We start from the raw sequence: 278,958 nt of genomic DNA, 5'->3' as shown, positions 1-278,958 counted from the left end.
GACACAAAACCTGAGAGACCATTGAATACTGAAAATGAACCGAGGGTTGAAGGGGGAGGGGGGAAAACAGGTGGTGGTGATGGAGGAGGGCACTTGTGGGGAAGAGCACTGGGTATTGTATGGAAACTAATTTGACAATAAACTACTTAAAAAAAAAGAAAAGTGTATAGCCTACAAAATCACAGGGCAGAGTCAAAAGTGATGGGAAAATCTCAAAATTAAAGAATAGCTGAAGAAGTAGGGGGAAAGAGCTAGGCAAATGGCCAGGTGGTAAGAAAAACAGACAGCAGCAACAAACGAGTACCATCGTCACTTTACAAAGATGGAAACAGATTGTTGCTGAAGATCACATGGCTGTAACTGGCCGAGACAGGATTCCAACCCAGAACTGATGGACTCCAGACCCCAAGTATTTGCAGGGTCACCACAGTACAGTGCTGATATCTGGCCTTAGAAACCTCAGAGAATGAAGAAAAGAGCTTTAAGATCTTCATATTCCTTTATTAAAGCCACTCATCAACAGCTCAGTCTTTATTCTTCAGTTCTGCTCACTTCATGAGGATGGGAAAGAGATATGATTTTGATAGGAATGGTAGCATGAAAATCTAGTGACAGACCTCCAGGAGTGTGGCATGGACAATGGCTGAAAAGGAAAAGAGGGTTAAAATTATATAAAACCTCTGAGCTATGACCACTTTTTGTGGGAAAAGAGACAAAAAAAGGAAGATTCCTTCCTGGCAAATTACTGAGAAAGGGTAAGAATAATCAGAAAGTTTATGACTATTGAATGTAACAAAACTCTCTGAGGGATTTAAAGTAACCCCTAGGGTTGTGAGAAATGATAATGCTTAATAATCCACATTCTGCAACAAAACAGCTAGTTCTTGCATGTAAATATGCTTGATAAAACAAAAATAAAATTTAGTCTCTTGGAAATACAAGACCAGCCCCATCCCTTTAATTTATTCACCTTGACCCAGTGATGGGAGGGTGTTCATTGCATAATGGTGTAGAGGGGAATTCCAAGGTTATTCCAGATACTCAACCATCACTCAGTTAAATCTTGGGAGATGCCAGTTGGCTCTGCATTTCTCCTCCCTTTCTTTCCTCAAAGTGACTCAGAAGCAACCTAGTAATGCTATAGAAAACCTTTTCATTTGTGGCAGCTAAATTCTCTAGCCCAGCTCTCTGGTCAAATTGTATATTATATTCTTTCAGTATTCTCCATTCTTACTTATATTCTATATATTCAGTATATTCTTCAATCCTCCTGGAAGATTCTGAAGGGACTCAATGTACTCCCCACTCAAAGTCTGCTGGCAGGCTAACTGTAGCTAATGACCTTCAGTATCCATTGGGAAAGAAAGTGTCTCCATCATCTGATTTGTCAGTGCCACAGAATTCAGAAATTCAACATCACAAGTCAATGGCAGGCTTCCCTTTATAGTCCTTTAATTGTTTCCTAGAATGAGAGGTATCTTGTCTTCTCAACTAAAAATGATGTGGTAAGGAGAAAAAGCACACACAGTATAAGTAACAAAATGTGTTTTTCTAGTTTCTTCCATTCCTACCCCTATCATCACCACCACCACCATAACCACACCACCACATCATCCTGGGCAAGTCATTTATATTTTCTGGTCCATAGTTCTTTTTTCTATCAAATGCAATAGCTTACCCATTTGAAAAAATGGAGAGAAAGTAGACTAAATAAATGAATCACATTAGCATAGTGGATAAGAGCACAGATTTTGGAATTATACAGAATGGATTTGGATCACAGCTCTACAACTTTGGAGCTATATACCCTTGGCATGTGATTTAACCTCACTGAACCTCATATTTTCTTCTCTATAAAAAAGAGGCCAGATGCTGATAATATCTGTCATGGTACAGAAATCCAAGAATATATAGAAAAGCCTTAGTTCAATAAATTAACATGCTCCATTAAGAACCAGGAAGAATGAAATATGTTTTGCTCAACCTTACTCCTTTTATTCACATCAGTTTTTGGTGTCTTAAGAGTATTTATCATGTACTTGATAAAAATGTACTAACTGGTTTATTGGACTTTCCCATAGAGCAGCAGTAGGAAGATTCACAGGGCACTACCAAGAAACCTTCTGAGGTTCTGGAATATGGTGATAAAACAGAACAAGATATCAGAGATTTTTCCTTATCCACACCCCTAGTCCAGCTCAACCCACATGAAATGTCTTTTGAGAACCATGGGCCCTGTTGGGATGATGCATAAAAATGTTAGGAAGACACTTCAGGTTTAATCTGAAGAATGAGAGCCCAGGACTTCTGTGTTCTCCACTCCGCCCAGGCACTGAAAACTCCTATACCTTTATTTTATACATCTTCTCTTTCTCCCATTTGCCCAACCACTGGCCATCATTCTTTGAGAAGGCTACAGAGTTATAATATAAATATCTGAAAAACACTTTGAAAAGAACAAGTATTATTAACTACTAGTTACACATTGTGAACAAATTAATAAATGCTTCACTTACAGTTGTAGAAACATTACACCACTGCTGTAATTAGATGTCCCTCTGGATTTGCTTTGATATTCAGGATCATAAGAGAAGTGTGTTGGCATCATTTCAGTGCTTTGTGTTTAAGTGAGAGTAGTGAGCCATTCAGTCACTCCAGGGAGAGGCAGAGAAAGGAATAAGTTTAATTGTCTCAGAACTGAAAGGGAGTAACTAGGGAAGGTTATACATTCCTTTTGGAGACTGTGAACTGGACACCAATATTTCTCAATGGGAAATGGCTTTGATTGCCCCTGCTGAAGGACGAGGAGGTAACTAAGCTAGGCTCAGGTCACCTAGATTAGTGGGTCTCAACTGAGTAGATTCCCACACCTTCTCTGGGAGACATTTGGCAATGTCTGGAAATATTTTCAGTTGTCACAACTATAGGAAGGTGATAAGGAAATGCCACTGGGAACTAATGCGTAGGAGTCAAGGATACAACTAAACATCCTACAGTGCCCAGGACAGTATCCCAGAACAAAAATGCAAATACTGTGGAGGTCGAGAAAATGTGAACTAGAGGATCTTTCCACCTTTCCTAACCAAACAACTAGCAAATATTCTTGAAGGCCTTTCTTGTGGGCACTATGGGAGTTCTAAGTCATGGTCTCTGCCCTAAGGGAGCTCAGAATGTAAGAGGGAGACCAAACAAGCACACTAAAGCTACCAGAAAATAAATAAAGAAGTATATCACACATAGTTATATTTTTTCCTACATAGTGTGGTATAAGCCCTGGTTCTGTAGGGGCTTGGAGAAGGAGGAGAGCAGCAGGCATGGCAATCATTTAAAAAAACTTAAGAAGGGTTGGATCTTGGGGCGCCTGGGTGCTTAGTCGGTTAAACGTCCAAGTCTTGATTGTGGCTCAGGTCATGATCTCAAGGCTCATGAGTACAAACTCCACATCAGGCTCTGCGTTGACAGGAGTCTGCTTGGGATTCTCTCCTGCCCCCCCCCTCTGTCCCTCCTCATCTTGTGCTCTCTCTTTCTCTCTCAGAAAATAAATAAACATAAAAGAAAGAGTTGGATCTTGAGCTGGTATTTAAAGGAGAAAACTATTCTTTCTCTTGCCCTCATTGGTGGGAGAAAGACAAATCTATGCCACCCATACTTGCTTTCTTCTCTTTCTCTAATTAGCATCTTCTAATCTGATTTCAGAACATTACAGATGCTAGGACTCCACAGAAACTGTTCTCTTGTAGGTGATTGGTGATGTATTAATTACCAGAACCAATCTCCTATCCTCAATACTAATCTTCCTAACCTCCACTCTTTTAAAATTCCCTTCTTCCCTGACTTTTTTCACAACATCATCCGTTCTGGTTCTCTTTTGCCCTCTTGTGGCTCAGTCTCAGATTTCTTTCCACAGCCAACTTGTACAGGTATGTGTGCCGCAAAGGGCAGCCTGCTGTCTTACTCTCACTCACTCACTCACCTCTTACTCTTATTCAATTATGTTATTCATTCATTTATATTCACAAAGATCTAGAATTCCACAGGGGATTTGAGAGAGGTATAATCTCAAGCTGTGTATTCTCCCTTAGTTATTATCCCCAGTCCTGTGGTTTCACCCATCTTTTGTCACACGCAAAACCCCAAACTATGCCTGTGACTCTGATGTCCTTAAAACCACCTCCTAGCTGTCCAACTACCTCTTGGATACTGTCTGCAGACACCTCCAATCCAACATATCCTTTTTTTTAATCTTTTTTTTTTAAAGAGACAGAGACAGAGAAAGAGATAGCAAGAGAGCAAGCAAGCAAGCAGGGGAAAGACAAAGGGAGAGGGAGAGAAAATCTTAAACAGGTTCCATGTCTAGCCCAGAGTGCCTCACAGGGCTCAATCTCACAACCCTGAGATCATGACATGAACTGAAATCAAGAGTTAGATGCTCAGTCGACTGAGCCACCCAAGATCCCCCCAACATATCCTAAATTTACTGTGACCAACTCATCCCAGTTTGCCCAGGACTTTCTAGGTTTGAGCACTGAATATCCCATGTCCTGGGAATTCCCTCGATAGCAGACAAACCTGCACCATAAGTCAATCATACCTAAAATAAATGTATTAGTATCTGTCCCAAACCCAGTCCTCCACCTGTTCCCTTCTATGATGTAATAGCAGAAATACCCTCAACTCCTCTTTACTTTACACCCCTTAGTGCAGCTGACTGCCAAATATTGTCAATTCCACCTCCAAAGTATCTCCATCACCACTGTCTCCTTTCAACTCCCACTGCTCTAATTCAGGCCCTGTTACCTCTCACTTGGAAAATTATAACAGACTCCTAATCAGCACCCCCCCAATCTCCAACCGCTCTGTCACCACATCTCCATCCCCTTTGCCAATTTATCTTCTGTATGGCCAAGACTGAGCATTCTGAAACACAAATCTGAGCACGCATAGGTAATCATCTCAGCAATATGAGGTCTTGCAAACTGAATCCTAAGAACAGTGTTCAACCAAAGCTTCTGAGTATTCAAGCATGATGACTATGCAGCATGATACTTAAGAAATACAGCTGTCACTTACTAAATGCCTCCAGTAATAATAAGAGCTGTAAGAGAAAGGGCAAAGCAAAACAAAACAAAACCAACCACCATAACCTTTATAAGCCCAGCATTCTGAGTCTGTTGGTTACAATTTTGCACCTCATTTCTTAAGAGAACTCTATGACAACCACAGTTAATGCAAGTAAGCATTGCTAGGGAAGTCTGGGTAGTGTAGACCAGTTATGGCCTTGATCTTCATCTCAAACAGAATCATCTGGAAGTTACATTACACATAAACCAAGATAGTTTGGGAGAGAATCCACTTGCTCCCTTAGGCTGTTAGGTCGTAACTTGTCTGTGGTCCTGATCCAAATTATGGTTGCATGAGCCATAAGTTTTCCACTATCGGCTGGCAAGAAACAAAAAGAATTGGCTTGAATGGTGTTTCTATCAGCGACAGGAAATATGTATCCATTTCAATAATGGGCATGAGATTCCAAATATAGATTATAAGAAGTGAAAATTTATATCTGAAAGAGAAAGGCAAGTGCTTTCCCCAAAGGGGAAAGAGAGCTCATTCCTTCTTCCCTTAGCAAAACATATCTATGTTCAGTGTCCTCTCCGACACTTGCAAGTGGTGAATTGATTATGAAGGAACTCACCTTGCGAGTGAAGGGTTCTCCTTTACAGAGACATTAGAAAAAGATGGCTCTCAGAAATAGAAGGGGCATAACCCAGTGGCTTACCTATTAAATGTAGGAACTTCTATCACATTGCAGGTAACTTCTTTTGTCTGGATGATTAAGAGATGATGGCCACCCAGGAGAAGGTCCCCTGGCTAAATCCTTGCGTTTCTTTTCTCAAGTTCTCTTTTATAGGAAGTCTTGTTTACGAGGACAGTGAAACATTGAAGCATTGAAGCATTTTATTTATCTCCCAAAGACCTTGCTTCTCATATTCATATCCCTTCAGAAACACACACACACACACACACACACACACACACACACACCCCACAAACACACATTCCTTTATTGTTTAATAGTAGCAAAACCTTCCTTCTCCCTAAACCTGGGAGATGTAGGTCATGGTCTCTGCCCTACAGGAGTTTAGAATCTAATCAAGTGGACCAACCAAGCACAACTGAGAACAAAATGTATGCCAAGTCTTTTTTTTTTTTTCTTTTCTATAGCTGCTACAGGAGCCTGGAGAGTGGGAAGGTTAGCACACACTGAAATCTTGAAGAAAATCTCAAAATTTTCAAAAAATGGAATCTGAGTCCATTTGAGGGTAACACTTGGAGACAGCTTTGAGGATAAAAGAAAAAAACCCATAAAACTGGGGGTGAACACTCTGTCTCGTTTTCTTTCACACATGTGCGCACACGCACGTACACACACACACACACACACACACACACACACACCCCTCATTTTGGTCACATATTGTGGTTCAGGCTTATTCAGGATTAAAGCAGTAAATCCTCTGCTGTCAACCACCCTGTCGGCCAAAAGCACTGTGTTCACTGCCCTGCCCTACTGATCCCCACCCCTCTAACTTCAGTTTTTTATTCAGCAACCCAAGGCCATAGAAAAGTTAGCAAGAATAGGAACAAAACAAATTCAAATACTTGGTATTTATGTAAAACTGACTATGTTCCAGGCACAGAGCTCTGTTCTGTTGATCCACTATCATTTTTAACATTTCACCATGTGCCAGGCATCCAGGCACTGTGCTAGGTACCTTCCATGCATTGTATCTCATTTAGTTCTCTAAGCAATCCTAGGAGATAGGTAATATTACTATTCCCATTTTATAGATGAGGAAACTGAGGCGCAAAGACTTAAAAGGACTTGTCCAAGGGCATGCTGTTAATAAATGGCAAAGCCAAAGTTTGACCTTAGCTCTAACTCCAACATCTACATACCAGAGACTGTATAGTATGGTGGGTAGAGTGAGGGGTCAGCAAGTTTTCCTGTAGTAAAGGGCCAGATAGCAAATATTTTAGGCATTATAGGCCATATGGTCTTTGTTGTAATTACTCAACTCTGCCACTTATAGCACAGTAACAGCCATACATAATATGTAAACAAATGAGTATGGCTGTATTACAATAAAACTTTATTTACACAAGCAGGTAAAAATCTGGATTCGTCCCCCAGGCTGTAATTTGATGACCCCTGAGTCAGAGCATCTGTGGTGTACTCCGATACACGTGGGTTCAAGACCCGGTTCTTACCACTTATTAGACAAATTCTTTAGTCTCTCTGTGTCTCCATTTCTTCATCTGTAAAATTGATGAGTCTTTCTGAGAATTTGGGATTAAAAGGATGAATAAATACAAAGTTCCTGGCATATAGGAAAGCACTCAATAAGTCATTAATAAAAGCCCACCATAAAGCTGGTCTCTAGAAGGAAGGGAAAAGGACAGGGGTTAGGATACGTGTTGCTGCCTTTAAAATCAAGCCACCAAAGCTCCAATGGTCTCGATATTCAGCAGCAGTAAGTAAACCCCTTAGGATTTCAGCTAATTCGGCTCCCTTCCAGCCACGTTGACCTTGTGCTTTTATGAGTTTTTACATTCCTGTTTTAGTCTTTAGTGAGAAAGTCTCCTGGTTTCATTGTAGCTCTTGTCAGGCCCTGGGAACCACGTCATGGGGCAGGAAGAGGGGGGCAGGAAATGGTTTTGTCTTTATTTGTTAGGTGTTTCCATCAGGGATGAGATTCTGGCTGCCTGTGTCCCGAGTACCCAGCACAGGGTCTGGCACAGAGTAAGGTGCTGAGGAAATGTCGCTACTTGCATCGAACTGGCTTTGGAGCAATCCTGCCTGAAAGCAGAAGGGAAGTGACTTTATAAAAGCCCTCACAGCATTGAGAGTCCTGTTTTCTCCATAAAAGGGAGACAGAACATGTGCATGTGGCAGGGGAGGGCATGGGAACGTGAGGAATGGTTGAGAGAACAGAGTAGTGCAGAACATCCTGTCCCTGGGCCACATCGAATACACAGGAGCTATGTTGCAATCTTCTCTCCCGGCCATCCTCCTCAATAATCACCCAAGGCAAGCAACCTGGAGCAAGTTTTGTGCTTTGACCCCAAATAATACTTAGAGAATCTTCCATCTCCGCTTTAGAGAGTCCCCTGAGATGTGTCAGCTTGGCAGCCATTCCCCCAAAAGCCACCCTTCTTGCAACCCTGACCTGCCAATCTTTCTCAATCAGAAATTCCCTCCTTCAAGGCACCTGCATGGCTCACTTGGTTAAAACATCTGACTTCAGCTCAGGTCATGATCTTACACTTCATGGGTTTGAGCCCCACATCGGGCTCTGTGCTGACAGCTGTGAGCCTGGACCCTGCTTAGGATTTTGTGTCTCCCGCTCTCTCTGCCCTTCCCCTGCTCGCTCTCTCTCTGTCTCTCTGTCTCTCTCTCTCTCTCTCTCTCTGTCTCTCTCTCTCAAAAATAAATCTAAAAAAATGATATTCCCTCCCTCATCTACCAAGTTGTCCAGTTTCTTCTGAAATGTGTCTTGCATAATAATCCAATTTTTCATTCTAGAATTTGTTAGAGTTATTTATATGCTCAGACTATATGACAAGGACTGTACTGACTCCAATTGGATGTACTGTCTAGGGAGGCCTCTGTCAAATCACATATATAGTCATTTCAAGGCTATTCAAGAAGCAATGATTCTCCATCTCCTATAATGAGCGCCATAATGATGAAAATAGCTAACATTGAATACTTCTTTGTCTAATTCTCACAATAATCCATGATGAAAATGTTATAATAATGTTTCTTTCCTTGTTGCCAGGCACTGAATTAGCTCTTTTCATCTTTAGAACAACCCTATGACATGGGTTACTAGTGTAATCCTTATTTTTCAGATGGGGAAAGTGAAGGACAGAAAGATTAAGCAACTTGCCCAAGGTCAGCCAGCCGGGAAGTTGTGCAGCTGGAATTTGCACCTGAGTCTGTCTGTCTGACTACAGAGACCATGCTGCCATTTCACCTTATTAGAATATCTTTGTGTATAAGGCCTATATTCTACTGATAAGCTACCAAAGATGTATGAGGAACCTATCTTCCTTTTGTTTAGTATTGAGAATGTCTCAAAGCCCTTTCCCACCCATGATCCATTTGATTGTCAGCGCAGCCCTGTGAGGAAGGTGGGGTGGGTAGCAACCATCAACTGCATAGATAAAAACCCAACCACAAAGACTTGCCCCAAGTCCCACCACAACTCACAGGCCAAACCAGAGTCAGAGTTCAAGATACATGTTTCCAGGGGTGTCTGGGTGGCTCAGTCCCTTGAGTATCTTACTCTTGATTTTGGCTCAGGTCACGATCCCAGGGTTGTGGAATCAGGCCCTGCATCGGGCTCCACTCTGAGTCTGCTCGGGATTCCGTTTCTCTGTGTGTGTACACACAAGATTGTGTGTGTGTGTCTGTCTGTCTGTCTATCTGTCTCTCTCCCCTCTTTCTCTCTCTCTCTCTCTCCCTCTGCCTCTACCCTGCTCTCTCTCTGTCTCAAATAAAAAAGAAAGATATATGTTTCTGAAATGTGTTCCTTCTTATAGCTAAGGGTTAAGTTTCTTCCACCTCCTTTGTTCTGATTTCATGCTGAAGATTTCCAAGTGGGCAGCTCATAGCAGGTCATGAAACTTCTAGCCAAACCTTCTTATAAATGTGAAAACAACTTGGGTGTTACCTGACTTAATCTCCTTTTTTGCCCCAGTCTTCAGGATCTGCAATGTCTGACCATATTTTGTGACCTGAAGAAAAAGGAGGGACCTCGGCCCTTAAGAGTGAGATACACTGAAGGCATGAACACATCTCACCATAGATCTCTCCACTATTTTATGCATGAACAATTACAAGTCCACAATTCCAAAATTGACCAAGTCCTGAAAGCCAGAAAAAACTTTTAATAAATTTCCTATCAAAATGCATATGGTGGCAAAATTTAAGATGAACTGATATAAGGCAATTTAGTGTCTTTATTTATCCTGTTGAGTCTAACATTCACATGTTTCACTGCTGAATTTTTTTAGGTGTTTTCTAGAGAGAGAGAGTGCCTGCACGCATGTGTGGGTGATGGGCAGAGTGAGAGGCTAAGAGAATCTTAAACAGGTTCCATGCTCAGCAAGGGGACTGGTACAGGGCTCTGTGTCATGACCCTGAGATCATGACCTGAGTTGAATTCAAGAGTCAGAGGCTTAACCGACTGAGCCACCCAGGCACCCCTCACTGCTGCAATATTAATGTGTTTGACTATAGTAGGAGATCCAGATAAAATACAGGACATCCGGTTACATTTGAATTGCCGATAAACAGTGAATCATGTTTTAATGTAAGTATGTCCCAAATATTGTAAGGGGACATACTTACACTAAAACAGGATTCACTATTTATCGACAATTCAAATATAACTAGATATCTTGTATTTTTATTAGCTAAATTTGGCAACCCTAATTATGAGTGCTGCCTTAAATCCCACTGGAAGTGTTACCTAATAAATGGTACAGACAGCGTATTATTTTTCCAAAATCTGGCAAATTTAGAATTGCAAAACATATCTGTCTTTAAGGATTTTAGAATAAGTACTGTGGATCTGTGGACCCATAGCATGCTCCCAGCACTAGGCTTGGAAGGGCACCCAGCTCTCAAAGACTTGTGCCATCAGAACTGGTTGCCTCTCTCTGTGCTGACAGCTCAGAGCCTGGAGCCTGCTTTAGATTTGTGTCTCCCTCTCTCTCTGCTCACATTCTGTCTCTCTCTGTCTCAAAAACAATTATAAACATTAAAAAATGGTAAAAAAAAAAAAAAAAAAAGAATTGGTTGCCTCCTTGGCTCTCATTATATTTTCCTCCTGTTCTATTCTATGTGCCATCAGCTGACCTAACCATACCCCATCTTTGGCTTTAGTGAGTTTCCAGGCTCTCCTTTTCAATTGCCCTGCCATGTTGGTGCACTTGCTCCCTCCCAGGTGAGAAGTTTTCTAATACAGGCTCCTCTTTCCTTCTAAATTAAAAAAAAATGTTTATTTTTGACACACACGCACACACAGCATGAGTGGGGAAGGGGCAGAGAGAGAGGGAGACACAATCCAAAGCAGGTTCCAGGCTCCAAGCTGTCAGCACAGAGCCTGACGCGGGACTCCAGCTCACACACAGCGAGATCATGACCTGAGCCCAAGTCCAAGCAATCAACTGAGCCACCCAGGCGCCCCTCCTCTTTCCTTCTAGAACTCCCCACTTGGAAGTGGGAAGTGAGCGCCTACCGCTCTCTGCTGCCATCTCATGGCAATAACAAGCCATTGCAACGGACTTAATTCCACAGCACTATATGCTTTCAAGAGCCTATCACCTCCAACACAGAATTATAACATCTGCCAGGAAATCCCATTTAGCAAATTCCAATTGCTGTGTATATGTGCAAATAAAAAACTGTTTTTTAAATATGTATTTTAAAACCAAGTTTTCAGCATCTAGCTTCACCTTCCTCCAGTTAGTTCAAATTAGTGAGCCTTAGGTCAAATTTGAAATTAGAGGAATGACTGCCAGTTGACTTATTTTGTGAGACTGAACTTGTGTTGTCGTTGATATTGGTATCCTTGTTCAGGAACCATGTCGGCTAGGTAATTGCAGTAACAGCCAACTGAGTACAAAATGCCTCAGTAATCCCTGGGGCAGTACCACATCTCCCTTTAAAAAAAAAAATCACCACGTGGGGCGCCTGGGTGGCTCAGTCGGTTGAGCATCTGTATTCAGCTCAGGTCATGATCTCATGATCTGTGAGTTAGAGCCCCACATCGCGCTCTGTGCTGACAGCTCAGAGCCTGGAGCCTGCTTCAGATTCTGTATCTCCCTCTCTCTCCACCCTTCCCCCACTCATGCTGTATCTCTGACTCTCTCCCAAAAATAAATAAACTTAAAAAAAATTTTAATCAGCATGGATTAGTGATCTGAGTGAGTAAATATCAAATTGTTTTAGACAGAGACTACACGCAAAATGTAGGGGCCACTTCTGAATTATAACCTGGGCCTAATCTACTTGCCAAAACCTATTTCTTCATCTCAAATTTCTGCTGCAGTGGTAAAAAGCTGAACCACTTAATAGCGGTGCAGCTCAGCTAGCTCACTGCAAGGGTAGGTGTTTTGAACATTTTCCCCCTCTTTGGAAAATTTTGTATTGCCATCGATTTCCTTTTTGAGCATTTATCTCCTCATCAGAGCTCAGCTTGATAGGCAACTGTAAAACAAACCAACCAAACCTGTTCTATCTCAGATCATTTTGTTGGCTGTTTTTTAAATACACCCTTATATACATCTGGACTCTGTTTTGAAGAACTGACATCTGATGCAATGAAATGCAGTGGGCCTATTCCAATATGCAGCCACTCACTGAGGGAGAAGAAGTTTCTTGAAAGATCAGCATACTTCCTCAAACCACCAAGAAAGGCTCTTAACTCTGATCCTGCCATAGTTGGGAACTCAATTTTTCTTCCTGATCCTTCTCCCCTGGAAAGGGATGAAGCAGGGTGGGAGGGAGATTCACTCTCACCTTTCAGATTTTCTCTTCCTCCGAATGGACTAAAGGAAGAAGTATTTACAACGTTAAATCCCCCAGCTTGAAGTCAGCTGATGTCTTTTAGGAAACAAAGATAACTCATTGCCAATTATTTCAGGGAACAACAGGCCTGTATTGTTTAACAAACCTCTGAATGCTAAATATATGTCAAGGTGACCTTCCTTCCAGTCTCATCTACTGCACTTTTATACACCCAACAGTTGAAAATCATGTGAAAATCATCAGTGAGGTGACTCAGTGTGGGGCTGGCTTGGTCTCTCCTGATCTAATGTTTCTCTAGCTGACAGCCACCACGGCATGGAACAGAGTGGATGGTGGGAGTCAAGAAAGATTTTTCTCCTTTGATCATTGCCTGTTCCTAGTGGAGCCACTGGAAAGTCACTGCTACTGGCTTTTTTTTTTCTCCACCTCACAGTCTGACTGACTTGTCAGGAGCCCACCCCCCACCCGGAGATCCTCTGTTCCTACCAAGGGTCTTCTCTTCACTTTCCATTGTATCCTCAGAGACTGGGGACTCAATCAATAACCAGGGAAGTATATCCCTAGCTCACTACCTTTTTTAAAAGACATATTGACTTTATTCTTTTAAGTTTATTTGTTTATTTTGGGAAAGAGAAAGAGAGCATGAGCGCAAGCAGAGGAGGGACAGAGAAAGCGAGAGAGAGAATACCAACTAGGCTCCATGCTGTCAGCATAGAGCCTGATGCAGGGCTCAATCCCATGAACCACGAGCTCATGACCTGAGCCAAAACCATGAGTTAGACACTTAAACGACTGAGCCACCCAAGCACCCCTCTCACTCAGTACTCTTAAATGAGCACTTACTCCAGTTCTTGACACAAAGTAAGCCTTCAAATGGTAATTGTTGTCTCATTAGTATTTAACCTCTCTGAGCCTCAGTTTTTCTCCTCTGTAAATTGGGTGTAAAGTTAGTTGCAACTTCTTAAGTTTGTTATTATATATAAAGTACTTTTAAACGTATCCAAAACATAGGAAGTTCTGCGTACATTTAATCAGTGACTATTATGTCTAGTATTAGAGAAATACCTTGAGGGCACACAGAATATGCGGTGAAAAGAGAAGTGTGTGTGTGTGTGTGTGTGTGTGTGTGTGTGTGTGTGTGTGTGTCTATATGTGTGTATTGGGAGACTTGGGAGAGAGAAAGTTCCATTTGGGTTATGAGTTTGAAATGCCCACTGGGGATTAAACATTCAGGTCTCAAGTTTAGCAGAAAAGCAAAGAGAAGAACTTTCTCACTGTAACAAGTACAGTAAATGTCTGCAAAGCCTTTTGAGCTATGCAATGTCATACAACATACAAAATTATCTCTTCCCTTCAGAAGGTTACCATGGTGGGAGGCACCTAGGTAGCTCAGTGGGTTAAGCATGTGACTCTTGATCTCGGCTCAGGTAGCAATCTCACGGTTCATGAGATCTAGTCCCACATCAGTGTGGAGCCTGCGTGGGATTCTCTCTCTCCCTCTCTTTGCCCCTTTTCCACACGCTCGCTCACTCTCTCTTTCAAAACAAATAAATAATTTTTTAAACAAGAAGCTTACCATGGTAAGTTAGCCAAGTCACGTGTTCTACATAAAGTAAGTGTTACATGGGTCAGGCTCCAAGAGGCACCACAAGGAAGAAGCAAAGTAGTCTGTGCTTAAGGAGGAGTGATTGCCTCTGCTGGGGAAATCAGGGAAGGCTTCCAGAAGGAAGTGAGATTCTCTCATTTTAATGATTCTCTGCAGCCTTTTCTTCTGACTTTAGTGCCTGCTAATTTGTCCCTTTTGTGAATGGCCTGAGTTCCTAAGTTGCTGTGCCTCACAACAATGTAGTCAGCTTTTCCTAATACTAACTTGATCCAGTTTGAATGACTATATTTTATTCTGACCTTTCTTTTTTTAATGTTTATTTATTTATTTTGAGAGAGAGTGTGTGTAAACGGGGTAGGGGCAGAGAGAGAGGGAGACAGAGATCAGAAGCTGGCTCTGCACTGACAGCAGAGAGCCTGACCCGGGGTTCAAACCCACGAACCTTAAGATCATGACCTGAGCCGAAGTCAGAGACTTAGCCAACCAAGCCACCCAGGCGTCCCTCTGACCCTTCTTTTTATGAAGTGTTAACAGGAAATCAAAGGGGTGTGGCTTTTTAAATCATGTCTTTATCTGGCAAAATCTCCTGATTTGGAAGGGAGTGGCCTTCCCCAGTCTGTGGCCCCCAACCATCTGAGAACATGACACTCTTACCACCTGCCCCACTCATGCAGGCATCTGAACACAAACACTGCTTTCTTGTTAATAGTTTCATGGGAGTTTGGCTGGTCTGTCAATGAGATCCTGCAGGCCAGAATCGCCATGGGTCCCTTTTGTAGTGTCCCTCTCCCCACACACCACACAGAACCGGACACAAAGCAGGTGTACAGAAATATTTGTTGAAATGCCTAAATTGAATCAAGTTGATCTTGTCTTCCCTTAGCAATGAGCGAGTCAAATTCTCTTCTGCTTTGGGTTCAGCATGAGAATCAAGCACTAAAGCCACGTGATTATTTCGGAACAGGGGCAGCTGGGTGACTCAGTGGGTTAAGCATCCGACTCTTGGTTTCACCTCAGGTCATGATCTCACAGTTGTGTAACCGAGCCCCATGTTGGGCTGTGTGCTGACAGGCCGGAGGCTGCTTGGGATTCTTTCTCTCTCCCTCTCTCTCTCTGCCCTTCCCCTGCTTGAGCTCTCTCTCTGTCTCTCTCTCTGTCTCTCTGTCTCTCTGTCTCTCTCTCTCTCTCAATAAATAAATATTTTTTAATATTCTATTTATTTTTGAGAGAAAGAGAAAGAGAGAGAGAAACAGTGTGAGCAGGAGAGGGTCAGAGAAAAAGGGAGACACAGAATCCGAAGCAGGCTCCAGGCTCTGAGCTAGCTGTCAGCACAGAGCCCGACGCAGGGCTCGAACCCAAGAATCGCAAGATCATGACCTGAGCTGAAGCCAGACGCTTAACCGACTGAGCCACCCAGGCGCCCCTCTCAATAAATAAATAAACATTTTTAAGAAAGAAATAGATGTAGGAACAAAAGTCGCATACAATAGACTGGTAAGGAGCTAGGGAAATAATTCTCCTTACTGAATGAAGTCAGAGCTCTGTTGAGGTAAAATCAAAACAGGTTTGCTAGTTGTCTGGAGAACTGACATTATTCCTATCAAGAATTACTCATTTGGGATGCCTGGGTGGCTCAGTCGGTTAAGCGTCCAACTTCAGTTCAGGTCATGATCTCACGGTTTGTGAGTTCAAGCCCCGGAGCTGTCAGCACAGAGCCTGGAGCCTGCTTCAGATTCTATGTCTCCCTCTCTCTCTGACCCTCCCTCACTTGCACATTGTCTCTGTCTCTCAAAAAATAATAAGCATTTTAAAGTTAAAAGAAAAAGAATTACTCATTTGAGGGGCAAAGAGCTATTGAGCCCCTCCATTCAAAATGAAGCTTTATGTCCAAGGAAATAAGGCAGGGCTTTTCCAAAAGTCCTATACAGTAAGGAAAAAATTAATTTTCAACCCTTGCCCACGTGCACTGGAGACACAAAACATTGCATAACTGCAGTGAGGGGCCTAACAGGTTGATGAAGACAGGATTGGGACAGGTTGAAATGGTGGGTCCCATGCCGACCTGGCTTGGGGCTAAACCAGGAAGGTAAGATCTTCTGAGTCTCCCCTATGTCCTTCGCTATGCACTGCCCATCCTGCCTCTCCTAGCTGCCACTCGAAAGCCCAGACCTGGGCTTCTGACCATTGCTTTTCATATTTGCTGGTATGCAGGTCCCTTATAGCTAGTTAACTGGCTAATAGGATACACAAACTTTAAACTGTTAAGGTTAGTTAATAGTTTCATATGTTACCACTTCCTAAAAACATGAATATAATTTCAATACCTTGACCCGAAGCAATAAATGATATGAGCATTTCAATCACTGTGGGAGGGCCAATGGGGTAGATACTGGGGAATTCAGCTTTCTGCAAATCTCAGTTCACACCATCCATAGATTGCCAAAACGCAGTGTGTAAGGGCTTGGTCTATGGAGTCAGCCAAATCAGGGCTCCCGTCCTGGCCCCACCATATACCATGAATGTGATCCTGGACCGTTTCATCATCTGTAAAAGGAAAATAATACCAATATCTTCCTTTAGGGTTGCTATGAGGTGATTTGTGAAAAATCTGATATAATGTTTGGTACATTGTAAGAGCTCAATATATGGTAGTTAATCTATGCTAAGAGTAGTTCCTAATTTCAACTCCCAGGAAACTTGTCTAAGCTACCACACTTCACCCCTTCTATACATTAAGGAAAGAAACATTTGGAAAGAGAGCATTCCACCAAGATTCCTCCATCAGACTTATTTATTCAATCACTCATTTAACAAATATTTATTCAGCGTTTACATTGTGTCAGGCATTTAGCAAAATATTTGGAATATGATGGAAACTAAGACATGCTCCCAGTCCTTGACCAACACACAGTCTTCTGCGTTTTAAGAAGCTCCCATACTGCTCAAACTTTGTTTTTTTTTAAGCCCCGTGAGGAAGACATTGGGGAAAGACTCTATCCTTTGGACTAACCCACAATCCAACAGCCCAAATACAACATCATGAAAAATTAAAAAGTTACAAGGGGAAACCCTTCCAGAATGATGAAGTAAGGACTTCTGAAAATCCACTTCTTCAAAAAAGCAATAAGGCATAGGAAAAATATTCCAAATAAATATTTTCACAACTCTGAAAATTAATCAAAGGCTTGCAACAACCAGAGGAGCATGTATTCAAGAAAAACAGCTGAATCTTGGTAAGAACAGCAATTTTCGTGATATTTTAACCTGCCTATTCCTATCCCCCTTTACCCAGGCCCACAGTAGTCTTGAAAACCAACAGCCTTGGAACCACAGCAACTGTGAAAAGTAACAGCTTAGCAGTCATTGCAAGGAAAAGGTTGGCTTTCCATCTCCCCCCAAAAGACACATCCCCAGGAAACTGTCATTATATGACCTGTCTGGCAACTTCCTAGAAAAGCTCCATTTACAGAGCTTATCTTTATGCAATATGACTCAGCACCAATAGCCCTTTCCCTAAGGGTATTTGTTGAAAAATTCAGCAGCAATTGTTTAACACCGTGGCTGCCTAAGACAGTGGATAGCAGTTGAGGCAAACAATCGGCTTAACAAAAAGCAATCTGAATCCAGAAATACATAAAGAGGATTATACACCATGACCTAGTGGAATTCATCTCAATAGTATAAGAGTGATTCACATAATAAAATCAATCAATGTATTACATTATATTCATAGAAGGAAGGGAGAAAAGCACACATATTCATTTCAAGTGACATAGGAAACGTATTTGACAAAATCCTTTTATGATTAAAAACACCTTCAGAAAACAGATGAGAACTTCCATAACCTGGTAAGAGCCACCTATGATAAAGCCATAGCTAATATCACACTTCATGGAGACCAACTGAAAGCTTGTCCCCTAAAATCAGGAACAAGAGAAGGATAGACTCATTGATACATGGACTAGAATTAAGAGTCCAGAATAACCCCTTATATTTATGGTTAGTTGATTTTCCAAAAGGATGCCAAAACAGTTTAATAAGGAAATAGTAGCCTTTTCAAAAAATAGTGCTGGGACAAATGAATGAAGTTGTACCCCTTTCTCATACAATATGCAAAAGTTAATTCAAAATGGATCAAAGATCTGACTATAAGAGCTAACATTATCAAACTTGGAGACGAAAACATAGACACAAATCCTTGTGACCTTGGATAGGGTAATGGTTTTCTAGAGATGGCAGCAGCAGCACAAGCAACAAAATAAAACACAAATTGTTCTTCATCAAAATTAAAAACTACCACTCTAGGCTCTGTACAGCTTGGCTCTTAGGGCAATAAAGCAGACAACACTTACGCACTCCACTGTTTTTCCTGCAATCTCTCCTTCTGAGGCATTCTTGAAATCAAGTAGAGATTGATTAAATAACCTGTCAAATTTGAACTTCAGTATCCAAACAGGAATTAGGATTGTGCTTTCAAAGCTCACAGATGTTTTGGGCTTCGATACTACATGGTGGCTTCATAAAAACTTCCTTTACAAATATTCTAATTGCAGTTTGTTTTGCCAGAATCCACACCACCCGACTCTACTCTTGTAAGATATAAAAATAGAAAATAAAACCCTGTCCAAACTTTAAAATTACCATCCTCGGCCTAATCAAAAATCAGAGCAGCCACATTGAAGATAAAGGTTGGACGATAATATCCATTATTAAAAGAAGCTTCACCTCTGCACTTTTTATGTAAGGGACACTGATTTCTGGGGTCAGAGTTCTTAGGGATACATGAAAGGACCGTTGCAGAAGTGGTCCAAATATTTGTTTGGTTCTGGAAGCAGCAAGGAGCAGTATCATAGTACAGGGGTTGGCAAACTACAACTAAAGTTTAATTGGCACGCACGCAGCCACACCCGTTCATTTACATATTTACAACTTGTCTATGGCTGAGTTTGCACCAAAACAGTTGAGTAGTATCTACAGGAACTATATGGATTGCAAAGCCCCAAATATTTACTTCTTAGCTTTTTACAGAAAATGTTCGTCAACCCCTGCTATAGAATATCAGTACATTAACCAAAATGTCTCCATTCAGTGTCACACAGACAAATCTAACTCAGCAAGTCTAAAAGTGCATGCATCTCCATAAAGCTGTCCCAGCTTCAGTGTTCCCACTCTCAGATAATGACAGTAATATCTACCAATTTCCCCAAAGAGAAGCCCCCCTCCCCTATACATTCAATCCCCATCCATAACTTCACTCCCCATTTATCACCATATCCTGTCACTTGCCACCTCTTCACTATATTTTGCACCTGAGCACGTCTCTCCATTTCCAGTCATTACCTTAGTCCAAGTCACAATCATGGTATACCGGATTGCTAACTGGTCTTCCTGCCTCGAGTTTTGCCCACTTTCTGTCCCCAATTCTTCTCCCATTCAACACCCAGAAGGATCATTATAAAGTCTAAGTCTGATCCTATCACATGTATAATATATGCAGCTAAGATTGAAATGAGCCCTTACTATGTGCTAGGCATAGTTCTAAGTGCTTCGGATGTAATAAGTGATCTTCTCACACCAACTGTAGCTGGTAGATACGGTTGTTATCTCCATTCTTTAGATGAAAACATTGAAGAACAAAGAGAACCAATGTAGAGTATATTGTGGAAGGTCTTATCTAGTCTACTATACTGTTCTAAACACACACACACTCACACATACTCATATACATGAACATATCACTTATGGCTCCCCATCTCTTTTAAAATGAGTCATACTATTTACAATAGCCAAAAGTTATCATTCTAATATTCTTTAACCCCCGTCTACCTCTCCAGCCCCACTTCTTGCCATTCATGGCATTGCATTTCAAGTTACAAGCACCTCAGACTGCTCTAGTTCCTCATATAAGTCATGTTCTTTTTTTAACCTCTATGCCTTTAGTCATGTTATCCCTTATGCTTTGGCTGTTCACTTTTTTCACCCTCTCCTCTCCTACACTTAACTACTTTCTACACATTATTTAAAGCTCCATTCAGGTATCACTTCCCCCAGGGAGCCTTGGCTATCCAGATTTGCTCTCCTTTGTGTTCCCATTATGATTTGTTCATACCCTTTAATTTTTTTATAGATTTTTTTATGTTTATTTATCTTTGAGTGAGAGAGAGCATGAGCAGTGGAGGGGCAAAGAGCAACACAGGGAGACAGAGAATCCAGAGCAGGCAAAGCCTGACATGGAGCGCCAACCCACGAATCATGAAATCATGACTTGAGCCTAAGTTGGATGCTCAACTGCCTGCACCACCCAGGCACCCCTAAAATTCTTTTAATGTTTATTTATTTTTGAGAGAGAGAGAGAGAGAGAGAGAGAGAGAGAGAGAGAGAGAGAGCAAGCCAGGTTGTGAGCAGGGGAAGGGCAGAGAGAGAGACAGAATCTGAAGCAGGCTCCAGGCTCCTGACTGTTAGCACAGAGCCCAATGCAGTGCTTGAACCCACAGACACTGAGATCATGACCTAAGCCAAAGTCAGACGCTTAACAGACTGAGCCACTCAGGCACCCCTGGTCATATCCATTTTAAATTTAAGCACTTACTATACTGTTTTATAACCATCTTGTTTTTTACATCCATCTCCCTAACTAGACTGCGTACTCCCAGTGCTTTTCCCACTGTATCCAAACATCTTGCTTTACCCTTCTACTTTTCTGTACATTATTTTTTGGGACTTTTTCATCCCAGCCTCAAGCAAAGTCTATAATGCCAAGAAGAGTAGAAAGGGACTACAGGATTGTGTCTTGTGTGACACAGGACACGTTGGGGATCACAAGCACCTTTGAAGAAAATGAGATCACATGATAAAAAGACTTTAGAGCTTATTTTTGGTAGTTTCATAACAGTTAAGTGCTTGAGGGTAGTCTAGACCCCCAAATATATAATGGCTAAAACATGGTAGAATCCTCTCAGTCATGTAACAGTCCAAGACAGGTATCAGCCTGATAGTTCTCTATATGGTCACTGAGGGACACAAGCTGACAGAAACTCCTAGGTCATCCTGAGTTACCACATTCCAGTCAGCCAGAAGGGGAAGAGAACATGGAGGATTGCACATGGGAGACCTCTATAGGCCAGGCTGGAAGTACCACTCATCATTTCTCTGCACCTCCCGTTAAGAAGTTAGGCATGCAGCTGCATCTCACTACAAGGGAGATTGGAAGATGTGCACAAGGAAGAGCAGAATGGTTTTGGTGGGACCTGGGGTGTTAGGTAAATAATGGAAGAATTTTATCTCTTTTGTGTAAGTTACATGGTGCAGCTCTATTTAACCTTTCCCATGACAAGCTGAAACAGTCAAATATAGGCAATATTTAAAACCATGGCTGACAGTTGAGCTCCCTATTGAGTTGTGTACCAGGAAGTAGCAGCTTGATGATGACTTGCAATGATGATTTTTTAACTATTAATCACTGACACTTCGTAGATTGCCTTTAAGTAAAATCCCAGCTGGGTTAGTACAGAATATTGTAATTTGGACCCCCAAATATTTTTTCTTCCTTTGCATGTCTAGACTTGAGAGGGTGTTAATAGATGGCAAAGCAGCAAGCTGATTCACTGCTAGTCAAACAAGATGTGCTCAAAACCAAAGGGGAAGAAAGAGAAAATCAAAAAGGGAACTCATTTCCATTCCAAGCCATAGCCACAGGCATGAGCTTATTCCATGACAGTTTGTGTTTGCCCAAACACAGTGCACATTTGTTGATGACCTCACGTAAGCTAGGGGAATGAGTAAAAGTGAACCAATTTGAAATAAAATATCCCCATGACTCTCCACTAAGAGACAAGTAAATTCCCCAAAGAACTTTGTAAAACAGCTGCCCAGACTCTACTCCCCAGAGATGTTCATTTAGTCAGTGTTTGGTGTGACCTGGGAATCGGAATTTTGTTAATGTTTATTCATTTTTGAGAGAGAGAGCACAAGTGGGGGAGTGTCAGAGAGAGGGAGACACAGAATCTGAAGTAGGCTCCAGGCTCTGAACTGTCAGCACAGAACCCCACACAGGGCTCGTATTCATGAACCATGAGAGAATCATGATCTAAGCTGAAGTTCGATGCTTAACCGACTGAGCCACCCAGGCACCCCTGGCAATCTTAAGTTTTTAATATGCACTGGATGATTCTGATCCAGAGGCAAGGTTTGAGAACCATTTCTCTAAGATGATGGGAAGAAGAATAGAGAAGCATGTCAAAGCACAAAATAAAAATATATGAAATAAATAACCCTAAGGAAAACCTAGTCTTATAGCATGACACATAGAGCTATCTTGGGGGTTAAATCCATTCATGGAAACCTGGAAAACAGGCCTCTTCTGGGGATTGGCCATGTAGCTGGCTATAAACTAGGAGAGGTATTATGAATGTAGAAATCCCCCTGGACACCTAAGATGCCTAACTTGTTCTCTTTTTTTTTTCCAGTTTGTTGCTCAGCCTAATTGCCAACAGTTACTTGCCACTCTGTGGTATGACGGCTTCCCTGGATGGCGACGAAAACATTGGGTAGTCAAGCTTCTTACCTGCATGACCATTGGATTCCTCTTTCCCATGCTGTCTATTGCTTATCTGATCTCACCCAGGAGCAACCTTGGGCTGTTCATCAAGAAACCCTTTATCAAGTTTATCTGTCACACAGCATCATATCTGACCTTCCTCTTCATGCTTCTCCTGGCTTCTCAGCACATCGTCAGGACAGACCTTCATGTACAGGGGCCTCCGCCAACTGTCGTAGAATGGATGATATTGCCTTGGGTTCTCGGTGAGTCAAAGAAACCAAAAGCTATGGTCAGAGTGCCTACTGCCCCTGTTTAAATAAAGTACTGGAATAGGCAGTTGGGCTGACCCTGATTTAAGACATCTTTTTGTGACGTGGGGAAGCCCTTTGTGGGGAGTTTCAGAAATCTGGTGCCTTCCTCTCCAGGCTCTGGTTACTGAGTATTTCATGGTCCACAGTGAGATTGGCAGTGAATCCAGGGCTTAATTCTGCTAACCTAACATCTTCAAAGACAAGAAATTGCCTGTCAGTTGGTTTAGAAAGAAAGCCAAGTATCAATCAGAATGGGTTTCAGGTAAGCTAGGGAGGGCAAGTGATGATCAGTCTATTCAAAGCCCTTCCTATAACTCAAGGGCACTTGTATCTGCTGATTTCTTGTGGCTACTCCACACGATCCCAGTATTATTCAGGGTCTACATCCTATATAGATACAGATTCCACAATCAGGAGGGGAACTTAGGAAATTCACAAATTCCACGGTAAAAGTAACTTTACCAGTAGTCTCTAAGCATAGTTAGATTGCACTGGACCCTCCAATGCACCACTATCCACCGAGTTCTTACTACTCAAACTGTAATACCCAAATCACCAATGTCAGCATCAGCACCTGGGAACTTGTTAGACATACAAAATCTCAAGTCTCACTCTGGACTTATGGAATCAGAATCTGCATTTCAACATGATCCCTGGGTGATTGACATGCACTTTAAAGTCGGAGAAGCACTCCTACAGTCATATCTTTTACTGGTTTCCCAATTCTAAGTTTCAGGAGACATCTATGTCACCAGACAGAATTCCACAAAACCTGCATACACACAGTGAAAGAATAAAGGAGAAAAGAGGATTCTAAATTGTTTTGGGCCCCCGCTTGTGTGGCTCAGTTAGTTGAGCAGCTGAATCTTGATTTCAACTCAGGTCATGATCCCAGGGTCATGAGATCGAGCCCCATGTCAGGCTCCATGCTGAGCATGGCTCCTCCTTGGGATTCTTTCTCTCCCTCCCTCTTCCCCGCTCCCCCAATCACTTGCTCTCTCTCTCTCTCTCTCTCGCTGTAAAAAAGTATTAATAAATAAATAAACAAATTAATAAATAAATAATTTTTGGCCACATTGCCTAGATTCAGCCTCAAAATCCAGTAATTTGGTTGATGGTCAAGTAGCTCACCGTAAAACTTACTGAGTTTTCCCTCTAGCACATGATAGAAACTAAGGACTACAGGGGGATATTGACCTAATGGATCTGTTAATGCAATTAATAAATTTCCTACTTCAAAATGGGAAGAGGGTAGAATCAGGCACTCCAAAATTGCAACAACATCCCAATAACTATAATAACAGCACTGAAAGTGAGGAGCACCCAGAAAAGTATAATGTATGGGCATCTTCAGACAAAGCCTATCAGGTTTGGCAGGTTCACAACTGAGAGGTGAAGTAGGAAAGAAAAGAGCTATGTTATTACTACCATCTCTGTGGGCTTCACTTCAGTGATCTCAGTTCATTCATTGTTTCCATCTGCCTTTACTTGGGAGAATTGTACTAAGATGACTATTCTGACCCTGTCTAGAAATAAACCTCTTGCCTCCATTCTTTAGGTTTCATTTGGGGGGAGATTAAGGAAATGTGGGATGGTGGATTTACTGAATATATCCATGACTGGTGGAACCTGATGGATTTTGCAATGAACTCACTCTACCTGGCAACCATTTCCTTGAAGATTGTGGCCTATGTAAAGGTAACTTGGAATGTCTGCCATTTTTCTTAAGCAATGGTTTGGGTTACATTCAGCTTTAGCACTGGGAGCATACAGAGCTTAGGGTAAAAGTGCTTATGATAGTCCAATCCATGTGGGAAAGTACCATATAAACTGACATTCTTTCAATAGTTTGTAAGCAGTGTCCACCTAAGCAAAGAAAGTGGAGAATAGAGCAATTTACAAATGAATTTTTAGCTTTTAAACTCTGCCAGTAGAAGGGTCTTCAGCCATCCACCCATCCAGTCAGTGTTTAAATCTTCTCTACAGTATCCTTGCCAAGAAGATGTCCCACCGACCCTTTCATAGGTCAGCGATAGGAAACTCACTGGATTCACAATCTCCAAAAGCCTCTATCCACCCTTGTCACCTTATTAAAAAGTGCTACTTTATGTTTTTCTAATATTATTCTCCCTGTGACACATCCATTAATAATCCTTCTTCCCTGTGGGGTCAAACAGAACAAAGCTGCTCCTTTTCCATAATAGTGCTTCCGATGTGAAGTTATTTCTCTCTAACCTGCTGAGTTGTTTCTTCTCAAGGCTAAGTATTCACACTTCCCTCAAGTGTCCTTTATATGACAGGTAACAGAACCCTAGAAATTTCACTGCAGGAGACAGAGATCTTTAATCATCTCTGCCTCCCTCATTACTTCCAGCACCAGGATGATCATTCAAGCTGTTATAAATCCAGCCTTTTGAGTATCACACTCAACTTATGCCTCTCTGCCAATTCAGATAATGTACACACACACACACACACACACACACACACACATACATACCCTTTATGCTTTTCCCACACAATGTACAGCCTACATTATCCTGAAAAATAGTTTCATGTCCAACATCTCACATTGGGTAGTCACAGGCTCTGAGTTCAGATTTTGTGCTTATTAGATAATAGAATGGCTGTGCTCCTACCCTGAGTTGAACTTCTCTAGCATGAGGAAAAGCTGACAATTCAGTCTCCAAGATTGTCTAGTCAGTCATATTTTTTGGCACTAAATCCCACATTAAGGAGTTTTAGAATGGGAATATGGCTGTCCCCCAAATCTCCAACAACTTATTTTTATATCCCTAATATGCATATTGCATAAAATTTAAGACCTTAAGAGTTAGTTACGTGGAGCATGAATATTGAATGCAGTCATGAAACATTTTTGAAAGAATCCTAAGAGTATGCCTTATACTTGTGGTGATCATTTAACATTGACTTACAACTTCCTTACGAGAAAAAGCTGGTGAGGAAAATGTTTGAATCTCTGGTTAATATGCCTGGATGAAATCCATGTCATTCTGGCACTCTGCTAAGTAACACTATTGCCTTAAAAAAATCTCTTCCTTTGGAAGTGGTATTTATACACTGGAGGGACAATAGTTCTAGATCAATCTAGAAATTGGTTGGTTTAGTTTAAACAGAAAAGTTTAGAATAAACGATCAAGAAAAAGATTTCTCTTATGGATGTAAAAATTTATCTATAGATGCCCAACATTAGATCATTTAATAGCCTGTCCAGTTTCACTGGCAAAGGTTCAAAGGAGCTAGAACTTCCCCACCACAGAGTGTAAAGATAAATCAGCTATACTCGGCTGACTAAACGCCCCTCAACTGACAAACACTTAACTCAAGGGAGACATTTGCCAAGAAGTTGGAGTTCTTCTCAAAACAAGGAGAATCGTCAAAGCATGACATGCCAATGCACATTTGGATTTGCAATGAGAAATTGCAAATACACAGTCTGGTCCTCTCATCCGCAGAGGCACATTAGTCTGAAATGAACTTCACCAAGTAGGCTGAGACAACCTCTATGAAGTAAAGCCACAAAAGCTGGTCCCTAGGCTCCTTGAAACACTTCAGATCACTGTTGTACTAAGGCAGTACAGAAATGCCATGGGATAAGCTGACCTCAAAGAATATCGTTTATTAGAGCAAAAACAATTGTCAATGATATATACACTCCACTGCACATGGTCTGCAACAACAGAAATGAAAAGATACATACGAAAGTACTCAAAAGGAACAAATGCACAAAAGATTGGCCTTCAGTGACCCTAGACAACCTTACAAATGGAAAATAATTGACCTTTTGTCTTCTAGGATGGTACCACTTAGATTTATCCCATTACCTTACTTCCATATATTCAAACTAAATTTGAATTTTGATACTCATTGAATTGTGGTCTTTTCTTCAACCAGTACTTGGCTGAAGACACAATTTCCCCCTCCATCCATATTATTGTTAAATCCCCACATTTAGCTGGTGCTCCTCATATTTTGATTTTGAATTGACAGAGTGGATTTACACCCTTCTGAAAGACATGGAGGTCAATTTTCAATCTGCTTTTTATCTAAAAGAATATAAGAAAAATCACTTGCCTCCTAGTATCACTAACTCAAAAACCCATAAACCTGAATGTAATCCCTGCTCTGACACAAGACGGATTACCATAGGTCATCCTTGCACCTCTCTGAGCTTAGAGTCTGCCTCTGAAAAATAAGCAGATTGGGCTAGATCAGTGGCTATCAGCTTTTTAATTTTTTCCATGAATTCACATCTTGAAGTTAAAACTTTTTCAGAACTTCAGTATATTGAAAAGCTCAAAGACTGAATTTGGATTGAGTACTCCATCTTTCAGGCCTCCTTTATGGCTCCCACAGTGACTACCAGTTGCCTCTATTGGAACTTCAGGCTTCAAGGAACACAATTTGAAAACCACTTGTGTTAGTCCAGGGACCATCAAACTATGGCTTGCTGCCATATCCACTTATTCACTTATTCACTGTCAGTTCTACAGGAAAGAGTTGAGTTGTTGTGACAGGGACCATATAGCCCACCAAGCCAAAAATATCTACTATCTCACCCTTGACAGAAAAAAGTTTGTTGACCTTTATGCTAAATGAGCTCGACCCTGATGCTAAATGAGTTCCAAGTTTATTCCCTGCTATCATATTTTATAATATCTTCCTCCAAAGAAGTATATCCAAAACATAGATTTGCCATAGGAATCACTTTTCACACTTCTGAATGTTCTGCAAATCCAGACACACTGTTCCATGGGAAGCAGACTTCCCTATGTTTACAGTTGTGATTGCAGAGGGAGAAAATCCTGAACTATTAGCTGTGCATGTTCCAGTTGATAATTTCCAGTTTTAAAACATAGGTCTGTTTCATTATCAGCAGTCTCCATCTCTCACATATAGTTCAAAACTTTTAAAGGCCTATCTAACTGGGTGTTGTATGGAAAACAATTTGACAATAAAATATTAAAACAAAAAAAAATAAAGGCCTATCTAACATATGTGCTGTGATATCAACCAACCATTTGAGTGAACATTTAATAGAGATAATGCCAGACTGAGTATATAGAGATCTCAAGTTTTAGTCCTGGCTCTGTCACCAGCTTGCTGTGTGATCTTAAGCAAGTCACTGTGCCTATCTGGACCTCAGCTCCTCCACTTATAAAACAGACATGGTAATGCCCACCCCTCACAGTGATGCAGCCAATGTGGTGTGTTTCTGTTTGTTTGTTTTTGGAAGGGAAAATGTAGAGATACAAAATTTGGCCAAGAGTGTATAAAACGGATTAGCCACCTAAAGTTCATCCAAAAAAGAAGCACAAGTGTGTCAGGGTTTCTCCAAACTCCTCTGACAGTGAAGAATATTGGAAGCACGCAAATGATTCTAACAACACCAGTTTTGTCAGTTGTTGGAGCTGAAGCACATTTTAGAAATGCTAACAATATAATTTGGCCCCAAAATGCAACATTTTCACAGAAAAGTTGTTTACATCTAGTCCTAAGAAATTGTGATATTTAGATGAGAGCTCAAGGCAATATGCTTCAGATTGAATTCCAGGCAAAATCTAGTTCTGTCTTGGTGAAGGTAATAAGCAAATTCTTATATTTCCATAACATCAGTCCTTATGGAGTACACACATTCTCACGTTATGGATACATAATCACAAATGTATGCAGTGGATAAGAGTAGATATTATCCTCATTCCGTGGTGAAATTGAGAGATACAGGCAGTTTTAAGTTGACAAAGCCTCGTTTGGACCTAAGGTCCCACAATAAAGCCATCTTTCTATAAAGAAACTTCCAATGTTCCAGGAGCTGGAAGTCCAGGATAAGGCTCAAAAATGGGGAACCAGTGACAGAAACACTGGCTTTTTTCCCTTCATTTTCTTCTTTTGTACTAGAACTTGAACAAGCTTGTAGGGCTATCAAAGGAACAATAAAATACATGCATATACCACCATGTGTAGCTGTACTAAATTCACTACCTGGAAGGTTGACATGCTATTTGCAACCCTATGAAATACATTATAGACTGCTGAAATTCAGCAGAAAACTGAGTAATGACCCTCTAAGGTTGCTCTAGCAGTCCCAGACTACAAATCGGCAAGGAACTCAGGAAGAACATTGCACACTGAGGAAGCTGAAACTGTCCCTTGCCCTTCAGTAACTACAGGTTGCACTTGGTGCTCAGAAGAAAATGGGGGATTGGGAAGGCAAATCTGATTTGAAATCTCATTAAGAAGCAGAGTAATTTGTCCCCACTACCTTGGGCATACCAATGGCTCTGTTCCAGTGACACTCCCCAACGATCTGGTAAACTCTCAGTTAGAAAACGTCTGTTGATAAACCACAGGTGGTTACTACAGATGATGGCTCAAATTTTCATTTTTCTCTGTGTATATGCAGGAAATATATTTATATGAGAGTGGGAGGAAGAGAGTTATTAACATCATATATTGATGGTGGGGGAGAGACAAAGAGTGCCATGCATGGAGTCTGTTGTATAAATGAATGTTTGATGCTTACCTTGGTGGGTTTACTTGGATGCAGACAGGAGAAAAGAAGAAAAAGTTTAAAATGCTCACTGTACCTCTCACCTTGTGCACTTGTTTCTTTCAGTATAATGGTTCTCGTCCAAGGGAAGAATGGGAAATGTGGCATCCGACTCTGATTGCAGAAGCACTGTTTGCAATATCCAACATTTTAAGTTCGTTGCGTCTCATATCCTTGTTCACAGCCAACTCCCACTTAGGGCCTCTGCAGATCTCTTTGGGGCGCATGCTACTTGATATCCTCAAATTCCTCTTTATCTACTGCCTGGTACTGCTGGCTTTTGCCAACGGATTGAACCAGCTTTACTTTTATTATGAAACCAGAGCGATCGATGAACCAAACAACTGCAAGGGAATCCGATGTGAGAAACAGAATAATGCCTTCTCCACGTAAGACCCCCGCTTTTGCCTTTTTATGCTTTCTTTTTCTTCGCTCTATTTTCAGTCCACAGCTTTGCCACTACTTCTTGACAGTGCACACAAAGCTCACTTATGGATCAACCCAAAGGGTCCAGAGTGGAGAGAGGGCCTTCTCTGGCTATAGAGGACTAGGAGAGGAAGCAGTTAGGTGAGGGAGGAAAGAGACAAACACACACATAGGCTCCCAGGAAGCCATTTAAAGAGTTAGTTCTGAATTATTTTTGTAGCATCTCACATTATTAAAGGAATTGATGGGAAGGAGGTAAATAACTCCTCATTCAAAAAAGCATCGCTAACCAAGGAAATGAAAGAACAAGGCTATTCCTCTGAACAATTGATTACCAAAGCTAACTTAACTATTCTGAATCAAGGACAAAAAGAAAGAAGGATGCGGAAGTGCCTCCTTGGATATTATGATTTATAATAAGAAATGTGTATTTAGCCTTCTCATTCCTGGCACAGAGCTCCTAAAAGCCCTAGAACTTCTTAAGGGCTGAGAGTGAGAACAACGGTGTCTTTTGTTGTGTTAAGAAGGTGACTTTTGACCCCACCTAAGGACGGAGGCTGGTTGCCAGGGAAATCAACCAGGTAACTAGAGGGTTGCCACATTTGGTCCCACCTCTCAACCACCATGGAAGGGAGAAGAGCTGAAGATTGAGTTCAGTCACCAGTGGCCAATGAGTTTAATCAATCATGACTAGGTAATGAAGCCTCCCCAAAACCCCAAAAGGACAGGTTTTGGAGAACTTCCAGGTCAATGACCACATGGAGATTCTGGGACAATGGTGTGTGCACCTGGAAAGGGTATGGAAGTTCTGCACCCTGTCCCCATACTTTGTTCTATATGCATCTCTTCCATCTGGCTGTTTCTGAGTTATATCTTTTTATAATAAGCCAATAATCTGGTAACTGAAATGTCTGAGTTCTGTAAGTCACTCTAGCAAATTAATTGAACCCAAAAAGGAGGTTGTGGGAGTCCCTTACCTATAACTAATCAGTCAGAAGCACAGGTAACAACCTGAACTTGCTACTGACATTTAACGTGGGGGAAAAGAGGGTAGTCTTGTGGGACTGAGCCCTTAATCTGCAGAATCTAAGATTATCTCCCAGTAGTGTCAGAATTGGGTTGAATTATAGGACACCCAGCTGGTGATGGAGAATTTGTGGCATGGGGAGAAATTCTCAGCACACCCACACATTGAGTTCTGAAGCCCTTAGTGGGCATCAGAGAAATGGGATTTGCTAAAAGAGCCCTGAATCATGGAAATATGTGATTTGGAAAAAGAAAGGATAAAAGGGCAGGGGATGATGAGCCTTTGATCACTGGATAGCTACCTAGTCACCCACAGTGTAAAACTTCAGCTGCACTGTGATCAGTTACTAAAGGTAAAAGTTAGCAATGGAATTTAGAAATGATAGTATTGGGGATGAATTTTTTTCTTCTACCCCCCAAAGGTTCTTCTGGCTGGTTTAAGAATTAAATTGACATGAGATAGATTCAAAGAAGAAAATCAAACTTAATTTTATACATACAGAAACCCGACATACATGAGAGGTTCAAAGACAGAATGGTAAAATGAAGTATATATGCCTTCCTGACCTAAGGAATGGGATAGAGCTCTGGGGTTCCCAAGGGTGATTCACAGAACAGTAAGAAGAGCACATGTTTAGCACTTAGGTATTTGCCCTGCCATACAGAAGGATCCCTCAGATAAAATTTATCTCTGGCAAAAACTCTCATTTTGAAAAACTTGAAAATTGAAAAATTTCAATTCAAATTCTAGGTAGTTAAGAGAGGGGCAAAAGTTTCTCTTTAGCCCTCTGGGGCTATTTTGCCTTCAGCTAAAAATGCTGGCGAGGGTGTGGAGAAATGCGCACTCTCCTACACTGCTGGTGGGAATGTAAACTGGTGCAGCCACTCTGGAAAACAGTGTGGAGGTTCCTCAGAAAACTATCAGTAGAACCCCACTATGACCCAGCAATAGCACTGCTAGGGATTTATCCAAGGGATACAGACATGCTGACACACAGGGGCACATGTACCCCAGTGTTCATATCAACAATGTCAACAATAGCCAAAACATGGAAAGAGCCTAAATGTCCATCATCTGATGAGTGGATCAAGAAGATGTGGTATATATATACAATGGAGTAGTACATGGCAATGAGAAAGAATGAAATATGGCCATTTGTAGAAAGTGGATGGACCTCAAGGGTGTCATGCGAAGTGAAATAAGTCAGGCAGAGAAGGACAGATACCATATGTTTGCACTCATAGGTCTAACAGGAGAACAGGAGAAACCTAATGGAGGACCAGAGGGGGGGGAAGAGGAAAAGAGAGTTGGGGAGAGAGAGGGACGCAAAACTTGAGAGACTACTGAATATGGAAAATGAACTGAGGGTTGAAGCGGGAGGGAGAGGGGGGAAAAGAGGTGGTGGTGATGGAGGAGGGCACTTGTGGGCAAGAGCACTGGGTGTTGTATGGAAACTAATTTGACAATAAACTACTTAAAAAAATTTTTTAAATTTTTAAAAATTTATTGTAAGCCTTAGGCCATAATATGAATACTAGAATTATGGAGTATCTAACTTTTGCTTGACATATAAAATAAAAAATAAGCTAATTAAAAAAAATAGCTCACATGCCAAAATGGCATACTTCAGGGATACTTGTTCTAAACCACTTCAGTAGTAAACCCAGCTCTTAAGAAGGAGTTAGCTCATTGGATATATACAGAAATACAAAATAATAAGAACTATACTAAACATACAATCCCTCGGTTATTATCCATAATAATTAAAATGAAAGTAAAAGAAAAGTGTTGGGTTGGGCCTTGATGCTAAAACAAGCTCAGATTTGGGTCAATCTGAGTTTGGGCCACTAGCCTCAAAACCGAAGGTAAAAATTGTACAGGGACAATAGAAGATCCCTATTAAGACCTCTGGTCACCAAGAAGGTAGTCAATGTGTCAAGAAACTATTGAAACCACAGAGTATAGCATGAAGGAATTTTTTTCCTTTTGTAGATCAGTATCATCAACTTCCTGAAGAACCTTTGCTAAATAGATTATGGGAGTCACTAATTTAGGTGCTGGACCTTTGGTTTTCAATACTGTGGAGTGGAAGTGCATGTTTGGATTGATACAGGACCCACAGTTTGCGACTGAACCATCAGAGACGGCCATATGTGATCCAGATTCACAGGAGGTTATTCTTAAGGGAACAACCAGCCTGGTTAACTAGATTCAAGTCACTGTAGGATCTGTTTACCCTGAGAAGGGGGACTTCTCAATTCACCCTATGAATGCCAAGTGGAATATGCCAGATGAAGCTGTGGGCATGTTTCATATGCAAGGTACATGGAACTGGCTTTAAGATGACTGAGATATTTGCCTATTGAATATATATGCCTAGTACCCAGGTAATGGTAAATGCTGTGGTTAAGGAGTCTCTTTCACATGGGCACCACATATAACCTTACTGCTGTGAAACCAAAAAATCTGGTAAGCCAATTTTCAGTTTCAGCTTTCCCTCATGGGTCTTAATAAAAACATTAGGTTAATTAACAAGAGAATAGGAAGAGGCCACAAAGGTGCAAGCTTTTAAACAGCTATTAAGGAATGAAGTAAATAAAGCAATATTGATAGGAACAAAAGAAAGAGAAAACAGAGGAGTCCCAGGACTCATGCCACAAGATGGAAATCCTTAAATGGTTATTAAGAAATGAGATGAATAAAACAGATATTGATAGGGTTAATGATGTTAATACAACACTATCAAAGGCTGGGAGGACCAAATGAACTCTGTGATGGTCCCCTACAATTAAAAGGCCCCAAATAAGTCTAGTCTATCCCAGTTTGGAGAACTTTAAAAAGCCAGAAGGCAAAAATTAAAATGAGAAACCTGACCACCAATCATTTGGGACAGTGTTTGGGCAAATTAATCAAGTTAAAGATTGACAGAAGGGCCAGGGTCCCTTGGCTCAAGAGTTGGTAAAATGGTCAGAGGGTGGAAAAGGGGAGTTTCCAAGACTCATTAATACAAAAATCCTCCTAATTGTGGTACCAAAACCCATTGGTGAAGCCCTGACTCAGGCTACAATGGATTGAGACAATATAAAAATGTAAGGGTAGGGGCATCTGGCTGGCTCAGTCAGTAGAGCTCATGACTTTTGATCACAGAGTTATGAATTCAAGCCCTATGTCAGGCATAGAGCTTACTTAAAAAGAAATTAAAAAATAAAATGTAAGGGTTGATAGGATCACGAAAGATGGAATGTTTGAGCAGGTTACATGTAAAAACTTTGTGTCTCTTTTACCTAAATGTTTTTATGGGAATGGACACTATGTCTGGCTGGGGAAAACTTCCACTACCTGGTGTTATAAAACCAAAGTCTGTCAATGAAATCCTAATAGAGACTAGAGGTAGGAACATAAAAGTTGATGGAATTAAGGTAGAAGTTTGTAGAATGGGTATGTTTGAACAGGCTTTATACAAAGTGGTTGCATCCCTTTTATCTGATTGTATTGTGGGGAGGGACATTATATCTAACTGGGGAGTTTTTCTCCTACCTAGTATTGTAAGAGAGAAGGCATGTAAATCCACTCTTCCATCAATATTAATTGGGCAGGCTTCATAAGAACCAGTAAGATTGCCTCAGGCCACACAGTGTGGAATAAAAGCTGAAATGCTGGGAGACACAAGTAAAAGCCTGTGTACACCTCCCAGTGACAACTGCACCCCTTTCACAGGAGCAAGCTAGAAAGGGGAACAGGCTGAGGGCAAGATTAGAATCAATTCACCTTCTGGGATTAATTTAAGGTTTCAAGTGGACCAGAGGGCACCAAGCACTGATCAGAAATGTCTCCCTTTCCCATTCGGGACACAGGAGACAACTCGTGGTGCTGTCCACGAGTCCACTGCCTCCAGACATACGGAATTCCTATACCTTTTCTTTATAAACTCAACATCTATTTCTTTAGGACCTTCAAGCCTCCAGAATGACTTTTATTTTCTCACAGATCATTGTTAGATGAAACAGGTGAGAAGAAAATAGGCACATGACAGGAAATTTGTTAGGTTCTAAAAGAAGTCTTGGTCTTATCCAAGATTCAGTGTCCTGTAACTTGTCCATCTCAAACCTCAGTTCTGGAAAGTGCCACTCATCATCACTGGTATTCACTGTAATGACCCCAAGGTCATGAGAGGTTTTTAGTCATTAAAGTAAGACACATTTTTCTCTTTAACCATATAAACTAAGGCAGTTCAGTGAATTCGGACATTCTAGAAATGTGCTCAATAACAAAGGCCAGGGAGGAAATAAAGAGTTTCCGCTCACCCCCCAAGTTTGCATCAATAGAGATGGAAAAAAACAATGTTATGTAGCCTACCCCTATTATTTGTTTCTAACAGCATTTCCTAAAATCAGTTACAAAAATCCACATTTCACAGGGATGTTAATAGACCAGAGATTAAAAATAAAAAGAATCTATGATCCAATACACTTTGGAAATGCTAGGACAAACTTTAAAAGGTTTCTTCACGGCAAGTCTTTTCAGAGGCATTTCATTGTGAATCCACAACGTAGGGAGAAATTTCCCCACATGCATTGGCCAAGATAACGTACAAATGAACAGAGTCTGAAAAATGTTGGCTCACTCCATTGCCCCTTTTGCAGCAGCCACCCAACCACCTCCACTAGGCCACAACCCCTGCCTCTATCCCCAGAACTCAGGGGAAAATCTTGGATAGGGAAATCAGACTCATGTCAAAGGGAAAAAAGGCCAAAGTGGGTTGACAAGAAGATGGTGTTGTTTTGGTTAAGCTAACCAAGAGTATATAATGACAACTGGTCACCTTGCTAATGCCTCTTGACTAAGACCTACTTCCTCTCCTGCATTACTCTAGAGGCAGAACTCACATCAACCTGCTTTCACCATAAAGAGAAATTCTGTAGTAGCTTGAGCACCAGGAGACTGCATTTGTTCACATCAAAGTGTTCAGCAGGATTGAACACCTGAATGCAAGGTACCTTCCAGGAAGCCAGATCCCCTGCCAATTGCTCTTTCATGTGAACTCTGCTAAAAAAGTTTATGAAATGCCTTCTTGCAAGCTTGTAGTCATTATTAACACCCCTGTTGCCAACTGACATTTTGCTCCCATCACTTGCCCAGCAGGGACAATTGACAAGAATAGGTGCCTGGTATACACAAAAATTATACCTTGGGGCATCAGGTAAGAAGAAGCATTGTCACGCTGGGGCGAAATCAGCAGTAATGTTACCTCACCTTTTCCTCTAGGTGTCAATTTGTTTCCTCCATATAGGTCTGACTCAGCTTTATGTTTTCTTTTAAATACCTCAACTCAGGCATTTATAATACGCACTAAAATACACACTACTTGGTCAGTGTAGAGAAAAACTCGACTTTTAGAGAAAGAGAAAGCGAGCTCATTTATATACCTGACATAAACCATGTCATAAGCTTACTGTCATCCTTTTCCTTCTAATTCTCCAGAGATACCTTTGCCATTCCTTGGCTTAAAAAGAAAAAGAACAGATATTTTCCCCAGGGAACATGGTTAAAGAGGACCTCATTGTTCTTGCTGACAAATACATGACAAGACTATTGGCAGTTAAAGTCTAGTATTCCATCCTGGGAATACCTGACCTTCATTCACTGTTGAGAGTAGTGACTGGGAAGGCATCATCATTCTGAGGGCATGGGACTTGTGAGAGGAAAAGGGTAGAAGTGGACTGGCAGGTCCTATGTCTCCTTCTGAGGTTCCAGCCCTCAATGCCAGACGCCTTCTGCACACACATGGCTGTATCTTGCGCCTCACAAACACAAAATGTCCACAACTAAATCTGTTATCTCCACATCCTCACCCCAAACCTATTTCCCCTTCGATCCCTCATCTTATTAAATGACACCAGTCAGAATCCTAGGAAACATCTATGACTTAACGTCTGCCTCACACAACACATCCAGGCTGTCACTTAGCCCTCTCTGTCGTACTTCCTAAACATCTCTTGAATTCATCCTTTATACATACACACACACATACACACACACAGTACTGGTCTCCCTTCCTCCAGTATTCTCTCTCCTCCAAACAATTTTGCACCTGACTCACAGAAGTTTCTTTCTAAATACCAGTCTTTTCTTGTCACCACCCACCTTCATGCCTGCCAGGTATTGGAATCTTCTTTTTTTTCTTAATGTTTATTTTTTTTAGGTTTTTTATTTATTTTTGAGAGACCAAGAGAGACAGTGTGAGCAGGGGAGGATCAGAGAGAGAGGGAGACACAGAATCCGAAGCAGGCTCCAGGCTCTGAGCTGTCAGCACAGAGCCCGACGCAGGGCTCAAACCCACAAACCGTGAGATCATGACCTGAGCTGAAGTCGGACACTCAACCGACTGAGCCACCCAGGCGCCCCTGGAATCTTCTTGAGTGTAAAATCCACCTCTTTACCACAGCTCACAGAGCCTTGGCAATCTGGACCCCACCTCTCCAGACTTTCATTTGTCTTCCCCATAGTTGAAATTCTGTTCTTCCCAACTATAGGAAAGTGTCTTGGCCCTATGGGTCTTTGCATGTCCCACGCCATTCCATGGGCCTGCCTGGAATACCCATCCCCACCTGGCCAGCCTGGAAAACTCTTATCCATTTTTCAAGCTTCTGCTGAAAATTTACCTGCTCTTTTAAGTCTCTTCTTACCCATTTCAACCCCACTCTTAGTTACAGGCTCCTTCTGCGTTTGTTCCTGGTGGCATTCTAAGCACATCTCCATGACAGTGTAACCTGTTGTGTGTTAGTCATTTGTTGCCTCTTTTACCCACCAGAACCCCCACTTTAGTAAGCCTTGCACGTACCACAGAGGCCTAAGACAAAATGATGTTCAATATGCCCATCTTACCCTCGATTCTAGAAGATTGAACTTTGGCACTGTCCCCTCATATGGCTGAAGTATCTGGCCATATTGAAGTATATAAGAATCAAATATTACAATACATACAAAACACTTAGCACAGTGTCGCTCTGCTGATCTATTTTTAGCTTGCTGTCAGAAAAAATCCTTGGCGTTTCTCTTACGTCTTTCATCCTGAATTTGGGCACTTGGCCCAAGAGCAAAGCTCTACATTGATCCCTATTAAATTTCATCTTGTTAGTTCCAGTCCATTGCTCCATGCTGTTGAAACCTTTCTGAATCTTTATCCTGTCATCCCATCCGTTAGCTATCCTTCCCTGTCTTGTGTCATCTGAAGATCTTAGAAACTTGTCATCTCTTCTTATCCAAAGCATCAATTAAAATATCGGACAGGCTTGATATTTTCTGGGTGGAAAATGGGCAGCTATTAAAACGATACATGTGAAGACTCTATATATATGCCAGAAGTGACACACCACAAATGTGTAGTTTTTTAAAAAGACAAAAATTATACACACTATGATTACAACTATGTACAACTAGGTATGGAAATGAATGACAATCTACAAAGACAAGAAAGAGGTGTAAAGGTTACCAAGTCATAAAAATATCTAATATATACTGAGTGCTAGATCCACACACTAGTACAGAATGAGTTTTACATGAATTGACTCATGTAATCCTCATAACCATGCTATGAGGTAAGCACCATTATTATTACCCATTTTACAGATAGAGAAATAAGGATGCAAAGCACTTAAACAGGCTGCCTGCAGTCACATAGATGGTAAGTGGCAGAGTTAGGATTTCAATCCAGGCATACAAGCTGTAGTCTGTGCTTTTATCCAAGGGTGCAGGTAGAAGACTGGTTTTGTTAAGTTATATAAAATGTGTTGTGTAAAGTTGCAATGGTCATGAATACAAGCAAAGCAATAGGACAGAGCCATGAACTCACAGATCACTTGGGATCTCCTTGTAGACCAACTCCATTCATTTGTGGCTATTCCTACTTAAGTAGTGGTGATTTCTCTACCTACCATTCAGTTCTTATTATACCATCTTATTTGCACAGATATGAACTCAGCCCCCATCAAAGGCTCTTCAAGGCTCTGGCCAGATTTTAAAGGTTGTTTTTGATTGTCTCTTCTTTTTTCCCCCTATTTTAAGTTCATAGCCTTCCTACTACTCTTATTACAGGATGGTACTAATTATCTGCACTTTGATTATTTGTGTGCTTCTCCTGTCATCTTTAACAGATTTATTCAATGAACATGTATTCAGCAACTGCAACATGCCAGCCAATGAGGATACTAAGATAGCACCCTTATTCTTTTTTTTTATTTTTTTAACATTTATTTATTTTTGAGAGTCAGATAATGAGCAGGGGTGGGGCAGATAGAGGGGGACACACAGAATAAGAAGGAGGTTCCAGGCTCTGAGCTGTCAGCACAGAGGCCAATGCATGGCTTGAACCCATGAACTGTGAGATCATGACCTGAGCTGAAGCTGGATGCTCAACCGACTGAGCCACCCAGGAGCCCTAGATGGCACCCTTATTCTTAAGAAGCTCATAGTCTAATGGAGAACATGAGCAAACAATTAGAATAGGTGCCATTTTTAATGCTTCTGCCAAACAGTATCTTATGTAATAGAGAATGGTGGTTAAGCATGTGGGCTCCAGAGTCAGAAGAGCCACTTCCTACCAGTGTGACCACTGTGCTTTAGGTTCCTGTCTGAAAAAAATAAAAGAATAGTAGCTATTTTACAGGGTTATTCTGAGAATCAAACAATACAAAACATGCAAAGTACTTAGCACAGTGTCTGGTACGTAATGAGAGCACAGTAAATGTTAGCAATTAGTATTTATCCTACCAATAAACTATTTTAGAGATGCGGAAACTTGAAGTTTAAATAGGTTATTTAAGGGTGCCTGGATGGTTCAGTTGGTCGAGTGCCCGACTTCAGCTCAGGTCATGATCTCACAGGTTCGTGACTTTGAGCCCCGCGTCAGGCTCTGGGCTGACAGCTCAGAGCCTGAAGCCTGCTTCAGATTCTGTGTCTCCCTCTCTCTCTGCCCTCCCCCACTAGTGCTTGCTCTCTCTCTCTCTCTCTCTCTCTCTCTCTCTCTCTCTCTCTCTTTCTCTCTCTCTCTCAAAAATAAACATTAAAATTTAAAAAAAAAATAAAGAGGTTACTTAACTTTTACAAAGTCAAATAGTTAATAAGGGGAGGAATCTAAAGTTTCCTTTAACCACTCCCCCGTACTGTGTCTAAAATGTGATATATGCCTTTGTAGAATCAGGCTAAGGTGCTATGGAAGAACAAAAGAGGAGCATCTAACCCAACCTTGTAGGGAAGGATTCGGGGCAGGACAAACAAGAGTTGGGCAGAGAAGGAGACAGGATGAAAGTGGAGACTAGAAGTTGGGAGCATGGCAGAAGCATTCCATCCAGAGTTAGAAGCTTGTTAAATGCATGATGGACAAAGAAGTTGCAAGTCTAGGAAACTGCAGAAGAAACCCCAGTCCGTCACTGGTCTGAATTAAGTCCAGAGGGGTAAATCCTCTCCATGGTCCTTCTACTTTTTGAAAGATGAACTCCCCATTTCAAAAATGAGACTTTCATAAAGTGTCCAGAAGACTGTAGTTCCCATCTTTATTCTACTGTGCCCCTCGTAGCTTTGTGATCTATTTGTGGATGACTCTCAACATGCTCAAGTTCCCCCTTAACCAGCTGGGATGGATTTGTCTTCCATACATTTAATATCAAGTCTTCTTGAGTCTTTATATCCTCACTTTGTGCCCCTCCTTAAGCTACAACTTCCGATGTCTGTTTACTCTTTGCTTCATTTAGCATTTTTATTTAAATGGATTATTTCCTTTAAAATCATAAAGATGTTCCTATGGTATTAGGATTCTGGGGTTTAGTCAACAAGTCTTCCCATCTCTGTGATGATTTTATTATGGACCTGGTCACCAAGTAATACCCACCTCCTTAGGTAGTGGTTCTTTCCCAGTGAATTCAACTAAGTCTAGAAGCCACAAGGCTTTCTACAAATGTGTCACTAGAATGCTCTTATCTATCTCACATGTCAGTCACCCAATTTACCTGGGCGTGCCCTTCAACAAACCAGCTTCTCCTATTGTGCTATTTTGTGCCCCGTGTCAAAGGTATTGTTAGTATAAAGTACCAAAACTGAATAATAATCTTTTCACCTTTATTTTTCTCTCTTGTACAATTGTACATATAGGCTCTCCCTGACTAGAATATCACTGTAGTTGCAGGAAGATTTTAAATGCTTGAACTTCCACTTTTAGGGACTCTTTATATCAGTCATTGGAACAGCTAGTAGTAAGCTCTACACTCAAACGTTAATCATTGCAATTGTACTTGTTAATGGGATGGGGATAAAGAAGTATAATGCCATCTATTCTGGAGAACAACCAATGAAGTAAGACCCTGCCAACATATGAATGATATACTTGCCCCAGCTTCTATTACTGGCTACCTGCCTGGGCCATTGCTGGCCTCCCACCTGTCCTGATTTCAAATGGATCTTGCCATGTCCAGATTGTGCCCTCTTAGTACAACCAGACTCCTGCACCCCATATCTTTCCGTTTTTTGACCCTTTGCCTGGCTCTATAATGAACTGCATTGCCTGGCCCTGACCTTTCGACTTTCCTGGAAATTCATATCCTGTGAATTTCAGCTTACTTTTAATTCTCAAATGCTTCATCAACTGGCCCTTAATTTCATCAAACAAAAAGCATATTTCGTCCTTGAAGGCTAGCTCACAAGCAGTGTGCTACTGGAAGAATCATGGATGTTACCTATGATGATAAGAGAAGAGCCATTTAACAGGTTGAAAAGAGCCATGTGCATGTTTCCCAGGCATAGGCTCCATGAAGGAGGCTCCATGAGAGTCAGCCGGTGCAGACATAGCACAGCCTTCATCAAAATGACTAACCCCATTGTGCAGCCCACTGACCGTGCAATTGTCAATGGGCCTCGAGTCTCCTAGATTCTAATCCCTTGATAACAGTAATAGTAATAGTTAAAAGTGTTCATTCATTTATTAGGCAAGTATTATTGAGTGCCTATCATGTGTCAGGTACATCGTAGTTGTACATATCTGCCCTTACAGAGCTGACATTCTAGTGGGGATGGACAGAAAATGAACATTAAAACAAAAAAAATTCCTATAATTTTAAGAAGTTTGAAACACTACAAAGAAAATAAAATGAGACAGTAAGATAGGAAAAAATACTGGTGGAACTGCTTTTGGTAGAGTGTCCAATGAAAGGTTCTCTGAGGAAGTGGCATTTGAGCTGAGACTGCAATGATGATAAGGAGACAGTCCTGCAAAGATCTAGGGGAAGATCAGGCCCAGAGAAAAGGAATCTTTAAAACATTTCCCACATGCCCCAACAATGAACCCAAGAATGAATCCCTAAGCCTCTCAAAATACATTACACTCTAAAAACAACATATTTTGAGCAATTGAAACAGGACATCTAATCTTAAAGCAGCATTTCTTATGTTCTGCACTTCATCCATGTGCTTCAAAAATGGTTGATTTGTGCCACCCAGAGCTGGCTGCCTTTTATTGCTATATGCACAAATTTCTGAATATGAGGCCAGAGAAACCCTAGACACCGAAAACATATAATTGCAAAGTTATGTAATTGGAGGTGGAGAATACAAGAGGAAACAATAATTTGTGAAGCCGTCTAATATTAAATAATGCTGTAGTTTGGGGAGGTGAGATGGAACTGGATTTGAATCCTAGCTCAGCACTTGAGTGACCTCTGAATCTCCTCAGCAGTACAATAAAGATTTTATAAGGATTATAATGATCATGTATGGAAAGTGCGTAACATGTTTATGTATAATAAGGTCTCAGTAATTGTCAGGTAACATATCATTTAAAACAATCTACACAGGGGCACTTGGGTGACTCATTCAGTTAAGTGTCCAACTTCAGCTCTGGTCATGATCTCTCATGGTTCATGGGTTCGAGCCCCCCATTGGGCTCTGTGCTCACAGTTTAGAGCCTGGAGCCTGCTTCCGATTCTGTATCTACCTTCGCTCTCAGCCTGCCCTGGCTCGCACTCTGTCTCTCTCTCCCAAAAATAAATAAACATTAAAGAATAATTATCAAGAAGATGTGGTATATATATACAATGGAGTACTATATGGCAATGAGGAAGAATGAAATATGGCCATTTGTAGCAAAGTGGATGGACCTCGAGGGTGTCATGCTAAGTGAAATAAGTCAGGCAGAGAAGGATAGATACCATATGTTTGCATTCATACGTCTAACAGGAGAGACCTGGCAGGGGACCATGGGGAGAGGAAGGGGAAAGAGAGCGGGGAAGAATGAGGGACACAGATCAAGGGAGACTACTGAATACTGAAAACGAACCATGGACTGAAGGGGGAGGGGGAGGGAGAGAGGGGGTGATGGTCATGTTGGGGGGCACTTGTGGGGAGAAGCACTGGGTGTTATTTGACAATAAACTATTATTTTAAAAAAAAGAAAAAAAAGAATAATTTTAAACAATCTATACAAAGTGTTAATTCAGAGATCCTTGAGCTCCATCACTGAGCTTAGCACCATGGGAGACCCTGTGAGAACCACAATAGAAGTATGAGAAATGGTAATTTGTTCACATTCACTCAGCTAGCAAATGACAGAGCTGAATTTTTAACCTATAACAATTTAACCCAAGTACCACATTCTCATCTACTCATCAAGGGTCTTTGTTTAATTGGGTGATAAATCATGTGGTCTCAACATGAAAGAGAAAGTTTGGCGAAGGAAGCAGCCTTTGAAGTAAATCTTAGAAAAGTATAGACTCAGCATAGACTGAAAAAAGAGAGATGGTATTCCAGGTTGTAAGAGGAAAGCATAAGACATAGAAGTGGTAACAAACAAACCCACCTGATTGGTTTGTGTGGGGAAAGAGACCAACATATGTGAGATCATCAGTCTACCTGTTGGGACATAAATCTGGCAAGTCCCTTATTAAGCAGATTACATTTTCTGTCTCTTTTTCTTGCTCTTTCTATAGAATTAAGTAACGTGCTCTTTGACCTCTTTTAGGCTGTTTGAAACTCTTCAGTCGCTCTTCTGGTCTGTATTCGGCCTTCTAAATCTCTATGTCACCAACGTGCAAGCGAGACACGAGTTCACAGAGTTTGTGGGAGCTACCATGTTTGGGACATATAACGTCATCTCCCTGGTAGTACTGCTGAACATGCTGATTGCCATGATGAACAATTCCTACCAGCTTATTGCCGTGAGTAGCTTGCTTTACAAGGGTGATTGCTTGATTTTCAAGAGTGATCGCGTTGGCATGGAGCCCACTGGAAGCTCAATGAAGCGGTCTGTCTGCATCAAGTATTTTACATTAGCCTTCTCAGTTGTTAGAGTACATTATTTCTTTCTGAAGCAACTCAGTTTGGACCCTTAGTCCATTGAATCTCAGTAACTTAGAAGGGGATGTTCTGTTAATATGATTTTGGTAGCCTGGTAAAAATGTTTAAAATTCTGAATCCATTTTCTTGCCTTACAAAGGAGAGCTCAGGAGATATGGGCACACTTTGACTATAACTTGTCATCCCACTAATTTTTAAGGTTGATTAAGCTAATTGGTTCTCTAGGCAGGAGGGTCCTATCTCCCTCTTCACTGTGAAAACATCCTTCACAAAACTGAGCATTTCATTGCCAAAAACAGCATTCTCAAAGAATGACTATTTTTTTATCAAGAATATATGAATAATTGCTCTCCATAGTAAGACATGCTTAAGTAGAGTCAATCACTGAATCCTTTTTGACCATCATGTTACCATTTGGATCAGAAATATTACTCTAAACTAGAAATGGTGAAGGTATAGGATACAAGATCAGTTCAGGCCCTGCCCTGATTTTTTATGTCATAGAAAATATCTAACCTTAGCTTATTTTCTTATAATCTGCCTATCATGTTTAGAAATACAGTATTAGCAGAGGAGTTCTGGCTATCTGACACCCTGTTTGGTTGGGCATCAGTGGATTTGGATGTTTAGTTCTTATTAAGGTGCTAGTTCACCCCCATGGGTCTATCTGTTGCTGAAAGTTTTTGCTATAGCACAGAAGACAAATGGAAAGACCTGATTCTTGTCTTTCTTCACACATGCTATTTCTCAGATTTGGTCTGCTACTGAGGAATCTTTTAGCCTACAGAAAAGAAGCTTAAATTATTGGTTATATAAATATAAGTGTACATATAAATATATGTACATATATACACATTTTACACACATGGATACACACATATTGTCCATATTTCATAAATATTACTGGAAATAGTGACCATTATGATCCATTTTGGTTAAGGACAGACCAAAGAAGAATGAGTTTATATTGCAGCAGGAGGCTTTTTAGTTACCTATTTGGAAAATTTTCCTAACCATAAATAACAATGAGATATAATCCCCTATGTGGGTTTGTAGAATTTCTTTCACTGAATAATATAAAAAACAAGAACATAAATGTATCCACTAAAATGGCTTAGATCTTAGGTGCTTAGGTGGGGGTGTATACTGAAAAAATATATTAAAAGTTAGAAGACTAGGGACTAGAGTACTAGTCCTGTTGTTTATAACTATGACATTATGTAAGTTACTTTCCCTTTTTGGGCCTCAGTTTCTTCATCCAAAATGTGAAAGGGTTGAAATGGATGGCCTTTATTGAGATATAGTTGGCATATACTATTGTGTAAGTTTAAGGTGTACAACGCGATGATTTGATACACATACATATTGCAAAATGTTTATCATAATACGGTTAATTAACACATCCATCACCTCACATAAATTACCTTTTTGGTGAGAACCTTTAAGATAGAAACTTTCTTAGCAACTTTCATGTATATAATGTTGTAAACTATAGCCGCCATGCTGTACATTACCTCCCCAGAACTTATTCAACTTCTAACTATAAATTTGTATCCTTTGACCAACATTCCCCATTTCACCTGACCCTCAACCCCTGGCAACCACAATTCTACTCTCTGTCTCTATGGTTTGACTTCTTTTAGATTCCACATATAACTGAGATCAGACAATATTGGTCTTTTTCTGTCTGACTTATTAACATAACACCCTCCAGTTTCATCCATCCATCCATTCCTTTTTTCTCACAGCTGAATAATAATATCATTTTACATATATTATATTTATAATTATATATATGTATATATATACACACACTATATTTTTTTAACCATTTGTCTGTCAGTGCACAGACAGGTTGTTTCCATGTCTTGTCTATTGTGAAGAATGCCAACGTGAACATGAGAGTGCAGACATGTCTTTGAGATACTGGTTGCATCTTCTTTGGATATATAGCCAGAAGTGGGATTGTGGGAGCATATGGTACTTCTATTTTTAACTGTTTTCAGAGCCCTCCATACTGTTTTCCATCGTGGCTGCACAAACAGTTCACCAGGATTCCCTTTTCCTCACATTTGCACCACACTTGTTACGTCTTATCTTTTTAATAATAGCCATTCTAACAGGTGTGATGTGATAGTTCCTTGTGATTTTGACTTACATTTCCCTGATCATTAGTGATGAGGAGGACCTTTCATGCACCCGTTGGCCATATGTATATCTGATACAGTGGTCTTTAATATCCCTGCCAGCTCTGACACCCTGTGAGTCTGCATGTCTAGATGAACAGGCTAAGCTTGCAAGGTCCCTTTTAGTTCTGAAATTCTGCCCATCTGCTGCTTTTGAAATGAAATATACTTCAATTTTATATTTTTCTCTCTCCATGGTTCAAACCCAACCAGATCAAGAACTCTGGAATGTCTATACTCAATCCAAATTTGTCTGTATAAGGGGGACAGGCATAAAATCTCAGGGAGAGTATTTTTCTGCCCCTATGCCTGGCATCCCCTTACCCCTGCCACAGATGACAATATTCATGCTGAAGCATTTGTCATTTTCTCCCTGGGTGTCTTTTAACTGATTGCTCCTAATGGCAATGGAAAAGGAAGAAATTTTCTTGTCACCTAATGCAGGGCTGTGGTATCTCCCACTGAGCTCAGTGACATTTTGCTAGGAAGAGTGGAAATAATCAACTCTGGCTTTCTTGCCACCACCTGCTGGTAGCAAGTTGTGTTTTAACGCCACCTACTGTTGTACCTGAAGAAAATATCTTAGCTTGGAGAGAGCTGGGAGCAGAGGGAGGAAGGTTTGCTGGAAGATGACCCGAATAGAATCTATATCATTTCATACGTATGAAGTCATGGTCAACCATTCTGAATCCTACCTGCTACTTTGGGATCCTCCAGTAACGTGTCTTTATCATTTGGGCCCGGATCCGGTGAAATCCTGACATTGGGCAACCTGATTGCCAAAAATATGTGGATCTCGTTGAATGGTAAAGACCAGCAAGTAGATCTGAGTCCACTTGCAAAATCTCCACTTCAGTAGTGAACGCAGTTTTTAGAAGGGCCCTGATATAGAGAAAATGTTACAGTAAGGGAAGCCACTGAAGATAAGTCTCTCCTACTTCAAAAGTTTCAACAGGCTGACTCAGTCTAAGTAGAGACTCAGTTGTTGGCAAATTTTACTGGGAACCTGTTTAGTGTACATTCTAGGACAGGCCTCAGGAACGTCGGGTAATAGCAATACCTTGAAGGGTCGAGCTCTTTCTCAATGCTCTGTGTAGGATGCAGAGCGCTGGGAGAAGAGATATATGGCTCTTTAGAAATTCCTATTTCTATGCCAGAGGAAGCTCCACTACAGTAATAGTCAACTTCAAGATATAAGGAAGCCAGGATCACTCCAGGTCTGTGCTCTGTGGTCCCAGCCAGCATCATCAGGTAAAGCTGGCCATGTTTCACATTATTGTTGTTTATGATGAACAGTGATTTACTCTTCTCCCTTTATCTTTTTATCTCCCTCAAGTTGCTTATTTCTCCTTGTGACACTTCTTTCAACATGCCATTCCTCATGTGTATGTTCCAAGTTACATCAAGTGAAGCTGCCCTTGATACCATTTTAATCAAACTGACCCTTATGAAAATATTAGGTGGGAGGGACAGATCAGTCCCACAAAATTCATCCACCTCAGGCCCTATTTCTACCTCCAACTCACCTACAAGGGGCATCTCTTTTGACTGAGACTCGTCCTCATAAAACATGAGTCTTATAATGATCTGTTGTGGTATAGCCTCATTTAGCAAGTTAATAAGAACCCTGGGTTTCACTGACTACTCTGGAGTGCTCACTCCAAGGCTAAGAGTAAGTAAATAGGACTTGCCTCACGGAGCCACATCTGCTGCAAGGCTTGGGGAGAGCCCAAATGCATAGACTTGATTGTCTCCCTTGGGGAGGCAGCATCTGGAGGCCCAGATAATGAATGAACTCCCCAACTGCCTAACACAGCTATGCCCATAAATACATTCATCAAAAACAGTTCCAGCACTGTAAAGACAGTAAGCATGGCTCTAGGAGGGGCCACTGCACACCCGGAAGTACCTACGGGGGCAGATGTTCTTCCTGTCCACCCACAGTCATCCAGGACCAACCTCAGACTTTCAAAGCACAGAGAAGATGACAACAATTTGTACACTACGCCATGATCTGTAACCTGCTAACCAGGCAGATGACCAACTGCTATGCACTGATACAGCACCTAGTTGTCTATACATTGAAATATTTCCATACCAGTTGGTAAATAGCTGCCACTCCAGCTATTCCCTCTGGGATTCCCACAGATCACCTCACAATCCAGCAAGTAAAAGCTAACGTGTGAACAGCAGGTATTTTCCATGCCTCTGTTCCAGTATGAGTGCTGGCATACATTCTGATTGGTCAGTTTCTTAAACAGTATGAATATTATCATGGCAGGCAGAATCCTAAAATGCTCCCCTAAGATTTCCAGCCCTAATCATCAGGAAAGTGAATATGATGAGATAGCACATGTGTGATTATGTTGCACTACGTGGCAAAGAAGATTTTATGGATGTAATTAAGGTTACTAATCAGGGAGATTATCCAGATGGACCTAATCTAATCATGTAAGTCCTTTAAAAGCAGAGTTTTCACCAGCTGGTAGCAAAAGAAGATGTCAGATATTTGAGCATAGGGAGGATTTGATGTGCCATTGCTGGCTTGATGATGGAAGAAAATGTGGTAAGAAATGCAGGTGGCCTCTAGGAAATGAGAGTACCCCCAGCTGACAGCCTGCGAAGAGGTGGGGACCTCAGTCCTACAATCACAAAGAAATGAATTCCAACAACATAAAATGAACTTGGAAGCAGATTCTTCTCGAGAGCCTCTAGATAAGAGCTCAGCCACACTAACACTCGGATTTCAGCCCCTGGAAGGCCTCTGTGACGGGAGTGGAGAATACAAATCACAGAGAAGTAGGAGATGACGTCAGAGAGGGTAAACAACAGGTCGCTTAGCACCTGAGAGACCTCTGTAAAGACTTTGGCTTCTACTCTGTCCCTCCTCTGCACTCGCTCTCTTGCTCGCTCGCTCTCTCTCTCTCTCTCGCTCTCTCTCTCAAAACAAATAAATAATTTTTATTAAAAAAAAGAATATGCTGATTAAGAAAAGACAGAAGTGGGGCATCTGGGTGGCTCAGTCGGTTGAGCATCTGTCTTCAGCGCAGGTCATGATCTCGCTCATGGGTTCGAGCCCTACGTCAGGCTGTTGTGACAGTTTAGAGCCTGGAGCCTCCTTCAGATTCTGTGTCTCCCTCTCTTTCTGCTCCTCCCCTGCTCATGCTCTGTCTCTCTCTCAAAATAAATAAAAGTTAAAAAAAAAAGACAGAAGTGGGGCAGCAGCAAAGACAGAAAGACCAATTGTTAGATCATTGCATTAACCAAAACAAAAGCTGATGGTGGTATTGAATAGGGTGGCCATGATGGACACGATGAGAAGTGATCAGAGTCTAGGTATATTTCAAAACTAGATCCAATTCTGATGGGTCAGATATGGGGTATGAGCAAAAGGGAGGAATCCAGGATGACATCAAGATTTGGGGCTTGAGTACTTGGAAGAGTGGAATTTTCCCTTACTGAGATGGGGAAGAGTAGTATAGGAGTAGGCATAAGAACAAGGCAGAGATCCAGAATTCAGTTTTAGATATGTGGACTTGGAAATGCCTGTTGGACATTTGAGTGGAGATGTCTGGTAGCCCATGGTCTACAGGTCTAGCAGAGAGATCCAGGCTGGAGATAAAGATGTGGAAGTCAGTAGCATGTGCATAGTGTTTAAAGCCATGGGACTCAGTGAGGTCACTAAGGGAGTGGGTGTTGATACAAAAGAGAAGAGGTCCAAGAGTGAGGCACTCCACTGTGTAGAGGTGGGAAAGGAGATTGAGAAAGAACAGCCAGAGAAGGTAGGAGAAAAATGAGGATAATGCACTATATTATAATACTATGTTATCCCCAGGATTCTGATAACATCATATGCTAAAGAGTGGTGGAGCGTGGATTTGAACCGAGGTAGCCTTATCCCAACATTCATAAACAGAACTGCTACCCTATCACATAGACTTTAAGGCCAGGAAGCACAACTCTGAACCACCAATCTCCCTGTCCTACCAGTTCCAGTGACTAAAGATTTCATGAGGATAGGAATCACAGACACTTCATCTAAAATAGCTGTATCCCTCTCTTAGCTCTCAAGAACTGCTTCATAAGAATATAGAACAAACCATAAACCCTGCCAGCTTTCAGTCCCATAAAACAATCCAAAACTACAGAAACTATAGTAAGTGTAAGGGATAGGGCAGCCTCTTTCCTGGTGAAAGAGATGCACAATTCAATCTGTAGAAACTTTATGGCATTGGAGCAGAGCCATTTCAAATTTTAATAACTGTCTCTTTCCTTTGGGATACCCTCAGGCAATATAGATACTGATTTTTCTCATTGCAGCTTTTGCTCTTTTTCTCTATTGCCAAACCATTCTCTGGAATCTGATCTGGGATTGCTACATCTCACTAACAAGAAAACAAACATTTAGAACCACAGAGGGCATTTTAATAGTGCCCCCACTTTGGGTAATGCGGGAACTATGAAAACCTGCTAATAATCCCATGTAAATGAACAACCTACATATTCTGGGCTTGGTGCTATAAATTATATAAAGGTAAAAATGTTGATGCCTTTAGGGAGCTTAAAGTCTACTTCAGAGGGAGAAGCCTGACATGAGTAAAATAACAATAGCATTATTACCATGAGTATATAATAGCAGTGATTACAGGGGCATCTGGGTAGCTCAGTCGGTTAAGCATCCAACTTTGGCTCAGATCATGATCTCATGGTCTGTGGGTTTGAGCTCTGCCACAGGGCTCTGTGCTGACAGCTCAGAGCCTGGTGCCTCCTTCAGATGTTGGGTCTCCCTCTCTCTCTGCACCTCTCCCGCTCATGTCCTGTCTCTCTCCATCTCTCAAAAATGAATAAACGTTAAAAAAAACATTTTTTAAAAATAGCTGTGATTACAGAGAGCATGGGCACAGGACTAGTCAGACTGCCTGGATTTTAAACATGGACTGCCATTTAGTGTGGTTTGGGGATATCTAACCTCTTTCTGCCTCAGACGACCGCTCTCTAAAATAAGGATGATAATTAGGCTTTTTATCTGCCTCTGACTCTGAGATCCATTCTTTGTCCATTTCCTGCTCTGCTCTGTATTAAGGGAACTACATTCTCCACAGTCCATTGCCCCTTGGCTTCTGGGTAGGTTTGACCAACCCAAAGGTAAGAAGAAGGGACTAGCTAGGATATTTCACTTTTGGGGTACCTGCAGCAGCAGCTTTATTTCCTATCAGGCTCACCTTCAACTACCACCAGGCATCCCCTCCCTCGTTGGCCCCAGCTTCTGCAAGGCATCCACATCTTGGCTTTAGTTCCCACCAGATAGTCCCAGTCCTTGGACTCTGGTAACACCACTCACTACCTCTTCCAGTTGTCCCTCCAAGTCTAGGGATAAGAGGGGCTTCCTGTCGTTGGTAATGTCTGAGTTGCTTCACTGTCCTCTGGTTCGGCTTCTCATCTCTTCCATTATCAACATACTAATCCCCGCATTAAATTTTCTGTTTCAAAGACCTAGCAGGATTTCCGTTTCCTTGGCTGTACTCCAATCTATCAGTACCTGTCTGATTAGGTGGTTCTGAGGTTGACTTAAGAAGGAAAATTTGGGCTGAAACTTGAAGGTCAAATTTGAAAAGACAGAAAAGTGGGGATAGCTTTCAGATCTCATTTCTGGAAGAGAAATAGTTTGTACACCAGCAAGGATTGGCCTGGTGTTTATTGAAGGTAATAACAGTGTAGAAGCTGTCCTTGTTCTTTTCTGCCTCCTATTCTTTGATTTCTATGAAAATATCTTCAAGTGAAAATTATGTCCTCCCTGTGCCAATAAAGAAGATACCCCAGCAATGAAAAGAAGCATATAGAGGAATCATAGAGGAGCTAGATGAAAAAGTTTAGAGCCTGCCTTTAGAAAAATAATTTTAGGGGCGCCTGGGTGCCTCAGTCGGTTAAGCCTCCAACTTCTGCTCAGGTCAGATCTCACATTCATGGGTTCGAGCCCCGTGTCAGGCTCTGTGCTGACAGCTAGCTCAGAGCCTGGAGCCTGCTTCCTGTTCTGTATCTCCTTCTCTCTCTGCCCTTCCCCCTCTCATGCTCTGTCTCTCTCTGTATCAAAAATAAATAAAACATTTTAAAAATTTAAAAAAATAAAGAAAAATAACTTTAAAAGGTGAGGTCTGCTCTTCTGGCTTCTCACATCCCCATTCTGAACCTTCATACTGCTGTCTACCTGGCTTCGCCCAGCATCCTGGGCTAACTGCCTTACCTTACCTGGACCTTACCTTTGACAAGCCCTTTGGCTCCACCTCTGGGTCTGAGCTGGCTCTTTCTCAGTCCCCTAAGACTTAGAGAAGTCAGTAATAAGAATGCAATGACTACCTAGCATATAAACAACCTTTGTTAAATTGTATATGCACCCAACTGTTTCCAATCTATTACCATTATAACTACCATCAAAAATAACGACTGGAGCACTTGGTTAAGCGTCCAACACTGGCTCAGGTCATGATCTTGTGGTTTCTGAGTTTGAGGCCCTCATAGGGCTCTCTGCTGCCAGCATGGAGCCGCTCTGGATCCTCTGTCCCCCTCTCTGCCCCTCTCCTGCTTGCACTCTCTCTCTCAAAAATAAACATTAAAAAAATAATAACTACCATTTATTGAGCACTTACTATATGCCAGACACTATACGAAGCACTTTTCAAAATTATCTCCTCATTAAATTTTTACAACCTTATGAGGCAGGTACTATTATTAATTCCATTTTATAAGTGAGGAAACTGAGGTACAGAGATCAAAGTGACTTACCCAAGGGCACACTCTTAATAAGGGCACTGGCAGGTCTATCTAACCCAAATAATCACAATACTGTAACTACCTCTTTCCTCCCTGCATTCCAATCTCCCAGACCCTCACACATGCCCTCCCCACCCCACCCCACCTCCAACGTCCGTCTGTCCATCCGTCCGTCTCCTTTGGCTTTATCCTTCCACGTGGTTCACGGACTCCATCTGCCGAGTTCTAACCAGAGAGATATCCTCTGAGGAGTCTTTCCCTTAGTTCTAGAGACTAAGTGCCCTCCATTTCCTTGAGCTGAGATTCCTTGTCCCCATCCCCAACACACACACACACACACACACACACACACACACACACACACACGGGCGGGCGCAGACACGCGCGCACACACACACACAGTAGCTTTCTTTTCCTTCCTCTTCTTCTCCTTTAGTTTGCCTGTGAGCACTTCAAACTTCCAGTTTCTTCTTAGCTCTGTCTTTAATACTCCCAGTCTCCTCACTGAACAATCACACAACCCACCTGAGGTAACACACCCACAAAAGGTTAAAAGAGTTCGGCTCTATCAAGCTCATTTGCACGACAAGAATTCCTCATTCAACTTACATATCCAGCCTTGGGACCTTTCAGAGTTGCTCCTTCCCAGCCAGCTCTTACCTGCTGAAAGCCTCCCTTGAAAAGTATATCCACACAAACAAGAGGACTATCCACCCTCCAGCTTCAGGGGAGGAGAGAGGAGCCTTCTCTCCACTCTCGCAGGGGCCACCAGTGGCCGACTTTTCAGACCTCTACATCTCCGCCCCCTGGTGGTCTAACCCGGAAATGGATTCCTCGGTCATTGTGCTTCAACGCCCACTTACAGTTTGCGCCACAAGCTGTCTGGGAGCCCGCCCCTGCTGAGGACGAGAGCTCCTCACCTTAAAATGCTGAGGGTATACCTTGGCAGGTCTCTGCTGAGCAGCAGCTCTGCTTCCAACAGCACCCGGCCGCCTTTGATGCCTGCTGCTACCTGGCGATGATTCCCGTCACTGACAAGGATGCCAGGGGGAATAGGAAGAAGACAGTGCAGGGAAGTGGGTTTCATTCCCCTGTGCTAAAAGGCAACCAAACAGGGCAGATGCCTGCATCCCAGATGCTCCTGTCCTGGATATTTATCAGGAACATCGTTAACCATCATGGAGACTCCATCTCAGGTGTCTCAAATGGAAACAAAACCAAGGATGCAAGTGACAAGAAGGGCTTCACACCCAACGAATACCTCTGTCCATCTGCCAGTTGATGTCCCCTACTCTTTCACCCATTCACTTAACAATAAATATCTTTTTTTTTAAAAAAAATCATGTTTATTTTGAGAGAGAGAGAGAGAGAGAGAGAGAGAGAGAGAGAGAGAGAGAGAGAATGAATGAGCAGAAGAGGGACAGAGAGAGAGGTAGACACAGAATCCAAAGCAGACTCCAGACTCTAAGCTGTCAGCACAGAGCCTGATGTGGGGCACGAACCAATCAACTGCAAGATCATGACCTGAGCTGAAGTCGGATGCTTAACCAACTGAGCCACCTAGAGCCCCAACAATAAATATCTCTTGTATGAAATGAGTAAATTTAACAAATATTTATTGAAATACTACAATGGACTACACCACATTCTTGTCACTGGGGATACAATAGGGTGACAGGTAAAGAAGACAGATGCAGTCCCTGTTCTCAGGAGGTCTACAGTCATTGACCCATGGTTTCAAATTTCACTATTTGTATTTCATTTCTTTACCTTGAGACTGCCCTTAACCTATTTTGGGGCCATGGATTGCTTTGAAAATCTGTCGAACATGGACAAGAAAAATGCACAGACATGGTAAAATTTCACAGAAAACCTCAGAGGATTCACAAACATCCTCCCAGGGGCACCTAGAAATCTCTCATTTTAAGACCTGTTCCTAATTATCATGCAAATATGTTTTAAGCTGTTAATAGGTCACTTGTGACTCAGTGTAAAGAAGTCCGATCCTTTACTGAGATCAGGTTTTCATAGGGGGCCAAGCGAGTGAGAGAGACCATGACGGAAATATAACAGAAAAGACTGGGGAAAGGACAGAGAGAGAGCGAGAGATTAGAGGCATTGAAGGAAAATGTCACCATCATAACAGCTTTGCAAAGGATCAGGTCTGTGCAACAGTCTTCAAGCCAAAGGTGCCTTCAGCTGCTCTATCAAATAATAGTTATCAGAGGACAATCGGGTCCATAAATATGACCGCAATTGCATTTAAAAAGATTTTTGAGGCGAGGCTCAGGAGGAATTGTTCCTTGTGTAAGACCTGGCCTTCTTATGGACTGGTCTCTGAATGTTCTCTTCACAGGCTACAAATAATCTTTGTGGACAAGTCAAATGCCCTTGGCCCAAAGTTCCTTGTTGGGGAGTGGGATTCCTCTTGGCTTCTTCCTATTCCCATTATTAGTGTTTTGGGCACCAGGAATCAGTTGACTGGAAAGCTAAAGGATACAAATGTTTTTTAATTTCTGAGCACCTTGAGGTCTAGAAACTAAATGTGAGCTCTGAGTTATTAATATTAATAAGGCCTTGCTCTTCCTGTGGTCACCAGAGCCCTGTGTTGTAGCCTGGCTCCATGTGAGACAGCATGGACCAGGACATGTCTTTAGATACAACACAGAAGACAAAATTCCCAGAAGGAGCATCAGAAGTAACAACCCACTGCATTACTCTGCCTTTGACTTGAGGCCCAACAGCAAACTTACATTACATCAGCTGTTAAAGCAAATCTGTGTTTGTTTAAAAGAGAAAACTAGAGTAAAAATGAAGAGAAAAGGTAATTGTTTTTCTTTCTTTTTTTTAATTTTTTTAAATTTATTTTTGAGAGAGAGAGAGACAGCGTGAGCAGGGGAGGGTCAGAGAGAGAGGGAGGCACAAAATCCAAAGACAGGCTCCAGGCTCTGAGGTAGCTGACAGCACAGAGCCCAGTGTTGGGCTCAAACCCACGGACTGTGAGATCGTGACCAGAGCCAAAGTCGGACGCTTAACCGACTGAGCCACCCAGGTGCCCCTGTTTTTCTTTCTTAACCTCCTTTCTTTTGTCACAGGATTTTGCTTTTTCCTCTGTTCTCTTTCCCAATTTCCACTGGGTATTTGAATGTATATACAAGTACTTAGGCCTATAAATTTGTGATCTAATCACAAAAGGTTTATGACAAATATATTCATCTCAAAGCTGCTCCTTTTTTTGAGAGGGGGGAGCAGAGGTAGAAAGAGAGAGAGAATCTCAAGCAGGCTCAGCATAGAGCATGACATGGGGCTCCATCTCATGACTGTGAGATCATGACTTGAGCTGAAATGAAGAGTCTGGCACTTGGAGGGCACCTGTGTGGTTCAGTTGGTTAGGATCCAATTCTTGGTTTTGACTCAGGTCATGATCTCACAGTTTGTAGGATCAAGTCCGGCATCTGACAGTGCAGAGCCTGCTTGGGATTTTCTCTCTCTCCACCTCTCCTTCATTTGTGTGCTCCCTCTTCATCTCTCAAAATAAATAAGTAATCTTTAAAAATGTAAAAAAAAAAAAAAAGAGTCTGACGCTTAACTGACCGAGCCATCCAGGCACCCCTCAAAACTGCTCTTAAGGAGCGCCTGAGTGGCTCAGTCTGTTGAGCATCTGACTTCAGCTTAAGTCATGATCTCGGGGACCATGAGTTTGAGCCCCACATGGGGCTCTTTGCTGACAGCTCAGTGCCTGGAGCCTGCTTCAGATTCTGTGTCTCCCTCTCTCTCTGCCCCTCTGCCAATTGCACTCTGTCTTTGTCTCTCAGAAATGAATAAATATTATAAATTTTTGTAAGCTACTCTTAATAAGTGTGGCATATCTGGAATGTTCCCATAGTTAAAGAAAGTATTGTACATCTCCTCTTTCATTAGAAAACCAATCATTATCAAACATGGTTTCAACTACTAGAATTAGAATCCTCCCAAATAACTCCCCCACAGTTCTCATTGGCCTAGCCCTAAAGATTCCTGGAGAAGTTTCTAGCACCCAGTAAATCTTCTAGAGGATTTTGCTACAGGTTTTTTTTCTCTTACCTCATTTCATGCATTTCATACAGGAAAACTAACTAATGCAAAATACTTTATGCTAAAGTCCCTCCATCCTTAACCAGGATACAGTGTCTGACACCTTGTAGGCTCTCACTTAATATCTATTGAAAAAATTAGCAAATTCAGAAATTGCTAATGCATATAACAAAATATTTCAAAGTGTGACAAAAGAGCAACTGACAAACCTGACGAAAGCTAAGTTTCTTGTCCTCTAGTACAGAACTTGGCCAATTTTTTTCTATAAAGGGGAAAATAGTGAATATTTTAGGTTTTGTAGAACATAAGATCTTTGTCACAACTATCCCATTCTGCTATTATAACACAAAAGGAGGAGTGCCTTGGTGGCCCAGTCGGTTAAGAATCCAATTCTTGATTTCGGCTCAGGTCATGATCTCAGGGTCAATGGGATTGAGACCTGCAGCTCCACATTGGGCTCTGTGCTGAGTATAGAGCCCGGTTAAGATTCCCTCTCTCCCTCTTCCTTTCTATCTGGTTCCTGTGCTCTCTCTTTCTAAAAATTAAAAAATATTAACACAAAAGAAGCCATAGAAATACACAAACAAATGGGCATGACTGTATGCCAATAAAACTTTATTTATGGGTGCTGAAATTGAAATTCATATAATTTTTGTGTAAAAAATATTATTCTGCTTTTGATTTTTTTTCAATCATTTAGAAATGCTACCACCATTCTTAGATCTCAGGCTTTCAAAATCAAGTGGCAAGTCAGATTAGGCCTGCAGGCAATCATTTGCCTGCTCTTCTAATTGTTTCAATATATATCTCTTTTCTACCTTTGTGGACTGAGGCTCTATGAAGACAGAGGCTCTTATTTAGATTTTCTTTATATTTCCCTGGTGCTTAGTAATATGTGGAACACATAGGAGGTACTCAGTACATACTTTTTCACTGATTGATACAGAGAAGCTTGGGGAAATCCCTGCTCTATAGTTTGTCAACCATGTTTTTAAAAATGCATAATGTGGATTTATATCCATTGCAAGTGCTTGGTGTTTGGAGATGAATAAATTTCTATGGCAATGGGCAGGAGCATTATGTAACTGAAAAGAAATCTGCCTACATGATGGATTTCATAATTATAGTAACACAGTGCTTTGTAGTTCCCAAAGCATATTTGCACATATTGTGTTACTTGATCCTCACAAAGATTATATTATCTGCATGTTACAGATGAAGAAACAGGCTTCAAAAGGTTAAGATTTTATCAAGGATACACGGCGAGTTTGTGCATTCCATAATTCATTCTTTCAACGAGGACTTGAGAGGCTGCCCTATGCAAGCAATTCAGTCAGGGTGAACCCAAGTCCAAGACTCCTAGAGTGATGTTAAGAAGCAATCCAGAAAATAGAAATGTGGCCTGGAAAGTTAAAAGTAACTTCCTGACAAGGGAAGCAGATGGAGACAGACAAGTAGATTTTCCCATGCCCACTACACAAGAAGACACAGCTCTCTCTTCTGCCCAGGCTCGGGAATGGAAACCCTGACTGGCTTAGTTCTGGTTGTTCCTGAAAACTGCAGGCTGAGCTCAGCAAACCAGATGTCTCACCACCATCCAATTGCTTATGTCCTCCACGATGAATATAGGTTCTCTTACTCCCCAAATGAGAGATACATGTAGGCAAACAATCCATGACTCCCTGATAGAAAGGCTCAATTTACACTTCTGGAAACCCCCAGAAAAGGTGACAAAAACAGTTCAATGAGCTTCAAGGACCACCACATCTGCTGTGAATGGTGCTCACAGAATTGTGCAGTGTAGGATCTACACAGCTTAATGCAAGAGCCCTGCAAGGGCCTCTTCAGAAGCAGAAGAAGCTGATAAATAAAAAGTGGAAAAGAAACATGGGCAGACAGAAGCTTATCCAAGTGAATAGTGGGACCTGTTTGTCACATTCTTAGAGCCTGATCTGCAGGCTCTGTGTCTATACTTTTGCAGGAACCTTCTGAAACACAGGAGCAAACTTGTTGCTTATTGTGAAATCCCACTCAGCATACTCCCCAGAGAGACAGGGCACTGTAGTGGTTAAGAGCTTGGGTCCTACCATCAACCCAACCCAGATCTGAATTGTGGCCTACCACTTCCTAGCTGTATGTCCTTAGATGTGTTTCTTCACTTTGGTGAGCCTTATTTATAATGAAATAGTAATAGAATCTACCTCAGTATGCTGTGCTGAAGACCAAATAAGACATGCTTGAGGGGTTCCTGGGTAGCCCAGTTGGTTAGGTGTCTGATTTCAGCTCAGGTCACCATCTTGTAGTTCATGAGTTCAAGCCCTGCCTCAGGCTCTGGGCTGACAGCTCAGAGCCTGGAGCCTGCTTCAGATTCTCTCTCTCAAAAATAAATGAACAAAAATTTAACAAAAAAGATGATATATTTGAAAAATATATATTACTGATGTTACCTTCACTTATATATCTGCCTTTGAATTCCTTGTACAAAAATCTATTGTTCACCCACTCTGAGCAAAGGCTCTAGGACTGCAGTAGTGAATAAGACTAACATCCCTAACCTCAATGGACTTTCCTTCCAGTGGGATGCCTAACAGTAAATAAATAGGGACAAGTCTATTAAAGTGTTTTGTGAGGATTGGTATGAGAGAACACAGCAAGGTGCTTGTAAGGTATCTCTTTTAAAAATTTTTTAATATTTTTATTTTGTTTTTGAGAGAGAAAGAGAACAAGCAGGAGAGGGGCAGAGAGAGAGAGAAGGAGAGACAGAATTCAAAGCAGGCTCCAAACTCCACGCTCTCAGCACAGACCCTGACTGGGGGCTTGAACTCACAAACTGTGAGATCATGACCTGAGCTGAAAAGTCTGACGCTCAACCAACTGAGCCATCCAGGCATCCCTAGGGCACATTGCTTTGAGAAGGTGATATTTGAGCTGAGAACCAACAGATAAGAATAAGCCAGCTCTATTTCCTGACTAGGAAAGAAAAACAGAAACAGAAAAAAGAATTCCCCAAACCCCTCCTCTTTTACTCCGGTCATTACATCTTCAGTCATTCTACGAAGACTCTTGGAGAGGTAAAGCCTTGAGTTGCAACTTAATTTGTGGGTGCGAGACAGGGCCTAAGCAGCATTTGTTCACTGGGTATTGGTGAGCCTATATCCATGACTCAGAAGAGCCAGCAGGAGACTGAGGAGCAGGGAATGAGGACACAATAAGGTCAGGCTACCCAAAGCTTCTGATGGTGATGGGGTGTGGCAGGATGCTAAAGGTGTTTCCAGAGGCGCCTGTGTGGCTCAGTTGGCTAAGTGTCCGACTCTTGGCTTTGGCTCAGGTTATGATCTCACAGTTCATGGAATCAAGCCCTGCATCAAGTTCTGCAATAAAAGCACAGAGCCGGCTTGGGATTCTCTCTCTCCCCCCCCCTCTCTCTCTCTCTCTGCCCCTCCCCTGCTCACACTTTCTTCAAATAAATATTTTAAAAATACTTTTTAAAAAAGATGTTTCTAGACATCATCCCACTGAATCCTTGTCTAAGCATTATCCCCCAAAAGAATAAGCAAACCAGATTTGAATGGAAGCAGGGGGCAGAAGACAGACTGTAGATTTGCTTTACCTGATGTGGGACCTCCAAAAGTAATTTCTCTCTGTAGACTTCACTGGCCACATACAAAATAACAAGCAGTTTACTATCAACCGCACAGGGTGGGGGGTGAGAGTCCAGTGAGAAATGGGAAAGCGCTTGGAAAAGCATACATCTCTAGACAAATGTGAAGTTCTGGTTGTCTGAGGTCCCTTTCCCAGTGGCAAGCTAAAAGGTGAAACACTGGGCATTTTATTTTCTGGCCCATTGTGTTTGACACTGGCCAGAAAGCACTTATGTAGAGAAGACAGTAGCTCCAGAAAGCACTAAGGTAGTTCCTCTCCATGAGGGCCAGAAGCCCTTGTGAGGCTGTAGGGAGGACAATTCTCCCATCACATGAGCTCAGTGGGTCCTGAGAGCCCAGTAGAGCTGATTTTCTTTGAGGACTCCCTGAGATAGCACAAGAATAATTTTTTGCAGTGATAAACTGGAGGCCTAGAGAAAGTGACATGGTTTATTTCCAAGCCTCAACTATGATATACATATGATACACATATGATATACATATGTATGTGGTATACATGTCCATATGATACACATGCCCAGAGGCTTGTACGGTGCTATTCCTCAATCAGAACTTTCCTATGCTGTGTGCTACTCCACGGAGGCCCCACCTTCCTCACATAACAACGGATAGTGTTAGGTGTCTAATGGGAAAAAGCCACATTTTTGAACTTCCAGCACCTAGTCACCTTGAGCCTTCCTTTCATTTCTTTTTCCCACACCCCCACCCCACCTTGTGGTAGGACAAGGAAGACAAGAAAGAAAACAATCAGGGCACCTGGGTAGCTCAGTCAGTTGAGCTTCTGGCTTTGGCTCAGGTCATGATCTCGCGGTTCATGAGTTCAAGCCCTGCATCAGTCTCTGACCCTGCTTCACATCCTCTGTCCCTGACTCGCTGCCCTTCGCCCACTTGTACTCTCCTTCTAAAATAAGTAAATAGGTAAACAAACAAACGAAGAGAAGAGGAAACTAATCAAAACTGGCAAGATGACAATAGAGGAGGTAGTAAGGGACTGCAATCTCACTGGTTGATTTCACAAGAACTTAAATAGCATAAAACCGCCCATATGTCATTCTGAACCTCAGAAAGTAGATGGTTTCTTTGAAGGCAGCAGAGTGGGTCAGAGGTGGACCACGGAAAAAGAGGGATTTCTGGTGATCTAGGGCTCTCACCAATATGTTGGCCACTTTTCCTGCCGTGAATCAGAGAAACATAAGGACACTCCATTGTTTGTGATCTGTATTGTTTTTATGAGTGCACTTATGTTCCATATACTAAATGGTCTCTAAATAAAACCCAGCGATGCTTATGAAGACCTTGCAGGAAGGACCCTTTTAGAAGATAGGAAACAGACCCTCTGGAGTCTCAGGGACCTAATGCACCAGATCAATTTGTAATTGTCTGTTTTTCTGCCACTTTTATTTATTTCGTAAGTTTATTTATTTTGAGAGAGAGAGAAAGTGCACACGTGCTTGAAAGAGAGCACAAGTGTGGGAGGAGCAGAGAGAGAGGGAGAGATCATTCCAAGCAGGCTGGTGCTATCAGCACAGAGCCCGATGCAGGGCTCAAACTCACAAATCATGAGATCATGACCTGAGCCAAAGTCGGACGCTTAACCAACTGAGCCACCCAGGCGCCCCTCTCCATCTATTATTGTCCTCAGTACAGGCAGCCTGCTACATTCTCATTCGGCAACATGCAGGGACCTTGAGAGCATTCTGTTAAGTGAAATAAGTCAGGAAGAGAAAGACAAATATCATATGATCTCACTTCTATGTGGAATTATAAAAATTAAACTAAAAAAAGGATTCATAGGAAAAGAGATCAGATTTGTGGTCCTGAGAGGGAAATTGGAAGTAGGTGGTCAAAAAGCACAAACTTCCAGTTATAAGATTAAATAAGTACTCGGGGGGGGGGGGGCGCCTGAGTGGCTCAGTCGGTTAAGCCTCCAACTTTGGCTCAGGTCATGATCTCACATTCGTGGATTCGAGCCCCCGTTGGGCTCTGTGCTGACAGACAGCTCAGAGCCTGGAGCCTGCTTCCGATTCTGTGTCTCCCTCTCTCTCTGACCCTCCCTGCTCATTCTCTGTCTCTCTCTGTCTCAAAAATAAATAAAACATTAAAAAAAATTTTTAATAAATACTGGAGATGTAACTTACAACATGAAGACTATAGTTAACATTACTGAATGGTGTATACTGAAAATTGCTAAGACAGTAGATCCTACAAGTTCTTATCACAAAGGAAAAAACATTTTTTCTTTTTTTTTGTATCTATATGGTGATACTAATTAAATGTATGGTGGTAAGTATCCATAAGTCAAGTCATTGTGTTGTACACCTTAATCTTATATGGTGTTAGGGTCACCTGGATGGCTTAGTCAATTGTGTCTGACTCTTAATTTTGGCTCAGGTCATGATCTCATGGAACTGAGATCAAGCCCTACCAGCAGGGTGCTTGGCTGTGGAGCCTGCTTGAAATTCTCTCTGTTCTTCCCCCTACCCCAGTGAACTCTCTCTCTTTATCAAAAAAAAAAAAAAAAGATCTTATATAGTGCTCCATGCCAATTGTATCTCAATAAAACCAAAAGAAAAATAAGAAAATTTGCAGTGTTAAATAGGGGTGCCTGGGTGTCTCAGTCAGTTAAGCGTCTGACTTCAGCTCAGGTCATGATCTAATGGCTTGTGACTTTGAGCCCCAAGTCTTGCTCTGTGCTGACAGGCACCTGCTTGTTTGAGATTCTCCCTCTCAAAATAAATAAATAAACTTTAAAAAATTAATAAAAATAAAAATAATTAAAAAATAAAAATTCTTCAGTGTTAAATAAGCACTATCAGCCTCCACCACCCTGTCCCCCAAAAGAAAAACCAGAGAGTACCAAGCCTAAGTGACCACCAAATATCCTTCCCACCACCATTTCATCTCTTTGGCTGTGTTGTGCACACATTAGGAAAGGTTAGGGAGACGATCAGTTATTAATTCTGCCTCTGTTTCTCCTTCTCCACCCTGTATTCCTTTCATAGTAGCCTGATAAGCCAGCTTTGTGCATAACATTGGGTGGCCTAATGACATTATCTTTGGGGGTGTACGAACTATATGTACTTCCTACTGTCCTGTCAACACAAGGATGGGTGACTATGGGAAGATAGGGATAGATAGGGACGAGGCAGAGATGCTGGTCTGCTACTTTGGACTGCTGAATACATCTGAGCTAGTAGGTGGAATCTGAGAATTTGTGTTTCCAAAACTGTGGTCGACATCATCCAAGGAAGTGTGTTAAACAATGTAGATTCTCAAGTCTCCCATCCCCACAGCATCGGTTTTTTTGTAGGTCTGAATTGGGGCCCAGGAATCTGCATTTTGGCAAGAACCCCAGCCAAGTCTAATATTCACTGAGAACCACTGATGGCAACAAATCCTGAGTAGTTCATTTGACTTCAATGGCTGCGCTCAAGCTTTCCTCACTTTTCATAGTGTTGCCTCTTTCTGGAAACTTCTTTCCCTCCACCTCTGCCTAGAGGAATCCTGCCAGTCTATCAAGGCCCAGCTCAAATAAATTCTCTTTTGTCGTGCCTTCCCTGCTTTCTGGTCCCCATATGCAAACAGCCGGGACCAGTCTTGAAACAATAAGGCAAGATAGTGGTTGTTCTCAGCAATGGAATGTGAGAGGAGGTGGGAACATGAGCACGCTAGACCATGGGTTCTGACGTTTAGCCCCTGAATTTGTGCACTAACGTTGAGGTCGGTACAGGGTTGGGAGCTGCGTAACCAGTATAAAGGTAACACACACCAAGTCCCTGAATGGTCAAAGCAGTAATTCCAACCACTTAGCAACATAATTGGGGAGAGGGATTCACAGTTGTTTCATGTCTAGGAAGGGGTGGAGGTGGGGAGGGACAGACCCAGTGGCTGCCTTTAGACAACTACATATGTTCAGTAGGGAGAAAGACCTGTTTGCAACACCCCCTCCTGCAGTTTGACAAAGCTAATTGGGCTATTCAGGGGGCCTCATTACTAGGGTGGGAGGTAAGTTGGGGACAAAAGATGGACAGTGAGTTGGTACTGGACAAAGGGCTCTTATTTATGCCCTGGTGTTCTGTAGCTGAGTTTGTGCACTTGACCTACAGGGCCCTAAAGTAGATAAACCAATATCAAAGTCAATCCCAGCAGACCCCAGAATGATTTAAACAGGAGATTCTAACCACCTACCAACTTTGCGAAAGAGAGGAGGACCATTATCTTTAGTGACAGGAAGCTGACTCTCCTCTAAAGCACTACACATATGTAATAAGCTGGAGGTGAGGGCATGGGAAGGAATGGTGATAGTCACTGAGGGGACTATCTCTACTTCAGGGCTTCCAAGAGACTTGGACTACCTCCATATTCTGAAGATTCCTGTATGTATTTTTAAATGTTTATTTATTTATTTTTGAGAAGAGGTGCAGAGAGAAAGAGGAAGACAGAGAACCACAAGCAGGCTCTGTGTGCAGAGCTCAACACGGAGCACAAACCCATGAACCGTGAGATCATGATCTGAGCCAAAGTCGGATGCTCAACTGACTGAGCCACCCAGGAACCCCTATTTTTTAAATGAATTAAATAAAACAAAGATGAACTTGCAAAAACTATGATATATTTTAAATGCTTACATCTTTTTTAAAATTGCATTTTTAGCCAGAAAGCGAAACCACAGTATACTGTATAACATTGGGTGAGGTCCAGAAATGTGCATTTTTAACAAATGCCCCATAGGCACACCAACATTTGAGAAGCATGCCCTGAATTTTACCAGGAGGAGAAAGCACTCCAAGTGAGGTAAACTTCCCTTGAAATGCCAGGGAAGTTTGGGGTGTGTATGCTGCAGCAATTTGTGTTGCTTATCCATCATAGAGAATCAGAGCTGGTCTTATGCCCAAATGAAGTAAGCAGCTATGAGTTAATGTGAAAAATGCCCAAATATTCCCGAACTCAAAATAACCCTCTGACAAGCCTGCCATTGGGCCCAAGATTCCTGAGAGTAGCTTTTCTCCTTAAAGGTTATTATTAGCTCCACTCTTCTGTGTCGATGCCTGCCACTCTCCCTTCGCATTATGTTATAAAGCTTTCTAATTTGTTAAGGCAAGATGGTTGCTGGCAGGAGATCTAAGGGAGTGTATAAGAATTTGTCAAAGCTGGGAAGAAATGTGCCTTGTAGTTTGATTGCAAGGAAAAGAACCTTGAGATTAGATTTTTTTGAAAAATGTGAAATTGAACAGACATGTACATTTGCCCTAGCTGTGGCCATGTGCTCAGAATTGGACCTAGTCAACAGCGTTTGAAGGTATGCCCTTCAGTCTCAGTACCTTACACTGGGACAGTGAAAGGAGATAAAATAAATAGAAGCCCTGGCCTGCTCCACAGGACCTGATGATTGCAAAAGCAATGGAGGGCACGCACATGAACTAGAACACACATGTAAATCTGTGTGTCATTAAGAATACATTGTGGTAGCACAAAAATCCTGAAAATTTTAGAAAGTATGGAAAAGGAAGGACCACCACCTATGGTTGTGTAGGTATAGCTTACACACAGAACCCTACCAGGGACGAATCTTGGAGAATGTTCAATAGTAACAGTTGAGTAGAAAGAATAGGGCAGAGAGTAGGAGAATGCATCACCACCAAACACTGAAAATAGCCAAAGAAAAAGCCAATGTGTGATATATCCACCACATAAGGTGAAAAACTAGCCCCATGCACATATATAAAAATCTTTAGGTCATCATTCATTTAGGGATGCTTTAGACAAATACAACTACAAAAACCAATCTGTAAACTTGCAATTCACATTAGATCCAGGATTGAAAATAAAACAGATTTCTACATGCCAAATCAAATCATCTCTTTGTCCATATTGTTCACTGCTACAATCTTAATTCTTTTTTTAATGTTTTTTATTTATTTTTGATACAGAGAGAGACAGAGCATGAGAGGGGGAGGGGCAGAGAGAGAAGGAGACACAGAACCGGAAGCAGGCTCCAGGCTCTGAGCTAGCTGTCAGCACAGAGCCTGATGCGGGGCTCAAACCCACGAACGTGAGATCTGACCTGAGCCGAAGTCGGAGGCTTAACCGACTGAGCCACCCAGGCGCCCCTGTTCACTGCTACAATCTTAACACCTAGCATCTATATATATTTGATGAATGAATGAATGAATTATGAATGTATACTTACTAATCACTTTGTAGCTCACACTGTTTAATCCTGCCACATGGTCTATTATTTCCAGAGTGTCAGGATCCAGGTGTAAATTCTGTACACTAATTACATTCAGTATCATATTCCTACCACCAGTACTGGACAGTCTTTGCTCTATACCCAGCACCTACCAGAGTACCTGGGATATAGTAGTTAGTTGCTCAACGTAAGAATCAAAGAATGGGGATTAGATGGGTCATGAATTGATACATGATAAATGAATGGAAAAGGACTATTGAGACAATAATTTGCAGTAACTTTTCTGCTAAGTTACATGGTAATTCCCGACCTGACCTCACCTGAGCACTAGGGGAATGGAATGGTAGCAACTGGGGTCCTTGAGTTGCTTTCAAAATGCTTAGCCAAAATCATATCCTCCACTTAAATGGAGTAGGGGCAAAGAGCAACATCAGCATGCCCTGCAAGCTCAAAAAGGTGCCTATAGTTTATAACTTCACCCACCATATGACTCGTTGAGATCAAATGTTTTTTGTCCCTCAGAATTTTAGACAACTATTTTTTTTACAGAAGGACTTTACTTCTTAGTGTTTAAAACACACATAAACAAAAGCTTACTTCACTCAAGGTTTAAAAAAGAACAGCATTTCCAGATACCAGGATATCTAGGCAAGTTTGAAAATGTGACTCAGTTCATCTTAAGCAATACTTATTGAATAGCTACTTCATTTTCTAGAACTATGGAAACATGCCATCGATGAAAGACTGGCTATTTGGGGCCATCAAAGGATAAAATGAAAATTCAAGGTTCGTTTCTGGTGTTTTTGGCTCAGACATTAGTGGAAGGAACCAACAATTATATAGGTCTTACTACATAGCAGGCCTAGGCATGTTACATTGATTTCTTTTTGTTGTTTATTTGTTTTGAGAGAGAGAGAGAGAGAGAGAGAGAGAGAGAGAGAGAGCAAGGGAGAGGGAGAAAGAGAGAGACAGACAGAATCCAAAGCAGCTGACAGCACAGAGCCCGACGTGGGGCTCAAACTCAGGAACCATGAGGTCACAACCTAACCAAAGTCAGACACTTAACCTACTGAACCACCAGGCGCCCCTTTACATTGATTTCTACAGCAATTCAGGTTGGTAGGTACTTTCCTCGACTTTAACATTTGAGAAAACCATTAGTCAGAGACTGGGATTGATCGGTCTGAAGTCACACAGCTAATAAATAGAAAAACAGGATTTCAAACCCTGGTCTGCTGAACTACAAAACCTCTGCTCTTTCCACAATGGCAGGCTACCCTTCACGATTTCATGCTGCCCTTACCCCCATCTTCCTCTGCATGCCAGCTTGCCTACAGCATCATTGTCTCTCAACGAAGGATTCTAGGACAGTGATAGTTACTATAGCGATAACTCTGTGTGTGTGTGTGTGTGTGTGCGTGTGTGTGTGTGTGCGTGCAAATTTCAGGAATATGGTAAATTTTGATATTTAAAATAAAACTATCCAAGGGCACCTGGGTGGCTCAGTTGGTTGGTTAGCTGTTCAAATCTTGATCTCAGCTCAGATTTTGATCTCAGGGGCTTGATCTCAGGGTTGTGAGTTTGAGCCCTGAGTTGGGCTCTGCACTGGGCATGAATCCTACTGAAATTAAATTAAATTTAATTTAATTTAATTTAATTTAATTTAATTTAATTTAAAAATAAAACTATCTAGTCACTCATTTAAATGTATCCAATGGAATCTGAATGCCACAGAGATTTGATACTCCTAAGCATGTATTTATACATTAAATGGCTAAAATCTTTAAGGGCGGAAAGTTTACATCATTCCCTATTCCTTGAATTCTTCTTTCCATTCACATCCCCACAGGATTTTATCCTAATGTTATAAAATTTTTGTTTTAAATATTTTATGACTATTGATCACCCTACAATATTTCTTCATAACAAAAATACAAATTAAATTTTAATTTTTTATTTCCTGCAGTCAGAATGTAATAAATGTTAAAACATTTCAGTTTTTTTAAGTTTATTTTTCTGAGAGCGATAGAAAGCAAGCGGGGGAGGGGCAGAGAGAGAGAGGGAGACAGAGAATCCCATGTGGGCTCTGTGATGCCAACACAGACCCCAATGTGGTGCTCAAACTCACAAACCTTGAGATCATGACCTGAGCTGAAACCAAGAGTTAAGACGCTTAACTGACTGAGCTACCTACGCATCCTTAAAACATTTCTTTTGAATTTAGTTACGATTCAATGATTAGCAGTCCAAAACAGCTCAAGAAACACAAATATAATACAAATTTTGGTAAATAACTTTAAGACATAAAAATACATTTTTATTGGAAATGTATTTCTCAAATATGTGAGTAGGGGTTTCATCCAACTAGTTATTATATCCATAGAATATTAAGGAATATCTAGGAACAAAATTCAGCATCAACTAGAGTTTTCTATTTTTATGAAAGTAAGTGCTAAGAAACCTTTTCTTATCAATAAGTATATGTGAATGGTCAGTTTTATTATGCCATTGTCACTCAGTTTTCTTGAACTGAGAGTTACATGCCAAAAGGTCATATAATTATTTTTTGTAAAATAATATTTTAATAATCTATCATTTGACAATTTGATTAGGTTCCCCTATGTTTTATAGAAAGCAAAGATTAACAAATCACATGGCGTAGAAAGGGATTTGTTACTCAAGATTACAGATATTAAGTTTCCCCATTTCTGGGAAGTAAAACTGTGGTAAGAAGCCTCTGGGATGGCCCCCCACTGATCCCCACTTCCTGGCATTTGAACCCTTATACAGCCTGTTCTCCTGGAGTGTGGGCTAGACCTAGGGACTCAATTCTAACACATAGAATACGATAAAAGTGATGTCACTTCAGAGATTAGGTTACATGAAGACCATGGCTTTTCTCATTCACTATCCCCAAGTGAAGCCGGCTGCCATGTTAGGAGCTGTCTTAAGGAGAAGCTAGGAGCTGAGGAAGGTCTTTAGCCAATACATAGAAAGGGACTGAGATCGTTAGTCCAGCAGTGATAAATATCACTTCATTGAAATTAATACAGTTTGCTCTATGAAAAACACTGTTAAGTGTATGAAAAGATAAGATGCAGACTGCGAGAAAACATTTGTAAGTCACATTCCTGACAAAGAACTTGTATACACAGGCATACCTCGTTTTATTGTGCTTCAACGATGCTGCTTTTTACAAATTTAAGGTTTATGGCAACCTTGCATCAAGCAAGTCCATCACCTCCACTTTTCCAACAGCATTTGCTGACTTCTTGTCTCTGTCTCACATTTTGGTAATTTTTGCAATATTTCAAACATATTCATTGTTATTATATTTGTTACAGTGATCTGTGATCTCTTTTTTTTGAGAGACAGATAGAGAAAGAAAGAGAACACATAAGCGGGGAAGGGGCAGAGTGAGAGAGAAAAATCCAGGCAGGCTCCATGATGACAAGGCGGAGATTAGTACCGTGAGATCAGACCTGAGCTGAAACCAAGAGTCGGAAGCTCAACCTACTAGGCCACCCAGGCGCCCCGATGGTTTCCATTTTTTAACAATTAAGTACTTCCTAACTAAACTATGCACCTTGTTTTTTTTTTAACATAATGCTATTGCACACTTAAAAGATGACACTATAAGGGTGCCTGGGTGGCTCAGTCAGTTAAGTGTCCACTTTCGGTTCAGGTCATGATCCTGTGATTTGTGGGTTTGAGCCCTACATCCGGCTCTGTGCTGACAGCTCACAGCCTGGAGCCTGCTTCAGAGTCTTTGTCTCCCTCTCTCTCTGCCTCTCCCCCACCCATGTTCTGTCTTTCTCTCAAAAATAAATAAACATTAAAAAATATTTTTAAGATGACAGTATAGTGTAAACATAACTTTTATATACACTACGAAACCAAAAAATTCATTTGACTCACTTTATTGCAAATATTAGCTTTATTGTAATGGTCTGGAACCAAAACTACATCCAAGGTATGCCTATATATTTAAAAAAAAAAAACTATCAAAATCCACCTGTAAGAAAACAATGCAATAAAAATGGACAAAGGGTCTGCACAGATGCTTCACTACAGAGGATATATAGGTATTAAATAAGCATATGGAAAGACATTTGACATCATTCACTGTTTGGGAAGTGCATCTTAAAAGCATAATGAGATCCAATTACTCATCTGTTAGAATGGAGCAACTTTAAGAACCTGCCATGTGGTTTGTCATGATGAGCACAAGGTGACAGATAGGAGAGTTGAGTCACTATATTGTATATCTGAAACTAATATAACACTGTATGTTAATGAGCTGGAATTAAAAACATAATAAAAAGAATAAAAACTTGACAAATGCTAAGGAAGTCTCAGAGCAAGGGAATGAAAAGCCACACAGCCACTCAGGAAGACAGTCTGGCAGTTGATTCTAAAGTTAAATGTACACTTACCACATAACTCGGCAATACCACCCTAGCTAGTTAAGCTAGAGAGGTTAAATTTACGTTCAACAAAACTCTGTGCATGAATGTTCAAAGCAGCTCTATTCATAATTGCTAAAACTGGAAACAACCCGAATGTTCTTCAAGAAGTGAATGAAGAAACCGTGGTACAGCCGCATAATGGAAAACCACTCGGCAGTAAAATGGAACATAGATGAATCTCAAAGCCAGTCTCAAAGTGTTATCTACTGTATGATTCAGTCTAGATGGTATTTTGGGGGGTTTTAATTTTTTTAAGTTTATTTGTTTTTTTTGAGAGACTGAGGTCAGGGAAGGGGCAGGGAGAGAGGGAGGAAGAATCCCAAGCAGGCTCTGCATTGTCAGTTTGAAGCCCGGTGGCACACGAGCTCACGAACTGTGAGATCATGACCTAAGCTGAAACCAAGAGTCAGTCTCTCAACCGAGTGAGCCACCCAGGTCCCCGTCCCCCATTGTTGGATATTTAGGCTGTTGCTGGCTGTTTTGCTAAGACAAGCTTCAGTGCTACAAGGAACAACCCAGTGCATACATCTTTTTGCAAGTATAAGGATAAGATAAATCTCTAAAAGTACGATTACCAGGTCCTAGACTGTGTGTAATTTGAGTTTTTATACCTACGGACAGACTATCCCCTATAGAAGCAAACAAAACTTTTAGAATGTGTCATGTGTGCATTCTGCAGTTTCCCATCCCGTACTCTTGAATTCTCTCTTTCATAGGATCATGCCGATATTGAGTGGAAGTTTGCAAGGACAAAACTCTGGATGAGTTACTTCGATGAAGGCGGCACCTTGCCACCTCCTTTCAATATCATCCCCAGTCCCAAGTCATTTCTCTACCTTGGTAACTGGTTCAACAACACCTTCTGCCCCAAAAGAGACCCTGATGGAAGACGGAGGAGGCACAACTTGAGAAGCTTCACAGTAAGGCTTTTAAAAATTATGTTCCTTTTTAAACAGAACTGTTTTCTATCTTCCCACACACATGCCCTTAGTGACAGTCCCTATATTAAACATGATAAAATCACTTTAACCTCCCAATACTCCGGGGCTTGTCAGGCAGGAGCTCCTGTGTTATTCTACAGTCCTAATATTTAGAAATATATTCGAGTGGATGGGTTGCTGGGAGACCACTGATGTGAGCTCTCTGTCCATTTTCACTTACAGGAACGCCACGCTGACAGCCTAATACAGAATCAACATTATCAGGTAAAGCTCATCCCAGGGACTAAGCACAATAGTTCTTGGTCACTTGTGTGACCTTGCACAAGTTACTTAACCTCAGCGAGCCTCAGTTTCCTCATCTGTGAAATGGGGGTGAACACTTAACTCACAGTGTTGTTCTGACAATTGAGTGGTGAACATGTATGTACGATTAAGTGTGCATGTGCATGCGTGCCTGTGTGTATGTGTGGCCTGGCACAGTGCCTGCCGCATCGCATCACCATTACTGATACAAAGCGGAGTGGCCAGGTGTGTGCCATCCCCAGGAGACTAAGCGAAAAGAGGCTATCCTTGTGAAGGAGAAGTGTACATTGACTTAACGAAAAATATCTGGACTTGGGTGGCTGGCTGGCTCAGTCAGTAGAGCATATGACTCTTAATCTCAGGATCGTGAATTTGAGCCCCATGTTGAGCGTGGAGCCTACTAAATAACAAAATAAATAAATATCTGGTTATGTAATTAGTGGACATTGAAATCAGTAGACTTTGTGACACCGAAGAATATCTTCCTCAATTTTATAAGAGGAAGAACTCTTATCTTACTAGGAGGTTAAAGTTTAATACAGCTTGAAAGAGGAAGGGTATTGACGATGACCATTCAAGGATTATTCTGTTCTCATTATTCTATAAATGTGGATCTGTGTTTGCTTTATGTGTGGGCGGAAAATTTTCCCTTTGGGTGAATCTGCTCTTATGGGTCCACTCTACCACGAAATTTGGACGCACAGTAACTCGTCTAGCCAATGGCCTTAACTGGGTTTTTGCGGAAAATGACTGGATCCTGGGAGAATGTTCTATTGCAAAGACAGTCTAAGCATACTTTATTTCTCTCATGTGTTTCTTACTTTACTGAGAGCCTGAGAAGAAAACTGAATGCCTCTTTATGTGTGTTTTTGTTGTTATTGTTGTTGTTAATTTCCAGGAAGTTATCAGGAATTTAGTCAAAAGATACGTGGCTGCTATGATAAGAAATTCCAAAACGAACGAGGGATTGACAGAAGAAAATTTTAAGGTGATTTAATCACAAAGTGCTTGAATTTCTCATTTCACATTTCTTAAACATCTTTTCATTTTTACCATGTTTGAGGTTTATGGTGATAATTTCAACCTCCTATAATCCAGCAAAACCAGCTAGAATTTTTATTTTCTCTCAGAGTGGTCTGTCCCCCAGAACACTGAAAGATTTCACCATGTCTCTTACCACAATCAGCTTTATGGATGAAAGACATTTGCCTTATTCTTTTAATATTCTGGGTGTCTCGCAGTGTGGAAATTGAATTAGAATGATGTGGCAAGAATGTATCAAGAGGGGCAAGATAGCAAAAGGAAGATGCCTGGAAATGTAAAGGCCTTCTTAAGATACAAGATGAAGACCTACCAATCCATTATTAAATCTAAGATTTTTTTTCATTTTTTAAAATGTTTATTTATTTTAGAGAAAGAGCACAAGCAGGGGAGGCACAGAGACAGAAAGACAGAATGGGGAGCAGACTCCAGCCTCTGAGCTGTCAGCCCAGAGCCTGACGCAGGGCTCAAACCCATTAACCATGAGATCACGACCTGAGCCAAAGTGAAACACTTAACCAAGCAACTGAGTCACTCTGGCACCCTTTAGATCTCAGATTTAATAAACCCTACCACTAAACATTAAAACTCTCCTGATACTGGCATGAGCTCAAAGCAGTGATTCTCAATCAGGGACAATGTCTGGGGACAATTTTGGTTGTCACACCAGACATGTGTGCCAATGGCATATAGCGGGTGGAGACTGAGATTGCTACTAAACATCCCACAATGCACAGGACAGCCCCAAACAACCGAGGCTCTCACCATGGCAAGTGATTGAGGACCCCTACCTTAGAACACAGGTACATTTTCTAAGGAACATAAAAAGGCAGTTATCCTAAGCCACAGATGGAAGTCATCTAGTGAGGGCTTGCTATGTGCCAAGCACTCTACTGGGTGCTGGGGTACAGTGATGAGCAAGATGTAACCAGCCCCTACTCTTGTGGAGTGGCACACAGTAACAAGAGAAGGTGACAAATGACTGGGTCTTCTAACAGGATCAACACAGGGTGCTGTGGACACAGAGAAAAGCACAGGCAAAGGCCCAGAGGCAAGAGAGAATGTCTATGCAGGTGGATAGTAGACAGCCTGAGGAAAGAGTACGGAGAGCTGAAATGGGAGAGATGGCTAGGTACCAGGCCTTGAAAAACCTTGCAGTCCTTGGAATGGCATTTCTACTTTTACCCAAAGTCAGTGACAAGTTACTAAACAGTTTTAAGCAGGAGAGCAAAATGTTCCAACTTAAGCTTTGAAAAGGTGGTTTTTAAATGAAAAATTAGGGGCATCTGCGTCGCTCAGTTGGTTAAGCATCTGACTTCAGCTCCAGTCATGATCTCATGGTTCTTGGGTTTGTGCCCTGCATCAGGCTCCTCACTGACAGCACGGAGCCTGGGGCCTGCTTGGGACCCTCTATCCCCTCCTCGTCACTGTCCCTCCCACTTGGATGCTCTCTCTCAAAAATAAACATTAAAGGAACAATCTAGCATCTAGGCAGCCAGTTACAGATAGAAGACATTTCCTGGGGACATGAGTGGACAGGGAACCCCTGTCCTCAAACAACAGTCTCTAACCTGACATGTTCCACTTCCTTAGTTTTATTCCTTGGGGTCCTAAAAGCCTTTTCCTCTTCTGCAGTCCTTCTGTATGCAGATCCGCCTATGAGAGCTAGTGCCCTAAGCAAATACCTTAATTGCTAGTTAACGCTGCGATAGGGACCATCAGAAATCAGCTTAACTGACTGCACAATTTTGCCAATGGCCACCCCGGCCTCCAGAATGATTAATATGTTTTTCTTGTACTGGAATAATGTCAGATTTTTCTGGTAGCGTGTGTACTTTGTGACTTGCCATTAGGCAAAGCCTGGAACGTTCCAAAGGACACCCTGTGAGCCTATTTTGAACAAAAGACCAACCTTCTTAACATAATGTATCTCCTCTCTTGCCTCAGGAGTTAAAGCAGGACATCTCCAGCTTTCGATACGAAGTACTAGACCTCTTAGGAAATAGGAAACACTCAAGGAGAAGCTTTTCCGCGAGCAGCACTGAACTGTCCCAGAGGGATGATACCAATGATGGCAGTGGTGGGGCTCGGGCCAAATCCAAGAGTGTCTCTTTCAATTTAGGCTGCAAGAAAAAGGCCTGCCATGGGCCACCTCTCATCAGAACCATGCCAAGAGCCAGTGGTGCCCAAGGGAAGTCAAAAGCCGAGTCATCAGGCAAACGCTCCTTCATGGGTCCTTCTCTCAAGAAACTCGGTCTCCTATTCTCCAAGTTTAACGGTCATATGTCTGAACCCAGTTCAGAGCCAATGTACACTATTTCGGATGGCATCGCTCAGCAGCACTATATGTGGCAGGACATCAGATATTCTCAGATGGAGAAAGGGAAAGCAGAGGCCTGTTCTCAAAGTGAAATTAACCTCAGTGAGGTAGAATTAGGGGAAGCCCGGGGCGCTGCTCAGAGCAGTGAATGCCCTCTAACCTGTTCCAGCTCTCTCCACTGTGCATCCAGCATCTGCTCCTCAAATTCTAAACTTTTAGACTCCTCAGAGGATGTATTTGAAACTTGGGGAGAGGCTTGCGACCTGCTCATGCACAAATGGGGTGACGGACAGGAAGAACAAGTTACAACTCGGCTCTAAGTCAAACCCCTATCACCTATTCTGGAACTCAAAAGAAAATTTGTAATTTCCTTGCTCTCAGAGGTGACATAGCATATGATTCCCTCATTGCCCCTACCCACCCCGCCACCAACCGCCCCCCACTGCCCCACCAGAAAGGAGAGTGAAACTCCTATTAATTTTCACTGTCTTTTATAGCCACATTTTCCATTTTCTCTTCTTGTGATTTTGATTATCATTATTGCTATTATTTGCCTTTTTATACCTATTCACACTAAGTCCATTTCACAACCAACTGAAGGGGTGTTTGCCCCTAATCAGCAGAGGTGCAGTCGGGTGCTTAACCCTTTGGCTTTGCTTTTCTTACCCTTGCTTTCTTGAAGCTCCAAGTGCCACTTTGGTACTCTTCCTGCCGCTCAGATTCCTGACCTTCCTCAGGATCTCACAACATTGCCCCACGAGACTGAGGGAGGTGCTCAGCAGTCCGCACCAGCTATCAAACAAGGCAATCTAACCGCCTGTCTCTGTTGCCCTTCAGCGCTCCACGCTGCCCATTCCAGTTCAATGAACAGCATCAAAGGGAGACTGAACAGACTCCAAAGAATTGTCAGCTTGTGGTTTCTAGGTATAACTAACCTTCTCGTGGTTTATGTTTTTAAACACTACAACTTCTCCTGATTGTGGGGGTTGTTGGCTTTTTTGGTTTCTTAAAGATGTGTTAGTTGCCTAATGTGTGCCAATGAATATTTACCACATAGTATGTGTCATATCTGATAAGTTAGGGAATTCCTTTCTTGTGTTTGTGTATTTAAGTTCACTTACAGCATTTTAAAATTTGATAGTATTGAGATTAGTATTTAGGATGTGTCTTGTTTTCTAAAAACTTCTGCACTCTAACCAGTAGTCACTCCATCTCATACGTTGGCAAGAAAAATAATTAGCCGGTACATTTATAGCGTCCTATCTACTGTGGATAGTTTTAATCATCATTGCTATTGAAAGCATTTCTAAGGTAAACGTCTGGGTTTGAAAATGTTATTTGATCAGAAAAATAACCTCTTTTAAGGTGTGAAAATCTGAAAAGAGCATCTTCATGAAAAAACAATGTTACAGCTAGATAACCTGATTCAGGTTGCAGTTTGGATATTCACTGGGGGCAGTGAAATTGCATGTGTAAACTTATGTTAGATATATAACATGACGCTACTGAACTCATGGAACTGTAAACATGATGCAAATTCTACTGTCTTCAAAGCAAGCAGCATTTATACATACAAATTATTTTCCACAGTTTAAAAGTATCTCATCAGATTCCCAAGGTGCAGGTTAAAAAATGAAGTCCATAATGCATATGGTTATCATGTTGCTCCAATAACCACTGAGACATAATCTGCTGACCAATGTGGATTTTTGAGGGGGAGGGTTGTGGTTTTTTAATCCAACATTAGCACAAAGTTATTCCCAACTTATACTCTAACATATGATCCAAACAACCTTGGGCTTCAGTCCTAGAGAGTAAATTAACAGTGCGTAGCTCAGCAAAATAAGGTTAGATGTTGTTCTGTTCCTGTAAATTTCAACAGTAACAGAAATCCATCTAAATTCATGTGTGTACTTTCTGGTAAAAGTAAGTAAAATGAAGCCTTTTCAAACAATGCTTATATGCCTCCAAGAGAGCTTGTGACAGTGTAGTTTCTGTTATTTGAACAGATTCTCATCTCCAGGCCTAGCATTAGTGATGGATGGTTAAAATATTCCACATGAACAAGAGGTTCACATGAACAAGAGGTGGGGAGGGGGGAACAGGAGGAAGTGTTGAAGAATAAAGCTCAGATCCAAGGAACAGTGATCAAGAGAACGAGGTGCATCAAGACCCATATGGCAACACACTGTCTGCAAGTAATTCTTTGATCATATCTCAAATGATTATTTACTCAAATCCAACTTCTCTCCTGCTTCACCAAGTGGAACTATCATAAATGGCCTTAACATCAAGAGCAGGCTATTTTCCAGAAGGAAAGTTTCTAAATTTACAGATTTGACTTTTGCAATTGTCATATTTGCTTTCAATAATAAATAGAACCTGGGCTACATCCCTAATTCATATTAATGGTGCCCAAACCCAATACATGGCCCCACTTCATCAAAAGAAAAAGATATCCCTTTCTCACAAATGTATGTACTTACGATAACCTAGGTATAATTGTTCTGGCAGTTACTGTGTCGATTTGTCAGAAAATGAGGTAGCCATACAGCCATGCTCCAAACTAGTCTTCTCTCAGTTATGCTCTCAAGAGACAATATGTAGACAACGGAGTATTACATGGCCATGAGAAAGAATGAAATCTGGCCATTTGTAGGAAAGTGGATGGACCTCGAGGATGTCGTGCTAAGTGAAATAAGCCAGGCAGAGAAGGACAGAAACCATATGTTTGCACTCATAGGTCTAACAGGAAAACAGGAAAAACCTAATGGAGGGCCATGGGAGGGGAAGGGGGAAAGAGAGTTGGGGAGAGAGAGGGACGCAAAACTTGAGAGACTATTGAATACTGAAAACGAACTGAGGGTTGAAGGGGGAGCGGGGAAAAGACGTGGAGGTGATTGAGGAGGGCACTTGTGGGGAAGAGCACTGGGTGTTGTATGGAAACCAATTTGAGAATAAACTATTTAAAAAAATTTTTTTTAATTTAAAAAAAGAGAGAATATGTAGAAATTATAGTAGCCAATCTCTACTACTAAAGGAAACCAGTGTCGTATTTCATGGGCAGTACATTTCTTTTCAGATCCTCTCAGGGTTATCATCTTTATGACTTGGCTTACAACTTCACTAGGTACCTCGAGGCCTGGTTATGATGGGGATTGAGGACAGCCGTTAAAGCTGAACAGCAATTGCCCTAATTGTCATATTGGTGACATCAACGTCAGTTTTAAGGGTTGTATAAGACCAGAGAACTGTCAAGAAGGTTCCTAAGTTGGAAGGCAGTTGGTGGCAATGAGTATTTTGGGGGAATGAGTGCTTTGTGGGAAAAGCCATAAAATGGCCAAGCCCAGCTTAATTGTACCTGCAAATGGTTGGCCACCCTCGGCGAAAATAAAAGGCACACTGCCACCCACTCATTCAAGTGCCACCAAGGATATGGCCTTGCTATGTGTGTGTGCGCGTGCTGAGGTGCAGCTCCTGGAATGTTAGATTCCCTGAAAAGGTGTTCATAGATTATGTCAGAGGGCAAAATATGCTGCAACTTGGTGAAAATGACCTTTACACTGAAGGCCTTTTCCCACAAAGTACTCATTCCCCAAAATACTCACTGCCACCAACTGCCTTCCAACTTAGGAACCTTCTTGACAGTTCTCGGGTCTTATACAACCCTTAAAACTGACCCTTGGAAGACAAGACAAACAAGAGGCTTTGAACTTTTGGGGAGAGTGCTTGAGGAACTTAGATGGTGGTGGTGTAGTAAGAGACAGAAAATTAGAACTAAGAGAGAACCAAAAAATCCAGTACATAGGATTGAGCCGCACAGTGGGCTCTGCGCTGACAGCATGGAGCCTGCTTAGTATTCTCTCTCTCTCTCTCTCTCTCCCTCTCTCTTTCCCTCTTTCTCTCTCTCTCTCAAAATAAATATTAAAAAAAATTCCAACACCCCCAAAGAATCCTTGTTCCTCTTAGCAGCCTGAAATCTAGTTTTAGAGATGCTTGGGACAGTGAGTGGCAGCCTTATTGAAATATGTGCACCTATAGCCTCCCAAGGAGGAAACATTAAAGAACACCATATTTAGGTATAGAACCTCCACTGATTTGGGAAAAACCATAATTACTTAACTCTTGAAACATTTGTGTTTAAATAGTGACACACATCCTGAGTTCCAATAGCTTGTTATAAATAAACCCAGGATTGGCTTCCCAAACCTTATTTGATGCATTAGAAATGATACTTCATGCTGCAGAGGTTCTGACAACTAGGCTGTTAGCAGGAAGAAGGGGCAGTAAAGCCCCAGCCTTTGTAGAAACGCAGAGGGGTGGGTGTTCAATGAACTCAGGAGCAGCTCTGGTAAGCAGAAGTAGAGGATGGCTCTAGAGGGAGGGTGGCAGCAACTAGCCGACTGTTCAGGTCATTTGGAAATCACATGTATTTCCTGTGTAGGGTCTAGTTATATTAAGGTAAACTTCATCATTTCATGGTCACACCTTGCAGGACTTCCTTTTACAACATATATTAAGTGATCAGTTTCAACAACCAAAGCAATGTAGCCTGTAGTCCAATAGGCACCGTGATACCTGTACTTAGTATACCTGGACAGGGGAGCATTGGAACCAATGACACTAAAATGAATGTCGTGTGAGATCATCAGGAAATCTCTAAACCCAAAGGATTTAACACATTAGTCTCTGGCTTTCTTAATGCCACAGGCAATCCAATTTAGTAAACTATTAGCTATCAAATTTTTAACTGTACAAACTGTTCCTTTACCATAATAAAAGTAAACCCAAGTGTTTTCTTATTTCAACTGTAAAGGAAAAGAGTTTCTCAAGGACAATTAAGTATAAACAAACACATACTTCTCAAGTGAAAACATTTTCTTTTTGTTTCTTGTAACATGTGACTGCACACCAGTGGTAGTATTCAAGAAAGTATCAATATTTAAACCTTTCACAGAATTATGTTTCAAGATTTCTCAGAAACGAGGTTGAAACTGAGAATGAAGAGCTTCTTCCTATTCAAAACAATGAATGTGGTTTGGAACTAACATTTGACAGAAGACAAAGAATAGTAAAGAAGACAGGTGGTGTTTAATTCACTTTCTTCACCTAGTTGACAGCCCCAATCACACATCGCCATACAGAAAATGTTTGCATCAAACTCAAGATGAAAACTGTATCTCTTGGGCTTAATCATGAAAAGGAAAAATTCCAAATGTCTTTGTGTAAATGTTATTTTGGCTTTGCAGACTACAATTTTAAAAGCTAAAACCTCCTTGAGCAACTTTACTTTTCTTTAAATACTTTCTGTAAGAAGTGCAAAGTTAGTGTCATCTTTAAATGTGTTAAAAAATATGGTACAAAATGATTTTGTGTATTTTTAGCTTCAGTATAAACAAAAATAAAGCATTGACTTTTTCCCTGGAAATGTATGGCTGCTCAGAATTAAGGTGTTTTGTTTCTCCATTTTTCTAATCATTTATAGCCACCTATTATTAACAAACATTTGTGAACAATGGATTTCACACCATAATTTAACCAGCAGACACTGAGTGGAGACCTCTGCAGTCCAATATATTTTGAAAAGTAGATAATTGAGAATAAACATTATTAATATCATCCTTTTATAGTTACCATTAGAGGTGACTACTATTTAAAAATTGAGTAAGGATTCATAAAGAACTTTGAGATAATGACATGAAGGGACCAATATGTTATACAGCTAGAGCTTACACATTGAGAAATCCTAAGGAGCTTATCCTGAAAATTTCCTATTCGTTATTGAGTACCCAAAGTACAAGTTGTGCAGAACAGTTTGAATCTTTGGGCAAGAAGACACATAAAATGATGTTAATCTGGTGATTATTAAACTGGTATAATCTGAATACATTTGGTCAGTATTTCCTCAAGTATCAGTTGATGCTTTTTTTATGTAGTAAGCCTTCTCAGCAATTAGTTTTCCCCTAATTAATTCAGATCCCTGAAGTTTGTTTTTATTTTACTAACTAACATTAACTTTTAGGCCACCAGAGAACTGGTTAGCATACTAGAACTTTCAGCCAAATAACTTTCTTGCAAGTCTTGGACTAATTATTTGAAGTATGATTGGATGTATAACACATAATACACATTAGTTAGGTTAGGACACCTAAATAGGCAGTAATATAGCTGAAAAAGATCTGCAATTGGCATATGGAATAAACCCCTATGGCTCAATAATAAAAACACAACAAATTTGAACACACTTCAATAAGGAATATATACAACTGGCAAATAAGCACGTGAAAAACTGCTCAACATGATCTTGGGAAATGCAAATTAAAACCACAATGAGAGGGCCTCCTGGATGGCTCACTCGGTTAAACATCTGACTTCAGCTCAGTTCATGATCTTACGGTTTTTGAGTTCAAGCCCTGCTTCGGGTTCTGTGCTGACAGCTGAGAGCCTGGAGCTTGCTTCGGATTCTGTGTCTTCTCCTCTGCCCCTCCCCCACCCACTCTCTCTCTCTCTCTCTCTCTCTCTCTCTCTCTCTCTCTCTCAATCTCTCTGTCTCAAAAATAAACATTAAAAAAATTTTAAACCACAATGAGATACAACTTACTACACACCCACCACTATGGCTAAAATTGGAAAGACTGACACTTCCCAATGTTGACAGGGATGAAAACCACATGGAACTCATACATCGCTGGTGGGAGTGTAAAATGGTAAATTGCCCTGCAGTTCCGTACAAAACTAAATATACACCTAATCTATGACCCAGCAATTCTATTCTGAAACGAATGACAACAAATGCTCATAGACTTCTACAAAAATGTTCATAGCAGCTTTATTCATATCTAACACCTGGAAATGGCTCAGGTGTCTACTGAAAGAATGGATAAACAAATAATGGCCTATCCATACAATGAAATGCTGCTCATAAATGAATGTAAACTGACAAACACAACGTGGATGAATCCCAAATAACACTGTGCTGAAAGAAGCCTTACCCAAGGGAGCACATACTGATTCATTTATATCCATTCTCAAAAACAAACTAACCTGTGAGGGTAGGGTATTTATATCCATTCTCAAAAACAAACTAATCTGTGGGGTGACAGAGATTGACTGGGAAGGAGCATGAGGGAATTTCCTGGGGTGATGGAAATGGTATCTTGATAAGGGCATGAGTTTCACAGATGCAGGATTTGTCAAAACTCATTGCATCAAAAACTTCAAGATTTGTGCATTTTATCACATGTAAATTTTACCTCAAAAGAGAAAAAGTGAACATTTAATAAATTCTAAATTCTAGTTAACAATATGTATGCTGAAATGTTTAGAGGTGAAGTGTACTTTAGTCTGCAATTTTGTTTGTAATGCATCAAACACCAAGAATTTATAGATGGATATGTGAAAAGTCGAGTAAAATGTTAATTGTAAAATCTAGGTGGAGGATATACGGATAGATGTTCACTGCACTATTACTTCAATTCTCCTGTATGTTTAATTTTTTTCATACTAGGGGAAATTGGGTGGCTAAAATTTTTCATATTAGGGGCACCTGGGTGGCTTAGTCAATAAAGCATCCAACGACTTCCATTCATGTGTTCAAGCCCCATGAGTCTGGCTGTGTGCTGACAGCCTAGCGCCTGGAGCCTGCTTCTGATTGTCTCTCTCTGTCTCTCTGCTCCTCCCCCGTTCTCTCTCTCTCTCTCTCTAAAAAATAAACAAACATTAAAAGTTTAAATTTTTTTCATAATAAAATGTTGGAAAATAATAAGCAGTGAGTAAAAGAACTAGGTTAACAAAAGCCAAATCTATAACTGTGTTTCAAAACTAGCAGGGTAAACTTCTTGGGTGGTTGAAGCTGTTTTAGTAGAGCAAGAGAAATGAAAGAAAATTAAAACCAAAATTCAACTGCTGAAGCAGACAAAACAGTATAAAATGCGTTACTTTGGGGGGTTGTTTCTGTAGGGCTATTCATGAGGTAGAATGTTGTACAGATCTCTAGAACCTCATCTTGCATAAATGAAATTTATCAAGCTAAAAACTCACTTGGATCTAATATACCAGTGAGGAAATATAAGTTTAAGTCTAGAACTATAGTACTCCAGTACTTAGAATTTTTTTTTTAATGTGTATCTACTTTGGGAGAGCACATGCAAAAGTTGGGGAGGGGTAGAGAGAGAAAATCCCAAGCAGGCTCAACACGGTCAGCATGGAGCCTAATGCACGGCTTGATTCCACAGACCCTGAGACCACGACCTGACTCGAAACCAATAGTCGCATGCTTAAATGACTGAGTCACCTAGGCGCCCCTAAGAAATTTGTTTCCATAATTCTACAAATGATTTGAAAAACTTGTATAGTTTGAAAAAAGCCATAAGGTCTGCAAAAAAATATCTCTTGTGTACGTGAAGGGGACTGATTACCCATCACAGAACACCAATAAATCAAGACTATTAATCAGTAATGTTCGCTAAGATCTTAACATTTTTATTCATTGCCTTGAATATTCACCAGAGTTGATTGAGTTTATCATTATTGTTGAATCACTTATCCCAGTGATAGTAACAGTAAAACAGTAAGATTTCCTGATTTCCATACTCCCCTCTGGCAGCCACAAGAAGTGAACTCAAAATTATTGTATTATTAGGGAAATAGTGAAGCAGTAAAACCTAAAATTGGTTTACTCACCTCAATTAGTTTTAACTACAGATGTGAATCATGGCTTAATAAAATCTAGTTTTACAGGTTAATGAATATTCTTGAGAATTACAGAATTTGAAGAATCAGTTGCCCATACTATAGAGTTCTCCCAATCCCCAGGTATCCTAACAAGGTACCAATCTAGGGACCTTATGCTACAGCCACTCTTAAATTGTTTTTCAGCATTCAAGCAAAATTTAAAACCTCAACTCTTAATTTCATAAATATTTACTCTCCATATTGCCAGTTGCCAATGTAGTTTTTAAAGATTCCAAACACAAAAGTAGGACTAGCATTAATGAACCCAGGTTTTGACTATTACTCATCAATTAACAGGCAGGTAACCTTTGATCTATAAACCCCACCACCCAGGCTTTGAGGGAATACCCAGACTTATCACTTTGGAGTGGTTTTAGTCCCACACTAGCTACCTAAACTCAGGTCCATCCTTTCCTGAAGCTGTATCTCCCCCAACACATGGGCCCCACACATCCCTGAAACTGCCTTTGATAACAGAAGCAAGAAGACAAGTGTTCTAATCAAGCTGCTCCAATGGAAACAACATTCTAGATGAGATGGAAAGAAACAAGAAGTTGTCTTTTGCTGTACAAATTCTCTTGAATTTTAAAAAAAATGTTTATTTTTGAGAGACAGTGCAAGCAGGGGAGGGTCAGAGAGGGACGGAGACACAGAATCTGAGGCATGCTCCATTCTCTGAGCTAGCTGTCAGCATAGAGCCCGACGCGGGGCTCAAACCCATGAACGTTGAGATCTGACCTGAGCCGAAGTCGGAGGCCTAACCGACTGAGCCACCCAGGCGGCCCCAATTTGTACCAGATTTTAAAAAAAGTCACTTGCTCATGTACCCCACCCCCATGTACGATCTCATTATTCATGGAGACTTATTTCTGAATTAGGTTCTGCATCTCTGGTGTTCACATAAGAAATGATTTTGTATTTTTATCTCCAAAGCTAATTAAAAGATTATGCCTTGATTATAGGCTCCAAGGTAATGAAACATGTTTGAAAACTACATCTTGAATTTCAACAGTAAAACAGATTCAGTATTTTTATGTGCTCTTCTCACCAAGGCAGAAAACTGCAATTAATTTTGAAGGTAAATATACACAGCATAAAAAACAATTCTAATTGTTTTCCTCCCTATGGATGATCCAGCTTTGCTTTGGTGTGATCAGGTCTCAGGAAGTGGTGGAAGAAAAGGGTCAAGAACAAACCACAGTGCCTTTGTATCTCTTTCCCTTAATGATTCTAAATAGATGAAATTTGGTTTTAACAGCAAAGAAAAGACAGGAAGTTTTTTGTAACATCAAGAGCCCTAAAGAGGTGACATGTAAAACCAAGTCTACCACTAGATTTATACTATAGGTTGATTAAACATATTAAGTCAGGATTTTTTAATTACCAGAAAAAAACACTTCTTTTTATCTGGAAGCTACTTTCAAAAACCACTGCAGACTTCTGCTGTGGTACAGGTTACCTTCACCCCCTCTCAACCCCCAAAACAGGAGCATCAGAGTATATCCTTGATTATGTGAGAAGACAGATTGTAATATATAAATGAGCAGACTATACTTTTAATTTTTTTAATGTTTACTTATTATTGAGAGACATACACAGAGCATAAGCAGAGGAGGGGCAGAGAGAGGGGGAGACAGAATCTGAAGCAGGGTCCAAGCTGAGCTGTCAACACAGAGCCCAACGCAGGGCTCAAACTCACAAACTGCGAGATCAAGACCTGAGCTGAAGTTGGATGCTTAACAACTGAGCCACCTAGGCGCCCCTATACTTTTATGTTCTAACAGACCATAAATGCTGATTTTCACATTGGTAACAGTTAACAATTAGGTTGATCTAGTGTACATCACTGATCTCTGGTTTTCTGGTTAAGAAACTATCATCTTATTAAATCAAATTAATTAGTAGTGGAACTCAAGGCAGAGCAACAGCCTACAAATTTAAAATAAAAACAAATCAACTGAAAGCTTAAGGTAAACATGCTGGTCTCAAAACCGATTTCCAGACCCACATTCTCAAGACAGACTAAAATCTTCTAAAACACCCTTAGAAGCTAATTAGTAAATCACTGAGAGTTGAAGATACAGGACAATCACTTGTTGTGAGTTATGTGTATTTCAGAAATGTTAGTGTATTTGAAAAATGTTGGAGAGTGGTCACTCCGTGTTTTAAGCCAAAGTAAAATAAACCTCTACTTAAAACAACTTGCAGGCTGCAGAAGTGGAGGACCCAGGAGGTTAGGAGTGAAGAAACTAAAACATGAATACGGTCAGGTTGTTAGATCTGTGCACTGCTATCCCATCTCTCCTTACTAAAGCCTCATGCCAACTTGTACAGCGGGACTTAAAGACAAAACACAACCAGTTCCAGATCCATTATGAAAAGAGCAATCTTAAGAAGTACCTGGATTTGAACTCATTACTATCAGTTATCTTGAGAACAGTACACTGAAAGACAGCAGATCTTTTTTACTACGGCTTCCATTCCTGTTCAGCTGTTCCAGCACCTTGAACCTGGAGGTTTCGATGTTTCTTTTTTCCCAGGGTGTACTGGAAGATGTGGGGAAAAATGGACAGATTCGCAAGCACAAAAAACTTAAGGATGGCATTACAAATAGGTTTTTGTGGCAACCAAAGAACACATTTTTAAATAGCTGTTTCTCAGGAGAGATACAGCAAAGCATTCATTATAATAAGCCTCCAGAGGAGAACTGACGAGTTCAGAAGATTCTGTGGTATTTGGGTAGATGAAAGGGAAAAGACAGAAAGGGTGATGAAATAGGTCTCACAGAAAGTCTGAGACAATGCAGGCCTACAGATCTAGAAGACAGGACTGAAAACAAAAACTGAAAGATTTAGCTATTGGCAGTAAAGCATAATGAGAAAGTAAGTCCAGATTAAAGTTCTGTATGGGAGTCAAGATTAAAGAAAACAGACAATCACAAATACAACTTAAAAAGGGACATACTCATGGGAAAAGAACTAAACATGGTTGTATACACTGTAATGGTCTGAGATTAAGTAATATTTTAACTGGCTCCCACCAGTTCATGTCATACATTCATTCTTTTGCCACCAAGAGAGCAGGGGACAATCACATGTCTGGTATACTTTGCTGCCATGAAAAAGAAAACAAGGAAGAAAATCCCACTCATTTTAGCAATTTTAAATGCTAATTTTATTTGCTGCTAAATGTGCAAAGGATACCAAACCAATTCAATAATGTGCAGTAAAACAGTTACATAAATCCAATATTAAACAATAGCATATGGAATAAATCTAAAGCGGAGCACCATGTACTTTCAAAACTGATTAATATCACAGAATACAACTCAATTCAGACAATTATGAAGAAATCTGAAGAGGTCACTCATTTAATATGTAGTTATACAGAAGCCAATGCTCTTTTGTTTTTTATTTTCTAGAAAAAAGTGAAAGTTATTCCAATTTTGCATGGTATAATATGATGTGTGACATCTGAACCAAGGAAATAGATCCTATTATTTATTCCTTTTATCAACTGGACCCATCAGCTAATACAAAGTTGATAATCCAGCTGACAGGAGAACAGCTGATTACAATGAAATACGCTCAATATGGGGCTGGCTGTACATCCATCTCCATTTCCCCATCCACAACCCAAAGTAATATTCCTTTATTTAAAGTAGTTTATAAATCAAAAAGATAAAATAATCTTAAAGACAGAATAGTAACCACCCTAATTACCTAAATCACTTAAACACTAACGTAAAACACTTTTTAAAAAACCAAAACAGCAAAAAATGGCAGTGCAAGAATACTTCATACTGCTGAAGCTTACATGTTCTGAGGTATGTAATTACAAGCTGACGGAGGTGAAGCAATATAGCCAGCTGGCCCAGGATTTATAGCACCATGAATTTGAGAAGAGCCACCATATGCTGCACCAACTGAATGCCAGGGGGCATAGGGATAATCGGGCACAACAGGAAGACAGGAATCAAAACCCGGCAAAGGTGGAGGCCCATAGGGATCTGACATCACTGGATAATAGACTGCTCCAGGAGGGACAGATGCAGGGTCAGCATTTGGAAAAGTACCTGAAACAAAGAATGTACATAGTACACACTTTATATACAAAGATTAGCTAAAACATCAACATAAATAGACTTCTTTACAGGTAAAAGTGAAATTTAGCACCAACTATAGGAAAAAATCACAGCAAATGTGGCAAGAGCACTTTAGATACAAACAAAAGTGGCTAAATCAGGTTACTGAAAGCTTATATGAAAATTTCCCAATGAAAGAAACTTAAGTGCACACATGTGTGTACACGTGCATGTGTAATGTGTCAAATGTATTCTACCTCGAGAAAGCTATCTTTCTGGAATGATCTAGGTACCCACAGATTACATACATACAAAAACATTCTCTAGAGTCCTTCTAGTCAATGAAGTACTCATAGGGGTAGGTCACAAGTAAGTTACCCAAGAGTTTTCCACTGTAGTATGTATCATCCAAACAACCATTTTTGTATTACTTTAGCAATGAAAAACTCAAGTGTCTATACTTGCAGGTATAGTTCCGAAAAGCATCCTAAAGTGTCATCTCTTGACTGGCATTAAGATCCTAGCATCATTTTAATGTTACACCACTTTAGCTACCACAAGTGACTTTTAGTGGAAATAGAGGCTGTTATGATTTTGCTATATTGACTATGTAAATGTTAAAAAGGAGTCCTTCATTACCTGGGGTAACCTAGATGAGCTTCTACCTATGAAATGAAAACTACCACTGCACTGCCTCATGGTGTACTACAATTACAAATAGCTCTCTATAAAAGGTACACGCTACAAAAATGCAATGAGGCTGGCACTTTTACTACTATGGGCTGTTATCACATCACCACACTAGGAATCATGTTCTATAGAGCTAATATTCCCAAACCATTAATATACTTTATAGGCGGGGTAGGAACAAAAAGGTAATCACATTCCTCACGTGCACCAGACACATCATACTTATACATTTAGTATATACATATAGTATATCTCATTTAGTTCTTCTGCAATGCTGGCACTCAAGTATTTCCCCACTGTACACAAAATCAGAGTTAGGGAGGTTAAGCAACTTAGCTGAGATCACAACCATCATGTAGCAGGGCTGGAATGTGAAAAAGACTTATTTAGGTATGTCTCTACATAATTTTTTCTACCTCCTACTGCTTCTTTCCAGAAGGGCAGTCCAAAGATTCTATTCTAAATCCTTTAAAACATCTATCTATACAGTACTATGAACTCCTACAACAACCATCTTTATGGTCTGGCACAGTGGTCTCCAACTTTTTGGTCTCAGGACCCCTTTATATGCTTAAAAACTGAGGATCCCAAATAATTTCGTCTATGTAAATTATATCTATCAATATTTACTGTATTAGGAATTAAACTGAGAAAGCTAAAAGTATTTCTTAATTCTGATTTTAAAAAGCCCATTAATGTTAACACTAATATTTTTAATGGAAAGTTTATACTGCAAAACAAAAATAGTATGCGACAAGTGCCACTGTTGTACACACTTGTGCAAATCTTGAATGCATGGCTTAATAGAGGACAACTGGATTCTCACATCTGGTTCTGTAATTCATCTATTATGATATGCTGTTCTGAAGTGTATGAAGAACATCTGGCCTCCTAAAGATATGTAGTTGGAAGAGAAGCCTTTTAATAACCAGCTTTTTCAGATACTTTTATTTTGATCCTACACCAAAACTAGGTAGGTGGCAGTTCCCAAAGGTTAGCCGCAATATGGAGTCTTTCATCTTCTGTCAACATTAAAACCCACTGCACTTTTATCTTGCACTTTGAATAGATCTTTTACAAAACCATGCACAGGTAACACCATTCACTGGTAACTGGACAAGTATTATTTCACAGAGTTATAGAAATCTCCCATATGTTGACACATTGCTTTATATAATGTGAAAAAAACACATTCCTTAATAGCTCCATGTATATTTTTGACATTTATTTATATGCCCCCTCATCTATCTTTATTTTAGATTTTATTTTTTAAAAATAATCTCTACAACATGGGCTCAAACTCATAGCCTTGAGATCAAGAGTTGCCATGGTCTACCAACTGAGCCAGCCAGATGCCCCAATAGCCCCAGTTATCTTATTAGAAAAGTTAAGTATTGAGGAGCTAACAAGCTCATGGTAGCAGATACAAATTTCCCAAAATTCTAATTTTCATTTGAAAGCTGGAAGTTTTATCTTTGACAACAATCTATCAGTTTTTTTCTTGAAGTGACAAGCTTATGTTGAGAAAATGTCTTCCAGATCTCCCAAGTCTAAATAACCATAGTTTGTCTATCGTGCAAGTAAAAATAATGTTACATAAAAAAGAGCTAGTTTAGTTCATGAGTCAATCTCACAAATCCTTATGTTAATCATACTTCAGTATGCACAGTCCTTTATGGATACTTCCCATGATGCACAGAAAATTCAGTACAATTATTCAAAGACAAAGATTTAATAAAAATAAGAATGTTTTGATAAAAAAATAGATAATGGGCATTTCTGTATCATGAGTGTGTATGGCAAGGAATATGATTACTAGCACAGTTTGTTGCCCCCTCTTGATTTGTGCTTAGGTGACAGCAGTTTACCCATTACTGATTTTTTTGCATCCTCCATGCAAAAATCTAACCATGAAAAGGACAAATAAAATCTCTAAGATCAGTATATTCTGATAAGTACTTTTTGGCTTTATGGATCCCCTAAGAGGGTCTCAGGAACCCCAAGGGTCCACAAACCATTCTTGAAAAACATACAGATCTAGGATCTGAACCAAATGAAATATCTGAGCATTATTAAATTATATACAATAGGGGCACCTGGATGGCTCAGTTAGTTAAGCATCGGCCTTTGGCTCAGGTCATAATCTCTGTGAGTTTGAGCCCCACATCCGGCTATCTGTTGTGGGCACAGAGCCCATTTCCATTCCTATCCCTCTCTTTCTACCCTTCCCCCACTTGCACGCATGCTCTATCTCAAAAACATTAGCAATTTTTAAAAAAACATTACACACAATAAAATCCAATTGTTGTTCTTGTAGGCAATCTCATTACATACTCACCATTTCCTGATGCTTCCACCTGTGTAGCATCTTGTCTCCCCACCTCACTATACCACTGTGGAATGCTCTGATCTACCAGAGGAGGTGGCTCAGCACAGACTGGATAATTCTCTACATGAAGCTGCTGCTGCTGCTGGTGCATCTCTGGCACATAGACCATGGAGTGCCAGTAGTTGTTGTGATAGCACTTGAGCAAGAAAGAAAAAAAAAACACTTTATTATCCCTTTACTTAAAGTAGTACACTTCCTCACTAAAAGAATTTTGGCTATGATTTTCAGGAAGGGTAGCAATGACATTTTTTTCCCTGAAAAAAAAAAACATGAGGAAATCTATTCTCTACAACTTTAAGATCTTTAGCAGCAGCTATATCTCATATTTGAGCATAGCAATTCTTTTAAGAAAGCATCCCAAGGAAATTACAGATATACACAATGACCTGTATATAAAGATATCTTTTATAGCATTATTCTTAAAAGCAAAAGAGTGGAGGGGTGCCTGGGTGGCACAGATGGTTAAGCGTCCGACTTTGGCTCAGGTCGAGATCTCACACATGGTTTGTGAGTTTAGGCTCTGTGTAGGGCTCTCTGGCTGATGCTCTGAGCCTGGAGCCTACTTCTCATTCTGTATCTCCCTCTCTCTCTGTCCCTCTCCACATTTGCACTTTGTCTCTCTCAAAAATAAATAAAAATGTTAAAAAACTTTTTAAAAAGCAAAACAGTGGGATAAATCATAAGGATGAAAGGTACAGACAGTGTAGGGAATAGATAGTCTATGGTATTGTAGTAGTATTGTATGGCGACAGATTTGGGAACTCTATTTGCAAGGAGAATAACAATAATATCAAATTTCCATGTTGTATACCTGAAACTAACCTAACATCGTGAGTCATCTATATGTCATTTTTTTACAAAATGGAAAATACAGTGAAAAACCTATGAAGTATTAAACAATAGAGAACTAGATGAATTATATATCTGTGATGAGACACAATACAGGCAATAAAAATATTATGCTGTCAAATATTTAAGAAAAATTGCTCATATTGTTAACTTCAAAGTTTACAAAATTACACAGCAGTCAATATGTTGTAAAAGAAATAAGTTAAAGGAAGTATGTTCCACTGTACCGTGGTTATGCACAAGATTTGTTTCCTTTATATTTTAGTATTTTTCAGATATACTACAATAAATGATATTACTTCTAATATAAAAAAGTATTAAGTAACTTCTGAATTTCCTTGTATTCCCATGATGTAAAATGCAGGTTTTAAAATTCCTCAGCCATCTGAAATGAATTTACACATGTAAATAGAGTAAACTAACATAACTGAAGGCGCAAGTAGTTTATATTTTCAATTCTTGCTTGAAACAATTTAGTAAACAGTCCCAAAGAACAAAAAAATCATTCCACTACTCTTAATTTATAATTTTGTGCCATTTGGAGAAGATTATTTTCTGGAAACGATTATACCCAAAGTTTTAGTGAAATCAGTGTCTGGGAACATAAACTCCTCTCAACATTATCCAGAAGACTGTCTAGTTACTATATCTGCCCACTCTTAAAATGTATCATTCCTTTTTAGGAAACATGCCATCTCTTTATATCAGAAGTCAGGTGTATTTCAGGGGGAAAATGATTCCTGAATGAAAAAATAAAAGAGCTTTTAATAAAATCAGAGACACCTTTCAGCAATAAGAAGATATTTGTCAGAACTCCTACCCTTCTACAATTCCAGTGAGTGGTGAAAATCAGTGTTTGGTAAATACCTACGAACACATAGGTGCTTTAGAAATAATATAGCGCTTCAAATGTCTTTGAATTTGTCCAATTACTTTTCATATTAACGTGTAGAAGTAACCATAAAAATGCTTCAATTAAGCGGGGCAAATAATTTATTTATTATTTTGAGTCAGAAAAACATAATGAAGGGTTGACATACATAGAATACTAAATATGGAGGCCAATGTATGCTAAAGTTGTGCTGCTTTAATTTCGCAACTATTTTATAAGAGGAACTGAAGCACTAGGATGCTAAAATAGAAAATAAACCTATTATCATCTTCAGAGAGATCTTATAAAGACAACTTTTAGGCTCCTCACAGTGTTTTTGGTTTTTAAAGTTCAAGAGGGTGATTATAAAAAGATTACATTTTTAATGTAGAGCTTATCAAAGCAATTTTAACATGACTTACCTGCAATCCCAGATTGAAATAGTACTGCAAAACTTTTGTATCTAAAAATCAAAAAATAAATAAAGCTAACTTAAAAAAATAACTTCAGAGAACTTAAAATATTTCAGAATATAACTAGATATATAGAAGAGGGATAGTCTTAGCATTCTAATTATATCTAAATGTATCTTTATTGACTGGCCTGGGACTCATGTATATGCTTACAAATAAGAGAACTGGAGTCCCACAAACAAAAAACTCTCAGAAAACTCTCCTTATTAAGTTGGAGATTTCCAATACATACAAATATATTTACAATCAGCTTGTACTTTGATCATTATGTGGGAGTAGAATATAAAGACTAATGGTTAAGCTAATTCGAAATACAAATCTATGACCCATCAATTCCACTCCTAGGTATTAGCAGGAAGTAAATTCATAGATGGCATGGGATTCCATCTCTTGGTGTATATATATACGCACACAAATATTCACACAAAATTTGTATACAGATATCCATAGCAGTATGAAAACAAACCAAATGTCCATCAATAAATAATAAAAGGCAGCATACCCATAAAATGGAATATTATTCAGCTATGAGAGTGAAGTATGCACATATGCTACAACATGGATGAAGCTTGAAAACATTACACTAAGTAAAAGAAGCCAGTAACAAAAGATGACATATTGCATGATTCATAGATGTCAAATGTCCAGAAGAGGCAAATATATAGAGATACAAAGGAGAATAGCCATTGCCAGGGGGGGAATGACAAAGTGACTGCTAATGGATTTCTTTTTGGGGTAATGAAAATGTTCTGGAATTAGATAGTGGTGAAGGTTGCACATATTTAGGAATATACTAAAAACCACTGAATTGTGCAATTTAAATGGGTGGCTTATATAGTATGTAAATTAGACCTCAAGTTGTTAAAAAATCAAGGCCATAGACTTCTTGCAAAAGTAGAAAAAGATACAACTTCAGAAAAATGAGCAGCAGTTTCTTATAAATCTAAATACATATCTATGACCCATCAATTCCACATTGCCCAAAGGGAATGAAAACATTATGGTAATAAAGACTTTTTATAAGAATACTCATAGCCTTGGGGCAGCTGGGTGGGTCAATTGGCTGGGCGTCCAACTCTTGATTTTGGCTCAGGTCATGATCTCACAGTTCGGGGAGTTTGAGCACCACGCCATGCTCTGCGCTGATAGCAAGGAGCCTGCTTGAGATTCTCTCTCCCTCTCTGCCCCTCCCCTGCTCTCTCTCAAAATAAATAAACATTAAAAAAATAAACATTAATAAAAAGCCCCAAAATGGAAATAACCCTTATGTCCATCAACAAAGAATGAACAGAAATATCCATACAATGAAATATTACAGAGCAATAAAAGCAAATAGACTACTCATCTATGCAATAATATGAAAGAATAGGCAAACCATAAGAGACTCTTAAATACAGAGAACAAACTGAGGGTTGATGGGGGTGGGGGAGGGAGGAAAGTGGGTGATGGGCACTGAGGAGGGCACTTGGGAAAAGCACTGGGTGTTGTATGGAAACCAATTTGACAAGAAATTATATCAAAAAATCGTATTTAGAAAAAGGAGGAATATCAAAAATATACTGAGTTCAACATGGATGGAACTGAAGGGTATTATGCTAAGTGAAATAAGTCAGAGATAAACAGATACTATATATGTGGAATTTGAGAAACCTAACAGAAGACTATGGGGCAAGGGAAGGAAAAAAATAGTTACAAACATAGAGTGAGGGAAACCATAAGAGACTCTTAAATACAGAGAACAAACTGACAGTTGATGAGGGTGCAGGGAAGAGGGAAAATAGGTGATGGGCACTGAGGAGGGCACTTGTTGGAAGGAGGACTGGGTGTTGTTATATAAGCGATGAATCATGAGAATCTACTCCCGAAATCAAGAGCATACTGGATACACTCTATGTTAGTTAACTTGAAAATAAATTTTAAAAAGATTAAGCACCTAAAAAAAAAAGCCTTCTATAAAAATATATATACTGTTTAAATGACATACATATTATTTATATGAAACTCTAAAACAAATGAAGCTATGACAGAAAAAATCAGAACAGTGGCTCCTCTTGGGGGCAAGTAGAGGTAGAGGTGAAAAAAGACTCGGAAGGGGCAGGAGGTAACTGTGAGATAATGGTATTATTTTATGCTCTGATGGGGATATGGGTTATAGAGGTTCAAGCACTCATTTCTCAAAACTCAGCAAGTAAACATTTAAGATTTGTACATCATACATAAAGTTTACATTAAGAGAAAAGATAAACTCCCCACTTTAGTTAATGATATATATGCTGAAGTTTTTATGGGAAAGGACGTGGATGTCTAGAATTTACTTTGGAATGCACCAAACCTGAAATGAAGGACCTGATGGACAGAAGATGGAGGGAAGGAAAGACAGACAGACATGTTATAAAGTGAGTACAATTAAAGGTTCATGATAGAATCTAGCTGGTGAATACATGAATATTCATTTTGAAATTCAACAATCCTATGTATTTGGACATTTTCATAATAAAATGTTGGGAAATGCAAAATCAGCTCGATGTGTTGACAGAATAGATCTTGGGCAGGGGTACCTGAGAGTAGAGGAGTAAAGAGATCTAAACAGGGTTTAGATAATGGGTTAAGTCAGGTGGAAATGAAACACTTAGCAAAATAGGAAACCAAGAAATCAATGTTTTCCAAGTCAATAACCTGGAAAAAAGGAAAAAGGGAGATGAGGAGGAATTTCATTATAGCTAAGAGTGTAAATAAAAGCAAAGTATTTAAAAAAGGAGGAAGCCAAGTGAAAATGCCTAGCAAGTAACTAGAGACAAGTAACAAACTTCAGAGGTCAGAGCTAGATACATTTAGGAATCCTGTACATAAAGGGGATGATGAAGTTTTTAAGGCAGAGAAAAAGAACAGCATGGAATTGAAGATCCTGGTAACTACTTAGGAGTTGAAAAATAAAAACAAAATAGAACAGAGAAGCAGCTAGAAAAATGGAGAGAATATTACACACAGCAAAGAAAGTATAAACAAGCTACAACCTTCAACTACAATTCTGTTTTGAGAAACACTGCCAAACTGAGGGGTAAGGAAGAACTTCCAATGGAAAGCTACTCCTTTACAGCAATTAATTCATTAATTAATTAAAGAAGCAAGAAAAAAGGGCTAAAATCCAATCCCAGTTGGAATCCTAAATATTGAAGACTGCAATAATTTCATACACTTATGGTAGAAATTTTAGAAAAATAGAGAAATATTTGGTATCAATTCCTGCTTTTCCAATAACAAACTTGAGAGAACAGATATCCAGCTGAGAATCTTCTTCAAGGAAGACCTGAAGCTATCAAAAAAAAAAAAAAAAAAAAAAGGCAGAAATCCACTCAACCATCCACTTCTTGATTATGCAGATTTTCTCAGCTTTCAAGTTCTTCCTTTCCTTAGTCATTTACCTAACATCATGATCTCAAATCAATTTCTATTTGGTCCCTCACCCGACCCACAGTGAACAATCAGAGAGACACATGCTCTAAAATAAAAAATTTTCAGACTAAAGAACCCTCACCCAAGTCTCAAAATCTCCTTACCTTGAGGCAGATCACTGCCACTTGGATCATAGGAATAAGGTGGAGGTGGAGGTGGGAAGTTGGAAGCCTCTCCCACCTCAAGAGGAGGAGGTGGAGGTGGTAAAGGAGCAGCAGCGCCGGCAGCAGGAGGAATAGGAGGAGAAAGGTATGGATAGGATGGCGAAGCAATCACTAAAAGAGAAACAAAGAAGGAATGCACACCTGTAACACCTTATCAGCAGTAGTTCATCTACTTCTTTTGTATCCCCAGTATTGTCAAAAGATTCCAATTCTTATGGTTTGACTTAAAAACAAACACATGGAAGGTGAAGTGCCCACCTTCTTAGACATGCCAGTTGAAAACTGAAAGTTCATTATACACTATTTTGATTCAGGTTATTACTTGAAATTAAAAGGAATACAATCCCTGGAAACTGCAGAGATTTCACTGTTAAGACTTAAAAAATTTTTACTTAGCTTAACGAAAGTTAAGGATGTTTTCAGCTATCTGCCATCCTTAGTCAAATCAAAGATGTAGAAGCTAATGAGATAAATTACACAGATTACAGATTTAAGTAATCCTTGAAGGTTTCTACTTTGTAGCATCACTGGAACAGGGTATTCTAAATCATGCCAGTCCCATTTGTAAGGACAGAATCTAAACAAACCGGCTAGATGAAATACCATGACTGCTTTAAGTTTCTATACCTATTGTTCCGATTTAAAAACAATATTCATGAGACGTCTGGGTGGCTCAGTCGGTTAAGCGTCCAACTTCGGCTCAGGTCATAATCTCACAGTTTGTGAGTTCAAGCCCTGCATCAGGCAGTCTGCAGTCAGTGTGAAGCATGCTTCCGATCCTCTGTCTCCGTCTCTATCTGCCCCTCCCCTGCTTGTGCTTTATCTCTCAAAAATAAACATTGAAAAAATTTAAAAACTTGGATAAACGACTCTTTGGGGGTGATGAAATTGTTGTCTCTTGATTGTAGTGGTGGTTATACAACTCTATACATTGTCAAAACTCAGAACTGGGCACCAAAAAAAGGATTATTACAGTATCTAAAACAGTAAAACTTAAAAACTTGCTCAACTGTTTTTAGAGTTTTGTCATGTATGTAGAAATCTCCACTTTCACAGTTTTGGAAGAGGAATTTAATTTTTAGAGTATCTCCAAATATTCTAAACGCTTTATGAATTTGTTTTCTACAAAATAATGGCTTCTTCAACAAAGCTCTACTTATATTCCTTTTAAACCAGCACTCAAACCACACCATTTTTTAAAAAAGTAAATTAGCGATTAGCTAAAAATACCAGAATGTGATTAGGATCACTAGGTAAAAGACCAACTACTAGACAGAGATAGTTAAACAAGTTATCATGGACCTGAAAGAATCAAAAGCAGAAGAAATTAAGGTTATCTGAACTCACCTTCCCTGAAAATGCATTATATAATAATCCTCCTAAGAAAACGCTTTTAGAATTTCTAAATGCTCTGGAGATACTATATCATGCGCAACTCATTTGCTGACTTGACAGGGCTCTATATAAGTTTAACAGGTATAATTTAAGGGATAGCTCCAAAACAATGCAAACAAACTTCCCTAAGATTATTAATGGAGGGGAGCATGTGGGTGGCTCAGTTACATGTCTGACTTCTGATTTCAGCTCAGGTCATGATCTCCCGGTTCATGGGATTGAGTCCTGCATCAAGATGTGCACTGACAGCACAGAGCCTGCTTGGGATTCTCCTTCTTCCTCTCTCTCTCTGCTCACCCCACTCTGCACACATGTACACTCTCTAAAAGTAAACCTAAAGAATGTATTAATGGAAACAAATGTAGTCCATTGAAAATGCTTATTTCTCCTGTCCACGAAGCTATAGTTTGTTTCAGGACATCTCAAAAGAGAATATGAATACACACAGTTAAGGCTCAAATTCTCTATAGATAAAGGTCAGGGGCTTAGTTGTAACGAGGTGGAAAATTTAAGGAACCACCAAATTAATGCCAAAAATATCCATGCTTACTAAAATATCACAAATCTAAATAAAGATAGGATCCAAGTCTGCATTTACATGATCCCAAGAATGAGGGCCTTACTCAATTCACCCTAAGCCTGGCCCACAGACTCTGTCTTTATTTAAAATTCTGATACTTTTACACTACTCTTGATTTTTTGAAAAGTACATGTAGGCGTGCCTGGGTGGCTCAGTTAAGTGTCCAACTTCGGCTCAGGTCACAATCTTACAGGTCATGGTTCAAACTCCACATCAGGCTCTATGCTAACAGCTCAGAGCCTGGAGCCTGCTTCAGATTCTTTGACTTCCCCTCTCTGCCCTTCAGGTGGTCTCTCCCTCTCTCAAAAATAAACATTAAAGAAAAAGCACATTTAAGTATTATTTATGTTAATTACTGTGATTTTTTGGGCATTCCCTTAAATTTTGTACCCAGGGCAAATGAGTCACTAGTCCTGGCCCTGACAAAAACCTTGGGGAGAGTACCAAAGCTCAGTTAATAGTATTTAATGCCTATGAAGAGATTTGTACTACAGGCAATCATGGCATCTTAACTGGCTGGCAGATTAAGTGACTTCACAATGGAGGATGGAGTTGGGCTGTCATAGAGACACATGAATAACACAATGAGAAACATGAGTTGATCCATCTAGAGGAGTGAAGGAATGCTCAAGAGCAATTAAGAAGCAGCCATGACCTAGCAGAGTTATAACTGAGGTTCAGAAGTGACTCAAAGAACAAGAAGTAAAATAAATAAGGGTAGCATACATTTTTAGAAATGTCAACAAAGAACCCAAATCTGGTATTTAAATGGTAGGCTTTGAATAAACTGTGCATACATGACGGACTCCAATTCTTGATTCACCAGTCATTTGATATTTTTAAGGTTGTCCGCAATGTTTTTCCTTGCAATTGGCACACAGAAAAACCAGGGTCCACATCTAATATTTTCAGTGAAAAATTTCTATGGTCATTGATGAACTCCTATATTCAATGTTTTTGTTCCAGGCACTGTGTTAAGCACTTAATTTTTAAACTATAAATGAATCAGATACAGAAAACAAATCAAAATGAATTATTTTAAGGTGGACACCATCCAGGTCAAGAAATAAAACTTTGCCAGCCACTCCAGAAAACTTCGATGTGCCCCACCCCAATCACAACCCTCTCCTCTGATGATAATTTAACTATTCACCCCGACTTTCACAGTAATCACTCCTTTATGGTTTTAAGAATTTTGTCACCCAAATGTATATCCCTGGTGTTTTAAAGTTGATATCTTGGGGCGCCTGGGTGGCTCAGTAGGTTAAGCGTCCCTCTTCGGCTCAGGTCATGATCTCACTGCTTCTGGGTTCAAGCCCTGCGTTGGACTGTGTGTGGACAGCTGAAAGCCTGGAGCTTCCTTTGCATTCTGTGTCTTTCTCTCTTTCTAACTCTCCCCCATTCGCACTTTCAAAATTGAATAAATGGTAAAGAGAAAAATTTAAGACAAATAAAAAAAGTTGGTATCTTGAATCTCTATAATAATCTATGGGTCCGTTCTCCATCCTTATCATTTCCTTTCAGTTTTTCTTTTGAAGAATCTGGGCCCTTTGACCTTTTGATTTTCCCAATCTGGATTTTCCCAATCTGGATTTTCCCAATTATATAGTGATGGTATGTTTCAACATGTTCTTCTGTATTTCCTGCAAATAGGCAGATAGGTCCAGGAGACTGGATCAGACTTAGGATTGATTCCTTTGGCACATCTATAAATAATGTTTCTGCACTCTTCATGGCTACTGCTATTTAACACTCATTAAGGTCTGCAAAATAATTATCTTCACTGACTAGAATACATATAAGAACACTTCTCATCTACTATTTGGTTACATGATGGTATAGTTCATTTAATGCAGGCATGATAAACATTTGATTCTTTCACTTTATTTTCCAGTTTAAAAAAATGAACTGTTTTTTAATCATCCTCCAAGGTGAACAATTTTTTAAATGCCATTAAGAACTTTTAATTTAGCATATTTAATATGTTCCAGTCTGCTGCGATTATCACTGTTGAGGCTCAAACTGTTCCATCTTTGGTCAGTGGGAACCTTTTCAAGATGGCTCCTGAGTGCTTCTGACATGGCCCCAGTACTTAGATAGCTTCTTTACTATCTGGCATGACAAAATGATAAAGGCTCATCTTGAACATTTCCCACCCAGACCTAGAATCAGCAGCCATTTCTCCACAGAGCTGTTTTTTTTTTAAGTGAGAAATGGTATTTCAAGACCACAAAATCAGTGCTAAAAATACTCATTGTTTCTAGGTCCTTTGAATGGACAGAGCTGAGAAATATTTACACATATATATCTAAAGATACCTGAAATTATATTGATACTTCCAATTAAAATCTGAGACCATAAAAGCTTTCCTTTAGCCTTATTATATCCATATTACCTTTCTTCCATACTGAGACTCCTGGTTTGCAAGGACACAAGGGGATAAAATTAGAATGTCTTTTACTCACTTCTTTTAGTTGACATTACACTGTCTCAGAATAAGAATCTGATTACCTAGTGCTCCCTCAGCAGCACATATACTAAAAGAATTTGACTATCTAAATAAAAGAACCAGGTGCAATTACTGAGAGTATTATAAAAATGCTTGGCACATGATCTCTCAATTTTCCTTTTCTTAATAGCTATATGCATGCCTGGGTGGCTCACTCAGTAAGCATCCAACTTCAGCTCAGGACATGACCTCACAATTCGGGAGTTGGAGCCCTGCATCCAGCTCTATGCTGACAGCTTGGAGCCTAGAGCCGCTTAAGATTCTGTCTCTCCCTCTCTTTCTCTCTCAAAAATAAACATTAAAAAATTTTTAAAAAATAAAAATAGCTATACAAGTGGTGCCTGGGTGGCTCAGTTGGTTAAATGGCCAACTTCACTCAGGTCATGATCTTGTTATTCTTGAGTTCAAGCCCTGTATCTGGCTCTGTGCTGACAGCTCAGAACCTAGAGCCTGCTTCGGATTCTGTGTCTTCCTCTCTCTCTGCTCCTCCCCTGCTGTCTCAAAAATAAACACTAAAATAAAAAATTTAAAAAATGATATACAATATATACTTTATCCAAACATAAGGTTGTTCCTATTCCATAGTATATAGTCTCCACCTCTCAGTCCTCATTTTAATTCTTTAGGTAATTATATATTTAATACTTACCACGAGGTTTTATTGTTGATATCCTTACTTGTTTGGGTAGTCTAAAAGCCAACTCCTTCTCTGGCACACTGACAGTCCATCTAATACAACTTTTGGTGATGGGAGAACTACTTTGGGTCTCTGCTATCCAATACATTAGCCACTGACCACACGTGGCATCTGAGCACTTTGCATGTGGTTGATGTAAATAAGCAACTGAAGATTTATTTAAACGCAATTAACTAAAACTTAAATTGTTATGTGTGGCTAGTGATTACCTTGCTTGACAGCATAGCTTTAGTAGATTCTTCAGGAAGGGCTCCTGCAATTATTCTCTGAATTCTTCCTGCCTTCTGGGTTTTAAAATCAGTTTGGTTGGACGTAAAATCTTTGGTTTACCCATTCCTTATTTTAAATCTCACTCCCATTTTCTTTTAGCATGAAGCACTTCTTTGAAAGCCTGGTGCTTATCATTTCACTTCTTTTATACTCCTTAGGCTCTTTTATCTGGACAAAGGACTTTTTCTTTAAAGACCACTCATTTAACTAGAATAACTTGGATTTGTCTGTTTTAAGTCCATGTTCTCAAGTATGCAAAGTGTTGCTTCAGTATATAGTTTTAAAGCTTTTTCAACTTAAGGAAAGGTTTTCTGAATTATAGTTATTAGTATTTGTCCTTTTCCCTTACTTTGGCTTTCTCCTTCAGAGACTTCTGTCACTGATCTCCTTTGCCTAACATTTTAAAACATTTTTTAAAGATTTATTTATTTTTGAGGGACAGAGACAGAGTGGTAGAGAAAGAGGGAGACACAGAATCCGAATCAGGCCCCAGCTCCAAGCTGTCAGCACAGAGCCCGATGCGGGACTTGAACCTATGAACTGTGAGATCATGACCTGAACTCAAGTAGGATGCTTAACAGACTGAGCCACCCAGGTGCCCCTCCTTTGACTAACGTTTAACATGTCACTTTTGAATCTTTATCTCTTCTTCATTTTCAGTTTCCTCTTCTTACATCTTTCTTCTGTTGTTTTTTAAAATTTTTGTAATCTTCATTTTTGAGAGAGAGAGAGAGAGAGACAGAGCGAGTGGAGGAGGAACAGAGAGAGGGGGAGACACAAAAGCAGGCTCCAGGATCAAACTCACAAAAGGTGAGATCATGACCTGGACCGAAGTTGGACAGTTAGCTGAGACACCCAGGCACCCCTTACATCTTTCTTTTAAAGCATTATCTGGGGACACGTGAGTGGCTCAGTCAGTTAAGCACCCAATTTTAGCTCAGATCACCATCTCACCACCCGTGAGTTGGAGCACCATGTCGGGCTCTGTGCTGACAGCTCAGAGCCTGGAACCTGATTCCAATTCTGTGTCTCACTCTCTGCCCATCCACTGGCTTATACTCTCTCACTCTCAAAAATAAATAAAACACTGAAAAAAAATAAAACATTATCTGTTGTATATACTTGGTCATGTTCTTTATAGTCCAGTCTTCAGTACAAAAATGACTTTCTATCATTTCTAATGCTTTCCTGTGTTCTGTCATCTAATTGGAGTTATTCTAATTCTGATTTAAGTTTTTTTATTCTAATTCGAGTTAGTTATAATCTAAAGATTTGTATCATCTGTATCTTCAGCTCATTCTGAAAGTCTAGTTAGTTGTATTAAGTGAGCACAATTCTTGACATGCTTTTACTGCCTATAGTTATTTTTTTTCTTACAGCTTTGTATAGGATTTGACCTTAGTTCTTCCTTTGTTACATAAAGTTATTTTTCATGAACTTTAGAATGAGGTGGATACAACATAGTTCTGGTTTTGTGTAGTGTTCAAAACCATGACTGCTTTCTAGGATTCCTTGGCTCTGTTCTCCTCAGCTTTAGTCTAGACATGCTCTTTTCCCTGTCCTCATCAATTCTGATCCACTCCCAGAAGCTTCTCTCCCCAGTGAAGAATACTATCTTGAGAGGAATCCCTGGCAGGTCAGTTTTGAGAGTTCTTAGGGGCCAGATTGCTCCAAGACCTTCAAGTCCCTTTACCATGTACCCAAAGCACTCACCTAGTACTGGAGAGATCAAATCCCTTCCCAGTTTTAGCTGCTCCTGCCAAATTGGCCGCCTCATTTTCCAGTGAATTCTCATTAGCTCTTTTGGGGTTCTCCTGTTCCCAGGTCCATTAGACAACACCCCCAATGGTTCTGTCTTCTTGCTCCCACATAGACCCTGATAGCATGCAGTCCTGTGACTGGTGGTTTGTCCCTACCTGCTTAAGTTTTGGGGTGTGTGGGGGTACCTCGTCACCAAATTTTATGGTAAATGTTGTCCATGGGTTTTGGTTTTGCTATTTCCCTTTTTATTTGAGGACTCAGATTAAATAGCTATGCTGTTTTGCCTCCACCTTCTCAGAATTCTGAGAATGTTAAATTACATGAACTCATTAGAATTTCACGACCACTTCATAAATTGGTATATCAGTACCCCCAAGCTAAGAAAGGCTCAATAACTTGTCCAAAATTACATGGCTAGTGAATTGTAAAACCAAGATTCTAACCTTAATTTCTTAAATTCTAGAGCCTATATGCTTTCTTGCAATATTCATGAGAAAATGACTTAATTACATAGAAATATATTTCCTAGCAAACTTTTCAGGAATTAATTCTGTGAAGTGTGAAACACCTCTAATTCCTATATAATAAAACTTAAAGATTAAGAAATTAGTAAATCCTCAAAACTTTCAGCTACAAAATAATATCAAAGCCAAATCTGCAAGAAAAAAACCTGAAATCCTAGCTCTCAAATTTTAAGGATTCCCCAACTATAAAACGTGCTTTATTAAGTAGGTTAAACTAATTTAATACTATGAATTAAAGTAGTCCTATCTAATCAGTAGAACTGTTGTTATATGCATGTATGTTCATGATTAGGAAAAGAGGCTTTCCAAAGTCAGCAACCACTAATAACCTACCTGGCCTGCCTTGCACAGGTGGAGATACTAGTACAGGTGATACAGCATTCTGCAAGGAGCCTGAAGTGGTACTACTAGCTTGATTAGCTGCTGCACAGCTAGGTAAGACAGGAGCTGGAACATTATTGGCACAGGAAGCAGCACCTGCTGCAGAATTTACCATCACCTGTAAGTGTAAAACAAAGTTCAGAAAAGTTTAGGGAGTTCTCAAACACTGAGTCTCTTACCTGACCCTCTATTTCATGATACAGTGTATTTTAATATCCTCTGGGTTCCCTACATATTATCCAGATAGTGTTATGTTTATTTTTTACATGTGTGTCTATTTTCCCACACATATTTTTTTTAGAAAACCTTCTTTGCTTTTTTCTGTAAGCTTCATAAGTCTGCAATTCGTTTTCCTGATTAAGCCGCAGCACTCAATACAGTGCTGTGCACAGAGACATGTTCAACAAATAGTAACAGACCCTTCTTGAATACACTGTTCTCAATGTGGTCTCCATTTTCTTACCACCCACTGCTGTGTGGCTGCTACTCATTCTGGTCCTCAGAAATTCAAAGTCACCAATGGTCTTCATGGCAACAAATCCTAGTAGAATCTTGCTAGTCCTTATGTTGCTTGACCTCTTGGCAGCAACGGACAGTTAATTGCTCCTTGGAACATTCTCTTCCTGGGGCTTCCAGAATAATATACTTCCCTACCACGCCCTTCTCCTTGGCTACTCCTTCTCTATCCATTTGCTAAAATTTGGTGATCTACAGGCTCTGTTCTGGATACTCTTCTCAATCCCTTCCTTCTCCCAGGATGATCTTAGTCACTCCTGTGATTTCAGCTACCTTTTTGATGCCAAGTCTGTATTCTTTACATTTAAGTTTCAGTAAATGACAAACTTGACAGGTAATTCATACTAATTTGCTTGTTATTGTTATGTAAGAGGTTTGGAATAAATGGATCAGGAATAATCAAAAGTCAACACAGAGAATGTGTCTGGACCCCAGGAGATTATCAATTTCTTGAATGAATTTACTAATCACTGTGCAAAGCACCACAAAGTATGATAATAGTTAAGATAGGGATATATATAAACAACTTCTTTTAGGGGTGCCTGGGTGGCTCAGTGGGTTAAGATTCCAACTTCAGCTCAGGTCATGATTTAATGGTTCGTGGGTTCAAACCCTGCACTGGGCTCTGTGCTGATAGCTCAGAGCCTGGAGCCTGCTTCAGATTCTGTGTCTCCTTCTCTCTCTGCTCCTCTCCTGGTCATGGCTCACTCTCTCTCTCAAAAATAAACTAACATTAAAAAAATTAATAAGATAAAGGGCAAGGAGAACAAAAAGGAAAAAAGTCATTTCCCCCCAAATGATTGTTTGAGAACACTATTAAGATTACCTTCTGGGGATAGCTGTATGAGGTAACTGTGTCCTGAGGAGACAAAGAACATGGTCTTCTGTCCTGAAGAGACTTTAATGAATACAGAAGTATAGTTAAGTAAGGGTAAATCAAGAAACCAAACAGCACATCAATAAAGGATCTGCTTTATTTCACTATCTCCTTAAATTAGGTGAAAAGTGATCTGTCCTGAAAGTATTCAGATTTGGAAGCAACTACCAACAGAACATTCCAAAAGGTATCACTATAGTGCCTGATTTAGGTGACTGTGCTATATCCTATCTACAGAGATCCTCATCATATCCAATTCTAGCCCAACGTAGGTCCTAAAATGAATGGAGGACTGTAATTTAAACATTTCTCAGTGGCCTTTCTTGCCTTAAAAGCTTCAAAATCGGTAGGACCAACAGTTTTGCTAAAAGAAAGTATTACCCCTAAAGATGTAGCATGGGACAAGGGTGGCTATCTGGTTATCCAGCTGTATCCTATCTAAGCAGGATGGAGAATACTCCGACTACCACTCCTCTCTGGCTCAAGACCTTCTTTGTGAAAGTAAAAACGATTTTAAAAGGCTCAGAGCTAGGCAGGACAAATAGTTGTGAGAACAATAACAAAAACACCTAGCAGCAGAAATTGATTTAATAATGAAAGTAACACAGAGGGAGTCAAGGAAAGGAATCACAGAAAACAAGAGGAACCACACTGTGGCAAAGATGAGTCCAAGTTAACATGGATCTAAGACTGCACATTTCTAAAGATTGTGCTCAAGCACAGCCAATGCACCCGCCGAAAGCTTTGGATCAGAAAACCCCGTGTGAATGCTAAACAATTCTACAGAAGGATTCAGTTGAGAGTTGGGCACAGAAATAAGAAGTATCAATAAATGTTCACAGTTTTGTTACAAGGCTCTGAATCCCGGACTTCTTTAAGTCCTGTGTTGGTCCTCTCCCCACAGCATGCTGTCATAATTACTTAAAAACAGCCTTGGTGATGGGGGTGTGAGAGTGGAGCACATCCTGAAGAGACTGAAAGTTACTGGGAATGTATGTAATGGAAGTTCAGAACAAAATGGAACATGTGACAAATGATAAAGGGACAGAAGGAAATTAAGTATCTACTCTTGTCAAACTTGATGGTGAGACTTTTGGTTGCTTTTTCACTGGGATGAAATCACTGGGGTGGCTATTTCAAGAAATGGCATAAAAAGCCGATGATGAGAACAGTAATGGCAGAGTGAGAGGAAAAACTATTCCTCTAGAAGGGACGAGGAAAGGGAAGGAGAAATAAGGGGAAGAGAATCACATATCATGGTTTTCTTCATTCCTAAGATGTATCATCTCAACAGTAAAAACAAAAGTTCAGTATGTGAATTTAAGAGTAACCATAGTTAGAGAACAGAGGGTTGTTATTCAAGTTCTTAAAAATATTCCAGTTCTCCTTCTGGGTACATGGTCAGCTGTTCTTCCTGGCCCCACCTAAAGTCAGGTGTGGCCATGTGAAGTATCTGGTCAATGAAATACGAGCAGAAATATTAAAAGCCAGTTTACCTTTAGTCCTCCAAAGTAACTGTGAAAGCCCATGTCCATTAGCCTGGGTCCCCTAAGTGACTATGATACACAAAATCCTGCTACCAACCTACACGAGACACAGAACATTAGCAAGAACAACTGTTCTGCGTTAAACAACTGAGATTTGGGGGGAGGGGTCATTGCAACATAACTTAGCTGTACTGAAATGGTATTTTGGTAATTAGAAGTAGGGTGCTACTCTGTCAACAATAGCCAAATCATGGAAAGAGCCTAAATGTCCATCACCTGATGAGTGGATCAAGAAGATGTGGTATATATATACAATGGAGTAGTACATGGCAATGAGAAAGAATGAAATATGGCCATTTGTAGAAAAGTGGATGGACCTCAAGGGTGTCATGCGAAGTGAAGTAAGTCAGGCAGAGAAGGATAGATACCATATGTTTGCACTCATAGGTCTAACAGGAGAACAGGAGAAACCTAATGGAGGACCAGGGGGAGGGGAAGGGGGAAAGAGACTTGGGGAGAGTGAGGGACACAGATCAAGGGAGACTACTGAATACTGAAAATGAACCATGGACTGAGGAGGGAGGGGGTGATAGTCATGGTGGGGGGCACTTGTGGGGAGAAGCACTGGGTGTTATATGGAAACCAATTTGACAATAAACTATTAAAAAAAATTTAAAAAAAAGAAGTAGGATGCTACTATTAACAAAACCATCACTTGAATAAGCTTGTGGCTCCTAGGGGAGGTTTGGAAAACAAGGTTAGTTTTGTATTTTGATTACTGTTGGCAGAGTTCAGCAACATATTTTGAGACAGATGTGTACAGAAAAAGTAGTTTGTAGGCAGGAATGAAAGGGAATATAGAATCCGCAAATATAGGGACTTACAGGGTTGAAGAGGCAAATGTTTCAACCCTAAACTGTAAAATCTAAAATTGATAAGTGCTTTGGACAGCAAAGAGCAGTTAAAACTTGGCTTTGAAGCAAAAATCAAATCACTGTTAAAATCTGACTGCATTAAGTTATCTCAAACCAAGAGTCCAACTAAGGATGCAACATCCACTGAATCCTTGCTCTTGGACAAAATGGTTCATGGAAAAGCCTCCAAAAGTATGGTTCCTCCAACCCTGAGAAGCCCAAGGTACTTGCAATCAAGTAAAGAGAGACATAGGGATAAGAAAGCAAATTATAGCAAATTTAAGTAGTATATCTATAAAACAAGAATTGTCACTATGGCTACTGGCATATAAAACTAATAGGACTCAAACAGAGAAGCAGCATAATAAATTAATCACACACCCAAAGAAACTATGAGCAGAACTAAAACCATCCAAGCCTTGGGCTCCAATTTTCTCTGAGTTGAGAAGCAGGCTGAGAAAGCTGCTCAGCTGCCAAGAACAACTATTCTCCAATGCCTACTTCAAATATGGCCAAGGAAGGGCCTTGGGGCAACCAAGATCTCCAAAAAAACAATGAATCAGAGAGCCCCTCCAAGGGAAGAGTCCCCACATCTAGGTTGTCTGTCCAGGATGTCACCTACAGGCCATGAACTGTGTTTCTCCCATTTCCCCCTCTTTCTTAATGAGAATTTTTACTGCCATTTTTCAGTCGGCTCCACCACTGTAAATTAGGTGCATAAGGTTTAAATAACTGTATCTTTGGTTTTAGGCCTCCAGATGAAGATGAGCCACATCTGGACCCAATTCAGAGAATACTACATATTTCCCAGAAACCTTGGGCTCTGAGTTTAATTACACCGAAGATGATTTCTGGATTGCCTCCCTTGAGGTGGAAACAAGTATTTTGCCTGTGGGGGGGGGGGAGTTTGAGTTGAATGTTGTAGTCCTTAGCGCTGTTAAAATATTTCCAACTTTTTGACTTCCAGGCACATGGAAATTAGATTCTTCAGTGGAGCATGCTCTGGTCGATGAAAAAGTAAGTGACACTTGTCATCTCCGGGTGGAAGCTGTAAGAGCCAGTGCATCATTTACTACCTTTTGTTTCCTGCCTTGGCAACCATGAATGGAGCTTCTATCAGCCCAAGTCCCTGAGCAGAGCAGAGCCCTCCTGCAGACCTCCAGTGCACATGAAGCATAACCAAGAAACAAACTTTTGTTATGTGAAGTAACTAAGATTTGTGGCCCACTCTTACCGAAAAATCATAATAAAATCCCCTAAAAAATAATCACTGCCAGTGTTTGAATTTCCTCTTGTATCAACACATTAGGACTATCTCTAAATAGAATAACGTTAGGGTCTTAATTTCTTCATCTACAAAATGGGAATGAAACCTTAACTACCTCATAGGGTTGTTCCGACTTAAATAGATTTTCTATATATAACTCTGAGAACAGTGCCCTAGTACACAGTAGGAGATAGAAGTGCTTGCCATTATTATGAAATACCTACCAAGTTTGCTGTAGATTCAGTTGTGCTATAAACACCTGAAGATTCATAGTCTGCTTCTAGAGAATATAGACAAAGTAAAGTAAAAGATGAGCATTATTTTATAATTTAAAATTCTATAAACAATGAAGAAAGTCATAGTATATCTAGATCTCACTGACCTGAAGGATAATTATAATCTTCATGATATCTCCCTACAAAAAAAGACAGAAAGAAGGGTTTATGTAGGGCTCTTTAGCTCAGAAGAGCCAGATGGCCAGCACTTGCTTTTTCTCAAGTTTTACGAATATATATTCAAAACTAAAATGTCTATGTCCTTGACACAAGTGATTCGATCTTTAATACTAGTCAACATATATTGAAGCCAGGGGTTGACAGTCAACAGGACAAATTTCTCCTCTGAAAATTTTCTTAGTTCCTAAGAGTTCAGGCAGAGGTGAAAAACCCAGCTGTGTACAATTTTTTCCAGCCAAGCAGTAGAATACGATTATTAAATTCACTGGCTCTGGAGTCAGGGCTGTCTAGATTTGAATTCTGATTAACTTATAGAACTTAACATCAGTTTAGGTGGGTCATTTAATATTTGTGCATCATTTTCTGCACTATAAAACAGGGTATCAGTACCCAGTGCAGGGGATAAAAATAACATAGTGCTTGATATAGATACAGTAAGTGGTGTCTATAAAGTAAGGAGTATGACCCATAGTCTGCTTAAGTAGACATTAAAAGGGGTGTATCATGCCTCATCTGTTTCTCAGCCTATTTTAAGTAAATAATACATTTAAAATTGGTTTGTTCTCAGAGGATGGCTCAGTAAACTGAAGTATTTTAAGACTGCAATACCACTGAAATGCAAAGAAAGTTAATCATAAATTCGACAGGTTTCCACCAAAGAAAACCCAACAGGTCTAAACTGGATTTGATTCTTAAACATGTCACTTATCAAACGCATACATGCAACCACTCTGGATGGCAAGATCTGCAGTGGGAACAAAGATTTGGTTACTCTGAATATGCCACTACAGGTAAGCAGTACATCTGAAGGTACCCACTAAGCTAAAGGGAAAAGACAAAAGGGTCATGCTGAGTATAAGAGCAGAGAATACACATCCTTAAGCACATGCATGCACATGCATGGGGACAAAGTATTCACAGATCATTCTTGTGCTAGATGTTTTATCCTCATTAAATTTCTAGAAGTATCTTTTTACTTCCACATCAGTAGTAAAAAAAGAACATGACAAGAAAATAAAGAACTTGACTGGTAAGTCAAGTCATTGAGAGTCTCACACCACCTTAATCCACCCAGTTCCTTCAGAATTGTTTCAGTAGAATTATTTGTTGCTCACAGATCATTTTATGATAAAATGGTAAAAATAAGCACACCCCACAATGAGAGGCACTCCAGTAACTCTTAAGAACATACATATAGGCTTTAGTGTCGGACAAACCCAAATTCAAAAGTGATCTCTGCCAGTCACAAAGGAGTATACATTGCATATTTGCACTTATATGAAATGTCCAGATAAGCAAATCCATTAAGACAGAAAGCAGACTGGTGGTTGCCAAGGGCTGAGGGGGAGGGGAGTTGGGATGGAAAATGGGGAGCGGCTGCTAATTAGTACAGGATTCTTTTGGGGTGACAAAAATGTCCTAAAATTTATTATGGTGTGGTCATTCAGCCCTGTGACTATACTAAAATCACTGAACTGCACACATTTTTTTAAATAGGTGAATTATATGCTATGTAGATTATATCTAAAGCAATTATAAAAAAGTTAAATCTCTGCCACTTACTAAAGATACGACTTTGGCCATGTCATTTACCCTGTGAACCCAATTCCCTCATATAAATAAACAAGGATACCACATTTCTTTGAAGGATACAGTTAAATAGAGTAAATTATAAATATACTTAGTACAACAGATGACCAACAGGAGTGAATAATAAAGTTCTAAGTAGGCTAAGTTTTATAGCAGTCTTGTAAAATAGAAGCTAGTCACAGAAAAGCCTAAAGTAGTTATACAAACAAATGGTCTTCACCATAACAGAAGTAGTGCCTTACTAATAAGAACAGAGGTGTTCCATACCAATATCCCACCAAATCAAAACTCACTGAAAGACCTATGCAGAGAGCTGAAAATAAGTTGTAACAATGTGGTGGCCTATAGAAATAGAAGTCTGGCTTTCTCAGAAAGACCAAGACATCTTCAAAATCTTAGCAAAGCTCTGAGATAAAAACTGAAAACTTGGTTCAAAACAAGCTACTGGAATAGTGTGAGACCCCAAAACTAAAACCTGTAAGTCTACTTCACAGCCCTGATGACTAATGCCACAAGAATCATCTTTTAAAGAAACTTTTAACTGTAACTGACTCACCACTGTGACTCTGGCCATTGGCCTCCTCTGAATTCAAGGTCTGTTTGCCTGAGCTATGTCCTCGCCTTGCAACACAGGTCCTTGAAGCAGCAGGAACCAGTGTGGAGGGCCCTCCATGATTCTGTACCAAAGACACCAAGTTCACCAAAAGTTATAAATATTTTAATGTACTTTAGAATTTAAAAATGTGAGAAAATGATCAGGAAAACAAAATTTTAGCCCATAACGCAAGTGCATTTGTCCACCTCTACTCCTTTTCTCTAAGAATAGCTTTTAAAAAGTTCTCTTCTCCCATCCTTAAAAGCTCTAAGATAAAAGCTCAAGGATTCCAGAAGTGCTTTATTTGCAGTTTGTTCGAAAAGCTAAAATGTATTTATACTTCCTTTACATAAAAAAATGAGAGGGAAAGTAAACAGCTTTTTGAATAAGGCTTTAACCTACTTACAGGTAAAGTTGGATAAGCAGTCTCATCCCCTTCCTCAACTTCATAAAAGGTAATGGTTTCTTCCAAGCCCCTGGGCATCTGTCCATTCTCTGGGGCAAAGCTAAACTGGCATTCCTTGTTCATACAATGCATCTGGCGGTGACTACGTCTAAAGGAACTTAAGTACGAAGTAGTTCAGAGTAAAGGGGAAAAAAGTTAAAATTTGGTAACTTTTTCCAAATTTCTAAATAACTATTCAGACATCTCAATGTTGACATTTTAAAATCTTAATCCATTTATTTGTTGCTCAGCAATGAAGCCCAGCTTCCTCATTTTCTTATTTTCAACATTTAAAATTCAACTTACCGAGATTTATAGGAGAAGTTATCAAAGCTCTGGCAACACCTTTTACCTGGGCCAGAGTAAAAACCAACTTTAGGGGTTTCCATGTTATGCCTGTTGATAAAGCGAGATGAATCCCTAAGAATGAAGGAGAAAAAACCCAAAATTGTCTATCCACTAGTGCTTAAGTAGTCAATCTTCACACTTAAATAGAATTAGCACATTTTCCTAGAAATATCTTAATAGAGCCGTGCTGTCCTCACTACTGGTATTAGGCCTAACCATTATTAATGGTTACAGTGCCATATCCACGACACTCATCTTGATAGCTCTAGCATCTCTTCAACCATTCTATATTTGTTCAGACAGTGAGAATACAAATCTCTCAATAAATTCAATTGAAAAATAATTAAGTATACATTAATTCCACCTGCTAAGCAGAGATTATTAAAGAAAGCTAAACTATTAATATATTTCTAAATTCTACTATAGTTTTGTCTAAGAATTATTCACAATACCGAAACAGAGATGTATACTATCTTAGAAGTCAGTTAAGCCTTACCTGGGCATCCCAGATCCCCGACCCTGTCTCCGAGATGGATGTTGAGGATGGAAATGCTCATTAGACATGACACTGGCAGCTGTCTGTGCATAGTGCACTGAAGGATCGCGCCCATAATGCATGCTGTGCTGAAGCCTGGGTGGGAGGAGGGCCTCTCCCCTGCCGTAAGCCATAGTCACACAAACCTCTTTTCCTCTAACTTTTTTGAACATCTTCTTCCGTTGCTTCACGTCCATCTCTGACACAGCTTTCAGACAAAGAAGTAGGAAAGAAGTTTTATAACCAAACCAAGAGGTCAAATCCTCCCCTCCCCCAAATGCCTAGGACTTTTTTTTTAGGGAACAAACCAAATAAATACTGGAAGATAATTTCTGTATTTTTTAAGGCTGTACTAGATCTTCCATTTGTTTTTGGTTTTTTTAAGCTACGTATTTTATTTTTTTAATGTTTTTTTATTTTAATTTTTGAAAGAGATAGAGAGACAGACAGACAGAGAGTGCACAAGTGCATTAGCAGAGAAGGGTAAGAGGGAGACCCAGAATCCCAAGACAGGCTCCAGGCTCTGAGCTAGCTGTCAGCACAGAGCCCGATGCAGAGCTCGAACCCACAAACCATGAGATCATGACCTGAGCCAAAAGCGGACGCTTAACTGACTGAGCCACCAGGCGCCCCTAGATCTTCCATTTGAAAGGGCAAAACCGGCAGGTAATTTCCCCTACCAATGGACATCTCTGCACTATCTTTAATTTAGTATAGGTGGCTTTGTTCATCAAAACATAGTTGGTCAGTCACCTACATTACTTATTTTCTAAGAAATTATGCCTATTAATAAAATTTCTGCTTCTGTGAGGTGTTTTCCTAGTTCTCAGAGAAATCTTTTCAAGTTTTAGAGTCTAAAACCCACTCCAGCTTAAGTTTACACAAAGTCCCCTGAACATCTGTTCTCAACCACAGATAATTTTGCCCCTCCCCACCTTGAGGCCCATGTGGCAATGTCTGGAGACATTTTTGATTGTTACAACTCCGGGAAAGGTGCTACTGGCATCTAGCAGATAGAGGGCAAAAGATGCTAAGCAACCTACGATACATAGGATGGCTGTGCACAACAAAGTTACTATTTATCTCAAAAGGTCAGTAATGCTGAATTCTGAGAACAAGACTTCCATTAGATCTTAAGAAGGGGTAAAGAATAAAAACCTTCAGTATACAAACCCATTTCTGGGACATAGCCCCCGGAAATTTTCTGGTAACCTCTTCCTCTCCGACTGGGCATACCATTCCAGGCAGGAACAGGTGTGACTTGAGTAACTGGTTTTAAGTTAGCCAGTGGAACAACATGCCTTAAAGTTAAAGATACCACCATAAAGCCACTGCAACACAGACTTATTAATTCTCACTGGATATACATAGTCTCACCCATCCCACTTCATTTCAAGCATATTCTACATAAACTTGTCGACACTGGCTACCCGGGTGAGGTTTTCTTTTTAGGTTAGAAAACCTAAGAGTTATTTGTACAATTTCACAGCTATTTGTAGCATATATCACATTCTAAAGGAAAGACTGACAGACTAATCTACAAATATTTGTTGCCTTTTCTTAGAAGAGGATTATTGTTTCCCATCCCACTGACTTCAGGCTCAGCTATGTAATCCACTTTGGCCAATAAAACATGAGCAGACACTTCAAGAACCAAGCACATGGTTTGTCATGTTCTCATCTTTTCCCTGTGATCATGGAAGAATGTGTCTAGATAGAGCCTTTGACGGCTTGGATCCTCTTTGCTGACACACTATGAAACACTAAATGAACATAAAAAATGAATTTATTTTAAGCTACTGAGATTTTGATTAAAAATGCAGAGTAACCAAGTTTAATGGTTCTCAAAGTGGACCAACAGCAAGCATCAGTTATCACCTAGAAATTATTGAGAAGTTCAAATTCTTGGGCCCCATCACAGATATACTGAAATCAGAAACTCTGGGGATGAAGCTCATCAATCTCTTTTAACAAGTTCTCTAAGTAATTCTGGGACATTTTAAAGTTTGAGAATTACCGGACTAGCTTATCTTGGTATAGGCAGAGGCTTAGTTAGTAAACCAGATTTCCAATTAGTATGAACAGTTTTATACCAGAATTCTGTTGTATTTAGTATTTCTAGTAAGTTAGCTACAGCCTAGGGATTTGGAAACTTTTATATATAGGTATACTGAGATCTCTTATTTCAGCATATGCTTTTACAATATGAGGGAAGTCATCTTAAGCTGGTACCAGATATAACTTCGGATACTTTACTAGCATCCTGACAATTCTCAATTTACTATTACAAAAGGCATCAAGAGCCAAAGATTTTAGTAATACAACAAACTATTGTATTCTTACTTTTCTGCCAATTCTTCAATGAACACTGTTACAGAATTATTCTCATTTCCAACTTCCTGAATATGGGCATTATAGTATCTTCCACCTGATTCCAAGCGAACCTGAAGAAGAGTAGGAGACAGTAAAAACACATCTAATCTCAAGTCTTTTGCCAGATATGGCTTCTGCCAAACAAAGATACAACTTCTCCCCAAACGGAGTACAGTGCCTACTTATTAAAGCAGTTGATAATTGACACTGTCAGTCAGTCTGGCTGAATAGATGTGGCACATGATGAAAATATCCTTACATCTTCTCACAGAAGTCTGTAATTAAAATTTAAATAAAACAGACATAAAAAAATATTTTCTAGTATTTTGTAAATGAGCTTTGTTGAACTTATATTAACGTCTAAAACTGCAACCTTGGAAAAACGAAGTAGCTTTTTTTTTAATGTTTGTTTGTTATTTTTAGAGAGTAAGTGAGCATGAGCAGGGGAAAGGCAGAGAGGGAGAGAGAGAATCCCAATAAGGTTCTGTGCTGTCAGTACAGAGCACAATGTGGGCCTCCATCTCACAAACCATGAGATCATGACTTGACCTGAAACCAAGACCTGGACACTTAACCAACTGAGCCACCCAGGCAGCCCCACATTATTGAGTTTTTAAAGAATGAACAAACCTGACACTTGTCTCCCAAATAGTACTGTCTCCCAGCATACTCCATGTAATCAGATTTTTGAAGTTCTATTAAAAGAAAATGAAAAATCAAGCTCAACTGAACTGGGTCCTTTCCCATTTTATACCATTTAATTTTCTACTTTACTTTTACCAGTATTTTTGACAATGCTATTCCTATAAGCTAAAATCTGGGGGTGGGGGAAGAGTCCTAAAGGGTCATTCTATTACTAGACAGGCTATTTCTGTGGTCAGTTTAAGGAGACCTGCCAAAAAACAGTTTTGTGCTATAAAACACAGGTGAAACTTGGGAGATTGTAATCTTGGTTATACCAATAAGGTACAATTTGATAGTAATACACCTCAATGAAAAAAACCAGTATAGTCTCTTTAAAGCACCTTTTTATTTTTAAACACTTACTGTGTTCCACCAAGTCTTAACCTTATTCTAGATCGTTAGATTGCTAACTATACCTAGGTGCACACCAGGGTTGAAGCAGGTGAATATGAAACATTAAAGGCCACCTTGAAGGCAGAACTTTATGGGCTAATTTGATCAACTTGGTTGTCTTATAAAGAGATATAAACAATTACCTATTTCATCAGTTGGCAAACTTTCTTTGTAAAGAGTAAATATTTCAGGCTTTGTGGGGCATATAGACCCTGCCACAACTACTCAATTCTGCATAAAACTTATAGACAATGGAATTTGAATCTCAACATTTCATGTGTCAAAATATACTGGGGTTTTTTTTTACAATTTTTTCTGACATTTAAAAATATAAAGACCATTCTTAGCTCACAGACCACACAAGAACAGGTGGCAAGACAGATTTGTTCTATAGGCCAGTTTGTGGACACCTGACCTACTCAATGAGAGTAGTTTTAACACTTCAAGATGAGCTTATTTACAATTACATATTTCAGGTACTCTTAAAGTTATCTAAAGGTTATCTCCAGTCTTTTCAAAACTGAAAGTCTCAGATAAACATCGGATTCTAAAAGATCCTTCCCCAATTCTAAACCTATGTTTCCTCTTCTAAATTTAAAATCACATATTAAGTAAGCTAAAAACATCTCATTAGAAACAATTTGCAAAGTTTTTCCCCTAGAGGTCAGGATTCAAAAGCATCAGTCAATATTTTATTACCTTTTCTGCTGTCCAACCACACATCAAATTCTACATTACGATAGATTTCTGGATCCAGGGCTTTGAGCACTTTATATGGGAAGAGCATCTTTGATGGACTCTCTGGAGACTAAAACAAAAATAATCATGCTACAAACTCACCATCTTTAGCTTCAGTGTTCCTTCTATGAAGAAACAAGTAAAGTTCTAGTTTTTTTTTAAACTATGTACATATGCCTCCCTTTCCTTCTTTATTAAAAAAAGAATTAAATGCCACAGTAAGTTTTACAGTGTATTTTAAAAAGCAGGAGATTAAAGAAGCAACATGCAAATAACCTAAAAGGTTTTAGATGGCAGAAGGGAAATATTATTGAAAGCAGCTAACAACTTAGAATACATCTCACATAAATCAAAGCAACACAAAGATTATAGATTCAGTCAGGCTATTCAATAAATCTCATCTTGATATACAGAGAAGTACAAATGTTTCTATATCCTAAAATCACCAGAAAAAATCTGAAAATGCTATTTTATTTTGGTGAAAATCTGTTACAGCTTCCAAAGGAATTCCCTTTTTTCTTCTGCTTTCCTAGAATTTCACCATATCCAATACTGTTATTGTTCCCAAATTCCCAGCACTTGGGGGCATAAAGATTACTATAATAGTATTTGCCCTATTTAGCTAGCCTCAAACTAAAGGTCTGCTTGATTTTAAGCCTTATAAAGATGGTAAAAATGTCTCCTGTTTCTTCAAACAGGATTATTACCTATTTTCTTTGAATAAAACAAGCATTATATACTTTAATGACAAAAAGAAACCTTAGCATCCAGAAAATTCACCACAAAGTATCTACTGGATTTGTAATATTACTTTAATTTGAAAACAGTAGGTTCTGAAAATTCTCAAGTGTTCAGAGCTTGCTTTGAAAACAATCTATACAATTCCATGAAGCATAAATATTCAGAGAACATTAAGCACCCATTTTACATTTTCATATTAAAACTTCCAAAAAGGAAAACACGAACTCCTCCCCCACCCCATATAACTAGAATGGACCACTTGACCTTAACTCCTGTAAGTTATGATGGTGCAAGTCAAGATTATGAAAATTCTTGGCCTAGAAAATTGCAAACCTTTGCTTCTTCTGTTCCTTGACTGTGCCCCTCTGGTGTACTTTCAACACTGCAGCAGGCACCCAACTCTTCAGTTCTAATTGAAAATATTTAGAACAAAGAGCTTTATATAAATGCAGTAGCTAAAATTTTAAGTCTAATGACTATACCACCATCTAGTGGTAAAGTAGCTCAGGTTTAAAATGAGGCAAATATTTCTTCACACCAAATTTATATTTATGCTTCCTTTTTATAAGGATTTGCTACAATATATGTAAGCAGACTATTTCCTATATTCCGTACCTCCATCTCTTAAGATGGTCCCTATGATCTTTGCCTTCTGGTGTTCACATCCATTTAGAATTCCCCTACCTCCTTAAGCTTACTTCTAACTAATAGATAAGATGTATATTATTATATTGCATTAAGAATGTAGTACCTGTATTGCTGGCCTTTCGTGCTAACTATAAGGAAGCAAGCAGTCATGTTCACCAACCCCATGTGGCAAATAGCTGAGGGTTACCTCTGGCTGCCAGCCAGCAAAAAAAAAAAAAACCAAACCAAAACAAAAACAAAACAAAACAAAACAAAACAGATTTCTCAGTCCTACAGCTTCAAGAACTAAATGCTGCCAAGAACCAGGAGAGTGTCAAAGTGGATCCTTCCTTGGTCAAAACTCCAGATAACACAATCCTGGTCAACAACCTCATTGCAGTCTTGTGAGACCCTAAGCAGAAAACCCAGCTAAGCTGTGCCCAGATTCTTAGCCCACATAAATTGTGAGATAAGTGTGTTAATTTGCACAATCTGTAGTAATAATACTGTCATGCAATAGGTAACTAGTACATTTTGCCTTTTTACTACTATAGTTTCCATAAGCCTGACATCCTAAGGACAAATCATCAGTGAAGAATGATGCAACTTTTACCCTGATACATGACTGCCAACCCATTTTAAAAACCTCTTCTAAGAAAAAAAATTGCAATCAAGAGAAAAAGACATGGTGACACCGGACGGGCACCAAGCCTATCTGAATTTCCTAGACATAAGTAGGAATCAAGAAGAAATCTAAGACAACACTTACTTTATTATCTAGGACATAAAATTTTTGACTAAATCTGTTTAGTACCAGCTATTTCCTCAGAGGCCACAATCTACACTCATAATGAGTATCAAAGGCAAACACTTAAAAGCTCCTCCTAAAACCCCCCTTAAAATGAGAGATTCTTTTCTACTAGCTGGATATGTGTGTCAATTAACCACTGTGAACCTCAGTTACCAACTAACAAAATGATACTGCTGGTATACAATCAGTTTTTTCTCAAAATATGTTTCACAGCTTACCTACATCAGAATACTTGGAGTGTACATGTTAAAAAAGCAGATTCCTGGCCCCATTGTGACCTCAAATTTTGTGAAACCAGGTCCAAGAATATGCTTTCCCAACAAGCAGCATTTGAGAATCATGGGGTTAGATAGTTCTAAAGTCACTTCTAGCAATTAAAAAATAGCATTCTGATTTTGATCAAACCTCCAAAGCCTGAGCATCTCAAAATACAACATACGTTTTTGGTAAAATTTCTCTTTCCCCATTAAATAATGTGTTTCCATATACATGTGTGTGTGTATGTCAGGCCCCTTCCACTTTCAATGATGTTGATCTTGAGATTGACATCCCCTTTCCCTTTATTACCTATTATGAGTTGAACTCTTGTAGTCAATATGGACATCCTCACTGCCAGTCAGGGCATGGTTTCTGTTCTTTTTGGAACCACTTCGGAACAATTCAACCGCAGTCTTCAACTCTTCTTCATCCACAACAAACACATCTTTATAGAGAATTTCATACAGTACAGCTAAAGGGAAAAAAAAGCCAAAACTCCAATTGTCAAAGTAAGAAATCTTTGTAACAATGTGAAAATAGCCATAAGCCACTATACAATTTCAATGGGTGCCAACAAAAGATCTTAGAAGAGTGATTTATGGTGGGTCCTTCAATTTAAAGATGGGCAAAAAAAAAAAAAATCACCTGAAACACACCTAGCCATTTATAAAGCTTTCACATACCCTGACAAACAGCTGCACTTGACTGAAATTGTTTTGAGTACACTGAATCATAATGGCCATTACTTGAATAGCAGAGTAGAATCTGAAGAAAAACACACAGAACAATTAAATAAATGTTACATATTTTACAACCATTAAATACTTGAAATTAAGTGGCTAAACAAAAAGAGGATAAATTTGTTTGTTAAAATATGATTATTTTTAGATCCTACATATTAAGTAATATCATACAGTACTAGTTTCCGTCTAACTGACTTCACTTAACATGCCAATTATGTCACAGTAAAGCTGAGAAAAGTGATTTTTTACAAGATATAACTCAGAGATTTTCTCAAAAGTGACTTTTCAATGCCAAGACTGAAATCACTATTAAATTTCTTTTAATTTATTTTTGAGAGACAGAGAGAAACAGCGCAAGCAGGGGAGGGTCAGAGAGGAGATACAGAATCTGAAGCAGCCTCCAGGGTCTGAGCTCGCTGTCAGCACAGAGCCCAACATGGGGCTCGAAGCCACAAACCGTGAGATCATGACCTGAGCCAAAGCCAGATGCTCAACTGACTGAGCCACCCAGGCACCCCTAAAATCACTATTAAGGTACACTGTGAACCTAAATCACATGCTCATTAATGTATCAAACAAGTTCTGATCTGTAAATTTGCAAAAAGATGGACCTTTTACAAACTGAGTGAGTAAATCTAATAGAAATCCTAACAAAAGTCAAAAGATCCTGCTTAACTTTGAAAAATGGCTGCAAAACTTAGGTCAAATATCCAAATATTCCAAACTCAGACTATAGGGGGAGAGACTTAATTTACTTCAAAGGTTATCCATTCTACTAAATAGTAATATATGAATACACTATATAGGAATACTGCTGAAGAGACTTTCTTAATGAATTAAAGAACTGAGATAACTACAAGAGTTAATTTCTTAGTTGATCTTTAATCTCTAGTTTTCCCAAACAATTCACAGCCATGCTTACTAATCAAAGTATCTTAGTAAAAATGCTTGCTAAAGCATCATATAGAGATTCTGTATGATGAAAAGTGTCTGAGTAACAGCTCCAAAACCTTTTTAAATTCTGGTTCAAAAATCTGTCTTGAGTAAGGTATATAGTATCTAATGATTAAGTCTACTTTATTTAATTATTTTTTTATTTGAGAGAGAGGGAGAGAGTGAGTGGGGGAGGAGGGAGGGGGAAAGGGGGACTGAGGGGAGAGAGAGAATGAATCTTAAGCAGGCTCCAGGCTCAGTACGAATCCTGACATGGGGCTTGATCCCACAACCCTGGGATCATGACCTAAGCTAAAATCAAGAGTCAAACACTCAACTGACTAGAGCCACCCAGGCACCCCAAGTCTACCTTGTTTTGAAGCCACCTCTGGTATAAGCAACTGAGGGACCAAAGAGGATTTTCAGTGTTCTGCAGGAGGATGTTGCCACTGAGCTTTGGCAGAAATTTAAAAGCCCCGTTTGCTGCCTTCCTACCTACTCTGGGCTAACTTCTTCCAATAAATAAAGTTCTCTATCTTGGGTCTATTATTCTTCCCTACTTTTTTTTTTGAAATCACAATTCCAACTCCATCAGTATAACCCATTTCAGGGCAAGTGTCAAGCTGAAGTAATTCACAGTAAAGTTATAAAGTTTCATGCCACCCCAAGGGGTATGTCCACTTAAGAGTTTATTAATCCAAAAGAACAGTGAACAGATTTTGAGTAGAGAAGGCCTTGTACTTTGGACTAGAAGAACTTGGAACTCCAACTAAGGAAGGTTAATAACTGGAGGCAGTTGTTAAGGAGGAGTTAAAGGAATCCCGCAACCCAGAACTAAATAAATAAGCAAAACAACAACAACCGCAAAGATAACAGTAATTTCTTTATTCATGTGGCAAGAAGTTCCTTTTTGGTTGGAAGAGATAAAACTAGACATGATGGCTTTAATGTTCCTGGTGGTACTGGTATCCCAACATAATAGTTCTCTGATACATAAACTTGTGGGTAGGCACATAGGATATAATGGCATTAAACTAGTAAAAAAAAAAAAAGAGGTACACATATATTACTGATGAGGATAAGTGAAAACAAGTAATAATATGTTTAGTAGGAGTCCATTTACATTAAAAACATTATAAAAACAGGCACCTGGGTGGCTCAGTCAGTTAAGCATCTGACTTTGCCTCAGATCATGATCTTGCGGTTCCTGAGTTCGAGCCCCACGTTAGGCTCTGTGTTTAAAGCTCAGAACCTGCAGCCTGCTTTGGATTCTGTGTGTCTGTCTGTCTGTCTGTCTCTCTCTCTCTCTCTCTCTCTCACTGCCCTTGCCCTCCTGACACTCTCTCCCTCTTTCAAAAATAAGCAAACATTAAAAAAATTTTAATGTTGCCTGAATTATGTTCAATGGTGTGAAACAAAACTTACAAAACTCAATTACTGTATAGTCTATACTCACTAATCACATAATTGGTATAAAAGCCTTTTTCCTTAAAAACTTTTTGGGTGGCTCAGTCAGTTAAGCATCTAACTCTTGGTTTTGATCTCAGGGTTGTGGGGATCCAGTGCCCTCTGTGGTTCCACCCTGAGGGCTAAGCTGGCTTAAGATTCTCTTTCTGCCTCCCCTCCCTCTCCCCCACTCCCACAAGCTCTCTCAAATAGAAAAAAAAAAAAGGACTTTTGGGAAGAAAAACTGTATGCTGAAAAACAATCTTTTTAATGGCTAAGAGTTCTCAACCAACAAAACAACCTCCTACTATTTTCCAAGTATCTTACTGGGCAGTAATAGCACATTGGCCTGCTCTCAAGAAACTTTCAGACTTAGGAGAGAAATAGACATGAAAACAAATACAATGTGATTAGAATTACTTGAGTGATGCTAGAGGAACACATATGGAGGAAAGAACTCCAGGTGAGTTGGGAGTTTCAAAAGAATTAACATTTGAGATACAAAACAAAAGAAAAACAGTGTAAGTCAAGAGTTTCTGGAATCACCATATACTAAGGTTGTAGACCGTGAAGATGAAAAGGTTTGGGGCCCTTTAGGGGACTAAATGACTAGCTTCCAAGTTTGAACCTTATCTCCTAGCTGACAAGGAGCCAACTGAGGTTTGGGTTTTTTAAAATCTCTTATTACAGGATTGGTAAGATCAGGTCTGTTCAGAAGGGTGGGTAACAACACTAAGGATGACCGAATGGAGATGAAAAGGCTGGTGGCAGAGAAGCTTGACATTTAGACTATGCTCCACCCCCCCCCCCATTTAGATAACGAAGAATGATTTCTTACTATCTGGTTAAGCCAGCAGCATCATTCAATTTCTTTTATTTCAGTAAACATTCACTCATCTTACCTTGTCTTCATAGCCATTATCTGTGGCACAACTTGGAGGCTTTCCGGGATAGCGATAAACAATGAAATCCCGACTACACATGCAGAAAAGAAAGGTGGTTGAAAAGAGATAATTTATTATATCCAAGAGATAGTTTGTAAGAACAAGTATTTGGGCTTTCAAACTGCCCACTTTATTCATATAAAATAATCTGAATGTTTAAAGAGGCTAAATAATGCTAATTCAAGGTAGATAGCCAACTGCTCCTAAGGTCCTATGGATTTTTTAAACATATCTTAATTTGGGGAAAGGGAAGAGTAAAAAAGACAAATTACCAGCTGTGTGTGTGTTTCTGAGTTTTGGGGGCTCCCCACTAATTTAAAGTCTGGGCCGGCAAATCCTACTTGGTAAAAGACCAGATGATAAGCATTTCAGCTTTTAAAGGCCATATGGTTTGGTTAACTTTAACTTTGTAGCATGAAAGCAGTCACAGACCCTGATAAATAAGCACAAATGACTTCCAATAAAACTTAATTTACAGAAACTGAAATCTGAATTTCATAGAATTTTCACATGCCATGAAACAATATTCTACCTATCACTTAACCATTTAAAAACTTTAAAAAAAGGATTCTTAGCTCAAGGGCCATACATAAACAGAAAGCCCATTTAAAAGCTGGCCCTTGACTTAAAAGCAACAATTGATTTAGCCACCAGCCCAATGCCTCTTATATACAACTTCTTGGTAGATTTAATAAGAAATGAGCAGTCTGCAAAACACTAACTTAAATTAGTACCCGTAACAAGAGGGTTCAGACTCTACCAAGGTATATGCAATCTTACCACCCTAAAAATTGTGAAGGAAGTCTTACAGAGATCACCTTCCTGAAATGAACAAGATTCCCACTAGCCTCTAACCTACATTATACAATTATTTTTCAATAGTTCAGTGCAACCCCATACAAAATTATTTTTTAATAGTTCTGTGCAACCCCACAGCTTCCGGAAATGCCACTTTTGTTATTTTAAAGACCAAATTGATAGAGCAATGTTTCTCAAAATGTTCCATTATCATTTCCCTAAAGAGTCTTTTTATTTTTCTCAATTTTCCTATGAAATTTTAATACCAGAGATATACCCTATGTATCTGTTTATGTACTATAACCCTTTGAAGGACTACAAACCACTGTAGTATCTAATACCATTTTGTCTTCAAGAACCAACTTCTAACCTGTTGGAAGCTATATTGCCCCACTAAAGATGCATTAAACAGGCACAAAGTTTAATATACAAGAATTCTGAGATACACACTGTGATTTTCTACAGGAATACCAGCATTGTAAAAGTCCTTTATTGCATTCAAATGGACACAAACTCCAGAGGCTCTCCACCCAAAAGTCACCACTAATTAACTTTGCTTAGACCTCTTAATTCTACAGGTTATTACATAAAATCCAAATTTCCCAAATCCCAAAGGGCCTTTAATAGAAACTTTACACATGATCACACATACACACTCAGTCTTTATTAACTTACTTATAAATTAGAGAAAGAGCTCTTATTTCCAGCTGGCCAGCACTTTCCTAAACATAAATAGTACATAAACTTTTTAAAAACATTCTGCAGCTATCAGGTAAAAGTTTTACAAGTTCAACAAGTTAGATGCTTAGCAATGTTTTTGATGAAGAATTTGTAGAACACACTATAACTTGTTTGGAGATTTAAGATACTGTTATCATTTACATAAACTTATTCTGAAAATAATAGTCCTAAAGACCTTTTCAGTTAGCTGTTAAGTAACAAGGACAGTTAATATGAGAGATTAAAAAGCACAATAAAAATGGAATTAGTGTTAAGATTATGAAGTTAGCAAGGTATTTAAGTAAATGCTAAGTCCAGAACTATGGAATTAATCACATAAATTATTTTTAATTAAATATGTGTTTATGAGCTTACTCCCACATAAAAGGGGAACTACAAATCAGGGGAATTGTTGAATAAAAAATGTAACAAATGATTTGTTGTAACATTGCCATCCCTCCTCCCCCATTAAGGTGAAAAGACTTAGATTAGGCTTGTCCTGTTTGCAGTCTATGGATGATAAAATTGTTGACACACAATTCTCAAAATTCAACACAAAGTAGGTCAATTGCCAGCCTCTAAACTCCTTAGCAAGAACTATTTGATTCAACACAGCTGGCTACTTAAGAAAATACGTTGCGTCTAGCTAAAGCTAAGGCGACACAGCTGAATGAATACTCCGGTTTATTATTCCAAAGACTCTGAAAAGATTAAACCCCGTATTTGATCTTACCTTGGGATCTCCCAACCGTTCCAGGTATTTCTCAAAAGATCCCTCCACATACTTCAAAAATAAAACAAACTTGACTTAACCAAATACATAGCAGTACTAAAATCTGATTATATTCTGCAATATTATCCTCCAATGGGTTTTTTGTTCAGCTCAACAATTATGGTATTAAATGACTATTTTGCATAGCACCTCAAGAAGATTTGCACATACACAAAAGTTTTGAGTGGAAAAAAGCTAGACTATAAAACTGTCCCAGGAATTGGTCCTGGCTTATTAACATACCAGCACATTTCATCAAGTGGTAGCAAGTTTCTTTCGAAGTTCCAATTTAAGTAACTTGACAATTTTCATAAATCATGCAAACCCAATAATCACAAGGACTTTAAATTTGACAGGAGACATGCATTTACAAAGTTAAACTGAGGAATTAAAAGGGAATTTCATTAGTTTCAGTAAAGCCCAGGGTACAAGGGAACTTCTTGGGGTAATAGAAATTTTTTCTATCTTGACTGCAATAGCAGTTGCGTGACTATAGATTATTGCCAAAACTGGAAATGCTATACTTAAAATAGTAACTTTTACTGTGTGTAAAATACACCCCAATAAAAATAAAAGTAAACTCAGGAAACATAGGTCTAGTTCCATGTATATATTATCACTGGACTTGAAGATCAATTTTTAATTTTGCTCAATCCCTTTTTAAACAGCTTGAGGTAGAACTGACATAAAATAAAATGCACATATTTAAATGGCACAAATACATTTTGACACATGTATGCACCCACGAAACCATCTTGACAATTCTGGTAGTGAATATATCCATCACCCCCACAAGTTTCCTTGCGTCCCTCTGTAACTCACACTGAACTCCAACCACGGCTCCATTTTCTATCACTATAGACTGATTTGCATTTTCTGAAGTTTTATATAAAAGAAATCATACTATGTACGCACTTTGGGGGAGGGTCTGGCTTCTCTCCCTTGGCATAATTATTCTGAGATTTATCCATGTAAGCTTAAAAAATTTACACAAGTCTTTGTTACTCTAAATGTGGTTACTATTACTGTATCACGAACAAGAGTAAGCATCACTTGGGAGTTTTGTTAACAATGCAGAAATCTTAGGCCCCAGTTCAGACCTACTGAATTAGAATCTGCACTTTAACAAGATCCCCAGGTGATCTGTATGCACAAAAATACTTGAGATGCACTGTTTTACACCAGTCTTGCATTTGAAGTAATTTCATGAATAATCCTTTTCCCAGGTGTTGTAAAGACTGTAATTAACTTTAACCTAGGTAATGAGTTTTAAAGTCAAGAAGGCTTCATAGTTTTAAGATTCACTGAAACCTGTTGAGAAAATTAAGAGTAAACCTCGAACAGCAAGCGAATACCCGTAATATACAAGTACTGGAAGGGCTGAGAATGATTTTTTTAAAAAGCCACACAAGATGGTACACTTCAAATCAGACCTTGACAAAACCTCATTCCATTATTAAAACTTCAAATACTTCAAAGTATGCAAAATGTCTTCTAAAAGTTGTTTTAAAGCCAATGGTTAGTGGCAGAGTACCAATTACCAGTTTGTCACATTAAAAAGATAAATGTTTAAAACTAATTTGTTTCCTTACAATTAGATTTTCTAAGATTATTCATATTGGCTCAAGAGCACTCTGCACAGAATTAAGAGAACAGAGGGGTTTTCCCATTTGTGCATATTTGAAAGTATACATTAAAAATATTAACACAGCCAAACTTTTTTGTGAACTATGATTACTTGTTCAATAAACAGTGATATGGATGTATAATACAGAACTGTAGTCAAAATGTAATGTTTTAGGGCTTGGGAGATTTTGGAGGGTATATGGGGAGTAGACAGTGGGAAGGATATAGATGAACTGTTTTTTAATTTTCAATTAGAGTACAGAACAATCTAATTCTGGAAGTCTAGAAGTATGCTAGCCAAGGAGAAGGCAGCTGAAAACTATTTGCTATTAAGATGAGACTGCATGACATATTTTTCATCATGTACACGGCTCAAAATTCATTTCCCATTTGCTATACACTCTATTGACATCTCTACCTTGCTTATGTATTCTACTTACAGACTCAAAAGTTCGCTGATTTTCTCTCATATAGGAGACACAAGCCTTCCTGATTTCCAAATGATGGACCTGGCTGCAAAACAACTAAAAAGAGAAAGACCAGCTCACTGTCAAGTCATTTGAAATAGCTTTCAAATTAAAATGAACTGAACACTTATTCAAAACATATGTAGGACATGGGGAAATTAAGTCCTGACCTTACTAAAATCTGATTTTGCCTTCTTTAATGAGATTGGGGAAAGATGGTTCTGTCTTACCACCCCTCCACCCTTTTCTACTCCTTATGGGCACAGTGGATGAATTTTTCCTTAAGCATAAAATTTAGAGAAAGTAGGGGCTGCTTACAAATGATCAAGATTCATTTCCAAGTTTTCAGTAATCCCATCCTTATTTCTCTTACATTCCAAACTGGCATTTAGAAAACAGAAAAGACAGCAAAGGCGCAGCAATGTATTTGGACTGATAAACAAAGGCCTACAACCAAGCTAATTTGGTGCCAGGAAAGCCTGGAAATTTTCAGTAAGATAGAGAAAAGGGGTTGTGTTGTTTTTTTGTTTTTTTTTTTTTTTTTGGTGGGCTACAGGTCTTCTAGCTATAGTACTGTGCCATATTTCAAACCCTGAAAACTCAGAATAGGTAACATTCATGTTTTCCTTTTACCTGCTCCGAAATAGCCCGAAAGAGGCAAGAGGCATCCTTGGCAGTCAGCTTTCGAAACAGCCCTAAGGTGCCTAAATATTCATCCATTGATGTCTCATTCAGAGACTTCTGGCCGCAGTACTTTTTCCATCCTTTATGCATTTTGGCAGGAGTGGGGGTGGGGAGGGGGAGAAAGGAACACAAATGCAGCAAAGAAAAAGCAAGGTGCAGGAAGGAATGGGTAGCAGTGACAAGGGCTTGCTTATGCAGGTATCCGGAAAGCAGCCCAGAGTCTAGGGATGAGAAGGCAGTTGTCCGCGTTGCAGAATCTTGGCACTTCTCAGGAGCAGGAGAAGCAAAGGACTGGTTCGCCTGGTACAAGTAGGGACCCTGTGAAAAGAAGAGGAAGAGCCAATGCTCCAAGAAATAGAGAACTTAAGAAGACATGGGAGAAGGCACCTGCAGAACTACCTTGCTGGGGAAGGATGGGATTTACGCAACGAGCCCAAGGTTAAGAGAAGTATGCACAAGCAGCTGAGCTTTGGGACCAAAAGGAAGCCAAGTCTGCAGCTTAACTCAGAGCAACTGCTGCACGAGGCTGCAAAGTGACTGCAACAAGGCTCCGGTGTTTATAATAAAGCCTGGCCCACATTATATCACTTTAAGGTCTCTGGCCCAAATTCCCAGATCCCCTCACAGTTTCATGGAGATGAGAGGAAAATATTCTAAACCTAATTAACTAGTGAGCTTCTATATTAAAAATCCCTTTAAAGACTGAGAAGTTTACCGGTGGGGGGGGGGGTCTCCCTTGATCTATAGGGGCAGAGACACAGTTCAAGCAAAGGAAAGTGCCAAAGCAGTTTTCTGGATACTTAAGGTATAGGGTATAAGTAATCTTCTCATTTGGTTTTCCTAGATAATAATAACCGTCTGCTATGATCACAAAAACTACGAGGCACCTGGGTGGCTCAGTAGGTTGAGTGTCCAGCTTCGGTTCAGGCCATGATCTCCCAGTTCGTGGGTTTGAGCCCCGTATCGGGCTCTGTGCTGACTGCTAGCTCAGAGCCTTGAGCCTGACTTCAGATTCTGTCTCTCTTTCTCTCTGCCCCTACCCCGTTCATGCTGTGTCTCTCTCTGACTCTCAGAATCAAATAAATGTAAAAAAAAAAAAATAGGATCACAGAAATTAAATCCATTAGCTATGCCGGGAAACACTGATACAATTCTTGACTCATGTCCCCAAATTACTGTATAGCATTAACAAAAAGAGACAAAGTGTGTTTCTTAAAAAATGAAAACAATGGAAGTTTAAATTAAATAGCATGAAAGGAATGTCTTATCCACCAACTTTCTAGTAGGCCACATTTAAGATTCTGTAGCACAGCATTAGAGGTGTTGAACATAGACTCACATTTGTGTATTATTAGGAGACTTTTCTGGGAAAACTACTCAAGATTCTAAGAAAACCAAAGTAAATAGGACTGTATTTGTGAGGTTCAAATATCAGGACTTATCATTTGCATTCCTTGATTCCACTGTCAAGTGTCTCCTTTTTATTTAAATGCCAAAATAAATTCCTTCAATTAAATGTTAAACAATAAATAGATCAAAGGTTGGTTTTGGAATAGTTGCAAAATTAAGCTGCTTTGAAAATTGTACTTCTTATAGCTTTGAATCCAGTAGTAATCATGACCACAATGCCTACAGGAAAAGCATCAATAATCAATCTTATAATTTAAGAATGAAATAAAAACATGGTTAAAAAAAAGAGTAAAATCTTGACTTATTTTAGCAAATCAATTTGAAACTACCTTAATTTCTTTTCTAAGAAACAATAACACTAGGGAAATTATGCCTTTTGAAAAACCGTAAAACATGGTTTGGGAAAAGCGATCACCATCTTTTTCTAAGGCCATAAAGTCACTAAGAAAAATTAAGAGTTATAATGAAAAAGTTAACTCGTTTGGGGCAGTTTTTAGTTGTTTAAAAGAACACAAATTCTTCATATTTATTTCTACTTAACTTAAAAATAAGGTACATAAAACTTCAATTAATACAAATCCACATTCTTCATTTTGAGGAAGGAAATCAAACGGAAACTGGGTGAGGAAAAGAGAACCATAAAAGCAGGAAACTAAGATAGTAAAAATTAGAGACAAGAAGGCAAAAAGAAATAGAGGGAGAAAACAAGAGACAGAGACAGGATAAAGAGAAGAGGGCACATAGAAAAGACCCATACAAACATGGTTAACAGATTTCTGACAAAGGTGCAAGAGGAGTTCAATAAAGACAGTACTTTCATCAAATGGTGCTGCACAATCTCATCCATATATAAAAGAAAAAAATGGTCTTTAATCTCTATCTCACACCTTCTACAATAATTAAAATGGACTAAAGGCCTAAATGTAGAACAAACTTTCAAAACATTCAGAAGAAATCACAGGAGAAAATCTTCAAGACCTTGAGTTAGGTAATGAATTCTTAGATATAATAAAAAGAAAATTATCTGGACTTTATCAATATTAAAAACTTGCACTCTGCAAAGGACACTTACGAAAATGAAAATGCAAGCCATAGACTGGAAGAAAGTTATCAATACATATCACACATCTGACTAAAAAGCTTTGTATCAAGAATATAAAAAGAATTCTCAAAAGTCAACAATAAAAAAAATGATACAACTAAAAAAATGTCCAAATGATTTGGGGTGTCTGAGTGACTGTCCGATTTCAGCTCAGGTCATGATCTGTCTGTGGGTTCAAGCCCCGTGTCAGGCTCTGTGCTGACAGCTCAGACCCTGGAGCCTGCTTCGGATTCTGTGTTCCCTCTCTCTGTCCCTCCCTGTTCATGCTCTGTCTCTGTGTGTGTGTGTCTCTCTCTCTCAAAATAAATGCTGAAAAAAATTTTTTTAAAAATGTCCATGTGATTTGACTATACATTTTACCAAAGTTATAGGAATGGCTAATAAGCTAAGAAGATGTGCAACATCATTAGTCATTAGGAAAATGCAAATTAAAACTATCAATACATACCTACCAAAATGGCTATAATTAATACACACAATAACAAGTATCAGCAAGGATGTGGAGAAACAAACCTAAGTAAAAGAAGCTAGATGCAAAAGGGGGTTGATTCCAAAAGATAGAGGAGTCTATATGAAATATACCAAAAAAGCACATCCATAGAAAGCAGATTAGGCTGTCTGGGGTTGGGATATGAATAGGTATTAACTGCAAACAAGCAAAAAGATCATTTTTGATGTGATAAAAATGTCCTAAAACTGTTTTTGCACATTTCTGTATATTCACTAAAAATTACTGAATTGTACACTTAAAACTAAGCTTTTTAAGTTTACATACCCTGCAATTCATTCTAAGTGTACATTTCAATAATTTTTAGTATATTTAGAGTTATGCATCCATTGGCACCGTTTTAGACTATTCTCATTACACCCAAAAGTAACCACCAACTGCTAATGCCCACCAACTGCAGGTAAAACACCAATCCATCTTCTGTCTCTCTATCCTTAACCCAGACATTTTACATAAGTGGAACCATACAATATATGGTCCTGTGCAACTTTGCTTCTTTCACTTAGGTTTTAAAGGTTCACCCATGTGCAGCTCTTTCTGCCCATGGATTCTGTCCCCATGCTTTAACAAAACCACCTTTTATGCACCAAAAATATATTTAAATAAAAGGTTCTCCCATGTTGTAGCATGTATCAGTATTTCAATCCTATAGTTAAAACTATACTGTATTTTTTGGCTTCTTACAACTAATGCTGTCAAACATTCACGTGCAAGTTTTTGTTTGGACATGTTTCTATCCTCTTGGGGAATACCTAGGAATGGAGTTGCTGGATCGATGTTTTAACCATCTGAGCAACTGTCAAACTGTCCTCCACAGCAATTGCACCATTTTACATTCTCATAGTGTATGAGAGTTCCCATTTTTCCACATCCTATCCATAATTACAGTCCATCTCTTTACTATAGCCAGCCTAGTGGGTGTCAGTGTACCTCATTGTGGTTGTTTTTCATTTCCCTGATGGCTTCACGTGCCTCTTGGCCATTTGTAGATCTTTAACAAGATACCATTACATACATCTTAAAATGACTTTTAAAATAAAACTTTTTAAAAACTGGCAATACCAAGTATTGACAAGGATGTGGAGTAACTGGAACTCATATATTGCTGGTGTGATATAAAATAGTAAAACCACTCTAAAAAATGGTTTAGCAGCTTCTAGAAGGTTAAATAGAGTTGCTATTTAACTCAGCAATTCCACTTCTAGTTATCTACCCAAGAGAAAGGAAAACTTCAGCTCACACAAAAAAAACCTGTACATAAATATTTACAGCAGCTTTATTCATAATCATGATTATTCCTTCCAAACTGGAAACAATCCAAATTATCTGTCAATTGGTAAGTGGACAAACTAGCACATCCATGCAACAGAATACTCCTCAGTAATAAAAAAATAATGAAATATGCATACAAAAACACACATGAATCGCATTCAGTAATACAAAAGGCTACATATGACTGCATTTATGACATACTAGAAAAGACCAAATTACTGAAAGGAAAACCAAATCAGTTGCTTTCAGTAGTTAGGACTACAGGAAAAGGCTGACTACAAAGGGATGTCAGAAAGGGATGAATGGGGGTGATGTAAGTATTCTATATCTTTAAAAAAATTTTAATGTTTACTCATTTTTGAGAGTGAGCGAGAGAGAGAGCTAGAGGGGGGAAGGGGCAGAGAGACAGAGGATCCGAAATGGGCTCTGTGCTGACAATAGACAGCCAGAGGCAGGGCTCAAACTCACAAATGGGGGATCATGACCTGAGCCAAAGTGAGACACTTAACTGAGCCACCCAAGCAAGCACCCCAGTATTCTGGATCTTGACTGTGGTGGCAGTGGTTACACAACTGCACACTTGTCAAAATTCAAGGAACTACACAAGAAAATACTAATTTTACTATATTTCAACTGAAAAATAAAACAAAGCAGAAAGACAGAATTAAGTTGAGGAGCTCACAGAATGGATGAGAATGAAGACAAAACCAAGAAAATTAGAGGGTGGCTACAAGATGGCCAAATCTAACCAAGAGGAGGCCCCCCCAAAAGATAAAAAGTGGAGGGGAAGAAGTGATGACAGTGATAATGATAATGACAAAGGGAAAATTGCAGCATTGCAAGATATGACTACCTGTATTTAAAATGAAAAGGTCCATGAAGAAGCCAGAACAATAAAAGCAAAAAAAAAGATGATCAGCAATGCATATAATATTTCTGAAGTCAGGGGATAAAGAGGAAGAACAGGTCATATACAAATGATCATACATATGAGTAGCAATAAACTTCTCAACAGAGTAACTATAAGCTGGAAAACAAGGAGGTTCAGTATGTGAGGGAAAACTACTTCCAACCTTGAACTCTATACCAAGCTATCAATCAGATGGGAGTAAAAGCATTTCCAAACATGAAAGATTAAAAAAATTTACCTCCTTTCTCAGAAAGCTGTGGAGGATATTTGAAACCAAAACAAAGAAGTTACCACAAAACAGGGGAAGGGGGTAGTCCTTGAAACATAAGATTCAATGCAAGAGAGAAGCAAAAGGATTTCTAGAAGGGTGAAGGGGAAGAAACCCAGGAGAACAGACATTCGGCAGGACTAAGAATGACCACCAGCTTACATGAAAAGACACAGAACTCCAGCACAGACATTTCAAAAATGAATAATGAAAGTTATGGATAACTTAATGTGTTTAAACATACTAGGAAAGATATATACCTCTGAAGAGTTTGGGAATATTTTTATAGAAAAATGTCCAAATGAAAATATTAAAAATGAGGTAAAAGTTTTCTAGAAAACAGAATGTAATCAATGAACACAGACTACATGACTCAGGTGTGAATACTGCACTTCAGTAATCCTGTCAACACTGAAAACAGATCTCACAAGAACTGAGAAAACTAATTTTTTAAATTTAAATATCATCTAGAGCCTTCCTACTGTGGAAGAAAAGAGGAAGATAAATCCTCCTCTTCCATGTTATCAAGTCTATAGGTGATATTTAAATTTAGCAAATGAAAACAAGTTTGAACATATTCACTTGTGAAACATAAAATCACATAATATGGTCAACTATAGAAAGCAGAATCAGAGGTGGAGAGGAGTGGACCACAGACTGCTGTTTGTTACACACCTGGTGGAACCAGTTATTCTTTTATAATATTTACATGTATTATCTTAAATAAAAAAGCATTTAAAAATATTCAGTAAATGATCAAGAAACAATGCATAATAAACTGGGAAAATAAATGGGGAATAGAATTTTATAGCTACAAAGGACCTCTTATTTTACAGATGAAGTTTCAAATAATTCTAAAACATGTCCAATTTTTCACATCCTGACCGTAATAGTGCTAGGACTAGAACTATACACAGATTCTTACACAATAATTATAAAAGAGGAATCAAGTATCAAAAAAAAAAAAGATGAACAAAGGCTCAGAGGTGGTTAAGTACAGGTTACATTACCCAAATCAGTACAATAGAACTTTTTAAAAAAGACCTGCGGGACAATAATAGACTCCATCTTGTATATAACAGCCATTTCATATTATTTAATACTGCCCTTCAAAGGGTCTATTGCACTTGAAATCCCAAGTGGCTTGCTATTTTATTTTTAATTAGGCTCTGTACCCAGCACAGAGCCCAACTCAGGGCTTGAACTCCCCACCCTGAGGATCAAGACCTGAGCTGAGATTAAGGGTCAGATGCTCAACCAAGCTGCTGAGCTACCCAGGCAGCCCCCCCATAAACTAGATTACCCCATGCCCAGAGATTCCGATTCAGCAGGGTACCAAGAACATGAATTTCTAACAAGTTCTACAGTGAAGTTGATGCTACTGGTCCAGGACCACACTTCGGGACCAGTGCTCTCAACATTGTTTCACAAATTATTAATAAGCACTCCTAAAGAATTTCAAGGTGAAAATAAACACTGCACACTATAATCCAATCTTTGAGGTTCACAATGCCCATTAGCAGTATCAAAGCCTCTACGGAATGCTAAAATCATCTGCTTAATTTTGACCTGGCCTTTTCCATAGGGGAAACCTCTACAAAGATTTTCCAAATCTTCCCCAAGACTTCGGAAAAGCCAAATCCAAAGTGAATGTCAGGTAACTACCATTCAAGTTGCCAAGTTTTTAATCCACGATAGCACTATTAAATTGTTTCAAAGACTGAAAAACATTGCTGTACAATTTTTTTTTGTGATCTAAACTTAAGGTTTCTGGAATAACTACATAAGACACTGAATATTCAGGGGTGACTGGGTGGCTCAGTCGGTTGAGCGTCCAGCTTCAGCTCAAGTCATGATCTCACAGTTCGTGGATTCGAGCCCTGTATCAGGCTCTGTGCTGACAGCTAGCTCAGAGCCTGGAGCCTGTTTCAGATTCTGTTATCTCCCTCTCTCTCTGACTCTCCCCTGCAGTTTCACTCTCAAAAAAAAAAGAACAATAAAAAAATTTTAAAGAAGAAGATATTGAATGTTCAGTGCTTAGCACAAAGTACTCAACTAAGTATTGAATGCTGTTCGCTACTTGACCAAACAATTCATTAAGAAGTTCTTTGGCAAAAAAACAAAACAAAACAAAGAACCAGAACAGTTTCACCTAGATTCTACTGGAAATCAAGCCAAAGTTAAAATAGAGCTCTCCAGAGGTGCTTTCCAAGCTGATAAAGGGTCTTTCAATTCTTAAAATAACAGGAAGAAAAATAATTGCCTTAAAAACTATTAGGCACTATACTCTGGGTACAGATTAAAATAAAGAAAATCAAAATAACTTGAAATAATTAACATTACTTGATTTGTCAAGAAACTGATATGCTTTAATTTTAGAAGTACTACTTTTTATATTGTAACTTAACTTAAAAATGTGACTTGTGCTCTAATTGCTTCTTCACTGATCAAATAGGGAAATTCTTTGTAGTACAACATACAAATACAGTAGTTTTAGTTCTAAGGTAACACTCCGTTTCAACCAATTAAATGAGGTACATGGCTGTAATTTCTTTTTAAAGCATATATTATTTGTAACATACAAGACTTAGTTGTGAACATATATAGACCATGATGCTTCAGAGTTTCTATTTTAGTCATTCAGAGGCAACATGGTACCATGAACAGAGTTTATGAACTTGGTTATGCCACCTTCTGAGTCAGTTTCCTCATCTGTAAAATGATGATGGGCTGCAGGATGTCTAAGCTCTCTTTCAGGTCTAAGGAACTGGGACTGTAATGTGACTCAACGGTGGCTTACATATTTGCCCTCCCTTTACATGGGCAAATTTGTGATCAATATTAACCATAAAAACAGCCTGTAGGGGGATTACCCTATTATCCTGGCAAATTATGTGGTTGGCCTACATAAAAATGAATCAATCTTATCTTACCAAATGAAATAAATGGACCTAGATTTTTAAAGGCAACAAAATGTATAACTATATGTAATGGTGATGACTGATTTAACTAAACTTACTGTGGTAATCATTTTGCAATATATACAAGTATTCAATCATTATGTCATAACCTTAAACTTCTAGTGTTCTGCCAATTTTATCTAAAACTGGAAAAAATAAAAATGACAATCATATGTATGTAACTTGTGACAGAAGCTGAAAGGCAATCAGTATTAAAAAAAAACAGTATTAAATCATTTCACTTATTTTTAGTGCCACAATAACACAGGGCCAATTGAAGAAAACTCTGCAGAAACTTTTCGAAGTTTTTCATTACTGAAAAATATAATGGTAAATATTTTTAACAGCACCCTGGAACTAGACCTGTCACTTCTTCCCACAGAGAACATTTAAACAAAATTAGCAAAGCAGGATTTAGGAAGAAAGGGACCATGATGGTTCCACAACAAAATGTGGCCACATGACCTTACTCAACCTCTTCTTTAAGCCTTAAGCAAGAGACCATAAAGAATTGATTTCCCAGAGCAATGATCCTTGTTCGGGTATGCAAAACAGAAGAACATTACCAAGAGCCACTTGCTTTCATTTCTGTCTCTTCCCCACTTCCATCTGAAGCACTGTAATAATGGATTGGGAAAAAAAAAAAAAAAAGGAAATACTTTGCTTAAAAAATGTGTAATATTGGCACAGAAATACTAAGGGTTGTTTTTTTAAGTTCCTTACAGTGTCTTAATGGTCTACCAACATGGAGAAAAAAAGACCAGAACACTTTTGTTTTGATGCTCTCACTTAAATCTCTAAATAATCTTTAATTCTCTAACAATAACTCCATCTAGACACCGACTAGAATTCAGATGAAATCCAGTGATGACTTTACTTTCCGTATCACTTAGGAGTACATACTGTAAATTTCAAGGAAATCTAAGTCCATTCCGACTTCTTAAAACAAAAACTCTAACCGAGAAAATGTTATTTCAATGACATTTTTTATTTTCAAACATGCCACACAACTGGTTTTAGATCTTAGAAATCACCTATGAAGGAAGTTAGCTTTACTAATTCACAAAATGGAAAAACTGAGATCCAGAATGTTACGTAGGCCCAGGATTTAAGAATGTTTTTACTCCTAAATTTGGGGAGTATATCATCCACCCACTTCACAATGGTAATGGAGAAACAACCAATAGATTCTGTACAAAAAGAGAAATGAACAGTAAAATGATACAATATATGGTCTCTGACACACATTATCCCAACAGTGACTATCAGTTCAACAAACAAATGTTAGAAGCACACTTGACAGTAACTAAGGTATAATATTGTATTGCTTCACCAAATAGCCTAATCTAGTATATCCTAAAATGATGACTACAAATTAAAAAAAAAATCCATGCAGTTCTTTTCATCAACCAAAAATAGTGCGACACAAGACATTATGGGTTATGGACAGAGTTTAGAATATCACAAGTAGTTTCAAAATGTGTTTGGTAGGTGTTAAACTTGGTAAGTTTTTAACCTGATAAGTTATGAAACTGGGAATTACTAAGCTTAAATGTATTTAATCAGAGGGCATCATTAAAAAGGAGTCTGGTAGTTATCACCATAATACTAATGAAAAACAAATGAAAATACATAAACTGGCCTGGGGATTCCTAACCTGGAACCTCAAGGTACCTCTAAAAACTCCCTGAAATTCATGGCAAAATGTGTATATGTGTCAGTAGAGAAATAAACAATAGTTTTAAGATGATTTTGTCAATCAAAACGATTCTGGCCAGAATGTGGTAAAAATTCATAAACAATAAAGAGCTAGGAGTGAAATGCCAAAACAGATGGTATTTAATGGTCTAAAAGACCTTAAAAATATTTTTCAAGACTCAAGATCAAAGTCACTCAGCATATATTCTTCATTTCTATTTGAAGCAAGCTAGGTTTGCTCACCTTCTGCCTGGCCACCTACAAAAATTGAGATTTTGAAGAACTCTTCAATATAAAGACTGTTCTAGAATAAACCTGCAAAGAGTTAACCATTTAACAAGGGATTAAATTAAATGTTGTTTGGTAGTTGTCCTAAATCTTTCTCCAAGTAATCTTTTACTGGAACACACCATAGCTTTTAATAAACCTCTTGATTTCTTTTAATTTTTTTATGTTTTTTATTTATTTTTGAGAAACAGAGGGAGACAGCATGAGCAGGGGAGAGAGAGGGAGATAAGAATCCGAAGCAGGCTCCCGGCTCTGAGCTAGCTGTCAGCACAGAGCCCGACTCAGGGCTTGAACCCACAAACTATGAGATCATGATCTGAGCCAAAGTCAGATGCTTAACTGACTGAGCCATCCAGGCACCCCAAACCTCTAGATTTTTAACATCACCTTTTACCAAAAATTCCCAATAGGTACCATTATTCAACAGACGCTTAAATACCATTAGGATATTACACAGGATCAGCACTACTGTTTTAGATGCCATTCCTGTAAATATCTGATTCAACAACCTTCATAAAATGTGATGGCCACATCTTTCTTCTGACCCAGACATCCTAGATAGACTGTAAGAAATGAATGTGTGCAAGATTAGTGTTTCCTAATCAAGACCATGAGAGAAAGTGCATTTATCATTTAAAGAAAGCAAGCCTGTGCTTTGGTCCAGGATTCGAGAATGAGTAAGACAAGGGGCATCTGGATGGCTCAGTCGGTTAAGCGTCCGGCTTTGGCTCAGTTCATGATCTCACGGCTCCTAGGTTCGAGCCCCGCGTCGGGCTCTGTGCTGACAGCTAGCACAGAGCCTGGAGGCTGCTTGGGCTTCTGTGTCTCCCTCTCTCTCTTGGCCCCTCCCCGGCTCGCTTGCTCTCCCTCTCTCTCTCAGAAATAAACAGTAAAAAAAATTTAATTAAAAAAAAAAAAGAGAATGAGAAAGACAATTCCTCCACAACTAGACTGTTAAAGTTCCTCCACAGCAGGAGTCACATCTTGAGTTCAAAAAGTAGATTCTTATCATGCATTTATGCTAAAAGACTAAATGAACAAATAAATAAATAGGCTCGAGCTATTTAGGAAGTAAAGCTATGAGAACCTGGTGATCAATCAGATTTTATAAAGGGTTGGAGATAATAAGCCTGGAGTACTAATGCCCATCAATATGGGCAAGGATCTCAGAAAGATGAAAGAAGAAATAGGATTTTAGTTTGGGACACATTGTTTACTGTGCTTTGAGAATTAACAGACATACAAGACCAATAGCCAACTGTAAATTCTATTCAGGAACTCACATCAGAGTTGGGGGGATATAGATAGGAACATCAATAGTAGCTCCAGGAGTGATGAAAACATCAAAAATATATAAAAAGAATAGGACCAAAAATAGAACCTAAACAAGTATTTAGAAAAATCAAAAGAGCCAGTAAGTAACTTGCAACCAAACCACCTGACAAAATTTCTCCACATGGATTTTGAGTTACAATCACTATGCTTTTAGGTAACGATGTAAAAACTAAAGAAGGTTATATACCTGTGGTTATCATACAATAATTCCTTAGAACAGTCCTCTTCAAATATTCTATCCTGTCACCATAAATGATGGAAATACAATCACCATTCTAATTACAATTCCCAGTTCACCAGACACCTAAGTAACATAAAACTTCCTTTTTGCGTTATGCTGAATTCAGTTTTTCTCATTCCCCAAATGGGAAAATAACAACTATTTCAGAGAGTTATTGTTAAAGATTAAGTGACTTCCTATCTGTAAACAGCTTTATATAGTACCTGAAACATTCTAATCATGCAAGAGGAGTGAACTATTATATTTTCATTCCCCACCCCCATAAAGATAATAGTATTAATTGTACAGCAGGAAACAGATTACCACACAACTATCTGGACCACTCATTCCGTATCTTTCTGCCAAATCACTTTCAAATAGTCTGCCCATACACTCATTTCTTAGACTGTTTGCAGATTTTGGGTCACCTGTAAAAATTGCATACTTTGAACAAATAAAAGATTAGTGCCAATACCATAATGAAGGGCCAAGAAAAATATCTACATTACTTCAAGTCATTCCTGACTTTTTTATAGTCTTGAAACATTCTTCCTCACTTTTCATCCCCATGATTTGCCCTTGAAAGCATACAAGGTAGTGCTCTAAAGTGTCTAAAATCAGACACTTGACAATACTTTCAGATAATGACTAGCTGACCCTTGAACAACATGGGTTTGAACTGTGCAGGTCTATCTATACTCAGACTTTTTCAATACAGTACAGTATTGTAAATGTAGTTTCCTTAATTTTCTTTACATTTTATTTCTAGCTTACTTCATTGTTAATTACATAATTCACATAACATATAAAACGTGTGTTAATTGGTAGTTTATGTTATCAGTAAGGCTTCCAGTCAACAGCAGGCTATTAGTCTTTTGGGAGTCAAAATTTACAGGTAGATTTCCAACTGCACAGGGATCTTGCACTAACCACCCACATTGTTCAAGAGTCAACTATACCTTTAAATGTTCCAGATCAAGTTCATCAGTTTCATTATTTGACCTACCACCAAATCCTTCTAGCTTTCTTTCCTCCCAAATCATAGTAAGTAGCCATCAATATTCCTTACTTTCTAGGGTCATCCTACAACCTCACATCACTTTTCATCTAACAATACCAACTTTCTATTACTGGTCTACCTCTGAACCTATCCTATGATATGAATTTCTCAAAATACTGAACTTCCTTTTGCTTCCTTATCCCTGGAAATCTATATACCTCTAACAGAAAACTTAAACGACACTCTGTTTTTCCACTGATTTCAAGAACCTGAAGCCCTGCCATGTGTAATGAAGCCAAACAAATTTCACTCAAACATTCGGAATAAAATCTTGATTACCATTAATTTTTTCATAAGGATCAATAATAGGTAAACTTGGCAATTAATCTGTCTTAGCCTTTTTCCTCATCTGTAAAGTTTGTGGTATGTAAGTTTAAAATTCTCTTCCAACTCCAAAAATCTACACTTGTCTTAAAGTCTTCAATCTGGTTATCAATTCTACCCAGGGCATTTTGCTACATTCCAAAAACTCAGAAATCACAGGTTTCTAAGTCCAAGATTATACCCCAAAGGAAAACCCAATTAAATGTGAAAATCCTACTAAAATAAACAACTTCTAATAAATGAACAAAATTCTCCTTGAAAGGGATTAAAGTAACTAAATACTAGGCAAACAACTATAAAGAATCAAGCAGCTTACAACATATATTCTGGTATGGTAGAATGAGCACAAGACCAGGAGTCAAAGGCTGTTATTTCAGACAGTTGTAACCTCTGGCCTTCCTCTCTGAGAAATGATGGGATTGGACTAGATTACTTCAAGAATTCCTGCCAAATCAAAATGATTCTGAGATGTCTTTTGATTTTTAAGCCAAGCAACGGATATTAAATTTCACAAAGGGATACAGTCAAGGGAGATCACCACACACAATTAACACCATAGGCTTAAGCCTCTGCTAAATGAAATGGAATCTGGGTTATATATTCTTGCGGGAAAGAAAACAGAGGATTTGGAGTCCCATATTGCTTTACAGTTGTCTGATGTTGGAGAAGACCCTTTGTTTTGGATTCTCTATGGTTAGTCCTTCATGAGATAAAAGAACTAGAGACTCAGTGATTGAAAATACATTTTAAGCCACAATTTTTCTCAAATTAGAGCACATTTATAAAAGAGCCCAGAAAGTCAAATCCTCACCATGTATTTAAAAAAAGGCCTCTCCTGTAATGTTAGTATAAAATCAATATATAATTATTATGGTGCTGTGAATTCTCAACTATGTAGATGTAGATTACTCACTTTTTAGATTATTCTCGGCAAAATTTTAATCCAAGTTGGCTTCCTCCTGCTACCCAGAGTATTTCTCAGCCACCACCTTCTACTTTCAGTAAAAATTTATTTTAACATTAGCCTAAGTAAAACGATCAGGAAAATAAATCTACAAAATCATTAAGTAGAGCATCCCAAGTAAAATGCTTAGAATAGTCAATATATTGTAATAACATTATAGAAAATGTCTTTATAGCATATGCTATTTTTATGAACTATATCTAAAATTTCAACCAAAAAACTATGAACACTTACAGACAATCCAGTTTATTTTATAGATCTCAAGACCACTTACTCCCATCAGAATTTCATAGTGTATCAATCCTGGGCTATATGAACCTAAAAGCCATATATTTAGGCCATTATATACAACAGATCATATATCCCCTTGTAAAACTTATAAGTACATTGATTTATAAATTGCTCTACGATGTTACAATAAATGCTTCAATACCACTATAAGTAGGGCCCTTAAAAAAAACAGCAATTCCTATTGGCCCAAGTCCTTTTTGATTTACTCTTTTCAAACCAATAAAGCTTTGATACTGAACAAGATTATTTTATCATCTTCTATTTAGATTTTAGAGAAAAGAGACTATATCCACTGCACTGAAAGTAGATTCTCCAAGTACCATAAATCAACTGACTTGCTTTTTAATCTTGTTCACCTTTTTAAGGTAATTATTGAACTTTTTATTTCACAGACGAGTATCCATCGTTTTTGTTTTGTTAACATTTTCTTCCTTAAATTACAAAAGGCAAAGATTCTGACTCTCAAATTGTCTTTACAAATTTGTTACTGCTTCATTTTTTAACTAGGAATACCAAACTAATAACTACGTTTGAGGTTCTTGTCAAAGCTTTCAGATTTAACTCATTTTTTTCATGATTCTAAATCAATTGGGAATTCTAGGATAAAACCTATAAATGCTCACTAAATACATTACTAAAATAAAAAGACGAAGTTAAAATCTACCTAATTTTTTAAATTGCAATGAGGATTTGGACCCAAATGCTAACATTCACACCATAAAATTTTCTACACATTCTATAGATGCGTAAGTTTATTAATTTATATTATTCTGCAAATTTGTATTTAATTTGATTTAACCACATTCCATAGATTGAATTTGGGGGTGTTTTTAAAGTGTTCAGAGTTTAGTGTTTATTTTTGTAATCCAACAACTTTATCCAAAAATGCAGAAAATTTTTCTGGCTGGCCAGGAGGAAAACATTTCAGTGTTGATAAGTCCATTGACTGTAACAGCCCAGGAAGCGTGCTAAAACAAAAGAAGAAAAATATTAGGTAACAAGGGAGAAAATTCCATAATTCATCTGCTGCCCTCTTGATGACTGACTCTAGCTTCCAAGAATACTCTGATGTTCTCAAATTGTGTATGTGAATTTTAATGTAATTTTCTTATTGGTATGGAGTTGACCCTTGAACAACGTGGAGTTGGAAGAACCGACCCACCTCCTGTACCACTAAAAATCCACGTACAACTTCGGACTCCCCAAACCTTCACTACTAATAGCCTACTGCTGAGCAGAAGCCTTACTGGTAACACAGTCAATTAACACACATTTTATACATTATACTATATACTGTATTATTAACAAATAAGCTAGAGAAAATGCTGCTATGAAATTCGTAAAGAAGAGAAAATGCGTTTACTGTATTGACTGCAAAAATTTGTAAGTGGACCCATGTCATTCAAATCTGTTGTTCGAAGGTCCACTGTACATGCAAAGATAAGAGCAATACCAGGAGCTACCTGTCAACAGATAGGCTTCTTGTGTCAACTGAAATATTACAAAAATGTTATTTCATAAAAGATGTGGTCACATGGCTTTTGAACAATTCTCAGGACTGACCAGATATAAACTGAAGGAAAATTAATTTATGAAAACAGAATAAATGAAAACAAAAGAGCTGCCAGACAAGAACAATAAGCTGGGGAGACTACTAGACCATGCATGAAGATTGCAAAACAAAGTTTTTTGCCAGTAATTTACTATCATAAATCCATATATAATTAAGCAATGTACAATCACCATGCATGTTGGAAATAAGATTCTAAACCATGACATAAAAGTATTACTTCAGAAATTTAATTAAAGCAGCCACTTAAATTAGAACAGACATACAACCACCCAGCCTAGATTTGGGGGACTAAGTAATACCCCTAAAATGAAAATACAACCAATTATTGATTTGTTCAGTATTCATCTGTGTAACTTCTGGATATATAGGGGAAAAAAGACTTCTAAAACTATAATTACTAAATTGGAGACCTGTACAGCTTTCTTTTCAACTTGAGTAGGGAATAAGGATGTTTCTGAAATCAATGCTTTTTCCTTTTAAAAGTACTGACATAAAAATCAAAGCTGATTTAACATCTAGAATAAAAATACTCATCAAAAGTGTCGGGAAAAATTGACTTGCATAAAAGTTAGGAAGTGTTTATTCTTCTCTCAAAAAATGATGTTAACCCCTAACAATCTCAACTACCTAAGGACAGCCATGCCCATATCTGAAACCTACATTACTTTCATTATCTAGCTTCTCCAGACTCCCAATATGGCAGCCATTTTAGTAATGGTTTCTAGGTTACACCACCATTTTAATATTCCCTCTCCTCCATCATATAGGGATTAGGACACCAATAACTATTCCTGAAACAATCAACAAATGTCTCCATTCAACAAGAATCCTGTTTTGTTCACCAATGTATGCCAAGTACCAGAAAAATGCCTGGAACATAGTAGGTGCTCAATAAATATTTAATGAAGGAACAAGTATTTACAGCGTGCCTAAGAGACCGACGCAGTGAAGTCAAAAGAAATGCTTATGTTCTAGCCAGTTTCTTCTAAGGTTTTGCACTTTAAACTTCAACTTATTATAACAAAAAATACATATTTTTTAATACTTCTGTGAAGCCTTTACTTCTTAAAATATCAAAAAACATCAAGTTAGGATAGTTTTTAAAGTCAAATAATTGGGTGTTACTGACCTGACCCTTTGGCAAGCTTCTAGTGTCTCAAGAAGAATAAAAACCAACCAGAAATTTTCTTCATCCTTCTACTGTGATGTTGATCAGTTCTCTTTGAATTTTAACATACTTCTAGAAAATACTCCGTACCATAGCAATTCCTCTGGCTTAAAATACTTTAATGGCTTTCCACTGCACATAGAATAAAATCAGAACTCTTACATGAACCATCCCCACCCAGTCTCATACTATCTTCCCCCTTGCTTACCATACTCCTGTTACACTTAATCTTCCCTCTATTCCTCAAACACAACAAACTCCAAGCTCATTTCTAACTTAGGGCCTTTGGAATTGCTGCGCTCCTTCTTCCTCTAGAGCTTCACAAGACAACCTCTTATTCAGGTCTTGGCTAAAATGTCAAATACCCATCCGTGCTTTCCCTGACCATTCTAATTAACCTTCACTCCAGTTATTGTATTATCCTGCTTTATTCTCTTCATAACACATTTCGCCATGTGAAATTATCTTGATCACGTATTTATGAACTGTGTACTGTCTATCTCCCAGTACTAGACTGTAAGTACCAAGAGAGCAGAAGTTTCATCTCACGCTTACCCCTGTATCCACAGCACTGAAAAACAATGCCTGTGACATATTAGGTGTAACTGAATTAATGGATGAATAAATTTCACTTAGGGATTCCAGTGGATTTACAGAAGGCAAAACTTTAATTATAAAATATGCAAATGCCTTCCTTGAATGAAAACTCTAATGAACTCAAGAATTATACTCTCAGAGACTTGTGCACCCAGATGAACTTACATACAAGCATACGCATTCATAGGTTCACATGCAATGAAACAGGCACAGACACAGAAAGAAAAAAAACACAGATCACACAGAGGAGGACAGGTGTTTTACAGGTGAGAAAAATCAAAGCATGCTTGTAAGTGGGAGAAGGTAAGAGGTTGAAAAGACAGGTTAGGTAGGTGGGTAAGAATAGCGGGAGAGGATTTAAGGCAAGAGGTCAAATTATACTTGCTGGTATACCTGCAAGTACAGTAGAAGAGGTGCCCGTCTTTGTGTAGCTGCTTTGCCAATTCTAGCTGATGATTGTTCATCAACTTTTCATTTATGACGACTACAAGTGGCTTTCCTTTTTCCAGAGTCTCCAAACAGCTTCCTGCACCTACAAAAATAAATCCAAATTGTTAATTTTTTTTTAAAGTTAAGGTGCTGAGCACCAAGCGTTATAGTTAGAGCTGAAGATGAAAAAACTTAGCTGGCAGAACCACAAACCACGTCGTTCAATCACACACTCAAAATGACAAAAATGCAGTTACCAGTTGGTCTGTAGTATGTTATAAACCAGACTTGAGAAATACATCCTTTATCACTACCAACAATATCAGGATCTCAGATTCAGTGCTTTGCCACTTGCCCTCTACTAGCGTGTCCTGCGTATGAGCCTTGAATACAAGTAAGATTCAGGTTCAACACACTATTCATGAAACTGTACCGCACTTCTACTCAAACACAAGTGGCAAAAGCAAGTCTTAAATAGTGCCAGGCAACAGAAAGAAAAACTTTGACCATCCTTCGAAGCCTGCCACTGAGGTACCATCTTCAAGGTTGTCAAGAATAAATCTCCATGCATTTGCATATGTACAATATTTGGGTCAATTCCACTCTGAAACCTAAAATCGTTTAGATGTTTTCACTGGGGTGGAGAAGACTGATAGGTAGACAAACCTTTTTGGGTAGTAGGTGGAATAGACTAATGGCAGAGTTACTTATTGACTACACAAGTTATCTCTGTGTCTCTGCTTCTTCATCTGTAAAATGGGAATAGTACTTAGTTTGTAGGTTTGGAAGTATTCTACAAAGCAGGGACCAGCACCAAGAGCTGTTTACTATTATCCTACACCACCAATTTATTAGTAATGCCTATTTCTAATAACTTTTCTCTCTTCAAATTAGTCCTCTTAAAGAACCAAGGCACTTCTTCCCTCACTTATTCTGCAATCAAAATTGCAATGCTCCCCAAAAGCCGCTCTTCTGAAGGTACTGGAAGTCTGTCTAGATCAGGTTCTTTGAAGAGCAAGCAATGATTTACACAATATGTAGGTTAAATAAGATCAACTATATTCATTTCACGCTCACGTGTAAAACAAAAACACAACAAAAATTTTTTTTCAAAGCCAATTTCTCCAGGACCAATCCAACCAATAAGCTGGCTGAACGTTCCTGCAGATCTAAGCCCAAATACTGATGGTAAGTGGGACCGCTCTCTACACGCGACGTTGGGTAAATCATTTGGCCCGTGTTTAGGGTTTCTTACTGTAAAGCTGGGCTCCGTGATTCATTTCCTACTCATCTATTACCCAGACCTAATGCATTTTTCCAAAAATGTCCTCAAATAGGTACATTCGAAGAAATACTCTACCCACAACGACTATGGTGAGGTACTCTAGTGATTTTAGTTTACCTCACAAAAATTCAACTTTCTGTTCTTACGACGGAAACCCAAATTGCGAGATTCTAAGGCACTTTACCTGCGTGACTAATAACAAGATCTGCTTTCTGAAGATCTTCTCTCAATGAATCCTTGTACCTGTAAATATCCAGGGCAAAGGACTCAGTACGGAAGGGTTCGGGTACCACCTTCCCTCTACCTATCTGGAGGATAACTCGGTCGTAGCCAAGGCTCTTGATTATCTGGAAAAAAAAAAAGGAGGGGGAGGAGGCGGGATTTTTAAACAGGCTAATGTAAAAACAAACACCCCCGCCCCTAAAAGTCGCTCTTCAGACCGGGACGCGCGGACCGCCAAAATATTCCACCCGTGGCCGCTTTCACTTTACCACAAATGACGCTTCGGCCCCTTACCGGACCCCGGGGAGATGCCTCCACAAGCCCTAGCGGGAAGATGTGAGCGACCCAGCTCACCGAGCCCCGAGGGGACCGGCCACGCCACAAGCAGACGAGCAGAGACCCAGAGAAAGGCGTCCAGAACTAGCGGGAGGCGAACGAACAGCTGCGAGCCGCCTCGCGGCCGAAGCTGCGCGAACCCCCAGCCCGGAGGAGACGCCGCGCCGCCGGCCGCCTCAGGACGCCGGCCGCGAGGACGCCGGCGGAGAAGATAGGACGCGGATTTGCCTCAGCGCGGAGTGGACAGGGCGGGGAAGGCGCGCCGAGCGGGACCCACCGGATCAGGCCGAACCGGACAGGGCCCGGCAGCGCTGGGCGAGGCGCCCGGTGCCGACCACGCTGCCACGCGACCGGCGTGGGCCCGAGGAGCAGCGGCAGGCTGGCTAGTCCGAACCCCAGCAACACCAACTCGAAGAGGCGGAGCAGCGGGAAGGAGGAGCGAAGCAGGAGGAAGCAGAGGCGGAGGCGGAGAGTCGACAGGCAAAAGCCAGGAAAGGAGGAGCCGGAGAACCGACGGGAAGAAGGAAAAGGAGGCGGGAGGACTCTGAGGAGAGGGAGAGCCGGGGGAGGGGCCAGGCGTGCGTGGGGCGGAGCCAGCAAAGGGGCGGTGGCACCTGAAGTCGAGCCGTGGGGGCGGTTCCTTCCGAGTGCTGTGGTTCCGGCAAGGTTACTGAAGCTAGCGGTAAGCATAAGGAGCGGCAATCTGCAAGAGAAGCCGCTGCGCGCCGGCCCGCCCGGCTCCCCCCTCCCCCACTCACTTGCAGAGTGTCGTGCGCCGAGACACACGCAATGAGGTCGTCAAAGCTCGTGGTCCCAACAGTAACAAATACGCACTTCATCGCGCGGGTTCCCAGGCCCGAATTCCAAGGGCCGGATGTGACGTAGAGGAGGCCACGTGGGTTGCAGCGGCTGCGCTCGGTGGAGGAGGCGGAAGTCGGCTCTGGCCGCCAGAGGGCGGTAGGAACCGGGGGTGTGGTCCGGCGGGCGGGGGTGGGGCCAAAGGGTCACAAACGCCTTACGTGCCAGAAATTTGAGGGGTGTTTGAACTCACCAGGCCCCCGCATTGGAAGGTGGGCAATTGACAGATTTACTTTTTTCAAAGTGGTAGTTGAAAGGTATTGATGAAACTTCATACCGATACGCCCTGTTGCGTCATTGCTTGGGTACCACAAATCTTTTTAATGATAAAGGAGTTTGCGACTCTTTGATACCCTGTTTTGCCAATAGACTTTTGGCTATGGCTTGTTTTACTTTGTCTGTTGAGAGCATTTGAAAAAAAAGGTGCCTTTTCAAAAGCACTCATTATTAGCATAGGCTCTTCAAACTGGTTCTCAGGAAGCCAGAGCCCTACAGGGTCTCTTGGAAGCAGCTAAGAATCAGTTGCCTTCATTAGCAAGCGTTGTGTGTAAAATAGAGGCACTAGGGCCTGGAGCCTATATCTATAATTCATTGAATTCATCCATGGAGCCCTTTAAAATGTAAAATTATGATAGATTTAAATTATGATGACATGTAAAGTTATATATTAGCATGAATAAATACCACAGATCAATTATACTGAAGTAGTCAAGTACCCTAAAGCTGTTTTCTCAGGACTCCTCTTCTTACTCCTACCACCAGTATTAAAATTATTGTCTGCTTTATTTCCTTGTAATGTTTTCTATATTTCCTACTTAAAATCTCACTTTAGTTCATATCTGTGTTTTCCCCTGCCTGGTTATATACAGAAGGGAAGCTGCAAAGGAATTAAAGAGGAAAAGGATAAGATGTGAATTAGGCCTAGAACAAAAGATGAAAAAAGCCTCTTCTGCCTATTTCTGCTGGACTGTTCCTTTAAATCTTGTAGCTTGGGTATTTGTCTTTTTGAAGAGTGATATGCTGCTACCTCTTTCTTGATAACATATTTCAGGAATTGATGAAACTATAGTCTCAGTAACAAATGTAGAAAGATCATGTTTAATAGTAAAACATAAGCATAATCAAATTTTCTGCCCAATAAGAGGGATAAGCTATGAATATTTATTGAAATATTTAGAGAATATAATCCAAAATATTCTGTAATGCAAAAAAAAACCTTAATCTTTTGTTATGTCTGTGAAATCTTTTCCTATATCAAAGATACTAAATTAAAGGAGTACCATTCTGGTTAGCATTTTAAATGTGTTGCACTTTAATAAAGCATCTTCTTGTAGAAACTGATCCAGAAATGTTTTAAGAACCTGAGATTACATAATTAATGTTAGATTTTGGCCATTAAGTCTTCTCTGTTTTGTCAGTGTTAAGTATTCTACAAGAATGCCTTTTATTTTACTTTAGAGTGTTTTTCCTAAACTCACACTTAGGCCTGGTTACAGAAGTTAACATTACCTCTAAAAATGTTTGATTATGAAAAATGTAAATTTGTTTTCAACTACATTGAATCAGTATTCTGACAAGCTTTATTTGAACTGCAACTATGCTTTATAGTATGCCAGCTTGAAGATAATTTCTAAGATCTTTAAACAACTTAAGATTGTGGACTGACATTAAATTCAGCTAATGAGTAGATAATCATTGCGTTGCTAGATGCTTTCTAAGTAAAATAGAATATTGAAACATTGGTTTAAACTAAGCATAATTCTAAGTTTACATAACTTTGCTTCTTATTTTGAAATGCTATAGGGAAGCCATATCTTAGGGTTGTGTAATGAATGTGTTCTCTTTTTTTTTTTTGACACTTTAGGAAGTTACAAAAAGGATTTGTGTGCCTATAGAGAGTGTCATCATGTGTATACTTAAGCCCTGCTAGTCTTTAAAAATGTTTGTATATGCCAGATAATTCTGTTTCTACCCTTCACTTTTCTCTTTAAAATAGAAATTAGCCACTTGCGTCCAAAGTTTTGATTAATATGATAATTGGAGCTCTTCAAAGAGTAACAGTGACAAAGAATTACAGGATAATCTGTGCTTTTTGGGTTTTTTTTTCCAAGAAAAAAGAATAGCTTTGCCTAAAGCAGCTTTTAAATTTTCAGATCCTTTTATACTATTCAAAAATTACCAAAAATCTCAAAGAGCTTTTATTTTGTGGATTATACTGTGCATTAAACTATTGGTTATTATCATATTAGAGATAAAAATTAGAAAATTTTAAAATATTTATTCACTGGAAGGTAGCAATGATGAGCACACTGCATGTTAACATAAATGACCTATTTTTAATGAAAAATAGCGTTTTTAAAAAACACAAAAATTTTTATAGAAAGAATAGCATCATTTCACAGTTTTGCAAAATCTCTTTACTATCTGGGTTAACAGAAAAAAGCTAGATCTTTATATCTACTTCTCCATTTAAATCTATCGCATTTCACATATTGCATAGCCTCTGGAAAACTCCACTATGTACTCAAGAGAGCATGAGAGTCAAAAGACAGATAATATCTTAGTATTATTATGAAAATCATTTTGACCTCACAGATCCTCTAAAAGAATATGAGAGAGTATAAAAAAAAAAGACGGAACTTAGAAAGTGGATTTTATTTGCTTTGGTTTATAATACCCAAGTCTGAAATGAAGATGTGAAATATATTCAGATATTAACAGTACCCCCTTAGTTTAGATGGTCTTGCTTTCTTTATTTAGTAAATTCTTCTATCTGCAATACAAAAAGTAACTCTTTACATGCAGTGTGCCTGCTTAGTAGAGGTTCTGTGTCTCACAAGAATGATTTTCTGTGATTTAAGTTGCCTTTATTACGTACTTGATAATTTAAGGGTGAAAAACCCATAGAACATAGGCTCTTCACTTACAGTAGTGTTACCTTCTGTGTTTCTTTTTAAATGTTTTATTTGTACAGGAGCACCCCCCCCCATTATTCACTGTTTCGCTTTCTGCAGTTTCAGTTACCCCTAGGCAATCTGCAATCCTGAAGCAGATGACCCCTTTTCTGATTTCTGACTTATCACCAGAATGTCAATAGTTAGGGGCACCTTGTTGGCTCAGTGGGTTGGGTGTCCCACTTGGGTTCAGGTCATGATCTCACAGCTTGTGGGTTCCGGCCCACATTGGGCTCTGCCCTGATAGCTCAGAGACCATATTCATATAACTTTTATTACAGTATATTGTTTAAATTGTTATATTTTATTATTAGTTATGATTATTAATCTCTTGCTGTCCCTAATTTATAAATTAAACTTTATCATAGGTAAGTGTGTATAGGTAGGAAAAAAGATACATATGCACATATATGGAGGTTTGGTACTATACAGTTTAGGGCATCCCCTTGGGAGTCTTAGAATGTATTCCCTGGATAAGGGGGAACTACTGTAATTTGGCTAAATGGGTAATTAAGTATTGTTTCTTAGTCACTCATGATCCTACCTAGTAAGTGAACAGATCTCTTAATTTTGCCTTCCCAAAATCAGTTCCTGGGTTTTGAACAAATAGGATTTTCAGGATATATTTTATAGGTGAAACTAAATCTTTTATATGTAAAAACCACTAAGATTTCTCAAAGGGCCTTTATACTCACAAAGATTTGCTCTGTCAGTTTAAAAAGAGAGAGACTGATGGGGTACCTGGGTGGCTCTCTTGGTTAAGCATCCTACTTCAGCTCAGGTCATGACATCCTGGTTGGTGAGTTTGAGCCTGTGCAGAGGCTGGCATGACCTACAGACCAGCAACAAGGGCCACCTCCCTACCTCAATGTGGCCCCACCCGGAAACTTCCTTGGGAGACCATTCACCAAGCCTTCCTGCCATGAACTACAGGAATTGACGCAAAAAACTACCCTATATGGACATACCAATACGCCATATCCCCTTCCCCAGCCAACCTCATAAAAACACACCACCCCACCCCCAGGCGCGAAATCTCGGACCCATTCTGTCCGGACCAGGGAACCTCGCCCAAGGAGTGCTCCCAATAAAGGCCTTTTACATTTATTTATTCCTGACCTTGGTTTTCTGCATCATCGCTGCAGCCTTACAGAGCCCTGTATCAGGCTCTGTGCTGAGAGCTGCCTGTCCCCTACTTGCACTCTCTTTCAAAAATAAACATTAAAAATTTTTTTAAAGAGAGATACTGGATGGGTGCCTGGGTGGCTCAGTCAGTTAAGGGTCCAGCTTTGGCTCAGGTCATGGTCTCACGGTTCATGAGTTCGAGCCTCGTGGTGAGCTCTGTGCTGACAGCTAGATCAGAGCTTGGAGCCTGCTTTGGATTCTTTTCTCCCTCTCTCTCTGACCCTCCCCTGCTCATGCTGTCTCTCTCTGTCTCTCAAAAATAAATAAAGAACATAAAAAAAATTAAAAGAGAGATACTGGAAATGATTAGGTTTGTTTAACGTGTTATGACTGTAAAGTTCCATGGGAAGAGTTCTTTGGTCTAAAGGAACACAGCTGTCCCTAAATTAAGATTTTTTTGGTAAAATATTATCAATATAAACATTTTAGAAATCATACGCATTATGGGATGTCACGGGTGATTTGTCAGCACCCTTTCTGTCTATACTGTTTTACCTTCAGAAGTAACCCTCATCAAAACTTTTATGAAATATTTATATACTGTACTCCAGTACAGAGTTTTGATCCTCTCTATTAAAGATTGGCAATATGTAGAATTGGCAGTAGTAATAAATTGACCACATCCATTAAATCTCTTAACATTCTTGTTTTACTCTAAAGCTTACCTAAAGGTTTTCTACTGTAAAATACAGGCCAGAATTTGCATCTTCAAGAAAGAACAATCTCAGAGCCTCATAGAAAGGGACCATCCCAGGTACCTCAGATGATTGCCACTCTAAAGACTAGACTTCGGGGTTCAGGCTTCTGGGTTGACATCATTTGGGTAACTTTCAGACCATACCCGTAGACTGAGGCCCGATTTCTAGAACTCATTTTAATCCAATGAAAGTCACAGGTAGTATAGCATCAGATATAAAGGGTGGATGTGCTGGACAATACTTAGCCTTCCATGTAATACCTAGTAATTCTTTTTTCTTTTTTTTTTATCTCCTTTAAAATCTTTCAGGATTTTTCATAACATGAAACCCAGGTATCTTGACATTCCTTGCATTTTAGGGAAAAAAAATCATACATCGTTTCCCAGATAAAATAAACATGGAGCTATTGGTGAGACTCTAAAGGAAATATGCAAAGTAAAGTAGCATTATCCCTATGATAAGTGTGGTTTCGTAATTACTTTAAATAACCAAGGATCTATTTGATTTTTTTAAACAATTCAGAAAGAAATTGTAATGAATGCATGCCACATTAATTCATTTGAATTTTTGAATATATTTTGTCTGTACACTTTATATTTTCTCTGCCTCTCCATCATTATTGATAACTCCTCCTTCAAGATTGACCAGAGATATGATTTTTCTCCAGGATGGCTTTCTTTGACCCTTGTAAGGAATGTCCATTATGTAAAATACTATTCTTTGTCTACCTTGGACATACATTTTTTTAAAGATTTTTTAAGTTTACTTATTTTTGAGAGAGAGAGGGGGAGAGAGAGGCAGAGAGAGAGAGGAAGACACAGAATCTGAAGCAGGTTCCAGGTTCTGATCTGTCAGCACACAGCCCTTTGCGAAGCTCAAACTCCCTAACCATGAGGTCATGACCTGAGCCAAAGTTGGAATCTTTAACCAAGTGAGCCACCCAGGCACCCCTCAGTCATACTTGATGTTTAAATTCCTATGCTTTTTTTTCTTCCTCTGGACTGTAAAATTCTAAAAGGTAGAGTCCATGTCTGCCTCATCACTGAATTCCCAGGATTTAGTGCTATCCTTAGAACCTAGATGATACTCAATAAATGTTTATTGAACTAAAAAGAGTTAAGTTATTAAGTACCATGCTAGGCCCTGTGGGAAATAGAGATAATTAAAGCATAGTTCCTCTTCTGTTCCAATAATAGAGTTCTGTTCACTGGCTTATCAACAGATCATGGGCTTAAGAATTAAGAAATCTTGGTATCCATTCTTTTTATTTTATGGACAAGAAACAGAGATTCAAATAGATTATGATTTTTCTCAATAATATAATAGCAGAGCTAAGGACTAAACCAAAACTTCCAGATGCCTGGTGAGTGCTCTCCTCTACTATGCTGAGTTATCCTTTAATAATGAGCTTATATCAATGATATATGCATTATAATATAAAGCAATAACATCAATATAACTTTTAAAGGAAGATAATTCAGAGATGATTCTTCTTAAATCTTTTCAAACACAGTACATTATAGAATCTTTGAGCCCCCTAACTTGTGTTTAGATTGCTTTAATTTTTCATCATTCACAAATGCTTTGTGTATATCTTTTATTATGATTATCGTAAATGTCTTATCAAAGCTGAGAAGTAGCGTATTATACATTTGTTTTTAATATCTGCTTTGTAGATTTATTGTATTCTTGAAAAGTTGCCAACACTTGACTCTCCATTTCCTCTTCCGCCTCCAAAATGTTACTGACAGCAATTGTCTTACTTTTAGGGATATCAAAATGATGACTATTTCTTGGATTAAAATAATACTATATTAGAGTCAATTTTTAGAGAACCGTAAAGAAAATGGTTTAATTTTAAGAGATAGCAGAATATGCCACCCAAAAAATGCACTTTGACATGAGGATTATTTCAAGTTGAAGGCAGTTGAGATGACACTGACAAGAGAATGATATGGAATAACCACTGCTAAGAGAGTTATTTAAAGTGGAGCGGGGAGGACATTGGAATGGGGCTTATGCACATCTTCTGTCTCAAATTCTTGGAATTTTTGCTGAATTCAGCTAAAAGCCAAGGCATCTGCTATATGTTAAAATGGACATAATAGGACTTTCTGCCTAACACTAGCCTTAGCAACCAATCACACACAGATTAGTGTAATTGTAGAGATACCAGCACCAATCACCTTTTCTTCAAAACAACTTATGTAAATCTCCCCCCCTCCCCCCCATTTCCTCTTTAAAAACTCTAACCTCCTTTGTCTCTCTAGAGCATGCTTTCAATTTTAGGCGAATCCGTCTCCTGGATTGCAATGACTAAAACCCTAAATAAACACACATATTTTATTTTACAGCTTGCGTTGTTGTCTTCTGTTGTTTGACAAAGCAGACACAAGAAAAACTCTCTGCCTTCCCCTTATTTGCTTAAAAGTGGTTGTAAAGGTGTCCCTCTCCCCTCTACCAGGAAGGACAGAAATGAACCACCAGAGACAATTCTACACCCTTTATAAGCCTGGACTCAGCATTAGAGGAATCTACCTAACGAACTACTAACTAGCCCTTATGATCCCTTAGTTTCCCCATATCTTCACCTTCCCACAATTTGCCACCCAGGAAACTCAGGTCCTTTTCCATTGTCTTGTTTTGTCTATAAAACTTGTCTTTTTGTAAGGTTGCAATGTAAACTCAAGTTCTAACCACCTCTTTCAGTTACTCATCATTGAGTACTCCCATGTACTGTGCATGATGCACATATTAATACACTTCTGTTACTTTTTCACTTGTTAATCTGTTATTTGCCAGTTCTAATTCATGAGGCGCTAGGTAGAGAATCTGGAAGGGCATAAAAACAAAAAAGTTTTTTCCTCCTCTACAGTTTATTAACCGATATTTTTATTTTAATGATGTTTTAAAAAGTCAGACTAGGTTGCGTAGTTTCTTCAAGATCCTAGTGAAAGAAAGGACTTCATTTACCCAAGGGTGTGCAAAACAGCTGACAAAATAAAGATTCAGTAAGATATGAAGGGGGCACCTGGGTGGCTCAGTCTGTTAAGCATCAGACTTCAGCTCAGGTAATGATCTCAGTCTGTGTTTGAGCCCTGCCTAGGGCTCTTTGCTGACAGCTCAAAGCCTGGAGGCTGCTTCAGATATTATGTCTCCCTTTCTCTCTGCCCCTCCCCCAATCACAGTCAGTCTCTCTCTCTCTCTCTCTCTCTCTCTCTCTCTCTCCCTCTCTCTCTCTCTCTCTCTCAAAAATAAGTAAACATTTTAAAAAATTGGTTTTAAAGTTAAAAAAAAAAAGATAGGAAAGAAAATAAGCAGAAACAATGAGCTCAAATAAATTAGATCAAAATCTTAGGCTTAGTTTTAAAAAATCACTATGCAAGTACAAAATTGGGGCATTAATGTACTGTAATGAATCAGAGTTGGCTGCATCACTACTTGAATTATCAGAGTCAGGGGAAAAAAAACCTAATTTTTATTGAACATTACTAATGTGCCAAGCACTGTGGTAGACATAACATGTCTGATCTCTTTTTATTAGGCTTAAATTTGTAAGATTTTTACAAATCTTATCTCTACATGAAATTACTACTCATAAAAATGACACTAGAAATCATATTAAAACTACAATATTACTGGAATAATTAAAATGAACCTATGTGATTTTCACTTCACATTCCTTCACAGGCTACATAGACAAAGATCAAAACCCATGAAATGCTCACTTTAAGTAAAATCCAATTGAGTCTGAAACAAGTCACCTAAATGAAGAATTTAATTCTATTATAGTGACTACAAGACTGTTACACATTTCATTACCATGTATTTTTAGAAGAAGGAAAAGACATTTATATGATCCTGATTATATGGGTATATGCCTTCTTTGTGGATCAGTGATGTTAATTAACCCCTTGTTGTATAAAATTATCATAATGAGCTTAACTACAAATAATAAAATGTTTGATTAAAGGAGAATGTACCGAGTATAATTCCAGACATTGCTTAGAATCTATTGTATAACAGAGGCTACTTTTCGATGAGCCAATGGCATTAAGACTTGAATGTTTTTCAGAATTCAAGTTTTTAAAATGTCTGAGTTGTATAATTTTGTTGTTCCTGTTTGTTTTAATATTTATTTATTTTTGAGAGAGAGAGAGAGAGTAGGAGCAGGGGAGGGATGAGCTGAAGTTGGACGCTTAACCGACTGACCCACCCAGGTGCCCCTATAATTTTCTTTTTACTTAATTCTCTTTATCTGGTTATTGCTAACATATAGCAGAACTATAGACTATAACATGCCATTGTTTATAAATGTCAGATACATGGATATATCCTTTCATAAAAAACTCATTAAAAATATTCATTGAGCATTTACTATGTGCAAGTCCTTCTGCTACACACAGATGCACTAGGCAGCTTAGAGTTTATTGAAAATGCAAAGACATGTATATAAATATGTTTTCTTAATGTTTTATTTATTTTTGACAGAGATTGAGAGAGACAGAGTGTGAGCAGGGGAGGGGCAGAGAAAGAGTAAGACACAGAATCCGAAGCGGGCTCCAGGCTCTGAGCTGTCAGCACAGAGCCTGATGCAGGGCTCGAACTCACAAATTATGAGATCATGACCTGAGCCAAAGTGAGATGCTTAACTGCTGAGCTCCCCAGGCACCTCTATACAAATATGTTTTTACGAATTGCGGTACAGTGCAATAAAAAAGAGAGCAATATAGGAGAGAATAACAGGAAAGGGAGGGATTGGTGTGGAGACCTCCTTTAAATTCAGTGTTCCAAGAAAGCTCCTCTGCAGACTTGACATTTAAGCTGAGGCTTGAAAGATAAGAAGGCAACCAGGAGATGATTGAGGGAATAAACTTCTAAGCAAAATTAATAGATTGTGGGCAGGTCATCAGGAAAGGTGCTTTGCTTGTTTGAACAGAGAAATCTCCACATCTCCTTTCTGTGTATTCAAATACATCAAGTTATCTATAACTTTCATTTTTTTAAGTTAAAGATGTCTGTGATGGGGATTTTTGTCCTTCTGTTCCAATATGACCAGATTTATAGTCTTTCTTAATAGCTGTCTTCTTGGGTTATCCCTATACCCTCATCCTAAAAATTGCTTTTTCCCTTTTCTTGTGTCGGATATCTTTTATAGATGTTATGTTCCCCTCACTTTTGCTTTAACTCCCTCATTTTGGTAGATAGATGTCCCCTAGTAATTTCATGAGAAAAATGGTATATCTTTTGAGATCTTGAATATCTGAAAACACCTTGTTCTAATCTCTCATCTGATTGTTCAACTGATAACAGAGGTCTAGGTTGGTGTATTGGTGTCATCTTGCTGCTGTAGCAAATTATCCTAAACTCAGTGGCTCAAAACAACACAAATTTATTCTCTTTGGATCAGAAATTTGAATTTGGTTTCAATGGGATAAAGTCAAGGTATAGGCAAGGCTGGTTCCTCCTAGAGGCTGTAGAGGAGAATCTTTTCCTCTGCTTCTTCCAGTTTCTACAGGCCGCCTGCCTTGCTTGACTCATAGCTCCTTCCTCTATGTTCAGAGCATATCACTCCAACCTTTGCTTCAGTTTTCACATCTCTTTTATTCTTACTTTAATTTTCCTGCCTTCTTATTATAAAGATTTTTTTTGATTATATTGGATCCACCCAGAATCCAGGAGAATCACCCCATCTCAAGATCCTTAACTTAAATCATATTCTGCAGAATTCCTTTTACCATATAAGGTATATAAGGTAATGTATTCACAGGTCCAAGGATTGGGATGACATCTTTGTGGGGAGTATTTATGATATCGCATTTGCAAATTATTTTCCCTAAAAATGTGTCTTCAGGATTATAGGGATACCGAGTAGAATTTTTTTCCCTCTGGAAACTTTAAAAATCTTCTCTTTATTCCATCTTCTGAAATTTTACTATAATGTCCATTACTGAGAATGATTTTCTCATTCACAGTTCTGGGTACTTGCTAGACCATCTGGATACTAATATCTTGCAGTGCTAGGAATTTTTCTTATATTAATCCTTTAGTAATTTCCTCCCTTTTACTTTTTCTGTCCTGTCTTTATGGAACTTCCATTGGTCTAATATGACCCTCCATTACTGAATCCTTTAATTGTCTCATCTTTTCTCTCTTTTCCACTTCTTTTTCTTTCTGTTCTACTCTCTAGGAGAGCTCCTGAATTCTCAATTTTTATTCTTCTATTGATTTTAATATTTTGACTATAATATTTTAATTTCTGAAAGTTCTTTCTCATTCCTTGAAAGTTCCATTTTACAGCATACTGTTCTTATATCTCCAATGCAGTATCATCTCATATCTCTGAAGACATTATAATTTTTTGCTTCTTTTTACTTTGACTTTTGTTTCTTTTATAGTTTTCATTTCTGTGTTTCATTTTAGAAACTTTCCTCAAATACCTAGAAATTTGGCTAGCCATGAATATTTAAGAGTGAGCCACAAAAAAGTAGTTCTGTCTCCATTGTTGGGACTTTTGAATTGTTGAGCTTCCCAAGAGAGTAAGTGAGCAGTTTTTTTTTTCCAGTGGAAGAACCAAATATCAGTGTCTATAGGTCTTTAGTCCTGGTCAGCTCTCCAGAATTATCCAATCTCCAGCTTAGCTGACAGTATCTTAGATACCAAGCAACAGAAAGGTGACAAGAGATGCTACTATTTCGTATATAGAGACTTAATCTTCATTTTCATTAAAGTTCACACCCCAGCCCTCAGCTATGTCTATTGTTTATATGACTAGAGTTGCTTTTTTTTCCTAGAAAGAGCTATTACTATAATATAAAACATAAATTTTTATTTTATTACTCCAGGAAATAAAACTTGAATCATTTGTTGGAATGGATAAGAGGCTTTGGGGATCTAATTTTTTTTCTAATATATACTTTCTATCAATTGTTGTCTTTTTTTAAACTTATTTATTTTGAGAGAGAGAGAGAGTGATTGAGAGCACAAGTGCAGGAGGGGCAGAGAGAGAGAGAAGAAAGAGAGGGAGGGAGAGGAGAGAGAATCCCAAGCAGGCTCCACGCCATCAGTGCAGAGCCTGACACTGGGCTCGAACTCATGAACCATGAGATCATGAGTGAGCCAAGATCAGGAATTGGATGGTTAAACCAACTGAGCCTCCTAGGTGCTCCAAATCCTTATCTTTTCAAGCCCTTTCTTCATCCTGTACCTCAGGGATACCCAGTAACTTTAAGAACTGAACCCATTACCAGCTTTCTCTAGTTACTTAAATCTCATCTGTTGCTTTCCAACTTCCCCAGTTTTGTTGACTTCATCTGTCTTTTGTCCTCTCCTCTCCTGTTCTCTTTGTCCTTCTCCATTTATACCTTAAAAATTCCTTTACTGTCATTAGTGGAGCTTCATCATGCCACACAGATAAATGCATGTTTCTCATCTGCCTTGTTTAACGGGAAGTCTTTAAAAAAAAAAGATTTTATTTTTAAGTAATCTCTACACCCGCCAGGGGGTTGCAATTTCCAGTCCTGAGATCAAGAGTCACATGCTCCACCAACTGAGCCAGCCAGGCGCCCCTAACTAGAAGTCTTATAGCACACTCTATATTGACAAATAATGCATTCCAAAGTTAATAACACTTAGGGTGGAAGAGTAAGAGGGGAGGCCATCTATACAACAAAAAAGTAAAAATCTGTTTCAGAGAACATGAAATAATTCTATAATATGTAAGCCATATATAGGACTACTCACTGCACCATGAAAACGGAAAAGGTCTTTTGCTATAGAAAACTGTATTTTATCACTTTCAAATACTTAAAATTATACCTAATTCAAGGTGATATGTAAACATAAGATATATGGGCTTGTCTAGTGTTTTCGGATTCAGATTGCATTTTTATAAAAAATTGCCGTTAGGGGCACCAGGTGGCTCAGTCGATTAAGCTTCTGACTTCGACTCAGGTCATAATCTTGCAGTTTGGAGTTTGAGCCCCATGTTGGGCTTTGTGCTCCCAGCTCAGAGTCTGGAGCCGGCTTTGGATTTTGTGTCTCCCTCTCCCTCTGCTCCTCCCTGGCTCACGCTTTGTCTCTCTCTGGCTCTCTCAGGTCAAGATCTCATCGTTTATGTGCTTGAGCCCCTCACTGGGCTCCACGCTGGGAGTGTAGAGCCTGGTTGGAATTCTCTCTCTCCCTCTCTCTCTACTCCTACTTGTGTGCTCTCTCTTTCTCTCTCTCTCTTTCTCAAAAAAAAAAAAAAACCCAACTCTTAGTTTCATTGACTTCTTTGTATTATCTTCCTTTATTCATTGTTTCATTTATTCCTGCTCTAATCTCTATTATTTCCTTCCTTCTGCTAACTTTGGACTTAGTTTGTTCTTCCGTTTCTAATCTTTGAGGTGTAAATTTCAGTTGTTTTTCAAAATCTTTCTTTTTTCTTAACATAGGCATTTTTTGAAATGAACTTTCAGGATTGCTTTTGCCGCATTCCATAAGTTTTTGTGTGTTTTTGGTTTTGTTTTCATTTATCTCAAGACACCTTCTGATTTCCCTTTTGATTTTTTCCTTGACCCATTGGTTGTTCAGGAAAGAGTATGTTGTTTAATTACTACATATTTGTGAATTTTTGTTTCCTCCTGTCATCAATTTCTAGTTTTATACCTTTGTAGTCAGAAAAGGTACTTGCTACAGTTTCAACCTTAAATTTCTTAAGGTTTCCTTTGTGACCCATCATGATCTATGCTGGAGAATGTTCTGTGTAATCTTGAGAAGAATGTTTATTCTGGTGCTGTTGGATGGAATGTTCTATACAAGTGTGGTAGGTCCATTTGGTCTGTAGTGTTATTCATGTCCACAGTTTGCTTATTGCTTTTCTGCCTGGATGATCTGCTCACTGTTGAAAGTGGCATACTGAAGTCCCATACTATTATTGTAATGCTGTCTATTTCTGAACTGATCTCTTCATCACTATAGAATGACCTTCTTGTCTCTTATGACTGCCTTTAACTGAAAATCTATTTTATCTGATATAAATATAGTCATTCCTGCTCTCTTTTGGTTATCATTTGCATAGAATATCTTTCTCCACCCGTCATCTAGTAATTCTTAAATCCAAACCTTTAGTGTACTTGCTTTCCTGGCATTTTTTACTATACGTAAAGTACAAAAAACAGTTATCCATTCAGTGCAAATCATAAAATGGGCATCTAATGAATATTTTCTGAAAGTAGCAGCATTTGTCCACCTGGAAGGGGACTGCTCTGCATATACTTGTAAATGTTGTTAGCTTTTAGTTAGAGAATATCCACCAGATGGCAACCTCATCTGCATGTGAAACATGATGTGCAATCCTCTGCAACCCATTACAGGTCCCTGGAGCCAAATGTTCCCTGATTAAGGGCTGATTTCTATAGTGATCCCAGTAAATGGATAGTAAGTAGTCACTTGGCAGTGGGGGATGTGCAGAGCTGGGATGTATTTAGCTTCAACTTTGAATTATTTTTAGTAACAGTCTTTTAGTATTAATATAGAAATCAAAAATAATAGAACCTATTTCCATGTTGCCCTCTAAACATTTTTCTAATTTAAGCTAAAAGGAGCAAAATGTCTTCTTCCAGTGTATAAAGCAGCAGACAGGGTTATTTCTTCATGAATCACAAGGTATTCTACTTGGATTCCTTGTCCTTAATGGCAATCTGGTAGCTAGCTGGTTTATTGCTTAAAACGCAAACTGTCTTCCTGACTTCTAAATCTGATAGTACGCAGAAAGTACTGCTGGGGATATTTAACATGTCTCTTATTGTTTTCTGTTTATAAACAACCTGCCCTGAGGTACTAATTAGATGGAAGATACTGCATATACTTAACAAATCATGTTGTGTTTTTCCATACAAATAGATCTGTGACCAAGGTGGAACTCGGTGATGGGTTGGTTATATGTGCTGCAAATCTTTGAAAATATGTGTGACGGTAAATAGTCTAGAAAAATAAAAAAAATACTTGTTAAGATTTTTAATCTTAAAGAACTAGAATTCTAATTGCAAATGGTATCTCACTAATAAATCCTTTCAAAAGTGGCATATTTCACCTACATTAAAGTACAGCTGTGTAAGACATCTGTTTGAATTAAATATCTATACTTCCTAACAGATTACCTTTTTCTTATGACTATAATTGACTTTTTTTTCATCTGTATATTTCCAAAATACATATTTGAAAAATATGCTTTTTTTCTCAGTCTTCTGGGTACTAGTACTAACTTTATTTAGGCATATTTTACATATCCTATAACTCACCCATTTCAAGTGTGCAATTTAATAATTTTTAGTAAATTTAAGTTTCCTGTTTATTCTCCCCCTATGTTTTTTTTTAAACAGAAGGGTTTTTTTTTTAAGTTATTTCTTTATTTTGAGAGAGACAGAGACAGAGTGAGTGGGGAAAACACAGAGGGAGAGGGAGACAGAGAATCCCAAGCAGGCTCTGCACTGCCAGTTCTGAGCCCCATGCAGGACTCAAACCCAGGAATCTGTGAGATCATGACCTGAGCCAAAACCAAGATTCAGATGCTCAACCAATAGAGGCACCCAGATGCCACTCCCCATGAATTTTTAAAATGGTATAGCTATATCTAGATGCTAACTCTCATTGAATGACAAAGTATTCTGCATTTTGGCAGCTCATCTGTCTTTGGTTTTTAATATGCCTGCTTCTAGATACTGTTTACTTAAATGAAGATCAGAAAATCTGACTCTTGCTTGTCTGAAGTTTTGTTAGTATCAGTATCTCACTGCCCCATCTTCTACATTGGGTAGGGACCTACTTACATCACATTACAGACTTGGAATTGTGGCTTCATTGTCATATAATACTAACAAATCTAACCTTCCATACTACCAGACCACTGGAACTAGTGACTATTATTTTAATTTAACACATGTGCAATATTCACCTTACATTAACACATTTTACAGCACATAGAAGACTGTTCTTGCTCTTAAAGGATTTACAAAAAAAATTGAAAAATTGACCTAGGGAAAAAATAAAAAAACAATAAATAAGCAAATAAATAAATAAGGGGCGCCTTGGTGGCTCAGTCAGTTGAGTGTCAGACTTTGGCTCCGGTTATGATCTCACAGTTCATGAGTTCAAACCCCATGTTGGGGCTCTGTGTTCACAGCTCGGTGCCTGGAGCCTGCTTCAGATTCTGTCTCCCTCTCTCTCTGTCCCTCCCCACTCATACTCTGTCTCTCTCTCAAAAATAAAAAATAAAAATAAAATTAAAAAAAATAAAAAATTGACCTAGGTATAAAGAGCCCTCCGGAAAGATCGTTAAGACTCCATTCATTCATATCCCTTTGTTTTCTAATTTTTTCTCATCACTCGGACATACATCCTTCTGTTCACTTATTCTGCCATCTAGGTATGCCCACATGGCTCCAAATTTATGTCACATCAGCAAAGTATACATAAAAACTGATGTCCCTCTTCTATTAAACATTAATTCCCTTCTTCATACGTTTGGGTCAAAGGCTATATTGTAAAGTAGGCTATATCGTAAAGTAGTAGAAATATCTCCAGGTCAGTATTACTATTGTTTCTTTCATTGATGGTCACCAAGAACTGATGGCTTCCTCAGTTGTTAGAGTTTCTTTGACCGTGATGGAGGAAATTCTCCCATATTTGAATAAATAAATTCCTGAGTTTGAGGAATTTATGCCTATGTACGTAGCAACTAAAAAGCTTTAAAAATTATCAAAAACAACCATTTCAACACTCTGGAAATTGACCCAAGGATAAGTGAGAACTTTTGAACTCTGAGAACAGGGCAAGTCTATATGGTAATTCCTGCCTGAGTGTGATGGTTAATTTTACATGTCAACTTGATTGAGCTAAAGGATACCCAGATAACTAGTATAACTTTTTCTGCGTGTGTCTGTGAGGGTTTTTCTGGAAGAGATTAGTATTTGAATCAACAGACTGAGTAAAAAAGATTGCTGTGGTCACCCTCACCAGTGTGGGTAGACATCATCCAATCCATTAAGGGCCTAAAAGGCAGAAGGATAAATTTGCTCAGCTTGAGCTGGAACTTACATCTTCTTCCCTCAGACATTGGCATTCCTTGATTTTTGGTCCATCAGAATCAAAATGGGATTTACACCATTGGATCCCAGTACTGTGGATTTCTACTAGAGCTATGCCATTGGTTTTCCTGGATCTCCATCTTGCAGACAGCAGATCATGAGACTTCTTAGCGTCTATAATGGTGTGAGCAATAGCTCATAATACATCACTTGCTATGTATCTTTTTTCCCGTTTTATGTATTCTTTAATAGTTTACTGCCAAGTTGGTTTCCATATAACACCCAGTACTCTTCCCCACAAGTGACCCCCTCCATGACCATCACCTCCCTTCCCCTTCCCCCCAACCCCTTCAGCCCTCAATTTGTTTTCAGTATTCAAGACTCTCTTAGGATTTGCCTCCCTCCCTCTCCCTGTTTTTCCCCCCTTCCCCTTCCCATGGTCACCTGTTAGGCTTCTCCTGTTAAACTTTTGAGTAAAAACATATGGTATCTGTCCTTCTCTGCCTGACTTACTTCACTTAGCATGACACCCTCGAGGACCATCCACTTTGCTACGAATGGCCAGATTTCATTCTTTCTCATTACCGTGTAGTATTCCATGGTGATATATACACATACACACACACACACACACACACACACACACACACACACACACACACATATATAAACATACCGTGTCTTCTTTATCCATTCATAAGCTAATGGACATTAGGCTCTTTCCATGATTTGGCAGTTATAGAAAGTGCCACTATGAGCATTGGGGTACATGTGCCCCTATGCATCAGCATTTCTGTATCCCTTGGGTAGATCCCCAGCAGTGCTATTGCTGGGTCATAGGGGAGTTCTATTGATACTTTTTTGAGGAACCTCCACACTGTTTTCCAGAGCAGCTGTACCAGTTTACATTTCCACCAACAGTGTAGGAGGGTCCCCTTTTCTCCACATCCTCGACAACATCTATAGGCTCTTGATTTGCTCATTTTAGCCACTCTGACTGGCATGAGGTGGTATCTCAGTGTGGTTTTGATTTGTATTTTCCTGATGATGAGTGATGCTGACCATGATCATGTGCCTGTTGGCCATCTGGATGTCCTCTTTGGAGAAGTGTCTATTCATGTCTTCTGCCCATTTTTTCACTGGATTATTTTTCAGGTGTGGAGTTTGGTGGGTTCCTTGTAGAATTTGGATACTAGCCCTTTATCCAATATGCCATTTGCAACTATCTTTTCCCATTCTGTGGGTTGCCTCTTAGTTTCTTTTATTGTTTCCCTTGCAGTGGAGAAGCTCTTTATCTTGATGAGGTCCCAACAGTTCATGTTTGTTTCTGATTCCCTTGCCTTTGGGGATGTGTCAAGTCGGAAATTGCTGCAATTGAGGTCAAGGAGGCATTCTCCTTTAGGATTTTTATGGTTTTCTGTCTCACATTCAGGTCCTTCATCCATTTTGAGTTTATTTTTGTGTATGGTGTGAGAAAGTGGTCTAGTTTCATTCTTCTGCATGTTGCTGTCCAGTTCTCCCAGCACCACCTGTTAAAGAGGCAGTCTTTTTTCCATTAGATACTCTTTCCTGCTTTGTCAAAGATTAATTGGCCATACATTTGTGGGTCCAATTCTGGGGTCTCTATTCTATTCCATTGATCCATTGTGCCAATACCATATTGTCTTGATGGCTATATATCTTTTTATATATCCTATTGCTTCTGTTTCTCTAGAGACTCCTAACTAATATACTAGGCTTACTTCAACTTCCCAGTCACCACTACCACTACCACCACCACCCCCCTGCCCCAGCTTTCTTGGCATGGTAGTTCCACCAAGTTGAGGCAGGCTATAAAATAAAACCCAGAAGCTTTGCTGCTGCTGCCACCGCTATAAAGAACTCACTTGATTTAAAGTATCATTGGTTAAAGTAGTGATCTCAGTGGCAAGCAGATAAGGCCTGCTAGCCTGAGATTGCAGGACACCTGGGGGCAGGCAATGGACGAGCAGTGGATACAACAGGGAATTCTAGAAAGTGAGACAGCCATAGTAGACTTGCTAAGACAGCCACATATCCTGTGCACATGTGCACACATCCCTAGCCTTCTGCACTATGCGAATGTATGGAGGGAAAAGCAAGTGAGACCAGCAGAAAGCAAAAGCTGGAGCAGACTTGAAAGGAATTTGATGTTTGAATATGTTCCCCAGTCCACAAATAGCTCCATTAGCAGAGAATGAATACATAGTGGCTGGAGATGTTAGAGGAACACGTTGAAGCAACTTTTTGCTACACACTATACAGACACACCTGCAACCCTCTAGAAAGCTAGTTTTTAAAAATAAAGGCAAAGGAAAAAAAAATCTGAGCAGAGACCTCAACCACAAACTGTAGTAGAGACAGAGGTCATAAACTTAGTCCAGGCAAGTTGGTAAATAAGCGACCAAACGACAAAAAGCAATAACAACTTCAGGAGGTAAAATTAGAATCCAGAGTTTTTACAGTATTTATCTAATGTCTGATATTCATGAGAAAATTAGACAAAAAAATAAAGAAATTGATTCAGCAATTTAAATTACCCCCTTCCAAAAAAAAAAAAAAAAAAAGCCCGGGTCCATGTGGCTTTTGTCGTAAATTTGATTAAATATTTAAAGAGAAAATAATCACATGAGTCTTTTACAAACACTTTCACACTTATGAGAGGGAGTGCCTTGCAACTTCTGTGAGGCCAGCATTTGATACCAAAGACATCAGAAGCAAAGGAAACTATAGACTGCTTGCTATCCCTCCTGAATACACATGTAAGAAATCTTGAAAAATATAAGCACACTAAATTCAACAACGTATGAAAGGGATTATAAAACATGGCAAAGTGACATTTGTTCCAAAAATGCAAGTTGGCATAATATTAAAAAACAATTAAATACACCATGTTAATAAAGGATCAAAAACTACATAATCATTTCAATAGACACAAAAAAAGTTTTTGACATTTAACACCCTGTCATGGTAAAAACACTCAAGGAAGTAGGATTAGAAAGTAACTTTCCTAACCTGATAAGGAGCATCTTTGAAAAACCTTCAGCTAATATCTTATCTAATCATGAAAAACTAAGTACTTTTTTTGTAAAATCAGAAGACAGGGCACCTAGGTGGCTCAGTTGGTTAAGTGTCCGACTTCAGCTCAGGTCATGATCTTACGGTTCCTGGGTTTGAGCCCTGCATCAGCTGTGTGCTGACAGCTCTGAGCCTGGAGCCAGCTTCCGATTCTGTATTTCCGTCTGTCTCTGCCCCTTCCCTGCTCGATGCGAGCTCTGTCTCTGTCTCTCCCAAAAGTAAATAAACGTTCAAAAATTAAAAGAAAAGAAATGAACAAGAGTGTCCACTCTCATTGCTTGTATTCAGTGTGGTACTGGTGATTCTAGCCAGTGCAACAACAAAATGAAAGCCATTCAGATTAGAAAGGAAAGAGTAAAAACTATCTTAATTTGAAGATGACATGATCTTATATTAAGAAAATCCTAAGAAATACACGGAAACACATATACAACTAGTAAAATTAATAAATGGATTTAGCAAGCTCATAAGACACAAGATCCATATACAAAAATTAATTGTACTTCTATACATTAGCAATGAACAATAAAAAAAAAATACATGAAGGAGATGCCTGGCTGGCTTAGTTGTAAAAGCATATTACTCTTGATTTCAGGGTCATGAGCTCGAGCCCGATGTTGGATGTAGAGATTACTTAAAAATAAAATCTTAAAAAAATGTGCAATGAAGAAAACTATTAGGAAAACATTCCTAATAACATCAAAAATAATAAAACGCTTAGAAACAAATTTAACAAAAGAATTACAAAATGTGTACGTTGAAAACTACAAACTTTTTTAAGATAAATGTTAAAAGATCTAAATAAATGGGAGAGAAACTCTATGTTAGTAAATTGGAAGTCTCAATTTTTTTTTATGATTTTTATTTATTTTTGAGAGACAGAGAGAGACAGTTTGAGCAAGGGAGAGTCAGAGAGAGGGAGACACAGAATCTGAAGCGGGCTCCAGGCTCTGAGCTAGCGGTCAGCACAGAGCCCGATGCGGGGCTCGAACCCATAAACCATGAGATAATGACCTGAGCTGAAGCCGGAACTTAATTGACTGAGCCACCCAGGCACCCCTCAATTTTTTTATTCAAGCATAAATAACACACAGTATTATATTAGTTTCAGGTGTAAATGATGTATAAGAATTCAACAATTCTATACATTACTTAGCGCTCATCATAATAAATGTACTTTTAATCCTTTTTACCTATTTCACCCATGTCCCCCCACCCACCTCCCTTCTGTCAACCACTAGAATGTTCTTTATACTTAAGAGTCTGGTTTTTTGTCTCTTTTTTTCTTTGTTCATTTGTTTTGTTTCTTATGTTCCTCATATGAGTGAAAGCACATGGTATTTGTCTTTCTCTGAATGACTTATTTCTCTTAGCATTACACCTTCTAGATCCATCAATGTTGTTGCAGTTGGCAAGATTTCATTTTTTTTATGTTGAGGAATATTCCACAGTATATACCACATCTTCATTATGCATTCACCTATCAGTGGACACAAGTTACTTCCATGCCTTGGCTGTTGCAAATAATGCTGTAATAAACATATGGGTGCATGTATCTTTTCAAATTCCTGTTTTTGTTTTCTTTTAGTAAATACCCAGGTGTTTTCCTCTATAGTGTTTTCCGCAGGTAGCTACAGCAGTTTGTGTTCTCACCCACACAGTACATGAGGGAGGGTTCCTTTTCCTCCACATCTTTTCCAACACTTATTTCTTGCGTTTTATTTTAGCCATTCTGACAAGTGTGAGATATCTCATTGTTTTGATTTGAATTTCCCTAATGAGGAGTGATGTTGAATATCTTTTCATATGTCTGCTGGAGTCCAGCTCCAGCAGGTCCAGGACTCCCTGAAGTATGAACGGTGTCTGCGAAAGGGAGCGAGAGAACCTCGGCTTCTTTCTGCTCACCAGGCAGACATCTTTGCTCTGACCTGAGAGTTAGCTTTATTTATTGAAAAAATGTATGGGGTACAAAACAGAAGTGGCAATTGCCTTAGACAGTAATTTCTGATGACAAATTCTTTGGTATGTAAAAATTTCCCAGAACATAGATTGGTAGAAGACTCCTGCATAATCTTTACCAATAGAGATTGAAGTAGGTGACTAGATGTTTATCATATGGGAAAGGAAGGGATCTTTAGCATTCAAATACAAGGCAAAGTTTTTAGCATAGCAAAGGCAAGTTTTAGGTCTTTGTGAGCAGGGGTCAATAGCCTGTTTTCGAGAGGAAGAAAAACAGGTTTTCTCAGGAAATGTAACATTTGCTTCTATACTCACAAAAGAAGAAACTCCTATAACAAGTTTTTTCACAAGGTACAATTCACATATTTTTAGCATAAGAAGGCAAGTCACTCCTGATATCAGTCACTCAGGTGCCTTGGGGATCAGTGCTCAAGCAGAAATTGAGTGGGGGTTGAGTGAGTCAAGACACCAGTCACCATCTGATGGTGGGGGGCCTTGCAAACCCACCTTGCATCACAAGGAGATTTTTCCTCTACTTATGAGTTCAGAGAGACCCGGCTTCCCACATATGTCTGTTGGCCATTTGTGTAGCCTCTTTGGAAAAATGTCTATTCAGGTCCTCCACCCACTTTTGTTTGTTTATTCATTTATTTATTTTAAGTTTATTTCTTTATTTTGAGAATCGAAGGAGAGCATGTACATGAACAGGGAAAGGGCAGAGAGAGGGAGAGAGAGACTCCCAAGCAGGCTCCATGCTGTCGTCAGTGCAGAGCCTGACACGGGGCTTGATTTCAGGAACTGTGAGATCATGACCTGAGCTGAAATCAACTGATTGAGACCCCCAGCTGCCCCTGCCCATTTTTAAATGGGATTATGTGTTTTATTTGGTGTTGAGTTGTATAAGTTCTTTATGTATTTTGGATATTAATCTCTTATCAAATACATCATTTGCAAATATCTTCTCCCATTCCATAGGTTGTGTTTTTGTTTGTTGATGGTTTCCTTTTTTGTGGGAAAGCTTTTTATTTTCATGTGGTCACATTAGTTTTTAACTTTGCTTTTGTTTCCCTTGCAGGAGAAGACATATCTAGAATGTTTCTACAGCCAATGACATAGAGAATACTGCTTATGTTTTCTTCTAGGAATTTTATGGTTTCGGGTCTTATATTTAGGTCTTTAATACATTTTGAGATTATTTTATATATGGTGTAAGAAAGTGGTTCAGTTTCATTATTTTGCATGGTCCAATTTTCTCAATACCATTTGTTGAAGAGACTTTCTTTTTTCCATCATATATTCTTACCTCCTTTATCATAGATTAATTGACCATATAAATGTGGTTTTATTTCTGGACTCTCTGTTCTGTTCCATTGATCTATGTGTCTATTTTTGTGCTGATACCATACTGTTTTGATGTCTACAGCTTTGTAGTGTATCTTGAAATCTGAGATTATAATACCACCAGCTTTGTTTTTCTTTTTCAAGATTGCTTTGACTGGGGTCTTTTGTGCTTCCATATACATTTTAGGATTGTTTGTTCTAGTTCTGTGAGAAATACTATTGGTATTTTGATAGGAAATCTGTAAATTTATTTGGGTAGTATGGACACTCTAACAGTATTGTTTCTCCTAATCCATGAGCCTGGACTATCATTCCATTTGTTTGTGTCCTCTTTAATTAATTTAATCATTCTGTTGTAGTTTTCAGAGTGTAGGTGTTTTACCTCCTTAGTTAAGTTTATTCCTAAGTATTCTTTTTGGTTCAATTGTAAATTATTTTCTTAATTTCTCTTCCTGCTACTTTATTATTAGTGTACAGAAATGCAACAGATTTCTGTATATTGATTTTGCATCCTGTGACTTTACTGAATTCATTTATCAGGTCTAGTGTTTTTTTTTTTTAAAGTCTTTAAGGTTTTCTATATATGGTATCATGTCATCTACAAATAGTTAAGGTTTTATATCTTTTTTTACCAATTTGGATACCCTTTTTTTTTCTTCTCTGAATGCTGTGGCTAGGACTTCCAGGTCTATGTTGATTAAAAGTGGTGTGAATGGACATCCTTATCTTGTTCCTGACCTTAGGGGGGAAGTTCTGAATTTTTAACCATTGAGTATGACGTTAGCTGTGGGTTTTTCATTTAAGGCCTTTGTTATGTTGAGGTATGCTCCCTATAAACTCACTTTTTTTGAGAGTTTTTATCATGAGTGGATGTTGGATTTTTATCAAATGCTTTTTCTGCATCTTTTGAGATAATCATATGGTTTTTATTCTTTTTCTTGTTTTTTTAAATATTTATTACTTTGAGAAAGAGAGAGATACAAGTGGGAGAGGGTCAGAGAGAGAGGGAGATACAGAATCTGAAGCAGGTTCCAGGCTCTGAGCTGACCACACAGAGCCTGACTCGGGGCTTAAACCCATGGACCATGAGGTCATGATCTGAACCCAAGTCTTCCCGCTTAACCAACTGAGCCATCCAGGCACCCCTCCTTTTTTCTTGTTAAAGTGACATAACACATTAATTGATTTGTGAATTGGAAGCTTAATAATGTTAAGATTACAAGCTTTCCAAATTGACAAAATGATTCTAAAATATGTACGGAAATGCAAATGTTCAGAATAGCCAAAATAAAATTTTAAAATAATAATAAAGTTGGAAGATTTATACCAACCCGTTTCAAAACTTATAAAACTACAGTAATCTTTCACTCATATGTAGAATATAAGAAACAAGAAAATGAACATAGTGGAGGAAAAGAGAGGCAAACCAAGAAACAGACTCTTAGCTATAGAGAAAAAACTGAAGGTTACTGGAGGCGAGGTGGGCAGGGAATAGATTAAATAGGTGTTAGGGATTAAGGAGTGCAATTGTGATGAACGCTGGGTGTTGCATGTAAGTGATGAATCACTAAATTCTACACCTGGAACTAACATTGCACTATATGTTAACTAGTTGGAATTTAAATAAAAATTGGGAGGGGTACCTGAGTGGCTCAGTCAGTTGAGCATCCATCTGACTGTTGATTTCATCTCAGGTCAGGTTATGGGATCAATCCCTATACGTTGGGCTCCAAACTGAATATGGAGCTTACTTATGATTCAGTTTCTCTCCCCCCCCCCCCCCCGCTCCCTCTCTTCTGCTCCTCTCCCCTGCAAAAAATATTGTAGAAAGAAAAAAAACTATAGTAATCAAGACAGTGTAGTGTTGGAATAGGGGTAGGCATGTACATCAATGTAATAGAACTAGGAGTCCAGAAATAAACCCATATGTTTATGATCAAATGATTTTTCACTAAGGCTCCAGGACAACTCAATGGGAGGAAGATAGTCATTGCAACAAATGGTTCTATGTTAATTGAATGTCCATAAAATGCCAAAAAATAATTTAGATCCTTACATTATAAACAAAAAGTGAATCTAAAGTGTGGACTTAAATGTAAAAACTGAAACTATAAAAATTTTAGTAGAAAATATTTGCAACCTTTGGTTAAACAAAGCTTTCATAGATACTATACCACAAAAGCGCCAAGAACAGTGACAAAAAAGTAAAACACAAAATAAAAAACTTTTGTGTTTCAGAGGATACCATCAAAAAAGTAAAAAGAAAACCCAAAGAATGGGAGAAAATATTTGCAAATCATTTAACTGTTAAGAGACAGAATCTAGAATACATAAAGAACTCTTAAAAGTCAATGGGGAAAATACTTGAATAGACATTTCTCCAGAAAGGCCATATAAATCACCAATGAGCACATGAAAAATTGTTCAACAGAATTAATAATCATAGAGATGCAAATTAAAAACACAATAGATACCACTTCACACCCACTAGAATGGCTATATCTCCCAAAACAGTAACAGTGTTGGTGAGGTTGTAAAAAAATTTAAAAAAAAAAGCAAGAATTTTCATACATTGCATATGGGAAGGGTAGGGTCTCCTTGGAAACCAATTTGGTAGTTTCATAAAAAGTTGCAATAAAATTACTGTATAATGCAGTAATTGCACTCTTAGGAATCTCCCCAAGAGAAATGAAAATATATGTCACATGAAGACTTGTATGCAAATACTCATAGTAACATTATTCATAATATCCCTAAACTGGAAGCAACTCAACTGTGCATTGTTAGTGAATAAACAAATTGTGGCATATTCATATAATGGAACATAACTGAGCTATAGAATGAATGAAATAATGATGCATGCTACAACATGGATGAACCTCAAAAGCATGCTAAGGGAAAGAATCCAGACAAAAAAGGCCTCATATTGTATGATTCCACTGATGTAAAATATCTAGAAAAGGCCACTTATAAAGTCAGAAAGCAGATCAATGATTGCCTGGGCTTGGGGATGAGAGTAGAAATTGACTGCAGAAGGACTCAAGAGCATTTTTAGGCATAATGGAAATATTCAAAAACTGGTTTTTGTTATAGTTGCACAATTCTATAAAAGAACTAGAAATCATTGTCATATACTCACAATAGGTTGATATTATATTATAGAAGGGATAACTCAGTAAATCAGAAAAAAACAGTGCCCACCGGATTCCAAAGAAATATCTGAAATAAGATGCCCTCATCATTCATGCCTATGTAATTAATCCTTGTTCTACTTGTGTCCATTGCATCTTGGATGAGCAGTTTGCCTTCATGAAATACATCTATTTCTGGACTATCAAGAGTCCTGGATGAGTAGAGTCATTCACTCTAAAACTCATATAAGCAATTTCAACCAGAAGCCTCTAACCAAGAGTTTATTCTTAGAATACCAATAGTTCAGAGTACCTGTAAAGTGCCATCTACAAACCTCTGCAACAGTCCTCCATTTTATAGACACAAATGCCAGCCAGTGCCTTCTTGTAAAGACTTCAGGCATGCATCAGGAAATAGAAATCTGTTTGACAATGCAACTCAGAGATAATAATTAATTTAGTACAGTTACCAATAATATTAGAATGGAGGAGAGTAAAATTCTCTACTTGCACACAATATGGAATGATTTCATAAGAGTTTGATCCGTGTTTTTCCCAAGTGTAAGAATATTTTTAACAGCAAAAGACATTGACAAGTCTTCAGTGCCTTTAAAAAAAACTGTATAATTTCTGAAATATTTACGTAGGTATCTGAAAAACAACACTTGGCTATCAATTTAATAAAAATGGTAATAAAATGTTTTAAAACAACCATAGAGTAAGGTAACATGGTTATAAGAAAACTTAGTTCTTTTGCCTTTGTTCTTTGCATGTTGGGGTACTTTTTTTTAAATCAAGGACATGATAAAGCCAATAATATGCAGATAAAATTATTACTGTGATATGTGAAGTCTTTGCTCTCAGGCAGATTACACAGAAGGTAAATATAATTTCTCATTGCCCCTTGATAAGAGCATGGAGACCAATTTATTATCTTTTACATGCTTTTACTTTGAAATAATTATAGATTCATAGGAAATTACAAAGAAATACACAGGGAATTTCTGTGTTTTCTACCCCCCCCAGCTTTTCCCAGTGTTTACAACATATTCAATTATAGTACAATGTCAAAACCAAGAAATTTATGTTAGTACAATACATACAGCGTAATCCAGATTCAAAGTTACCATGCACTTGTGTGTGTGTGTGTGTATGTATGTACCTGTGTGTGTGTGTTTTCAGTTTTATCTCATGTAGTCTTAAAAAACCACTGCCACAATCAAGATTCTCAGTTGTAACATCACCACAAGGCGTTTTCCTTTTACTCATTAATGTCATACCAGTCTTCTCCCCTTCCATATCTAATTACTGGCAAACACGAACCTCTTCTCCATCTTTATAATTATGTTGTTCCTTAATGTTACATAAATAGAATCATGCAGTATATAAGTTTTTAAATTGGCTTTCTTTCCCACTCAGTATAATGCCCTTGAGACTCATTCAGGTTGTTACACATATCAATAATTCGTCCTCTTTCACTGCTCAGTAATATTCCATGGCCTAAAGGTACCACAGTTTATTTAACCATTCACCCAATGAAGGGCATTTGGGTAGTTTCCAGTCTTTAACTATCACGAATAAAACTGACATGAACATTCATGGACACATTCCTGCATGAAAATATATCTTCATTTCTCTGGAATAAATGCTAAGAGTACAATTGTTGGGTCATATGTTAAGTCCATTCTTATATTTGAAAGGAACTGTCAAACTATTTTCCAGAGTGGCTGTATCATTTTACATTCCTACCAACAATGTATGAGTGATCCAGTTTCTGTACATCATCACCAGCATTTGATGTTTCACTATTTTTTATTTTGGTCATTCTGATAGGTGTACAGTGACATCTCATTGCAGTTTTAATTTGAATTTCTCTGGCTTAATGATGTCGAACATCCTTTCATGTGTTCATTTACCACCTCTAATAGTCTCTTGGGTGAAGTATCTGTGTATGTCATTTGTCCATTTTCTAATTGAATTATTTCTTTTTTATAATGTTGAAGTTTGGGAGTTCTTTTTTTTTACTTTTTGGAGAGAGAATGCACATGTGGGGAAGGTGAGACAGAAAGAGAGAATGAGAATCATAAGCAGGTTCTGTGCTGAGCATGGGGCCTGATGCAGGGCTTGATCCCATGACCCTGGGACCAAGTCCTCAGCTGATATCCAGAGATGATGCTCAACCGACTGAGCCACCCAGGCATCCCATTTAGGGAATTCTTTATATTTTCATTTTAAATTTTTTATTGTTTATTTATTTTTGACAGAGAGAGAGTGCAAGCAGGAGAGGGACAGAGAGAGGGTGTGGCACAGAATCCAAGGCAGGCTCCAGGCTATGAGCTATCAGCACAGAGCCTGACTCAGGGCTTGAACTCACTAACCATGGATCATGATCTGAGCTGAAATTGGATGCCTAACCAACTAAGCCACCCAGGTGCCCCAGAGAGTTCTTTATATATTTTAGATGCAAGTCATACTCTAATGTACTCTGTGGTGAAATATCTGTGCATATCATTTGTCCATTTTCTAATTGAATTACTTCTTTTTTGTAATGTTGAGTTTTAGGAGTTCTTTATATATTGTAGATGCAAAGCCTATATACATGTGAGATATGTAATTGAAAATATTGTCCCCCAGATTGGAATTTGTCTTCTCATGCTCTTAACAGAATCTTTCACAGAACAAAACCTTTTCATTTTGATGAGGTTCAATTTATCAATTTTTCATTTTATCAATTGTGCTCTTTGGAGTCAAGCCTAAGACGTGTGCCTAGTCCTATGTAGGTCCCAAAGATATTTTCCTATGTTCTTTAAAGTTTTCTACTTTTACATTTTACATTTATGCCCTTTATCCATGTTGAGTTAATTTCCATATAAGGTTTAGTACAGGTGCATTTTTTTTTGACCAGTGGATACCTAGTTTCTCCACCATTTATCAAAAAGACTGTTTTTCCCCTTTGATTTGCTTTTGCTTTTTTGTCAAAAATTATAAGCCATTGGGGCACCTCGGTGGCTCAGTTGGTTCAGCAACCAACATCAGCTCAGTTCATGATCTTGCGGTCCATGGCTTTGAGTACTGCATCAGGCTCTGTGCTGACAGCTCAGAGCCTAGAACCTGCTTCAGATTCTGTGTCTCTCTCTGTATTCTTCCCCCACTTGCACTCTGCCTCTCTCTCTCAAAAATACATAACAACTAAATTTTTTTAATTATAAGGCATATTTGTGAGAATCTACTTCTGGGTTCCATATTCTATTCTGTTGATCTACGTGCATAGCCTTCTGCAATAATCAATTTAACAGAAAGAACATTGAGATCTAGTTTTGCACTAATATAACACTGGTAATAAAATTTCATAAGCTTTTTTTTCTTGTGAACAAACCCATCAAAAGTAAACCAAACCTTGGCAAACTTTCACCACATTTCATTGCTACTTTTCAGATTCAGTATTATAAACTAAGGCAAAAGAAAATTCCCTTTCTGAAAATCTTCTACAACTTTGTGCAACCATTAAGGGTTTGTCTTTCTCTGTCCTTTTTTTACATTCTGGAATAATCAAATACTTTAAAGAAAAAACCTAGTCTCTTTATACCTTGGTAAGTGAAAACACAAGCATTGCTTTATATACCCAGATTTCTTTCTTTATTACTGTTGTTCCTCGTATATTCATATTAATTGTAACCTTTAACCAAAATAACCAACTTACATTTTACAGAAAAAAAACTGGGAGGTAAGTAATGAAAAAATGTGGTATACTAAAATTACATAGACTAGCAAAGCTTGTAAGTGCATAAGTTAATATAGCCTCACATATCTCTTTTATACCTTAAAGTTTCAACAATGAATATGTTAATTAACATGACCAAAGACATAGTCACCCTATAGCACAATAAAAAATAAGCAAATGTACATTGGTGTGAAATTATGCTTTGCAATAATTTTTCAGTATTCCATTTTACTTAGGAATTATGTAGCAATCAAAATTATTCATCAATTAGTTTGATTTGATATTAATCCAAGTGTTTAATTTACATAAGGATCTTGAAAATTATGTTCAAGCTACAAAACATAATTACAGTTGATGTAGAAAGTTTGTCAGAAAAATTATAAAATTTAGTAGATGACAAATTTACATTTTTTACAGTCTTAAAAATTATGCCAGTTATATTAGCTTGTTTGATGGGTATTCTAAGAAGCCTAAGAAAATCATATTAAGTAGTCTTTTCATAAAAGACAAAAATTTTAGAAAAGCAAAATATAAGCTTTATTATACTTAACATACATTAGAGAAAAAAACCTAGAGTTGTTTTCTTCTCTTTCTTAAACCTAAATTATCAAACCAATAACAATTGTCCTAGGATTCTTACCAACTGAGACTGGTAGCTCAGTTGGTTAAACATCCGACTCTTCATTCCGGCTCTGGTCATGATCTCATGGTTCGTGAGATCCAAACACTTGTTGGGCTCTGTGCTTACAGCACAAAGCCTACTTGGGATTCTTTCTCTCCCTCTCTTTTTGCCCCTCCCCTGCTCACATAAAAATAATTTAATAAAATGTTTCTCAGTCATTTCTGTAAGGATTTTATAAGTGTATAATACATTTGAAGTATTTGAGGTTCATTTAAAATTTTTTCTTTCCTTTAAAGAAACATTAGATGTACACAAGTACTTATTTATCTATAAATAAGTTATAGTTGACTACCTTAAAGAGACATTATAACTTAATTTATTATTACCTGTCATCAAAAACTATTTCATACCCACATGAAAGAGAAGGGATTACTCAATTTACAGAAATACAGATAAAAGGAGAACTTACTGCTTCAATTCTGCAACTTCTGCCATAGGTCATGAGTAAACACATAAACACAAAAGCTCATAGGTCTGGATATGGAAGAGATGTTATCTTTCACAGTGGGCAGAAAGTTCTTAATTTATTGGCATTCAGAAATCAACAAACAAGAAGCCTAAACAAACCAGATTCTCGGTTTCTCAACCAACAGAGAATAGCTCTCCACCATTCATCCAGTGGAAATCTTCAAATGGTCAGACAATAAACACAAGTTGCCAATCATTGCTACCACCAAGATGTGGTAACTTTTTTATCATATGCAAACAAAAAACTAAAATACAAAAATATCTAGAGCGAAGAAAATAAAGCCTATAGAAGGAGACTAAGCAAACTTCAAGTTCTGTTACTACTTGCGATTCACCCTGACAGCCAAGAAAAGTATACTTGGGCTTAAACAGACTTCGAGGTGCATTTCTACCACAATGCAGTTTACTTGTCTTTATCAGGTGGGTAAATTTGGGCATCTTAATGAACCTCCAAAACTGTCAAAGTACAATTTTCAAACAAGTGAAATCATAACACTTGGGCAAATATAAAATGAACATATGTCAGATTTTATCTAACTCATTAATTAATAAAGGGACCATTAAGATGTCATGACTGGGTCAAAGACCATCTTATTTTATTTTTTAAAGTTTATTAGTTTATTTTGAGAGAAAGCACAAGCAGGGGAAAGGGGCAGAGGGAGAGAGGGAGGGAGAGAGAGAGAGAGAGAGAGAGAGAGAGAGAGAGGGAGAATGCGAAGCAGGTTCCACACTCAGCACGAAGCCCATTGTGGCTCATGACCTAAGCTAAAACTAAGAGTCAAACACTTATCTGACTGAGCCACCTAGCCACCCCCCAAAGACCATTTTAAAACAATATTAATAGGAAGATAAGATTGCTGGATTAGATAGGAACTGGGTAATGTCCAACAGGGCTATACAACTTTGGAGTTATCTGTCTACAGACAAAAACTATTTGCATTTAGAATAGACGAAAATCTACAATTTAACATGAAACTTCACTAAATTTAAAACCTTAAATCGTCAACGGTAAGTTGAATGAGTTATTATCCTAGGTCCCCTAGACCAGGGATTCGCAAATTACTTGTGGGCCAAATCTGGCCACACTCATTTGTTTACATGTGATGTATGCCTGCCTTTATGCTACAATAGCAGAGTTGATTACATTTGAGACCATATGGCCCATAAAACCAAAAATATTTACTTTCTGAACCTTTACAGAAAGCATTTTCTGACCATTTTTGTAGACAATCCTTGGGTGGCCTTCACTTTCTTGTAACATTGAAAATCCCTGGCCCCACTCTTTTCTCTGTATTTCTAAGTTTCAGATAATTTTTCTAATGCTGCTTTGATTATGCCGTGGTGGAAGTCCTTTCTCCCCCTTTTGTGCTCACATATTTATTTGCATCTCATAATATACTGTGGTATTATGATCTTAATTAGATTTAAGTTTATTAGGAACATCTATTCATCTTTGTATTGGCACATAGCACAGTGCCTTGCAAACAGTAGATATTCAATAAATCTTTGTGGAGGTTAATTGAATCAAGACTAAAATGTGAGGGTGCCTGGGTGGCTCAGCTGGTTAAGGGTCCAACTCTTGATTTCAGCTCAGGTCATGATCTCATGGTTTGTGAGTTCGAGCCCCACATCAGGCTCTCTGCTATCCCTTTCTCTCTGGCTCTTTCTCTCTCTCTCTTTCAAAATAAATAAATAAAATTTTTTAAAAAGACTAAAATGTGAATGTGAAGTTCACAGAAGCTTGGAGATTGGGATTACTGAGGGAGAACCCCGAGAAGGGTAACTGAGAGGTGAATGAGGTCCTATGTGAAATTATTTAATGCAAAACCTTATAAATTCTTCTGCTGAATTAATTATCTCAAAAGAGACCATTATTTATCTTTAATGTACCATAGTTTCTTCATCTCTGTGATGTGAATAGTATTTGCCAGTCATTTGATTATTTCAAACCTATGATAAATAACTAGCATTTTATTAGTACTTGTTCTTTCTATAAGTAAACACATTTGGTCGTAAAAGTTTATCCACTATTGAGAGTGGAAAGATTTTTGAAAACCATGTTTATCTAGTAAACATGTTGTGACAAAGGAGGTTTTGTTACTTTTATCTATAACATGTAGTCTAGAAGATATTGTTTAGATTATGAAATTTTCAGTTTTCCAGAACATTTGGATGATTTTATGTAGAGAAGCAGACTGAATGTTACCTTTACTGCTCTAAAAATTTCAGGTTACCATGCAAATTATACTCAGTGAATACCATCTGAATTCATTTGAAATATGATTTTATTCTATCAAGGAGAGTTAAGGGATGGCTTCGCAGCATATACTATTATTTTTATATTATATATGAGAAATTCAAGTGTAATCTTATTGCCATTAGCAGGCCTTGACCCTGGCTCATCTGACATTAGGCTAAATCTTTCTAAGAAACCAGCAAAAGATGAACCATAGTATTTCATCTTGAGATGTTTGTAAAATGTATGATTTTCTTTTAAACAGGTAAATTTAAGTATGCTTAAAATATTGTACTGCTCTTCAGCTTTACCTGAGCCTATATTTTGATCCAAAGGGTTTTAAACCTTTATGTCTTAAGGGATTGTTCAGTGCGGGGGACCAGCCCTCGCACCTCAGTCTAAGGGTGTCTGAGTAGGGGATTGGGGTCGGCGCAATATCTATAAGAAAGAAGACAGACAACATGAATGGTGGTAGGACCACACTTTACTAAGGAAGTCAGTGTCTTATATACCATAGGTGACTACATAGTTTATGGTCCTTGACGTAAAGACATGTTCTGGAAAGGATCTTTCTTATCAGGAAGAGAGGATAGGAGTAAATAACAGGAGCAAATAAATCACTATACGGGAAGGATTCCCTAACAAGAGTCTGTCTAAAGATAAGCCTAAAGAATTTCTTTTCTGAGGAGTTTCACACTCCTACAAGGCCCTTCAAGCAGTTATTTATGGGCAAGACGCTTATCCTTCAAGAAGTAAATCTTTGACAGAGGATTATGTTTACTCCCAACAGCAGGTAATGAGCTAGAAACAACAAAGCAAGAGAAGGCTGGTGTCACTAACTGACCCAAGTTGATTCAAAGCCTAAAAGTATATGCCTCTTTGAAAAGCAAGAGAAAATCATAGAGAGGATAAACAGAAGCTACATGTGCGGCCCAGGAGGCCAAATGTTGTTTCACAGTCTTTTGACTTGTTCTGCAACTGCCCAAATAGTTCACCTGTGCCCCGGAAATAGTTCACCTGCGCCCCGGAGGCATAGCCATCAACGGTAGCTATGCAGGAGGTTTTTTGGCCTACTGGACCCCAACAGTTCAGTTAATGTCAGATGACTAATCCAGCCTCATGTGCCTATTTTTTTAGTTAATCTCTATACCCAACATGAGGCTCGAACTCACAACCCTGAGATCAAAAGTCAAATGCTCTACCAACTGAGCCTGCCAGGTGCACCCACCAAGACTAGATGTTTTTTTAAAAAGTAATTAAAAGGGCTAGTCATTTCAGATATTTATGTGAGAATATGATTTAGTTGATTTCACAGTTAATAATTTAACTTCAGTAAAAAAACAATGTCTCCTGGTTTTCTCCATGGGCTTGTCTAATACAAACGAATCCCAATTAAAGTATGATCTTTCCACTGGAGGTTAGAACATCATTTTTCTAATTATGGTATAAATCCTTCAATGGAAAAAAAACTCTTCATCTGTAAAGAAGTCATTCCCAACAGAAATCTTATATATTATAGAACACTAATTATTATGCATGTCTTAATACCTTTGCCAAAGGAGTCACATATCAGTAAATGCATTAAGATAATGGAGGTTAAAGTAAAGATAACTACACTGAGAACAAGTAAAAGCATTAAATATACAAAATAACTTATTTGGCTTTATGTAATCTTGTTTTGCTTCACTAAATTTGGAGTGTTTTTAAATATATTTTCTGCTACTGGGCAAAATTAAATGTTCCCCATTTCAAAAATACTATACACTCTGGCTCACTCTCCTTTAGTTTGCTGTCTATAAGAAATGGATTTATTGCCCATGATATAATTTGGGTGGTGATGTAATCTCAGCCCCTAGACTATTGGCTAGGCTTTCACATTATGATTTTACCAGACATTAATAAATAAAGCCATTTCATTCATACTCATCGCAGTAGCTTAATTATTTGTGTGGTTATTTGTAAAAATTAGTTAAGTTGGCTGAAATGAATTGACGTTTGTGCTGTAATCCATTCTTCTCCTTCACTTAGACATGGATTATGAATTCCCCAATTAGAATTAAAGTATGTCACATTTATTTTATGGAATCTACTTTGAATAAGTACAAATACAATGTCTACTGTAAATACAAAGTCATATTATGAATGCAATAAGTATAAATGAAATTCATTGATTACTATATAAATGATTAAAAACTCCAAAAATGGCAATTATCAAATATCTCTTTAAGTCAGTGTTTGGCATGTTACAATGGCAGAAAGCTATTAATTCCACTAGTATATGTTGCTGTCCTGGGAATTATTCACAGGCAGTAAGCCAAAATGGTTCCTGCCCATAGATGTTTATTAGCTATGAGGGGCACCTTTGTGGCTCAGTTGGTTACGTGTCCAACTCTTGATTTCAGCTCAGGTCATAATCTTGCAGTTTGTAAATTCAAGCCCCACATCTGGCTCTCCAGCACAGAGCCTGCTTCGGATTCTCTCACCTTCTCCCTCTCTCTGCCCCTTCCCTAGTCACTCACCTTCTCTCTCAAAATAAATAAACTTTTAAAAAAGCATAATAGGGACCCTGGCTGGCTCAGTTAGTTAAGTGTCCAACTCTTGATTTTGGATCAGGTCATGATCTTATGGTTCAGGAATTCAAGCCCCACATCAGGCTCCCTGCTGACAGCACAGAGCCTGCTTGGGATTCTCTCTCCTTCTCTGCCCCTCCCCTGTTCATGCTCTCTCTCTCAAAATAAATAAATAAGACTTTTTAAAAATTTAGAAAAAAAGGATATTTAGATGTTTGTTAGTGATGCAAATCACAACTGACACAGACCTGAATGCTTTTTTACATTAAAATGACATCATAATGTCTCGGAATTGGAAGCAAAGTCACCCAGTCCAGTTTCTTACTCATTGCAGCAATCTCACCTATAATTTGACTAATAGGTAGTGTCACATAGAAAACAATGGGCTTCAGAGTCAGACTTGTGAGCTGTATGACCTTGTCCCTGTTCCTTAACATGTCTCCTCATCTTCTAATCTGTAGACTCAAAATGATGTTTACCTTGGCTGATATTTACTGAAGCAATTACTACGTGGTAGCACTCACATATTAGTTACTCTTCCTCATCTCTCATATTTAGGGATTTCTAAGCAACAAGTGTTAATTAGCTAGCATAATGTAAAACGCCTTGTATTTATCAGGCACAGTTCAATAACACAGTGACTAAAAGATGTAAGAACTGAAGGTTATCTTTAGCATACTCAGTTTTTCCTTCTTGCAAACAGCAAACAGATGGAAGAGAAAAATATAATTTTAGTCTAATGCAGTGCTCTGTAGAGTTTTAATTACAGGTCCTTATCAGTAAAAATACTTTCAGGACTCTCCGAAATTTAGCTATAATTAAGATACACATATATTGTACTGCTATGTTCATTACAAAACCTACTCAGAAATGAGAAATTGTAAAACAAGATAAAAATTAATGCAAGGGACTGGTATCAGAATGTATAACAGACTCTTACAATCAACAATGGAAAACAAATAGCCCAATTGTAAAATGGGCAAAGGATCTGAATAGATATTCCTCCAAAGAAGACTGAAAAAAATAGCCAATAACTACATGAAAAGCTGCTAAACATCGGTAGTCTTCAAGGAAATGAAACTCAAAACCACAGTGTGATACCACTGCATAGGTGACCATAATCAAATAAATAAAAAATAACAAGTGTTGGTGAGAAGGTGGAGAAGGTGGAACCCTTCTACATTGCTGGTAGAAATGTAGGGGCGCCTGGGTGGCTCAGTCAGTTGAGCATTCGGCTTCGGCTCAGGTCATCTCACAGTTCATGGGTTCAAGCCCCATGTCGGGCTCTGTGCTGACAGCTCAGAGCCTGGAGCCTGCTTCAGATTCTGTATCTCCCTCTCTCTCTGACCCTCCCCTGCTCACACTATCTCTCTCTGTCTCTCAAAAATAAATTTTAAAAAAGCATTAAAAAAAAGAAATGTAAAATTATGCTGCTACCATGGAAGACAGTCTTGGTAGTTTCTCAGGATGTCAAGCATAAAGTTATCATCTGATTCACAATTTCACTATTAGGTATATACCCAAGAGAATTGAAAACTTATGTCCATAGAAGAACTTCTACATGAATAGCAGCATTACTCATATTAGCTCAAAAGTGGAAGCAACCCAAATTTTTATCAGCAGATGAATAGATAAATAAAATGTGGCACATCATACAATGGACTAATTTTTGGCTTTAAAAACAATGAAGTACTGATACATGCTACAATGTAGATGAACCTTTAAAAGTATGCTAAGTGAAAGAGTCCATATTAAAAGACCACCTATTATCCGATTCCATTTATGTGAGGAAAATCTAAAGAGATAGATAGTAAATTAGTGGGCCTGAAGATGGGCTGAAAATGGAATGGGGGTGACTGCTAAGGGTGTGTGGTTTCTTTTTGGAATACTGAAGATGTTCTAAATTAAAATTTTGGTGATGCTTGTGCAAATCTCAATATAGTAAAATCCATTGCCTTTAGCACTTTAACTGGGTGAATTTCATGGCACGTAAATTATATCCCAATAAACCTATGTAAAAAGGTAAAATAAACAGAACAAACTCAATATATAAATAAAAGTTCTTGTTCTCCTTCCCATGCCCCATAGATCATCTTGTACATATCCACTTTGGAAACCTCTGGTCTAAAAGCATTCCTCAATGGTCCCGAAAATAACACTGTATTGGCTGTGAAAACTGCAGGTGCATAATATGTAATCCCCTGCCTTAATGATTGCGAGCCTGATAGTAAATGGTTGAAGAAGGAAAAACACCAACTTAACAGTCCCCTCAAAATGTTGATTTGGATCTCAACTGACCTTGATTTCATTCCCTCTTTTGCCTACTCCCCAAATGGAGATTTTTTTTTAAAACTGAGGATATCATTGTAATCAATTCTCTTCTGGCCAGGGATATTGAATGTGACCCAAAGGACAGTAAATTCATGACCAAACTTCTTACTTATGATTTTTCTAGTGGAGGCTCAGAATATTCAGAGACTTTAAATGACTCTGATTCTTATACCAAACACACACATCTCATTTTTAGTAATTGTCCTCATCAAGGTCAACATTGAACTGTACCGTTCTTCTCGAGGTATGTAAGTCTATTACTAATTTTCCTTTGGGTCTGTTCCAGCTGCAGTTTTTTACACTGAATTTTATTCATTGCCATGAATGGTACCTTACAAATTGCTGAATGAGTCTAAATATATTTATATAACATTACACAAAGCCTTAGAAGATATGTTTTATAAACATCTACCTAAAGTTCTTATAAACCCACACAAAATGGACAAGGACATAATTATATGCAAATTGTCTATACAAGTAGTATACTGTTTCATTAAAACAATTTCATTTGAGGTGCCTGGGTAGCTCAGTCAGTTAAGCATCTGGCTTCAGCTCAGGTCATGATCTCACTGTTTGTGGGTTCAAGCCCCGCGTCGGGCTCTGTGCTGACAGCTAGCTCAGAGCCTGGAGCCTACTTCAGATTCTGTATCTCCCTCTCTCTGACCCTCCTCTGCTCACGCTGTCTCTCTGTCTCTCAAAAATAAATAAAAAACATAAAAATTGTTTAAAACCCCCCAAAAAACCCAATTTCATTTGAGGAAAATACTGTGAAATTAATGAATTTCTTTGAGCTGAGAATTGTGCCAATTTCACTTATATAGGGAAATAATCATTGTAAGTGTATGCATATAAGGCATTAAATTTGTATCCATAAAAAAGTAATTGCTATTCAGGAGAATTATGTTCAACCATCTGTATCTTGACTAGAGTTTAGATGCCTGGCCCTTTATTAGTTTCTTTCCTTTTAGTTTATGAGTCTTCCTGGAGTTACAAGCCCCATCATTATCCCCTTGGCCAGGGTCATACCCAATTTCAGTTTGGGCACATAAACTGAGATGCTGCTTTTTATATGTACATCACTGACACTTTGATCCTGGACAAAGTTCAAATCGAAAGACAAGATCCTTAGATTGACTTTGTAGTTCTATATCATACCAATCGCATCTATCATAAAACTTAAATTCAACAATAATAGCATTTCATTTACTCTCATGACTATTTTTAGATACAGGTAATATACTTTATTACTTATAATTATGCACTGAATTTCTAACTATAAATGCATATAAGCAATCCTTCCAGAAAGTAAAAGTTGAGGAAAAGCTAAATGATTGAAATATACCTTTAATCCTTAGGTACTGAATCTCAGAAGGGTCCAAGATCCACTTTTTAAGGACTTGCCTTCCAAAAGTTGCTAACTTCTCTTTCTCATGAATTTTTTAAAGGGTGACAGTATACTTTATTGAGGATCTACTAATTGCTAGACATTCTCACATATTTTATGTAATGCTAACAAAATTATGAGTATTACATAAAGGGAGAAAATGGTTCAAAGAGGTTTAATAAATATCTAGAGTGTCATAGTAAAAAAAAGGAAGATAGGGTAAGCATAATTCTTCTTAATTCAAATCTTGTTGTCTTTCTATGTATACCAAGGAGAGGGAGGAAATGGGTGCCCAATAGATAACTTTGCCTGTTCCCTAAGGGGTGGTGGGATAGGGAGTGTAATAATATAAGGGAATTTTTCTATCCAGAAACAGAAAATAAGCAACTAACTAATTGAGCATGTGCTATGAGGATAGGATTATCTAATAGGGGATCAAAAAACTAGGAGGATTGGCATGGATTTCACACTGAAAAATAAATGGAAGTCACTGTAGTGTTTGTAAGTGTTAAAGCAAAGATTCAAACTCAAGACCTTTTTACCTCTAGGCTTATACATAGCTTTTAAAATATTTTTCCTTATTTCTGGAAGAGTATTTCCCTCCAACTTCTCTTGCAAAATTTTTGCCCTACTATCAAGTGCCAGCCTTAATGCAACCCCTTAGTGATGCATTTTATAATCTATTTCCTTTTCCTAGGAGATGGGATCTTTTTTTCAGCTATGTGATATGATATTGAAAGGCATCAGTACTGGGGTACAGAGGAGAATTGGGGTACTGGAATGGGATTGGGGTTGCCTTTGGACATCTTCTTTGGCCCACTGTCTTCATTAGCTTTTCTGAGATGCTAACATCATAGTCCAGAATGCTTGCATGTCCCTAGTCTCAGCTGGCAGAACCGAGAAAGAGTTAGGCCAAATGTCATCTGTGCAGTCAACCATCATCGACCAATGTAATAGTTTTGCATCTCTTACTATATCTTTTTCTGAATGTAGATATTTCTCTACTTAGAGAAAGGCTACTATTGATCTGCTTAGTTCAGCCTCATGCTTGGATGTCAATGTGTGCTCAATTCACTTGGATTCCTGAATACTAATCCCCTTTAATAGACTTATCTGAAAGAAGAAATGAGAAGATGAAGAAAGGAAGTGTCTCAAGTATTCATCCGGATGCTCCTTCATGGCTCCTACATAGAAGGGATAGTCCTACAATATCTGCTAAGATAGCCAGGAGCTAAAATGTGGCTGTCAAATACATGAAATGCCTTAGGATAAATTGAGATGTGCTTTAAGTATAGAGTATGCACTGATTTCAAAGACTTGGTATGAAAAAAGAAATATAAAGTATCTCATTAGCCAGTTTTGTATTAATTACATGTTATAATATTTCCAGTATTTTGAATTACGTAAGTTATTAAAATTAATCTCACCTATGCCATTTTTTACATTTTTATGAAGCCATTAGGAATTTTAAAATGACATGTGTGTCTCACATTTGTAGGCTGGATAATATTTCTTTTGAGCAGTGTTGATTTAAAACCCTGTTTCTACACGGTTGGTGGGAATGTAAACTGGTGCAGCCGCTCTGGAAAACAGTGTGGAGGTTCCTCCAAAAACTATCCATAGAACTCCCTTATGACCCAGCAATAGCACTGCTAGGGATTTACCCAAGGGAGACAGAAGTGCTGATGCATAGGAGCACATGTACCCCAATGTTCATAGCAGCACTCTCAACAATAGCGAAAACATGGAAAGAGACTAAATGTCCATCATCTGATGAGTGGATCAAGAAGATGTGGTATATATTCACGATGGAGTAGTACATGGCAATGAGAAAGAATGAAATCTGGCCATTTGTAGGAAAGTGGATGGACCTTGAGGGTGTCATGCTAAGCGAAATAAGTCAGGTGGAGAAGGACAGATACCATACGTTGTCACTCATAGGTCTAACAGGAGAACAGGAGAAACCTAATGGAAGACCAGGGGGAGGGGAAGAGGGAAAGAGAGTTGGGGAGAGAGAGGGAGGCAAAACTTGAGAGACTATTGAATGCTGAAAATGAACTGAGGGCTGAAGGGGGAGGGGGGAAAGAAGTGGAGGTGTTGGAGGAGGGCACTTGTGGGGAGGAACACTGGGTGTTGTATGGAAACTAATTTGACAATAAACTACTTAAAAAATAAATAAAAGGAAGCATACGAAAAATAAAATAAAATAGAATAGAGTAAAATAAATAAAATAAATAAAATAAAATAAAATAAAATAAATACAATAAAATAAAATAAAATAAAAAATACCTTGTTCCTCAAAGTGTAGTCCAAGGAGCAGCATTATTGGCATCATCTGGGAGCTAGTCAGGGCTTACTCCCGAAATACTGAATCAGAATCTGCGTATAATATGATCCACAGGTGATTCCTTTGTAAACTAAAGCTTGAGGGCCACCTGGGTGGCTTAGTCAGTTAAAAGTCTCTTGATTTTTGCTCAGATCATGATCTCACAGGTTGTGGGATTGAGCCCCACATCAGGCTCTGCACTGACAGCACGGAGCCTGCTTGGGATTCTCTCTTTCTGCCCCTCCCCTGATCAAGGTGTCTCTCTCCCTCTCCCTCTCCCTCTCTCTCTCTCTCTCTCTCTCTCTCTCTCTCTCTCTCCTCAAAATAAACAAACATTAAAAAAATTAAGCTTGAGAAGCACTGCTCTAGACATTCACAAACAGATTCTTGCCCCAACTGTAAGCATATGAAAAAGCTGTAGGTTCGTTTTATGTGTCAACATGACTAGGCTCTGGTACCCTTCTAGTCTAGGTGTTAGTCTAGATGTTGCTGTGTAGGAATTTTTTGGATATGATTAACATTTACAGTCAATAGACTGAAGGAAAGCAGATTATTCTGTATAACATGAGTGGACCTCAGTTAATCAGCTGAAGACCTTAAGAGCAAAACTGAAGTTTCCCAAAGAAAAATCCATTCTGCCTTAAGACTGCAACATTAGGAGCACCTGGGTGGCCCAGTTGGTTGAGCATCCAGCATGAGCACAGGTCATGATCTCACAGTTCTTGAGTTCAAACCCTGTGTCAGGCTCTGTGCTGACAGCTCAGAGCCTGGAGCCTCCTTCAAATTCTGTGTCTCCCTCTCTCCCTGCCCCTCCGTTGCTTGTGCTCTGTCTCTCAAAAATAAACATTAAAAAGGTGTTTTTTTTTTTAAGACTGCAACATTAGAAGAAACCCTGCATGAGCTTCCTGCCTGCTGGCCTGCACTGCAGATTTCAGACTCAAGACTGCAACATTAACTTTTCAGTGTTCTTGCCTGCACTACAAATTTCAGCCTCACCAAGCCCCATGATCATGTGAGTCAAATAACTGTATTTCTTTCCTTTTGCCTAGAAAACCCTAATACAGCCTGCTTCATTTAGCATGGTCCTAGGTACCAAGTCTCAAATTTGTTTTCTGCACCCTTTAGTTCTGGCATATCACCTATGTAGATTTTCAAACAAGTCTCATTCCTTTTATTTGTTCCATTCTAGGGTTGACTCTTGACTCCCCCCCCCCAATTAACCAGTGTTAAAGAATAATTTCAAAAAGGTAAAATCATGAGTTATACAAATATGAACACCCGTCAAAGATTTTATTGAATTCACTCATTAGTGATTTAACAAGGAAGAAGTTAGTACTGGTTAAAGGAGAATCTAATGAACAGGCACATATATAGACAAATGAAATTTGTAAATGATGCAAAACTAATCAATTCTCACAGGGAAGTAAAATGTAACGTGTGGAGGGGCGAATGGGTGGCTCAGTTGGTTAAGCATTTGACTTAGGCTCAGGTCTTGATCTCATGGTTCAAGCTCCACCTCTTGCTCTGTGCTGACAGCTCAGAGCCTGGAGCCTGCTTCAGATTCTATATCTCCCTCTCTCTCTCTCTGCCCCTGCCCCACTCACACTGTCTCTCTCTCAAAAATAAAAAAAATTTAAAAAATGTTTTTGCGTAATGTATGGAATCATCTGTTCTTCAACAAACTGCATCACCCACCAGGGAAAAAAATTTTGTTTGCATGTCTATGGATAAAAATAGTTTGCATTATTATCAATTTTCCACAACATACAGTGTAGTAAGATAGCCCAAAGAGAGTGAAAAGTATGAATCTTAACTGATTCGAATAATCCCTAACAGTCTGCTGCATAACATCTAGCATTCTGTTGAAAGATAACTAGTAATATTTTAACCATTAAAAAAATTAATGTTTATTTTTGAGAGGGACAGACAGAGCATGAGCAGGAGAAGGGCAGATAGGGAGGGAGACACAGAATCTGAAGCAGGCTCCAGGCTTCTAGCCATCAGCACAGAGCCTTAAGTGGGGCTTGAACCCACAAACTGCGAGATCATGACCTGAGCAGAAGTGGACACTTAACTGACTGAGCCACCCAGGCGCCCCACCCTTTTTTTTTTTTTAAGTATTTCACAATCTTTATGGAACAACCTATTGATCAACTGATGCTAAGTTTATTGGACTTACTATGGTATGAGAGAAAAACAAAATGCCAGTCTTAGTACTTTCCCCAAATGGAGAAATTAAGGAAGGGAGTTTATAAGGTGTTTTAGGGTTTAGAGCCTGGAGTGGGTGATTTTAAGGTGATATTGAAGGCAGGAATCTGCTATAGATTGGGCAGAAGTTATGACAAAATAGTTTGAGGCTTTTTGAGCACAGCAAGGATGAGGATCTTGAAGTGGATCTTTATGATTGAGCTATTTTAGTTGGCTTATCTTCTAAATGCAAATGTTTCCTGCAGTGAAAAGCTAAGTTTTAAAAATTTTCAAATGTTTATTTATTTTTGAACAAGAGACAGAGTGTGAGCAGGGGAGGGGCAGAGTGAGAGAGAGAAGGAAACACAGACTTTGAAAAGGCCTCCAGGCTGTGAGCTGTCAGCATACAGCCCAACACGGGGCTCAAACTCACGAACCGTGAGATCATGACCTGAGCCGAAGTTGGACGCTTAACTGACTGAGACAACCAAGTGCCCCAAGAAGCTGTTTTTATGCCTGGTCCCAGTTTAAGGACAGGAAAAGTATGCCTGGTGTCAGTGTTATTTAACAGAGGGCCAGGGAAATATGCCTGCTCTTAGAATTGTTTAATACAGGGACAGAGGGGCACCTGGGTGGCTCAGTAGGTTAAGCATCTAGCTTTGGCTCAGGTCATGAGCTAACAGTTCGTGGGTTCGAGCCCTGCGGTGGGCTCTGTGCTGATAGCTCAGAGCCTGGAGCCTGCTTCGGATTCTGTGTCTCCTTCTCTCTCTGCCCCTCCCCTGCTCATGCTCTCTCTGTCTCTCGGAAATAAATAAAAAATTTTTTAAAAATACAGGGACAGAATTACATTGTTTTCAGTATATGTGCTGCTGAAGTGAGCACATAGAATAACATTGTTTTCAGTTCTCAATAGTATCTGATACCCAATGTGCCTTGCCCAGTTATTTGTATACACCCTTGCTCTGTTTGCCTGTTTCAAAGCAAAAAGTTCATTCTCTGTTAATACTTGAACATAGTCCATTCCAAAATGGCTTCTTGCTGTGTGCAAGGAGACACTCAGAACCCCACAGTTGGTATAAAGATCATTTTAAGCTGGAGACATTTGAGATTCAACAGATGCAGAAAGAAGCTTCTCAAAACTTCCCTTACCTGTTTCCCTTAAAAGCAGAAACTTCTGAGAAATGAAGACTACCATAAATTCCCTCTTATGGGCGGGTTTTACTGCCAGGAGGGAGACCAATAGTAAACTTTGCCATAAATCTCCTCTGGAGTGAGTTTCATAGTCACGAAGAAGACCGAAGAAGACCGAAAGACCACTCACAGCTGCATAAACAAAATTATCACAAACTTTTTAATCTTGTACTTGTTCTTTTAAAAACTCATGTCTCTCTCTCTCTCATTTTTTTTTCTTGCAAAAGCCAAGGGCTTTATTATTATGGGCTTAGGCTGCCGAGCCTAAGCTTGGGCTCACAGACTTTACCAGCACAGTGGATCCATGCTGAGAGCCCCGAACAAAGGCGGGGTAGGGTCTTTATGGGTTTGGGAAGGGGGAGTTACAGGAAATTGTGACACGGTACAGGGGTCCAATCATTACTATACAATATTATTGACAGCAGGTTTAACCATTCATTGATACTTTTGGTGAGAGCCAATCACAACATTTAGAGTATTGACCAATCACAGAGTGGGCCCAGGACCCTTATGCAGGGCTTGACTAGCCTTCTAGGCCTGCCCTTAGAAATGTTAAGGGTGTTAGCTGGCCTTTCCTGATTGGATATTACAAGGGTGGTCCCTCCTGCCTTGGGCAATGTGTGCCCTTCTATTGACTAATGATTAGAGTCAGTTTGGTTCAGACCTGTGTCCTTACATTCCCCCCTCTGTCTTGTAACTGACCCAATCCTGGGTCAGCTGAGTTACCATTGTTCTGGTTTAAGGCTTTATGTCTTTCTTAAAGAAACCTATTTTTTTCCCTTAAAAGGCTTTCCCCCACTCCCGTTCCCCTACTGAGTTAGGTATATAAGCCCCAAATTCTAACTACCCCATTGAGTTATTCATCACTAAGTCCTCCCTCATATTTGTACATTGCATGCATTGTGTTTTTCTCTTACTAATCTCTCTTTTGTCAGTTTAATTCACGCATCCCTATACAGAACCCAAGAGGGTGGAGGGAAAGTTTTTCTTTCCCTAACCTTCAAATTGCAACATGATGTTGCTTTCTATTGTATATAGCTGCCTTTTTCTTAAAATTCTAAGAATGATTTTGATAAATATGTGTTCTGTGAATTCTTACTCTTATTAAGAAAGACATTAAAATAAAACAAGTTTAGGGGTGCCTGTGTGCTCAGTTAGTTAAGTATCCAACTTTGGCTCAGGTCATGATCTCATGATTTGTGAGTTTGGGCTCCTAATCGGGCTCTGTGCTCACAGTGCAGAGCCTGCTTGGGATTCTTTCTCTGTCCCTCTCCCTTTGCCCCCTCCTTTCTTAAAAATAAACATAAATAAGTAAATAAATAAATAAATAAATAATAAAACCGGTTTGAACTTTTTCTTTTACCCTTTTTCATACCTGTAGTTATATCTATAGATAAACCTATCTAAAAAAATTTTAGGCAATTATTTTGCAATTGCTTTTCAGTTCTGTGGTGCTCTAGGAAGCAACTCCTCCTTAGCTACACCTTTAGGCTAAATAAAGCAGTAATATCTAAACATAACCTCAGGAATTTGTAGCAAGTACAAATCCCTGTGAACCACCTCCCATCTGCATATATTCTGATTCACTAAGGAGGAGTTTAAGGATTTGTAACAAACACCTCAAGTATGAAATTTAAGCATGCTACATTTTAGAAGGGCTGTCCTAAAAAGGAAAAATACTTAGACCAAATATATCTAGAGAAGACATTTAGAAAATAAATTCTTATATTTTTAAAATCTCGCTTATGGGCTCCTGGCTGGCTTAGTGGGTTGAGCATCCCACTCTTAGTTCTGGCTCAGTTCATGATCCCAGGGTTATGGGATCTAGCCCATCAGGCTCCACACTAAGCCTGGAGCCTGCTTGGGATGATCTCAGGCTGTTTGCCCCTCCCCCACTCATGCAAGCTCTATCTCTAAAAAAAAAATCTCACTTAATATTCTTTTGAAATACCGGGAAACCAGTAATATGGTTGTTATCTTAAGAATAAAAAAAAGTAAAAAAAATCAACTCATTACATTAACATCTTTTTGTCAACTAAAGTAGCTATGGCTAGTTCTGGTTTGGAATGCAGGACATAAAAGCTTCTTGCTTATGGACCTGCTGAGAGGGGAAACCAAATCCATCACTTCATTTCAAGGAGCCAAGGAAACTGTGTTTTTTGTAATGGCAATGAAAAAAAATGTACATTTTTTCGGTTGTAAGGTAAAAGCCAGTGCACATACATATTAGTAAAGTTGTTCCCTCTGATGGAAATGGCCTTCTCTCTTCCTTGGTTAGTAATTCTTTGACCCTCTCCCAAAGTTGCCTCTTGTGATTCCTTCTTCCACTTTTATTATCCCTCTCTTTATTTCATCTCACTCTTTGTTTTTCCATAGCACATTGTGTATCTCCACATTATAGGGGTTTTTAAATTTTATTTTAAAGAGAGAGAGAAACCATGAGCAGGAGAGAGGAACAGAGGGAGAGAATCCTAAGCAGGCTGCACACACAGCAAGGAGCCTGACCTGGGGCTCAGTCCCGTGACCCTGAGATCATGACCTGAGCCAAAATCAAAAATCAGATACTCAGCTGACTGAGCTAACCAGGCGCCCCCTACATTGTAGACTTTATATGATAACTAATTCGTTTTCTGTCTGTCTTCCCCACTAGACCGTAAACTTCTCTGGTGCAGAAATCATGGTGTAATTACTTTTTGTGACCTCAGTCCCTAACTTATTATTCAATCAAGGAGACACGGCCATGATTTGTTATCTATACACATAAGCATCTCTGTCTACAGGACACCAAACCAGCTTTGTGAATATAATCTGAGACCTCATCAGACAGTCTCCCCTAACAGTGATAAACTAAAGATATGTGTATTCTCCCAATTTCTGTTAATGACTGGGTAAGTGACGGTTTCCAAAGCATTGCTAGATTTCTGTGAACATTGATGAAATCTAAGAGATAATTAAGTTCACTTTTTTGGGTTGTAAGTACTAATGAAGAAAGGAAACAAAACAAAAAGCCCTATATATCAGCTACCTAGGATAAAGGGATGATTGAGTGAATCTTTTATTTTCTTAGTCCTAATAAGGTGGAATCCAATAATATGGCGTTTCTGTCACCTTAAATTTTCTCAAGGCTGCTTTGATTCTGCTGGCTAATGTCAGTGTCCATAAAGTAGGCAATGTTATTGTTGCTAGGGAACAGAGCTATCACCTACTACTCCAATCAATTTTGAAAAAATAAGCCAATATTAAATTTTATTTGTGAGTGCATGTTCCTACACATTTTAAGCTGAATAAAATCATAATAAATACTTATGATTGGAACTAGTATGTGTCAAGGATGTGTGAGTCTGTATTACTCAGATGCCACTGCAATTTACTGCTACATTATGCTGTGAGAGAGGTCAGCCAGGAAATGGGCCAGGGCCTTCTAAAAATCCCAGTGTTCAGCCAATTCTATTAGTTCCAAGTGCTTTGCTTTTTTCCTCTGCAAGGATACATCAGTTTCGCATAATAGCTCCAATTTTCAAAAAGCTGCATTTGATTTATTTCTTTGGAAATTCAGCTTTCAACCAAAAAAAAAATAACATGCTTGTTTTTAAAAAAGCCAGATTTCCTACACCAAACTGGTAGGTCGAATTATGGAATCAGAAAAGACTGATTACTGAAGCACATTTTAAATAATGAACTGTGAAGGAGAATTAACATTTCCCCCCATTATCCTAATGTTAGGAAGAAAGGTACAGATTCATAGGGGACCAAATTCTCCAATTTCTTAAAAGTCTGCCTTACAGGCTTTAATGCAGTCATTCATTACTTTACCAAAATGACTTTAATTCAAGTATGCATGATTCAAAAATTAAAAGCAGAAACAGGCAGTTTTTAAATATATCAAGCAAGGAAGTAGCAAAATACTTGCCACAACAGATAATCAACATCACAAGGGCTAGCTCATGACATGCACAGAAATCCTATGCTAGGCTAATGATCATGGCTGACACTGAATATTTTAAAAAATTATTTGGAATTTGAAAGATAGGTATTGTTAAAGGATAATTTTTTAAAGGTAAAATCATGACACTCGTACAAATACAAAATGAATACATGTCAATTATTTTATTTAACTGATGCACCAATTAAAGAGCCAGAAAGATGTTATTGGTTCAAGGCTAATTCAAAGAGCAGAAATAGCTTATGAAATGAATTTACAAATAAATTAAAAACTGGCTTTTACCACGGGGGAGGGGATGGAGGGTGGGAATCAATTGTCTCTCTACTGAGGGCATTCATTTGCATATGGAATAGGGAAAACTCATTTGTAATGCTTTCAGTAACTTAAAACTCAGAGTTGTAAAATATTGAAAGACAGTGAAAGTGGCGATAACCTTGATGAGTAAACTGGACAAGACACCCACTAATACTTTTATGTCCCTTTCGATCTTTTATAATTTTCCTGACAATAGAATTTGTATGTACAAGAAATGGTTAATGTCATTAAGATGATTTAACGTTTCTGTTCTTCAAACATAGTCCTTCCATATTGCTATTGTAGTTCATAGTTCTATTGTTAATTTTGTGTGTGTAGTTGATTTTATAGAACATGCTGCAGTTCTTGTGAGTTGAAAGATAATTAGGAGAGCTTTTAATCCTTTAAGGAACCCTTCTGGGGCGCCTGGGTGGCTCAGTCGGTTGGGCTTCTGACTTTGGCTCCGGTCAGATCTCACATTCGTGGGTTTGGGCCCCGCGTCGGGCTCTGTGCTGACAGCTAGCTCAGAGCCTGGAGCCTGCTTCTGGTTCTGTGTCTCCTTCTCTCTCTGCCCCTCACACTCTCATGCTCTGTCTCTCTCTGTATCAAAAATAAATAAAACATTTTTTAAAAAGTTTAAAATGTAGATTGTCTTATTTATTAAAAAAAAATTAAAAAAATAAAGAACCCTTCTGTGGTAGGTGGAATTCTAAGGTGGCCCCTCCGACTCCCACCCTCTGGAATATACAGCCCTTGGAATAGCCTCCCCTTGATTGTGGGTGGGCTCTGTGAAGTAGACAGCAAAGGGATTTTGCAGATGTTGCTTTTGAGTTGATCAAAATGGAGATGATTCTGGGTAGTCCTGATCTAATCAGAGAGAGGAAGCAACCGCAGACATGCTCCAGCTGGCCTTGAAGACAGCCACCATAAATTCAACAGTTGCAAGAAAATGAAGTCTTCCACCACCATGGGATCCGGGAGACAGCCTAGAGCCTCGGGTGAGACCTCAGCCCTAGCCAATACCTTTATTTCAGCCTAGCAAGATCATGATAAGAGAAATGAGTTACTCAGTGTCCAGACTCCTGACCCACTGAAATAAACAGTATTTTTTAAGCTGTGAAGTTTGTGGTATTTTGGTGTACAGCAAAAGAAAACTAATACATTTCCCCTTTCTTCTCAGAAGAGTTGCACCTTCCCCAAATACATAAATGGATATATAGATAAATAAGCATCCAAGCAAAAAAATAAATAAATAAAATCAAGAAAAAACTCCACAGGAATAACTTGAGATTTTGGTTAGTACAACTGTTTTGAATAACAGCTGACCCTCTTCTGATATAAAAATAATCTCTGGAGATATTTTACATGACAAATAAAGAAATATGTGTTCATTTTAGAAAATTGGAAAACTGCAGACAGGCCGAACATTACATTTTGGAAGCTTTCTTATCAGTTTTGTTTTTATGCATATTTTTTCACATACCATGATCATCCTTGCACATCACTGATCACTACTCCCTTGACTAGTGCCTAGTACATAGTGGATCCTAAGATGGTATTTATTGGGTATAGAAAAAGGATGGAGTAAGCAAGTTCTTTTGTTACTATTTAAAAATATTTAATTGTCCTAATTCTTGTGATTCTGTCCACATCAAACATGGTTAATATAACTCCTAAAGAAGTAGTAAGCAATGGACTGTGGACTATTGTGTACACATCGTATGCTGTAGAATATGTAAGAGCTACTCACACAAGCCTGGGGCTCAAGCTTCCTGCCATTGTTCCCTCCCTTCCGTTTCTGGTGAACAGACTTTTCACTGTTACATGTTTTAAAAAGAGCTTTGGGGCTCCAGGGTGACTCAGTAGTTTAAGCCTCTGACTCTTGATTTTGGCTCAGGTCATGATTTCACAGTTCAGGAGTTCGAGTCCTCCCACCCTTCACATCTTTGGCCTCTATTCTGACAGTGCAGAAGTTGCTTGGGATTCTTTCTCTCTCAGTTTCTCTGCCACTCCCCCACTCATATTCTCTCTCTCTCTCTCTCAAAATAAATAAATAAAAAAAATTAGGGGCACCTGGGTGATTCCGTTGGTTAAGCGTCCACCTTCAGTTCTGGTCATGATCTCACTGTTGGTGGGTTCTAGCCTGCATTAGGCTCTGTGCTGACAGCTCAGAGCCTGGAGCCTGCTTCAGATCCTGTGTCTTCCTCTCTCTCTCTGCCCCTCTCCCCCCACTTGTGTTCTGTCTGTGTCTCTCTCAAAAATAAACATTAAATTTTTTTAAATTTTTAAATAGCTTTATGGAGATATAATTCATATATCATACGACTTAAAGTTTAAAGTTACAACTCAGTGGCATTTAGTATATTTGCAGAGTTGTGCAACCATGACTATAATTTGTGTTATCTTTTTAGTTTATTTTTTTGTTTATTTTTTAAATTTTATTTTAATTCCAGTATAATTGATATACAGTGTTATATTAGTTTCAGGTGTACCATATAGTCATTCTACAATTCTATGTATTACTCAGTATTCATTGTGATAACTGTACTCTTAATCCCCTTTGCCTATTTCACCTATCCTCCCGCCCACCTTCCCTCTCATAACCTTTGCTGTCTGTACTTAAGAGTCTGTTTTTTGGTTTATCTCTTTTTTTGTTGTTATATATTTTTAACTTAAAAAAGAATGTATTTTATTTACCACTGTTAATGTGATTAGCCCCCTGGTATCCTTGTGAACCCACTGTCTTGAGTGCAAACTGCTGATTTCTTTTACCTGAAGAACTTACCATTTTTTATAGCCTTAGTGTATCAAATATAAGTTGAAAGTGTTTTCCTTAAAATTTTATGATGCTCACAACAAAATATTATTAGACACTAAAAAGGAAGAAAATACTGGCACATGCTACAACATGGATGAACTTTGAAAACAGCATGATAAATGAAAGAAGCCAACCACAAAAGACCACGTGTATCATTCCATGTATCCATTTATAGGAAATATTCAGATAGGCAAATCCTGAGACAAAGAAAGTACATTAGCATTTGTCAGAAACTGCAGAGGGGTATGTAAGGAGTGACTGCTAATGGGTATAGGGGTTCTTTTGAGGGCGATAAAAATGTTCAAAAATCAGACTATAGTTATTACAATTCTGTGACTATATTAAGAAGCACTGAATTGTATAATTTAAATGGGTGAATTGTATGCTATATATATTACATCTCAATACAGTTATTAAAAATGTATATGGGTGGCTGGGGTGCCTCAGTGGCTCAGTCGGTTAAGCATCTGGCTTCTGCTCAGGTCATGATCTCATGGTTCAAGCCCCACATTGGGCTCTGTGCACAGTGTGGAGCTTGCTTGGGATTCTCTCTCTCTCTCTCTGTCCCTGTCCTACTCTCTCTTTTTCTCTCAAATAAATAAATAAACGAAAAAAATGTATATGGGTGGGCAGAAATTTCATTCTGTCTAAATTGAATGCAGTAAAAACGATCCTAAAGGACAAAATTTTAGAAAAATTAGGGCTATATGTAAACATTAACAAAATCACAAAAAGTCTTTATGTTTGTTTCTTATATGTGTTTATGTTAAAAAATCTATATGGAAAAAATGTGTTGACAGGTGAATTTCATTGAACATTTAAGGAAGAAATAATATGTATTCTATAAAAACTCTCCCCCAGAAATGGAGGAGTGTTCTCTTACTACCTCATTTTATGAAGCCAGCCTTACTCTGATACCATAACCAGAGAGAGACATTACAGACAATAAAACTACTGATCAGAGTGCCTGGGTGGCTCAGTCAGTTAAGCATCTGACCCTTGATTTCAGCTCAGGTCATGATCTCACGGTTTGTGAGTTTGAGCCCCACATATGGCTTCACACTGATGGTGCAGAGTCTGCTTGGGATTCACTCTCTCCCTCTCTCTGCCTGCACCTTCAAAATAAGTAAATAAACTTAAAAATAACTGATAAATATCCCTAGGAACCTAGACACAAACATTTTTAACAAAACTTGAGCAAATTGAATCCAACAATACATAAAAAAGGGTAATACGTTACAACAAGGTTGGGCTTATTCCAGGAAAACTGAGTTGATTTAACATTCAAAAGTAATCAGTGCAACTCTTTATACTAACATCAATACATACACAAACATATTATGATCTCAGTAGATGCAGAAAAGTAATTTGACACAATTCAATGTCCATTTCTCACTAAAACTCTAGCAAAACAGGAAAGGAAACTTTTCATATATAACAATTATAAAAACATATAGGTAGCACATATTTAATGGGGAAAGAGTAAATGATTTTTTTCCTAAGATCAACAATAAGACAAGCACATTTGCTCTTGTCACTTCTTTTCTTTTATTTAAATTTTTTTAATTTATTTTTGAGAGACAGAAAGAGACAGTGCAAGCAGGGAAGGGTCAGAGAGAGAGGGAGACACGGAATACAAAGCAGGCTTCAGGCTCTGAGCTAGCTATCAGCACAGAATCTGAAACGGGGCTTGAACCCACGAACTGTACAATCATGGCCTGAGCTGAAGCCCGCCGCTTAACTGACTGAGCCACCCAGGCGCCCCTCGACACTTATTTTCAACATTATACTAGATGTTCTGGCCAGTGCAATCAGGCTAAGTAAATAAATAAATAAATAAGTAAGTAAGTAAATAAATAAATAAATAAAAGGGCTCCATATTGGAAATGAAAAAGTAATACTGTCTTTATTCATAGACAACATGAAAGTCTATGTAGAAAATCTGTTGGGATCCACAAAAAAAGCTACTAGGACAAATTCATGAGTTGACCAGGTTTTGGGTTACAAGATCAATATGCAAAAATCAATTGCATTTTTATATATCAGCAGTGAACAATCTAGAATTGAAACAAAGAGCAATGACAAATATGATAGCACTTAAGGCTCAAAAAAACTTACGAATAATTAGGGATGAATAGTTAGGGAGGGATAAAGCTGACAAAAAAGTGTGTAAGACTGAAGACTATAAAACACTGCTGAGACAAATTAAAGATATCCTTTGATTAAGAGACCTGTTAGAATGACTTCAAATTGTCAATATTGTTAATAGGTCAGTTGACCTACAGATTGAACACAATTTCAATTAAAATCTGTTTCTTTTCTCCAGAGATTCATTGACAGGTTGATTTGAAAATATGGAGGGGGGCACCTGGGTGGCTTAGTTGGTTAATGTTTATTTATTTTTGAGAGAGACAGAGAGACAGCACAAGTTGGGGAGGGACAGACAGAGATGGAGACACAGAATCTGAAGAAGGCTCCAGGATCCATGCTGGGCTCAAACTCCCGAACTGTGAGATCATGACGTGAGCCGAAGTTGGACGCTCAACCAACTGAGTCACCCAAGTGCCCCAAGCATCTGACTCTTGATTTTGGCTCAGGTCATGATCTCATGGGTTGTGGGATTGAGCCCCACATCAGGCTCTGCACTGACAGCTTGGAGCCTGCCTGAGATTCTCTCTCTCCCTCTCTTTCTGCTCCTCCCCTGCTCTTGCTCTCTCTCTCTCTCAAAAATAAATATTTAAAGTGTATATAGAAATGCAGAGGACCAAAGCCAAAAAGCTCTGAAAAAGGATAACAATAACAAGGTTGGGGACTAACACTCTCTGATTTCAAATATTATGACACTATAGTACTGAGGACAATGTGGTATTAGCATCAAGATAGATGAACAGGTCACTGGAACAGAAAAAAGAGTCCAAAAACAAGCCCACATATATGGACAATTAATTTTTGACAAAGTACAAAGGCAAGTCAATAAAAAAAGAATGAAACAATCAGCTCTCCATATGCAAAAACAAAAACAAAAAAAACCCCTCAATCTAACCCCAACCACACACAAGATTTAACTCAAAGTAGATCATAAACCTAAATGCAAACCCTAAAACTGTAAAGCTTGTAGAAGAAAACATAGGAGAAAATCTCTGCGACCTTTGGCTTGAGAGCAGTCACTTAGATACAACACCATAAGTACAACTCATTAAAAAAATGATCAGAGATTTCATGGAAAATAATAACTTTTGCTCTTCAAAAGATACTGTTAGGAAACTAAAAACAGTAGCTACAAATGGGGAGAAAATATTGTAAAGCATATTTTTCATAATAGGCTTGCATCCAGGATATATAAAAACACTCAAATCTTAACAATAAGCAAACCACCCAATAAAAATAAAAACCAAAGATTTAAGCAGACATTTCACCAAAGAAGATACATGGATCACAAATAATCACATGAAAAGATGGTAGACAGCAGTAGTCGTTAAGGGTATTGCAAATTGGAACCACCAGAAAATACCATTTATGCACTTATTAAAATGACATATATTGACAAAGATGTGAAGGAATGGGAGTTCTCATAACCCTGCCTGTGGAAATGTAAGATGATGCAGCCATGATTTTGGCAGGTTTATGAAAAGTTAACTGCACACAGCTACCATAGAACTCACCCATTCCCTCCCTAGATATGTACCCAATAAAAAAAGAAAGCTTCTGTCCATACAAAAATTTCTACATGAATGTTTATAACAACTCTATGTGTAGTAGCAGTAGCCAAAAAGTGGAAACAACTCAGATATCCATTTGGATAAACAAATTGGTATATGCCCGTACCATGAAATATTACTAATGAATAAAAAGGAATGAACTGTTGAAACAGTAACATGGTTGAATCTCAAAATACTTTTGCTGAGTGAAGGAAGCCAGGCCCAAAAGAACACCTTCTTGTGATTCCATTTATACACATCTTAAGAAATTCCAAAATAATCTACAATGTCAGAAAGCACACCAGTGGTTGTTTGAGGAAGGGGAGAGAAGAGATCAGGAGACAAGGATTACTAAGGGACAAGGGAACACCTTGGGAATTATGGATGTGTTCATCATCCTGATTGTGAAGATTGTTTCACATGTGTATACATATGTCAACACTTAACAAACTGTGTACTTTAAAGATGCACCATTTATGTGGTGTTATTTTTCTTCAATAAAGCTGTTCTGGAAAACCTCAGTGAGGGGCTCTTGTGTGGCACACTCAGTTAAGCGTTCGACTTTTGATTTCAGCTCAGGCCATAATCTCAGGTTCATGGGATCGAGCCCCGTGTCAGGCTTTGTGCTGAGCATGGAGCCTGCTTGGGATTCTCTCTCACCCTCTATTTCTGCCCATCCCTTGCTTGCATTCTGTCTCTGTCTTTCTCTGAAAATAAATAAACTTTTTTTTACATTTAACTTTTTAATGTATTTGAGCATATTCGGTACATGTTTAGATATAAAGGATATTTATTTTTTTAAATAGTTTATTGTTAGGTTGGTTTCCATATTAATAGCCAGTGCTCTTCCCCACAAGCGTCCTCCTCCATGTCCATCACCCTCCTTCCTCTTCCCTTCCGCCTTCAGCCCTCAGATTGTTTTCAGTATTCAAGAGTCTCTCATGTTTAAAGAAAGACTTGAAAAAAAACCTCATTGAACAAACAGAAAACAAGTGTGATTATACTCACCATCCTTATTAGAATCTGCAATAATAATAATCTTACTTTACTTACTTAACTTACTTACTGAGTAGGCTTCGTGCCCAACATGGAGCTCAACACAGGGCTCAAACTCAGGATCTTGAGGTCAGGACCTGAGCCAAGATCAAGAGACAGTTAACCAACCAAGCCACCCATGTACCCCAATAATAATCTTACTTTAAAATTATCTACTGGTCACAAGCCAAAGTGATTTTTCCCCTTCCTTGGAATAGCTGAACAAATAAAAGAATCAGTAAATTAGGGACTTTTAACAGAACCATAGGTCTTTAAGAATTTTTAGCTGGAATATCTCATGTGTTTAGTGGTCATATTAATGCAGTTAAATCAAGCAGAACATTCCTAATCCTGAAAGCTTAAAATTAGGGTCTTTATCAGAATACCCATACATGATGTCAGTGCAATCCCCACTCTACCCCCCATTTATGAAGTTACTTTGATGCATACCGATCTATTTTCCCATTCAATCATGTTAAGTAAGCCTTCTTGGTGTGGAAAGGTTATAGATTTTTCTCTGAGGTGAAGAAGGCAAGCTTTGCCATGGATATGTTTCTAGCAAACAAAAGAATTGTGATAAACAGATAATTCGTGAAAATATATTTTATTCAATAAGCAGATAGCAGATTAGTAGGGTTTACCATGGATGCATATCTTTGACTTTTTTCATTCTGATTCTTTTAATTTAATTTTTTAAATGTTTACTTATTTTTGAGAGAGAGAGAGAGTGCGAGCAGGGGAGGGTCATTGAGAGAGAGACAGACAGGATCTGAAGCAAGCTCCAGGCTCTGAGCTGTCAGCACAGAGCCCAACACAGAGCTCAAATTTATTGGACCAAGAGATCATGACCTGAGTTGAAGTCTGATGCTAAACCAACTGAGCCACACAGGTGCCCCTCTGATTCTTTTTTTAAGGTTTATTTATTCTGAGAAAGAGAAAGAGGGAAGGAGGGGGCATATGAGCAGAGAAGGGACAGAGGGAGTGGGAGAGAGTATACCAAGCAGGGGTCTAGCTCATGAAAGGAGCCCTATGCAGGGCTTAAGCTCATGAGATCAGGACCTGAGCCTAAACTGAATCAGATGCTATTTAAGCTGTCTAACTGACTGAGACACCCAGGTGCCCTTCTTTCTAATTCTAACATTGTCAATACCAAGTTTAGCATGTTAGTCATGATTCTACTTCAGGCTGATTAGGTTACAGAGTTCATGATTGATTGTCCTATCAATTATTGTACTGTGCTGGAAGTGATTATATTGCAGAAGCAGCTGATCACACAGCCCTTGCAGTATTCAGTAGTTTCCAAAGGGAGAGGGCTTTCAAATTTCTTAGACAGGGAATATTTATGAGCAGCTTGTTTCTGGGAGCTCTGAAATATGGTACTTTAGAAAAGTGGGGATAAGTGGTCTTGGATCTCAATTTATGTTTTCCTGTATATTTGAGGTTATAGAATAAATTACTCATACTTAAAATTCAGAAAATATGACATTAGAAGATAGTTGATATGATCAGATACTTAGGAATTTCTCAGTACACTTTGATCTGTTATGTAATTTTTGTACCCAAATATATTCACTGAAAGGTTTGTTCTTGAAGGTCAGAAAACTTGGACCAAGATAGGAGAAAATACTCCCTTGCATATTTCCCCAACTACACTTTGTATCCTTAAAACATAAGTTTATGAGGGAATCTTACTTTGTTCTGAAATATAAACACCATGGCTGTGCTATTAACAATTGTACTGATAAATCAAGCAAATTCTTATTTTTTCTGCATTCTGACTAATTCAGGCAAAATCAAAATTTTCTCTTTATTCAGGTTTTCAAGAACACTGTGGCTACACAGGCCTGCCCAGATTTCTGTGGACTGAAAAGTTAATATAGATTATCTTTTCTATAAAGTTGATGTTGATGAAGTGAAGGAGAGAAAAGAAAGCAAACACCTTGATAGGAAGGTATAGATGAGGACAGATTTGGGATAGAGAGAGAGCAGACAGTTAAGGGGAGATCGAAAGTAGATTGAGCAACAGTTGATAGAGTCAGCTACTGAAAAATTGAAGTAGTGGGATCAAAATCATACTTTGAAAAGAAGTAGAAATACGCCTTCCTCTGAGGTAGAAGAGAAGGGAAAGATCAGGTATGACAGATACTGTAGAGTGGCTCACTCGAAACACTTCCTGCTGAAATCTTTATTTCTCATCCTTGGAGCTAGGCTTCTGTATGGAGTTTAAACCAACCATCAGCCAAGGCTGTAGCATTAGGAAAAACGGTAGGAAATTTCAGAAGTTGGCACATACTGGCCCCTTCTTGTGGCTTTTTGAAAAGCTCCATAAGAAAGTGATAAATTCAGGTTTCAGCAATGAAAGGAAAGATAAATGTACTAAGAGAGATGCTTTCAGCCTCTTGGCCATACCAGTGCTGGATTTTCTCTAAATGAGAAAAAAATAAACCCCCAAATTGTTTGAGCTGCTGTTTTCCACATTCTGTAAACTACCAGCCAAATGTAAATTTCTAATTGATGCACTAGACAAGATGTGGGTAACTGTATTGTCTCTTTACTTAGTGATTCTTATGACTCTGTGTTCACTATTTACTTAGTGAAGTAGAAGCCGAGGTCTGTATGTTGAAAATTACACTATGTGAATCAATTCAATGAGAATGTTATTGAATGCCTATCACGTGCTTGGCATTAATGTTCATTGACAGAAACCTTTGCTGACAGTACCATAGCCCTTACATTATATTTCCTCTTTCCAGGAAAATTTTGAAGGTCTGCACTCCAGAATTCATCTCCTTTCCTGCCCCGGCCAGTGGGCCAGACCTTGAAGGAAATTTTATGGCTGCAGACTGAAAAATTGAGGACCTGTAACCCGCATTTTTACACTTCAAAATTGAGCACTTCACATCCACTAGGCAACATGTTATATTTAACTTGCATTATGTCTAGTCATATACTCACCTGAAAATATACGTGTTTTTCATTGTGAATAAGATTTGTTTCATAAATTGTCTGCATTCAGTTGCTCTCATGAATATTAATTGGTGGCCTGCTCAGCACTCATTTCCCCATTTTCCGTTTCTAAGGGCAGCCTTATTTCTGACCAGGTAGCTGCCCCTCTTCCATGCAGCTAATATACACAAATTCACACGCATATGCACACATTTATGCTTTCCATCATCTATGAGCCTATGTCTGTGACATGATTTCTCGCATTATACAATTAAAAAGCCTTTGTAGATAGTAAATAAAGAGGCTGCAGATGGCAATGAGTTTGTGTGAAAAACAGATGAATAACAGAGGGTAAGGAACAGGGCTGATGGGTGATAGTATACTCCCCTCCAAAGGGTAATTATCCCGTGTTGAATTCTCTGACAGCAGAGCCATGCAGATCCCAAGAGAGCCTGGCTGCACTTAACAGGACTGACTGCGGCAGGCAGTTAACAGGAAAGGATCCTGAGGCATAGTCAGAGAAGTGAGATCCCAGGAAATCATTCTGAATATCCAGAAGCAGAAGAGAGGAGGAGAGCAGGGATCCAGGAGACAAAGTGGGCCAGATGGCAAAGAAGTGGTAACACCAAGGTACCAAAGAAATGATAAGAACTACGGTTAGTAGGGGGCTAAAAAGCTCAAGGTGAGCATCAGTGAAACAGGCTGGGATGGAGCCTGTGTGTGTGTGTGTGTGTGTGTGTGTGTGTGTGTGTGTGTGTGTGCGCGCGCATGCACAGGATAAGGATAATTCAGAAACTCATCTCAAAGAAGCAGGAATGTTGGGGTGCCTGGGTTACTCAGTCGGTTAAGCGTCCGGCTTCAGCTCAGGTCATGATCTCACGGCTTGTGGGTTTGAGCTTTGCGACGGGCTCTGTGCTGATAGCTCAGAGCCTGTTGCTGCCTCAGATTCTGTGTCTCTCTCTCTCTGACCCTCCCCTGCTCGCGCTGTCTCTCTCTGTCTCTCAAAAAATAATTAATTAACATTTTAAAAAAATAAAAAAAGAAGTGGGAATGTAGTTTCAGACCCCTTATCTGAACGTTCTGGTTGCTCACACCAACATTGGTGAGTCTTAAAAGAGCAGATGCCAACCAAATAGTATTTCACTGAAAATAAACATCATAGAAGAATGGATTACTTACACTTTTATTTTTAGTCCCATGGACTTATCATATAATAAGTTTACTGTTAGTCCCATATGGGACCACCAGGTATCAGGCACTCCTAAGAGAATGTAGCATAAATTATCTCAGTGGATTTTTAGAATAGCTTTATGAGACAGGTACTATCATCATTCCCATTTTGAAAATGAAAAAGCAAAGGTTCAGAAATGCTAAGTCATTTGCCCAAGATCATCCAGCGAATAAGTGGCACGGCAGGACTGCAGGCCAAAATGTGTCATATTCCAGAAAGTAGAGGCTCATAAGTGCATTTTCTACTGCCTGCCTGATATCTCTTATGCTGTTTTCAGAGACATAGACCATATGCTTGCTCTTCCCCATTGATATTTTGCTTAGCACATAGATAAAGGTACCACTTCATCCATTTAGCAGTGCAGAGGAAATACATGGAGAATATGGGTTGAAAAAGACTCAAAAAATAGCTGAGCTAAAGGTAGAATCCCCTCCATTCCACAGGATTCACCTGGCGATGCTGAGTAAATACCATCTGCGGCGAATTGCATGCCACCAAGAAGCTGTGTTATAATAAACCAAGGAAACATTTTTTTCCTTGAAAAATTATATTTTTGCTGATGCAGTCTTTTGGAATGTCTGTCACTTTCAGGAGGCTCTCAGGGATATGGTAGATCAACATTTGACAGTCTCTGCACAGCTCATGATCTGATGCAGGATGTTCTTGGCAAACTCAAGAACCTTTAAACTCCTCACAAAATTCAAGTGGCTTTCCTATCAGTGCTTTTGTGAACCTCAAGATTTTTAAAAGTGAAAATGGTTTATTGCAACACAAGCATGTAGTGATTATTCCATAAACAATACCATTTCAGAATACTTATAGGTAAGTCTTTCAAGATGAGGGATAAGGTGACTTCAACTGCCGTTTAAGGCAGTACAGTCCATAAAATACAAAAGACTCCAACCTTGAAAACCAAGAGCAAAGCGAGTGGCATCATAGTTCCAGATTTCAAGACATTCTACAAAACTGTAGTAACCAAAGGAGTACTGGTGCAAAAATAGACACAGATATTTTTAAAATTTTTTTTAAGTTTATATATTTATTTTTGAGAGAGATACAGAGAGTGAGTGGGGTAGGGGCAGAGGGAGAGAGAGAGGGAGAGAGAGAATGTCAAGGTGTCAGCACACTTGTGGGGCTAGAACTCACAAACCATGAGATCATGACCTGAGCCGAAACCAAGAGTTGGACACTTACCCAACTGAGCCACCCAGGCACTCTAACAATAGACACATCGATTAATGAAACAGAGTAGAGAGCCCAGAAATAAAGCTATGCTTATACGGTCAATTAATCTGTGAAAAAGGAGGCAAAAATATACAATGGTGAAAAGACAGTCTCTTCAATAAATGGTGCTGGGAAAACTGGACAGCTGCATGCAAAAGAATGAAAGTGGACCACTTGCTAACACTATACACAAAAATAACTCAAAATGGATTAAAGACCTAAATGTGAGACTCAAGTCCATAAAAATCCTAGAAGAGAATACAGACAGTAATTTCTTTGTCATCATCTATAGCTACATTTTCCTAGATACATCTCCTCAGGCAAGGGAAACAAAAGCAAAAATGAACTACTGGATTACATCAAAATAAAAAGCTTTCGCAGAGTGAAGGAAACCATCGAAAAAAACAAAAAGACAACCTACTGAATGGGTGTGCAAATGATATATCTGGTAAGGGGCTAATATCCAAAGTACATAAAGAACTTACACAACTCAACACACACACACACACACACACACACACACACACACTCCAATTAAAAAATGGGCAGAGGACTTGAATAGACATTTTTCCAAAGAAGACCTACAGATGGCCAACAGACACAGAAAAGATGTTCAATACCATGAATTATCAGGGAAATACAAGTCAAAACCACCATGTCATATCATCTTACACCTGTCAGAATGGCTAGAATTTAAAAAAAATAAATAACAAGCATTGGTAAGGATTTAGAGGAAAAAGAATCATTATGCACTCTTGGTGGGGATGTAAGTTGATATGGTCACTGTGAAAAAGGTATAGAGTTCCCTCCAAGAAATTAAAAATAGAAATATCATATGATCCAATAATTCCACTACTGGGTATTTACTCAAAGAAAACAAGAATACTAACGTGAAAAGATATAAGCACCCTTATGTTTACTGCGGCATTATTTACAGTAGTCAAGATATAGAAGCAGCCCAAGTGTCCCCCGATAGATGAATAAAGAAGATATATACACACACACACACACACACACACACACACACACACACACATATATCACACTATATATACACACACACATATATACTCACACTCATATATATACACACACATATATATCACACTATATATACACACACACACACACATATATATATACACACACATATCACACACACACTATATATATATATACACACATATATATCACACATATATACTCACACATATATATACACACACACATATATCACACCCACACTATATATATATATACACACACATATATATATCACACTATATATACACACACACATATCACACACACACACACTATATATATATATACACACATATATATCACACATATATACTCACACATATATATACACACACACATATATCACACCCACACTATATATATATATACACACACATATATATATCACACTATATATACACACACACATATATACACACACACACATCACACACACACACACTATATATATATATATACACACATATATATATATCACACTATACATACACACACACACACAGTATTACTCAGCCATAACAAAGAATGACATTTTGCTATCTGTGACAACATGGACGGATAGATATAGAGGGTATTATGCTATGTAAAATAAGTCAGTCTGAGAAAGACAAATACTGTATGATCTCACTCATATGTGGAATCCAAAAAACAAAACAAATGAATACACAAACAAAAAGCAGAATCAGACCTATAAATACAGAGAACAAACCCATAGTTGCCAGAGGGCAGGTGGAGGAATAGGCAAAATGGGTGAAGGGGAGCGGGAGACACAGGCTTCCAGTAATAGAATGAGTAAGTCATGGGAATAAAGTGCACAACACATGGAATACAGTCAATGATACTGTAATAGCATTGTATGATGACAGATGGCAGCCACACTTCTGGTGAGCACAGCATGGCATATAGAGATGTTAAATCACTATTTTGTACACCTGAAACTAATGTAATGTTGTATGACAATTATACTCAAAACTGTTTTAAATTTTAAAAAGGAAACAGATAGCTGGAGCACACTGCAGAGATCAAGATGGCCGTTGCCCCATGGAACCAGCAGCCTGGGTCAGTCACATTCAGAAGCACCGCTGAGTTGCAGTGGGAAGAGGAAAGCTGCTAAACCTCCATCATTCCTTCTTTTCAGAAGAGGAGAGACAAGAGCTTACTCTTTAGGCATGTTCTTGATGGTCTCGTGCTCTTTCATGGCTTACCCCCAATCGCTGCCATGGAATAGCTCAATGCCCACACTCCACACAGTGCCTTTATCCAAGCAGTGTAGATTTATTCCAAAGCCTTCAAGGTTTGAGTGAGGTTCCAATACTCAGGAGCATGAAGCGAGAAGCCAGTGCAGTGCAGGGTTTATTCTGCTTCTTCTCACAAAAGTTGCAGTTGTGAAGATGTGCAAGTCTTCTGAGGCCCAAAGTTCAAAGTGAACTGCTCTATAGTGGCAACTTCCTGTGTGTTTCACTAGGGCTGGTGTTCCAGGGGGTCCAGCAGCGGCTTGGTGACACCCTCGACGGTGAGCCACTGCCGCATCTGGAACACCTCTCAGCACCGCTGCTGATCACTCAGGTCCAGCTTGGCCACCAAGGACATCAGGGTTGCTGGAGATGGCAGAGGTGGTGGCCACAGGATTAGCACCAGCTCTGACAGTGGCTGCTCACTCAGCCTGCCCCTAGGCCCCTGGCAATAGATTACCTTACCAGCCCTTTGCTGAGGGCTGCCTTGCCATGGCCTGGCTCCCACACCTGGCCTGGCCTGGGGGCATGGAGTGGGGCCTTGGCAGCTGGGTGGGAGCAGGGCACCGAAGGCCCCTGATCTGCTTCTGTCCATGTGGCATGGTAACCACATTGCTTCTTGCCCACCACATGGTTCTATACATATTTTTTAATGCAATAGTACTGTAAGTGTATTTTCTCTTCCTTATAATTTTCTTTTTTAAATAGTTTAAATTTTTTTTTATTTTTGAGAGAGACAGAAAGAGAGTGCTAGCAGGGAAAGGGCACAGAGAAAGGGAGACAGAGAATCCAAAGCAGGCTCTGTGCTATCAGTGCAAAGCCTGATGTGGGGCTCAAACTCATAAATTGTGAAATTATAACCTGAACCAAAGTTGGATGCTCAATTGATTGAGCCACCCAGGTGCCTCCCACTTATAATTTTCTTAATAACATTTTTTTCTAACTTACTTTAACATGAGAATATAGTATATGATACATATAACATACAAAATATAAGTTAATCGGCTGTCAATGTTATCAGTAAGGCTTCTAGTCAACAGTAGGCTATCAGTAGTTAAGCTTTGAGGAGCTAAAGGTTATATGTGCATATTTCATTGTTTTAATTTAATTTAATCTTTTATTTTGAGAGAGAGAGGGCACAAGCAGAGGAGAGGGGCAGAGGTAGAGAAAGAGAATCTTAAGCACGTCCCACACTCAGAGAGGACCCCAATGTGGGACTCTGTCCCACAGCTGTGAGATCATGACCTGAGCAGAAATCAAGAGTCTGACATTCAATCAACTGAGTCATCCAGGCATCCCTATATGCAGATTTTCAACTGGAGTGGGGATTCAGCACCCCTAACCCTAACTCCATTGTTCAAGGGTCAATTGTAGTACTGAAAATAATACCAGCAAATATTTATATAGAACAAGTATTATTTTACTTGTGAAAATTAATAAAAGGACACCTCATTTGGAATGAAGATGAGAAGCCAGTAGGGAGAGCCCTACCACTCTCAATTGCAGACCCAATAGAAGAGACATACCTTGTAAATCAATTCTACTTTAGCTACTACCTTACTACCCCAGCAGAAGGAAGAAAGGTTTCCCCTTCCCCGGCAACAGCCTAGCCCATAAGAGACAGTCACTATTCAGCCAATGAAAAGCCACTATCCTTTAAACTCCCAGTTTACTCCAATGGACTATTTGTTTATAACAGCCCTTCCGAACTCCCCACTTTCCTCTATAAAAGAGGTTTCCTCTACTTGGTTCTCTGGGTTTGCCTATGGTTTTGCCATAGCTTACTTGTTCAGAATCACAATATTCTATTCCCTAATATACTTATTTTTGCTGGTAGAATAACTGGAAGTTTTATTTTTAAAGTTTAACATATTTAATCCTCACAACCACTCATATCCTCCATTTTACAGACGAATAAAATGAGTGACAGAGAGGTTTAGACTATAAACCAGAGCCATACGGCTAATAATAACTTGTGGAGCTGGGAATATGAACTCAGGCAGTCTGGTTCCAAAGTATGTGCTCTTTTAAAAAAAATATTGAAGTATAATTAACATACAATATTAGGTTGATTTCAGATGTATAATATAACCGTTCAATATTTGTATACATTGCAAAATGATTACAATAAGTCTAGTTATCATCTGTCACCATACAAAGTTAACTTTTAGGATTTCCAGAGTACATGCTCTTAACCACACTTCTAAAGGAACAATTCAGTCAGAAAAAATTCGTGATAAACAAAAGCAAGAGCAGCACATGATACAATAATGGTCTACAGTCTAGAAAAGAATCAGGCTGATAAAATGTAGTTCAGATGTAGTTTAGGGCAAAGAAAGAGAGCAAAATTATAGAATCCTGAGGGAGAAAAAGAAACCCTAGACAAAGAGCAGACTGGGATCAGAGCACTGACTGAAGGAATTCAATATGCATTGTCTCTTAAAATGAACAAGATTGAACTTTGTATCTATTCTATTGATCTGTAATTGTCTAAGTGTTCTGCAGCCATAGTTTATTAATTGACATTGCCTATCAAATTATAGAACTTTGCCATTAATTATAGATATTATTTTTAGCAATGTAAAAAATGTTGAAAGAGGGAGATACACTTATAGTCTTAGCCATCTTATTGATTAATTCAATATTAATAGATCAGCATTTCCCCTGGAAAAAGCATTAAATCCCTTTAGGACCTAATTTCTTTCTTTATAAAATGAAGGGTTATCATAGATTGATGATTTATATAACTTTCAGCTTAAAAACCTTGCCTGTTTTTCAATTTGCTAAACACATAAGAGCAAGCAAATCAATATGCATATTGAAAAAACTCATAATGTGTCTTAGAGAAAATATAAATGCAAATGATGAAAACAGGAAAGAGTGAGAAAGGCATACACTTATCTGTATTATTCATTTGGCAATTGATCATGTGCCACTTTGTGACATTACCTCTACCATTACTTGATTCATGTGTTAAGTAGCTTTATTATACTCATTTAATTAATTGAACAAATAATTGGCACCTACTAGTGCCAGGAACTGTTCTAGACACTGGGTATACACTGGTTAAAAATCTAGCCCTTCTGGCTTTGCCGAAAAGATTAAGATTACTTTTAGGATACAGACTGTCACAGGTATATTATATTTGCCTTCAATGATGCTTGTCAGTTGGTATATATCCTTGGTTGTTTTGATTCAGTTTTAGCTTGGGTGGCTCAGTGTGTTAAGTGTCCAACTTCAGCTCAGGTCATGACCTCACAATTCGTGAGTTTGAGCCCGGCGTCGGATTCTGTGCTGACAGCTCAGAGTCTGGAGCCAGCTTTGGATTCTATGTCTCCTGCTCTCTTTGCCCCTCCTCTCCTTGTGCTCGCTGTCTCTCTGTCTCTCTCTCTCTCAAAAAGAAACATTATGAAAAATAAAGTAAAAGGATGTGGTGAAATTCTAGAGAAATCTTGCTCAGACACCCTGCTCTTGTTGATCATAATAAGATTATCAGATTGTCAAAAGTTTCCTGGCCAACAATATGTACAAGGTCATGTAGGGAATATAAGGAAGCATAAACTAGCTTCATCCTTGACACACTTATCAAAATATTAAACAGAAGTTACAAAAGATCTAATGAAAAGCATCTGGTGTCCCTGGGTGGCTCAGTCACTTAAGCGTCTGACTTCGCTTCAGGTCACAATCACCTGATTTACAAGTTCGAGCCCCAGGCTCCACTCTGTGCTGACAGCTGGCTCAGAGCCTGGAGCCTGCTTCGGATTCTGTGTCTCCCTCTCTCTCTATCCCTCCCTCACTCATGAACTCTCTCTCTCAAAAATAAACAAACATTTAAAAACTTAATGAAAAGTGTCTAAACAATAAGGGAACACATTAATTTCATCTTACATAAAAAGGAAATCTGGAAGGTATGGCAGTTTCAGGAGTGGTTGCTTGACTCAATACTGTTATTAGAACTCAGGTTCATTGGGTTTTTCCAATCTGCTAACGTTAGTAAGTTGGTTACTTCCCATGTAGTCGCAGGATGCATGCAGCAGCCTCAGATATCACCTATGCGCCAGAAATGCCTACAGTTTAGAAGAGAGTAAAAGAATGCTCTGTTCCTTATGTTCTTTTATAACCATAAACATAAAATAGATAACTTCTCTATCATGGCTCAGAACTTCCTTGCTCACCTATGCCTACCTCTGGCAAGGGAAATGACATTACTATGGCTGGCTTATACCACTGAATTTTAACCTTTTAAAACCAGAAACCACAGTAAGAAAATAATTTACATGTTATATAATACACGTGTGCACACACACACATGCATGCCCACACATAAAGCTTTACAAAATGCCTCTTAACCTTAATGCACATAACATGCTTTTATGTTATTTATGATATTCTATTTTGTTAATTTAAAAATGCTGACAGTAACCCTTCCAAAACATTGGAAAAGAGGGAAGAGTTACAAACTCATTTTTTGAGGCCAGCATTAGCCTGATGCCAAAGGCAGACAGAGATAGTAAAGGAAAACTACAAATCAACATTCTTGAGGAATATTGATGCAAAATCCTCAACAAAGCATTGGCTAAACAAATTTAAAAGCACACTAAAGGGATCATAGATAGTTCATGACCAGATGGGATCTATCCCTTTGATATGAGGATGGTTCAACATATGGAAATTCATCAATGTAACCCACTACATTAACAGAACAAAAGATAAAAATCACATGTTAATTGGGGCGCCTGGGGCGCTCAGTTGGTTAAGGTCCAACTTTGACTCAAGTCATGATCTTGCGGTTTGTGAGTTCGAGTCCCACATTGGGCTCTGTGCTCACAGCTCAGAGCCTGGAGCCTCCTTTAGATTCTGTTGTCTCTTCCTCTCTCTGCCCCTCCCATGCTCGTGCTCTGTCTCTCTCTGTCTCTTAATAATAAATAAAAACGTTAAAAAATTAAAAAGTCTCAAAGGATGCAGAGAGAGCATTTGAAAAAAGTCAACAAACTTTCAAAATAAAAGCTCAGCAAACCAGGCCAGCAATAGAAGGAAACTACTTTATCAGCATAAAGGCCATAAGAAAAGCTTACAGGTAAGACCCACTCAGTAGTTAAAAACAAAACAAAACAAAACAACAACACTGAAGATTTTCCTCTTTTAAGATCAGGAACAAGGGAAGGATGCCCACTCTTGCCACTTCTTTTAAACACTGTATTAGAAACAAATAAAAGGCAACCAAATTGGAAAGGAAGAAGTTAAAATTATTCTTGTTCATAGACTATATGATCTTACATGTAGGAAATCTGAAGACTACACACACACACACTATTAGAACTATAGACAGATTAAGTAAAGCTGCAAGACACACTATCAGCACACAAAAATCAGTAACATATCTATATACTAACAATGAACAATCTGAATAGGAAATTAAGAAAACAATCCTATTTACAATTCCATCAAAAAGAATAAAATACTTAAGAGTAAACTTACTAAGGAGTCAAAAGACTTATACGCTGAAAACTACAAAACATTGCTGAAAGAAATTTAAAGAAGACACAAAGAAATGGAAAAACATCCTGTGTTCATGGATTGGAAGACTTTATATTGTTAAAATGTCAATACTACTCAAAGTGATTTACAGATTCATTGCCAACCTTATCAATCCCACTGGCATTTTTTGCAGAAATAGAAAAAAAATCATCCTAAAATTTGTATGTAACCTTTAAAATATCTTTTACTGTTTTTATTTATTTTAGAGAGAGAGATAGCATGAGCAGGGGAGGGTCAGAGAGAGAGGAAGACACGGAATCTGAAGACAGGCTCTAGGCTCTGAGCTAGCTGTCAGCACAGAGCCTGATGTGGGCCTCGAACCCATGAACCGTGAGATCATGACCTGAGCCAAAGTCAGACGCTTAACTACCTGAGCCACCCAGGCACCCCAAAATTTGTATGTAATCTTAAAGGACCCTGAATAGCACAAATAATCTTGAGAAAGAAGAGCAGAGTTGGAGGCCTCACACTTTCTGATTTCAAAGCATATTACACAGCCTTGGTAATCAAAACAGTATAGTACTGGCATACAGACAGATATACTGACTGATTAAACAGGACACAGTGTGCCAGAAATAAACCTTCCCATATATGACCAAGTGAAATTTTACAGGACACCAAAAAACAGACAGTAGGAAAATAGTGTTTTCAACAAGTGGTCCTGGGAAACCTAGGTATCCACATGCAAATGAATGAAGTTGTATCCTTACCTTATCACATATACAAAAATAACTCAAAATGGATTAAAGACCTACATGTAAAACCTGAAACTATAAAACTCCCATAAGAAAACACAGTGGAAAATCTTTATGATACTGAGTTGGCAATAATTTCTTGGATATGTCACCAGAAACAGAAGCAACAAAAGCAAAAATGTTCAAAAAGGGCTACATCAATCTTACAAACTTCTGTACAACAAAGAAAACACTCAACAGAGTGAAAAGGATCAACAATCAACATATGAAAGGGAGAAAATATTTGCAAACTATGTGTCTCATAATCGGTTAACATCTAGAATATATAAAGAATTCTTACAACTCAACATCAACAAAGCAAACAAACTGATTTTAAAAATGGGCAAAAGATTTGAACAGATGTTTCTACAAGGAAAATATACATATAGCCAACAAGGATATGGGAAGATGCACAACTTCTGTAATCATCAGGGAAATACAAACACAATGAGATACCCCCTCATCCCCATTGGGATGGCACTATCAAAAATAAATAAATAAAACAGAACATAACAAGTGTTGGTAAGGCTGTAGAGAAATTAGAACCCTTCTGCAATGTCAATTGGAATGTAAAATGCGTAGCCACTGTGGAAAACAGAATGGAGTTTCCTCAAAACATTTAAAAATAGAATTTTCGTATAATCCAGCAATGTCACTTTTGGGTATACATCTAAAAGAATTGAAAACAGGAACTCAAAGAGGTATTTTTACACCTATGATGATTTCATTATTCACAATAGCCAAGATATAGCAGAAGCCTAAATGACCATCAAAGTATGAACGGAAAAAGAAAATGCAGTACATACATACAGTGAAATATTATTCAGCCTTGAAAAAGAAGGCAATCCTGTCATACTACAACATGGATGAACAGTGAAGGCATTATGTTAAGTGAAAGAAACAAGTTACAAAAAGATAAATACTGCATGATTCCACTGATATAAGGTATCTAAAATAGTCAAGTTCATGGAAACACAAGGTGGAATAGTCGTTGCCAGCGAGTGGGGGAAGGGGGAAAATGGAGAGTTATTGTGTAACAGGTATAGAGTTTCTGTTTTGAAAGATGAAAAAAGTCTAGAGATCTGTTGCATATAGTAAATACTAACATATTATTTTCCTAAAAATGATTAAAATGGTTAAATTTATATTATGTGGTTTTTTTTTTTACCACAATAAAAAACATACTGATTGTGACCTTTATGTTGATTTCATGACTCATTAATGGCTCACAGCCTGGTTTTGAAAAATACTAGCTTGGATTAATCAAGACTGTCCATCTGTCATGTGACCTACATTAGGGTACAAGTCTGTCATATATACCATGATCAAAATCAGCTCTGTTAGCAAGCAAAAGGTAGGGTGGAATGAAATATTATTTGGTAATCAAAAGGAATGAAGCACTAATACATACTATATCTTGGGTGGACCTTGAAAACATTATGCCAGTCACAGAAGACCACATATTGTATTATTCTATATGAAATTTCCAGAATGGGCAAATCCATAGAGACAAAACCTAGAGTAGTTGTTGCCTAAGGTTGGGGGAAACAGGGAATGAGCACTAATTGGTACAGGTTTTCTTTTTGGGAAAACAAACATGTTCTAAAATTAGATTGTGATGGTTATACAACCCTCTAAATATATTAAACACATTGAATTATACAATTTTTTTAAAAGTTCATTCACTTATTTAGAGAGAGAGAGAGAGAGAGAGAGAAGAAGGTGGATGAGGAGGAGGAAGAGGAGGAAGAGGAGTGGTAGAGAGAGAAGGAGAGTGAGAATCCCAAGCCCTATGTGTGGTTCAATCTCACAAACCGTGAGATCATGACTTGACCCGAAACCAAGAGTCCGACACTTAACAGACTGAGCCACCCAGTTGTCTCTGGATTATACACTTTAAATGACTACAATGTATGGTATGTGGATTATAGACCAATTAAGCTGCTAAAAAAAAAAAAGGGAGCATAATGGCAGAGTTTATATCTAATGAAATAAGGAAAATAATTCAGCATCTGGAAAATGTGTAAATACTTATGCAAACAACTTTAAAATCCCCATATATGTGCCTATGTAAACAATTTTGAAATGAGGAAATCAATGTCAGAATTGTAGAGAGATAGGAAGAACTATTTCCTGGTGATACTGTAAATGTATTATATAATGGCAATATGTAAAAAGAAGTATCATACTTAGTTTTGAACTAGTGAAAAGAAAAGTCAGGAAGAAAAGCTGATGAGCTAGCAAAATATCAGTGTCTGCACAGGAGATACTTTACTTACTTTACTTAGAAATTTCCTTAGCTCTATATTTTCAGTTTAATCTCAGAAAGTAGCCCTTCCTAGCTCAACTATTTTTCTACCTGATTCAGAAAAGTGTGGATTCTCTACCTATGAATACTATGGTTCTACTACTAAGTCATGTTTGTTTGTTTTCATTTCGTATCTAAGAGTTTTTTTTATTTATTTAAGTAATCTCTAAACCCAATTTAGGGCTCAAGCTCATGACCCCGAGATCCAGAGTTGCACAGTCCTTTGACTGACACAATGAGGCGCCCCTTCTAAGCCATGTGTGAACTCAATTATTTTAGTTAGTCATTTGCTAATTTTGTCATCCTTCTTTGTCTTCCATATTAGATTATGAATTTCTTGAGTCTAAAGACTGTAATTTCTAGGAATGACATTGTATTAAGAAATTAATCTGGGGAGAGGTGCTTGGGTGGCTCAGTAGGTTAAGCATCAGAATCTTGATTTCAGCTCAGGTCACAAACTCACGGTTTGTGAAATCGAGTCCTGCCTTTGGCTCTGAGCAGATAGCACAGGGTCTGCTTGCGATTCTCTCTATCCCTCTCTTTCTGTCCCTGCCCTGCTTATCCTTTCCTTCTCTCAAAATAAGTATTTTTTTAAAAAGAAATTAACCTGGGGAAAGGAAGACACCACCGAAATTTGACCACTGTCACTTAATCATCTGTGTGCCTTTAACTTCCCTGAACTTCAGTTACTTCCCTGTATAGTGGGAATCATAATATAGTCCAAAGTGTTGTTGTTAAAACTAAATAGGATGAAGTTTTATGAAATATCTAGCACAGAGCCTGGTAAATGGGATGAAGTTGTATCAAGTGTCTAACCTGGAGCTTGGTACATGGTAGATTTTCAATTAACATTTTTTTCCACCTGTCTCTCAATAGCCTTCTGTTGTGTCACAATTCAGGTAAAATAGTCTATTTGCCCTAATTCTCCACCTTATGTGAGCCCAAAGACACCGCTAACTCTAAAACTTGCAGAGATCTTACTGGGCTTCTAGTTTTTACTTTCCATGTGGTCCTCACTATTTCTTTCATTTTATTCACTTGTTTCCCTTCCCTGATCTATATTGATTGTATCATTTCCTCTAAATCTTAGTACACAGTGGATATCATGACAGTTTTACACTAGCAAACAATGAAATTTATATAAAACATTCACAAAAGATTTCTTGACTACTAAGAAAAAGGGGCTTTGTGTATTACATACACAATGGAAATGAGCTATTGATCAGAAGGTACCAAAGTAATTGGGAAAACAGTAGCTATGGCTTTAAACTTAATTGTTAAGACAGAGTTACCCATCTTGGGCCCTCTTCTTATCAGCTAGCCCAGACATTAATCTATTATGTGAGCAAAGATTCGGGAAGCTATAGCAGAGCTTAAGGAAGCTTCTGAGTATCTTCCGTACATATTAAATTACCTGATATATCTTCATAATATCTAGATTAAATGCAATAAGTAATTTTTAAAAGTATGTGCTGAGGGAAGAGGAACTAGTACCAAAAGACTGAAATGGAGGTATTTTTGGTTTATTCAGACCTTGGAGTTGATACCGCACCATCAGTTATGTCAATGCCCTCCAGCCAAAGGCCACTGGAAGCATACCTGTGATCGTGTAAGGGGGTTTATTGCTTGTTACACGGAGGGAGATTGCAAACCATGGGGACTCGTGGGGCATCTTATTAAGAGAGTTTAGAGGGGACTTTGGAGGCCCCTGGTTGGCTCAGCCAGCTAAGTGTCCAACTTCAGCTCAGATCTTGTTCTCACAGTTCATGAGTTCGAGCCCCGAATCAAGCTCTGTGCTGACAGCTCATAGCCTAGAGCCTGCTCTAGATTCTGTATCTCCCTCTCTCTCTGCCCCTCCCTCGCTCATGCTCTGTCTACCTCTCAAAAATAAGTAAACATTAAAAACATTTTTTTAGGGGCGCCTGGGTGGCTCAGTCGGTTGAGCGGCCGGCTTCAGCTCAGGTCATGATCTCACGGTTGTGGGTTCGAGCCCCGCGTCAGGCTCTGTGCTGACAGCTAGCTCAGAGCCTGGAGCTTGCTTCAGATTCTGTGTCTCCCTCTCTCTCTGACCCTCCCCTGCTCGTGCTGTCTCTCTCTGTCCCTCAAAAATAAATAAAAGACATAAAAAAATTAAAAAAAAACATTTTTTTTAAATTAAAGACTTAGTATACCAGATTTGGGTCCACATTAGGTGAGTTGGGGAAGTGTTGAAGGAAGCAGTCTTTTTTCTGGATAAGTAGTAGCATCCATACTCGATGCTCTCAGAAAGTGGGGGTAATTTTATGATTAGTTATTTTAATAACTCTTACTTAGTATAAGGGAAGACTAGCATGAGGGTAAAGCTGTAATTGGCACAGAAGCATCAGTCACTGATATCAGGAATATTTAGTCATTTGTGTGGCTTGGATGGTTTTCTGATTTTGTCTAGGTTCAAACATGATTACATGATGGTCCTTTCTTTTTTTTTCCTTGATAAATTGTAGTCACAGAGTGGCTTTTTTGATGTTTATGATCAATAGGATTATTCATGCTCAACAGGAGAACATGAAGATCTAGTTGTGTTATGCCCAAGTTTCCAATATCGCCCCAAAAGGAACCAGAGACTACCAGGGAGACTGAGTCACCCTCATGCAAAAACAAAGGGCTTTATTACGGGCTTAAGTACAGGCTCATAGACTCCACCAACCCACTGGCCACATGGAGAGAGCCCCAAACATGGCGGCATAGGGGCTTTTTTAGGAAGGGGGTGTTACAAGAAATGAGACACAGGTACAGCGATCCATTCCCTACCCCCTATCAATACTAGTAGTAGTGGGAGCCAATCACAACATTTAGAGTATCGACCAATCACAGAGTGGGCCCAGGGCGGGGCATGACTAGCCTCCATCTTTAGGCCCACCCCTAGAAAGGTCAAAGATGTTAGCTGGCCTCTCCTGATTGGGTGCCACAAGAGTTGTCCCTCCTTCCCTGTGCAATGTGCGCCCCTTCCATTGGCCAATGATACGGAGAAGCCAGCACCTTGGCTACAGGGGAAGCCTGAATCAGACATGTGTCCTTACAGTTGTGCCTGGTACCCAGGCACCTGGATGTCAGGGCTTGCTTCTCTCTTTCTCAATTAGAAAAGCATTATCAGGCCCTACCCCATTTTCTCTGTTTTCTTGCTGAGTCCTTGCTGGAAAACCAGAGGTTTATTTTTCTTTTTTAAAGATTATTGTTATAAAAGGAAGGGAAATTAACATTTACTGAGCACTTATATATTAGGCACTATTGTATATAAAATGACACATCCTATTTAAAAATAGTAACAACAATTGGGCAGATCAGCACCTACATTTTACAGAAGAAGAAACCAGCTCAGAGAAGATAAGCAATTGCTCAAAGTTACACAACTAATAACTGGAATCTGATTTTGAATCCAGATCCATCCCCATAGCTTTATGGGCTTTCTGCTCTACCATTGCTTTGAAGAGTTTTAGGATACTCTTTATGTCTGTACTGTTTACTTAAGAAATCTATTGGGGCAGCTGGCTGGCTCAGTGGAGTAGGTGGAACATGCAACTCTTGATCTAGGAGTTGTGAATTCAAGCACTGCATTGGGTATAGAGGTTACTTAAACATATTTTAAATGTCTCAGGGGCGCCTGGGTAGCTCAGTCGGTTGAGTGCCCAACTTCAGCTCAGGTCATGATCTTGTGGTTTGTGAGTTTGAGCCCCATATTGGGCTCTGTGCTGACAGCTCAGACTCTGGAGCCTCCTTTGGATTCTGTGTCTCCCTCTGTCTTTGCTTCTCCTCTTCTCAAGCTCTGTCTCTCTCAAAAATAAATGAACATTTAAAAAATTTAAAAATGTCTTAGAAACAGAAAATATTATATTCTGAATTGAAAGATGAAGAAGTAATAATTCCTTGAATTCACAATTTTATTGCCTATTTTTAGATTAAATTATGTCAGATATATAGGATATATATATATGTGTGTATATATATATATATATATATATAGTTTTATTTATTTATTTTAAGAGAAAGAGAGAGCAGAGGAGAGGCAGAGAGGGAGAGGGAGAAAGAGAGAATCCCAAGCAGGCTCTGTGTTGTCACCTGACACGGGGCTAGAACCCACGAACCATGGGATCATGGCCAAGCCAAAATCAAGAGTCAGACGCTTAACCAACTGAGCCACCCAGGCACACCAGCAGCACATGATATTATAGTCCTGTTTTCCACCAGACCCTGTAAATACCCAGGGTGGGGAGTGGGGGGGACAAAGCAGGAAAGAATTAAAGTATCAAAAGCTGCATGTGTGGATTCTCCATCGTAGGAGCAACTTAGGAACTGGACATTGAGGAAAAGTGGTTTCTAGAAGTAAGCTTCTAGGTTCCAGTTTACAGCGTCTGTCACTTGGCCCAGACATGCAGACTCAGCCTTGCCCCAGTCTTTAGGAGCCACCTGGCTGTCAGGCAGGGGAAATATAAAGAACCCTGTACTCACAGCTCAGTCACTCAGCATAAAGTTCCTCCTTCTAACAGTCCCTTTCTGTCCTAATAGTTTAGTCTAACAAACAGGCTTTTATTTTGCTCCTTATGAATACGTTTTTACTTTCTTCTCCAGTTCCAATAACTACATCCTCCTCTACAGGAGTCCTCACAAATAATCCTCTTTTTCCATGATACTTGGTGAAGAAAGGAAATTTCAACAGGCATATTCCTCTTTTCTTTTGGAGCTAAATTGCTTCAAGGATTGACATCTAAGTGACTGCACTCCCTTTATGGACTTCTATTAATGTTCCAACCTGGGAATTGGAATCAGATGGACTTGGTTTGAATCCCTGCTCATCTACTAAACTAACTTGGGCAAAACTCTCAACCTCAGTTTCCCTAACCTGAAAGCAGAAATCCTACTGTCTGACTCAGAGCAATTAAAAGAGAGTGCGGTGCTGTATAATAAGGTCAAGCAAAGTGCCTGAAACGTAAATGTTCAGGAATTAGTAGCCTTTTTTTTCAGTTCAGGTGAAGTTCACATAAAATTAATCGTTTTAAAGCATACAATTCAGTGACATTTTTAGTACATTCAGTGTTGTGCAACAATCTCCTTTTTGCAGTTCCAAAACATTTTCATGGTGGTCAAAAAAAATTCCCCATAGAGCTCAAAAATGCTTTGAACCTGTGGGTGGTAAGGTACATCCATCACAATGAGAACTTTAAGATCACAATCTGAGGCTAAGTACAACACTCCATTCGTTGTTCTCTGATCTCTGCTATGATCACCAGAGCTTGGGAAAAGTCAGCAAAATAGAGGTATAATTCTTAGTCCACATGCTTTATGGTCATTTGCAATATTTTTCCTCTAACATGAGGTCAACCTGAAGGGTTTTTATAGCTCGGTTGCCCTTTCAACTCACCATCATACCATGAAGTTTCACTAAAGCACATTACTCAGCTGGGTTCTATGCCAACTTCTTATAACACAATTTATCGTTGACCCAGACTAGGTGTTTGCTAATTCACTCAGAATTAACTGTGCACTTTAATCATTTTCTTTGAATCTGTTCCCATGTCTGCAGCTTTTGTAAGTACTAGCTGCATACCAATTAAAAATTTCCCATCAGTTGTATATGAGGTATGACTATAAATTCTCTTATAATTTTCCTTCTATGACTCATAAACTGGCATAGAAGCAATTTCAAAAAGAGTAGAAGGCTGGCAACTGGTATGGCATCCATGAAATAAGTGGTCTTTTTTTTTTTTTCCTGAGGAGAATAGCAGATGTGTACATTCTTATCTGTTAAAATGGTCTTGGTATACTGCTCACAACGAATATTCTTCATTTCCACATTGCTGTTAGACTCTTCATTCTTTAAAAGTTTATTTATTTATTTATTTAGAAAGAGAGATGGAGAGAGAGCAGTAGTGGCGGGGAGGGTAGAGAAAGAAGGAGAGAGGGAATCCCAATCAGGCTCTGTGCTGTCAGTGCGAAGCCAACATGGGGCTCAAACTCATAATCTGTGTGTGAGATCATGACCTGAGGCAAAACCAAGAGTTGGACGCTTAACCAACCAAACCACCCAACTTTTTGACTTTTAGAGTATAATAGGATATTATTATTAGGACTTTTTAAACTCAGATTAAAAAAACCCCAACTTCTAATGAAACAGTCATGTGTTGTAACAAGGAAAATATTCTTTACAAATGGATAGTGAGAAGAATAGTTAAGTACTATTCATACCCCATATCAGTTACTTGAATGAGGGAACAAAACACTAGAAATCTGTTGGAAACCTCAGTTCTAGTCCTCAGCATTAAACTAAATAATATTTTGGGCAATCACACCCTGATGCAGGGACCACAGCTTTCTTAATTTGTCACAATATTATATCTCCCCTATCTACCTCATCAGGATGCTGTGAAGACAAAACTCATTGTGTTCCAAGATGAACTGATCACATTAACTATCTCTTCTCCCAAGTCTCCTTCCCAAATCTTATCTTTTATGCTCCTAATTGTCTCACAGATCTTTCTTCTTTATTCCATTCTCATTATCCTACATCAAATTTAATTCATATCAGTTTCCTAAACAGTTGCAATAAACTGGCCAGCCTGCCCTCATTCTTGCCCTCTTCCAAACCGACCTGTATTTTATAAGAGTTAGATACTGAAAACACAATTTGTGCCTTTCTCTGGCTTAACACTTGAAATGGCTTCCCATTGCGAAGTTATAAAGTTTATTTTTTAAGTCTGGCATACAAGGCCCCATTCAAATCTTCAGTAACTCTACTGTGGCAGATGGGTATGGTCTACCATGGCAGATTGCTGAATCTGTTTGATTTTAGCTCAGCATTGGAGAAGTTCAGTGTGTCATTGCCAATTTCCTGCACCAAGTAGAAGTCATAGCATTTCTCTGCTATCATTTTCTTGGAAGCTGCAGAAGGCTTCTAAATCACAGGTACAACCTAGAAGTATGTGGAACTAACATCCCAGCAAGCAAAGGAGGGTAAAAGCAATGGATAAATGTCACAGCTTCTCTGTTCTGTGGTGAGACCATCTGGGGCCAGTTCTATACAGCTGCTCAGGGAGTTTCTAGCAGGATTGGGCTCCAGTGGCCCACAGCAGTTGCACTCCTTCTTTGGAGGTGATTCTTGGGACCACTTCCCAAATAAACTGCCTACACCTAGTCCTTGCTTCAAAGTCTGTTTTATGGGTAACCCAAATTAAGAGACCTTGTTTTTGTCTACTTGATTTTTTTGATCATTAATATACACATGCTAAAGTCTCCTAGCTTGATAGTGATTTCTCCTTAGGTTCCTATTAGATTTTCCTTATTTATTTCAAAGCTCTGTTACTAGATGCCTAAAGGCTCATGACTATTTTATCTTCTTGGTGGATAAAACCACAGTAATGTGTCCCTCTTTGTCCCATTAAGTTTATTCACCTAGAATTCTATTTTATATGACATTAATATTGATACATCTGCTCTATTTTCTTAGCATGTGTCTAGTATAACATTTTTTATTTTTTTATTTTTATTTTATTTCAGTGGTTCTCATAAACAAAAAATAAGTGTATAGATGGATGAAAACCTCCAATCTGGTGGTGAAAATAAAAAGTATGCCATTACATTCTATTAGTAAGGCTGTGGGGAAAGAGTCACTGTCATACACTGGTGGTGGGATTGCAAAATAGTACACTGCTTTCAGAGGAATGTTTGGAAATCTCTGACAAAACTACATATACATTTTTCTTTCAACAAAAAAATCCTGTTGCAAGGATTTTATCCTGAGAACAGACTCACAACAATATAAAATATATATATACACAACATTATTCATTATAGCATTATGATTTCAAATTACTCGAAACAACCTAAATGCTCATGCAAGAGAGTGCTTGAATAAAGTAAGGTATATTACACAATGGAATACTATGCAAATGCAAAAAAGAATAAGAAAGACCTTTATGAACTGACATGGAGTGATTTCCAGAATATAATGTAAGTGAAAAAAGCAAAGTGCAAAACAGTATACTACCTTTCACACAAGTACAAAAGGTGGAATAAGAAAATCTACATGTTTCAGTTTATTTGTTTAAAAAGAAACATAAAAAGGAACTAGAAACTAATGAGATTGGTAGGGGATATGGAAAAGTGTAGAAGAAATATAAAAGAGTGATACTTCCCTGAATATACAGTTTTGTCTGATTTTGACTTTAGGAGCCATGTTAATGTTTCACATACTTAAAAATAAAATCGACAAGGATGGGGCAAGGCAAGAAAAATGGAATAGAAACAGAAACAGATGAACCCAACTTTATTTCAAATGAATAACATAACCACTTCAAAGTGTTTGTGTGTTTGTATAAGAGAAGAGGCACCTAAGACTGAACATAACCTCCTGCAACATTCTGATGAGACTTGCCCCTTAACCCCCACACATCCCATAAGGCCATGCATCCTCTGGCTTCTTAAAATCTTGCATTGCACCAGAGTCTCTTAAATCTTGTGCCAGTGGGATTTTCTTTTTATAAAATGCCTCTGCAGTGCTACTCATTCTCTTTCAGCTTTGGATTTTCTCCCAAAGAACTATCCGCCCTACTTTTTGCCTTGGGGCTCCCTTACCTTTTTGAATAATACATTTGTTTTATTCACACCAAAAGTCTGCCATTGGAAGTTTCAACATTTGAACCTAACCTTGGGAGAGAGCTTCCCCATGACACAGTGAGGTTACTATAACATGACAAGGATAAAGGTAGAATTGGAAACAAATATTGCCCTCTTGTTGGTAGATTTGATTTTCACAGGGGTATGAGTTAGCAATTCTGAACTAGTTTATATGTATTCTGGGATTGAGCAAGTAAGTTAATATATTGTCAATAATGAAAGCCAATAAGTGGAAAGAATCGAAATATCCATAAACGAATAAATAGACAAATTTGGTATATCTAGTAAGATGGAATATTATTTAGCTGCAAAAAATAATAAAGTACTGATATATTCTATGACATTGATGAACCTTGAAAACACTATCCTAAGCAAAAGAAGCCAGACACAAAAGGCCATATGTGTGATCCCATTAATATGAAATGTCCTGAACAGGCAAATCCATAGAGGCAAAAAATTGATTAGTAGTTGCTTAGAGTTGGGAGGGAAGTTTTAAAGAGAACTAATGAGTATTCTGGAATTAGATGGCTGCACAATCCTGTGAATACACTAAAAAATTGAATTATACAGTTAAAAAGTATTGGTATATGAATTATATCTCAAGAAAGTTGTTTAAAAATTATGCCACTTATTTAAGCTTGTACTTCCATTATAATAATTTATTTATCATTTTTTGCTTAAAAGTCATGTATACTAATAAAATAACCAAATAATAACATAAAATGTATCTTAAAAAAAAAAAAAGATGGGCGCCGGGGTTAAGCTTCCGATTTCGGCTCAGGTCATGATCTCACGGTTGATGGGTTCGAGCGCCACATCAGGCTCTGTGCTGACAGCTCAGAGCCTGGAGCCTGCTTCAGATTCTGTGTCTCCCTCTTTCTCTCTGCCCCTCCCCCATTCATGCTTTGTTTCTCTCTGTCTCAATAATAAATAAACTTCAAAAAAATAAAAAAAGAAATACTGTACTTGCTTAATAACTTCTTAAAAGCTATTTCCCATATGAAAATGATTCCATTTTTGAAATCATTTTACTGTAAGTTATAGTTGTTAATCAAGTGAACCACAAAAATGGCCAAGTTTACCATTCCTCCATTCTTCTTGCAGGGGAATTTCTGTCACACTACACTGTGATAGTTGGTATTCTTATCTCTCTCATACTAAGCTGTGAACTTCCTTTAGGAGATGAATCAAGTCTTATTATTTGTGTACCCTTAGGGTCTAACTTAGTGCCTGAAGCATGATAGCAATTCATTAAACATCTGTTGAACGATCAGATGAATAAGTGATGAATATAAGCTATATCTCAAATAGTCAGGGAACATTTGCAAATTTATCAGCTCTCTTTTCTTTTTCAGGAATAGCAATCACTGATACTTCCTGATTCAAATAAGCTCTGCCAGTCATCCAAAAGTCAGAGCAACATAAAGGAAGGCAATTTTTGCATAAAATAGTCAACTGATACATGAGGCTGCCTAAATCTCTTTTTTATTATTTGTATTTATTGCCTAAATCTCTTAAAATTATAAGTAGAAAGGGGCACCTGGGTGGCTCAGTAGGTTGAGCGTCCAACTTCGGCTCAGGTCATGATTTTGTGGTTCATGAGTTCAAGCCCCATGTTGGACTCTGTGCTGACAGCTCAGAACCTGGAGCCTGCTTCAGAGTCTGTCTCCCTCTCTCTGTGCCTCTCCCCTGCTTATTCCCTCTCTCAAAAATAAATAAACATTAAAGATTTAAAAAAAAATTACAAATAGAAAATATTAGCTCTCTAAACATCTAAAAAAGTAGAACTTTCTTTTCTTTCCTCATTTTTCAAAATGCACACACCACAAATAGTATAAAGTGTTAAACTGGTAAAGTTACTAAATGAACAATTGGGTTGCTGAGAGAGAGAGATCATAGCACATATCTGATAAAAAGGCTGCATCCCATTGGGATTATAATTTTAATACATGGTGATTTAGTTTTGGGCTAGGCTACTTGGCTTTTTTTTTTTTAACAAGATCAGAGATAAGCCATGATCCATGCCCAAAATGAGTGTACAGTCCAGTCAATTGGGCAGAATCCCTTTTTACAGAATATATTGAGAACTTAGTAGATGTTAGGCTCTGTTCTAGGATCTGGGGATACAGCAGCAAGCAGAAACAGCCAAAAGTCTCTGTCTCACAGAGCTTTCATACCTAGCTGCTTTTCATGGTTTGCTTCCTCCACCTAACCCGCATTAAAATTTTTTTCTACATCTTTGGCCAGCCTGCTTCCAAGTAGGGCCCTGATTGTTAATCCCTTTGATGATCAGGAACTGGTAAAAGACCATGAGAAAAGAAGACCCCTTTTTCTCTTGATGGTACAAATATAGAGTTGGATAGTTTTTCAATTAAATATTAAGGAATAGGGTTACCTGCTTAGCTTAGTTGGTTAAGCATCTGACTTGATTTTGGCTCAGTTCATGATCTCACCATCATGGGATTGAGCCTCCCACCAGATTCTGTGCTGGACATGGAGCCTGCTTAAGATTCTCTCTCCCTATTTTTGCCCTTCTCTTGGTTGTGGGTGCGCATGTATGCACATGTATGCACACATTTCTTCTCTCAAAAGAAAGTTACTAAGGTATAAGCAAGCATTTGTTTAAGCAACTTTTACATTCTCCATTATCCACTGCCTTCTAAGAAATATGGCCCATCTGTCAATCCACATGGTGATGGTGAACTCTTGCCATTGCTCTGCTTTGATAGACGGACAACTGTAAGTCTGATTTTTTAAAATGTTTTAATGTTTCTTTATCTTTGAGAGACAGAAAGAATGCGAGTAGAGGAGGGACAGAGAGAAAGAGAGAGACAGAATCTGAAGCAGGCTCCAGGCTCTGAACCATCAGCACAGAGCCTAATGCGAGGCTTAAACCCACAAGCTGTGAGATCATGACCTGAGTGAAGTCAGACACTTAACCAAGTGAGCCACCAAGGCACCCCTGTAAGTCTGAAATTTTATAAAAGTTGGTGACATAGAGTTTCTAGCACTCTCTTCTGATTGTTCTGTGGCTGCTTTCCTAACTCTGAGTAAGTTAGGATAAATGAAAATGATGAACAAATACCATCTCCACTATTTTTTCCAGTCTGACATGCTAAATAAGGGATAAATACTAGACTATGTGGAAAATGTGCTACTGCAGGTACCGCAAGTTGGTTAGCACGTAAGGTGAAACACACACACACACACACACACACACACACATACACACACACCACTCACACACAACTATATTCTATGGTCGAAGTGGGAGTGTGATGCTGTTGTCACTCATTATACAGAATTGAGGGTTTTCCTAGTATCCAATATTTTATTATGAAAATGTTCCCAGATCCAGAAAAGGTAGAAGAATTTTACAGTGAACACCCATATTCCCACCACCTATATTCTGTAATTAACATTTTATTTTACTTGTTTTACCACATATTCCTCCACCTGTCTATCCCTCCCTATGTCCATCCTTCAATCTGGAACAGAGGATTTAAAGTACTTTTAACAGGCTTATGCAAGGGATAAAGATGTACAAATAGACCTCCTGATTGCTAGACCCTTGCCCTGTGCTCTGCCTTGAAGTTAATCTCTTTCCTTTGTCAAATTGAATTCAGTTTTCAAATACTGATAGCTCTGTAAAGACTAATCTTTTCTATTAAGCTCTAGTCTAATTAAAGGGGATTAACCTGGCTAGAAGCTTCTGATGATTTATTTATTATTATTGTAATTGCTCAGTATGTGTTCCGAAACTCAGATAAAACATGAATTTTATTCATCTTAAGAAGATATGCTTACAATAATTCTATTAAATGTCATTTCTTGTTTTAATTTTTTTATGTTTTTGATTTATTTTTGAGAGACAGAGAGAGACAGCGCGAGCAGAGGAGGGTCAGAGAGAGAGGGAGATACAGAATCTGAAGCAGGCTCCAGCCTCTGAGCTAGCTGTCAGCACAGAGCCCGATGCGGGGCTCAAACCCTTGAACCGTGAGATCATGACTTGAGCCGAAGCCGGATGCTTAACCGACTGAGTGACCCAGGGGCCCCTATTAAATGTCATTTCTAATCCCTGGACTCTCTTGATTTAATCCAGGAAGGTTCTATTGCTGCCAGCAGCTCTTTCTGGACTGTCCATGTTAAATTAATTATAAAATTTAAAACAGGATTATCTTGACTCCTATTTGACTTGATCTTTGTTCTTTTCACACTTTCAATTCTCTTTTGTACAATCAGTTCTTATTCACCTCAGTGATGTCACTGACTGTGAAAGGTACAATGGAGAGGATTAAACATGGAAAACCTTCAAAGATTATCAACTATACATCCTAAAACATACTTAGGATTTTAACACATTGAACTTAAAATTTAAGTGTAAAGTAGTCGTGGAAATTGGATGTGCTTATAATATTTCTTGCTTCCTTAAGTAATTACTGTGTTTTAAATTTTATTTATTTATTTATTTATTTATTTTGAAAGAGATAGAGAGAGAGAGAGGGAGAGCGAGAATCCCAAGCAGGCTATGCACTGTCAACATGAGGAGCCTGATGTGGGGCTCGAACCCACAAACCCTAGAGATCATGACCTGAGCCAAAATTAAGAGCTAGACACTTAACCAACTGAGCCATCCAGTTGACCCAATTAGTATGGTATTTTAAAAAAATGTTTTAATGTTTATTTATTTTTGAGAGAGAGAGACAGAGACAGAGACAGAACATGAGAAGGGGAGGGGCAGAGAGAGGGAGACACAGAATCTGATGCGGGCTTCAGGCTCTGAGCTGTCAGCACAGAGCCCGAAGTGGGGCTTGAACTCACAAGCTGTGAGATCATGACCTGAGCTGAAGTTGGAGGCTCAATCGACTGAGCCACCCAGGCACCCCAGTGTGGGTTTTTTTTTAAGGTTTATTTATTTTTGAGAAAGAGCACTAGTTGGGGACAGGCAGAGAGGAGGCACAGAGGGTCCAAAGTGGGCTCTGCACTGACAGCAGAGAGCCTGATTCAGGGCTCAAACTCACAAACCAGGAGATCATGACCTGAGCCAAAGTTGAACGCTCAACCAACTGAGCCACCCAGGTGACCCCTAGTATATATATTTTTTAATGCAAATAAATGAGCAAATGGACTGAGACAAAGGCTTTTCCCAGAAGAATTTAGACCTCTAATTGTTGGGTATTTTGTTTTGCTCCCTGTTGTAATAAAACTGTAATATCTCCATAGCAAAACTATTCGATTGCATGAGAAAAATAATAAAATGCCACTTCAGGAGCACCTGGATAGCTCAGTCAGTTAGGCATCCAACTTCGTCTCAGGTCATGATCTCACAGTTTGTGAGCTTGAGCCCCGTGTTGGGCTCTGTGCTGACAGCTTAAAGCCTGGAGCCTGCTTCAGATTCTGGGTCTCCCTCTCTGTCTGCCCCACCTCTCATAAATAAACATTAATTTCTTAAATGCCATTTCAAAGTGTCTCAGATTTCCTAAAGTGTTCCTTGAGAAGCTGCATCTTGTTCACTATTGTGTATACCCATCACCAATCATGTGGAGGGAATATAGTAGGTACTCAGTAAATAGTTTGAGTCTTTTTAATTAAACAAAGATATGATCCCCTCAGATTTAAGTTTTTGCATGTGGACCATATTTAGTCACAGTGACTCAATGGTTCTAAATAAAAGGGTCTGGAAACTATGGACCGTGGGTTAAAAACCTAGCCCACTACCTGTTTCTGTAAATAAAGTTCTATTAGAACATAGGCATGCTCATATGTCTGTGGCTGCTTTCATGCTACAACAACAGAGTTGAGTAGTTCTGAAAGAGACTATGTGGCCCACAAAGTCTAAAATATTCATTTACTCTCTGTCCTTCACAGAAAGAGTTTTCCAAATTTGCTGTAGGGAGTGTGTTTAAGCAAAACTAAAGGGGGACATTTGGGGAATACAAATCAAAACCACGGTGAGATGCCACTCTACAACTTCTAGGATGGCTATGATTTTTTTTTTTAAAAACTGAAAATAGTGGCACCTGGGTGGCTCAGTCGGTTGAGCTTCTGACTTCAGCTCAGGTCATGATCTCACAGTCTGTGAGTTCGAGCCCCACATCGCGCTCTGCTGACAACTTAGAGCCTGGAGCGTGCTTCAGAGTGTGTGTCTCCCTCTCTCGGTCTGCCCCTCCCCTGTTTGCTCGCTTGCTCGCTCTCTCTCTCTCTCTCTCTCTCTCAAAAATAAGTAAACATTAAAAAAACAAAAACTGAAAATAAACAATGTTAGCTGGAATGTGGAGAATTGCTGGTAGGAATGTATAAAGGTACAATGCTGTGCAAAACAGTTTGGTGGTTCCTCAAACAACAAAGCATAGAATTACCATATAACCAAGATTCCATGTTGAGGTATATACCCAAAGGAATTGAAAGCAGGGACCTCAGATGTTTGCATGCAGCATTATTTACACTAGCCAAAAGGTGGAAACAGCGTATGATGTTGTGATTTATAAGAAGAAACATAGATTTGGTATTCCTCCAGGTTTCTAAAATCCTTAGAATTTCCTAAGTGATGAGAAGAACAAGGGTAACTTTTGTTATGTTAATGCTGTGACTTTTGGTCACAGCCTAAGGTTAGGGGTTGGTTGCTAGGAGAATCAACAGTAATATTAGAGGCTTGCACCCTCCCTGACCTGTGGGAGGGGCAGAGGGACTGGAGGTTGAATCAATTGTTAATGGCCATTGATTTTATCAGCCTTGCCTAGGAACTGACAGGATTCAGAAAGCTTCATTCATTCTGAGGCTGGTGAATTCCTGGAGGTGGTGGTTGGTCAAGTGGCACGCCAGGAGAGGGCATGGAAGCTCCATCTCCCTTTCCATATAACCTTGCCCTACACATCCCTTCCATCTGGTTGTTCATCTTTATTCTTTATCATATTCTTTAAAAAACCGGCAAACGTGAGTCAGTGTTTCTCTGAGTTCTGTGAACTGCTGTAGCAAATTATTCAAACCTGAGGAGGGAGCTCTGAGAACCTGTCATCTGTAGCCAAAACTGGATAGAAGTTGTGGTTAAGCTGGGAGCCTACTACTTGTGACTTGCATCTGCAGTCAAATGCTCTACCACGGAGCTGTACCCCCTCTGTGACTTGCATCTGAAGTAGGGGTGGGAGCAGTCTTGTGAGACTGAGCCCTTAACCTGTGGGGTCTGACGCTATCTCTAGGTAGATAGTGTCAGAACTGAGTTTAATTGTAGGATACCCAACGGGTTTAGGAAACCCAGCTGGCGTGGGTGAAAAAACCCACCCATGTTGGGTGACCAGAAGTGTCAGAAGTGAAGTATTCTGTGTGAGTAGTAAAGGAGACATGTAGGAGAGAAACACAGAAGATGGAAGACTTAGGTTTTTCCTTTACATAATCCGACTGTCCATCAACAAAGGAATAAGTCAACAAAATATGGAATATCAATCATCCATGAAGGTGAGTCATGCTACAATATTGATAAATCATTAAAAACATTATGCCAAAGGAGAGAAGTCAGACACAAAAAGGCAAATGTGTGATTCCATTTATATGAAATATCTAGATTAGGCACATTCATAGAAATGGAAAGTAAATTAGAGATTCTGGTGGCTGGGGTGAAGGGAAATTGAGGCGTTAATGATTAATGGTTATAGAATGGATGAATTGTGTGGTATGTGAATTATATCTCAGTAAGGCTGTTAAAAAACCAAACTAATTTGTGGGGGTATAATGAATGTTTGGACACCATAAAGTCAGATAAGTCTCAGATCACTCAAATCACATGATTTATGAAATCAATTTAACACTACAGTTCGAAGTTAGGGGAAGGGCACCCGGGTGGCTCAGTCAGTTAAGTGTCTGACTCTTGGATTCTGCTCAGGTCATGATCTCACGGTTCGTGAGTTCAAGCCCCTCATCGGGCTCTGTGCTGACAGTGAAGAAAGAGCCTGCTTAGGGATCCGTCTCTCTCTCCCTTTCTTTTTGCCCCTTCCATGTTCACACTCTCTCTCTCAAAATAAATAAGTAAACTTAAAAAAAGAAGTTGGGGAGAGAAATAGAGTACGTTAACACACGCAGGACAGGCTGCCAGTGAACTGAACCACACTTGGGTTATGCATTGTTTATGTGTCCTGTTTCTCTTATCCGCATCAGCCCTTCACACTGATGGTGTAATTAGGTAGACCAGTGATGAGGTTTAAGCAAAGAGGCTTTGTGAATTAAAGAAGCCTGAAGCCAATTATACACCCATTCTCTATTGGAGAGTTGTAGGGGCAAGTGAGCCTGTCCATAGTTGGAACTTGCCAGAGCCCAACGAACAGCTAGAGACTTATTTTTTGTTTCCGGGCCAGAGGATACACAGGCCCAGAATAGATGTCACTTATGAATGGCTGATTTAGGTCCTCATGAATACTGAGTGCCTCATATATGTAGTGTTCTGTGAATATGTGGTGCCTCAGGGGCCTGATGTATATTTACTGAATCATGAATATTAGGTACCTTCTGTGCATCATGAATATTTAGTGCCTACTGAGTTTTTCTATCCCTCCTGATTTATGTTCTGTACACATATACCCTATCTTATGTCTAAAATATCTCAGGAGCTACTTACCTCCTTGTCTCAGCTTAACATATGTATGAATTTCATCGCTCCCATTTGTTTTCTTGTTTTCTATGGCACAATTAAATATTCCTGGTCAACACAACGAATTCATATTACAATCAGTTTTCAATATCCGCATTTTACAAAGAAGAAAACTGAACAGAGGTGTGAAGTTGTGGGACTTACCAATGTCACAGATGGAGGTAGGGTTCCAATTCTGGTAGCTTGACTCCAGAGCTCATACTTTTGTTTTCATTTTAATTTTTGTGAAGTTTAAAAAATTTTTAATTCCAGTAGAGTTAACATACAGTGTTATATTAGTTGCAAGTGTAAAATATGGTAATTCAACAATTTCATACATTACTCAGTGCTCATCATGTACTCGAATCCCCTTTACCTATTTCACCCATCCCCCCACATCTCTCCCCTCTGGTAACCATCAGGTTTGTTCTGTATAGCTAAGGGTCTATTTCTGGTTTGCCATGCTTTTTTTCTTTTGCAGAGCTCATGCTGTTAACTCTTAGGTTCTACTACCTCTAAGGATCAGTGCGAGGTAAGAAAATACAAAAGTATAAGATGCATATCATAAAAGCAACTCTAACTACTATGGGAGCTCATCGGAGAGAGGTTTATAGGAAGACTTTATGGAAGAATCATCTGAGATGGCCTCGGGAGAAGTAAAGAGAGTTACACTCAGAAATCAGAGCATGTGTTGGGTTATTTGTGATTTAAAACAATGCCACACACTTGTGATCGTGTTTGCTTCTCTGTATTAGTTCAAGTTACAACCCAGATGTATAGTATTCTAATTAGGAGTTCACATTCCAGAGAGCCACCTCATTTTATTATTTTTTAATACTTATTTTGAGAGAGAGAGCGAGAGAGAGAGCGAGCGAGAGAGAGAGAGAGAGAGAGAGAACGAGCATGGGGTGGGGGAGGAGCAGAGAAAGAGAGAATCCCAAGCAGGCTCCATGCCACCAGCACAGAGCCCAATGTGGGTCTCGATCCCACAAACCTCCAGACTGTGACCTGAGCTGAAATCAAGAGTCGGATGCTCAACTTCCTGAGGCACCCAGGTGTCCGGAGTTAAATCATTTAATTAGGAGTTATCTACGCCTAAGTCACTACTACAAGTGCTTCCTTTATTTATAGGAGCACTACCCATAGCAATACCAGGTGCTTTACTAATTAGCAATTGTGAATGTTAGAAGCTGGTGTTTATTGGAAAATTGCGTGGCTTGTTAGCATAATAAACATTAGAAATAAGTTCTCCATTGAAATTAAAGATAGTAAAAAATATGTGGATTGGCTAAAATATTTTGAGTACCCACTTCATTCTTATAGGAGTAGGAAAAAAAATCCAGTGAAGTCTGGGACTTTGCCATTAGGAAAATCAGAACTGAAATAGAAATGGGGTCAAGAATTTCTCGTTGCCAGATGCAGATTATAGGCTAACAGAGTTCTGCCTCTGGGATGTAATCACATCTTGTATTTTTGTAGATTTTGTCAATTGAGAAAATGTTTATGTGCAGACAGATTCCAGAATCACCTGCAGTTACCTCATAGGGTCCCAGGGATCCCTAGTCTACAGCTTGGACAGGCAGCTTCACATCATTAGAGCATTATTTTTAAGAAAAATTTTTTAATGTTTATTCAATTTTTAGAGAGAGACAGACAGAATGTGAGCAGGGGAGGGGCAGAAAAACAGGGAGACACAGAATCTGAAACAGCCTCCAGGCTCTGAGCTGTCAGCACAGAACCTGACATGGGGCTCGAACTCCTGAACTGCAAGATGATGACCTGAGCTGAAGTCAGACACTTAACCGACAGAGTCATCCAGGCGCCCCTTATTGTATTTTTTAAAATATTTATTCATTTTTGAGAGAGAGAAAGAGAGCCTGAATGGGGGAAGGGCAGAGAGAGGGAGACAGAAGGTCGGAAGTAGGCTCTTCGCTGCCAGCAGAAAGCCCAATGTTGGTATCGAACTCACAAACCATGAGATCATGACTGGAGCCAAAGTCGGATGCATAACCAACTAACTGAGCCACCAGGTACCCCTTTTTATTTTATTTCATTTCATTTCATTTCATTTCATTTCATTTCACTTCACTTCATTTTAAAGTAATCGCTACACCAAACATGGCACTCGAACTCACAGCCCCAAGATCCAGAGTTTTGCACCCTTTACTGAGACAGCTGGCAAGCTGCCCCTGGAGCTTCAGAAGATTAATCTGACTTTGGAATGTGTGATGAATTGAATGGGGGAGAGAACTCTCCAGATAAAAAGTAGTGGGAGCAAGTTAACTGTCAGAATGAGGCGGAGAGGTTGGGTTGGAGAAGCATGGCAGAGAAAGAATATGTTAATTGAGTCAACAATTGAATAAACAATGGGAGCAAAGGCAGGAGGGATGATACTTATAATAATCACGGATTTAGAGTTTACTATGTATCACACATATTCTAGGTAGTTTGTATATATTAACTCATTTATCCTCACAGAAACCCTGCAAGTTAGATATTTTGCAGATGAAGAAACTGAGAGTATAAATCTAAGGTCAGACTAAGGTCAGAGAACTGGGATTTAAACCTAGGCACCCTGGCTACAAAATCCTAACTGTTCAACTATACTGCTTCAAGGAATTAAATCTAACCCCAAGGTTTTAAGCCCCTGTGATTAGGAGAATGGTGAGGTCATAATTGAAATAGAGAAATCAGGGCACCTGGCTGGCTCAGTCAGACAAGCATGCGACTCTTGATCTCAGAGTCATGAGTTCGAGCCTCAGGTTGGGTGTAGAGACTAGTAAATAAATAAACAAACTTAAAAGAAATTGAGAAATCAGCAGAAGTATTTGAGGGAAGGAGGAAAAACCGTGTATATGCATATGTATTGGTCAGACATTCTTTTTTTTTCTTTCCTTTTTATTCTTCCAGTTGTACTGAGATATAATCGATGTATAGCACTGTGTAAGTTTAAGGTGTGCATCGTGACTGGACATACATATGTTGTGAAATGATTACCACAACACCTTTAGTTAACATCCATTACCTCATAGAGTTACAAAAAAATATTTTCCCTGATGATGAAAACTGTTAGTATTTACTCTCTTAACAACTTTTGAATATACCATACAGCAGTTTTAACTATGGGCATCATGTCGGACCTTATATCCCCAGTACTTTCTCCCCAATATTTATCTCATAGCTGGAAGTCTGTACCAACCCCCACTTCTGGTAACCCCAAATCTGACATCTTCATCTATGAGTTTGGTTGTTTTTTTCTTTCTTTTTAGATTTCACGTGTAAGTGTGATCATGCAGGATTTGTCTTTCTCTGACTTATTTCACTTAGCATAATGCCCTCAAGGTCCATCCATGTTGTCCTGAAGGGGAGGATTTCTTTGTGTATGTGTGACAGACGAGTATTCCTGTGTGTGTGTGTGTGTGTGTGTACACCACATTTTCTTTATCTCTTCAGTCTAGATGTTCTCATGTAGTATAACTAAAAAGTCTGGAATTCAAAAATGTCAAAAATGGATAACTTATGAATAGTATCAGCTCATACAACTATTATGAATACTATGAACTATTGTTAATACCATTAACTCATACAAAGCATACCTTAAACGAGCCATTCTAGTGCAAGCTAAGTGACAACACTCAGGGAATAACAGAATGCTGAAGGAAATCAGAATATGTCACCCTGAAATATGCCCCTTTGACACAACAATTACTTTTGAGGTAAAGGCAATTAAGAAGTAGTAAACACGGAAAAAGCTCCTCCTGTTCAGCCTAAAGGCAGGAAATAAACTCTCCTCCTAACTGGAGATAGATTCTAATCAGCCCAGAGATTGCACCAGAGAAATCTGTATAAACAAACCTTGTTAAACTAACCCTTATCTTCCTAGTTACTTCTTCACCAGGAACAACCCTAGTACAAACCCCTTCGTCTTCACAAATTTGTTTCTTTGTCTAGGAGGTGTAAAAGCTTTCTGTCCCAGTCACTTCTTTAGGTCTTCATTCTCTTGTGAAGACGTCCATGTACATGTAAAAATGGATAAAACTGAATGCTTTTCTGTTCATCTTTCCTTTTTTCCTCTTAACCTTTGCCTGTCAGTTTAATTTTGAGACCCAGCCAACATCCTAAGCAGGTCAAGGAAAACTTTTATCTCCCTTCCAATGTCACCACATAAGAGCGAAGAAATGAAGGAAAACATAGCCTTTATTTTCCTATAACCCCACCGACCCCCTTTTATATATCTTATCACAGTGTGTCTTAATTATATGGCCTTTTTCTCTGGCTTATCCCCGTTCCCCTTAATGAGGTTGTGAGTTCCTTGAGGGCAAGCTTCTTATCTTACTCATTTCTTACCTCAAAACACCCATTATATCTCATGATGCTCATTGGTGCTCAGATATTGTTTGAACTGAAAAGCACTTGAATGAAAATAAATTATCTAAATTAATACATCAAGGCCTGTTTCTCCTAGGGTAAACTTCTGCAACTATCTAAAAGGGCTCAGTTGTGATATATTAATACGATAATGATGGCATGGAAATTAGATATTCTCTGCCCTGGTTACTTTCTAACTGTAGTGATCAATTAATACACCAAAAGAGGAGTTTAATTCTTGTCAAATCAGCACTTTCTCCCTCATATATAGACATTTACATTATTAGGTTAACTATAGTCACATAATTTTAGGAAGCAGCATTCATATGATGTAAGAATTGGCAAAATCTTTTGTAAAGTAAGTATTTTTGGCATTCCTCACTATAGGGTCTGCATTGCAATTAGTTAACTCTGGAATTGTAGGGGGTAAATCAGACACAAGCGATATGTAAAGGACTGAGCAGGGCAGTGTTCCAATAAAACTTTATTTACAAACTGGCTGTAATCTGTATTTGGTCCTCAGGCTGTAGATTTCCAACCCCTGACACAGAATACAAGGTAAATGGTACCTCCTGTAGTTATGCAGTGTGGTAGCTGTGTATAAAATTTATATAGACAATCAACTCAGGAATTTTTCATTTTTCTGGAAAGGACCTTAGGGACAGTCTACTTCCTATATATTTTACAGATAAGGAAACTTAGACTAAGAGGTTAAGAGAGACATGCTTAAAGTAATATCACTTATCAATGTCAAAACTAGATATGAAACCCAAGTATCCTAGTTCATAGTCCAAAGCTCTATTATAATGGTTCATCAAGGATCAATATTAAATTATTTCTTAAACAGTTATAGTTTAAAATGTTCTTTATTGTATTGTAATTCTTTCCAAATTGATAACCCATGTTAGACAAAATTTGTAACTCATACCACAGAGCAAGTACTATAAAAGAGCAAAGTAAAAATACATATATTAGTGGGAGGAATCCCTTATCCCAATGTTAAGTTTTACAAAATATTGAGATATTATGGTTTTGGCAGAGGATAGACATATAAATCAATGGAACAGAATAAAAACCCAGAAATGGATTCTTGCAAGTGTACCCAATTAATTTTTGACAAATCAGTAAAATCAATTCAATGGAGGAAGAATTACCTTTTTAACAACAACAAAAAAAAGATTCTTCATCTACATTTCACACCACATCCAAAAATCAGGTCAAAATGGTTTACAGATTTAAAAAAAAAAATTCCCACTTAAAAAAAAATTCTTTATTCATTTTTGAGAGATAGAGACAGAGCACTAACAGGGGAGGGGCAGAGAGAGAGAGGGAAGACACAGAATCGGAAGCAGGCTCCAGGCTCTGAGCTGTCAGCACAGAGCCCAACGTGGGGCTCAAACCCACGAACTGTGAGATCATAACCTGAGCCAAAGTCAGACGCTTAACCGACAGCCACCCAGGCGCCCCAGATTACAGATTTAAATGTAAAATGTACAACTATAAAACTTTTATTAAAAAGCATGGTAGAAAACCTTTGGAGACCAGCACTAGACAAAGAGTTCTTAGATTTGAAACCAAAAGCATGATCCATAAAGGTAAAAAAAAAAAACATATAAATTGGCCCATTAAAATCTAAAACCTGTGCTCTGCCAAAGACTCTATTAAGAGACATGAAAAGATAAACTAAAGAGTGGGAGAAAATATTTGCAAACCATACATCTGACAAAGAGTTAGTATGTAGAATATATAAAGCACTTTCAAACCTCTACAGTTTAAGAATGGGCAAAATATAGGAAGAGACATTTCACTGAAGAAGATATACAAATGGAAAATAAGCACAGGAAAAGATGTTTCACGTTAGCCATCAGAGAATACAAATTAGAACTACAGTGAAATATCATTATACACCTATCAGAATGCCCAAATGAAAAAATACATTGATTAAACCAAACACTGGTGAGAATTCAGAGAAATTGGATCTCATATACATTGCCAGCGGGAAAGGAAAATGGTACAGCCATTTGGGAAAATGGTTTGGCAGTTTCTAACAAAACTAAACATGCAACTTACAACCTAGTAATTACACTCCTGGGCATTTATCCCAGAGAAATGAAGACCTGTTCATATAAAAAACCTTTATGTGAATGCCCATAGTAGCTTCATTTAGAACAGCCAAAAACTTGTAACAGCCCAAATGTCCTTCCAAGGGTGAATAGTCAAACAAACTGTGGCATATACGTACCATGGAATACTCCTTAGCAATTCAGTAAAATGGGTTATTGAAGCACACAATTTGGATGAATCTGAACAAAATTATGCTGAGTGGTAAAAAGCTAGTCTCAGAAAGATAGTGCATAATTACATTTATTTCACATTCATGAAATAGTATCATTATAGAGGTAGAGAACTTATCAGTGGTTGCCAGGTGTTAGGGATGGGGAGGAGGGGGACATATGGGGCTATAAAGGCGTCATGTGAAAGAGTCTTGTAGTGATGATACAGTTGAATATCTCCATTGCGGTGGTGGTTACGCAAGACTGCACATAATACTTCACAGAGCTCCCCCCACCTCCAGACACATACACAAATTACTGCATGTATAAGTGTGGAAATTTGAATAAGCTCAATGGATTGTGCCAAAGTCATTTTTTTGTTTTGTTTTGATCATGCATTCTAGTGGTATAAAATGTTAGCATTGAAGGAGCCTAGGGAAACGGCACATGGAATGTACCTGTGAACTTCTTTTACCACCTCCTATTAATCTAGAATTATTTCAAAATAAAAGTATATATATTATAAAATACATTTTATTCAAAATGAAAAGTATACACACATGCATATATAACAGAGAGACATGAGAGAGAGAAAAAGAGAGGGAGATGGAAGTGAGTGTTATCTTCAATTTAACAAACATTTATTGCATGCATTCTATGGTCAAGATTCTGGTTAATGCAATGCTGAATAAATACATTTTCAAAGACCATCCATTCCATTAAAGAGAGTCTTCTTGAATGGTTCCAATCAAAATGCCCTTAATCTTTCATAGGGAAACTTACCAGCCAGTAACATAAAGTAATGAAATCTATTAGGCTTCCTTTGAAATAGATTCATTAGGGGGACGACATAATTTAATCTGCCCTCCATCGCTCTACTAAACTATTTCTTCTAAAACTACCAACGATGTCCTAATTTGCCAAATGCAAGCCCCAGATGGCCTCTTGGCAATATTTGTCCTTGTTCACCAATTTCTCCTTTTTAAAAGTGTTCTAGTTTTCCAACTTTTGTGACATCACTTTTTTCCTGTTCTTTTCCTATCTCTCCAGCATTCCTATTTAGTGTTTTACCCCTAATTTTGTATGTTGTCCCATATATTCAGTATTAAAATTTATGCTAATGGTTCTCACATCTTTTTTTTCCAACATCAACATCTTCCTTGAATTTCAGATCCACATTATCAACTACGCATAAATTGTATCCATTTGAACGTCCTCTAGGAATCTCCTATTGAACGTAACTCTACCCACCCCCACATCTTCCTTCCATGTGCCCTACATATAGTAGCTATAAATAAATACCTGAATTAAAATAGCAATATTTTTTATCTTTTTCCCCCCAAAGTTTTAATTTTTTTAAGTAATCTTTGTACCCAATGTGGGGCTCAAACATACAGCCTCAAGATGAAGAGTCATATGCTCTATGGACTGCACCAGCCAGGTGCCCCAAAATATTCTTGATCTTTTGAATGACACATGATTCTATCATTCTTGAAAATTAGAAACCTCAGTGCAATTCTTGGGTTTTCCCCATCACTCTTAAATCTAGCTAATTAAAAAATGCTACGGATTTTATGTTTATGTTTTTTAAACATTCTCTCCCTCCATTCTATAGCAACTATGTTAGTCAGAGTTCTCAATAACTCTCACATGGACTATTGATATAGGTTCAAAATTGATCCTTTCAGATTCATGCCTACAAATGAATAACTAGAGATATGTATGTGAGTGAGAGAGATGTATGAAAAGTTAATAACCATGATATGAAATCAGAGTCCCCGACTGCAGCTTAAGTTACTGAAAACACCTTTGGAAGGGCAATTCCTGGCTGCAGAACTGAAGACCTTATGAGAAATATCAAGCTAAGGAAATTGAGCTTGTAAATGATTCAGTGAAAGTTCTTGTTACAAACACTGACTCCCCAAATACAGTACAGTAAAACCTTGGATTGTTAGTAACTTGTTCTATGAGTGTTCGACAAGACGAGCAAATTTTCTAATAAATTTTAACTTGATAAACAGTAGTACATAAGGCTGAACATCACATGATCACAACTGAGCCAATGGTTCTTCTCTCTCTCTCTCTTTCTCTCTCTCTCTCACTGCAGGATTGTCGATGATTGTTTCCCATGCTCAGATGTTTGGTCTCATGCTGCAGTATTTGGCAGAAATCAGTGATTTTTCAGAAAATTGGAAAGTGCCCATAACTGGGCACAACTAGTGTATTTTTTGTCACTTCAAAGCCCCTATGGAAAGTCCTTTGCCCTCCCATACAAGAGTAAACTTAGGAATGCTTTGCTTCATTCTAGGTCAGGCTGCCTGAAGATACAGACCCTTTCCTCTGCTGCCTTATTGCCAGTTACGTTAAATACAGTGTATGACAAGAGTTTAATTCTGTACTGTAGTCAACATCCGTGCGAGTATATACAATGGCCCCCATGCAGAAAAAGATTCCATTGAGCCAACAGATAGCAGTGATTCCGTTGGTGATAGTGAAAGTCGTCCTACACAATACCCCTCCTCTCTCTAGTCTCCCTCACACCAGTTTTCAAAGTAAGTGCAGGGTAATTTGTTTATTTTTCTCTATATTTTGTATTTTATTATTTCATATTCTATTCAGTATTGTAATCATTTTTACATAAATATTTTTGGATTGTGGAATGAATCATCTGAGTTCTCAGGTGTTTTATGGGTTCAGGTCTCCCATTTAGGTTTTTAATCCATTTTGAGAGAATGTTTTATATGTTGTAAGAAAGTGGTCCACTTTCATTCTTTTGCATGTAGTTGTCCGGTTTTCCCAACATCATTTATTGAAGAGATTATCTTTTCCCCATTTTTTTGCCTCCTTTGTCATAGATTGATTGGCCATACAGATGCAGGTTTATTTCTGGGCTTTTTATCTATCCTGTTCTATTGATCTATGTATCTGCTTTCATGCCAGGACCACAGTATTTTAACTACTATAGCTTTGTAGTATATCTTGCAATCTGGGATTGTGGTAACTCCAGCTCTGTTCTTCTTTTTGAAGAGTGCTTTTTCTATTGGAGGTGTTTTGTGGTTCCATACAAGTCACTAATAAAGCCAATTAGAACTTTACATTTACTTGGTTCCATTTTGTTTTTTAACAAAACAAACTTTGTTGAACTAACCTATAATTTCCCAGTTAGTTCTCCACCCAGTTAAATACACTAGTCCAAGCCCCTTTGCCTTGTCACATTTTCATAATTTACTACTCTTTGTCCAGCTCAATATATTTAAGTGTTTAACTCAAAGTCCTTCATTGGGTCTTCATTTTTCTCATGAGAACTTCTATGTACATGTGAAAAAAAATGAAACCTTGTATGCTTTTCTCCTGCTGACCTGTCTGATGTCAGTTTAATTCCTATTCCCAGCTGGAGACTCTAAGAGGATAGAGGAGAAATTTTTCCTCCTCTATGGATGACAGTGGCCTGACCCAGAATAATGGAGGGAGAAGTGGTGAGAAGTGGTGGGAGGTAGAACCAATGAGATTCATTGGTAGGTTAGATGTAGGGTGCAAGAGAATAATCAAGAACATCTCCAATGTTTTTTAATTGAGCAAATGGTGGTGCCATTACTAAGAAGAAGAAAACTTTTGTGCATGCCTTAGGCTCTTCATTAAATCTTGCCTACTTATGCAGATGACATATGCTACTTAGGGCTAAAGAATGGTTCCTAGTTAAATTTTCCTTCCACTCTGCTTCCTAAATGATTATATATCCAGGACAAACTTAAGGGGATATTTCTGACTGATTCTGCTAAATAAATTTAAAAAATGTTTTTGATGCTAGGCCACCAGGCAGATATTCTAATTGGGGTGCCTCTGTACTCTTCCTTCCCCACCACCACCCACCCTTGCTACTTGAGTAAAAGAAATGGAGAACCCTTAGCAAATCTACATTTTCCTTCAGGGGATAAATTGACCTGCTTATGATATCATTCTAGGCAAATTGTCTAGATGCCATCACCGGATCTGAAAGAATACAGATATTTACATTCATTTGAATCTAGAATTAAAAAAATACTTTGCACATTTTGCTCCTGGAGAAAAGAAGAGAAATTGACACCCACCAGAGGATTATGACTGAATTGTAGATAAGATACAAATCTGTTAGTTACATTCTTATCCTAAACTATTTTTTAAGCACCCAGGTAGGAAAGATCTGCTATAATTTAAATCTGGAGTTTGCTGCTTCCTATAAGTTTGCAAATGCAACATAGGGATCTTTACTCCCCTTATTCTATCATTATACTCCTATGAACTACAGGGTTATATAGAAATACAAGGGAACAGTAATGTTCTGTTTGTGATGGAATTTACATATGAAAAGCAAGTGATGCATATTCAATTGCCTCTGTTTCAGAATCTCATTATCACATTAGTCATTGCTGTGTAACTACCATGTTTGGATTGATCATATACATGAATCCAATATAAATGAGCACAGCTGTCATGAAAAAGTTTCCTTCCACTAAATTCTGAAGAAATAGTCATCAATATATTTCAACTTCACTTTTTAAAAATTTCATATGGTTCTTTCCCTAATTATCACATAGCAAGTTTTCCTTTATTATCTACGTTTTCATTTTTTTCTGTCTTCAAATTTGTGCTGCAACACTGAATTTATGACATCACTTCTATTTCCATCACAACCTGTTGTGATAGCTATAGCCCACATATCTTTTAATTAATGATCAAGCAAAATGAAAAAGTCTGATTAAAAATAAATGGAGACATTCAAACCTTAATTCCTACTTGCAGATGAAAAAGATTATAAAGTGGTACTAGGGCCATATGCTAGAAGGAAGCGTTTTTTATCCCAAAATTATTATGATTATCCCTATTTTCTTCATGTAAAGCAAAATCCCACTAATTTTGGCTCGACTAAATCAGAAATTTTCAGAATTCAGCCTGTGAATAGTGAGGAAAAGGTTTGGCAAGGAAATGGATACATAAAGAACAGTGTTACTATCATATTCAGGCTGTGGGAGTAAACAACTTGTTTACTAAAAGCAACCTCCCAAATGTTGAAGTAGCTTATACTCCCAATAATGACAACTAAAATGTTCACAGTACTTGTAAATCTTTTATATATTTCAGGATCCAGTTGTGGGTAAGTGGGATGAACTGCATCTGGATGGAACAGTGTAGGTGAGCCAGGTTGTGGAGTTAGATCTGCCCCCTGAGCAAATTCAGCTCTAGGCACTAGAGGAGATGCAGGATGAGAGTCAGCATATGGTATTTAGCCATGCAGTCAGCCATTCAGTATTACTAAACATCTCCTAGGTGCCAGGTTCTGTGTTAGTCACTGAGGATATAAAGATGAATGTCTTCTCTCAAAGAGCTCACATATATGCAAATGAGTAAGTTGCAATGCAATGATTACATGCAAGAATATAAGCAATTATGGGTGCCTTGGTGGCTCAGTTGGTTAAGCATCTGACTTCAGCTCAGGTCATGGTCTCACAGTTTGTGTGTTTGAGCCCCGGGTTGGGCTCTGTGCTGACAGCTCAGAGCCTGGAGCCTGCTTCCGATTCTGTGTCTCCCTCTCTCTCTCTGCTCCTTGCTCTCATTCTCTCTTTAAAAAATAAATAAAAACATTTTAAAAATTTAGAAAAAGGATATAAGCAATTATATCCACTGAGTTACACAGAGGAAATATTAATTAACTATGTTCTTGGGGGGAGAATCAAGAAAACTGATAGACTTTGATATTGGGGTTCAATCAAGCTATTTTGATGAACGAATGGTAGTATATTAAGGGTACAGAGGTGGAAGGAGCTTTCCAGGTAGAGGAAGCAGAGTATGATCTGAAGTGTATCATGAAAGTGAAAGTAGTGGCTTGTTTTTCATTCTCTGACCATTGTCTTTTGAAGAGCCAAAGTTTTAAATTTAGAAGAAATCCAATTTTTCATTTTCTTCTGTTATGGATTGTGTTTTTGCTGTCAAATCTGGAAAATCTTTGCCCAATCCAAGGTCACAGAGATTCTCTCCTATACTTTCTGTCAGGAGTTTTAGGTTTGTACATTTAGATACAAGGTCCATTTTGAGTTACTTTCTGCATATGGTGCAAAATATGGACCTCCATGATCAGAAGTCATTTTTTTTGCCTATGGATATTCAGCATCATTTATCAAAAAAGCTTTTCTTTATCCACTGCTTTGACTTTGCATTTGTCAAAAATTAGTTGTCTGTGTATGTGTTGGTTTATGTTTGAACTCTCTGTTCTGTTCCATCGATTTATGTATCTACCTTTGTGCCAACAATATCCTGCCTTGAGTACTATGATTTTATAATAAGTCTTGGAATCATATGTTAGTCCCTAACTTCATTCCTTTCAGAATTATTTTGGCTATCCTAGGTCTTTGGCATTTCCACATTGTAGGGGCCCAGGACAGGCTACCCCCAAATGCACCACAATGGCATACAGATTACTCTGAATTAAAGCTACTTGGGAATGAGCCGGTACAAAGATACTCAGACCCTCCTCTGTCTCCGACAGCAAGAAACATGATCCATATGAAAAATGCCATCCTTGTAGTCGACCAAAAGGACATCCTTATCACCCGAGATAGGGACTTAAAGGTTGAGAAAGCTATAGAAATAAACTTTGTTACTTTTTAATAATCTACTACTACCTCAGCCAAAATTCTGCTTAGAATTCCTTAATAATTAAAACTCCCAAACACATTTTTTCCTTATCCTGTAAATTCCTCAGAAATCTATTATCTGTTTATCTAACATGTATACCCGCTGCCCATGTTAGTTATTTGTTTGGGTCTTATTTTCATTATTAGACATCTGTGTATATGTAATAAAAGTTTGATTTTTTTCCCTGTTAATCTGTCTAATGTCAATCAAATTGTTTTTGTTTACTTGTTTGTTTATTTTGAGAGAGAGAAAGAAAGAGAGAGAGGGGGGGATGAGTGGAGGGAAGGCAGAGAAAGAGGGAAAGAGAAAGAAAAATCTCAAGCAGGCTCCGTACTGTCAGTGCAGAGCCTGACACAAGGTTCCATCCCACGAACCCATGAGATCATGACCTGAGCCAAAATCAAGAGTCAGACGCTCAACTGACCAAGCCACCCAGGTGCCCCTGTCAATGGAATTCTTAGTCCTTCTGGAAAACATTGAGAGTAGAGGAAGAATTTGCCCTCTCCAACAACATGAACTTTAGAAATGTCTCATCAATTCCAAAAGGTAAAAAAAGAGAGCCTACTGTGATTTTGATTGGAATTGTTTTGAATTTATAAATCAGTTTTGGGGAGTTCACATCTTAACAACATTGTTCACCAAATCATGAATAGGAAACCTCTTTCCATTTATTTTGGTCTTCTATAATTTCTTTCAGCAATGTTTGTGTGCAGGTCTTTCACATTATTGGTTATATGTAGCTCTAAGAATTTCATACTGTTTTTAAATATCAGTTTCCGAGGTGCCTGGGGGGTTCAGTCAGTTGAGCGTCCGATTCCTGATTTCAGCTCAGGTTGTGATCCTGGGGTCACGGGATGCAGCCGGCATTGGGATTCTCAATGTCTTTCCCAGTTTTAGTAGCATCCTCCAAGTTTTGATATGCTGTAGTGAAAGTTCATTTAGTTTAAAATATTATCTAATTCTCCTTTTTATTTCTTACTTGATATGTGCATTATGAAGAAGTGTTATTTCTTTTGTAAATAGGGGAATTTCCAAAGATCATTTGTTATTGATTTCTAATTTAGTTCCACTGTTGTCAGAGGACAAACTGCATGAGTTGAATCCTTGTGAATTTATTGACATTTGTTTTATGGCCAGAATATGGTCTGTCTTGTTAAATATTCCCTGAGCACTTGACAGGACATTCTGGTATTGTTGCATGATGTGTTCTATGAAAGTCAATCAGGTCAAGTTGGTTGAGAATGGTGTTCAAGTCTACTGTATCTTTGCTAATTTTCTACTTACTTATTTTACCCATTATTTAGAGAGGAGTATAAAGGTTCCTAGATTGTAATTCTGAGTTTGTCTGGTTTTCCTTGCAGTTCTATCAACTTTTGCTTCATGAATTTTGAAGCCTGTTAGTGCATAAACATTTAAGATTTTTACATCCTCTTAATTAACTGACCCCATCATGCTAACAAAATAAAATACTTTATCCCTGTTAATAGTTTGCTCTGAAATTGACTTTGATTTTAATATAGCCACTCCAGCTCTTTTTTTGATTAAAGTTCACATGCTATATTTTTCTATCTTTTTACTTGTAACCTATTTGTGTTTTTTTATATTTAAAGCATATATTCTGCCTGTAGCATATAGTGGATTCTTATTTTTTTATTTTATATGGCCAACACTGCCTCTTAATTTCGATGTTTAGACAATCTGCATTGATATGATCATTGATATGGTTAGGTTGGAATCTATCATCTTATTTGTTTCTTTTTGTCCCATTGGGTTTTATTTTCACTTTTCCCTCATTTTCTGACTTCTTTTGGATTTTTTTTATGATTCCATTTTATCTTCTTTGTTGGATATACTTGAGGGGAGACCTCTTCAGGTCTCTGGGGTTCTGTTTCTTTCCTCTTAACTTTTTCTGCACTGGTCTCGCCAAACCCTCAGTTTTATCCTCCATAGAGAAAGACTACCGACCTTTGCTTCAATACCTCCTCCTTATGTGATGGCCTTGAAAAATCTCTGGAAGCCAGGGTAATCATAAGGTTCATTTCATTTGCACCTCATATATACAAATAAGAGTCCTTCATTGCTTGATGGCTGGTGTCTTGAAAACCATTGTTTCATGTATTTATTTTATAAAATTATCTACATATATAATTTTATTTATCATTTCATAATGGACATTTTCAAACATACAAAAATATTGAAAGCCTGCTGTACAGTGTACAACTGTATACCCATACCCTGTATTGTAAAATTAAGTTTGTAATATTTGCTTCATCATTCAACTTTCTATTTATTCATCCCTTTGTCCATGTATAAAATCTTAACTTTTTGGTGCATTTCAAAATAAATTGAAAATGTCAGTATAATTTATCCTAAACACTTTATATGCTTAGGTGTTTATCATTCATGAGAGCTTAAAATTCTAAATTCTGACAAATTAATAACCTGTGTTATTAATAACCTTCATCAAACCATAAAACATACTTATCACCACAGGAAATTTCTTCCTGACTTTCCCAGTTGATCCCCACCCCCATCTCCCCAAACGAAACTACTATTTAGACTTTTTCACCATAGGTAAGTTTTGGTTTTTTTAGAATAACACTCTCAAATAGAGAAATACTATGAGTCGAAATCCTAGCCATGTGTATAATTTTAGTTTTTCTGTTAGCCATGTTACTAAAAGTAAAAAAAAACAGATGACTGATTTTTCAAGGCTTTTTTATTTTGAGAGGGAAAAACCGAGGGCATGAGTGATGAAGGGGCAGAGAGAGAGTGAGAGAGAGAATCCCAAGCAGGCTCCACACTGTCAGCACAAAACCTGATGCACGTCTTGAACCCATGAACCATGAGATCGAGACCTGAGCCAAAGTCAAGAGTGGGATGCTCAACTGACTGAAACTCCTAAATGCCTCCCAGATGACTAATTTAAATAACGTGTTTTATTCAATCCAGTTACCACTGTCCACGTGTAATCAGTATAAAAATTAAAATTAGATATTTTACATTTTTTATATTATGTCTTTGAAATCAGTGTTCAGTTTTCATTGATAGTACATCTCAATTTGGAGTAATTATATATTAGTAGCCCCATGCATCTCAGTAACCCATGTGCTCAGTAGCCCCATGCATCTAGTAACTACCATATTGGATAGCACCATTCTGGAAATTAATATAAGTGTGATCATAAAATATGTACCTTCTATGACTTTTTTACTCAGGATGATGTTTTAAGAATTTTAGGATTTGTTCATACATTATATTAATAAAAACAAAAATGAAATTTAAAACTGAAATTATGGGAATAAAATGCTTAAAGAGAATAGATAAGAAGCTGAGAGAAAAGAAATTTTATTTAAAAAAAATTTTTAACATTTATTTGTTTTGAAAGACAGAGGGAGACAGAACGTGAACAGGGGAGGGGCAGAGAGAGAAAGAGACAAAGAATCTGAAGCAGACTCCAGGCTCTGAGCTAGCAGTCTGCACAGAGCCTGACACAGGGCTCGAACCCACGAACTGTGAAATCATCATCTGAGCCGAAGTTGGACACTCAACTGACTGAGCCACCCAGGTGCCCCAAAGAAATTTTAACTAAGAACTTCTACTATTCAGGGGCACTTGGGTGTCTCAGTTGGTTAAGCATCTGACTCTTGGTTTCAGCTCAAGTCATGGCTCACAGTTTATGAGATCAAGCCCTGCATCAGGGATTCTCTTTCTTTCCTTTTCTCTGTCCCTCCTGCACTCTATCTCTCTCTCAAAATGAGTAAATAAACTTAAAAAAACTTCTACTGTTCAGTCATTGCATTATGAAAGAGGAGACTAGACTTGCTGATGACCTTTACCCTTTATATTAAATATCATAAAATAACTTAATAGTTTAAGGTTAATCACCAAAAAATAGAAACAGAATACCTAATTTTCAAATCAGTAGAGGGAACAAAAGGGAATTAAATGATTAAAAAACTGAATGAGATGTAGGAAAGAAGGGGGAGAAAAAGCAAATAAAAACCAAGAGAAATAAGATGATAGTGATAAGTCTTGGTAATTCTAGTAAATGTAAACAAGCTAAACACACCAATTAAAACACACAGCTATTAAATGCAATACAAAAGCTAAATCTAGTATTGCGTTTATAAGATACATACCTAAGATAAGAACACACATCCTTTAAGTAAAAGGAAGTAAAAAACATACCTGGAAAATACTAACCAAAAGAAAGCTAGTGTAGGTCTATTAATATCCCACAAAACACTCATCAAAGAAAATGGATAAAGCAATTATGGTACAGTAGTCTCCCCTTATCCATGGGGGATACATACCAAGACCCCCAGTGGATGCCTGAATCCGTGGATAGTACTGAACCCTATATGTACTAAGTATTTTCCTATACATGCATATTTATGATAAAGTTTAATGGATAAATTAGGCATAGTAAGAGATAAACAACAATAATAATGAAATAGAGCAATTGTAACATACTGTGATAAAAGCTATATGAATGTGGTCTCTCTCTCAGAGTATGTTATTGGACTGTATTCATCCTTCCTCTTGTGATAATGTGGGATGATAAAATGCCAATGTGATGAGATGAAGTGAGGTGAATGATGTAGGCATTGTGAAGTAGTGTTAGGCTACTATTGACCTTCTGATGATATATCAGAAGGAGGATCACCTGCTTCTGGACTGCAGTTGGCTATGGGTAACTGAAACTGCAGGAAGCTAAACTGTGGATAAGGGGGAACTACTATATGTTTATACAATGGAATACAATAGTGAAAATTAATATCACAAACCTAATAAACATCATCATCATCATAAGTTGCAGAAGGATATGTACATTATGATATATATATGTATATATTTAAGGTTTATTTATTTTTGAGAGACAGAAAGAGCACAAGCAGGGGAGAGAGAGTATCCCAAGCAGGTTGTGTGCTGTCAGCACAGGGCTTGATACCACGAACCATGAGAGTCTGATGCTCAGTAGAGCATGCTACTCTTGATCCCAGGGTCATAAGTTTGAGCCCCACGTTGGGGGTAGAAATTACTTTTAAAAAACTTAAAAAGTATTGTTGCTTCATAAACAATGACCGATTAGTTCTTTGTGTCCTTTTTTAAGATGCTATGTAGATCTTTCTTTTTGTGATTCAAAATCACAGATGGTCCATTTACATTACAACTGAAGTAGTTCATGTTTCTTTACATTCCAGTCATGGTTTCCAGGCTATCTAGCTCAACCTTGGTCAACTTCATAGGATTTGTTCACTTCCCATGTCTTGCCAACCAAAATTTTACAAACCTTCTCTCTGTATCAACTTTGATTTATGTTGATTTTTTTCTATTGAGAGGGCCATCTTTTACTCCTCTATTCCATGGATTAAAGAGTGTCTTTTCCTAGTGTTTTATGTAAAAATGTCCACACACACACACACACACACACACACACACACACACACGCACACATGCTGAGCTCCTATATTGAATATACATACTTATATATATGCACACATTTAGAATCTTACAATTAGAAGTCCCCTAAGCCATCTTCCTGGGCAATATATGCATTGCTTCTGTAGCTTTAGGTAGGCAGTAGAACATAATGGTAGCAGATGGCTAACCTTTGGAAGCTTCACTATTCTTATGGGTAAAATGAAGATAATAATATCTACTTTGTGGGTTTTCTTATTTAAATAAGAATGCATGTAGACTATTAAGCATATAGCTTAACATATAATAAGTCTTCAAAATATATTAGTGATTATTATCATTATCTCTGATATGGTCATCAGAATTCTTGAACTCTTCCAATTAATATCCTACTTTACAAAACAAAACAAAACAAAGCAAAACAAAACAAAACAAAACAAAACCCTGCTGTATTTTTTGAAATCTCCGTTTATAGAAACACAATAAGCTAAAATTCTTTGCCTGTAAATCTTACTCCCTTTATTTATTTAATTTTATTATTCTTAACTTTTTTAACATTTTTATTTATTATTGAGAGAGAGAGAAACAGAGCATGAGCATGGGAGGGGCAGAGAGATGGGGAGACACAGAATCCAAAGGAAGCTTCAGGCTCTGAGTTGTCAGCACAGAGCCTAAAGTGGGGCTCGGACTCACAAACCTCAAGATCATGACCTGAGCCAAAGTTGGATGCTTAACTGACTGAACCACCCAGGCGCCTCTATTTTATTTTTTAAAACTCATTCCCTTTAAATTATATTTGTGGGTCCTAGTTCTGCCCTTCCAAATGACATAGATTATGTCCCTACCATTTCAATGGGATGATTCTTCAAACATTTGAAATCAGTATCTCTTATTCTCCAGAACATACTCTACCCACAAGTCACAAGTCTTGAGTATAAATATGTCAAAATTAGCTAGCAGATTTCAACATCACCTACATATTTATTAGACTGGTGAACAAGTGTTCAACAGTGTGGTAGTCTGAAATACTAAATTTTGAAGGGCTTTATTTAGATGTGTAATTAGCCTGTCTCCTGGCATCTAATGAGTTTTAGTATCTAAGGTTTGGGGTAAAAGAAAGTCTTATATTTCTCTTATTAACCTCTGTATTTCACCTTTGCTTTTTACGAAATTCAGCATTTTTGCTCTTTGTTTTGCCTTCTGTGTTTGTAGTCCATTTTCTGCACCATGGCACCATGTAAGACATCACCATGGTCCCTTCACTTACCAAAGTACTGATATTTCCAGGCAGCATAGGTTGCAGACTTAAATGATGGTTTGGAGGCATGGAGGAGGGTTACATTTTAGGGCATCCTAGCAAAAGCCTTAAAATTGAGCATTAACCATTGGTGTTCTTCAGAGTTCTTCTAAGGGAAGAATCTTCATTGGTTCTCTCTCTTGCCTGGTTCCTAGCCTCCTGCCATGTTGCTAGGTCCCCTGCCTATTTTGTATGTTTTTAAAGTTTATTTCTTTTGAGAGAGTGTATGTAAACATGAGCAGAGGAGGGGCAGAGAGCGATGGAGAGAGAATTCCAAGCAGGTGCCACGCTGCCAGCGCAGAAACCCACATGGGGCTCAAACTCACAAAGTGCAAGATCATGACCTGATCCAAAACCAAGAGTCAGATGCTTCACTGACTAAGCCACTCAGGCACCCCTATGCAGTATATTTTACCTGTCATATCTATTTCATGCACAACAACCACTGAAATACACGTTCATTTCTTATGTTACAGTTTATCTTTTTCTTGCTTCTGGCCCAAACCAGTTATACTCTGAAGGTTATCTTTCCACAATTAAGATGGCCTATTATAAGTGTTTTCCCAGATCAAGACAGTTTTCTCCTTAAGAATTCTGCTTCCAGTAGCTCTTACAGTAACACTTTGTATATCCATGTTACACAGCCATGGTATAAGGAAATATACCTATGTCTATAATGAAAGATGTATGGCATGCATGCTTCTAGTATCCTTTTCATCTTAAAAGACATTAATCAACCACAACATGCATTTCCAAAAATGGATCAAAATCTTTCTCCTCCATGGTTTTGGCTCCTGCCAAAGAGCCCCTTCAGGTAAGGTCCCAGAATTCTACCAGGTAGCTCCTTATGCAGTTTCATCCCCTGCCTGGGAGGCCCCTCCATGATTCTAGGGACCAAAGAGAGTCCCAGCTTCTGGGCTCTGGTAGTATCACTTCTTCCCATTGTTTCTTAAACCCTAGGATTGGTGGTAGCTTTCTGTTTCTGCTAATCTGTAGGTTGTTATTCTCTCCCCATTTTTCTTCTATCACATGTGTTATCAAGTCCTTGTATTAAATTCTGTCCATTTAAAAGCTAGAATGGTTTTGGCTTTTCTGATTGGATTGAATGACACAACCCCTTTGAAAATCTGTAGCATGTTCTATCTCTTTTTGGTAAAATCCTATTCAGTAATACCCAAGTCAGATCTTTAAGGCACCTGGACATACCTCTTCCCGCTAGATATTCCCTGTCTTCTCCATGTCCATTTGGACAGTGTTTCTCCTCTCTGTTCTTTGCTCGGGAGGCTGCTCTCTCCAAACTTCATCATCTGGGCTTGCTTGCTCTCTGGCTTCCAGGTAGATTCAGTCTGTACCAGCAGGATAGAATGTGGAGAAGAAAGTGGTATATTTAATTCTTCAGCCCCTTACTGGTTTTGCCTCTTTATCTAAGGTTAATAGTGTCTTCCTCATGGCTACATGGAATGTCAGGTCCCAATCACGATGACCTCCCCGTCCCCCTACAAGCCTAGGAGTGGCTTTCTGCTTCTGTCAGGCCTTGGGTGTTTTGCCATCTGTTGGTGGCCCTCAATCCTACCCTCCCTGTGCAGATAGTCCCTCCTTTAAAGTTTCTTTATTCTATTTGAGAATGCCATCTGCTTCCTGCCAGGACCATGATCAACACAATCCCATACTTGTGTTTGACAACCCACCCTTTTTCACTACAAACTCTCAGGACCCTCTTTGTGCTATTCTATACCTGTACTTACACTGCTCCATTGGTTTCTGGCTTCTGATTATTGGTTCTATCTCCTTCTTATCGATGGTCCTGCTCCTGAGCTTTGTACTTAATGCTTGACTTTGGTCTCCCCAGGCTGAAATCTTCTCTCTCCCCTCTCTCTTCTTTGGCTCTGACCCTCTCTCTACTTTTTCTGCTCCCAAGTATCTCTGTGAAATCTCAGTTTGAAAATCCTTAAACCTAATCTTCTTTCCCACCCTGCCTGACAGGTAGTTAATCATCCCAAAGCAGGGAGGAGCATATTTGGGCATATTCTATGTTATATAATTGTCATTTTTTTTCTTTGAATCTATTCTTTAGTCTATTCTACCACCCCTCCCTGAGCAATCTCATCCATTTATACCTCTGAAATTTCTGTCTTCAGCCTTAATCTCTAATGTGAGCTCCAGACCCATAATTCAACTGGTTCTTGAATACCGCATATAGATGTCTCAAAGGTACATCAAGCTAAACATGTCCTAAACCAACTTCATAGCTCCCTTGATCCAATTATCTTCCAGTGTTTTGTATGTCAGTGAATAAAGCCACCAGACCCTGTTCAAACCAGAAACCAGTATGTCATTCTAGACCCTTCCTTCTCACTTACCCAATTATCGCTTATGCAATTCTTCTCTAAGTAATGCTGATTTTATCTCCTAAAATCTATCTCAAAGCTATCCACTTCTCTCTATTCCTACCTCCTACCACTTGATGGTGGCAAGTCTAAAGTGTTATCACCCTTCTCCTGAACCACTGCCATAACCTCTCAAGTGGTCTCCCTGCATCCACTCTTGCCACTCTTCAATCTGTCCTACAGAACGCTGCCAGAGTTCTCTTCTTCTCCATGCTGAAAATAAAGGAAAAAACCTATAGCATTGTCCACAAGGCTCTGCATGTGCTTGTCCCTGTAAATCTTGCTGGCCTTCAGGAGACTTCTCCTCACTCATGATGCTTCTTCAAGTGTGACAGGTTTATTTGATTTCCGAATCTTTGCATGTGCTGTTATTTCTATGGAACACTTGCCCTAGTCTCTCCTTTTACACATCTGCTAGATTTTAGCTTAGATTATTATCTCCTCAGTAAAGTCTTTCCTGACACTCTAGGACTGGCAATGCAGCATCTCTGCTACTCTGTATGTTCCCAACCACCCTGTACTTCTCCCTTGTAACACAGTATTCTCGTAATTATCTGATTGCTGTTGTCTATCCCAGTAGAATGTAACCTTCACCAGGGCATAGACTGTGCCTTGTGTTCTCTGTGACTACACACAGTAGGTGCTAAATAAATGTTGAATGAATGAGTAAATGAATGGACAAATTTAGGTACTTATCATCTTTGCCACATTGTGAGCTTTTTGATTGCAAACTTTAGATTCCCACAGAACCTAGCCCAGTGCATTGTACAATATGTCTCTTTTATTCTCCTCCTTGTTTATGTATGATGTAATCAATAAAACTTGTGAAAATGAATCAGAATACCTGGAATTGCTAAAACTATTTTTAAAAATCTCACCTATGTTTATTATTTTTTAATTTTTTAATGTTTATTTTTGAGAGAGAAACAGAGAGACAGAGAGAGACAGAGCATGAGAGGGGGAGGGCCGAGAGAGAGGGAGACACAGAATCCCAAAGCAGGTTCCAGGCTCTGTGCTGACAGCTCAGAGCTCTATCGAAGTCACGAACTGTCAGACATGACCTGAGCCGAAGTCAGACCCTTAACTGACTGAGCCATCCAGGTGCCCCTCAAAATTTCACCTATATTTATAATATGTGTGCTTCCTTTTCCTACTGTACATGTGTTTCATATTTTTGTCTCCTTTTCCTGCAAGCATAGCAATTCATTCTTTGTGGCTAGCAGAAGCTTCTGTAGCCAGGAATTTTCTCCCTTTTAATGTCATCGCATTTATTATAGAGCACAAATAGAACTGCTGTGTACACTTGGAACACTATACAATTTGTAGAAAGTACATGATTTTTACCTAAGAGGAAGTATCCTCATTTCTAGGGGGTGAGGGGAGAGATAATTATGCATATGAGAGGTTGGCATCGACTGGGAACATTCAGTTAAATGATCAGAGGATTGGGATTTGCATGGTGGGTGATAGTTCATCCATATTTTTGCATCCTCCCTTTATTCATGTAAATTAAAGCTGTGGGATCTGCCATTGTGTAAACTTTCTTACAATCTGTGAATATGCATCGCTGTGGCTATAAAATTGAGGAGATGGAAGAATTCTGCTTATTTGTTTTGAATTTGGGCACAGGGAGTTGTCATCTATAGAGCTCAATTTTTGTTGGCAGAACTTGGAATATTCAAGAATGGATAGCTTTGAAACAGCTATTCAGGGCTCAGAAAGGAAAACATGGTGGGATGGGACTAAACCAGGCGTCCAAAGACTGGCAGAGTAATATTGACTCGGCCTGTATGTAACCATGAATGCCTCTCTCACTTACGTGCTGACGTAGAACAGACTTTAATACCTCCACCCAGTTACTCACAGGGTCACTGTGAGGATCAAATAAAGAAAGCACAAAAGGAAAGATAGATTTAAAAAATACCCTACGAGGCATGGGAAATGTTGGAAGATATTGACACTTTAGAGGACTTATGTCACATTATCCCAGGTCACCTGCACTGGTGGCCGAAAAGCCTTTGTCCATTTTACACATCTTACTACTGCAGAAACAAATGCATCAGTAAGTTTGCAAGTCAGAAAAAAATAAAGGCTGGGAAATGGGGGAATCAGAAGAAATGATGACACCTCAAAGTTATGAATTCCACACATTTCCAGTTGTTACAATTTATAACAGGATGAAGAGACTAATGTGGTTTTACATTCTTCAGACAATAGGTATGTTATCAGCAAATCAGTTTATTCTCCATGGACCAAAAATGACATGCCAAATGGTCATTGAAATATTATATTTATATTTTTATACAATATGGATCTCCCTCAAATATTGACAGCTTCAAACAGAAGAAACCCAATTTTTTTCCTTTCACACAAGTCTTCGTTTTGTTAAAAAAAAGTTGTTCTTTTAGTACAAATGCAGGTTAAAATGTATTACTAAATATAACCATTTAATTGCATTAAGTGGACCCCTTTTACCTACTTAGTAAGTTCTGTGGGTCTGCAGCAGTCAAACTCATTTATGAGTCCAAAGCTTCAGATTTGGCATAGATGGAAAGATTAGGCTGGATGAACCCATCTTTACTTGACTAACCTTAATATTCCCTGCCTAATACATAACACAGAAGCCTTTTACAATAGACCTTATTCGATGTAACCCATTATCCCGAAATGTATGCAGAGTACATTTTTAGAAACTGATTTATTTTTTGAGAGAAAGAGATAGAGAGAGAGGAGAGAGAATGCATGCATGGGAGGGGGAGGGGCAGAAAGAGAGGAAGAGAGAGAATCTTAAACAGGTTCCACACCCAGTGTGGAGCCCTACGTGGGGCTTAATCTTATGACCGTGAGATCGTGATCTGAGTTGAAATAAAGAGCTGGACTCTTAGCCAACTGGAACAGGCACCCCAGAAATTGAATTATTCTTAAGCATATTAGGAGAGGTTACCATTTAGAGAATTCATGTTGTGAGTCTTTTTATTAGGTTGAATTACATGAAATTGCTGATATTTGAGCACTTTTGACCTAGGGAAATGGCAATTTCATATGGGTCAGCATAATAATAAATGAAGAATCCTTTTTTCACCTTAAAGCAGAGTACATCTACATATAAATAACCTGTTTATATACATTTAGGCTACCGTGCAGGTTTTGGAGAGTGGGGATGGGGGAAAGAATAGCGAAGTCAGCATTTTGGATAGATGGATAAATTCAAATAATGCTCATTGAGTGCTCTAGCTGACTCTTTGAGCAGTAATACATGTTAATTAATATACTGAGGGATAGAATATAATTTAATAGAAATGGACAATTCTTTTCTTTATAGTAAGTTTGCTACAATGAAAACCTTCCGTTTATTTTCCTAAAGATTAAATACCATGTGAGTCACCATAATGACACATCTACTTAAATGCATTTCCATTTGTGTTATCACTGGAACATGTGTGTGTGGGGGGGGACATTTTGCTATTTTAGTGCAAGCGTGCTGTGCGCTTTGGTTAACGCTCAGTGAAGATCTGGATCCCATGGGGTAGTTGTGATGAAAGAGAGCGCTTGTTTTCCAGGTGAGTAACCTAATCATAAATCAGGATTCTCCATCCAAGCCAATGATTAAAGAAGAGTTTTAAACTCTGGAACCTTGAGCTGCAGACGTCAAGTGGGCATGAATAGATTTGTAGTCTGTCTGTTCATCAAATCTGGCAACAAGGCATTGGGTATCTTGCTATTCACTGCTGTAGAAAGCGTAATCAGTACTTTCATGTATCCAGCACTGACTTCTTAACTGTAAAGTGCATACAAATACTGTGAGCACAAAAGGGGGTTCCTGGAATAAGGGGATATGTGTGTCCTTCAGAAGTTGTGGAGTACCCTGCCAGCCTTTGATGAAGCCCGCATGTAAGGCTGCTAAGAACTAAAACCTTATGGAGTACATGGAGTCTGAGTGTTGAATAAAGACACAACTCGAACCACCAGACACAATAACATAAGAGTCACTATGCATTTTGGAAAATATAATGCCCAGAGGCAAGTGTATGTTCTATCTGAGTCTTCGCCTGTCTGCTTATCTCTTCTGAATGGTGCAGAATGTGGCTGCCATCTCTTACAGTGCGCTACTGTAACAGGTGTGCCAGAGTCAGCGTTTGCTGCTAAGTTTAGCTCTGCAAGTGGGGATTCCACACACTGCAGCCCCTTGGAGAGAGGAGTATTGGCAAATGATTGTGTATAAAAGTAGAAAGCACTTGGGAATTTCACCACCAGGCTAGATTTAGATCAGAGTAAAGGGGCCAATCTAAATTGGTAACAGATTAGAGAGAGCTGCATGCCTGGTGGAGGTGGCATTAACCTAACATCCGTACCATTTCTCTTACCACCACTGCAGTTCCCAAGACAGCACCCTGTGAAATTTGGTGATCATCTTTTAGGTGCAAGAAAGAACTGATATTTTTAAAGCAGACAGACTTTTTTTTTTTTAAGTGGGTAGAATTTAACACATGTGTATTAGTTTTTCAATGGCAAGTATATGACTGGCCTTCTAATTTCTAATTTGTAAACAGTACTCACCTCCTCTGGTTCACTTTTAGAACATTCATTTTTTTTTTTTTTTACAAAAATCAAATTCTTCCTTCAGTCCTGGCATACCAGGCTACTTATGAGAATAAAACTTTTAAAAATATATTTCTCTCATAGGTAATAATTGAGCCACATCATCTTTCAGCAGGGATCAGGAAGGGAAATGCATTTTCTGGGAAAGACAAATGTGACAGTTGAGGACATTGATCTTAATAAGGATATGTAGGAGGGTGGTGTTTAGTCCTTTCTTCCCTTGTCTTTTTCTTATACTCAGATCTAAAAGGAGTCCAGTAATGACTAAATAGCTCTCTGATCATTTTTCAGAAAGAAAAATCTGGCACCCAGAAGCTTGAATGTTTTGTCCAAAGCCATAATCGTTCAATGACAGAATACCAAGATTATTTCCTTCCTGTTTTAAAGGATAGTTGTCTTTTTTTTTTTTTTGTCAAGGCCATCTTTAAACAAAGCTCATGTTTGTGTGCAACTCAATCCTGGAGCATGATGGGGAGGGAGAAAAAGGTAAAGAAGCTGCATGTATAATGAAAGGTTCATTGTCATGAGTACATTTTGACTTAATCTTTCCTTGGTTTGGGAGAAGCTCATTATTCTGGATCTTTGTAATACATCTGCCATTATCTGAGTTTTTAAAGGTCCAGTAATAGTAATAACACAGATATAAAATGCACATTTACCCTCTCTAGGTGAATTTGCTGACTAGAAACTTCTTTTTGCACACTTGCTCTTTAAACTGAGACAGTTTCTTTAAATTTCTTCTTTCATTTGGGACAAACCTGATGGCCTTAGATGATAAAATCACGGCTCTGGGAAAGGGTTTATGGTCCCTTCTATTAACCTCTGACATGATTTACCTTCATATCAGCAGAGGCGACTCTTTAGGGTAAGTGCTAAATTAAAACTTGTTCTTTACTTGGGGGTTGCCCTCTTTGAACCATCAGCCTCTTTGAGAGCAGATTTTTCTTGTTCTTGGAGCTTCCAGGGATCCTGTGAATTTTACACAAGCTGCATATGAATTTCTGTGGTCTCAGGTTTGTTCAAGGCCCAGGCTCTCTTTGGTTACTATGGAAACCTGCCCTCCCAACCAGCTGCCATTTCCTTTATTCCTGGCAAAGAGTGAGTCTTAAACCTCTTAGATATCCCACAAGAAGTATCAAGATCAAGAAGAACACACACACACACACACACACACACACACACACACAAAACCATGAACAACTTGTTAAATAAATAAATAACTTGTTGATATTCTACATGGAAAACTACGTGCAACAAAAGAAACTTTCCTGGATATCACCATACAAGGGTCCACTGAGATCCACTAAAGCTTCTATTCATCCTGGCTTTAAGGAGTGGGGATTCGACTCTGCATCTCTACATCTGTGAATTGAGGAACACTTTCTGTGCTCTCAGAAGTGATGGGTGAGATGACATGTTTGAGCCGAAGGAGCATTGTGAAGAGCAAGATGAGGAGAATGGCTAGGAGGCTCAGGAATAAGCCCACATACATGTAGAGGTTGGAATACTTATCGGAAGTGTTATCAACCTCTGTTGCCAGGGTGGGGAAATGGGCCCGGCCAGTGAGATTTCCATGGTACTTGAAATGCACCTCAGTCATCACTCAAGACTTCAGTTAGTACCTGTTTCTATTTCCTTTCTATTGTCCTCGAGGCATTCCACAGTCACGTAGACTGTCTCTGAGTACACTGGAGGTGTTCTAACAATCTCATGCAAAGCAATCACAACTTAAACCAAGTCAAGTGGTGCACAAGCAAGAAAATGGTGATGTTCTAGTTTGGCAATTGCCACTCTCTGTCCTCCAGCACAGCACCCCTCTCCTACATTGGTTTTATCAGAAATGCTTAATCATTAAAAAAATAATATATAGATAAGTCTTTTATTTTCCACAGTCCTACTCTTACACAGATTAAAATAAATACGGCAAAACTGCTTTATAAGACTGGCATGGGTACAAGAATTTCTGAGTATTAAATCAGACTTTTACTCTGTTTTGATAGAGAGAGAAAGGATTTTTGTTTTATGTATAACTCATCTAAGTATGCACACTAATTATGTGGATTTAATTGGGTTCTTCTGTGAGGAGACTTTCTAAAGGCTTTTATATGTTTCAGGCTCAGCATATCTGACTTTTTACCCTTCTTGTTTTTCCGAATCTCCCCTAAGGATGGAGCTTGTGAGGTTCCTGCCCAGCTGCCACAGCTCTAGGGCTAGAAGTCTAGAGCACGTGTGTTGATGTCCCTCACGGTAGGCTGGAGGGAAAGTGTTGTCAGACCTGGGAATTCTCAGAAGGAGGCAGTCTCGGAGATGCTGACAGCAGTATGTCTAGGCTCAGAAGATTTGACTCTTAAGATTCTTCAACAGATTTATATTCCTGAAAATCAAAAACAGAAATAAAAGATTCAGGTATCTAAGAGAAACAGATGGTGATTTCTTGTGAAATACAAATTAATGGATATATTGCAAAATGTTTGCTATTTGCAGATTCGTTTTAAAAGGATATTCTGAGTTTTCAATTTGAATGCTTCTTTCTGTGTGGTAAATGGCTATTAAAGAAAAGAAAAATTCAGATCACTGAACAGCAACTAATAACTATGTTAGATTAGGAGAGTGTTTTCCAAGTTAATTGATCATAAGATGTACCTGAGATAATAAAATATAGACCAAGGGCCCCGATATAGACTTTCTAACCATAATCTCCACAGTGGGGGCCTGGAAAGTACTCTAGAGACTCAAATTTTATTGGTCTGGGGTGGGGTCCAAAAACTGGTATTTTTTTTAAGTTTATTTATTTTGAGAGAGACAGAGACACTGTGAGTGGGGGAGGGGCAGAGAGAGAGAGGAGAGAGATAGAGAATCCCAAGCAGGCTCTGCCCTGCCAGCACTGACCTGGATACAGGACTCAAACCCACAAACCTTGAGATCATGACCTGAGCCTAGATCAAGAGTAAGACACTTGACCAACTGAGCCACCTGGGCACCCAAATGCTGGTATTTTTTAAAAGCTCACAAGTGGCTCTCAAGTGTAGCCAGGATGAGAATCACTGCTTTGGCTTACCCAGGAAATCCTAGCATTAAAATAAAGGGGGCCTAGGGGCACTGCTGGCTCAGTCTGTAGAGCATGTGACTCTTGATCTTCAGGTCATGAGTTCAAGCCCCATGTTGGGCATGGAGCCTACTTTAAAAAAGTAATAAAATAAAGAAGACCTAAATCTAAAGAATCATTTTTCAAACTCTAGGTCCCGGTGCCATAGGTCACTTTAACAAATCATAGAATTTTTAGGAATGCAGGCTTTCCCCAATTTTGTTTTTATAGTCTCTCTCTCTCTCATTTAGGTCTGTGGAGGGAGAATATACTATTTTTTCAGTGTTTGTAGATCTGCTGATGCCTTGATTTCAGACATCTAGACTCCAGACCTAAGAGAATACATTGCTGTTGTTTAAAGTCGCCTAGTTTGTGGTACTTTGTTTATGGCAGCCCTAGGAAACGAGTACACAGAGTTATCACCCAGGGTCCCTAGTGTTTTGGAACCTTTGGGGCAGGGTTTCTCAATATGGTCCAGGAAGTCCCTTCTTCAGAATCACCTGGAGATGCTTATTACAAATGCATATTTCTAGGTCCTTTCTCTTGCTTTTTAGATCAGTATTCCTGGGTATTGATAGGACCCTGAAATCTGTCCTTTGTGACAAGCTAGCCACTTAGAATTTCTAAGCACACTCTGCAAGAAATGGTTTCTAGTCCCTGATGCCCTCAGGATGGCTTATAAGGCTTTTTGAAAATGTATGTACTTGAGTCTTCCTTCCAGAGGCTCTGATTTAGTAGGTCTGCATGGGGGCATGAACATCTGTAATGCTTTACGCTCTGCAGGTGATTTTGATATGCAGCCAGGGCTGAGAAACACCACTCTACAAATGCAAAGAGCACTTCAGGTTCAGGACTCTGACAATCCCCCACAGCCCACACAGAGGCATCACTTGTTCACCTGCCCTCCAAGAGAGACGTGGAAGGAAGATAATTCACTCACTGCTAGTGCAAGTCAAGTGTGAGATGCCTCTCTAGCTTTAGAGTTAACTCAAGTACAGAGTTGGATAAGTCATACTCCTTGGTTTATGGCATATTGCCATCATGGGTGCATCCAGGGCCTCTTTTTAAAAATTTTTTTTGAAGTTTATTTATTTCGAGAGAGACAGAGCACAAGCAGGGGAGGGGTAGAGAGTGAGTGGCAGAGGATCCAAAGCAGGGTCTGTGAAGACAGCAGAAAGCCTGTTGTGGGGCTCAAACTCATGAACCAAGAGATCATGACCTGAGCCGAAGTCAGACACTTAACCAACTGAGCCACCCAGGTGCCCCCAGGGCCTCTTTTATTTGCTTATTTAATAACACTGATGGCCAAACACCTGTGAAAAACACCCACCCACTTCAAGATTGAGAACAATTAATAATTCCCCTGGACGTCTACCTATGCTCCTCCCCATCTCATTCTACTATCTACTCATCCTCCAAAATAATCAATACTCTGAATTTTGTTAATCATTACCTGGCTTTTATTTACATACACACACACACACACACACACACACACACACACACATACCTTTGCCTAAACAATATGTTGTTTAGTTTTATTTTTAACTTCATAAAAAAGTGTCAAGCTATATGTCATCTTCTTCGACTTGCTCTTTTTATTCTACATTCTATTACCATATGATTTATTTACAACTACTCAACTAGAATGAAAAAGGAGTAAAGTTTTGGAAGCCCACATATTGCGTTTAAGGATCCTTATTTGCTTTTGGACTTTACTCCATTCTCTTTAGCTTGCCATTCAAGGCTGGCGATGCCTGAGGTCTGGCTGACCTACATCCTTCCACTACTCTCCTTTCCAACTAAGCTGTATTGTTCACTGTCATCTACTTCCCTGCCTCTATGTTTTTATTTGACCAGATCCTTTCATCTTCACATATCTCTATTTGGGCAAATGCTACCATTCTACATGGTTCAGCTCATAAAACTGACCTTGATTTCCCATTCAAATCCTAATTCCCACATACTTTGTATCTCTCCCAGAGAAGTTACATCCACCTAATGTTGTAAATATCTATTGCCTGTATTTTCCCCCAAATAGTAATTTATAAACTCCTTGAGATCTTTTTCAATTGTCTTTCCCTTAACCTTGCTCATAGTAGCTGTTCAATAATTATTGAATAAATGCATGGATAGGAAGAAATGCACTTAGCACTGACAATTTGAAGAGAAGCATAGTCTTATCTCTGTTCTGATTGCTAATATACTTTGGGGAAGAGTCTGAAAACTCCCTTTTCTTTTTATTCCTTTTCCCCACTCCTCAACTTTTATTGTGCAAAGGAAACTAGATTTCTGATTATAGTCTGGAATTAAGAAATAATCACTTTGTTAGAAACTTTGCTCTTGAGTTACTATCAGTTATATGATTTTCAAGGAAAACTACATGGGATAGATTGCAGCCTAAAATTTTAGAAAGTTTAATTTTGTGTATAGATGCTTTTCAGTAACAATTCAGTAACCCAGATTCAGTAACCCAGAATCTTCCTTACATCTGAATATTGATTTAATATTAGAATTCTGTGAAGCTTAGAGAAGTTGTACAGAATAATGATCTTATGTACAGTTGTCAATTTCTTTACATATCCCATTTGAAGGTTTAGAAGACCAACTAACCACATATTCTTAAAACCTCTATAGTCTGCAGAAAACCAATCACCCTGGTGAATTCAGAGAAATCTATTGATTTAATTTCTGAAATCCATTGATTTTCAAGTGAGTAAAGGAAAAGTTAGGTATTGAGGAATCCTCTTTGTTACTCTGATCCTGTATCTGTGACAACTTCTCATAAAAGCTTTCCAGACAGGATTGCCATAGCTCTCTTTGCTAACTCATTAATGGGTTGCACAGAGAATGTGATTGCTCTGCTAAAAACCTGCATCATTTGGGAAGAAAAAGCACCATGTAATTTCAAAAGAAATTGAAATTCTATTGATTCTGAAGGATCTGATTTTCATGGAAAGACCCTTATACAATTTGAGTATCGCACAGTCCTTTGTGGGAGGCTTATAAAATAATAATCAGTCTCTAGTCTTTGTAAGAGTGATTGAAAGCTATTCATGGATAAGAGGGAGAGAAGAGGATAGGAAAGAGTGTAAGGATGCTGGGTGGGGGGTGAGTGGAAGAAGGGGGATACAGAGAAAGTGAGAGGGGGAAAGGAAGGAAATGTGCAGAGGAAGAAGATGAGGGTTGTGTGAATAAGAAGAAAGAAAGAATAAGTGAGTAAGATGTAGAGAGAGAGGCACCTGGATGGCTCAGTCGGTTGAGCATCCGACTCTTGGTTTTGGCTCAGGTCATGATCTCACGGTTCATGGGTCTGAGTCCCATGTTGGGCTCCATGCTGGCAGTGCAGAGCCTGCTTAGGAGTCTCTCTCTCTCTCTCTCTCTCTCTCTCTCTCTCACTGCCAACCCTCCCCAAATAAATAAATAAAAACTTTAAAAAAGTAGAGATAAAGACAGGGAAGCTGGAAAACATTGTGAAAGGAGAAAGGAAGAAAAGAAAGGGGGAGGAGGGGTTTGGGGGAATCGCAGAGGGAAAGGGATTAATTTAATAATGGTCCAATGTCCAACATTAGCCTGAACATCTGGTTTCCTTCACTTCTAATGTAAATCAAAATACGCACAAGCGATGTGAATGCGTCTTTGGTTTTCTCACTGCATGTGCTGTCATCAATTTGGTAAATAAAACTCGCAGCAGTTAAAAAAATTCATTCTGTTTTGGTTATGAATATCAAAATGCCAAATCCTTGGTCATGTTCAACATCAGCATAATACATATAACCTCACAGAAGTAAAATAACAAACACACCTAGGTCATGAAGGGAATGTGGAGTTTTTAATCCATCAATACTGAAAGGGATCTCTTGGACAAAGCTTGTTTCTAATTAAGAAAAACAAAGTGCTGCCTGGACCACCCAAATCAGATTGGTATTTCTTCAGCAAATCTTTGAGTGCCAACCAGCTACTAGACACTCTGCTAAGTGTTCAGAATAGAGGGATAACTGTAACCTGATCCTTGTTTTGGTCCTCCAGGAGCTCCTAGTAGTGACTTTTTTTTTTTTTTTTTTTTTTTTTTTTACTTAACCTGAGTTCTGAAACCAATTCACTGGTAATTTTGCATTTTTCCTCAGGACACCTGCAATTCCACCAAATAGGTCAGGAAAAGGATCAGTGGAACAATTCAGAAGAGAAAGTCAAAACAATCAATTGCAACAGCTTTCAGAGGTTAACCTGTTCTGTTTGTATTTATCTGCCCTGTGTTGGGGAGAGAAAACTAAGGGAGGTAGAAGCTGTTAAGAGTATCTAGTTTCACATCAGCCTATAGAAAAACAATTCCAGCAGCAAATGCTTCTTCAATGGCTAGATCCATTAAGTAATAAGCTTTCTCAAGTGGGAGTTGCTGTTTCTCCTGCTGCAGATGGTGTCTACTTGTCACACCTGCCGATAAATAAGATAATGCCGCGCATTTCACCGTGAATAACATCATAAGATTTTCAAATCTCTCTTACCTTTCCTGGTTTACAGGATGAATGGGGCTTGCCATTTAAGTATCCCTTTTGAAGCTTGCACTGACAGGCAACTTGTTCAGGAACATTTCTGGCATATCTGGAAAACAGAATGAAAGCCTCATTTTGCCAGAGAAGCAGGACTATGTTCGTGCAAAGTATGCTTTCTCTTTCATTCTCCTAAAGTGTCAGTCCTTGCCGGCGCCAACACAGAAAAGCACCTTCTATTAGTTACTTAAAATGCCAGTTGCCACTTACAGCTTCAGAGTGCAGTTTCAGATGCTTGCTCCCTTATAAACTCCAAAAGAGCCAAGAGTAGTGTCTGTTTGGATGTGTATATACCGTCTGGAACACTTGAATGGAAGCGGTCTGAATGGTTAAGTCCCCAAGCCCTCTTTCACAGACAACAGTTTAGAGGATGCAGGAAAGGTAGTGATTCAGCTCTGTTCTGCCTCAGCTGAGGTGCTGTGCTGCCTGCTGCCAAGAGCCCGAGAGGGAGGAGATAAGAGAGAATCGGAGAGGCAAAGTTTGTGTAAGCCTTCCACTTTAACCCCTTCGAGGCTTCTCATGAAGCTGTAGGAATATTGAAGTCTCCGTCTTTGTAAAAGCTTCTTCATATGTCATTTAAGGGGATCAGATCTCTTGCTCAATTCAAGAGGTTTTTCTTCTTAGGTCTTACAGTAATATATGCTTAGAATTCAAACCAAACATGCCAACACATAGTGATATTTAAATAATTTCATCTTTATAAATAGCACGTATGCATATCTGTGTTCCCAGGTTTGGGAAATTTTTTTTTTTGCACCAATTGAATATTTTTATTTTTGTGTGTGGAAATTTAACATCAGTTTTGGAACCGAGGTCTGAGCATTAGGTAGAATATCTTTGAAGAAAGTGTATGTATCCAGGGTATATGTTCCATTATAAATGATATATCCACCTGTAGTTTATTTGATTTCTTTAATGTTTATTTATTTATTATTGATAGAGAGGGAGACAGAGGGACAGAGGGAGAGAGTGAATCCCAAGCAGGTTCCATGCTGTCAGCACAGAGCCCAGATCAGTGCTTGAACTCCCAAAGCGTGAGATTACCTGAGCTGAGAAAGAGTCGAATGCTTAACCGACTTGATCTACCCAGACACCCCAATCCACCAGTAGTTTATTTTTTTATTTTTAAATGTTTTATTAATTTTGAGAGAGAGAGAGAGAGAGAGAGAGAGAGAGAGAGAGAGACACAACATGAGCGGGGGGAGGGGGAGAGGAGGAGGGCAGAGAGAGAGGGAGATACAGAATCTGAAGCAGGCTCCAGGCTCTAAACTAGCTGTCAGCACAGAGCCCGATGTGGGGCTCAAACCCACAAACCATGAGATCATGACCTGAGCCAAAGTCGTACACTTAACCAACTGAGCCACCCAGGTGCCCCCCCATCTGTAGTTTAAATGCCCTTACTGTTT

The 278,958-nt window shown here is 38.7% G+C and overlaps 3 protein-coding genes and 2 long non-coding RNA genes across 5 annotated transcripts in view; 3 read left to right on the top strand and 2 right to left on the bottom strand.

Moving 5' to 3' along the window:
* Nucleotides 1–76,696, top strand: part of TRPC5 (transient receptor potential cation channel subfamily C member 5) — a 153,035-nt gene extending 76,339 nt beyond the window's left edge. The window contains exons 4-11 of the mRNA XM_029930258.1: nucleotides 22,673–23,009; nucleotides 24,616–24,755; nucleotides 29,695–30,017; nucleotides 44,085–44,280; nucleotides 72,488–72,691; nucleotides 72,935–72,976; nucleotides 73,914–74,003; nucleotides 76,004–76,696. Coding sequence (XP_029786118.1) covers nucleotides 22,673–23,009; nucleotides 24,616–24,755; nucleotides 29,695–30,017; nucleotides 44,085–44,280; nucleotides 72,488–72,691; nucleotides 72,935–72,976; nucleotides 73,914–74,003; nucleotides 76,004–76,696 — 2,025 coding nt within the window. The remainder of the gene's footprint in view (nucleotides 1–22,672; nucleotides 23,010–24,615; nucleotides 24,756–29,694; nucleotides 30,018–44,084; nucleotides 44,281–72,487; nucleotides 72,692–72,934; nucleotides 72,977–73,913; nucleotides 74,004–76,003) is intronic.
* Nucleotides 76,697–88,259: 11,563 nt separating this feature from the next.
* ALG13 (ALG13 UDP-N-acetylglucosaminyltransferase subunit) lies at nucleotides 88,260–152,076 on the bottom strand. Its single transcript, XM_029929686.1, has 28 exons — nucleotides 151,965–152,076; nucleotides 150,833–150,995; nucleotides 149,328–149,466; nucleotides 146,468–146,564; nucleotides 130,936–131,304; nucleotides 130,276–130,359; nucleotides 128,171–128,221; nucleotides 127,393–127,439; nucleotides 125,878–125,950; nucleotides 122,537–122,618; nucleotides 122,163–122,325; nucleotides 120,491–120,566; nucleotides 119,378–119,486; nucleotides 118,232–118,296; nucleotides 117,572–117,672; nucleotides 116,402–116,529; nucleotides 115,190–115,436; nucleotides 114,652–114,765; nucleotides 114,307–114,463; nucleotides 113,862–113,982; nucleotides 111,643–111,675; nucleotides 111,485–111,540; nucleotides 107,542–107,613; nucleotides 106,152–106,317; nucleotides 98,023–98,193; nucleotides 94,415–94,455; nucleotides 92,222–92,408; nucleotides 88,260–89,184 (listed from the first exon to the last, which is right to left on the bottom strand). The coding sequence occupies exons 1-28, from the start codon at nucleotides 152,043–152,045 to the stop codon at nucleotides 88,922–88,924; spliced, it is 3,456 nt and encodes a 1,151-aa protein (XP_029785546.1). The 5' UTR covers nucleotides 152,046–152,076; the 3' UTR covers nucleotides 88,260–88,921.
* LOC115283285 lies at nucleotides 110,809–111,260 on the top strand. The gene is made up of 2 exons (XR_003904985.1): nucleotides 110,809–110,863; nucleotides 110,961–111,260. It is a non-coding gene; the product is annotated as an uncharacterized LOC115283285 (long non-coding RNA).
* A 151-nt stretch (nucleotides 152,077–152,227) lies between the features above and the next one.
* LOC115283284 lies at nucleotides 152,228–212,382 on the top strand. The gene is made up of 3 exons (XR_003904984.1): nucleotides 152,228–152,276; nucleotides 195,086–195,226; nucleotides 212,134–212,382. It is a non-coding gene; the product is annotated as an uncharacterized LOC115283284 (long non-coding RNA).
* A 58,862-nt stretch (nucleotides 212,383–271,244) lies between these two features.
* Nucleotides 271,245–271,517, bottom strand: SERTM2 (serine rich and transmembrane domain containing 2). The gene has a single exon (XM_029930223.1). The coding sequence runs from the start codon at nucleotides 271,515–271,517 to the stop codon at nucleotides 271,245–271,247; it is 273 nt and encodes a 90-aa protein (XP_029786083.1).
* Between the last annotated feature and the right edge of the window lie 7,441 nt (nucleotides 271,518–278,958).

This window comes from Suricata suricatta, chromosome X (assembly GCF_006229205.1).
Source record: "Suricata suricatta isolate VVHF042 chromosome X, meerkat_22Aug2017_6uvM2_HiC, whole genome shotgun sequence".
NCBI lineage: Eukaryota > Metazoa > Chordata > Mammalia > Carnivora > Herpestidae > Suricata > Suricata suricatta.
The sequence above is the reverse complement of the archived record's forward strand: the minus strand, read 5'-3'. Positions and strand labels throughout refer to the sequence as shown.

Excerpts from the sequence above, each read along its gene's own strand:
- ALG13 (XM_029929686.1), bottom strand. The coding sequence starts at position 152,045 with ATGAAGTGCGTATTTGTTACTGTTGGGACCACGAGCTTTGACGACCTC. Across the intron at positions 114,464-114,651 it reads AACTTCTCCTATAAATCTCG|TTCCTTTAGACGTAGTCACC; the intron begins GTAAGTTGAATT and ends TTCGTACTTAAG. Across the intron at positions 92,409-94,414 it reads ATTTCAATCTGGGATTGCAG|TGCTATCACAACAACTACTG; the intron begins GTAAGTCATGTT and ends TTCTTGCTCAAG.
- SERTM2 (XM_029930223.1), bottom strand. The coding sequence starts at position 271,517 with ATGACTGAGGTGCATTTCAAGTACCATGGAAATCTCACTGGCCGGGCC.